The 251,905-nt window shown below is 40.7% G+C and overlaps 3 protein-coding genes across 7 annotated transcripts; all 3 read left to right on the forward strand.

Annotated features, from left to right (window-relative positions):
• The first annotated feature begins 3,138 nt into the window (after positions 1 to 3,138).
• On the forward strand, positions 3,139 to 8,001 carry RIPPLY2 (ripply transcriptional repressor 2). The gene is made up of 4 exons (XM_066254172.1): positions 3,139 to 3,248; positions 3,429 to 3,507; positions 3,836 to 3,900; positions 7,814 to 8,001. The coding sequence occupies exons 1-4, from the start codon at positions 3,139 to 3,141 to the stop codon at positions 7,959 to 7,961; spliced, it is 402 nt and encodes a 133-aa protein (XP_066110269.1). The 3' UTR covers positions 7,962 to 8,001.
• Positions 8,002 to 10,199: 2,198 nt separating this feature from the next.
• CYB5R4 (cytochrome b5 reductase 4) lies at positions 10,200 to 150,344 on the forward strand. 2 transcript variants are annotated; one of them, XM_066254151.1, is made up of 16 exons: positions 10,200 to 10,401; positions 15,379 to 15,532; positions 40,049 to 40,149; positions 50,762 to 50,843; positions 68,528 to 68,557; positions 71,849 to 71,909; positions 73,488 to 73,545; positions 74,314 to 74,407; positions 77,013 to 77,045; positions 78,864 to 78,986; positions 86,182 to 86,322; positions 87,735 to 87,887; positions 90,561 to 90,711; positions 91,017 to 91,103; positions 101,472 to 101,636; positions 150,255 to 150,344. In XM_066254151.1, exons 1-16 carry the CDS (start codon positions 10,327 to 10,329, stop codon positions 150,334 to 150,336), a joined length of 1,590 nt encoding a protein of 529 aa, XP_066110248.1. In that variant the 5' UTR covers positions 10,200 to 10,326; the 3' UTR covers positions 150,337 to 150,344. The 2 variants fall into 2 exon arrangements, with proteins under 2 accessions (XP_066110248.1, XP_066110256.1); XM_066254159.1 differs by lacking the exon at positions 150,255 to 150,344 and adding an exon at positions 113,242 to 113,373.
• A 28,090-nt stretch (positions 150,345 to 178,434) lies between these two features.
• MRAP2 (melanocortin 2 receptor accessory protein 2) lies at positions 178,435 to 238,141 on the forward strand. Of its 4 annotated transcripts, none has more exons than XM_066254211.1 (4): positions 178,435 to 178,579; positions 200,266 to 200,399; positions 220,287 to 220,386; positions 236,596 to 238,141. In XM_066254211.1, the coding sequence occupies exons 2-4, from the start codon at positions 200,267 to 200,269 to the stop codon at positions 236,987 to 236,989; spliced, it is 627 nt and encodes a 208-aa protein (XP_066110308.1). In that variant the 5' UTR covers positions 178,435 to 178,579; position 200,266; the 3' UTR covers positions 236,990 to 238,141. The 4 variants fall into 4 exon arrangements, with proteins under 4 accessions (XP_066110308.1, XP_066110309.1, XP_066110310.1 ...); XM_066254212.1 differs by having other exon boundaries at positions 178,555 to 178,627; XM_066254213.1 differs by lacking the exon at positions 178,435 to 178,579 and adding an exon at positions 194,704 to 194,733.
• The last annotated feature ends 13,764 nt before the right edge of the window (positions 238,142 to 251,905 follow it).

Here is a 251,905-nt window from a genome sequence, read left to right on the forward strand (position 1 = left end):
TGCACACACTACTACTACTACTACTACTACTACTACTACTACTACTACTACTATTTCTTTCTTTCTTTTTTTTTTTGTATCTTTCTGAAGCTGGAAACGGGGAGAGACAGTCAGACTCCCGCATGTGCCCAACCAGGATCCACCCGGCACGCCCACCAGGGGCAATGCTCTGCCCACCAGGGGGCGATGCTCTGCCCCTCTGGGGCGTCGCTCTGCCGCGACCAGAGCCACTCTAGCGCCTGGGGCAGAGGCCAAGGAGCCATCCCCAGCGCCCGGGCCATCTTTGCTCCAATGGAGCCTTGCTGCGGGAGGGGAAGAGAGAGACAGAGAGGAAGGAGGGGGGGGGTGGAGAAGCAAATGGGCGCTTCTCCTATGTGCCCTGGCCGGGAATCGAACCCGGGTCCCCTGCACACCAGGCGGACGCTCTACCGCTGAGCCAACCGGCCAGGGCTACTACTATTTCTTGACTGACCTTTTGAGAAATGACTAGATAGGTCTTATTTACTCTAAGAAGGCTTTAGTGGTTGTCCCAAACAGAAGACATATCTAATGTGCCATTTCTCTGAGTAAAATGTGCTTTTGTTACTGAATATGGCACCTTAAAAAAACCTTTGCAGCCCTGAGCAATTGGCTCAGGGGTTGAGCATCGGCCTGGTATGTGGGAGTCCTGGGTTCAATTCCAGGTCAGGGCAAGAAAAGTGTCCATCTGCTTCTCCACCCTTCCCTCTCTCGCCTCTGTCTTTCTCTGTTCTTCTCACCCCTTGTAGCCATGGCTCAATTGGAGCAAGTTGGCCCTGGGCATTGACAATGGCTCCATGGCCTCCACTTAAGGTGCTAAAAAATGGCTCCATTGCAACAGAGCAAAGGCCCCGGATGGGACAAGTCCCCTAGTGGGCTTTGCTGGATGGATGCTGGTTGGGGCACATGCAGGAGTCTCTCTGCCTCCCCTCCTCTCACTAAAAACAAAACAAAGCAAAAAACCTTTGCTATGTATTCATTGTGATGGCTATAGATAGTAATCCTTTTACAGATAGGGGAACTATCTTTTTCACTGTTCTATCTGGAAAACACAGTACTTGGCATATTATAGGTAGTTCAAAAAATGCTTACAGAACTGAAACAATAGGCCATTTGATCAGATAGCTCAACATTTGTTAAATGTTTTCTTGAAAAATATATTAAAATTTGTTGAGAGCTTACTATGTGTTAGGCACTGTAGCAAGCATTCTATACATTTTGTTTTATTTAGCCTAACAATAATTCTAGGGCAGTGATTTTCAACCAGTGCACTATAATTTTAAAACATGCAATACTTGACTATTTAGTCTTGGGAACTGACTTCTTTTCCCTTAGATTATTAAAGAAAAAAAAATGACAACAGCCAGCACAATAGTCATCTGGTGTGAATGAATTAAAATTATACCTATTTTTGTCAGATCAGCAAGAAATATATATATATTTGGAGTGACACAAAATTTTAGTAACTATGTTATGTATGCCATGAGATGAAAAAGTTTGAAAATCGCTGTTTAGGGCATTGAGACACAATTAAGTACCTATTGTTATTGATTTTATTATATGAAGTAAACCATATCTCCCTATCTGATGGGTAGATACTAATAGGCCCTTGGGTATTATTAATTCAATGGATTCTTTTCCTATACAGTAACTGAATGAGTGGCAGAGACACTATATACTTTACATTCAAGGTTTTTAGAATTTTAACTACAACTTTTAAGAGGAAGTCAGCTCTATTATTTAAAACATTTTAAAACTATGGCATCGATATATCATTTTTCCTTTAAAGCAGAGGTCGGGAACCTATGGCTCGTGAGCCAGATGTGGCTCTTTTGATGGCTGCATCTGGCACGCAGACAAATCTTTAATAGAAAAAAATAATAACATTAAAAATATAAAAGATTCTCATGTATTACAATCCGTTCATTTCCTACCACTCATGTTCATGGTTGCAGGTGGCTGGAGCCAATCACAGCTGTCCTATGGGACAACACCAAATTTTTATTGGATAATGCGTAAAGTACACAGGTCGTTGTATGGCTCTCACGGAATTACATTTTAAAATATGTGGTGTTTATGGCTCTCTCAGCCAAAAAGTTTTCTGACCCCTGCTTTAAACCATGACACGTTTTTATAATTTTTAATATACCTCTGTAGTAAGTGAGAGGTAATTTAAACAAGAGAAACAGGGCACAGAGAAGTTAACTAACTTGTTCTATATAACTTCAAGATTTCATTATCATTCTATACATGCTCCACCCCCACAGAATAATTTTCTAATTATCACTGAGTGACAAAATGCCAAGTAGTGACAGAACTGTATAGATGAAACTCAAGATGTATCTTCAGGCGGCTAAGATGTTGGGGGGAAATTATATTATATTATGAGAGGATAATGTAATAAATTACGACTCCAGTCCCTGACTCTCTTGGCCGGAACGTTCAAAGTTTTACAGTTCATCTCTTCTTATATTTTTTTCTATTATTTTCAAATAATAATAGGAAGATGTATGAACCTAGACTGTTAATTTATTTGTTTAAAACCTGGATAGTCTTTTCATAAGAAGTCCATTCATTCACCCATCTTGCATTGTGCCAGAAAGAGGAGTTAAGGCCTTTCCTTTACATTTATTCAGCATCCCATATTTTAGAATAAGGGGTGCAGAACCAGTTTCATTTGCCAAAGGCCAAAAAGCTATGAGACTTGGGAGAGTCAGGGAATTACCAGCCACTTGGCCTTTCTGCAGAAATACACAAAACGTGTAGAATCGCTTAATTTTATTCCCTCCTAACCTTTTCACTTGGAAATTAGCTGCTCGGGCGAATGTTGTTTTTCCCCCCGCAGTCATGGGTGAAGAGCGATTAACACTCGCTCGACAAACCCCTTCCCGGGCCATTTGGGAGCTGCACGCGCTCACACCGGGGTCAGTCCGGTGCGACTTCACGCGCAGCCTTTTTGTTTATGCGGCTGGCCGGGCAGAGGGGGGCGGAGAGGGAGCGAAACTCTCTATGTGCAGCAGGCTGCGGACACTATATAAACTCCGAGCTCGGGCACGGTTTGTGAAAGGGGCAGGTTTTCCCGCGAGCTGGCAGCGACAGTCTGCAGAGCCGCGCTGCGCCATGGAGACCGCCGAGCGCTCGGAGAGTGGAGCCGGCGAGTGTGCACGCTGCCGCCGCCTGCTGCTCGCCGCCCCCGACCGCCCGACGCGGCGCGGGGGCGCGGACTCCGGGTACCGCGTCTCAGCACCGCCCCGCGCCGCCCCAACCCCACACCTCCCTCCTGCAATTCCCCAGCTCCTCCGATCCGCACTCCGCCCCCCACATGCCCCGGAGCCCACGCTCGGCTGCGACCGTTTCTGCCGGGTCTGGGCTTACGTCTCCTCTGCGCTCCTTTGCTCCCCACTTCGCAGATCCGGAGGCTTCTGGAGACCGTGGGTTGACACCGGAAGCCAGCAGGAGGAGGCAGCCCCGCACCACACCGCAGAGGGGGTGAGTGAGCCGCGCGTGGCTGGCTGCGGCTCCGTGGGACGCGGATGGTTCACCAGGGCTGGGAACGCGGGGCGCGAAGGAGGCACGCGCCAGGCCTGCCCCTCGCTTAAGGTCGCGCCTGCCGGTGGTCCTACTAGCGGCTCTGCCGGTGCTGACGAGGCGAGTGTGTCCTGCGGAGCAATTACGACACAAGGATCGGACCGAGAACGAGGCTGAGGAGAGTCCTGGCGTCACATTCCCGGCGGGTGCGAGGAACGCTTGGTCGCGCACGTTTCCAGTTTTCTAGAAAAAGGTGAGTGATAACTGATTAATCTCCTTACGTCCCCAGATGCCCAATGGCCCCGGAATGACCGAAAGCCCTGGAAAGCTTTCCGGATACAGGCACCCCGTAAGGTGAGTGACAGGCCAAACCTAAGATTTCCCTCTCCTCCAGCCCAGGGAAAACCCCGGGACATCACACAGCCCAGCTTAGCAGCTGGGCCTGCAATTTTTCTGTTGGAAATTCTATTTTCAAGGTTACTTTATCTTCCCAGTCCCAGAGGTCCTTTATTCATTGAACTGAAAAATGGAGTAGCTCACGCTCTCACCTAGAGGAACTCTTAATCACTGCATACTCAGTAAAAACTTAAGGAATATAGATAGCATAACGAGGGAAAGTGAGTAATACCGTACAAGTTGAACGTTGACGTCTTGTGCCTGCCAAACGGTTTTTTTTTTAATGCCAAGGGATCCGAATGAAATTGACTTCACATCAGACAGTGTGTATATTATTTTCTTGCAAATCAGAAGGAAGATTGGTGTTCACAGCTGCAGTTTTATAACAAATAGAACAAATTGAGCTTGCCATGTAAGAGAAAATGTAACTGTGATGATGACAATTCTAAAGTTTACTAAGGATCATAAAGGGGTCACAAGTTGTTTGGCATAACAATGAGGAGCTAGTTTCCTGTTCTAGTCACGGGCAGCCAGTCTTTCTGTAGGATTCTCAGTTTTTATTCAGGTAAAAGGTTAATTTTGCAGTTTGCTTCAGAGAGCTGTTAGGTGAACAGCCGTATGATGTTTGTAAAATGTGTATGTGTTTATAAATAGTATGTTGATTGATCTATGTGCTAGCACTAGTGAAGGACACAGGTAAAAAATAATCACAGCTCTGTAGGAGGTGTAATAGAGTTCAGTTTGGTCAGTTTTCCACTTTAGGGCATGAAGTGCTTAACTTTGTCAGAGAGAGTACAGAGGGGTCAGGAAAATGTGGATTATAGTTTATGGTCTTGAAGTTAGCCAAATAGATGGTAGGTGGGGCAGGCAGTTGCAGAAGAAATAGCACAAGAAAAGAAGTAACAGGGTCAGGAACAGCATGGCTCCTCTGGGAGCATCATATATGAAGCTGTGGTTGGTCCAGCATCGAACCCAGAGACCAGATCTTATACACCTTGGTACATAGTTTCGTTCTGATCCTGTAGATAGTGTTGGGGACTACACAAAGGATTTTACCTGAAGAGTGGTGTGATCAGATCTATATTTAAGAAAAATCACTAAGGAAATGGTAGTCATTATTAGAACACCAAAAGTGAAACTAGAAGTTATTGCAGTTGTTCAAGCAAGAGTGATAAGGAGCCTCCTTCTTCTTCTTCTTCTTCTTCTTCTTCTTCTTCTTCTTCTTCTTCTTCTTCTTCTTCTTCTTCTTCTTCTTCTTCTTCTTCTCCTCCTCCTCCTCCTTCTCCTCCTCCTCCTCCTCCTCCTCCTCCTCCTCCTCCTCCTTCTTCTTCTTCTTCTTCTTCCTCTTCTTTTTACATGAGAAGAGGGGAGATAGACTCCTCACATGTACCAGGTCCAGGCAACCCATCTGGAGCCGATGCTCAACTGAACCAAGCTATCCTCAGCACAGGGGGCAACACTTGAACTAAGGGAGCCAGTGGTTGCAAGAGGGAAGAGAGAAAGAGGAGAGAGAGGGAAAGAGAAGCAGTTGGTCACTTCTTTTGTGTGCTCTGACCGGGAATTGAACCCAGGATGTCCATATGCCGGGCCTACACTCTATTCACTGGCCAGAGCCGATAAGGAGCCATTCTTAGGCATTGGAAGTGGGGATGGCTGGATGAATTGGGGGAATACTTAGGTGACAAAACAGATTAGGTTTATAATGTATTGGATAAGGTAGGTGAAGAAGAGGTAAAAAGACAGAATGGTTCCCAAGTTTGTGATTGATCACCAGGTTGAATGATGTACTAACAGATGGGAAATTACGAGAGTAAGATACTGAGTTCAGTTTTCCATTTATGTTATTTAATGTGTCAATGGGGCATCCAAATAACAATGCCCATTAGAGAGCTGAATATATAAATCAGAGGCTGAATATATAAATCAGAGGCTCATCATCAAGTTTTTAAGTGGAAATGCAGACTTGGGAGCTTTTGGTAATGAACAGTTAGGGAAATCATGCCAGTGGGTTGGGTCATCCCTGGAAGTCAGAGAGAAGAGATGATCACTTGAGATAAAACTGTGGGGAAGGTCAACATCTAACCTGTATACAGAGAAAGAAACCCCAAAGAAGAGACAGAACATGGAATTTGTCAGAACATGGAATTCAAGAACGTAGAGTCCCTGGAAGAAAAATGGTCAGTGAGAAATTCTGGGTAGAATATGATAACAAACAAGATTCTTTGGGTTTGGCAGTTCCAGTAACACGTGAAAAGATCAGTTGTTTCCTATATAAGCAATTCATTCCTTTTCTGAATTACTGCAGCATTATGTTTGTACTTCTGTTAAGTTCATTTTACTTTTCTTAATTTCTATCAGGTAGTGTTGTATGTTTCTGATTCTTTTTACTCATGTCAGCTTCTTGAGTGGGTAAGGCCATGATTTATTCATCTTTGAATAATGAATTATGTCAGGCACAGAAAGCACTAAAATAATTATTGACGGTTACTAATTTGAAATTTCCCAAAATTATAAACTATTTTCTACCACTTTGATAAAAAAGCTATAAATTATATTGCCTTTATTTTGCCTTTTAAAATGGAGTGCACAATGTACCATCTCTTTATTAGAATCAATCTGTTATATGAGTGCATGGAGCTACTCACACTGAAGTGTCTACACTGCAGTTAATTCAATCTTATCTCTCCTCTTTTCTTTTCCATGGGTGAAAAATAATAGAAGATCAGATAGCAAGTTTAATATTTTTCAAAATAGTTGAAATACTGAGGTAAACATGTTTATATGTAAATTATTTGTATGAAAACAGCATCATTCTCAATTCCTCAATATGATGTCCCCAAATTTAATTGGATACAGAACAGGGAGGGAAATGGGATCAAGACTGGGCTAAGAGTAGCCTTTCTGTATTTCAAGTTGTGAGTGCACAGGCAAAATTTAAAAAACATTACTTTTTATACTATTCTAAACTTATATTGGCTAAATCTGTAATTGAGAGTTAAAAGTGTAAATTTTAAGCAACATGCTAGGTGACTTCTGCCTTTGTGTAAAAGCACAGTATTTTGTTGTTTTGGTGAAATTGGCTATCATCAGAATTTTTAATGTAGTGTAGGACTCACTTTTTTTCCCTAAGAAATTGGAAGACAAGCCTTCTGTTTTTTTGTTTTTCTTTTAAGAATAAATATATTGGCCCTGGCCAATTGGCTCAGTGGTAGAGCATCAGCTCAGCATGTGGATGTCCAGGGTTCAATTCCCAGCCAGGGCACACAGGCGAAGTGCTCACCTGCTTCTCTCCTCTTCCCCTCTCGCTTCTCTCTTTTTCCTTCTCCCTTCCTGCTGCCAGTGCTCCATTAGAGCGAGTTGGCCCTGGACACTGAAGATGGCTCCATGGTCTCCACCTCAGGTGCTAAAAAAAAAAAAAGGCTCAGATTGCAATGGAGCAAGGGCCCCAAATAGGCAGAGCATCGCCCTCTAGTGGGATTGCGGGGTGGATCCCAGTCCAGGCGCATGCAGGAATCTGTCTCTGCCTCCCCTCCTCTCACTAAAAAATAAAATAAAATAAATAAGTACATCTGTAATGCCTGGAGTAAGCTAAATATTGATTGTAGGCTTACACAAGATTTAGTGTGAATTTGTTTGACTCAATTTACAGCTTGGATAAAGATTTAAAATAATCAACCAGTTACTAATACTTTGGCAAGTAGACTGCTATGAACCTGTGATAATAGCATTTTAAAACTGTACCTTAAGACTGTATCTAAATGCATAAGTCAATTATTAAGTACATGGAGCTCTTGAAATTTGAACACTTCATGAGTATAAGGATTCTAAATATGAAAAAGATAAAGTGTATTATGTTGTCTGCTTTTTTCAGACTCTTTTGGCCAAAATCAAAGTGTTATGATTACTTATATCAAGAAGCAGAAGCTCTTCTGAAAAATTTTCCAATTCAGGCCACAATTTCATTTTATGAAGATTCGGATAGTGAAGATGAAATTGAGGAATTGAACTGTGAAAATTAATCTGATTAGTTACTTTTGATGACATTAAAATTAGTAGGATTTAAATTTAGCATGCAAATGTATCATAATCCTTTATTTATTTGTATATAAATTATTAATAAAATGAATATTTTGTAAGTACTATGGTAGTTGGGCTTTTTTTTTTTTTATCCCTACACTTAGTCAATGCTGGAATTTAAAAATAGGTGCCATTTAGGAAAGTGTTGATTGTATTGTAAACATTGGAGTTTACAAAAGATAATTTTGATCTTTTCATTATATTACAAATATATCTTTAGTATAATTTTGCAAATATTCAGTTATAACTTTGCATATATATTTTCAAACTGTATCTTGTAACATCTGCTATTTCCTATTGATTTCTATTGGATATGGTAGTTACAGATGAGTATTCATAGATAATAAAGAAAATCACCTTATGTTACCAATCACACATTATTATCATGTATTTGCTAGCAGATGGTGAAAAGTACTTTAAATCATTGTCTCTAATTAGGATTGGTAGTTAGTGTTAGGGCTATTAAATTTTAGGCATTTTTAATGAATGATGAGTCAAATAATTCTCTCTTTAATACTTATCAGCTGTCCTTAAATCAAGTAGTGAAATAGCATGGATGTTCACTCCTTATGGCAGTCTATTGAGGAATCCCCAGAATTAATACAAAATGTTTAAATGGACTTGACTTAAATGGAGTATAAAAAAGAGCAGCCAAAAGGCCAGAATTTGATAGTATTCTTTCCGCTTTCTGTACAAGGGGTAGCTAGAAAATTTGGCAGATATGAAACATTCTCCAGCAACATCACCTTCCTTTGTTCTGGTTCCCTGCTCCTGATATTCTTCTGTAAAATTTTTCTTATGGGGAGTGAAATAGGAAATTCTCAGTATTAGTTTTTTAAAATAGATTTATAGAAGAGTACATACTCTTTTAATGGGAGAGAAAACAGGGACGCTTTGCAAGGTAAAGGAACATAGTAAATGATGGTAATGAAGTTCTTTAACTCAAATACATTTTTTTCAAAGTAAGCATATTAATTGCAAATAAAGACTGTTGCTATAGTATTCTAGAATAACAATGGGTAGAGGTGAAGGTCACAGATGGTTACCTAGCTAAGAAATGCCTTTTACTTGAATTGCTACTTATATTCCCATACTTTTCCTCCTAATTGAAAAGATACAACAGACATTAATTTATAGGCACTTTGACATCAAGGCCATTGAAATCAGGCATATTTAAACCCTGTTTCAGACTCAGGAAAATTTAGTAATGGAATGAGGTTGGGGAGAGTTATTTAGAGCTATATTTCTTTTAAAAACTTTCTCCCTTCACTACATTCTATTTTCAGGATGTGTGTATTTCCCAAGGAAAAACTCACCAGGTTCCGAATCTGGACCTTGAGCATTAGGGATAGCTGTTTACCTGCAGAATAATTGTGCTTCTCATTGATATGTTGGAATAATATGAAGAATCACTGCCATGTATTAAATGCCTACTACTGTACTATATAATTTACATATAATATCTTATTTAATCTTTACTAAAACCTAAATTCATTATACAGATGGGAAATGAGGCTTTGAGATACTAAAATACCTTGCATAAGGCCATTCAAGTGCAGAGATGGCATCCTGTCTGACTTAAATACTGCAGTTGGGGGTGGGCTGCATCAGTGTTTTTCACTGAAGACTGGAAGGTATGTGAGGAGGAAGAACTTGTGAGCAGGTGAATGGAGAAAACTAACATCGTTGGCTCAGTGTCAGTTATTAGCGAGGGTTATTAAAGATGAAGTTTTCTCTTCAGCCCACAGATTGGCTGTTTACATTTGACACCTCGGCTTTTAAATTTTCTTTCAAGTACAGTCTGCTGCCTTAGAGGAAAGAGTTTCAGAGAAATCAAAATTCTCTAATAGTATTATTTTATTCCATATTTTACATTGTATAACGACAGTTCTTAACAATAGACGGACACTTGTGGGTCGACAGGACTCTACAAGAATTTATTTTATTGATTCGGTCAGCACCAAGGCTAAGAACAGCTTCACTCTCTTTACTATTTCCGCGGAATTGCTGTCACCTCCTTGCGGTGCTGAAGTTCAGGGTGAAGAACTAGGGAGTATGCGTCCTTTCCTCTGGTTCCGCCTCCAATCCCCCAGCCGTCACTCCGTTCGTCCCTTAGTCCCCGCCCTCCGCGGGCTCGACGTGTTGCGTCATAGCGCGCTTCACCCCTGGTGACCCCGGAAGTGGCTCGGGGGCTTGGCCTCTGCCCGGCCTCGGAGCCGGAGCCGGAGGTGTAGCTCAAGGGGGGAGTCCAGTGATCTATCCCGTCCGGCAGCGGACCCCGGCCAGGGCCCGGGCCAGGGGTCCAGGATGCTGAACGTTCCTTCCCAGTCTTTTCCGGCCCCCAGCTCGCAGCAGCGCGTCGCCTCGGGGGGGCGTAGCAAGGTAAGCGGATGACGGTCTGGCTCAGCGCTTGCGTTCCGCCGGCGTTTCGGGTTTCCACATAGTCCATTCTCCCCTCCCTCTCTCACCTCCTCTTCTCCTCTCTAACCTTCGGTCTCTCCTGCCCTAGCAGTCGACTGTTTCTGATTCCCTGCCGTCCCCAAGTCCTAGAACTCTCCTAACCTCCCTCTCACTTGCTAGTCGCTCTTCTTTCCCAGAGCCTTGTCCCCTTTCTGTCAGTTCCCTTCCGCCTGTCTTTGCCCGCGAACTAAATTCAGATGTAAATGATAGGGCCAGACACTGTGTCGCTGGATTATAGGTACTGAGTATCAGCTTCCTTCCCTCAGCCTACCCTCCTCTTAAATCTTTTGTTCATCACTTTCCGAAGGACTTCTGAGGGATGTGGGTTCCCTCCAGAAGGGCAAAGTTGGGCAGTGGCGACAGTGACCATCCCTCCAAGGGTGGGGACCCCCCGAATTACGCGAGATCTGAGAATGAAGATCTAATGTCGACAAACCTGCGTTAGGTTTACTGACTTCTCCAAGTCATACTTCCTTTCTTTCTTCCTCAGCTACCTCAGGGTTTTGTCACTGCCTTTTCTACTGCTGACGTTGAAGCTAATACACTCTTTAAGTTTTTCTTGAACATAGTTTTAGTTAGCAACAGGTGGAATACAAATGTATTTTATTTACATTTGCAAAACTTAATAAAATTGTCTCCCTTGTTCATTGCAACATGTATTGTTTGCTCCTGTTATCTGTTGGTTCCTCATTCTGTAACCACATCATGTATTGTTTTTAAGACTTATACATGTGTGGAACACTCCTTTGTCATTTGAGGGCTCTTACGGCTTACATCTTTTGGGACCTTCACTGCCTTTTTTTTTTTCTTTCCCCTTAGATCTGGAGTTTGACTCTAGACCAGAATTAGGGGTTCAGGGATCTGTAGCTTTCATTAGCTTTTCGGAAGTCTGTAAACCCAACTATAATAATTCAGTGCTTACTGATGGCTGTGTGTGTTCTAAGTGTTCTCAACGCTATACATGTATTACTTAATCTTTACAATGATCCTATGAAGTGGGTGTATTTGTTATCTCCATTTCACAGAAGAGGAAACTGGTAAGGAATGTTGTTGCCCTAGATCTTACAGACTTGATGTGATATGCAGTGACATTTTATTTATTGCACCATATATCATACAGACATCTAATCATTTGTCCCCTGCTCCTTGATATTTGACCTGTTTCTCTCCTTAAGCTAAATGTTTGGCTGAATAGTATAACTTTCCTAGGAAAGTATCTATGAATTAGAATATGAGTTTCTGCCCTTCTCCATGAAAACTACCACTGATGTTCTCAGCATCCATTTAAAGGAGAAAATTTAGAGGCAAAGACAAAAGGCTCACAGGTGGTGATGGCAAAGGTGAGTCGTTGGGTCTAAAAAGAGAACAAAATAAGATTATTGTGCAATTCAAAGGGAAACTAAAGCTTTTGTTTTGTTTTGTTTTGTTTTTTGTTTTCCCTTTGTGAAACAAGCTAATCTTGAACATGTTAGAGCTGAGTCAGGATTGTATGAAATGGGTAGACTGAGAAATAGAACCTAGTTGGGGAGGTTGTATATCATAATTGTTAAAAAGCACAGAAATTTGAATGAGAATGACCATAATCTTTTCCCAGCTCTCACATATAACTGTTTTGCTCTCAATTTCTTCAGGTGTAAATGGAAATAACAATACCCGTTGTATAGGATTGTTTATAGGATTAAATGAGATGATTTTCTTAGCACAGTCTTGATATATGGAAAGCACTCACTAAATATAACTAAATACCTCTCATTTTTTATTTAAATATCATGGATTGTTGTGTAAAACCCTTGGCACAGTGCCTGGCTAAACTGTGCACTCAATATCTGATAGCTGCTATTATTTCTACTAACACTAGTAAATAAATATTTATTGAGAACCTACCTTATTCTAGAGATGTGGTCTCTGTTTTTGAGGACTTTAGTCTAACAGACTGCAAGGACTAGTAAACAGGCTGTTATAAATGCCATAGATACGGTAATAGCGTGTTATGACTTTGAAGGAGCTAGGGTCAGAGAAGGAAGGCTTCTGGAGGAAATAATGTCTGCTGGGGTTGGGGGTAAGGTGTGGGGGAGTGGGTTCTGGGGAGGGGGGGTGGGGGAATCGGCATGGAGCAAGTGTTTCATAGCAATCAAGGAATTTGTTCCTATTTAGCTAAAGCATATAAATGGGAAGAAGCAAAAGTTAAAACATGGAGATAGTGGGGTAAACTATGACCGGATTCTGAAGGGCCTGATAAACCACTGTAGGGAATTTAGAGACGTTATTGTAAGGTAATGTGAGGAACCACTGAAGGAGAGAGGGCCCATGATTAGGTTTTCATTTTCAAAAGATTACGTACTTTTAACTACTGTATGGATTATGAAATCCGCAGAGACAAGATGTGATTTTGGTTTGGGATGGGAAATATCATATTCTTGCACTTTATTTATTAGGACCAAGAAATCAAAAATGTTTTAGTGATGGTAAGAATGAGATCATGTAGATTTTTAGGAAGGACTATAAAATTAAAAAGGCACCATACACCTGTTAGCTTGATTATTTTGGGGTGAGTAAATGTCTAAAATAGGTATGATGCAGGAAAGTGAGGTACTATATATAAATGTCTTAGTTCAGGCTGCTATGACAAAATACCATAAGCTAGGTAGGTGGCTGATAACAACAGAAATTTGTTTCTCACAGTTCTGCAGGCTGGGAAGTTGTACCGGCCAGTGACCAATTCTGTGCCTGATTCCTGATTCATAGCTGACCTTTTCTTGATACTCAAAAGGCTGGAAGGGATAAGGGATTTCTCTCAGGCCTCTTTTATAAGGACATTAATTCTATTCATGAAGACTGTTTTTAGGACCAAATCACCTACCAAAGGCCCCACTTCCTGATTATCATCATTTTAGGGATTAGGATTTCAACATGTGGATTTGGAAGGGACATAACATTCAGTCTGTGACAATGAACTTCCTTGAATGGGCTTGCTTTTACATTAAGCAGTCCTCAGGTCCTATCTTACAAGCTATTTATACAAGTTTAGACAGCAGTCCTATCCCATAGGGATGTCTTGAAAATTTCTACTAGATTGTCTTAACTGGTTAAAATATTAATAAATAGCTCTCATCTAAAAGTCTTGAAAACGTAGGCAGGACATAAAATTAAGACTCATGGACAGAGATGAGTGCAGTGGTTTCCAGGGGGAGGGGAAGGGAGGATGGGGAGAGGGAAGGGCATAAAGAAAAACAAATGTAGGGTGACAGGAAAATTTGACTTTGGGTGATGGGTAAACAGCATAATCAACTGTCCAAATGATGTGGAGATGTTTTCTGTAAATCTTTGTACTCTGGTTGACCAATGTCACCCTGTTAAATTTAATTGTCTAAAATAAATAAATAAATAAATAAATAAATAAATAAATGTCTTGAAAACATATTTTGGGAAAACACGCACACACACACACACACGCACACACATAGAAACCATACATCCTGTTATTAAATCCTCTGGGCAAGGGTAAGCAAACTTTTCTGTGAAGGGCCAGATAAATGATAGGCTTTGAGGGCCACGTAAAGATTCAGTCTTTTCATCACCACCACCACTGTGTGTGAAAACCATTCTGGGTTCAAGGATTATGCAGAAACAGGCATGGCCCAGTTTACCAGCCTCTACCCTAGATGTTAGTTTTATTTTTTTTCATTATTTGATAACCTTTGTTTCTCATTGGATTCTTAGAAAATTAGTTTCTACCTAGTGATTTGCAATGTTCTGTCTGTATTGACGATCCAGAAAATCAGCTTTAGCCAGTTTTCTGGCTAAAGAGATTCTGTCAAATCTCTTGATTTTTAAGACAAAGATATTTTGGTCCAAATTGGTAAGCGACTATGACCTATTAATGACAACCAAGACCAAAAGTTATTTTCTGACTCTAGGTTAATACCATTCTTGTTACTACTATGTTAAACAATTTCTGAGCCCTACCTCATAGTCCAGGTATTTTATAAAATTTTCTATTTATAATTGTAGTTGTAAAAAAATGATTTTGAGAACTGTGGGTGGAGTGCAGAGCACATTCCTAGCAGCTGTGGCTGATGCAATGCTGTGTGAATATTCCAGCTCCCGCAACCCTCCTAGGCACACCCAGGAAGGGAGCTCGCTCACAATAAGGAAATGATTTAGTGCCAACCACGCAGCTCCCTGATCTTTTCAGCCATTGGCTGTGAAGGACATGCTGTAACATCCTATTGGCTGAACCCATGTATATAAGCTAGCTTACTTCCTGAATAAAGTGGGTCTGCCTCACTGAACCTGTTCCCCGGAGTCGGGTCTTTGTGTCTCCATCGTCCTCACCCCCAGCAGGACTTGTCCACAGATAACCTCTTAAAGCTGGAAAGAATATTTTTAAAATTAATAGATTTGTGTTTCCTTATTCTCTGGAAGGGGAATAAGAGTAATAATGTATCGGGAAGACAAACAGCAGGAGGGGAAGGACAAGCAGCTAACTCAAAGAAGCCAGACTTTTATTTTTAAGCAAGAGAGAGACAGGCAGACAGACAGGATGGACAGACAGGAAGGGAAAGAGATGAGAAGCATCAACTCATTTTGCATCACCTTAGTTGTTCATTGATTGTTTTTCTCATATGTGCCTTGGGGGCTCCAGCCAAGCCAGTGACCCCTTGCTCAAACCAGTGACCTTGGGCTCAAGCCAGCGACCATGGGTTCATGTCTGTGATCCCATGCTCAAGCCGGCAACCCGAAGCTCAAGCTAATGAGCTGGCGCTCAAGCTGAAGACTTTGGGGTTTTGAACCTGTGTCCTCTGTGTCCCAGGCCTATGCTCTATCTACTGTGCCACTGCCTGGTCAGGCCAAGAAGCCACATTTAATTCTTTGATTTCTTTTTTTTTTTTTTTTCAGGTACCTCTAAAACAGGGCAGAAGTCTTATGGATTGGATTCGACTGACCAAAAGTGGGAAGGACCTAACGGGATTAAAAGGCAGATTAATTGAAGTAACTGAAGAAGAGCTTATAAAACACAACAAAAAAGATGATTGTTGGATATGCATAAGAGGTCGGTGGTATTTATGAAGTAGAGCAGATATTTTGGCTGGTCCTTCCTGTTGTGCTTCTTGTTACTTGGTGATATGTCGTAATGCTTCCTGTTATTTGGTGATATCCTTGTCGTAATGCTTCCTTTTATTTGGTGATATCATTCACAGTTAAGTAATAAGAATGTGCCTTATGCTGGGCAATAAAGTGTATAATTCCAAATTTGAACAGTATTTCTTCTGTAACTGTTTACATAGTAGCCACATTATATTCCCTTTGAAAGAAACAAATGTTTGTCAGGCAGTTAAATACCAAAGTAGTAAAATTGTTCTGTAACACCTAGTTTATATAGAATAATGTTCCACCTTAGTGTCTTATAACAGAATTCTGTCAGAAAAATATCTCTCAGAATCTACAGTAAATCAGAAAGCCCACATTAAACCCAAATCTTCAGGTCTCACTTGTAGCCATCTTTATTATATAATGTATGTTTCTTAGCAATATTAATCACCTGAGTTTTCTAGCCCATAGCAAATTAAAAGCTCCAAACTAGAAATGGATGGGTTGGAGAAAGTGAGCAGAGAATTAAGAGGGTAGCTGATTAAAAGCAGACCTGTGATATCCAACAACCTGGCATCTAACTGGGAGCAAAACAATAAAAGGGCACAAAACTGTCCAGTGGGCCTCCGTAGCTTTCCCCTTGGATCATTCAGACAGTGTTAAATATGTCCATTCTTCTCTTTTGAAAGTGTCATTTATTGCTGTTATCACAATTACAATATTTTCATAATGTAATTTAGCTTTGTTGTCAGTTGTCCTAATTACACTAATCTGTATGAAGGTAAGGACCATGTCACTTTTACTGCTCCTCTGTCCTTGGTGCCTGGCACATAGAAGACATCATTGTGTGTTTGTTGATTGAATGCAACACTGATCATTTTTAAGAAGTTTGGTTTCTTAAAGAGGTATGTGGTTTTCACAGTAAATTGGTGATATGATAAATACAAGGACATAATTGGTTTGCTTGAGATGCCCAAACAAAAGACTATAGACTGGGTGGCTTAAACAACAGAAATTTATTGTCTCACAGTTCTGAAAGCTAAAAGTCTGAGATCAAGGTGCAGGCAGGGTTGGTTACTTTGGAGGGCTGTGAGGGAAAATCTGTTCCATGCCTGTTGCCTAGCTTCTGGTAGTCTGCTGCCAATCTTTGGAGTTTCTTGGCTTATAGAAGCATCACCTCGATCTCTGCCTTCATACTTCACATGACATTCTCCTTGTGTATTTGCATATAAATTGTCTCTTATGTAAGAACACCAGTCTTATTCCTTCAGGGGTTTACCCTACTCCAGTATGACCTCATCTGGTTACATTTGCAATAATCCTGTATCCAAATAATATGTTGTATAGTGCTGGTGGTTAGTACTTCAATATATGAATTTTGGGGTACAAGGTTCGACTGATAACAGAAATAGAGTGTAAAATTTTTTCAGTGGCAAAGAGGACGGACTCTTTCAGCAGGTGCTAACAGTCATTCCAAGACAGAAGAACAGCTGCTTAACTCCCCTAAGTTTCTCAGGGAAATGCAGCCAGGGATAGTGCCAACAACTTGGAATGAGGATTCTGCCATGCAAAACATTCCTTTTGTCATTTTATAGGGTTTTTAATACCCTCCTTCCCTTTCCTCCATGCTGCCTGCCTGTTTACCGGGTGCAAGTAACAGGTACAGAAGGACCTCCCCACTCTGCCCTATTTTCTGCTAGACTGGGTGAAGTGGGGGTCAGTTCCCAGGAGCATCTCTCAGCTGGCACAGGCTGTCGGCATGTCGAAGCTCTGTTTCTTCAGTAGGAAGCCACTTCTCCAGAAAACTCACTTAAATGAGCCCCTTATATCCTAGTGATACCAGATACATGATGCACTATTATAATAGTCATACTTTATTACTCATTTGATGTATTGATGGAGATCAGGGACCAGCTTGCTATGTTTGAGAAGTAATACACACTGCTCCCAGTTACACATCTCCTATACTGATTAAAATGCTTGGCACCCCTGCTGGTCAAGGTGCTCATTTAAGTATATATTTTTTACAAGTTTCTATTGGAGAGTTTGTTTTACTTTATTAATAATAAGGCTTTTCTCCCTCTTTGCAGAAATAGGATATGGTTTTTTGTTTGTTTGTTTTACCTTTTGGACAAATTTGTTTTTTACTTTATTCAGAAACACTTATTCAATATAGGCTCTGCATTTGTAATTTCAACTCTAGTAAGAGAGGGTAAATGACTGTTAGACAAGTCTGAGTGAAGGGCGACAAGAGGGCTGTAAAGAAAGGGACATCAGATTGAAGGGAGGGACACTTGTGGGTTAGGAAAATCAGAGATGCTTTTTGGTGGTGAAAAGCCTTGAAGTGGTGGGCAGGATTTCAACAGGAAATGAGGAGGAGGTACATCCAAGTAGAGGGAAAGGTCTGAACAAGGGTACAGACACAGAAAAGTTTGAGGTATATGCTAGAGCTTACAATAGCTTAGCTGTTGGAGCATTGTAAGAAAGAAGACTAGAAAGGTATGTTAGTTAGGTCAGATTGTGGAAGGCCTTGAAAGCCAGGCTAAAGAATGTGTTCTTAATTTAGATGGCAGTGTGAGTTATGGGAGGATACAGTGGGATCAGTGTGCACCTTGGAAAGATCAGTCAGGTGGCGGGTGTGGTATTGAAATGGCACTAGGAAGACATTGAGCTTGTTACAGAAGTTCAGGTGACTTAGGTGAACCAAGATGTTGACAAAGGAAGTGGAAAGTTAGGATGAATGTGAGACAAATTGATTACTATTAATTTCTAACACTATCCTAAATGAAAGTACATGACTAAATGTAATTGACTTAGTCTAATTTAAAATATTAATGATACCTTCTTAAAGGGGGAATGTATGCCAAATTTATCTTTGCGGGTCAGAGATAATATTTGGATCCAAGTTTTAGTCAAAGCTGTAGAATAGAGAAGCATAGTATCATGGAATCATTTTCTTTTTAAATATTAAATTCTTCATTAACTTTAACAATTTAATGTTTAACAACTGCCTCATTTTTAGATTAGATCAAAATTGAGCTGACTGGGTTGTGGGAGACACAATTAGACTCTCCAAGAAATCTTAGGTCTTGACCAGTTAACTTGGTTAGAGTGTCATTTGGAAATACGAAGGTTGCGGTTCTAGTCCTGGTCAGGACACCTACAGGAAGCAACCAATGAATGCACTTGACTAAGTGAAATAAATATGAATTCTTCCTTCTCTCTCTCTCCCCCCCCCCCTGTTTCTCTAAAATTAGTCAATAAATAGTAAAAAAAAAGTTTTTTAACAGAAATCTTAGAAAATACACATTTTGGTTTGGGTTAATACAGTGTGTCTGTAAAGTCATGATGCTCTTTTGACCGGTCACAGGAAAGCAACAAAAGACTGTAGAAATGTGAAATCTGCACCAAATAAAAGGAAAACCCTCCCAGTTTCTGTAGGATGATGTGGCAGCATGTGCGCATGCGCAGATGATGACATAACACCGTGTATACAGTGGAGCAGCCCACGGCCATGCCAGTCGAGATGTGGACAGTACAGAGGAAAGTTCAGTGTGTTCTGTGGCTCGCTCAATTTGAATCCGTGACCAGAGTGCAACGTGAATATCAGCGCATTTATAACGAAGCACCACCACATAGGAATAACATTACTCAGTGGGATAAGCAGTTGAAGGAAACTGGCAGTTTGGTGGAGAAACCCCGTTCTGGTAGGCCATCAGTCAGTGACGAGTCTGTAGAGGCTATACGGGATAGCTACCTAAGGAGCCCTAAAAAATATGTGTGTGAGCCTACATCGAACTGCACTGAATAGGTATGAAACTGGGAGAGTTTTCCTTTTATTTGGTGCAGATTTCACATTTCTATCGTCTTTTATTGCTTTCCTGTGACCAGTCAAAAGTGCACCATGACTTTACGGACACACTGTATTTTAGGGACTGTTTTCTTTTTGGGGGTATATAGGAGTATTTCTGCTTGATGTTCAGGTGTGCTGAGTCAGGTCATGTTTCTAAAAGAGATGGTGTAAAAAGAGTACTTGACTGGCAGCAGACTGAAATGTATAAAGTGTAAACTGTAGGCATTCTCTAAGGCAGGTAATATGGAGTTCCTAATTTGTTCACTTAATTCTCACCATTTTCTGTAGAGTGTAATCCTTTAATGCAGTGGGAGTTAATTGGAACATTGAGGGAATGGGTGGGGAAAATAGTACTTTTTAAAAAACTTGTTGAATTTACCATTAAGTCATGCTTTTGTGGTTTTCTCCCTTATTGCTTTTTATCTCTCTCTTAAGAACTAAAGGTGAGCCACGCTCAAGCCGGATGAGCCTATGCAAAGACCTCGGAGTTTTGAACCTGGGTACTCTGCATCCTAGGCCGATGCTCTGTCTATTGCACCGTCGCCTGGTCAGGCTAGTGGCTCTGCTTTTAAAAAATTTAGTGGATCGTGTTCTCCAAATGGGATTATAATTTAGAAATGAACATGCTTTGATTTAATGCTGATTGTCATGTAAACTGAAGAGGTCTGCTTGCAACTCCGGAAAAAGTGACTTTGAATGGATATTTTTTGTGTTTCATATTTTAAAAATCAGAAATTGATTCTAAGAAGTAATTTGTAGCCCTTTTATATTGGTTTCCTAAATTTCTAGGTTCACTTACAGGAAACCTTTTTAAAATTGACTTGATAGTAGGGTTTTTCTTTTTTTTAATTATTATTACTATTTTTTGGTTCATCTGTGACTCTCCACCCTCAAGCTGGATCACCACAGGCCTCCCTCCTACTCATACATAGCCCTCAAGGCCAGTCATTGTATTTTTAAAAAATATCTTTTTGTTGTTTGATTTTTAGAAAGAGTGGGGAGGGGAGAGAGAGAGGGAAAACCATTGACTTGTTGTTCCACTTAGTTGTGCATTCATTGGTTGCCTCTTGTATATTCCTGGACTGGGAATGCAACCACAACTCTGGTATATTGGGACAACCCGAACCAACTGAGCTACCCTGCCAGGGCCTGCCCTCATTGTATTTAAGTCATAATTGCCAGTGTGCTGCAAGTGCTGATGGTAGTGTAAGTGAATAATACAGTCGATCCTCATTATTAATGGAGTCCAAATTTTCAAATTTGCCTACTTACTAAAATTTGTTTGTAACCCCAAAATTCATAGCTCACAGTGCTTTCATAGTCATTTGCAGACATGCACAGTACAGTGAAAAATTTATGTCATCTGTTTCTAGCTGAGGTCTAACAAGGCAATGTTCTGCTCTCTTGTTTCAGCCTTCATACTGTAAACAGATTTCTTCCTTGCAGTCTATATGGTGCCATGTTTTTCATATTTTGTGCTTTTTGTTGGAGAAAACACCTATGTTAGGTAAGCTTTGTTCAAGCATGAAATGCAGTGCTGTTGGCTGTGAGTTCATTGTTTGTATTCATTAATAAGGTGTCTTTAAACAGAAACACACCTTAAACAAGGTTATGTCTTGGTTGGTTTACAAAAAATGTTGTGACCAGATGCTTATAGGAACCTAACCTTGTATTTTCACCTAAGAGCAGTGAGTGGTACATTGTTCACTAGTTCAGTATTCACAGTGAGTTTATAGAACATGACTTCTGTGAATAAAGATATTGACTGTATTTTTTAGGCTTTTTTTATTTATACTGAAGTAATAAAGTAAAGGTATAAAATAAATTTTATACCTTTTAGGTTAGATCCAAACCCATCAAGAATAGAGCTGATTTTTCAAACATAAATTTAGTTTTCCTTAGCTCCAAGCTTTAGTTCTATTTTGAGAAACTGCAGTATTGTTTGTTTTTAGCAGAGAAACTTTTTCTAATTTTTTTTCTAGAAACAGCCTTTCAAATTTGGAACTAATGTTTTAATTTCTAGTGGAGTATATTATGGTAATATAGAGTGTATCAAATCAATAATACATTGCTATCACAGTTTGCTAAACTCTTCTATAGTTCGTCCACTTTGTGTATGATCCACATTGCTTTTTTCTTGACAGCAGAAATTTGAACTATATTCTTCTGCTTTCACTTACTTGGTTAGGATACAAACCAGTATTTTTACTGGTACAATTCTCTTTATTCATCCATTTCTAATCTATCCATAGATTTTTCAGGTTTCCCATCTAACCACTAATACAGATAACCAAGTCTTTGTTGATTTTGTTAGTTCTGTCCTGCTGACATCCAAGACTTTGCTTTCTTTTATTCCATCTTATCTGCTCTACTGTCATTTACTCTCTTCCTTTTTTTTTTCCCTTTCTTTTTTTTTTTAAACTCTTCCTCTCTCTGTACCTCCTGTCCATTCACTAATAATGGAATAGAGGAAGAAAAACTGTGGTTCTGGAGTGTTTGGTGGAACAAACTTCAGCCAACATTTTGAATTTTCTTTATAGGAAAGCTTTGGATTACAAATTCAATTTTAAAGAAAGATACAGGGTTATTCACATTTTCTTTGGTTCTTGTGTTAATTTTTTAAAATTTTTTGTGTGAATTTGTTAATTTCATCTCCGTTATTGATCATACTGGCATAAAGTTGTTTATAATATTCCCTTATTTCTTTATTGTATGTGGGTTTATGGTGATATGCCCTCTTTTATTCCTGATATTGGCAATTTTTGGTTTCCCTCTTTTTTTTTCTCTCAGTCTTACTAAAAGTTGACCAGTTTTATAAACTTACAGTTTTGATTTTCTCTGTTACTTGTACATTTTCTGTTTTGTTGATTTCTAGTCTTATTGGAGACTATTTTAAGATTGTTTTTCCTTCCAGCATTGGCATCAGTGTATTTATGGAGATAAGTTGGGAGAACTCTCATATTTATGGTGAATTTCTGAATTACTTGATAGTGGAAAATTCTGTGTTATGATTTTATCCCAATTTATGTTTTAGCTGTTGCCATTATTCCTTTTCCACAAATTTTGCTTTCTTGAACTTGGTACCTAGTCGGACAATTTTCACCTTTTTAAAATTAAAATCATATATATAGCTCAATACTCTTTATAAGAAGTGTTCTCTGTTTTTAAATACCTTAGCAGGTTGATGATGTGTCAAATCTGTGCTATGTACAAAGTGTTTTTCACAACAAACCGATGAAGTAGGTTAGGTACTCTGTCTACTGCACAGATGAGGGGCACTGAAGTTTGAGGAATCCTTGTTTTCCAGATGAGGAGACTGAAGCTGAGAAAGTCTGTCAATGGAGATTGATGGATATAACTAACAGAAACTCCCGTCTAATCTGGTTTAAGTAGAAAACAAAAATTGACTGAAAAGTTACAGGTAGAGCTGACTTGAGTTGAAGGTTGGTGCAAGGGTTCAGAGAGTGTCCCCAAGACCTGCTTTCAACTACCTTTTAGTTTCCCTTCTGAGATTGCTCCATTTTAGGACTAACTATAGAAAAAGATGACTACTGCAACTCTCACCCTACTTATTTTCAGGTACTATCCCACTTATCTAATAGCTAAAATGAAAATCTTGGAATTGGCTTCGATGGGCAGTTTTGAACATTGCTGTAACAATTCTATTTAGGGGGAAATGATTTACTTACATAATCACTTAAACTTAGGTCACAAGCTTCATCCTATAGCTCAGTTGTGGCCAAACTGAAGCATACATGACTGAGAGTTGGGGAGAGCATGGCTCCTTGTAAAAATAGTGACTGTGTTGCTGAAAGGGGACTGGATGTTGGTAAAGAAAATGTTAATGAGAATAAAGTAACTTGCTGAAGAAATAGCTAATGAGAATGGAGCCTCTGTTTTAACCTAGGCAGCGTGATTGAGCTATTATGCTTAAACTATACAACCTTCAGTTTTATCGTTTTCAACTCTAGATTTAATCATGGTTTAGCATTTGTATATTATTTTCTTTGAGTGCCATATGTAAATTAATTCATTAAGAAATTAGTATGGGATGCCTATTACTTGTAGTTCTTCTCTCATGCTAATTAACAATATTAATTAACAGTTATACAGGATATCCTTCTGAGACAGTTTTAAATTTTAGTAATTTAATGAAATACAGTTTTTTTGTGTGACTATATGTAGCTGTCATTCATAAAAAATAGAGAAGAGATTTTAACTTTTTTTAATCTTAGTTAATTTATTTAATAAATATTTCTTGAGGGTCTACTATGTGTCATGTACTCTACTAGGTACTGGGAAGTAACATGGACATTGAAAACAGAGATGGCCCCTACTCTTACGTATTGTAATATCCAGTCTGGAGGGGAACAGGCAGTGTTAACCTAGTCTGCTGGGTATTGTGAAGAAGAGGTATGCTGTGCTGAGTGAAGGCTGTAGAAGATTGAGTCTAGATTTGAAGGATAAATGGGAGGTAAGCAGGTGAAGTGGAATGGAAACAGTATTCCAGGCTCCAGGAAAAACATGTGCAAAGGCTGGGTGGTGTGATTGTTGAGAGAGAGGGAGAGCGAACATACTAACACACACACACACACACACACACACTCTCTCTCTCTCTCTCACTGTGAATATAAAGAACATAAAGCTAGTGGTGTCTTTTATCCTCTCTCTCTCTCTCATCAGAAAGACAAACTCCTTTCAAAGACATCATTCTTTCTAAGACACTCTCTTTTCTAGGGGTAATCAGTTCCTTTATGTGCTCTATTCTCTCTAGCCTTGTCTCTGATCTTGGGCAGTTGGTTGCTCATCCTGCATTGTTTAATATTCTCAGTTCTTTCCTTTCTTTCTTCCAATGTACTCTTTCTTCAATCTCCTCATCTTTGAAGACCTGATACTGGCCCTCTTTGACTTTGTTTTCTTCCTCAGCATTTAGTGTAGGACCTCTGTTACAACTTCTATAACAATTTTTGGCCACTTTTTATATTTCTGTCTTTACATTTAAATTTTATTTTAGGATACTAATATACTGCTTCTCTCCATAACTCTAGTGGTTAGTGGTCACTAAATGTTATTTAAATTATGGATAAGACTTTAAAACCACATTATGGTAGGGATGTCTTAATACTTTCACAAAATAGTGATCATTTGAGGGACTTTGGTTTTATTGCTATTTCCAGACTCTTGGCTCCTGGATTTAGGTTATATACAAGTTCCTTAATCAGAAACTTTGTTATTTATGAACAATTTTCTAAAATATAATAATGGTAATTTTTTCATTTTAGAGCCTCATTTTAGAATGTGAGATCATATGATCTCATTCTTTTGTACAGCTTCATATTTCCTTTTGGGGGGTTTGTGCACTGTAGTGATAGGTAAATTTTGAAAACTTCTTAAGAACCATTTTGTTATTAAATTATTTTTAACTAAACTTTTTATTTTGAAAAAAGCTTTAGATTTACAAAAAAATTTGCAAGATTGATAAATGAACCCTAAACTCTTCACCTTCCTGGATTTACCCATTGTTGATATAATCATCATTATATTTTAATTAATTCATTTTATCTGCACCCTTAATGTGTTCTTTGTTCCTCTTTGTCTTCACTTTAGTAGTTCTAAGTTTATTAGATACATTTTTATCAGTCTATCTTCAAATAATGTTATTTCACATGTACTTATCATATACTTGTTTTACTCTCCTATGACTTGTGCTATTGTTACTCATTTTATTTCTATGCATGCTGTAAACCCCACAATATGTTATTATTTTTGCTTTAGTCACTTATCTTTTAAAGATATTAAGATAATAAAAAAATTTTTTTATACTTACAACACTTTTACCATTTTCAGTGCTTGTTATTCTTTTGTGTTGACCCAGATTTCTTCTGAATAACTTTTAACATTTTAGTGCAGGTCTGCTATCAGTGAATTCCCTCAGGTTTTGTTCATCTGAAAACATCTTTCTTGTGCCTTTATTTTAAATATATATATATATTTAACAATATATATATTGTTTGGGGTATAAAATTCTAGGTTGACAGGTTTTTCCTCCCTCAGCACTTTAAAATTGTCCTTTGACCTTCTCTTTGCCATAGATGAGAACTCTTAACTCTCTTGTCATTCTAAACTTTTTTCCTATAGTTTGTAAGTTTTCTTATTTGCTTGTAAGATTTTTATCTTTGGTTTTCAACAGTTGGACTATGATTTGATTTTCCTGTATTTTGCTTTGGGATTCATTAATTAATTTTGGGAAGTTTCTGCTTATTATCTCCTCAAGTATTTCTACTTTTTCCTACTTTCTTTTCTTGGATTCTAATTATAGGTACATTAGACTGTGGTGTTCTGTAGCTCTTAGATGCACCATTGTACTTTTTTACTCATTTTTTCTCTTTATATTTCAGTTGATAATTTCTGTCGACCTTCCCTTAAGTTTACTAATTCTTCCCTTTATTGTGTCAAGTCTGCTGATAAGCCCACCCAAGGAATTGTACATTTTGATATATTTTTAATTTTTAGTATTTTTATTAGACTCCTTTTTATAGTTTTCATCTTTCTGAAATTTCCCATTTGTTAATAAGTGCCATCCACATTTTCTGATAGATATTTTAAGATGCTATTTATAGTAATTTTAACATCTCTGTCTGTTAGTTCCAGCATATGCACCATCTCTAAGTCTGGTTGTATTGCTGTTTTTCTTTCTTAGCATGAGTTATTTTACCTTGTTAAAAAATGTGTCATTGCTTTTGATTGAATGTTACACATTGCATATAGATGAACAGTAGAACTTATACTTTTTCTGGCAGACAATTAAGTTGACATAATCTAGTTAATTGTTGAGCTGGGTTTAGTGTTTATTGTTGATACTGATAACCATCAGTGCACCACAGACTTCACATTCCTTCAACAGTTGCATTACTGCTACCTTATTTGTTTTATGGATCTAGCAGTACTAGAGGATTTTTCTCATTGTTACTGTTTACTCTTAGCTGACAGCTTGCCATACATACCTGTGTAGAGCCACTCTTCATACTCTTGTTCCTCTTCCCATGGTAGACTGACTGCTCTTGTGTATTACTTGTTGCAAGACTTGTGGAGGCAAAAGGGGTTTTGCAGTTTTCATATTTTAGCCTCTGTTTTAGGTAGGTCCTGTGCATCTGAGTTCCAGGGGCTGAATGAACTTTCTCAGTATTTCTGTCACATCCCAGGGGTGATTTTCTCTGCCACCTACTCAAGGGAGGATCTAGAATACAGGCAGGCTTTTTTTTTTTTTTGCCTTGTCCCCCTAAAACAGCTTAGTTGTCTTATATCAATAAGGGAGGAGGAGGATAGGGCATAAATTGTAGGGATGAGCAAGTTTTCTGCTTTTGTTCCAGTGCTAAAAGACCTCTGTTTCATATCTGTGCAGGACCTGTCACGAGTGGGCTTTCTTGCCCTCTTCCAGTGTTCTGCTTGCATTTGCTTAATGTCAGTACAGAGTAAAGGAGGTGTGTTTCCTACGTACCCTTTCCAGCAACCACTCATCTCTTCCTGATGTCAGTGCAGGGACTTGAGGGTGAGAGTCTTTAATGTCCCTTTCCAATAACAGACAACTTGCCACATCAGGGTTCAACCTAGGGCAGGGATGAATTTCTTGCTCCTACCGCAGGAACAGCTGATAACCACCTTGCACTCATGCAGGCCCAAAGTGGTACTTTTCTTGGTACTCCTGCTCTACCTTTAAATATTGGAGCAGGTACTATATACATCTCTGCCACCAATGGGCCTGTCTCAGGTCTTCCCTGCCTACATTATTTCTAATGAACATCTCCTGAGGTGGACTATGAAAAAAAAGGATTATCGATAGGTGCAGAATCCCCTTGTGTCTGAGGCTCTTAGGGTTCTATAATAAATTGGCACTTGTGCATGCTTGGCCTTTAAAGCATTTGTTACAATTTCACATGTTTTAGAACGATGTCTCTTTTTCCCATTCTCTGTCTAAGAGAAATAATTCATATGTCAGGACTCCTCAGAGGGTCTTGTCACTCTTTGGAGTTTAGATAATTGTTGCCTTATGACCTCACCTCACTGATGGGCTCAAAAACTTAATGAATTTTTATGGATTTTCTGGCTTTTTTAAAATATTTTTTTTTATTAAGAGTAGGAACAAGTTCTTCCTGTGGTTTTCTACTTCTTAAAATTTATCATCATATCTTTATTAATCTTTGCAGCTGACTTGTTTTGGAAAATAGGAAATAACCCAAAGCATAGGGACATATTTGACTTTTTTTTTCCTAAGTAACTAATAATAGGATGGTTAAGTGCTGGTAGATGTCACTGGTAGACCTCAGCCATAGAGGAAAATGATCCCATGGAATAGGAAAAAGGTCGAGGAAGGCAGGAAATTGAATCCTTTAAAGAGAGGGTGTCTTGTTTAATAGTGATGGAAGTTGTAAATTCAGTTTCCTAATAGTGAATGTGGCTACTGCTAGTGACATTTGGTCATTATTCCCCTTAGGTTAGGAGAAGTTTGTGTTTTTTTTCCAAAATATTCAGAGTGTAACTGACTGTTCAGAATGTGGTTTATTTTTAATGCTTTTACTGGTCAATTTCCTTCTGGTTTAATGTCAGGGCTGTTTTCCCTAAAACTAATAATGCCTTATAAGATAAATTTGATAATTATGCCCAGTTGACCTTCTGAAGTGTTTAGAGGCCTAGAGACCTTTATCACATTCTGATTAAATTTTCCTGTGCAAACAGGCATTCAGACCATGGTTCTTTGAACTCTTTTAAGTCAGTTGAACTGGCCATCATTGAAGTTGTTTGGTGCAGTTAGAAGCTCTAAGTTATTCAAGGCTATTGTTACCTGGCCCTTTTCTAATTTCTGTGAAGTAGTGCTAGTCTCATTTCTGGTCTTTTTTTTTTTTTTTTCCTATTAAAAACTGTACCAGAGCTTGGCAATTTAATGAGTGACTTTGTCACTAATTTTAATGTTAGAGGCTTTCCTCAAATGTCTGTCCTTTCATCATGAGAGTGATGGACCAGAAAGCTTTTTTTTTTTTATAAATAAATTTTTATTTTAATGGGGTGACATCAATAAATCAGGGTACATATATTCAAAGAAAACATGTCCAGGTTATCGTCATTCAGTTCTGTTGCATACCCATCACCCAAAGAGAGATTGTCCTCCGTCACCTATCTAGTTTTCTTTGTACCCCTCTCGCTCCCCCTCCCCCTCCCCCTCCCCCTCTTCCCTCTTTCCCTCCCCCCCGCCCCCGTAACCACCACACTCTTGTCCATGTCTCTTAGTCTCATTTTTATGTCCCACCAATGTATGGAATCCTGCAGTTCTTGTTTTTTTCTGATTTACTTATTTCATTCCATATAATGTTATCAAGATCCCACCATTTTGTTGTAAGTGATCCGATGTCGTCATTTCTTATGACTGAATAGTATACCATGATGTATATGTGCCACATCTTATTTATCTAGTCTTCTATTTTTTTTTTTTTTACAGTGATTAAAGCCTTTAAGCAAACTCTTGGCCAATACAGCAAGAATCCATCAAAGAGTAGTGTCCTTAACATGTTCACCAAGTCCAAGTTGGCCCCAACACCATGCCAAATCCCTGAATAATGCAACCCAACCCCAGTTCAGTCTGTTAGGAGCTGTCACAAGGAGCAGGAGTCCAGGAAAAGTCTACATCCAGGAAAAGTCTGCATGGCACTGGAATTGTTGTCACAATTCTGTACTTTGCAGCTCACGTCCAAGTCACAATGACTGCTGCTTCTAGCTGGTAATGATTCAGGTAGATTGGAAAAGCCATCTGCAGCATGTGTGGATATGGAGCTTCTGTTCTCCTCTGCCTGGAGAGATGAGACCAGGTTGCTTTTCCCTGGAGCTCTGCGACTGTGGCATGGTAAAGAGAACCTTGGGATACACTAAGCTAGGTGGCAAAGGTAGATTCATAATAGAAGTTGGCAAAAGGGGGAAAGAGAGCTCTAAATTAGGAGTAGGTCCCAGCCTGAAATATGAGTGGGGCATTGAGGTAGGAGGAAAAAGGAAACACTATATATTAAGCAAAGCAGCAGAAAATAGGACTATCAACACCCACAACAGAGATCTTCGAGAGAAGAATAAAAAACCTGACTATTCAGGCAAGACATAGTTAAATGGCCCTTGTGCAAATGAGATCAGTTTACCTGCTTCTTGGAAGAAATACCCTAGGCTCGTCCACAGTGTCGTAGATGGGGCTGACGGCCCTGGGCACCTACAGCCTTCAGTGGCAAACCCCAGCATTCTGGGCAAGGTTAGGTCATAGGTGGCTGGAGCAGGGCTTGAAGAGACTGAACCCTCCCTTAGAGGAGCAAGGGGGGAGCCTACCTTCCAGTGTCCCTGTTTCCTCACAGCAGAGGCATGTAAGTCTGGAAGGCTTTAGCTCAATGACCTTCCTTCCTTTCCTCTATTGAAGCAGGACCCAGATGGCATCCTATGAGACCCCTTTGGGGCATTGGAGCCTTAAGGGTGTATCCTAAAAGCTGGTAGTTCCCCTGATCTCTATTGGGCTTTTTCTACCTCTAGGTATCTTAAAAGCCATGCTCAGAAGATCTCGCTGAGGGGTTTGAGGATCCCCATCCGCTTATATAAATCTTTAGCATAGGGACCTTGGTAGCTCCTGCTACCTCAATAATGCATTGTGCAGACCCAGTTACTTGGAAATCAGATAATCCTGTATGCGTAGACCAATGGCCCCTTTCTTAGGGCAGCTGCTCAATTGGTACAAGAGCAGCTACAGCTTGGGCACATTGAACCATCTAATAGCCCATTGAATACACTTCCATATTTTGATCTTGTTGCCTCCTGGATTATCAAGGGGCATAGGCGACCCTTACAGCTTATAGGTTTTGAGCCTCAAAATTATTGTTGTTCCTTTTTTCAAAGGATCAACAACAATGGCTCTGGGAAACTTCCACTAAATGGCAAATCGCTCTTGCAAATCAATGGACAACTTTATACTGAAACAGTCAACTTAAAATCAGCTCAAAGTCTAGAATTATATGCCATTATCATGGCTTTTCAGCATTTGCCATACTCCTCCTTTAATCTATATACAGACAGCAAATATTTACTTATGATGTTTCCACTATAAAGACTGCTGTCTTAGGGACAAATGCTGATGAACTATTTCAGCAGTTCCTCCTTCTTCAAAGACTTGTATGTCAACATAGAGCTCCATGTTTCATAGGACATGCTCGAGCTCACTCCATGCTTCTTGGAGCTTTAGCACAAGGGAATGCCCTTTTTTTTTTTCTTTTCTTTTTTTTTTTTGGATTTTTCTGAAGTTGGAAATGAGGAGGCAATCAGACAGACTCCCGCATGCGCCCGGCAGGGATCCACTCGGCACACCTACCAGGGGGGAATGCTCTGCCCATCTGGGGTGTTGCTCTGTTGCAACCAGAGCCATTCTAGTGCCTGAGGCAGAGGCCACGGGGCCATCCTTATTGCCCAGGGTGGCTTTGCTCCGGTGGAGTCTTGGCTGCAGGAGGGGAAGAGAGAGACAGAGAGGAAGGAGAGGGGAGAGGTGGAGAGGCAGATGGGTGCTTCTTCTGTGTGCTCTGGCCGGGAATCGAACCCGGGAATCCTGCACACCAGGCCGATGCTCCACCACTGAGCCAACCGGCCAGGGCCTAGGAATGCCCTTGTTGATCAAGCTACCCAAAAGAAAATTATTTGGAGCAACCATGACAGATTGAGCAATTCAGTCTCATACTATTCATCACCAGAACGCTGCAGCCCTGTGTAAACAGTTTCAACTTTCTCGGGAAGCAGCATGGCAGATTGGGAAATCCTGTGCAAGGGGTCCTATACTACAATCTGCCCCTTCATTTGGAATTAACCCTCAAGGACCCCTACCAGGACAACTTTGGCAAATGGATGTTACTTATATACCTTCATCTGACAAACAGTCCTATGTCCACGTTATAGTGGATACATATTCTGGATTTATAGTAACCTCTGTCAGAACAGGGGAGGCTGCTAAGCATGTTATAGCTCATTGTCTGTATGCATTGTTCTATTACTGGATTTCCTAAACTGGCTAAACTGAAAAGGCTCCTGCATATGGAGCAAAAGCATTTACTGTATTTTGTCATGCTTACAATCTTTAAAGTTAAGGTATTATTAAAGTGTACCCAGCAAATATTTTAAGGTTAATTTAAAAAAAAAATTTTAAAGGGGGTAGTCATATCCTGGAACTCCTACGGGTCTACCATATCATGCTTTTTACTTAAAAAAATTTTTAATTTCTTTTGAAGGCTGATGAACAGGAGACGTCAAATCTTTTTCACATGCAAACTACTACCTTCTTTATTTCATCCAGCTAATAACACTGTTTTGTCTTTTTCCAAATAGCACCAGAAAGCTTAATGGAAGTTTTGTGTGTAAGAATTTTTTTTATGAATTGACTAGTGGCATTAATAGAGGTCTCTAGGCTATTATGTGTAAGTCTTTTCTCTTGAGCTGAAATCCTCCAACTATCTGTAAGTGTTCTGGGGGTCACTTGGGGAAAGAGAGCTGATCGGACAAGTAGTAGGAGGTGAATCTTAGTGTAGATTTTGACATACAGACTTTTGCTTCTTGTTTTGAGTTTTAAACCTTTACCCAGTAAGTGTGTCTGTTTCCCTGTGTGTAATGTCTCTCTGGTTCATCCTGTCTGGAGAGTAAACCTGCACATCTTGCAGGGTTAGAAAGGGACTTGTTACTTGGTTGTATGGGACAAGGAAGGGGGTTTCAGGGTCATACTACTGCTTGTATTGAAATTGAGGTCCTCTGGTGCCCTAACTTTCAGAACTACTTGGAGTCTCTGGTTTCTGCATCTTTTGGGGGTTCTGTTGCATATGTTGGCTTTTTTATAGGTACTCCTCCAATTTACACATAGGCCTTATTTCACCTTTTTTTTCATTCTGCTAAGTATTTAATTGCATGTGTATTTGGTTTTTAGTTTTACAAAACTTTCTTGCTGCCATCTCTACTTTTGATTTCTGTGACTTTATCAGTTTTATGTTTTTTGTAAAGTCATCTTAGAATGTTTCAAGAGTGTGAGAGGTAAATGAATGCTTTTAATCCCAAAGCGCTAAGATACTCGACCATCCAACACCTCAGAAGCCTATATTCTAGTTACTATTCTTACATACCAAGTCCACGTTTACTGTATTTTTAATTTTTTTAGATTTTTATTTATTGATTTTTGAAGAGAAAGAGAGAAAGAGAGGGGGAGGGAGAAAGTAGGGGGAGAAGTGGGAAGCATCAACTCATAGTAGTTGCTTCCTGTATGTGCCTTGACCTGGCAAGCCCAGGGGTTTGAACCGGCGACTTAAGCATTCCAGGTCAATGCTTTATCCACTGTGCCACCACAGGTCAGGCATGCCACATTTACTTTAAATCATTATAAAGTCCATTTATCTTATATTAATTTATTTTCCACTGGTCTCCTTTGAAATTAGCAAAGTATTATTGCCTAGTTTTCTAAAATAATATGCAGGGTTCTGCTTTTGGTTATAGCCAGTTGGACTAATGCTCCAGATAATACCAACTATGTAAACTCAGGGCAACGTATTAAAAAAAAAATCTTGAAGCACTGGTGAGCAATCAGAAGCAGGCAAAAATTAGAGGGTGAGGGTCATCTGTATTTAGAAGAAGAAACTGTTACTACCTGGAGATCCCATTTGTTATGGCATTTAAATTGAGGTCATGCCCAGATTGGTCCCAGGAGGGTGGCTGAAACTCAAATGGAGATTTTGAGTCTTACTGACTTGAAGAACTAGATGACAGAATTTGGGGCCTTTAGACCAACTAGAAAGTGAAGGAGAAAATCTGGAAAAAGGGGGATCCAGAGAGGAATATAAACTTTCTAAATCTTGCTTAAGGATAGACTCTAAGCAGCCCAACTAAGGCTAAAAGGATTAAACAGAAGTTTCAGTTTTCTCTCCCTCAAAAGGGAAAGAGAGTTAGAAGTTAGTCAAGTTAATTTACTGCTGAAATAGTCAGTACTTTTTGGAGGAATGTAGCAGAATCCAGAGTGTCTACAATATATTATCTGCAATGACCAGAATATAACTAAAGTTTCTATACATGTTCAAGAGAAAAGGCAATTATGAGAGACAGACACTGAGATGATCCAGATGTTGAATTTTAGTTCACTAGAATGTCAAAGCACTTACAGTGTGTCCGTAAAGTCATGGTGCACTTTTGACCGGTCACAGGAAAGCAACAAAAGATGATAGAAATGTGAAATCTGCACCAAATAAAAGGAAAACTCTCCCAGTTTCATACCTATTCAGTGCAGTTCAATGCAGGCTCACACATAGATTTTTTAGGGCTCCTTTGTTAGCTATCCCGTATAGGCTCTACAGACTCGTCACTGACTGATGGCCTACCAGAACGGGGTTTCTCCACCAAACTGCCGGTTTCCTTCAACTGCTTATCCCACCGAGTAATGTTTTCCTACATGGTGGTGTTTCATTATAAACATGCCGATATTTACATTGCACTTTCGTCACGGATTCAAATTGAGCGAGCCACAGAACACACTGAACTTTCCTCTGTACCGTCCACGTCTCGACTGGCATGGCTGTGGGTGCTCCGCTGTATACACGATGTTATGTCAACATCTGCGCATGTGCACATGCTGCCACATCATCCTACAGAAACTGGGAGGGTTTTCCTTTTATTTGGTGCAGATTTCACATTTCTACAGTCTTTTGTTGCTTTCCTGTGACCGGTCTAAAGTGCACCATGACTTTACGGACACATTGTATTATAACTATAACTCAAGGAAGTAAAGGGGTGTGTGTGTGTGTAAAATGAATGCTTAAATAGGAAATCTCAGCAGAGAAATAGAAACTATAAAAAATGGGAATCTAGAATTGAAAAATATAATATGTGAAGTAAAAAATTTTACCAAATGAGCCTAATAGCAAACTGGAGGTAACAGAAGGAAGACTTAATGAGCATGCAGATAAGTTCATTAAAATAATTTAGTCCTAATAATAGAAAGGAAAATGTATATAAAATGAACAAAGGCCCAGGGACCTATAGGATGAAATAAAAATGTCTGGTATACGTAGTTAACTTCCAGAAGGAGAGGAGTGGGAGAAGGGAACAGAAAAATATTTAGAGAAAAACTGGCTAAAAATTCCCCAAATTTAGTAAAGGACATAATATTGTCAATATGGGATTTTAGAAAATCCAAGCATGATCAATACAAAGAAATTTACATAGTGGCATATTATATTCAAACTGAAGGAAAAAAAGGATAAAATCTTGAAATCCGCCAGAAAAAAGTACACCTGCAAACAATAAAAATGATCATTGAAGAGAGAAAAAAACCTGTCAACCCTAAGTTCTGTATCTTTAAAAATATAGACTTTTTTAAGGGTAAAGATGAAATAAAGACTTTTTTGATTAACAAAAACAGAATTTAGTACCAAAAGACCAACTCTAAAGAGATCTAAAAGAAGTCCATTAGATTGAAAGGTAATGACACCAGGTAGAGAAGTTCTGATCTTCAGGAAATGGTAAATATGTGAGTAAAGAGAAAGATTACATTTTATTTCCTTTTTAAAAAGGCATGACTGTTTAAAGTAAAAATTGTAATATTATACTGTGATGTTACATAAAGTATAGGGATGGAGAGTGGTAAATGGTCCTTATATTAAATGTGAAGGGATGAACAATATTAACTCAAGTAAGCTAGTTAAAGTTAAAAGTTAAGGTTATATATTGTACTTCTTGACAGCCGCTTAAAATATAATGCTAAGAGATGCAGCTAAAAAACCAATAATATGGGATTCTAAAATAATGTTTTTTGTTTAACCCAGAAGAAGTCAAGGAAATAGAGGAACACAAACACAAACAGAAAATTTGCAGGGTTGGGATGAGAAAGAAAACTTGGGGCTAGGGAGGGAAACTAATAAAATGATAACTCGAAATTCAGAAATTCAGAAAGAATGTTTGTGCCTGATAAAATTTCAGAAGAGATGAAGCAAGCATTAATGGAACTGAATGAAAATTAAAATCCATAATCATTGTTGCATATTTTAACATCCCCTCTTAGCAATTGTTAGAACTAGATAAACATCAGTAGACATAAAGAAAATGTGCAATGTCTCTAACTGAACACAAGATGGCAAAGTAGTCACAGTGCTTGCAAACGTGTATTTGAATACAGTGAAATACGACGTTCTTTTATTATGTGAACATACCTTTTGTCTTTATTTATTTAGAGCTAACAAAATGAGCAGTGGTGATTGGTGAAATAAATAGGAGTACTGCAGTATAGTGCCATAATACTTGGCACATGTATAATAGGCATTAAATAAATTTTTGTTGAATGAATATAATATAGGGCTTTGAAATTAAATTTGTGAATAAATTTTAAAATAAAAATTATTTTAAAATTACAAAAATACTGCTTTTACGTAGAGCAGTAAGTTCTCAAACTTTTTGGTTTAAGTTCTCTTTATTCTTTTAAAAATATTGAGGGCCCCAAAGAGCTTTGTTTATGATGATTCTATTGATGCTTACCTTTTAGAAATTAAAATTAAGAAATTTAAATAATATTTTTAAATTAACTTAAAAGCTAGAAATAAACTATATTATCATAAATAATATATATTTTATGAAAATTATATTTTACAAAAACAAAAATTAATGAGAAAATTGGTATTATTTAACATAAATTCTTGGCAAATATTTTTATTGTATGGTTTAATAGATGACAACTATATTCTCATGTCATCTTCTGTATTTAATCTTCTACACTCATGAAAGAATGAGAGTTTTAAAAACAAAATTTTTTCATTGATTGAGAGGTGAATCTTATACTGAATGAGAGAACAGACTAAAAATTACCTTTCGAGTTCTCACAGTCTTAAGACTGTCCTTCTGTCATTGAATTGGCAATATAAGTTTCTAACAGTACAGAACACTGAATGGTCATTTTAAATTGGGTAATTTTTATTCTAAGAACTTACTTGAGAGCTCACAGTTCCAGATATATAACACAAAAGAGATAATTTAGTGTTGAAGTATTAGAACAAGTACTTCCCAAAGAACTCAGTATAGCTGTTGTTCTGAATGTGAGTTTTCAATTGCACTGCTAGGGTGAATTATCTGTAGAATGTACCTGTGAATAGTCCAGGGCATTTAAAATTGATGTATTTAAACATTAGAGAGTGCCTGACCTGTGGTGGCGCAGTGGATAAAGCTTCAACCTGGAAATACTGAAGTTGCCGGTTCAAAACCCTGGGCTTGCCTAGTCAAGGCACATATGGGAGTTGATGCTTCCTGTTCCTCCCCCCCCCCTTCTCTGTAATAAATAAATAAAATCTTAAAAAACAACAACAAAAAAAAACATTAGAGTATATGTTCCTAACAGAACTGTTATATTTTAATGTTGCTGCTGGCCCCTCCTTCCCCTTCTCCTCCTTCTTCTTTCCCCCTTTTTTAATACTATTTTTCCCAATTTCATTGAGAAATAATTGATAATAACATTGTATATATTTAAGGTGTACATTATTTGGTATATGTATGTATTGTGAAATTAAGTTGCTTTTCTTAGCATTAGTCATTTTAAAATTACCACTCAGTGCTTTGTATTGTCAGAAACTTATACTGCCTTTTATTGTATCAACTCCTGGTTAGAGTTTAAAAACAAAATACAAAGCAAAATAAAATATTAGTGTACAGGAGATAAGCAAGCAGATAGACAGACAGATTCCCTAAACCTTCCTCTGCCACTGAAGGTCACTCATGTAAATGATCTGAAAGCACCATTCATGATGTTTCATGAACCTAATTCTGACTGTTTTTGTTCTTACTGTCAATATTAGGATTTAGGTTTTGCTGAATTAAAAAATTAGCGGCAAATTGAGGTAGTGTCTATGGGCCCATAAATTCTATTTATATTTAATGGACAATCAGTTGTGCAGATCTGCCACACCTGAGCAATTAGAGCTATAGGAAGAAGTTAATTATGTCATTGCAAAATTTAGAGAGTTGCAAAATTAGTTTCTAAAAACCAGGTGGTAAGAACTTATAGGAAGCAAAAAGCGTGCACAGGAGAGATTGCTGTCTAAAAGCCATGTATAATACAAATAGAATACAATAAAGCAGGAAGGAAAAGCATAAAATTAAATTCTTTGCATTTGTTTTCTTCTGCCATATTCAAAGGTTCAACTTTTAGTTGTTAGGAAATGCTTTTGAAAAGAAAAAAAGGAACAAGAGGGAGGCAGAAAGCCTCTGGACCAGTAAAAATACACCAATTGGCAATAGGGGGCAGGTTTTAAGTCTGAAAATCAGCAAAAACACTGCCAGGTGTGATTGTATCTAATAGTCATCATTCCTTATAGTGAGGGATTTTATAGACATTCCTAGTTTTGTCTGTTAACAGGGGTCTCAAACTCGCGGCCCACGGGCCGCATGCGGCCCGCCCACCAATTTTGTGCGGCTGAAGACTGGCCCGCAGACTAATCCACGAAGTTTGATTAGTCTGCGGGCCGCACAAAATTGGTGGGCGGGCCGCGAGTTTGAGACCCCTGGTTTAGACGATGGGAAGTTCTTTAGGTTTGGACCCTAGTCTATCAGAAAGAAAAGGAAGATTATCAGAGGATAAGTGTCAGTTTAAAGAGTTTGGAGGAAGCAGAGAACACATGTGGGGCATTTCAGGCTTTATATGTCCATCATTGATACAGATGTTAAAGCTTCCTGTTTATCTTCCTGCTGGTTGCTGAAAGACATGAAATGCCATCACAGAAGGTTAGATGATCATGTGTTACAGATTTCATGTTCTTGAGAAACTATAGAACTTCTTGAAATTCTCTTATTTGAAAGGGATTTCTCTGTTTTAAAAAGCTTATTGGGAATAATTTTTATCCTAATCCTTATTCCAGCATTTGTGGTTTGTGGATTTTAGAGCATTAAACAATAGGGTAAATTCTTTCTAAGTTTTGTGGGGAATGGCATATGGGAAGGGGAAGGGAGAAGACTTCACCTGTTCTTTTCTTTGTTTTCAGACTTATTTTGAGGACTGCTGAAAAAGATTTTGTGAATTTACTTCTTTTTGTTGCCTAAATTGCCTTTGACCAATTTTATAAAGAGAGTCTGACTGGTCATTATGGTGGAAAAACTGCAGTAGTTTTCTTGGGTCTGAAATTCAATTTTTTCTTTTATTCCAAGATCATTATATAGGATGAACATTTTAAATTATATTAAGGCTATTTAAATCCATGGAAGTCACCATATAAAGAGGGAATAGTCCTAGATATAAGAAACCTAGTTCTTCTCATTGTACTTGTGAGGTGTCTTTAGGGCTGGATTTGCCTATTACCTAGTTTTCAAGTAAAAGATTAAAAAGCAACTCACTTCCTTGGTAAGGCTGTTCGTTGAGCTGTTCTTTATTTATTGTTCCCTATGCCTTTTTCTGAAAAGGTAAAACTATGGTTAAATATAATATATAAACAGATAAAATGAATATATGTTGGAGGTAAAAGGATTATTAAGATCTAAATGATAATCTTTGTTCCTTGGGCATTGGCAGGAAAGAATTATGCTTGCTTTCACATGAAATTCCTGAGTGGCCCAGTCACCATTGCTCTGCCTTTCCTGTGATGATCAAACATATGGATGAGAGCTCAATTTTTTTCCATAGGATTCTTCTACCAGGGCAGTAGAAGATCAGGGAGTGGAAATGAGAGAAAGAAGAAGAGAGAGAGAGATATGAGATAGATACCTTGCAAGCAGAGGCACTAACTGTCTTAGCAGTCTTTTCAGGGATGTTTGCATAGTGAACAACCTTGGATGGTAGTAGAGCTAGTGTTTTCTTACTGCTCAGTATATTAATGTTTACTTACTGCTCAGTATATTAATGTTTACTTTCAGAACAAAGGGCAAATATACTTACTTGCTCATCATAAAAGATTTGTGTTTCCTAAGCTCCGAGTTTCTCTCCTGTCATGCAGGACATCGAGTGTTCAGGTGTTATCTGGTCCTCATCACATAGCTTTGTGGGAATTGGGGTTTACGGAACTGATACACATGCTGATATTCTAGTTGCTGCTACTGATGTGTGTACTAAACTGTCCTATGCCTCTAACCTAGGAGTCTCGTATTTTCTTACAAGACCCCTGAAAGTGGCAGGCTAATGTACTAGCTTGCAAATAAGGTGAAATCTCAGACCTTATAGTCTTAATACTTCAATGTAGCAAATAGGATGTATTTAGAAAGATTTATTGGAACTTATATTTGTAGTTTGTTCAATTTTTTTTAAGTGAGAGGAAGGGAGATAGAGACAGACTCCTACATGCGTCCTGACTATAATCGTCTGGAGCCGATGCTCAAATCAACCCAGCTATCCTCAGTGCCCTGGACCCATGCTCGAACCAATCGAGCCACTGGCTGCAAGAGGGGAAAAGGGAGAGAAAGAGAGAAAAAGAAGTAGATGGTCACTTCTCCTTTGTGCCCTGACCGGGGATCATACCTGGGACATACACATGCTGAGCTGATGCTCTGTCTGCTGAGCCAACCGGCTGGGGCCAATTTGTACAATTTTTAAGAAATTCATGTAAGATATTATTTCTCCTTGCTTTGACATAGGGTATGTTTATAATGTCAGCCCCTATATGGAATATCATCCTGGTGGAGAAGATGAACTGATGAAAGCAGCAGGGTCAGATGGCACGGACCTTTTTGATCAGGTAAGGTGCTGAAGGTAGTCAGAGTATAACAATGGAAGAGTATACTCTCAGATCTAGCAGTATGAATTGTAGAAAAAAAATAGTTGCATAAATTTCAGATGTGTTTTCGCTTGACTTTTGAAGTGTGGGAAGATGCTCATAAGTGACAACTGTTCATTCAATTTGCTTTTAAATTATTTTACTAAAATTTTAAAGATGATTTCAAATCTGTGTTGAGGAGTCTACACTTAAGTGCTTACTGCCTATGCTGGCAGTTGTTTACTCAGGTTTGATCAGTTTTGATGATGATGACTGACTTATGGGAGGCAGTGACAATTAGAGGAAAGCAAAAGTCGCTTAGCTTCTTTGCTATTAGTCTTTTATCCTTCGGGGATTGCTGTATAGTCAGCCTGTCTTGCAATACTGAATCTGCCTATCATGTACAAAGTTAGGTGATTAATGAATAAAAACTTATTTTTCTTGGAGTGCTGGCAGATTCTATATGTATATGTTAAAAGATATTTAAATAAGTCACTTTTTTCCCCTTATACATAGCACACTAAAAAAAAGCACTAGTTCTTATACTATTTAAAAGTGATATAGAGGGGCTCCAGTGGCACAATTGGTTAGCAGACAGTACTTATAAAAGTGATATGGGGATGACGTCAGAGTAATGGCGGGGTAGGAAGCGATACCGATAAATCTCCCCCAAAACTCAACAAGATCTTCAACCAGAAACAGAAAAACCTATACTTGGAGCTTCCAGATGCTTCGCAATACACCCAAAGGTATGATTGAGTGAAAAATTGGCTAAATATATAACCAAAGCCCGAAGGAAATAGGGAGTAAGAAATGCTCCTCCTTCCTCACTAACCTAAACAGGGCGGCTTTCTCTGGTAACTGTGAATATAGAAACTGAGGCGGGCAAAGGGGGTGAATAGATCCAGGCCACGGCACAAATGGCTGAACCAGGCTGTGGCACGGAGATCCAAGCCAAGGAAAAACTGATCCTGTGGCAACCCGGGCAATACAAGCTAACACTTGCGCCAAACCCAAACAAAGAAAGAAAAGCAGAGCGGCCATTTTACCCGGTCTCCTGGTCGGTGCGCAGTTAGTGGGCGAGAATTTCTTCCTAGGAAAGCCACACACGGGAGGGAGTGAGAACTAATTCCAACGGTGGAGATTTTCCGTGCTGGAGGGTGTTTCACTCAGAGGGAACCGCAGCCGGCCTCATATCCTGGTTTGCGCGCGCAGATAAGGAGTGAGCAATTCCTCCGAGTGCCTCGGCAGTGCACGCCCGTGTTATCGCACAGAGGGGCAGAGTCAGGGGCCTTTGTGTGGGCCAAAGCGGAATCTCGAGCCGCCCCAGCGCCTTGCAAAAGCCGCACACGGGGACGGAGTGAGACTCAATTCCAACGCTACAACTTTTCCCTGCGGTTGGGGGTTTCACTCAGAGCGTGAGACTGCTGGCCGGATATCCCGGTCGCAGACAGTGAGTGAGAGTTTCCTCCAAACGCCCCGGAAGTGGGCACCCGCTTGTGTTAAACGGACTCTCTCACTGTCGGAGCCTATAAATGCTATTGAGCTTCGACTGCCAACGAGACTAAAGCACAATACATGACATTGCCATAGAGACTTATCAACTGCAAACCTCTACCTGAGCGTGCCAAAGGGGCAGAACCCGGGGTACAGAGTCACCGACCATGAAGAGGGAGAGAAAAGAAAAAGCAAGAAGATAACCTCTCAAAATCAAGAATAATCTGCAGACTTTATAACCTATCCCATTTTATTATATTTGTTCGTTTGTTACTCTTATCTTCATTCTTGATACTTTTTTTTCCTCCTCCAATTTGGCCGATTAACTCTCTACCGGTCTTACTCTCTCCTCTCCTTGAACTACACTACCCATAAGTGTTACATCTCCCATTATCTTTTCTCTTCTCTTCCTTTCTCTCTATGAGGGTTGCACTCCAAAACCCTTAACTCTCTCTCTCTCTCTCTCTCCTTTCTTTTTTCTTCTTTTAGTGGTTACCTCTTTTTTTTCTCTCACTCTCTTTCTTTTCTCCCTCTATATTAGTTTCTTCCTTTCTCCTTTACATCTCCTCTCATTCAAACCTCAATAACAAACAAATTATCTTATCTGGGACTCAAACCTATGTTTGTGGCATTTTGGGGGGTTTTTACTTCACCTTTTTAACTCACTAGCAGTGCTCTCATCCCTGGCTCTCCATATTATCTAGTTCTTGTTCCACTAAATACAATAGTAATTTTTTAATTTGTCCCCCCATTTTTCCATTTTCTTCTTATTCCTCTCATCATAACTCTTAGACAACCAACACCTAAAAGCAAATCATTTCATTCTTGACCCCAATTTTTTCCTTATTTGCTTTTTGTGGGTCCATACGCTCTTTTTTTTTCTTTTTTCTTTCCTTTTTTTTTTTTTTTTTTGCCCCTTTATTACTTTTCCCCAATTCAGGCCCTCCATCACAGGCATTGTTTGTTATAATTCACAGTCCACCACAAGATTTTCTCAAAAAAGAGGGGAGAGGAGAGGAGAGGAAAAAAGGAGGGGGGGAATAATTTCCTTTTTTTAAATTTTTATTTTATTTTTCTTTATTTCATTATTAATTTTTTTTTAAAAAAAACAACTCTTCGATTTTTTATTTTTTTTATTTTTATTTTTTTTAACTCTTTATTCTTTATTAAATCTCATTAATACTATCAACAAAACCACCCTCAGATGCCATTAAGGAAGAGAAAATCGAATATCATGGATACAAAAGAAAGAGAGGTAACACAGCTAGATGAGGAAAAATCTATGGAGAAAAAATTTAATATATTGGAAACCTTGGAGCTAAATGACAGAGAATTCAAGATAGAAATCCTAAAAATCCTCCGAGATATACAAGAAAACACAGAAAGGCAATTTAGGGAGCTCAGAAAACAACTCAATGAACACAAAGAATATATGTCCAAGGAAATTGAAACTATAAAAACAAATCAAACAGAGATGAAAAACTCAATTCACGAGCTGAAAAACGAAGTAACAAGCTTAGCTAATAGAACAGGTCAGATAGAAGAGAGGATTAGTGAAATAGAAGACAAGCAACTTGAGGCACAACAGAGAGAAGAAGAAAGAGACTCAAAAATTAAAAAAAATGAGATAGCCCTACAAGAATTATCTGACTCCATCAAAAAGAATAACATAAGAATAATAGGTATATCAGAGGGAGAAGAGAGAGAAAATGGAATGGAGAACATACTCAAACAAATAATAGATGAGAACTTCCCAAGCCTGTGGAAAGAACTAAAGCCTCAAGTTCAAGAAGCAAACAGAACTCCGAGTTTTCTTAACCCCAACAAACCTACTCCAAGGCATATCATAATGAAATTGACACAAACAAACAGCAAAGAAAAAATTCTCAAGGCAGCCAGGGAAAAGAAGAATACAACATATAAAGGAAGGCCCATTAGATTATCATCAGATTTCTCAGCAGAAACTCTACAAGCTAGAAGAGAGTGGACCCCAATAGTTAAAGTCCTGAAAGAGAGGAACTTTCAGCCACGAATACTATACCCATCAAAGCTATCCTTCAAATACGAAGGAGAAATAAAAACATTCACAGATACAGAAAAGATGAGGGAATTTATCATCAGAAAACCCCCACTCCAGGAATTACTAAAAGGGGTTCTCCAATCAGATACAAAGAACAAAAAAAAACAGAGCCACAAGTAAAAGCTCCAAGAAGAACACAATAAAACCAAATTTAAACTGTGACAACAACAAAAAGAAAGAGGGGGAGAAGATGGATATTAACAGTAGCAAAGGACGATGGAGTGCAAAAGTACTCACAAAATAGTTCGCTACAATGAACAGAGTAGGGACCCTTTTCATTACTCAAAGGTAACCACCATTGAAAAAACCACCACAGAAGCACATGAGATAAAAAAGATAGCAACAGAGGAAAGATGTATGGAATACAACCAAATAAAAACAAAAGATAGAAAAACAAAAGAGAAGGATCAAACAAGACACAAAACTAACAGAAAGCAAGATATAAAATGGCAATAGGGAACTCACAAGTATCAATAATTACACTAAATGTAAACGGATTAAACTCACCAATAAAAAGGCACAGAGTAGCAGAATGGATTAAAAAAGAAAATCCAACTGTATGCTGCCTACAGGAAACTCATCTAAGTAACAAGGATAAAAACAAATTCAAAGTGAAAGGCTGGAAAACAATACTCCAAGCAAATAACATCCAAAAAAAAGCAGGTGTAGCAATACTCATATCGGATAATGCTGACTACAAGACAGGAAAAGTACTCAGAGACAAAAATGGCCATTTCATAATGGCTAAGGGGACACTGAATCAAGAAGACATAACAATTCTTAATATATATGCACCAAACCAAGGAGCACCAAAATATATAAGACAGCTACTTATTGATCTTAAAACAAAAACTGACAAAAATACAATCATACTTGGAGACCTCAATACACCGCTGACGGCTCTAGATCGGTCATCCAAACAGAGAATCAACAAAGACATAGTGGCCTTAAACAAAACACTAGAGCACCTGGATATGATAGACATCTACAGGACATTTCATCCCAAAGTGACTGAGTATACATTTTTCTCCAGTGTACATGGATCATTCTCAAGAATTGACCATATGTTGGGCCACAAAAACAACATCAGCAAATTCAGAAAAATTGAAGTTGTACCAAGCATATTTTCTGATCATAAAGCCTTGAAACTAGAATTCAACTGCAAAAAAGAGGAAAAAAATCCCACAAAAATGTGGAAACTAAACAACATACTTTTAAAAAATGAATGGGTCAAAGAAGAAATAAGTGCAGAGATCAAAAGATATATACAGACTAATGAAAATGACAATACGACATATCAGAATCTATGGGATGCAGCAAAAGCAGTGATAAGAGGGAAGTTCATATCGCTTCAGGCATATATGAACAAACAAGAGAGAGCCCAAGTGAACCACTTAACTTCCCACCTTAAGGAACTAGAAAAAGAAGAACAAAGACAACCCAAAACCAGCCGAAGAAAGGAGATAATAAAAATCAGAGCAGAAATAAATGAATTAGAGAACAGAAAAACTATAGAAAAAATTAATAGAACAAGGAGCTGGTTCTTTGAAAAGATCAACAAAATTGACAAACCCTTGGCAAGACTTACCAAGGAAAAAAGAGAAAGAACTCATATAAACAAAATCCAAAATGAAAGAGGAGAAATCACCATGGACACCGTAGATATACAAAGAATTATTGTAGAATACTATGAAAAACTTTATGCCACTAAATTCAACAACCTAGAAGAAATGGATAAATTCCTAGAACAATACAACCTTCCTAGACTGAGTCAAGAAGAAGCAGAAAGCCTAAACAGACCTATCAGTAGAGAAGAAATAGAAAAAACCATTAAAAACCTCCCCAAAAATAAAAGTCCAGGCCCTGATGGCTATACCAGCGATTTTTATCAAACATTCAAAGAAGACTTGGTTCCTATTCTACTCAAAGTCTTCCAAAAAATTGAAGAAGAAGCAATACTTCCAAACACATTTTATGAGGCCAATATAACCCTCATACCAAAACCAGGCAAGGATGGCACAAAAAAAGAAAACTACAGACCAATATCTCTAATGAATACAGATGCTAAAATACTAAACAAAATACTAGCAAATCGAATACAACAACATATTAAAAAAATAATACATCATGATCAAGTGGGATTCATCCCAGAATCTCAAGGATGGTTCAACATACGTAAAACGGTTAATGTAATACACCATATCAACAAAACAAAGAACAAAAACCACATGATCTTATCAATAGATGCAGAAAAGGCTTTCGATAAAATACAACACAATTTTATGTTTAAGACTCTCAACAAAATGGGTATAGAAGGAAAATATCTCAACATGATAAAGGCCATATATGATAAACCATCAGCTAACATCATATTAAATGGCACTAAACTGAAGGCTTTCCCCCTTAAATCAGGAACAAGACAGGGTTGTCCACTCTCTCCACTCTTATTTAATGTGGTACTAGAGGTTCTAGCCAGAGCAATCAGACAAGACAAAGAAATAAAAGGCATCCATATCGGAAAAGAAGAAGTAAAGGTATCACTTTTTGCAGATGATATGATCCTATACATCGAAAACCCCAAAGAATCCACAAAAAGACTACTAGAAACAATAAGCCAATACAGTAAGGTCGCAGGATACAAAATTAACATACAGAAGTCAATAGCCTTTCTATATGCCAACAATGAAACAACTGAGAAGGAACTCAAAAGAATAATCCCTTTCACGATTGCAACAAAAAAAATAAAATACTTAGGAATAAACATAACAAAGAATGTAAAGGACTTATATAATGAAAACTATAAACCATTGTTAAGGGAAATTGAAAAAGATATAATGAGATGGAAGAATATACCTTGTTCTTGGCTAGGAAGAATAAATATAATCAAGATGGCTATATTACCCAAAGCAATATACAAATTTAATGCAATTCCCATCAAACTTCCAATGACGTTTTTTAAAGAAATAGAGCAAAAAATCATCAGATTTATATGGAACTATAAAAAACCCCGAATAGCCAAAGCAATCCTAAAGAAAAAGAATGAAGCTGGGGGCATAACAATACCTGACTTCAAACTCTATTATAGGGCCACGACAATCAAAACAGCATGGTATTGGCAGAAAAATAGACACTCAGACCAATGGAACAGAATAGAAAGTCCAGAAATAAAACCACATATATATAGTCAAATAATTTTTGATAAAGGGGCCAACAACACACAATGGAGAAAAGAAAGCCTCTTCAATAAATGGTGCTGGGAAAACTGGAAAGCCACATGCAAAAGAATGAAACTGGACTACAGTTTGTCCCCCTGTACTAAAATTAACTCAAAATGGATCAAAGATCTAAACATAAGACCTGAAACAATTAAGTACATAGAAGAAGACATAGGTACTCAACTCATGGACCTGGGTTTTAAAGAGCATTTTATGAATTTGACTCCACAGGCAAGAGAAGTGAAGGCAAAAATTAATGAATGGGACTACATCAGACTAAGAAGTTTTTGCTCAGCAAGAGAAACTGATAACAAAATAAACAGAAAACCAACTAAATGGGAAATGATATTTTCAAACAACAGCTCAGATAAGGGCTTAATATCCAAAATATACAAAGAACTCATAAAACTCAACAACAAACAAACAAACAATCCAATAAAAAAATGGGAAGAGGATATGAATAGACAGTTCTCCCAGGAAGAAATACAAATGGCCAACAGATATATGAAAAGATGCTCATCTTCTTTAGCTATTAGAGAAATGCAAATCAAAACGGCAATGAGATACCACCTCACACCTGTTCGATTAGCTGTTATTAGCAAGTCAGGTAATAGCAAATGTTGGAGAGGCTGTGGAGAAAAAGGAACCCTCATCCACTGTTGGTGGGAATGTAAAGTAGTACAACCATTATGGAAGAAAGTATGGTGGTTCCTCAAAAAACTGAAAATAGAACTACCTTATGACCCAGCAATTCCTCTACTGAGTATATATCCCCAAAACTCAGAAACATTGATACGTAAAGACACATGCAGCCCCATGTTTATTGCAGCATTGTTCACAGTGGCCAGGACATGGAAACAACCAAAAAGCCCATCAATAGATGACTGGATAAAGAAGATGTGGCACATATACACTATGGAATACTACTCAGCCATAAGAAATGATGACATCGGAACATTTACAGCAAAATGGTGGGATCTTGATAACATGATACGAAGCGAAATAAGTAAATCAGAAAAAAACAGGAACTGTATTATTCCATACATAGGTGGGACATAATAGTGAAACTAAGAGACATTGATAAGAGTGTGGTGGTTACAGGGGGGAAGAGGGAATGGGAGAGGGAAAGGGGGAGGGGGAGGGGCACAGAGAGAACAAGATAGAGGGTGACGGAGGACAATCTGACTTTGGGTGGTGGGTATGCAACACAATTGAACGACAAGATAACCTGGACTTGTTATCTTTGAATATATGTATCCTGATTTATTGATGTCACCCCATTAAAAAAATAAAATTATATATAAAAAAAAAGTGATATGGAATATGTTAATTACTTTTAGTTAGCTGAACTATTTTTTTTTAATTAAGTGAGAGCAGGGGAGGGAGAGAGACAGACTCCTGCATGAGCCCCCACCGGGATCTACCGAGCAACCTGTCTGGAGCCAGTGCTCTGCCTATCAGGATTGTTGCTCCCAACTGAGCTATTTTTAGCACCTGAGGCAGAGGCCATGGAGCCATCCTCACTCAGCACCTAGGGCCAACTTGCTTAAGCCAATTGCGCAATGACTGTTTAAGGAAGGAGAGAGAAAGGGGAAGAGGGAGGAGTGGAGAAGCAGATGGTTGCTTCTCCTATGTGCTTTGACTAGGAATCAAACCCCGGGAAATTGGCTGAACTATTATTATTTTGGAACAGACTTGAAAAGAATAGAAATTTTCCCTTGTATCAGATAGCCTTTATTTTATATTTTAGTTGATGTTAACCATGTACTACTGGGTTTTTAACGTTTGAGATACCTGAATCAGATTGGGTTATTTTTAGTGTCTTAAACATAATTTTGATTTCTGTTCCTACATTCTCATATATTTTAGGATTTATTTTTTTTCCACTAGGTTGCTGGAAATATAGTTTGTTTTACATTTAAATAAACTTAGATGCATCTGCTTAAATAGCAGAATCTCATTTGTTTTTTATGTCCTTGTGTTAGAGAAAAGTCATGTTTACCCATTGGTCATAATAGCATTTTCTTTGGGAGGTTTTTATTGCTGATTTAAGGCAAATTCCCATTGTAATTTATTTGTTATTGTCTAGAAATGCAACCCAAATACAAAAGTTTGGGAACATTTTTCATTTCCATGAAAATTTGGCTGCCATACTTTTATATCTGTTCTATAACATCTTGATGCTGACTGTACTTTTCTGCAAGAAAAATTTCCAGTAAAACCTATTTATCTCTGTATTCCTCAGTGTTATAAGGTTAGAAGCTTGTCACAAAGGAATTCACAAGAACTGCTGTATTCTGAAGTTCTTTATCAATTTAAATAATATTTTAGCTACCAGATTTCTGCCTTCCCCTTGGCTTTAATATCAGTTACTCAGGTCTGCATAACCATCTTGTTTATAGGTCGTTCTTTTTCTTTTAAGTTTGAACAGCCTTCCTAGGAAAAACTTAATTTTCAAATTAAACAGTTGCCTAAATATTTTTCCTCAGAGCTACCATTTTATTTTGTAGTAGAAGTATTTTTGAGAACTTTCCATTTTATCACAGAATATAAAAAGATCGGTACTCCAGGGTTGAGATTTAATAACAATAACCAAGATTTGAAAGCAGCCCAAGTGCCCATCAATAAATGAGGTGATAAAAAAGCTGTGGTACATTTACACTGTGGAATACTACTCAGCTGTAAAAAATAAGGAAATCTTAACCTTTTGTGACAGCATGAATGGACCTGGAAAGTATTATATTAAGTAAAATAAGCCAGTCAGAAAAAGATAAATACCATATGATCTCACTTATATGTGGAATCTTATGAATAAAATAATTTAAGAAACAAAGTATAAATAGACTCTTAGATACAGAGAATAGATTTATAGCTGTCAGAGGGGAAGAGGGTTGGGGTATTCAGTGAAACAGATGAAGGGATTAAAGAAAAAACCTTCAAAGACATAGACAGCAGTATGGTGTTTATCAGAGGGAATGGGGGTTGGGTGGTGAAAGAGGGTATAGGAGGTGATACAAGGAGGCTTGACTCAGGGTGGTGAACACACAGTACAATATACAAAGGGTGTGTTATAGAAATTGTGTACCTGAAACTTACATAATTTTATTAACCAATGTCACCCTAATAAATTCAATTACAAAAAAAGAAAATAATGCTTCATGAAGGATGTTCTTAAATGAAATCAAGGATGTTCTTAAATGACCCCACCTCCCATGGGTCTGGTGAAGAATATAATGGTTGAAATCACTGCCTTGATTTGTGCTAAGATGAAAGCAATTTTACCCTTCATTGCTTTTTTTTTTAATCAATGCAAATGTAAACACAATGAAAAAGGCAAATAAATTTTTGTATTTTTTTAATTAATTTTTCCATTGATTTCAGAGAAGAGGGAAAGAGAAAGAGAGAGAGAGAAGCAGCAACTCATGGTTCCACTTAATTGTGTACTCACTGGCTGCTTCTTTGTATGTGCATTGACCGAGGATCAAACCTACAACATTGTAACTCTGGGACAACGTTCTGTCCACTGAGCCACCTGGCCAGGGCCAAATTTTAGTATATTTTGAAATGAATTGAGACCTCACGTATATCTGAAAGGACTTCAGGAACCTCCGGAGTCTGTAGACAGCACTTTGAGAGCATTGTTACCCTACTTATGTTGTGTCACTCCCTTGTTGGCAAATTGAATCTGCTTCTCTATTTTGCAGAGCAGTGTAAAAATGTTTATTTTTTTTGCTCAGAATAAAATTAGAGCATCTCATGGAGTTAATCAGGTTGCTTTTCTGTTGTTTATATCCCATACCAGGTTCATCGTTGGGTCAATTATGAATCCATGCTGAAAGAATGTCTGGTTGGCAGAATGGCAGTTAAACCTGCTGTTCCTAAAGGTCAGTGGTGACAGTGCTAAGCTGGCATTGATGTGTAACTCATGTGTATTTTTTTTAACTTGGATTTCAACAGATAGATTTAAATAAATCAATACATTGTTTTCATTTTCACTGGCCTTGTGGTCTGCCCCTGTAAAGGTTTTACTTCAGTTCTTTAGAATGAAACAATGACTTTAACCTTAAATTTTTGTCCTGTTTTGAGAGAACATTCATAGTATGAGAATTAAGCATTATGGAAGTGGAAGAACTTTACATACTCTTAATTTAGTTTTCGCTAGTCTTTTATTCTATTGTTATACACAGATTTGCTAGAGCAGTTGGTTAGAGTTGATTTTTAAACTCATTTTTTGGAATTTAATGTTTTGAATATATAATATATTCACGTGACTGAAAAATGAGGAAATATAAGAGTTATACTGTGAAATGTTTTCTCCCAGCATTGTCTCCCATTTGTTTTCAACTTTTCCACTTCTTGCTTCATTACCATACGAAACCCACGTTCTGATTTTAAACTATTTACAAAATACAACCCATTATTCCCCTTACCTTCTAACCAGTAGTAGTTCTACAATCTGCATGGCTTATATTTTTACCTCCTAAGCTTTATTCAGTAGAGTATTTTTTGAAAATGTTAGACATGCAGTAGGAATAGCAGGAATACTTTCCTTAATCCTTTACTATGGAAGAAATGTAATTTTTTGTTTTTCAATAAGTCCTGACTTTGACATCCAATTTAGGAATAAACTAGCTTGTTCAGCCTGAATCTTCTATTTATTTAGTTCAATGAGTTTTGTAATTCAAGGCCTTGTTGCCAGAGGCCTGTTATCAGCAGTATTGAAATAGCACAGGCATACCTAGATTTGAATCCTAGCTTCTCAAGACCTGTTGGCTTGCAATCTTTGAGCCAGTTTTGTTCTCTGAGCCTCAGTTTTTTAATCTGTACAGGGATTCATAGAGCTAAGAAAAAATTACATGAATAAAGTTCTTTGCACAGTGAAAGTAATAGATGTTCAAAAAAGGATTTCTTTTTGTTCTTACTGCTACAAAACAAATAAGTCATATATTGGTATATACCAAAAACAAACTAGTTTGAATTTTAGTGTTTGGAAATTCTTCCAGTCAATTTATTTTGTAAACCAATCCCTTTCTCCTCTTAATTGATTTTTTTTTAAGAATTTTTATTTTATTATTAATTTTAATGGGGTGACATTGATAAATCAGGGTACATATGTTCAGAGAAGATATCTCCAGGTTATTTTTACATTTGATTATCCTGCATTACCATCACCCAAAGTTCAATTGTCTTCCGTCACCTTCTGTTTTCTTTGTGCCCCTCCCCTCCCCCAACCCCCTACCTCTCCTCCCCCTCCCCTCCCCCATAATCACCACACTCTTGTCCATGTCTCTGAATCTCATTTTTATGTCCCACCTATGTATGGAATCATATAGTTCTTAGTTTTTTTTCTGATTTACTTATTTCACACAGTATAATGTTATCAAGGTCCATCCATGTTGTTGTAAATGATCCGATGATTCACTGCCTGTATGAGATGTGATTGTAACTAAAATTTTTAAATGAATAGTTTTACCTCATCCTGAATAGTATATATCTTATTTTCACAATCTGGTATTGAAAGTCATGTGTTCTTCTGTAATACCATTCAGGGTAATTAGAAAGTATGCTAGACTCTTTAGGCTTCTTCCAGTAGGTAAAAAGATTTGTCTGGTTTTTTTCCTTTCTCCCTGGAAATGAAAAACTGTCAATCCTCAAAATGTCTCACCAAATACAATAAACACCATTTAAAATGAGCACATTAGTTCACAAGGAAATCCCCAGACATCTGTAAAAAAGAGTAGTTAGAAGTAGCATCCAGAATGATAAGCTAGTTTTAAAGCCTCTATTTCCCACAAGCACTTAGTCTAGATACTCAGAACTTAGAACCACATAAGAATTATATTGGTTATACAGAGGATAGGAGACCAGATCTTGGGTCTGTAAAGGCAGGGAGTTGAAACTGAGATCCCTGTCTATGGCTTGGACATTTGAAGGTCTATATGATCAGTAAAATGGGAAGGCTTAGAAAAAGAAATCTAACAACAAATGGAATGTCAGAGTATCATATCTGCCCTGGCCTTCTTTATGAGGTAATGGGGAAGAGAAAAGAGAAATTTTCACTGAGAATTTGTAACTATGTTCTGCCCATGTAAGAGCTGAAAATTTAAATACATACCATCTATGAAACCTCAGAAACCTTAAAACCCTCTTACTGGTTTCCCAGGCTGTTTGGCAGATGTATATACAAAATTTTAATGGTTTTAACCTAAAATCCTCAAAATGCCCACATGTACACATCAGACAATTATTAGTGCACAGTAAAATTTAGACAACACATGAGGAAATAAACAACAGCAAGATTTTACCCTGAGGACTTAATTATTCATATACAGAATAAAGATGATTGTTTGAAATATTTAGGAAAATAGGAATTAATTGGTAACATGAATAAAAGATAAGAGACTGCTAAAAACAATTATATAGAATTAAAAAAAAACACTTCTAGAGATGAAAAATAGAACTGGTGGAATTAAAAAGTACATAGCATGAATAGTCAGAGTTTAGACCTAGTAGTAGAGTTCAATGAACTGCCAGATTGAACAGCAGAAATTACAAAGAATGTGGCACAGAGAAACAAAAGAATAGAAAAACATTCAAGAGACATGGAGGCAAGAGTAATGCAGTCTAACAATTGTAATCATTTCCGTAAGTAGTAGCAAGAATGAGGAAGAAGCAACATCTGAAGGGATAATGGCTGAAATTTTCCAAAATTGTTAAGTCACAATTCCTCAAATTTAGCAAGTTCAGCAAAATCCAAGCAAGGTAAATAAAAAAATTCACAGACTCTTAAGAACACCGAAGACATTGATAAGGTATAAAAAACAGCCAGAGAGAAAGAGACAGGTTTACTAACCAGTGATCAGTAAATTGATAGCTAATTTACTAGTAATTAGCTGGCTGTTAGAGCATTTTTACTAGAAGAACAGTAGAACAGTATCCTGAAAGTGCTGAGAGAAAAAAACTGATAACCTAAAATCATTCAGTAACAAGGATGGACAAATGCAGTTAAGACCAGAAAAACAAAACAAACAACCCCTCTTCCTATGAAACCAAAATCAGTACAGTTTAGGAAACCAAGGATTTCTAACTAACTCCTAATCATAACTAACCTGAGGCCCTGACCAACTGGCTCAGTGGTAGAGTGTCAGCCTGGAGTGTGGAAGTCCTGGGTTTGATTCCTGGCCAGGGCACACAGGAGAAGTGCTTACCTGCTTCTCCACCCTTTCCCCTCTCCTTTCTCTCTGTCTCTCTCTTCCCCTCCTGCAGCAAAGGCTCTATTGGAGCAAAGTTGGCCAGGGTGCTGAGGATGACTCCGGTTGCAATGGAGCAATGCCCCAGATGGGCAGAGCATCACCCCCTAGTGGGCTTGCCAGGTGGATCCTGGTCCAGCGCATGCAGGAGACTGTCTCTCTGCCTACCTGCTTCTCACTTCAGAAAAATACAAAACAACAACAACAACAACAAAAAACAAACCAAAACTGTAATGAGTATTCCTTTTGCTCCTTATCTTCTAAAATTCAAACATGTTTTTTACTCAGAATGAGATTAAGGGTCCTGAGATACTATGTATTTATAAATTAAGAGTTTCCTTTTGAATGCTATCTCTAGCCCTGATACTAATTACTGGGGCAACATATCTAGAAAGAGCAGAATGTTTTACTAGGGTGAGGCCAGTAGCAGGTAGAGATATGAGTCAACTTGCAAGGCATTAGGAAACAAAGACAAAAATTTTACAAATCAGAAAAGCATTGGACAAACACCAGGAGAATTCCACAGCCCACATGTTAAGAACTATCCAATTTGGGAGAGGGAAAATGGCAACAGAATAAGTGGACGTTACAACTCCCACCTCCCATAACCAAAGTAGATTACAACTTAATTTAGGAACAATCATCTTGAAAAACCAACTTTGGCCTAAACCAAGGAATCTATAACCAAGCATCACCTAAGAAACCACACTGAGCTGGTAGGAAGGGCGGAAATGTGGAAAGGGCTGCTCCACTTCCAGGAGCAAGAGGCGGTCCGGAGGGTCTCACAGTGGGGTGGGTTTCCCAGAGAGTTGTGGGTCCTAAGTCCCATGACCGGATCCCCGGCCTGGAGCCCCAGGGACTAGAGGAGGTGTATGGATAGTATTTAGCTGAAAGAAGAGCGGGGTTACTATTTGCAAAAGGGAGACAGAACTCTCAGACCCAGGCTCCGTTTTAAAGGGAACCCACGGAAAATTTTGTTCACAGCCACTTACCTGGGGCTCCACGAGAGAGGTGCACCGAGAGAACTGGAGTTGTGAGAGGAGAGTGTAGTCTTGCAGACACAGGGAGAAACTGTGGGGGACAACCAGCCTGACCCCTGTACTGGGTCACTCCCCAAACCTAAAGTGACCATTTTTCCTGGGAAAACTAAGCCAGCAAAGAGAAGCAATTACCCCATCCACCAGAGGCTCTCCTGCTCCAGTCAGTGCAAAGAGATGCTTAGAAACAGGGGGTGTATCAGGGACACAAGTTTTGAGTGGTGATGTCTGGGATACACTGCTCTCCCAAACTGCTGAGTGCCCTCCGAAAGGTTGGAGGGCCCAGCTGCGGTGGTGGCCGCAGGGCTTGGCCCACATGGTGGTGGGGGACGGAGCCCAGAGAGGCGAGGTGTTCCCCGTGCCCATGAGGCAGCCTGAGCTGTGGCCCGCAATCCACATGCCTGGCAGTGCCAGTGCCTGAGGAGGCGGCAGCAGCGGAGGGCCGGCAGAAAGACCACACCTTGGGAATAGAGAGGCCACACACACTGGCCAAGAGTAGATAGAAGCTAGCCTAGGAGTGCAGCTGATATTTACAACAGCATCAGGGCCCAGCAGAGGAAGCCACAAATTCTGGATCGCCTGTAGCCCCAAGAAGGTTGCTAAGGGCCAGTCATAAGCAGTGACCTCCACTGGTCTGCACCAGGTTCCGGCCAGGGAGGTCCAGGGCTGGTACATCCAGCAGCCAGGTACAGAGAGCATCAGCTCAGGACCTAACAATTCTAGTTAGAGTGGTATCTTAAGAAAAAGCTCCTCACATCTGACCCAGCTAACGCATAGAAAACACTGACACAAATAGCAAAAAGAGCAGTAGTAGCAGATAAGTAGCCCACAGCGGATTGCGAACAACAGTGTAGGTCAACCCAAGAAGATCTAGAAACAACACAACTGAAACCTGGAAGCAGATAACACTAACCCTGTACTGAACTAGCTACACAAACAACACATCCAAAGGATCGCTCTATACAGAGACAAGATGGGAAGACAGGGAAATGCAATTCAAATGAACCAACAAGAGTAATCCCCAGAAAAAAAAACTGAATGAGATGAAAATAACCAAGTTACCGGATGCAGAGTTTAGAATAATGATTGTTAGGATGCTCAAGGATCTTAGAGCAACAATAGATGGACTTAATGAGCACCTAAACAAAGAGATAGCAAGCATTATAAAGGACATTGAAATCATAAAAAACAATCAGACAGAAATGATAAACACAGTATCAGAAATGGAGACTACACTAGAAGGAATTAAAAACGATGAATGAAGCAGAGGATCAAATCAGTGATTTAGAGTACAAGATAAGTGAAAGCACGGAAGCAGAATAGCAAAAAGAGGATCAATAGGTCTGAGGAAACTCTAAGAGAGCTCTGTGACACATGAAGAGAAACAACATCCACATCATAGGGGTTCCTGAAGGAGAAGAGAAAGAACAAGGGATAGAGCAGGGGTCCCCAAACTACGGCCCGCGGGCCGCATGAGGCCCCCTGAGGCCTTTATCCGGCCCCCACCGCACTTCCGGAAGGGGCACCTCTTTCATTGGTGGTCAGTGAGAGGAGCACATTGACCATCCCATTAGCCAAAAGCAGGCCCATAGTTCCCACTGAAATACTGGTCAGTTTATTGATTTAAATTTACTTGTTCTTTATTTTAAATATTGTATTTGTTCCTGTTTTGTTTTTTTACTTTAAAATAAGATATGTGCAGTGTGCATAGGGATTTGTTCATAGTTTTTTTTATAGTCCAGCCCTCCAACGGTCTGAGGGACAATGAACTGGCCTCCTGTGTAAAAAGTTTGGGGACCCCTGGGATAGAGAATCTGACTGAAGAAATCATAGCTTAACACTTCCCTAAATTGATGAAGGAAAAAGTCACACAAGTTCAAGAAGCACAGAGAATCACCCAAAGAGACCTACATCAAGACACATGATAATTAAAATACCAAAGCTAAGAGATAAAAAATACTAAAAGCCGTAAGAGAAAAGCAGTCACCTACAAAGGAGCCGCCATAAGGATGATATCTGACTTTTCAACAGAAACACTTGAGGCCAGAAGGGAATGGCAAGAAATATTCAAAGTAATACTAAACAAGAGCCTACAACCAAGAATTCTTTATCCAGCAAGGCTATTGTTTAAAATTGAAGGAGAAATAAAAAGCTTCCCAGACCCCCAAAAACAAACAAGCAAAAAAAACAAACCTCAAGGAATTCATTACTACCAAAGTAATGCTGCAAGAAATGTTAAGGGACCTGTTGTAAACAGAACAAAAGGGGGGAGGGATCTAGTAAAAGAGAAGTGTAAATTTAAAGAATAAAATGGCAATAAACAACTACATATCAATAATAACCTTAAATGTAAATGGATTAAATGCTCCAATCAAAAGACATAGGGTAGCTGCATGGATAAGAAAACAGGATTCGTACATATGCTGTCTACAAGAGACCAACTCAAAACAAAAGATAAACATAGACTGAAAGTAAAGGGATTGAAAAAAAATATTTCATGCAAATGGAAATGAAAAAAAATGCTGGGGTAGCAATGCTGTTATCTGATAAAATAGACTTTGAAATGAAGGCTATAGTAAGGGATAAAAAAGATCACTACATAATGATAAAGGGAGCATTCTAACAGGAAGATATAACCATTATAAATATCTATGCACCTAATATAGGAGCACCAAAATATATAAAGCAGACTTAGATGGACGTAAAGGGCGAGATCAACAGCAATACTATAATAGTAGGGAATTTCAATACCCCACTAACATCACTGGATAGATCCTCAAGAAAGAAAGTTAACAAAGAAACAGCCTTAAAGAACACACTAGATCAACAGGATTTAATAGATATCTTCAGAACCTTTCACCCTAAAGGAACAGAATATACATTCTTTTCAAGTGCTCATGGTACATTCTCTAGGATAGACCACATGTTAGGACACAAAATGAGTCTCAATAAATTAAAGAAGATTGAAATCATATCAAGCATCTTCTCTGATCACAATGGCATGAAACTAGAAATCGACTGCAATAGAAAAACTGAAAAACATTCAAACACTTGGAAACTAAATAGCATGTTATTAAATAATGAATGAGTTAACAATGAGATCAAGGAAGAAATCAAAATTTTCTTTGAAACAAATGAAAATGAACATACAACAACTCAATTTATGGGACACAGTAAAAGCAGTCCTGAGAGGGAAGTTTATAGCATTACAGGCATACCTTAAGAAGCAAGAAATGCTGAAATAAACAACCCTGCAGCTAAAAGGACTAGAAGAACAGCAAGTAAAACCCAGAGGAAGTAGAAGGAAGGACATAATAAAGATCAGAGCGGAAATAAGTGACATAGAGGCTAAAAAAACAATACAGAGGATCAATGAAACTAGGAGCTGGTTCTTGGAAAAGGTAAACAAGATTGATGAACCTTTAGCCAGACTCACCAAGAAAAAAAGAGAGGACTCAAATAAATAAAATTAGAAATGAGAGTGGAGAAGTAACAACAGACAGCAGAAATACAAAAGATTGTAAGAAAATACTATGAAGAACTGTACGCCAAAAAATTAGACAACCTAGGTGAAATGGACAAATTTTTTGAAATATATAATCTTTCAAAAATCAATCTGGAAGAATCAGAAAACCTAAATAGACCAGTTACAACAAATGAGATCGAAACAGTTATCAAAAACCTCCCAACAGCCCTGGCCAGTGGCTCAGCGGTAGAGCATCGGCCTAGCGTGCAGAGGACCCGGGTTCGATTCCCGGCCAGGGCACACAGGAGAAGCGCCCATTTGCTTCTCCACCCCTCCGCCGCACTTTCCTCTCTGTCTCTCTCTTCCCCTCCCGCAGCCGAGGCTCCATTGGAGCAAAGATGGCCCGGGCGCTGGGGATGGCTCTGTGGCCTCTGCCCCAGGCGCTAGAGTGGCTCTGGTCGCAACATGGCAATGCCCAGGATGGGCAGAGCATCGCCCCCTGGTGGGCAGAGCGTCGCCCCTGGTGGGCGTGCCGGGTGGATCCCGGTCGGGCGCATGCGGGAGTCTGTCTGACTGTCTCTCCCTGTTTCCAGCTTCAGAAAAATGAAAAAACAAAACAAAACAAAAAAAAACCTCCCAACAAAGAAAAGCCCTGGGTCAGATGGCTTCACAGGTGAATTCTACCAAGTATTCAAAGGAGATCTAACTCCTATCCTTCTCAAGCTATTTCAGAAAATTCAAGAGGAGGGAAGACTTCCAAGCTCCTTTTATGAGGCGAGCATAATTCTCATTCCAAAACCAGGCAAAGACAATACAAAGAAAGAAAATTATAGGCCAATATCCCTGATGAATTTAGATGCTAAAATTCTCAACAAAATATTAGCAAACTGGATACATGAAAAAAATTATATACCATGATCAAGTGGGATTTATTCTGGGAAGGCAAAGTTGGTACAATATTTGCAAATAAGTCAATGTAATTCATAATATATAAAAAAAGGAGGGAGAAAAACCACATGATAATATCAGTAGATGCAGAAAAAGCATTTGATAAAATCCAGCATGCATTTTTGATCAAAACTCTCAGCGAAGTGGGAATACAGGGAACATACCTCAACATGATAAAGGCCATCTATGACAAACCCACAGCCAACATTATACTCAATGGGCAAAAATGAAAAGCAATCCCCTTAAGATCAGGAACAAGGCAGGGGTGCCCCCTTTCACCACTCTTATTCAACATAGTTCTGGAAGTCCTAGCCACAGCAATCAGACAAGAAGAAGAAATAAAAGGGAAGAAGAAATAAAAGGCATCCAAATTGGGAAAGAAGAAGTAAAACTCATTATTTGCTGATAATATGATACTGTACATAGAAATCTCTAAAGTCTCAGTCAAAAAACTACTGGACCTGATAAATGAATTCAGCAAGGTGGCAGGATATAAAATTAATATTCAGAAAGCAGAGGCATTTTTATACACCAACAATGAACTCTCTGAAAGAAATTAATAAAACAATCCTCTTCACTATTGCAACAAAAAAAATAAAGTCCCTAGGAGTAAATTTAACCAAGGAGGTTAAAGTCTTGTACTCGGAAAATTATAAAACATTGATAAAATAAATTAAGGAAGATACAAACAAATGGAAGCATATAGTATGTTCCTGAATAGGAACAATAAATATTATTAAAATGTCTATATTACCCAAAGCAATGTATAAATTCAATGCAATACCAATTAAAATACCAATGACATACTTCAAAGATACAGAGCAAATACATATTCCAATAATTTATATGGAACCAAAAGAGAACACAAATAGCCTCAGCAATCTTGAAAAAGAAGAATAAAGTGGGTGGTATCACACTTCCTGATACCAAGTTATACTACAAGGCCATTGTACTCAAAACAGCTTGGTACTGGCATAAGAACAGGCATATAGATCAATGGAACAGAACAGAGAACCCAGAAATAAACCCACACCTTTATGGACAATTGATATTTGACAAAGGAGGTAAGAGCATGCAATGGAATAAAGACAGTCTCTTTAACAAATGGTGTTGGGAAAATTTGACAGCTACTTGCAAAAAAATGAAACTAGACCAACAGCTTACATTATTCACAAAAATAAACTAAAAATGGATAAAAGACTGAAATGTAAGTCATGAAACCATAATCATCTTAGAAGAAAACACAGTAAGCTCTCCAACATCTCTCGCAGCAATGTATTTGCTGATTTATCTCCATGGGCAATTGAAATAAAGAACAGGATGAACAAATGGAATTATATCAAACTAAAAAGCTTTTGCACAGCTAAGGACAATATGAACAGAATAAAAAGACAAACTACAAAATGGGAGAACATATTCGACAATACGTATGATAAGGGGTTCATAACCAAAATTTATAAAGAACCTGTAAAACTAACACCAGGAAGACAAACAATCCAATCAAAAATGGGCAAAAGAAATGAATAGACACTTCTCTAAACAGGACATACAGATGGCCAATACGCAGATAAAAAAATGTTTAACATCATTAATCATTAGAGAAATGCAAATTAAAACTACAATGAGATATAACCTCATACCAGTCAGAATGGCGCTCATTAACAAAACAACAGATAATAAGTGCTGGCGGGGATGTGGAGAAAAGGGAACCCTCCTGCACTGCTGGTGGGGATGCAGACTGGTGCAGCCACTGTGGAAAACAGTATGGAGATTCCTCAAAAAAATTAAAAATGGAACTGCCTTTTGACCCAGCCATCCCACTTTTATGAATATATTCTAAGAATACCAGATCACTGATTGAAAAGAAGAAATGCACTCCCACGTTTATTGCAGCATTGTTTACAACAGCCAAGATCTGGAAACAGGCCAAGTGTCATCAGTGGACGAGTGAATTAAAAAACAGTGGGTACAAATACACAGTGGAATACTATGTGGCTGTTAAAAAGAAGTAAAGCTTACCTTTTGCGACAACACAGATGGACCTAGAAACTACTATATTAAGAGAAATAAGCCAGGCAGAGAAAGAAAAATATCATATGACCTCACTCATTTGAGAAATCCAGTGAACAATGTGAACTGAGGAGTGGAATAGAGACAGAGGCGTTCAAAGGGACCAGAGGAAAAGGGGATGAGAGGATGGGATCAGAGAAGGGAAAGAGATTGGTGAAATTATATATACATAACTCAGCCTTACAGAGAGCAGGAAAGCAAATCCTGGAGGGAAGCGGGGAGAGTGTTGGGTGGCAAGGAGAATGTTGAGAGGAATATGGGGCTGGGAGGCATGTATTCGCTGGGACACTTGAATCTATGTAAACAAAATAAATTAAAATCAATAATAAAAAAAAGCATTGATTGTAAGTAAATGAATTCAATTTTTGTAACAGTGTGGAGACTGAAAACTGGCAAGGTACAATCTGGTACCCAGGCAAGCCAGAATGAGTAGACTATATAAAAAAGACAAAGTAACGAAAGAGAAAGAATTAATGTTTCAGAAATACAGAATACCTGTGCTAATTTAATTAAGGTAAAGTGATGTTTTAACAGTACTGGTGTGCCTTTTATCTGTAGTCAGAGATTGATCATTAAACCCTTCTGGCCTGAGACTTATGGACAAAGACTATTAGATAGGATAACTGTAACTGTCCAAACTGGAGCAGTGTTGACAATGAAAGAAGGTTCTGTTAAGTAATTATGATGGGTTAACGGGGTAAACTGACTCAAGTAACCCAGGACATGTTTTCACTCTCTAACTAGAGCTGCTGGGTGATTTAAGAGCAGAGGATAAATACAAAGATGAAGTAGGATTAGAGGATGGAAGTAGATTAAGTAGAAATAGAGAATGAAAACAGATAAAGTGGAAATAGTAGGTGGAAAGAGATGAGGATCTGTGAAGGTGGGTTGGGGTAGACAGTGGATATAATGCAGAGGAATTTTATACATGGGCTTCTCTCTGACACCTTTTTTAGGTGGGGTGACACCAATTCTAGGGGACCCAGAAATGGCATTTTGTGGACATCCCCCCAGTTGGACAGTATAGTTTTTATTTTATCTAGGAGTTTCCATTGTGGCAGTGGTGAAATGCCTGGGTATTTAGGAAGAAAATAGAAAAGCCAACAGAGTCAGAATATAAAACAAAATAGTGGATCCTTATTAAGCAAACAATCAGTGTGATTTTTATAATCATTTGTTTATAAAACATTACAGTTTATATTGTGCTTTAGAAAGATTTATAATGACTGAAAGGAGAAACTTTGAAAGGTCCAGTTTAGTTGCTGGTAATTTATTTACATAGAATTCTTCATTCTCTGGCAAAGATGAAAAATATTCTTACTCTTTGTCTTTATTCTTCCCTTTTCTGTCATGGTGGCCATTGAACACTCAAAATACGCCCAGTCAGAATTGAGATGCGCCACAAGTATAAAATACACGCTGCATTTAGAGACTCAAAGTATAAAAAGGAATGAAATATCTCATAATTTTTATATTGATTACATGATGAAATGATCATCTGGATATGTTGTATTAAGTAAAGATTATTAAAATTAATTTAACCTGTTTTTTTTTAACTTTGCTAATCTAGTTATTAGAAAATTAGAAATTATACTTGTGGCTTGCATTGTATTTCTTTTGGACAGTGCTATTCTAGATCATAAATGTACCATTAACACCATTATTTTTAAGAATAAAACCTAATTCATATATGACAGTTTCTCTAATTCAGCACTATTAAAATTTGGGGCTGGATAATTCCTTATTTCAGAGTCTATCCTGTGCATTACAGGGTACTTAGCAGAATGCCAGACCTCTCCTCTACCCACTGAAATGCCAGGAGCATTTAGCTTAGTCGTGGCAACCAAAATGTCTCCAGACATTACCAAATAACACCCCCCCCGAACAAAATCGGTGTACTACAAACATTAGCCTATGTCAAAGGAAAATTAATTAGACAAAAGTGGATAAGCACACGTGATTTCTTTAAGTGGTAGGCTTCTCCAGATGAACAACTGTGGCCTTTAGTAAGGTAAGTATATGTACAAGTTTCACTATCCTCACTTTTAGTTTATTTAGTGACAGAGACAGAGAGAGACAGAGGGAGGGACAGGTAGGGACAGACAGACAGGAAGGGAGAGAGATGAGAAGCATCAGTTCTTCATTGCGGCACCTTAGTTGTTTATTGATTGCTTTCTCATATGTGCCTTGACCGGGGGCTACAGCAGACCGAGTGACCCCTTGCTCAACCCAGATGAGCCCACGCTCAAGCTAGTGACCTTGGGGTTTTGAACCTGGGTCCTCTGCATCCCAGTCCGACACCCTATCTACTGCTCCACCACCTGGTCAGGCACTATCCCCACTTTTAAATTGAGGTTATGAGAACAGCTCTAAAACCCTGTTCCACCTCTAAGTATTCTGTCAGTCCATAGTTCTAACTGGTTTATAGTCATTAATTGCTTGAGAGAGTGCTGAAAACTGAAAATATAAAGTATTAGAAATCATGATAAAACAATGAGAAATGGAAAAGAAACACTCCTGAGACTATACTATGCCATTGAGAAATTTGACATTTTTAAAATGTGGCTTATGCCCTGGCTGGATAGCTCAGTTGGTTAGAGCACTGTCCCGAAGCACAGAGGTTGCTAGTCCAATCCCTAGTCAGGACACATACAGGAACAGATGGATGTTTTTTCTGTCTCTCTCTCTCTCTCTTTCTCTGTCCATTCCTCTTTCACTAAAATAAAAACTAAAATAAAAAAAAAATAGGACTTATAGATGGACCAGCTGGAAGTTCAGTTTCTATAGAGTCAAACTTCTCTATCCTAAGAGTATCAGTTTCCTCATTGGTAAAATGGGGACAGTTTAGGGCTTCAGTGGGTGGGCATAATACAAGCTCAGTGGCTAATGGTTGGGGAGAAGCAAGACAGTTACTAGTGGAGGGAAAGGGGCAAGCTGTCATGATGAAATGGCCTTTATTGAAAGTAAATTTGTTATCTCACTCATGTTGCCTAATTTTCCTTTGCTGCTAGACAGTCTCTTGTGTGGGTTTAATCTTGGAAGTTTGCAGACTATGTATTTGAACTATTCAATCTTTATTTTAATTCTACTGGTAAACTGCTTCTAGGGTAAGGAGTAATTCTGGGCCTTAAAGTTTGAGAGCTGTGTAACATTTAAGATGATTCAGAAGATGATGAGAAAGCTGAAAAGAGGAAAGTAAAAGGTAAAGATTGTTTAGAAAAAGAAATATTATTAAATTTAATAAGATGAGAAATGAATATATACCTTTTGAAACAAAATCAAGAATTTGCGTAAATTGTGTTATGAGGAGTTCTGTTTAAAGATATGGAAGAATTTCTGGAGAAAAATGGTTGTTAAACACATTATAGATAGCCAGAATCTTCTGGCAGGGCTAAGCAGTAAAGGAAGGGACACAGATTGATAGGTTTGGGACTTACTCTGATAATAAGACTCAACTCATATCTAACAGTTCTGTGATATCAGTTTGTTGGAGTGAGAAGGGAAGATGAGATATGTAGCTACCTGATAAATATAAAACATTCAGAAAGAAATGCTCAGTATTTGTCTTCCTGAAGTATTCTTTACAAGGCCTTTCTGGAAAATGCCTGTATAGTTTTTTAGAAACATAGCTACAGTATTACTTCCTCAGTGGAGTCCTTTCAAAGTCCTTGGAAGTATAGATGCTTCCATACCATCTTCTGCATACCTACTTTTTAGCATTTATCATGTTGTATTAAAAAGAACATGTTGACATTTTATTTTTAATTAGATTTACTTAATTTTTGAGTAACTAATACATTCATATGATTCAAGAGTGAGAAGTGCCCTTATTATTGTACCTTTTTCCTCTCTACCATTCTCTCCTTCCATGCCCGCACGAAGATCACCACATTACTACTTTTTTTTTTTTTTTTTTTTTTTACAGAGACAAAGATAGAGTCAGAGAGAGGGATAGATAGGGACAGACAGACAGGAATGGAGAGAGATGAGAAGCATCAATCATCAGTTTTTTGTTGCGACACCGTAGTTTTTCATTGATTGCTTTCTCATATGTGCCTTGACCGTGGGCCTTCAGCAGACCGAGTAACCCCTTGCTCGAGCCAGCGACCTTGGGTCCAAGCTGGTGAGCTTTTACTCAAACCAGATGAGCCCGCGCTCAAGCTGGCGACTTCAGGGTCTCCAACCTGGGTTCTCCACATCCCAGTCCGATGCTCTATCTACTGCGCCACCACCTGGTCAGGCATGTTACTACTTTTATTGTGAATCCTTTCATCTTATCTTTATGCATATATAAGCAAACTGAATAAATCTTCATATTTTCCTAACTTTTAATCCAAATGGTTTCTTAGTATGTCAGTATCCCTGTTAAGATGCTGATGAACAGATATTGTTAAAAGAGTGAGCATATTGATACAGCAGTATTTTTTTTTTTTATCCCAGGGGATCTGCCTGTAGCTCCACTCAGGAGAGGTAAACTAGATTGGGGTCACAATTAAAAATCCTTACCCAGCCCTCTTACCAAAGAAGAATGGAATGCTGATAGATCATAGTGCAGATCATAGTGCTAGCCTTCCTAATGAGTTTGACCTCTCCAGAGAGCAGAGGTTCTAACCAGAGTAAAGCAGTTCACACAACATTATGAGAAAAGATAAATTCTCACGGCCCTGAAACCAACCAAATGATAGAATTAGTTATCAAGACAGAATAATATTTCTTGTTAGAGAGGAAAGTGTCTCATGTGACTAAAATGATTCAGATGTAAATATGCTTAATACCAATAGTCTTTTTATTTCTATGACTCAGTTTTTGAAAAGAGCCACAAAAGTGGTCTAGTAGAGTTTTTATAGGTAATTTAGATCTTTTAAGTAGAATTTCTCTTCCTATTGCTACATTTTGTATTAAAAAAAAAGACCCAGGGAAAGTTATTAATTTATCAGAATGCAGAAAATTCTGACAGATGCAAATCAATTCAAGACAGGCAGAAATTAAGTATGTATTTTTTCACTAGAAACTAATTTCCTGGGGCAGTTTTTAAAATCTGTGAGCATTTTAGATAAAAACAAGTTGTTTTACATGATAAATGAAATTCATCAAACTGCCAGCCATGTGGAGCTCTGAAAATAGATTTACTTGTGATACTGCCAGTGTGCTCTTTGTTCTAAGATAAAACAAATAATCACAACTGCAGTAGCAAAGACAGGAAACTGACTAAGAGTGACTAAGCAGGGACAACAGTGATCCCTTGGAAATTGTAACGACTAGATTTTTATCTGGCATTTGATAAACAAAGCTCATTTTGAGGTATAATTTAAATGGTGCTCAAGTCTTCTGTGTTTTCAGTCAGTATTATTAACTCTAGCAATGGCATAGTAAGAAGTATGGTGCTAAGTTTCAGAAGAGTTGAAGTCTAATTGTCGTGGTGACAAAAACTACTTGAAGGCCAGACGGCATGCTCCGCGGGTCCAAGGAGAGGCAACAGCCCTTGACAGCAGACCAAAGAACTGAAGCCCCGTCCCCAGCCTTACTCAGATATTTATTAGCCAGTACAAATAACTCAAGAAAACAGAAGTTTTCAGGGGGTGAATTAAAAAAAAGGAACATGTTGACTCCTTATCTCTGTTCTGAGAGCCTAAACATTTCTGTTACTGAATCTTACCCTGCTGTTTGCAGCACAGGGCAGAGAGGGGCCCCGCACTCTCATCTGCTCAGGGCTTTGGCGCTAGAGCGCCTTACTGTGTCTAATTGTTTATGCTAACTCTGCAAATCTTCATAGCATATTCCTACATCTAATCTCGACTTCACTGCTCAAGAGCTATGGATTTCATTCAAGTCCTTGACCTCTGATTTTCAGTCTTAAATGAGGGGATCAGATGATAATTTGCTATATGTTGTTAAGATCACTTTAGCTATGAAATTATTTTGGAAAATGGATCATATGGCCCCCTTAGTTATGATTATTTTATGACAGGTAAATGAAATGGAGGTAATGATGGGATCTGTGGTTGACTGAAAATCAGAACATAAAAAATTTGAAAGCTTTGATTCAAATTTCTTTTTCTATAAAAATGGGTATCATCCCATTAACAAAGTGATGCTTTTCAGTTTACTATTGGATATTTTGTGTTAGCTTGTCATTCAATTTTTTTTTTAACCCTGACGACTTGCTGAGGGTTTTCTTTTGACCATATGGTATAACTCTCGTGGTCAAGATACAGATTTGTGAGTTGGCTGCTGCCATCCTGAAAGAAAATATCTGTTTCATTTTTTTCTGGCTTTCACACTAATAATTGCATTGTGTATATAATACATGTGAGAGTCAACATATTTGGGGCATTTTGGCCATTTAAATTTGGAGTAACAGTACTGATTTTAACTACTGATCTAGCTAAAAGAGAAATGTAAGGTATCAGTCTTCGGGTTGTTAATAATGTCTGTATGTTTCATTTATAAAATGTAATCAAATAAATTATGGTTAATTCTGACTAGTTTAGAATATGATAACCTGGAAAAAATTTGGATTTTTATATGCTTTCTAAAAAAATTAACCAAGATATTAGAAAAAAAAATGTCCAAAGAAGTAGAAAAAGGTCCAGGGAAATGGAAGACAAACCCTGGAGAGAAGGCCTGGTAGTCTTCAGAGATGAAGCTTATTTGAAACATGGACCCTTCTCTCTCAGGCCTTAAAAGAAAACCTTTCAAGAAAGAAGGGCTGATATCTTTAAATGAACAATATTAACTGGTATTCTCTTTAGCATTATAATATTCTTAACTTATTTTTTCCCTAATTTACTGTACAGACTATCGTGAGGAAAAGAAAGTCTTAAATGGTAAGTCATAAATTTATAGTAAATAATGAATCATACTCACTTACTTCTGTATAATATTGCTTCACAGAATAATCTGAGGTAGATTTTATATGTATTTATGTACACACACACACACACACACACACACACATACACACACACAAACGATGTCTTTACTTGCCCAAATTTAGAGAATTTGACAGAACTTTATAGATCTCATATTCCAGCCATTACTCTTGTAGTAGTTCCTTCTGTGACATCCCTGAACATGTGTTCATCAGCCCTCAGCTGGAGGGCTCATAGTCATCAGGAGGCAAGACAGAACAAGTCACCTCCTGCAGGCATGGAGCTCACCTCTGTTATCTGCGTATAGGTGCTCAGTAGCCTGTAATCTACTCTTCTCCGGGCTCAGCGGCATTGCTTTCTTCAACCAGTCAGTATGACTTGGAATTATGATTGAACTATATTAATGTATGTTTAGTAAGGGTTTTTTTCTCTCTGCAAAAGAAAGTTTTAGAAATTCAGCTAATAAGCTAGATTGCCAGATGAGTTACCTTTTTATAACTAGAGAAAATAGTCTGTATTGTAGATTAGTTTATGCAGTTTGCAATGCAACAAGTGAAGTTGCTTGGCCAGTATTATAACACTGCATAAATGAGGCAATGATCTTAAATTTCACCTGATAATTGGCTCTTCTGTGATATTACACAACAAACTTCATTTAAAAGACTAATTACTGATGGACCAGGCATTTTGTTTCCCAAACCATATGGCTTCCAGAACCTTTATTTTCCCATTGCCCTGCTTGGATGCACTATATTTAACTGATATCTCAGTTAAACACGGCCCTAGAAATGGACTATAGCATACCAGTGGTCTGGAAACACAGTTACCTCTTAAGACCTTAGATCTTCCAAGATTATTATATGTTCATAACATACATATATTAGCTGCCTCTCATATTTGGCTTATTTAAGTCTATGTGGTAAGTCTGTATTTACAGATGTGATCTGCCTGCCTTCTGTATTGTTATTCATACAGTTGTTTAAAATACTGAGTGGGATAGACCACTATAGTGTTTCCCCAGAGACCTGATCCCTTCAAATTGATAACAATCCATCAATCAGCATTTTGGGGAGAGAGTATTCATTCATTCCAGCCTACTTTATCTAATTATTTTATTCCAATCATGTTAATGTTTACATTAACATCAGATTCCTTCAACTTATTCCGAGGATATTATGTGTAAGCTGTATTATCTGGCCTAAGATGTTATTCTCCTAATAATTTATATTTGTTTGGTACTATGTAGTTTGAGAATTGTTTTATTTGCTTTCTCATGAGATTGCAAGACAGATTTCTTGACTAGTTTGAATTTAAGGAAGAAGAAACAATTTCTTTAAAAAATCACAGTACTGACACTGACCTCACATCCAGATTTCCTGGTCCTAGTCAAATCACGTAAGATTAGAATTGACTCACGGTTTATGAAGTCTGTTAATAGTTTTTTCTTATAAAAATTCTTAGATTGTGATGTGTTTGTTTTTTTATTTATATGAAGCCTCCAAAAGATGTTATATATCTCTTAATAAAATATATGTTAGGACTTCTCAAATAATTTAATAAGATTCTTTTTTCTTTTTTTCTTTTCATTTTAGAAAGAACATGTTTTAATTTTTTTGTTTTATCTCTTTTATTATACTTGTAGTTTTATAGTGGAGCATTCTTCTTTAGACTCACTGCTAATTGCTTCATATTTTTGGCCTCATTATGTCACATCTCAGAGACTTCCTTTGTTTATCTGAAAATTAAGTGTATTCTGCAGAGTCACTTGGGAAGAGATGGACGATGAATAAGGCCTGAGCTCAGGGCGCGCAGAAAGCCTTATCCAAAAAATATGGCTGTTTGACACCTGTTGAAACACTTAACTTGTGTTTCAACAGAAGATTCTGTGACTAAAAAGAACCTTGAAAACCTCTAAACTAGCTTGTATTAAAGATTCCTCTTATCTCTAACTTTATATAATTACTGGGACTTCTTTTTTTTTAAATTTTTTTTTTATTCATTTTAGCAAGGAAAGGGAGAGACAGAGAGAGAGAGAGAGAGAGAGAGAGGAGAGACAGAGAGAGAGAAGGGGGGAGGAGCTGAAAGCATCAACTCCCATATGTGCCTTGACCAGGCAAGCCCAGGGTTTCAAACCGGCGACCTCAGCATTTCCAGGTCGACGCTTTATCCACTGCGCCACCACAGGTCAGGCACTGGGACTTCTAATTTGAGAATTTCAGACCTCACCAGTATGTAAACATTAATTGTTTCCTACACAGTTTGAAAAATAAAAGTACAATTAATGCAGTCAGTTTTTGAAAGTCTTTTAGCAGTAATACTCATTTTTCCAAACAAAATCTTATAGATGAAACAATGCATTCCTATTATGAGAAGAGAGTATTTAATGTTTACAAAATCTCCAGAATACTTCTATTCTCAGTTTTCTAGTACAGTTTAAAAACCACGGCTTTAGTGGACTTTTAGAATGTTTTGTTGCTATATGCCCGCAAGAAGGACTGAAATGAAAAAGAAACAAAATAGTACCACATATCAGTGAGGTTGTGCAGCACCTACAACTCAGTTCTGGTGAGAAGTGTAACTTGGTACACCCCCTTTGGAAAACTCTTCAATAGTATCTACTGAAACTAAGCATATGCATACCCTATATACCTACCAGAAATGTGAGTATATGTTTCTTAAGAATGTACATGTATAAAAATATTTATAACAGCACTTTGAATAATAGCTGAAAACTTTCCAAGTGTCCATCAATAGGAGAATGAATAAATTCTGATATATTCATACAATGTACTACTACTCAGTAATAAAAAGGAACTACTGATGCATTCAACAGCATGGATAAAATCTTAGAAAGCTCCAGGTTTCATTTATTGCTTACTCTCAATCATGCTTATTTGATATAAGAACCGTAATGTTTATAAGGCTGGATAAAAGAAAAAGAAAAGGCTAGACCTAAAGAGAACATATTATACGACTTTATTTTTAGAAAGGTCAAACACGGGCATAAACTAATCACAATATTAGAAGTGAGACTAGTGATAACCCTTGGAGGGATGGTGATTGGGAAGCGGGTAGAAGCAGGGTACAGGCAACAAGGGTGTCTTTTACTTTATGAACATTTATTGAGTGGTACATCTGTGATTTGTGTCCTTGTACAATATTTCCATAACTTTTCTGAAAATATTAAAAGAAAGAAAATGCTACATCTGAAAGCTGTGGCTATTCTATTTATTTTTCTTTATGAAGGTATGCTACCCAAGAGCCAAGGAACAGATACACTTGCCAAAGAGGGTCCTATTTCTCCAAGGTATACATTCTTGTTTTACTTTTTTAAAGTTAAATCAGTTCTAGACCAAAATGTACACATGAAAAAAATAAAACAGATAGGGTTTGATTTATTGCTTACTACATTAGTCATGCTTCTTTGACACAGAGCTGTAGTGCTTTCTTTGTCAGGCATTATTGGAAAATGAACTGTTCTGTAAACATGAGTTTTTAATATAACTGAAGTTTGATTCATTATATACACCAAAACTTTAAAAAAATAAAATAAAAGCATGGTCAAAAAATCTTTCTGAGAGAAAAGAGGGAAGAGAAGGGAAAGAGGGGAGGAAGGGAGGGAGGAAGGGAGAGAGAGAGGTATTATTCCATATGGTTGTACACCCATTGCTTGCTTCTCTGTGTGCTCTCAGGCTCGACCAGCGAGTCCAGGCAGTGCCCTCAGAATGGAGCTGGTGATCCAGCATTCAAACTGGTGTGACCTCTGCACTCCAGCCAGCCAGGGCTCGAAACTTTTTTTTATTATAAAATATACATTCATGGTAGAAAACTTGGAAAATTCAGAGAAATACAAAGGAAAGTGATAAAAATCACTGTAATCCCATCAGCCCTAGGTGTATACTCATAATACTTGGTATATTCCACCCACTTTGATTCACATACCTATTTTCATATTCTCCTCTTTTGATAATATTGGTATTATGATATATTCTTGACCAGTTTTCTATGTCTATGTCATTAAGTATTTTATGAAAGCATTTTTGTCTGCATTTCATTATATGACCACACCATAATTTATTTGATTACTCTGTTTTTTGTATGTCTAATTTATTTTTAATGGAAATGTTTTAAAATGTATTTATTACCTCTTGTCTTAGTAAATTAAGTGGTTCATATATTTTTTTTTCTTAATGACATTTTAAGTGCCCTCAGGGTTATATTTGTTCTTTGTAGTTTTTTACTTTTTCTGCCTTTCTTCCTATCTTCAGTCTATATTATATCAGTAGCATCCTGCTGTATTTGTTAAATCTGTTAAATTAGTTCATATATAATCTGTTAAATTATTGTAATAAGTTCAGGGTCTCTTAAGGCCTCCTCAAGCCTACTTCCTCTAGGATTTACCTATGGGTGCCTATATGTAGGTATAATAAGTACAAAACAGTATCAGTTTGATTAATAGTTATTACAAAACACAAGACTTAGTTTTACTAGTTATACAATAAGCAACCTTGATTAATTAATTTTTGAGTAATATATTTGCGATAGAGAAGTGTAAAGTAATTCTAAGCATGTAGATTTTGTCATGTTCCTTAAGAAAACATTGTGGTTTTTTGTTGTTCTGATAAAGGAAGATTTTAGTGAGGCTATGTGTATAAAAAGTGACTTGTCAAAGATAAATTTTTTTTCTTAATACAAGTTGGAATACATGGAAGTGTGTAAGTATTTTAAATTTGGAAATAATTGCCATTATATAATGGTAAGACTACTGATTATTTGGAAAAAAAGTTAATCTAGAGAAACATATTTCTCACAACATTTAATGATTTAATATATGTTAATGCATGTGATTGCCAATATAATTACTCATTTCCTTGATATTTTACAGCTATGACTGGTTCCAAACAGACTCTTTAGTCACCATTGTCAAATATATTAAACAAAAGGTAAACACATCTTTAAAAATCAGGAAAAAAATTAGTTATGTACCAGGGTCTTTTCTAAGCACTTTTTTTTTGTATTGAGTTACTTTTCACAAGAACTCTATGAAATAAATATAGTTTCTGTATGTTATAATGTGTTCAGTGTATGGTATAAATAAGCAATTTTTAACCTTTTTTATCCTATGGCACACATAAACTAATTACTAAAATTCTGTGGCACACCAAAAAAAATTTTTTTTTTGCTGACCTGACAAAAAAAGGTATTATTTTGATTCATTCACAGCAGATGACTATTATTGAATTGACTGTAGCTAATTTATTTTACTTTATTTTATTTTTTAGTAAGGAGGAAGAAAGGGAGAAGAAGGGAGAGATGAGAAGCATCAACTTGTAGTAGAGTTACTTTAGTTGTTCATTGATTGCTTCTTCATATGTGGCTTGACAGGCACATAAAAAAATAAAAATAATAATTTTTTGTGAAAATATTTATTAAGTACCTACTAGGCACCAAGCAATAGTCTATATTGTAGTTCCTTATGCCTAGAGCTTAGAGACGAGTGGGAAAGGTAAATAGTAAGCACAGGCAGGTATGTAATTCAGATTGCAATATGTGCTTTGATGAGAACTGGGTTGTAGGAGAGAAAAAATAAGAGTAATGTTTATCTCGTGGGTTCTATAAAGAAGTGCCATGTGAAGTTCCACTGATCATGTAGTTGTAGAAGTTTGGAAACAATTACTTTTTAATTTTTCTCATTTTGCTTTCTACTTAAGGACATCAGTTTACACTCAGTAATAGTTGATCATCAGTATGATTCCTTTAGAGCAGAAACAATCTTCAAGGACTATTCATATCTTATACATATTGGTAAGTACCTTATTCTTTATTAATTGCAACAATTTCAGTTTCATTTAAGTATGGCAATAACTTGGTCTAAAGTCTAGGTACTAAATATTTTATCTGCTGTTATTTTGGTTTAATATTGAATATGGTATCATTTTGGTTTATCATTTTTCATCAACTTTTTGTTTGTTTTTTTTGAGAGAGAGAGAGCGAGGCAGAGAAAGGAAGGGAGAGAGATGAGAAGCATCAACTCATAGTTGCAGCACTTTAATTGTCCACTGACTGCTTCTCATATGTACCTTGACTGGGGACACCAGCCAAGACAGTGATGACCCCTTGCTCAAGCCATTAACTTTGGGCTGAAGTCAGAAACCTTTGGGCTCAAGCCAGCGACCATGGGGTCATGTTTGCGATCCCATGCTCAAGCCAGCAACCCTGCACTCAAGCTGGCGAGCTCATGCTCAAGCTGGATGAGTCTATGCTCAAGCCAGCGACCTTGGAGTTTCAAACCTGGGATCTCAGCAGCCCAGATTGATGCTCTATCCGCTGTGCTACCACTGGTCAGGCTCTGTTATTGCTTTTTTTGTTTTTTTTTCCTTTTTCTTTTTAGTGAGAGAGACAGACAGGAAAGGAGAGAGATGAGAAGTATCAACTCGTAGTTGTGGCACTCTTAGTTATTCATTGATTGTTTCTCATATGTGCCTTAAGTGGGGCGCTCCTGCCAAGCCAGTGACCCCTTGCTCAAGCCAGCAACCTTGGATTTCAAGCCAGTGACCTTTGGGCTCAAGCCAGCAACCATGGGGTCATGTCTGTGATCCCACACTCAAGCCAGGGACCCTGCGCTCAAGCTGGTGAGCCTGTGCCCAAAAGCTGGCAAACTCAGGGTTTTGAACCTGGGTCCTCGGCATCCCAGACCGATGTTCTATCCATTGTACCACCACCTGATCAGGTTGCTTCTTCTTTATACTAATGAAATTGCTAGCAAATGGCACCTTTCCCAAGTTTAACCAATTAGATGTAATCAAAATCAATGTAACTCAGGAGGTACTTGTTGGCTTAGCTTTGTAAGACTTTTACTTGACACCTACAAATAAATCAGTCTCTGGAAGTCTCTGGAAGCCTGTCTATTAATGCTTCTGATAGTGAGCACCCATCCTGAGGTGGTTTCGTTGGCCTGTTTTTTGCCGGTTCTGTCACAGGGGAGTCAGAGCTGCACCAAAACAGCATGGACCGCAAGGTTGTATTGTATCCCTCCGTGGTCAAAGACCAGCCATGCAGTTCACTTCTGTCTGTTTTGAGAGATTACAGATCTATCAAAAGAAAGAGAATCAGGACTGACATCTGGAATAAAAGATATCAGATTCTGAATCCATTTCTGACCCATAATGAACTTGACTCTAGGATTTTACCCTTTTCTCCTTTTATGAGTTTATATTCTCATTGGAAGGTAGACATAAAACAAACAAAAACAACAGCAAGAAGAGAATAATCTTGGTAATTGTTTTAAGCGTGAATTCTCTCATAAAGAACATTTTATTTACTTTTGTAAAATACAGACTAAAATCTCAGCTGACTCAGGGTTCTCTTTGGTGCTTTGTTATTAATGATGTACCTGTAGTCCTAAATTTGGTCAGAATTGATGAATATCGTTTTCTCTCTTATTTTCCCACCATTCATAATTAACTTCAAACCTGAACCCTTTCTTCTAGAAATGTGTCCTATCTTGTTTTTTTTTGTTAGCCTAAGAGACATTAGAAAACACTTAGATGTCTAGGAAAGTATATGTTATTCATTAGCATTGTCATAATTTTTCTTTAAGTCAAACCTCTGTTTGTTTGACTTAAAGCATCTAGTGTGTTTCAAATATTACGGCTAATTTTGTTCACACTGTATGTAGCTAATATTTCTAACATATTTATAAACCAAAAAGACCCCAAAATAGGAAACTCTTGGTTGGTAATATTGGATCAGAAGACTAAAATACTATAAAATTTTAAGTTCCAGATAACCATATGAACACAGTGAAATTTAGAGCAAATATTTATAAAAATATTTCTTAGATCTCTTCCTTCTGGAATGTAAGTTCCTAAGGGCAGAATTTTTCTCTTTCACTAACTGTTGTGCCCATAACACCTAGAAAGTGCATGGCACACATAGATGCTCAACAAACTTTTTTTAATAAAGTTGAATGAACATTCAACTTTAGGGAACAGTAAGAAAGGAGAAACTGAGCTAGACCAGGTCTGGCCTATGTTCCCATGTGCACATGCACACCAAGCATGCATGCCTCTCTCCCTGCCCTGCTCTCTGCTCCATTTGTGGGATATCAGTCTGGGACCATACTTGGAGTAATGTGGGTTACCCACCTGGGAGCAACTGAATGTTTACTCTTCAGTTAATAAGGAGAGAAATGGAAAAATGAAGACATGAATGTAGTTTGTTTAAATATTTTTGACTCTACATTTTGGTTATATACAATTTTTTTTCTTTTGATCTCTCAATATATTTTACTTACTTTGAGAGATATGAAATAGTGCATAAAATAACCCTTTAAATGGTCTTATATGATGTTCATGAACTGTATGACTTAAAGTTGGATTTTAACTAAATATATTTTTTTCTTTTCTAGGGCTAAGCCATGAAGTTCAAGAAGATTTTTCTGGTAAGCTTTAGTAGAAAATAATTATATATATACATACAGATAGACATGTATACATACATGCATATAAAGTAGGAGGTATCAGCATTAATTTTGTTTTCATATATTCCTGTTGCAAAACAGAGACATGATGTTTTCTAGATAAACAAATACATTAATTTTTAAATATACTCTTCCCCTGATTTCTGGGTTTTTTTCTCCTGTTTCTTCCATGTCTTTACCCTTTTCTTTCTTCTCCTTAGAAAGTTTGTCTCCCTTTTATTCTTCCTTCTTTCCTTCTCTCTGCCCTACTCCTGACATTCAGCTTATAGAAAGATAATGGACTAGATAGTTTATCTTGGGTATATATATATATTTGAATGTTTGAGAGAAGATATTAAAGTATGAATATTGCTGCATATAAATACAGTGTGGATTTTACACAGCTCTTGAACAACAGAAGACTCACTATAGAATTGTGATTTCTTAGCTTTATTTTAGATATAATAAAATTATATTTGATTTGCACATGATGATTTGATACAGGTATACATTGTGAAAGGGTTCACATCATTGAATTAATTAATTAATACCATCTGCTCACATATTTACCTTTTAATTTTTTTAGTGAGAATGCGTGTTCTACTCTCAGTAATTACTATTTCAATTATACATACACAATATTATCAACTGTAGTCACCATGTTATATTGTGGATTCTCAGATTATTTATATTATGACTGAAAGTTTGTGCCCTCCCCATTTCTCCCACCCCCAACCCCTGGCAGTCATCATTCTAATCTCTGTGTCTTCCAGTTCACCTTTTCTTTTTTCTGATTCTACATATAGGAGATAATGATGTCATACTTACCTTCTCTGTCTGGCTTATTTCACATAACATAATGCCCTCCAGGTTTACCTATGTTGTTGCATGATTTCCTTCTTTTTTAAGATTGAATAATATTCCATTAGATAGATATTTTTTCTTGTTTTAAAGTACTGTCAGAATACCTTATATTGGTTCTGTCTCCCCTTTTCTATGTGCATAATAACTATAAATTACATAAATTTAGCTCTTTCAAGTCATAAACATATTTTTATGTTTGGTAAGCTTCACATCAATGTTTATCAAAAGAAGTTGTTAAATTGCTATGAAATTTTGTGCTTATGGTAGGGAAGAACAGACATTGTTTCTAAAGACAAAATGACATTAGGTCTTTAAACACACATTCAATTCATAAAATTTAATCAATATATAAAAGTATACTTTATTAATTTACCCATATATTCTAAACTATTTTAATCATTCAACAATAAAAGTAATGTATAGGCTTTCAGTTATCAAAGATTCACATGCAGTTTATAGGAACTCATTCTACTGAGGTGGTTCCTGTGTTCATTCGACTCAGTATTGGTATACTAAATTTACTCATAAGAAACTCTCAGATCCCAACTAAGAAATGTTAAAAGGGTGTAAATTAAATTTACTTTGATGGGTCCATTCAATGGCTAATTTATATATGTCAGTTCCCCTCCTCCCTTTTTTAGCTATATGTTAATTAGTTGCCACTGCTATATTTGAGTATGAAAGCTAGCAATACATATTACTTTGGTCCTTGTTGAATTAGCTTGAAAAAGTTCATCTGAATCTAAAATACGATATATTTAACATCATATAAAGTATAAATAACTTCGGTGAATATGTGCACAAAATCTTATTTTACTAATAATCAGTGTCATTTATAAATACTAGGACATTGGAATTGTTTGAGAAAGATTGGTTTTAAAGTAAATTTTTATATTTAATATCAATGAACATAAATGAAATTTATATTCTTTTCAGTACGGGTTGTTGAGAATGTGGGGAAGATAGAGATTACCCTAAAGAAAAAGGAGAGAACTTCTTGGGAATGTCTTGGTCATCCCCTGGAGAATCATAATTCACTTATTCCAAAGAAAGATACAGGTATGCTCTGCTGTTATTTTGAGTCCTGTGTTTAAGAAATTGTGGTGTTGGTGGTACATTTGTTCCAGAGTGTGGAAGGTCACTTTGGAATGAGCAAAAGGGTCCTTGTATCTGTCTCCCTCTAAGAAGTTGAAATGGGACACCTTTTTTTTTTTTTTTAACAGAGATTAAATTTCATATTCTATCTAACATTCAGGCATAACTAAATTATTAGGTAATAATACCTAAATGGGGAGGCCCACTTGTGCTTAGAATGTTGTGCAACCATTCACTTCTTCAGGTTTCAGTTTATACCCTGTATGCACATCCATTTTTTCTATTAAAAAAGACATGGTTACTGTTTTTCTACTTGCCTAAGCCACTTTTTCAGTTTATGCCTAAAGCATATCATGTATTTCCTTTCTTCATCTCACTTCTTCATTCACTTCCTTTGTTTTTTAAGCATTTTATCTAAGTATAACATATTTATAGAAAAGGGCGCATACTTGATTCTTTTCTATAAGTCATCAAATGCTCTACTTGACTTTTCAGAGTGAACACAGTATATTTTCTCTTTTGAAATTGGTAGGATTTGCTCCTTGTTCCAAGTATTTCAAAGTTTCACAGTTTGATACGCCTTAATGTGTGTCTCTCTCTATCCTTTGGCTGGATATTCGTCCCTTTGTGCTGATCTTTTTATTATGGAAATTTATGACCTTTAGTTTTGGGAAATACTGATTTTTTTTCCCTCCATGGTCTTTTTTTGCTTTCTAGAAATATTTTTATTTTAAACCTCATTAACCAGTCCTCTAAGAACTCTTGATTTTTGATTTTTTAACTTTTGTTTCTTTTTTTAGTATCCTATTCTTATCTTTTTTAAAAATATTACCATAGTGTTTTAGAGGGTTTTTTTTTCCCCCTCTCTGTGTAATCTCTGTGTCTTCAAGGTTTGTTTTGGTCTCTTATTACAGATCCGTTCTTTGAATGTCTGTTTGTCCTTGATTCTGTTCATATTTCAGTTTGGAACTCTAAGAGCCGATTGGAAACTGTGCATTTGGGTGTGGCTTGTCAGCAGTAATATATTAACTAAATAGCGCGATCATTCCTATGGGAAAAGTCTGATGCAGTCTTTTTTTTTTTTTTGTATTTTTCTGAAGCTGGAAATGGGGAGAGACAGTCAGACAGACTCCCACATGCGCCTGACCGGGATCCACCTGGCACGCCCACCAGGGGGCGAAACTCTGCCTACCAGGGGACGATGCTCTGCCCCTCCGGGGCGTCGCTCTGTTGCGACCAGAGCCACTCTAGCGCCTGGGGCAGAGGCCAAGGAGCCATCCCCAGCACCCGGGCCATCTTTGCTCCAATGGAGCCTTGGCTGCGGGAGGGGAAGAGAGAAACAGAGAGGAAGGAGAGGGGGAGGGGTGGAGGGGTGGAGAAGCAGATGGGCGCTTCTCCCGTGTGCCCTGGCCGGGAATTGAACCCGGGACTTCTGCACGCCAGGCCGACGCTCTACCACTGAGCCAACAGGCCAGGGCCTGATGCAGTCTTTTGTCAGTCTCCAGAGTGAACATTCTCCTACCTTGCACCCAATAATTCAAAAGTTGTGTGGGGGTAAAAAAGACTAGGGTGCCTGTAAAATTAAATAATTTTCTTACTTTTTCTTTTCTGTCTCTAAATATAGTTACATTCTCAGGTACTAGCATTATGATTTTAGCCTATGTATATGAAAATTGAGGCAGACACAGCTCGGCCTATAACATATATCCAAATTTAGAGGTCTTAGGCTTTATCCACTCTGGAGAGCAAACTTTGAATATTTGCCAGAATAAAAGAAGGTCTGTCATATGGCTGTTGTGCTATATAGGGGAGAATTTTTAGGAAAATTGAAAGTGGGAGTGCATCTAGGCTTCTAAAATGAAATTTTTATCCTGGAAGTGATTTTAGCTCTGCCTCCACTGTGATGCAGAGGTATTTGGTCCTGCCATTTCTGAGCCTTAAAGGGAGCTTCTATTTCAAATGGGTTGTTGATTCTTTGTTTTTTTATACTTCTAGCTTAGGAATCAGCTTTATTGAGTCTGCTGTGTCAGTTATCAATAACCTCTCTGGCTTTTCAACTCCCAAAATTTTTTTGCTATTTAAAATTTTCATCCTTTTGTCCTTGGAGGAATATTTCTTAATAAACAACTAAACATTGGCCCTGGCCAGTGGCTCAGTGGATAGAGCATCAGCCCAGCATATGGACATTCCAGGTTCAATTCTCAGTCAGGGCACATAGTAGAAGCGCTCATCTGTTTCTCTTTCCCTTCCTCTCTCTCTTTCCCTCCTGCAGCCAGTGGCTCTATTGGTTCGAGTGTGGCCCCTGGTGCTGAGGATAGCTCGGTTGGTGTCAGCCTCAAGCACTAAAAATAGCTCAGTACAGGAGCATCAGCCCCAGATGGTGTTGCTAGGTGGATCCTGGTTGGGGCGCATGTGGTAGTTTGCCTCACTGTCTCCCCTCCTCTCACCTAAAAAACAAATCAAAACAAAAAAACAACCAAACACACATCTAAAACATTGTTGCTTTTACTTGCAAAGGGGAGGGGGGGAGGGATGTTAGAACTAACTTGCTTTTATTCAGTTTACCATCTTTAAATATTTAAAATTACAAAAATATGTGGATAATGTTTTAGTTTTCAGGAAAGTATCAGGTAGCCATATTTTGAGTACATATGGTGTGTATAAGGCTATTTTAGGCACTGTGGTATGAAACAAATAAAAGGCATCAGAAATTGCTTATTTTCCCCGGTGGAGGCAAAACATACACAAATGTGAGGTTGAAGAATACTTTTATAATGAAACAGGCTAACAAGGGCAAGGTATATAGTACAAATTGAGCATATTCTGAGGTAATCCCAAGTGAACAGAATAGCTTAAAAAAAAATTACCAAAGCTACAAAGAGTTTTCCAAGTAGAGCTTCAAATTGTTATTGGTACTTATTGAGCCAGGCAATTTTCAGGTTGTAGAGAAAGAAACATGTAAGCTATGTGTGGGGAAGGTTAAATATAATTATAGTTTAATTTTATCAAAGCATGAGGTCTGAATTTTGTGATATTAAGTAGGATGGGAGAACGTAGAGGAATAACGGCATGATCTGACAGATCTGAAGAGATTAGGTAAGAGACAATAAAAAGAGGTATTATTAAAGTGAAAGCCCTTGCCCCAATAAAAATCAAGTCCAAGAAATAAATGATACTGAGAACCATGGCTGACCTCCATTTGGAAATAGTTAGAATGAACATTGCTTAGTTATTCTTCTCTGTAATTTACCAAAGCTTCCCATGAACTTGTTATCCCAGCCATAAATTTCTCCTTGAGTCATGAACCACCAGCTTTAGCTTTCTTATTTGAAATTGGCTCCATGCATATATTTTTCAGTGAATTGGGTTTTCTACTTTGGAATATGACTCAGGGTTTATGGGATATTTTCAGTTATTTGACTAAAATTAGCACAGATAATTTCTTCTTTGTCCTTTTCCTTCTTAAACCAGGATAAAAGCTATAGATTATTTTATTCACTAAAGTAAAGCTGAATACTTAAAAATTCAAGGTATTATGATTAACTTGATGCTAGTATCTTTAAATGTTGAATACATCACGTGGTTCTTAGGTTTTCAGTATAATTTTCTAAAATTACTAATTAGCATACTGGCTTCCTCTTACTGAAATTTCTTAACTAAAGGAAACTTAGTTTGAAAATAAGCGTGTAAGTTGAAGACTTTCAATGCAGTGCCTTCTCATGTCAGATCTAGAATTTACTTTCCATTTTCTTGTTTAATGCTTACAAAGCCAAAACCTGACACTTACCTAATGGCATTGTCCCGATACAGTAGCCAGGACATCTGATTTATACTCGTTTTTCCTCATGTGCGTCAGCTATAGTTTTCTCTCTCCTCAGTCCAGTTGAACTATTAAAACTCTCTTAAATTCTTTTATTTATTTATTTATTTTTAAATTTTTTATTTTTATTTTATTTTATTTTTATTTTTTTGTATTTTTCCGAAGTTAGAAACGGGGAGGAAGTCAGACAGACTCCTGCATGCGCCTGACTGGGATCCACCTGGCATGCCCACCAGGGGGCGATGCTCTGTTGCAACCAGAGCCATTCTAGTGCCTGAGGCAGAGGCCACAGAGCCATCCTCAGCGCCCAGGCCAACTTTGCTCCAATGGAGTCTTGGCTGCGGGAGGGGAAGAGAGAGACAGAGAGGAAGGAGAGGGGTAGAGGTGGAGAAGCAGATGGGCGCTTCTCCTGTGTGCCCTGGCCGGGAATCGAACCCGGGACTCCTGCACGCCAGGCTGACGCTCTACCACTGAGCCAACTGGCCAGGGCAAAACTCTCTTAAATTCTTCTTAAAATTTTTGGAACCTATAGTTAGGATGTTCATTTGAAAATGATAACAGCCTTTTGTAGGAAAGATGTTGAAATTATCCCAGTGGTGTTAAATAGAAAGAATGCTATGTTAATTCTCTAACAAGGAAAGCTGGTAAATCACTGTAACACTCACGGTTTCCTTGTTTTCCAAGTATAGTTGAAAAGATGCATACTAACTGTAGCAGATGCTTTCCAGCAAATGCTAGAGTGACATGAAATTGTTCAGTCAGGAGGTGAACCTTTTTACCAGCAGTGAAGTTATCAGAAGGTCATGCAGTCGATTTGATTGGAAGAAAGTACCACATCCTTCATACTTGGACTACAGGGGCACCTGCCCTGGATTTCACGCATGGAGAACTCCACAATGGCTGTCCTCCAGCTATACCTCTCCCAGAGGATGAGGAGTGTGCAATGCCAAGAAATGTCTGCCTGGGCTTCACGCTCTTTAACACCACACTCCAGATACTGGAACTCCAGAATTCCCTGCCCAAATGGCCCCAAAGCCACTTCTATCCAAGAATTCCCCAGGGCTATGTATGGGGTGAGCTGTTAGAACAGCGTGGACATATAGGCTGGTGCACCCACAACTTGGGTGAGAAGAGTAGGGGACAGGCCATGGACAGTCAGTGGAGGTGCCGCTGTTCTCTTCCTGCATGGAACTCTGAGGGACTCAAGAATGTAGAATTTGAACCTAGCCTCCTAGGACATTTATGAAGGTATATGTCAAGGTACAACATAAAAGGTATTTTATTTAACAGTTATTCATCTAGTTTCAAACTTAAATGTTTAGGTATGTAGTATGTGGATCTCTGATTGTATTCTCACTCTGGGTCCCAGAAGGGTCTGGAAGAAGTGATAAGTAGATCATTGGAACCTTCATGTCTTCTTGTAGGTGAGAACATGTCTTTTGATCTTTTGTCAGTCTAGTACTGGATTAGGTCTCCAGGATAACTTTAGGATGGTACCTTTAGCTGTAATCTGGTCTCCACTATGCCCTATCACTATAGTGAGGTGACTGGAATGATGTCTCAGGCTTTGTATACAGCGATGCACTCTAAACTTAATATGCATACCAAGCTACTGTGGTGGCAGGTGGAATGATTTAGTGACTGGGGTCTTTAGGGCACAAAAGGGACAAGGGAGAAGAAATTGGATGATAATGTTGACAAAATAATTTCTTAGAATTATGCATTTTAGTTTTCCACTAACCATTGATTATTATAAAGATATTGAGCTTTTGCCTGAGTAGGCAGTGGTGCAGTAGATAGAGCATTGGACTGGGACACAGAGGACCCAGGTTCGAAACTTCAAGGTTGCTGGCTTGAGCGTGGGTTCATCTGCCTTAAGTCTTGAGGATGGCTTACCAGCTTAAGGGTGGGGTTGCTGGCTTGAGAGTGGGATCATAGATGTGACCCCATGGTCATTGGCTTGAGCCCCAAGGTTGCTGGCTTGAAGCCAAGGTCACTGACTTGAGCAAAGGGTCACTCGGTCTGCTGTAGCCCCCTGGTCAAGGCACATATGAGAAATCAATCAATGAACAGCTAAGGAGCCACAAGAAAGAATTGATATTTCTCATCTCTCTCCCTTCCTGCCTGTCTGTCCCTATCTGTCCCTCTCTCTGACTCTCTTTCTGTCTCTGTCAAAAAAAAAAAAAAAAAAAAAAAAAAAAAAAAAAATATATATATATATATATATATATATATATATATATATATATATATATATGGGGCTTTCATGTCCTGTGATCTGGATAAATCTTTTGGCACATACTTAAATATTTTTAGGTTGAAAAAAAGAGGACATAATTAAGAAATGCTTTTCCAGGGTTTTTTGATACATCTCTATAAATGCTGTATTCTAAGGAAATAATGAAACAAACCACTATTGTCAGTCTACTGTGGTATACTGTTTACACCCAAAAGAGTATTAGAAGTGAAAAGATTAACAGTTTCAGAACTTCTGTAACAAGTTTTTCTAACCCAGGGGGTAGTATTTTGCTCTATACACAAATAATATTTTCTGACCTTAGGATATTAATTTCATAATTTCTGGTATTCTTAGAACTACTTGATATCTTTTGTTTGTATTTTAGTACCACAAACTTGACATCTTCAGGTTTTTACTTAAATTGATTTTTCAGATAATCAGAACTTATACTCTTAAACATACTTTTTGTTTTAATCATTTTTGACAGTTAAAATGGTCTATAATTCATATACATATGTAATACAATATACAAACATGGAGACACGAGAATGTTTATTTTTCATGCTTTTATTAAATAAATATTTCTAAACTTATTTAATAATGTTAATGTTAAACTTTCAGTATTGAGTTTCAGAACTTTTCTATTCTATAAGAAAGGAATTTAGAATGTAGATTTGTTGCTTGTCAAATATTTTTCACATCCACAATTTAAGCATATAATTTGTTAATATAAGGCTTTTGAAAGAGAATTATAAAACAGTGAATTTAAGAAATAAATTAGGTTTTAATTTCTTAGAATGTAATGTTTTTAACATTCTATAATAACTGATATGAGGAGTATAATACTCATTTTATAAAGTTTGTTTTCAAATTACAGATGTATTCACAGATTTTAAAAAAATAAGTATCTCAGGAAATAAAATGGAAAAAATGAACACTATTAGGTTGTCAAAATACTGATGAATTTAAAAAATATATAGGCCTTTTAGCAAAATTCAAGTTCAACTAAAGAGCAAAAGCTGAATCTGTGCTTTCACTTAGTATGTCTAGTATTATTCTTAATTTATTCATCAGTAAGAGAAAATGAATCATTTTTTTAGGTTTGTACTACAGAAAGTGCCAGTTGATTTCCAAGGAAGATGTTACTCATGATACGAAGCTTTTCTGCTTGATGCTGCCACCAAGCACTCACCTTCAGGTGCCAATTGGACAACATGTTTACCTCAAGCTAACTATTACAGGTAAGGCACGTAGAGGCTTCTTTTATAAGCAGTTCAAAATCACTACTGATCTCTTTAGGAAGTACCCACTTAGATTATTTTTAAATGCTCTGGGACTGCAAGACTTAGGGATGCCCAGATTCTAGGTTTGTGGATGCAGTATTCCTACATGTTGGAACCACAGCCATGCCACAGTATTGCATGGAACAGAGAAATTGCCACCAGTCACAGAGGTGGTTTCACCAGTGTTGTAATTTATTACTAGCAAAGCCTTAGAGGAAAGAGGTGAAGGAGTATACAAATGCCCCTCCGCGAAGACCACTCCTAGAAACACTTAACAGCATCTCTTAGGAGCCACTTATAGTGTGTCATTTATGAAGTTGAATTTATAACATTTCAAGATTAGTGATGATTATGAATGATTATATGTGCTACCAGTTTAAGAAGATCTGTAAATGTATTTCTTACTGTGTGGATTCTTTTTTCCTTCTTTTCGTCCTATAATTACCTCATTTATTTGTTTGAAATATCCTTCTTACTGATGTCTTGCCTTTTCCTGGCCTTTTGAAGTTGCAAAAGGTAACATTCTCATGTCAGTTCTGGTGTTTCCAGGCAGGATTTGGTGGATATGGTCTACTGTGATGGCACTAGGAAGTTTTTCTTGTCCTCACCCAACGCCATCTAATTCAATAGCTGCTCTCCTCCCCAGTGCAGCTATTGTCAGTGTTACAGAATTTACAGATAGATGGGTTTTGTGTATGTGTATGTCAAGCAGCCATGCATGGGATTGTTGACTTTCAAATGTATGATGATTCCTCTTTCTTTGGAATTTGGCTAGCTAAAATATGACAAGAATTATTATTAATTTTATCCAATTATTAAATGTATTCTTAAAAGTAATTGGATTAATATTCTTTTTATTCAGTTACTACAGCAATATGTACTATATTAAACATTAAAACAATTCAAAGTGTATAAAGTAAAATGTGAAAGTCTTCCCTTCCTCACACCCAAATAAATGGTCAGTAACAATTGCTAAAAATTTGATGTATGAAATTATTATGTAAGTACCTTCTTAAATCTCTGTGTAAACATTTGATGTCATTTTTGTTGTGACCTATTACAAATGCTATATTCTGATAGAGTAAATGATTGTCTAAGTTTATTAACATAAATGCCAGTCTTATGACATACTTAATAAAAACAGATTGTTTATATTATGGATAAAATATTGATTTGTTAAAATAATTTCAGCACATATAGGCTTGGGGTATATATATCTGTACTATATACATATAGAACATATAGTTAGAATTATATAAACATTAAGTATATAGTTTTAAATATATAGATTGTATCATAAAATATGTTTATCTTCATTCAGAGTTTTTTAGATATTTAGAATTAAATTTATTCATCATGACTTTTTCTAGGTACTGAAATAGTGAAGCCATATACACCAGTATCTGAATCCTTGCTCTCAGAGTTCAAGGAACCAGTTCTTCCCAACAACAAATATATCTACTTTCTGATCAAAATCTATCCTGCTGGACTCTTCACACCACAGCTTGATCGTCTTCAGATTGGTTAGTATTTTGGATTATTTTTGTTGTTGTTGTTTTTTACCTCATTTGTGTTGTAGTTTGGATCACATGTTATCCTGCAGTCTAGTTATCTCCATCTGGGAGTTTATCAAATATCTTAAACTCAACATGTCTGCAACCAAAGTCATAAAGTACTGTTCATTCTTGGCCCAGTCTGGAGACTTGAGCCATCTTTGAGTCTTCTCATTTTTCTCCCTCCCAATCCAGTCAGACGGCACTGTGTCTGAGTCTGCCTCCCAGTGACTCAGTGACTTTCTAATTTTTCTTTTCTCTCCATTCATCAACTGAATAGATCAAGCCTTCATCATTTCTCTCTTGACCTCTAACTGATTGTTGCCAACTGGTTAGTTGCCACTGACTGGAGTCTCTTCCTAGTTAATCTGCGTTTTCTAGTTCTTTTTCCAAACTTCCCTGAGGATAGATTTAACCACATCGCTCTACAGCTTTGAAATCTCTGCCAGGTCCCCATTACCTAACTGATTCAGTCCCCTGCATGACCTGCAAAGACTCATCCTCCCTTCAGCTTCATCTCTCAGTGGACAGATCCTCTAGTATCCAAGTCCCACAGTGTGTCGTCCTCCTTCATTGGTGCACGCAGATGCCTCACCGAGGGCCTGTCAACCCCGTCCTATAAAGTGCCCTTTTCAAAGAACTAAGCAAAATAGAACTTCTTTTCTGCATCTCCTCTCCTCCTCTGAACACCTGGAATACCTAACATTGTTCCAAGCTCTAAGATAAGAATAAATAATATTTCTTCTTTACAAGACTTTGCATTTAAAGGTAGAGTGTCTTACTTATCTTTGTATTTTTGCACGTAGCACGGCAGTTGGAACATTATAGGCTCTCAATAGTGTATTTTGAAAGAATGACTGAAAGGAAATATAATGAAAATTATTAAGATTAGAGAATCTTTTACTCCTTTTTTCTGTCTTCAACTTTTCACTGCCTTTGCCTAACAGTAAAAATGTTCTTCTCTCTTCCCGCAGTGTTAGCAGTATATTGGAGTAATAGTGAAGTAGATCACTAAAATTTAGAAATACAGAAAATTATGTCATTTGCTGAAAGTTAAGCTTGGAAATTTACATATAATGATGTGATTAGTCATCATTTGATTACATAAATGAAAATATTGGCTATAAATGTGAACCTCACGAATTTTGGAACATGAACTAACCTAGTGAAGATGACTATCATGTTGTGAAATACTGACATAGGATTGTAATATAGCAGGTAGAAATTAACCAATGGTGTTATATCCTATTTATAGAGATTGAGTGAACAGAGCAAGGTGGAAAGTTAGCCTCAAACATGGAAAAGAAAAGCATAAACCACAATATCAGTGTTTTCCCAACTTTATCCAGAGAGCCAGACATGGCACAAGTACTTGATTCACTTAGAGGAATGTATACTGGCCTGGTAGTGGAAACTCTGCAGCCGCATTGTGGCCTACGAACTGTATTATGAACTTGTCCACTTCTTTGTGGTCAATCCCATGTTCACCAAGCAACTTTTATATGATTACTTTGGCCTTTCAAATCTGAAATGAACGAGATACCGTAGATGAGGTGTGTAATGTTCAGGTTGCTAGACGCAGATAGCCTGGCTGTAAATCAGAGACCATTCTGGTGTATATACTTCAATCTCTTGTGAATTTGATTAGCGTCAGGTACCTTGCCTGAGTGTAATCAGTTCCACGATGTTGGAAGGACTGGACTGTGGACAGGTTACCCAGTTAGTATCATTCTGTTAAGCTTCTTCAGTAATATCCTGGGAATATTCTGATCTTATGGTCTCTTTCAAACTATAACAAAGAGCTCTGTTATTTTCTAATATTCATCAGTTAATTCATGATTCATACTATCCTGCTATTTAAAAGAAAGAAAAAATTATAAACATCCAACCATTTAAAAATTTCAAATTGTTTTTAAATACGGACAGCTTTATTTTTTAGTTTTTAAATTACATTGAAAATTTCTGAAATTTCAAAAAATGGTTTTCTCTACTATTTTGGTTCTATATTGGGAAGTAGTACATTACAAGTACAGTTTCTCTTCTTGCTTTGTTTTTAGAGGAATTGAATTCAGAACAGCTTGCCTTGTTTTAATCCATTAGTCTTTTCCAAGATTTGATAAAGGTGAAGTTAGCACATTTGCTAACATAAGATTTCAAAATACATTTTTATTTCAATTTTCTCTCTTCCTAGTCATTACTATTGTTAAGAATCAATATGTAAGTAGCAAATATCTGTCCTCTGCCCTGTACTGTCCAAGACAGGTAGACATGGACTTTGCTGTTGAGGTGCTTATAATTGAATTTAGCAATATTTTTAGAGCCTTTATTTATTAATAATTTGTACTTATATACTTGGCAGTAGTTTGTAAATTAGAGACTCCAGATGGTTTGGGAGAATAATGTTGGGAAATGAGTGTAATAAAACTTCATTATTAAACTGATTATAGTGATACAATCTAGACATACTTGGGGGCCTACTGAGTACTCTTAAGACTCCTTACATACCTTAAAGACTGAGATGTCTGAAAGTTAAGCATTTGTCCTGATACTCACCAGTGTTCTAAATTTAGCCAGGTGTAGCCTTCTCAGTTTACCTGATGTATTTTTGTTTTTTTCTGATTTAGTTTATATTTCATTGTTTAGGAGATTTTGTTTCCATAAGCAATCCTGAAGGCAATTTTAAAATATCCCAGTTCCAAGAATTAGAAGACCTCTTTTTATTGGCAGCTGGAACAGGCTTCACACCCATGGTTAGAATACTGAAGTATGCTTTGACTAATATACCCAGTCTCAGGTATGTAATTTTATCTTTAATTACTATCTTTTGTGAGGCTTTTAGATTAGTATAAGGTATTCTAAATTGCTTGATTACTCAGTGGACCTTAATAGACACGTTCTTATTCCCTCATTCATTTTTTAACTTGGCTTCCTCAAGTCCTAGCTATTTTATTAACTTGATTCTTTTTCTTTTTCTTTTTTTGGTTACCTAATTGGCACTAAAAAACATTTATGCTAGTTTCCCTTTAGATTTTCTATTCATGCATATTTTAAATGCAATCAAAATAGTTCTTTTTGAGTTGTTGTTTTTTCTCTTTTAAGGAAAGTGAAGCTGATGTTCTTCAATAAAACAGAGGATGATATAATTTGGAGAAGCCAGTTGGAGAAATTAGCATTTAAAGATAAAAGGTATTAAAATGGTACTAGCTCTACATTTAAATATTCATACATTTGTAGTTAGTTTTGGCATTATTTCCTTTGGGTGGAGTTTTTAATTGATGAGGAAGGTTCTTCAAGAAAAAAATTAACTAATGAATAATTTTGCAATATAGATAATGTTAATAGTTTGATAAGATCAATGTGACATTATATATGTATCAAATATACTGGGTTTGATAGGATCAATGTGACATTATATATATATATATTTCAGTATATACTGGGTTTTATGTTTTTGTTATGTTATTCATACTGAGTTGGGTTTCAGTGTAGCCAAGTTGGTAATTGGAAGATTTTCTTGTTTAATAGGGATAAAATAAATTTGGTAAGATGGATTAAAAAAAATTACATGCTTTTCTACTGCAGGATTTCTTAGAGCCTTTAATACACCAATGTCTATAGTGGTTTTCCAAGGGGAGTTCTTTTGTATTGGTTAGTAAGATTCTGTTTGTTTTTATTTGTTTACATTAACATTTACTAATAGCTGTCTCACTAGTGGTCCTCAGTAGTACACACTTTGGGAAATGCTGGTGTAGTCTGTACAAGAAGTTTGAGTAAGGCTGAACTGAATGAGGCAGGAAAGATAGCAAAAGAAAATGTTTCATTGAAAAAAGAGCCCTAGCTCAGGCAACTGAAATAAAGTAATTTAAATGGATATCTGCCCCATTTCTTCTAAAGAAATTTGAAAGCAGTAGGAAATTCTAAAGTTTTTTAAAAGAGTGAACTGGATAACTGAACATACATACTTTCTGTAATCATCAAAAGTTATTTCTAGTAATTTCAGGACTTTATAAGTATCTGAAGTAAATATTTATGTTTATGGTAATAGTTCTAGACCGTATAAAAGTTAAAGACCTCACAAACTGAGCTCTTTCTCCAGGAGCTCCCAGTTCTTCTGAAAATTTTCTGAATATTCTTAATATGGTAAAGTTGTGGTCTTTTCTAGTGTTTCTCTTTCCTGTTGTCCCCGTAGTCCTCCTCTTTCTCTTCTAAAAAATGACCTTCACAAATTAAGGATGGCCTGAACTTATTTGTCTTTGCAGTACTCACTCTTCTCACATAAGACATAAATCTAAGAGTATTTACCATATGTAGGTACTTGTATAGCAATTTAGAGCATGCTTTATAAAGAAATACAAATTTCTAGGTTTCCAGGTGTCTTTTTCACTAATTTTTGAGGTGGAAAATTGGATAGCATTTATTGTAGAGCCTAAAGACCTACATTCTAGTTTTCATTTTACCTTTCAAGCTTGAAACTTGATTCAAAAAATTACTTAACACTGTGGGCCTATTTAGCTCAAAATAAAATGACATCCCTCCTACTTTCCTACTTGCTTCAGAAGGCCATGGTGAGGCTTAGACAAGTGTAAATGCTTTGGAAACTGTGAAGCCCTACCTCAGATACTTGAATTGTGGTTATAGAGGACCCTTATGTACATGTGTTTCGTTTCTGTATTAACTGTTTGAGCTCCAGTTTTTCTAAACATTTAAAGGAATTTAAACACATATAGATAGGCTTTTTTTAGCTAGATTTTTTTAAAAGTATTTCTGGCAGTGTTTTTAAATTCTTTAAAATAGTTCCCTTATAAAAGAAAATTTCATTTACCAGTATTTTACAAAACAGACATAATACTTTCAGTCTATTTAACGGAGTTTAACTTGATTTCAGAAGTAATTGGTAAAACGGAATGTATTGCTAGCCTCTGAACATAAAGTGTCTTTTAACAAAGTCAACTGTGTGTTTTGTTTTGTTCTGTTCTGTTTTGGTCCACATAATTTGGGTTGGTGGAGTTGCGTAGGCTGCAGTATTGAGGATGAGGAAAGGCCCCTTTCCCCACTTCTGGATGACTGGCTCTAACAGCACTCACCAGGTGAGTGACGCTCTCCAGCTTGCTGAGAAAGGTGACAGTGGCCTGGTCTGGCCTGCCTGTCCCTTCCCTCTTCCACTCCCCTTTCTCTACTGCCCTTATCTCGCTCCTGTGCTCTCACTCTCTCCTCCCTAACCCTTTCCTCTTACTGGAGACACAGCACTCCTTGCTGAGGCCGTCTGTTGGCACCAACTTCTGGCACTGTGTAATTTATGCTCCCTAGAGATTCATGGTCAGGCTCTCACTGGAAAATGGGAAAGCCATGCTTGTGTAGATGTCTTTGGAACATCTGTCAGGGATTTTATGATATTCTGAGTCTTTATGCAGGTACAACAGGAACCTAGCCTCAAAGGCTTATTGATGGCTTTTTAGTACTCTTCACTCAAAAATATAATTGTTGAGTTTCACACATTAAAGGAGAGTAAAATGTTCAGATTTAATATAGGGCAGTGGTCGGCAAACTCATTAGTCTACAGAGCCAAATATCAATAGTACAACGATTGAAATTTCTTTTTAGAGCCAAATTTTTTAAACTTAAACTATATTAGTAGGTACATTCCTTATCGAGGTAGCGCCCGCACGTGGTATTTTGTGGAAGAGCCACATTCAAGGGGCCAAAGAGCTGCATGTGGCTCGCGAGCAGCAGTTTGCCAACCAGGGCTATAGGGTAATTTTAATTAGTCACATCTGTATTTTAGTGTTTAAAGCTATGTTTTTTTTATATTAAATCACCCTTTTCTAAATCTTGACTCTCCTATATCACTTCTAGGTTTAATAATGAAGTGTCTGATAACAAAATGTGACATCTGAACACATATCTTTGGTTAAATTAATACTGGATTGTGAATATAAAGATTTTTTTCTTATATTTTGTAGTTAAAACAAGTGAAATACTCTACTGTCTGTAGGATTAGTGCTTTGTGGAACAAGAAGGGATAGGAAGGATGGATAAGGAGGCTGGTATATGATCTAATAGTTTCATTTTCAGCAAGCATGCTATGCTTGTTCTCAGAGTTTATCTAGATAATATCATTAGCAAATGAAATTCCTAGAAATGTCATTGTGTAATGGAAACCTATTAACCTTGTGACCTTAGCAAGTTACTTGATCTGACTGAGCCTTAGTTTTTCCATCCGTAGAACAGGGATATCAATACCTCCGTTACAGAATTGTTTGGATATGGGGCAATGAGATATCATATGTAGGTCCCAAACCCAGAATCAGCATATTTGTAACAGCTATTCATTCGTGAAATTCATATGAGCATCTGCTGTGTGCCTGTGTGTGGGGCACAGCAGTGAACAAGATACTGTGCTGGCTTATTTCCTCCTGCAGCTGGGGAATGTGTGTTTTCATGCTTCTTGTTCTAAACGGTGACAGACGTGTGCAGTAGCAGATGCAGCTAATTACTGTGTATACTCAAATCCAGGTTGTTCACTCGTCTCCTAACTACTGAGCAGTATTAGGAGGCCTGGCTGACTCTGTTCACATTGGCCCACGCTTCCCCTCAGTAGAATACACGGCCTCTGGGTGGTCTTAGCCTTTGCAGAACTAGTTTCAAGGGACTGGACAGTTTGACAGTGAGTTTGAATTCTGGGCAACATTTATACTGTATAAACAAGTATTTTTCTCCTTTTCAAAGTCATCATTTTTGGAGAGAATAACCTTATTTTAGTAAAGCTAGTAGCATATACTTTTATATAAATAGTGGAATTTGTTAATTTGCTGATTTTCCCACTCTGTTTGCAAAATTAATACATATTTATAGGAGAAAATGTAAGGAAAAATCACTCAGAACCCTACTGTTTAAGGAACAATTACTAAGATTTATGGTCTGTATCCTTCCATTCTCTCCCTCCCTCCCTTCATCTCCCTCTTTCCCTCCCCCTCCCTCTCCCTCCACCTTTTTCCCTCCTCTCCCTCCCCTCCCTTCTTCCCTTTCTCCCTTCCTCCCTTCCTCCCTTCTTCCCTTTCTCCCTTTCTCCTTTTCTCCTTTCCTCTCTTGCTCTTGGATACACACATACGCACATATATACACACATACCTTTTTGCTTTGTATTTTTAAAATAAAACAGTTAAACTGACTAGACTTTTTATAACTACATTTCTACTTAACGTATTGTGTATATTCTATATATAAAATACTTTAAAGCAGTGGTTCTCATCCTGGAATGATTTTTGTCCCGCATCCTTCCTCCCCATACCTCAGGGGACATGTATATCTGAGGACATTTTTTATTGTAACAACTGATGGAGGAGGTTTGGTGGGTACCTAACTGGTAGAAGCCAAGAATGCTACTAACTTCCTATAATGGACAGGACAACCCCCTACAACAAAAATACCCACCCCAAAATGCTGACAGTGCTAGTTGAGAAAACCTTCACTATACCAAGATTTTTAATAGCTGCCTTCAGTCTGTGAGCATACAATTTATTTAACCACTCCTCTACTGTTTGACACAGTGCATAGAAGTTGCTCTGTAACTCTAACTATGCAGGATAAAAATTCATCATGAGAGTCACTAAGTCCAAGTGGACTAAGGCTATTTATTGAAGCATTTTGACAAATAGCCTCTAGAAAGGTAAAGAATATTATATCCAACACACTTACACTGTGAGGCCCTTAATTTCCTTCTGGAAAGGATGTGGCTAATGATCGAAACATCCTGGAAAGGGACAACGGATTCCAAGCAGCGAGGGAGTGGGGCGAAGGACGAGGGAGCATGTGCCCAGTGATAGCACCAACAGATCGAGTGCCGCACATCGAGCGTCTGCGTGCTACCTTTGCAAGTGTGTTTAATGTGGGAAACATACAGAATGACAAGGACTACCCTAGTAGGGGACAAGCTCTGAAGTACAGCAGTAACTGTCAAGTCTGTGCTTTCGGAGGAACAAATCGCATGGTAGAGAAGGTTAGGGAGAGGAAGTCTGTTTTTGTGAGGGGAGCTCAGAACTTCGTGGAAGAAGGGGCTTCTGGGCTGGGCTTTGGAAAAACAGTATTTCATGAACAGGAAAAGAAATTTGGTTTGTAAGATTTCATGAGCAAAAACCTGGGGGCCAGCCCTGGCCGGACAGGTCGGTTGGTTAGATCACCATCCTGAAGCACAGAGGTTGCCAGTTTGATCTGCAGTCAGAGCACAGACAGGACAGATCAGCGTTTCTCCCTCCCCCACTCCTCCTCTCCGTTCCTCTCTCTCTCTCTCTCTAAGCAAATAAATAAAGTTAAGGAAAAAACAAACACACACAAGGGCCAGGATGTTCAGAGTGTTTTTGCAAAAGAGCAGAGTCCAGTTCTGTTGAAGTAAAGACAGTGCATGTAGGAAAACAATGTGAAATACCGGTAACTAAAAATAAAACCATTAAACTTTATATGCATATTAGAGGGGATCTCAGTGGTGATGGCTTCTCACCCTCTTGTTTTACAGTTGAACAAACAACATAGGCTAAAGCCAGGTGCTGGGAGACCTTGAATGCAGGCATGTACTAAGTGACTAGGTACTAGATGGCTGTGGGAGGGCCCAGCAGCACTTGGCAACTTCCCTCCCTTTCTTACCCACAGGGTCTGAGATAACGACCCACATGTTTCTGTCCTCTGGCGTCGGTATTGGGACAAGCAGTGTGTTATTCTCACTTACGAAAGCAGAAGCCTGTGATTGCAGAAGCATAAGTAAATTGAACAATGTGCTTTAACCTCTCTTTCCCCCCAGCCTGCGGTGCTCACAGATTCGTGGTTCCCTGATCTAGCCCTTTTACCACTTTCTGTTCCTCCCAGATACTCCTTAACTAGTGTGTTTCATAGACTGTGCTTTTCCATGGGTCATGTTCCCCTAAAGGGCACTGTGATTAAATGACTTTGAGGAACAGTGTTTACCATATTACTTTCTTGAGGTTTTACTCTGAACTTAGCATATTCAAGGCTTTGAGAAGTTCTAAATTTTTTATTTTTTTATTCATTTTAGAGAGAAGAGGGAGAGAGAGAGAGAGAGAGAGAGAGAGAGAGAGAAGGGGGGGAGGAGCTGGAAGCATCAACTCCCATATGTGCCTTGACCAGGCAAGCCCAGGGTTTCAAACCGGCGACCTCAGCATTTCCAGGTCGAGGCTTTATCCACTGCGCCACCACAGGTCAGGCCAAGGCTTTGAGAAGCTCTAAAGAAATCTATTTAACTTGTTTTTAACTCAGTAGTCCCAGATTTATTTGATAGCCGTTTTTTCTGGAATACCGCTAACATCTCAAGGAACACTAGTGTTTCATAGATTCATTTTGAGAAATGTTTTCATTTCTCAAAATATAAATAGTATAATTTTAACTCCTAGCTGCTCATTTTGTGAGCTATTTTTTCTGTTAGCACATACCAAGTTTTCCAGCTCTTTCTAGTATTTTTCTTTAGCTAGAGAAACCAGAAAGGGCTGGGGTCCCAAATACTCTGAAATACTCTTCTGTGGGCACTGACAAACTTCTGCAGCTTTTTAAGCAGAGCTATTATAAGAATGGATCTGGGTGTTCAGGAGAACTACTGATAATGACATGTTAGATGGGTTAGGGCTAAGGCTGTGAGAATAGTGTTTCAGACAAGAGATGTAAGGACCTTATGTGGAGTTGTGGAAGTAAAAACGGAAGGTAAGGGACATATGTAAGAAATACAGCGGAGGAAGGTTTTGAAAGCTGAGTGGCCGGAGCGTTAGTGGCTGGATGACTGCAGGCTCTGCACGCATGCCCTCCAATGCCACAAGGCTGTAATTGCTATAGATCAGTGATGTTTAGCCGGTGTGCCACAGGAATTTTAAAACATGTAATACCTGACTATTTAGTCCGGGGCAATGACCTCTTTTCCTTAGATTGTCAGATAAAAAATGGTAACAGCCAACACAGCAATAGCAATCTGGTGTGAATAAATCAAAATTATGTATTTTTTTATAAGGTCGGCAAAAATATATTTTTGGGTGCCACAGAATTTTAGTAATTAGTTTATGTGTGCCGTGAATGAGAAGGTTGCAAATTTCTACTTTAGACAGAAAAGCATCTTCATTCAGAACACTTCAGAACAGGTGATTGGTTTCATAGTAACCTTCTATGTTTTGGTATTATATAAGAAATCCTTCATTAAGCATTCTTAAGTCTTAATTGCTTCTGCTCCAGTTAAGCTCTTTTCTAGTCCTGTGAAGGAGATAAGCAGGATAGCAGGCTATTTACAATCTCTACTTTTTTTAAGTGAGAGGAAGGGAGCTAGAGAGACAGATTCTTGCATGCACCCCACAGCAGGATCTACTCGGCAACCCTTGTCTGCGGCTGATGCTCAATCAACCGAGCTATCCTCAGTGCCTGAGGTTGACGCTCAGACCAGCCGAACTATCCTCAGTGCCTGAGGCTGATGTTCAGAACAACCGAGCTATCCTCAGAGCCCAGGGCCAACGCTTGGACCAGTCAAGCCAGTGGCTGCGAGATGGAAAGAGAGAGAGAAGGAGGAGAGGGAAAGGAAAAGAAGCAGATGGTTTCTTCTCATGTGTGCCCTGACTAGGGGTCAAACCCGGGACATCCGCATGCTGGGCCAATGCTCTATCCACTGACCCAACTGGCCAGGGCCTGTATACGATGCTCTTAAAAAATTACATTCATGCCTCTCTTAACTTTTTTTATTGAATGCCCAAAAGTTACAGTCAAGGGACCATTATTTGAATGAATACAAAATACATGAGAAATTTACACCATTTATGTAAGCATCTCAGGTACTTATCACTCTTCAGCAGTTGCCTGCAAAAAGTATGCCACTGACTATGCTTTTTGTTTTTTTAAGCATCTCAGTAAAGGAAAATTGTGAATATTTTCAGATGATAAGAATGCCAGTATATAAGATTTATTTATATATCTCAACAGTTTTGTTCTAGTGATAGACTTGTTGGAAATAGAGCCAGAGGAGATTTTTATTTTTAACTTAACAAAGCAATTGCTTTGTTAACTTTATCCAGTTGTTTATGTGTAATTGGAAATTTCTTACGTGGTGGTTCTGCAGCTGTTTTTTGGGTCCCCTTTGGTAATCTGGTGAAAGCTTTGGACCTCTCTAGAAAAAGTCACAGAGATTCATGGACATTTTTATGTGTAGTTCAAAGATGCCAGCTTATGACTTTGTTCTTCTATTTACAATTTTAGTTTTAGTATGGCTTCTTTGTAAATAGTTTTTTTATGCACTTACCTCAAGCCAGGCTTGGGTATAGCATCAAACAAGACAAACGAAGATCTTGCCCTTATGGAATAGTAAACAAATATTACATTCCAAGTTTATCTAAAACTGTCTTAATTGTCCCTGGCTGGAGAGCTCAGCTGGTTAGAGCATCGTCCCAAAGCACAAAGGTTGTTGGTTCGATCCCCGGTCAGGGCACATATAGGAACAGCTCTGTGTTCCTCTCTCTCTCTCCCTCTCTCTCTCTCTCTCTCTCGCTCTCTCCCCCCCCTCTCTCTCCCTCCCTCCCTCTTTTGCTAAAATCAATAAATAAAAATTAAATAAATAAAGTAAGTAAAACTATCTTAATTGTATGTGCTAGAAAGGAAGAATACATTAGTGAAGGAAAGTATTTAAGGAGGCTATTTTGTATAAAGTGGATTAGTATATGTGCTAAAACTGAATGGGAACCTTGACGGTAAGAAATAAAGCATAATTCTGTAGAGTTTTTAAAAATATAAAACCAGGATATTAGAATTGTAAAGATGTATATAGTTTTCCCACCTTGTTCCTCAAATGGACAAATAAGTCTTAGATGTTGAGGTCTAGGTGAGAGCTGGGGTTGGTTCTCTGCCCCCCGCCTGGCGCTCTCAGTTGGTCCCTGCGCTTGTGCCAGGCTGGTCAGCTCCTGGGGATCTTAACCTAACTGTAGCACAGCGACATGAGGGTGGCTATACCAGTCACATCCTATAGCTGTTCTCCTATCTGACACCCCGGCCCCCTTACAAGAGACACTGCTCAATTTTTTCTTAAGATTGAGATAAATGGATAATTAATTTCTAGTCTTGAGAAAATATCTGTTACTGGAAAATGTAGAAATGCATTTGATCTGATACTATTGAAAATGGTGAGAATTGCTGAAATGGAGCAGAGGGAACAGGTACAGCATAGAATTTTGAATTATTCACTTGGCGCTTTACCAGCCACTAAAACTGTGGGGAAAATGGTCTGTAACATTGTGAAACTTGGTGTGATGTTATTCTTTCTTATTTTAATTCTGCACCCTTTCTTTTTCTTTTGTATGTTTAATTCTACAATACTTGAGTGCCTCCGGTGTATTATAATCTAGGGACATAGTGATAACCAAAGCAAAAGTGCTCCCTGCTCTTGGGGAGTTTATAGTCTAGTGGAGAAGGTAGACATTAACAAAATTATCATCTTGGTGTCATCTTTAAAACCTGAAGTAAGGTCTGTGAGAAAAGGAAAACTTTTCCACAACACATACAACGAAGGACCCCGAAGGCCGCAGTGCTGCCCTGTGACAGTGATACTTAGCTAGAAACTGAAGAATGAGGCATGGTGGAAGCATTACAGAAAGAGAGAGCATGGAAGTGTGAGGCAGTGACGACAGGGGGAAGCAAAATGCTGGGAGCAAGGTGTTGGTGAGGATGTGCGTATGGGGGTGAGGCAGAGACAGGTCCCCAGGATAAATCCCAGGTTTCTGGCTTGTGCAACCAAGTGGACCCTGGCATCATTCACAAAGAGATGTCAGGTGCGGGGTAGAGAGACTGTAAGTTGAAGTTGAGGACTTTGAGACAGCAACCGTAAAAAGTCAAATAGGCTGTTGGTTATAAGGGCAATGAATTCCTAAAACGTTTGAGTCAGAGATTAAAATGCAGTTGTCTGTAATAGCAATGTGTAGTTCTCTGAGATCCCTTAGAGCACTTGCTAATGAGCTCAATAAAAAATGCCAAATTACTTTCTAATCTGTAGCTAAAGCTAATCCTTAGTAAATATGGGTTTGACTATGTTTTTGTTAAATCTTTGCTTATAATCTATTCCAGTGCTTTTTAGTAAGTGTATCAGTTTTTACATATTATATCATTTACAGGGGGGAAAAAGATGTTTTAGTGACCTTGAAACATGTTAATCATATGTTAAAATAATAGATTTTTTTGTGTGTGTGACAGAGACAGAGGGAGATAGGAAGGGAGAAAAATGAGAAGCATCAATTCTTTGTGTGGCACCTTAGTTGTTCATTGATTGCTTTCTCATATGTGCCTTGACTGGGGGGGCAGCAGCAGAGCTAGTGACTACTTGCTCAAGCCAGTGACCTTTGGTCTCACGCCAGCGACCATGGGGTCATGTCTGTGATCCCAATGACCTGGTGCTCAGTCTGTTGAGCCTGCACTCAAGCTGGTGACCTCAGGTCTCAAACCTCATTCCTCTGCATCCCAGTCTAACACTCTATCTCCTGCGCTGCCCACATGGTCAGGCAAAATAATAGATTTTTAAACATTGTTTCTTTTCTCTAGATTTGATGTTGAATTTGTTCTCTCAGCACCAACTTCTGAATGGAATGGCAAAAGGGGATACATTTCACTAGGTCTTCTTTCTGAATTTTTGAAAAGAAGTTTTGACAAATCCAAAGTTCTCATCTGTATTTGTGGACCAATGCCATTTACAGAACAAGGATTAAGGTGAGTAGCAATGTGGTAGAAAAAAGAATCCTCAAGCCTTTGCCACGTAGCTTAGTTGGTTAAAGCATTGTCCCAATTCACCAAGTTTGCAGGTTGGATTCCTTGTCAGGACATATACAAGAATCAATGAGTGCATAAATAAGTGGAACAAGTCGGTATTTCTCTCTCCCTCTCCCCCTTCCCCTCTCTCCCTCTATCTCCCTCACTCTCCTTCTCTCTCCTTCTCTCTCCTGCTCCCTCTTTCTCTCCCTCTCTTCCTTCCTTTCTATAATCAATCAATAAATTTTTTTAAAGTATATATTGGTTGTCTTTAAAAAACAAAGAATCCATAAGACTGTGAAATGAACATCTTCCATAAGAAGCAGATTTAGCTCTCTGTCCCTCCTATTCATGGGAACCTGCACTTTTAATATTCTGTTACAGCCTAAGAAAATGACAGAGTTTTTACTCTTCACGTGGGGGAAGGGTTGGAAGCTAAGATTATATGTAGAGTTAGATGTGAACAGAAAAGTACGATACAGCCAGCTCTCAATATCTTGGCAATATGCATACATTCACAAAATGGGTGACCTGGTCTTGTTTGGGACACTAGATTCAACCTCTTCTTCCACCACAGTTTTATAATATATAATAATCAATGTTCACTTCATTGTAGCTTTTGATTATTCTTTGCCACTGTGTGGAAGTTAGTAAATAATACAGTGATCAAAACCAGACAGCAAGACAAAAAGGACAGACTAGAACATAGTAAGCCAAGAATAAGAGTTGAACTCTAAATAGTGAAAAATCAATAGTAGTGGCCATCTTATTTGAAATTCACCTTGATCTGATTGAACTCCAAAATTACACTTTGAAATATTTTGTTAAATATAGTTCCGATTGGATATCTAGGTGATTTTAGCAGACGCCTGCCTGGATGCCCTGTGTTTCCTTGCTGGGTCTGTTGGTATAGGACTAAACCTACTATTTTCTAGGTGATTTTATCTCTTGCTATTTTATTTTTAATTTTAACTATGAAAAAGATTGACCTCAAAAGTAAATAGACTTTGTGTATTTCTGGACTTTAATATTAATACTTTCAAGAAAATGTACTTCTGCTAAGCTCTCTCAATTTAAAAATATTTTGTTACTATTAAACTTTACTTTTTTAAAGCTCAAACAAAACTATTAAAATTATAGTTTAGAATTGATAACATGGTTTGAACTAAAATAATTTTTCAGAAAAAAATGCATAAAAGCTATATTCTCCTGCTTTACTGACACCGCTGTTTCAGAGGCGGCTTAGTGCCAGTGTTGTATATTGACGTGTGATAATGCTTTTAAATGATGAGAATCACAGACTCTTCCTCAAGAAGGAGGCTGACTGTAAGGCCACGAAAGTCCGTTTCCAGGGCCTGAGGAGGAGTCCCCGACAGCACCCTGACAGAGCAGGGGGTTTCTCTCACGAACTGGGGTGTCTCAGGGGCTCTTTGTTTTGGTTCCATGTGGAGCTTAGTTCACTTGCCTCCTGGAGCCTCAGTATAATTGAATAGAAGGCAGAGAAGGTTCTCGTGTTTTTTAAAATCAACTGCAATTTCTACAACTTTATTTTATCAGCGTTACCTCAGAGTTCATTACTCTATGCTGTCCTACTAGCTGCCTTGCCCACAACTGCTCAAAATTACCAAGCATCATACCTGGACCCCTGCTGCTGCTGATCCTTAAACAAGCTGCAGAGTTACCTGTGAGATGTAGCTTGTTTCTTCAAGTTTAGAGCCCTTGTGAATTTCCACGTAGGACTCTTATTCTTTCTTTGTTTTCCTTTCCTCACCCTCTTAATGGAGGTGGTGTATCTCTCTTACTTGGCAGGTACATGAGTCTCTTACTATTTTGGGTCCTGAAAGAGGCCCGCTCTGTGGGCTGCCCGCTCCCCTGCCCTCCACAGTTACCCTCCTGTCTGCTGCATAGGTTATATTAAGTATAACCGTTCCAGACATATTTTTTATATTTGGTGAAAATTTCTTAAATTTGTATTATGTAATAACTCAGAAGCCTATTTTTTAAATATAAATAAAAGCTTATGATTAGTCAGAAAGTTTCTTTCATCCATTAAATGACCACTTTATTACAGAGATGAATAAAACAGTCTCTGTTTTCAAGGCCCACATTGGTGATGTAAACAAATAGACAGACTGATCACTAAAGTATGACCAGAATGTCAGAAGTACTCTTACTAGAGAGAAAGCCAGGTGTATGTTACTTCTACCTTGGCGTGTGTCTGTTGGAGACATCCCCCACTTATGGTCGGAAGTACTTGCACTGTGCATGATGACGAAAGCATTGCCAGTCAGAGGAGGTGGGGCAGGCTGGCAGATGTAGGGAGAGAGCAAGCAGCACTGAGGATGCAGGTGTTCAGAAGGTGAGACTGGTGTGGCTCGTGTGCACCGCTTGCCAGGCAGACAGGTGTGGCTGGAAAGGTAAGACGGTGCAGACAGGGGGAGTGACTGCTGCACCAGGTTGGCCCTCATAACTCCGGTGTCCTACATACTGTCCTGCTGTCTGAATGTGTGTGGCTGCTCACAGCTGCCAATTTGAGTTGGAATTCCAGCTCTACCACTTAGAACATCTTATAGTCATTAGCTGGGTGTCCTAAGGCTAGTTACTTAACCTTTCCAGCTTTAGTGCACTCACCTGTAAAAGGAAATAAATAATACTTATGCTTGTAAAGTGCTTAGCACAGTGACTACATCAAGTAAGTACTAAATAAATGTTTATTATATTCAGAAGCATTTTAAACAGAGCCATTTCTAAGATTTTAGTCTTCATTTATAGTGTTTTCCAAGTTGAATTATCCATAAGCAATATTCCTTTTTCTGTTCATCGGAGAGAATAAAGGTAGAATGCTTTGGGGATCAGCTCCTTACTTTGAAAACTGGTGAATAACGAGGAGGAGGGGATGTTAAGCATTCATTTTGCCTTTTCTATGTGAGCTATACTACAGGGTAACTTCTATAAATGAGAAGTTTTTCTTTATAGAGTGCCTCAGCTTATAAGTAGAGAAAGAATGACAGACGTAGATATCACCAATTTCTTTTTTTTTTTTTATTTTTTTATTTTTTTATTTTTTTTTTTTAATTTTATAATTTTATTTTTTTAATGGGGTGACATCAATAAATCAGGATACATATATTCAAAGATAACAAGTCCAGGTTATCTTGTCGTTCAATTATGTTGCATACCCACCACCCAAAGTCAGATTGTCCTCTGTCACCTTCTATCTTGTTTTCTTTGTGCCCCTCCCACCCCCTATCCCTCTCCCATTCCCCCCTCCCCCCCCCCGTAACCACCACACTCTTATCAATGTCTCTTAGTTTCACTATTATGTCCCACCTACGTATGGAATAATACAGTTCCTGTTTTTTTCTGATTTACTTATTTCGCTTCGTATCATGTTATCAAGATCCCACCATTTTGCTGTAAATGTTCCGATGTCATCATTTCTTATGGCTGAGTAGTATTCCATAGTATATATGTGCCACATCTTCTTTATCCAGTCATCTATTGATGGGCTTTTTGGTTGTTTCCATGTCCTGGCCACTGTGAACAATGCTGCAATAAACATGGGGCTGCATGTGTCTTTACGTATCAATGTTTCTGAGTTTTGGGGATATATACCCAGTAGAGGGATTGCTGGGTCATAAGGTAGTTCTATTTTCAGTTTTTTGAGGAACCACCATACTTTCTTCCATAATGGTTGTACTACTTTACATTCCCACCAACAGTGGATGAGGGTTCCTTTTTCTCCACAGCCTCTCCAACATTTGCTATTACCTGACTTGCTAATAACAGCTAATCGAACAGGTGTGAGGTGGTATCTCATTGCCGTTTTGATTTGCATTTCTCTAATAGCTAAAGAAGATGAGCATCTTTTCATATATCTGTTGGCCATTTGTATTTCTTCCTGGGAGAACTGTCTATTCATATCCTCTTCCCATTTTTTTATTGGATTGTTTGTTTGTTTGTTGTTGAGTTTTATGAGTTCTTTGTATATTTTGGATATTAAGCCCTTATCTGAGCTGTTGTTTGAAAATATCATTTCCCATTTAGTTGGCTTTCTGTTTATTTTGTTATCAGTTTCTCTTGCTGAGCAAAAACTTCTTAGTCTGATGTAGTCCCATTCATTAATTTTTGCCTTCACTTCTCTTGCCTGTGGAGTCAAATTCATAAAATGCTCTTTAAAACCCAGGTCCATGAGTTGAGTACCTATGTCTTCTTCTATGTACTTAATTGTTTCAGGTCTTATGTTTAGATCTTTGATCCATTTTGAGTTAATTTTAGTACAGGGGGACAAACTGTAGTCCAGTTTCATTCTTTTGCATGTGGCTTTCCAGTTTTCCCAGCACCATTTATTGAAGAGGCTTTCTTTTCTCCATTGTGTGTTGTTGGCCCCTTTATCAAAAATTATTTGACTATATATATGTGGTTTTATTTCTGGACTTTCTATTCTGTTCCATTGGTCTGAGTGTCTATTTTTCTGCCAATACCATGCTGTTTTGATTGTCGTGGCCCTATAATAGAGTTTGAAGTCAGGTATTGTTATGCCCCCAGCTTCATTCTTTTTCTTTAGGATTGCTTTGGCTATTCGGGGTTTTTTATAGTTCCATATAAATCTGATGATTTTTTGCTCTATTTCTTTAAAAAATGTCATTAGAATTTTGATGGGAATTGCATTAAATTTGTATATTGCTTTGGGTAATATAGCCATCTTGATTATATTTATTCTTCCTAGCCAAGAACAAGGTATATTCTTCCATCTCATTATATCTTTTTCGATTTCCCTTAACAATGGTTTATAGTTTTCATTATATAAGTCCTTTACATTCTTTGTTATGTTTATTCCTAAGTATTTTATTTTTTTTGTTGCAATCGTGAAGGGGATTATTCTTTTGAGTTCCTTCTCAGTTGTTTCATTGTTGGCATATAGAAAGGCTATTGACTTCTGTATGTTAATTTTGTATCCTGCGACCTTACTGTATTGGCTTATTGTTTCTAGTAGTCTTTTTGTGGATTCTTTGGGGTTTTCGATGTATAGGATCGTATCATCTGCAAAAAGTGATACCTTTACTTCTTCTTTTCCGATATGGATGCCTTTTATTTCTTTGTCTTGTCTGATTGCTGTGGCTAGAACCTCTAGTACCACATTAAATAAGAGTGGAGAGAGTGGACAACCCTGTCTTGTTCCTGATTTAAGGGGGAAAGCCTTCAGTTTAGTGCCATTTAATATGATGTTAGCTGATGGTTTATCATATATGGCCTTTATCATGTTGAGATATTTTCCTTCTATACCCATTTTGTTGAGAGTCTTAAACATAAAATTGTGTTGTATTTTATCGAAAGCCTTTTCTGCGTCTATTGATAAGATCATGCGGTTTTTGTTCTTTGTTTTGTTGATATGGTGTATTACATTAACCGTTTTACGTATGTTGAACCATCCTTGAGATTCTGGGATGAATCCCACTTGATCATGATGTATTATTTTTTTAATATGTTGTTGTATTCGATTTGCTAGTATTTTGTTTAGTATTTTAGCATCTGTATTCATTAGAGATATTGGTCTGTAGTTTTCTTTTTTTGTGCCATCCTTGCCTGGTTTTGGGATGAGGGTTATGTTGGCCTCATAAAATGTGTTTGGAAGTATTGCTTCTTCTTCAATTTTTTGGAAGACTTTGAGTAGAATAGGAACCAAGTCTTCTTTGAATGTTTGATAAAATTCGCTGGTATAGCCGTCAGGGCCTGGACTTTTATTTTGGGGGAGGTTTTTAATGGTTTTTTCTATTTCTTCTCTACTGATAGGTCTGTTTAGACTTTCTGCTTCTTTTTGACTCAGTCTAGGAAGGTTGTATTGTTCTAGGAATTTATCCATTTCTTCTAGGTTGTTGAATTTAGTGGCATAAAGTTTTTCATAGTATTCTACAATAATTCTTTGTATATCTACGGTGTCCGTGGTGATTTCTCCTCTTTCATTTTGGATTTTGTTTATATGAGTTCTTTCTCTTTTTTCCCTGGTGAGTCTTGCCAAGGGTTTGTCAATTTTGTTGATCTTTTCAAAGAACCAGCTCCTTGTTCTATTAATTTTTTCTATAGTTTTTCTGTTCTCTAATTCATTTATTTCTGCTCTGATTTTTATTATCTCCTTTCTTCGGCTGGTTTTGGGTTGTCTTTGTTCTTCTTTTTCTAGTTCCTTAAGGTGGGAAGTTAAGTGGTTCACTTGGGCTCTCTCTTGTTTGTTCATATATGCCTGAAGCGATATGAACTTCCCTCTTATCACTGCTTTTGCTGCATCCCATAGATTCTGATATGTCGTATTGTCATTTTCATTAGTCTGTATATATCTTTTGATCTCTGCACTTATTTCTTCTTTGACCCATTCATTTTTTAAAAGTATGTTGTTTAATTTCCACATTTTTGTGGGATTTTTTTCCTCTTTTTTGCAGTTGAATTCTAGTTTCAAGGCTTTATGATCAGAAAATATGCTTGGTACAACTTCAATTTTTCTGAATTTGCTGATGTTGTTTTTGTGGCCCAACATATGGTCAATTCTTGAGAATGATCCATGTACACTGGAGAAAAATGTATACTCAGTCACTTTGGGATGAAATGTCCTGTAGATGTCTATCATATCCAGGTGCTCTAGTGTTTTGTTTAAGGCCACTATGTCTTTGTTGATTCTCTGTTTGGATGACCGATCTAGAGCCGTCAGCGGTGTATTGAGGTCTCCAAGTATGATTGTATTTTTGTCAGTTTTTGTTTTAAGATCAATAAGTAGCTGTCTTATATATTTTGGTGCTCCTTGGTTTGGTGCATATATATTAAGAATTGTTATGTCTTCTTGATTCAGTGTCCCCTTAGCCATTATGAAATGGCCATTTTTGTCTCTAAGTACTTTTCCTGTCTTGCAGTCAGCATTATCCGATATGAGTATTGCTACACCTGCTTTTTTTTGGATGTTATTTGCTTGGAGTATTGTTTTCCAGCCTTTCACTTTGAATTTGTTTTTATCCTTGTTACTTAGATGAGTTTCCTGTAGGCAGCATACAGTTGGATTTTCTTTTTTAATCCATTCTGCTACTCTGTGCCTTTTTATTGGTGAGTTTAATCCATTTACATTTAGTGTAATTATTGATACTTGTGAGTTCCCTATTGCCATTTTATATCTTGCTTTCTGTTAGTTTTGTGTCTTGTTTGATCCTTCTCTTTCGTTTTTCTATCTTTTGTTTTTATTTGGTTGTATTCCATACATCTTTCCTCTGTTGCTATCTTTTTTATCTCATGTGCTTCTGTGGTGGTTTTTTCAATGGTGGTTACCTTTGAGTAATGAAAAGGGTCCCTACCCTGTTCATTGTAGCGAACTATTTTGTGAGTACTTTTGCACTCCATCGTCCTTTGCTACTGTTAATCTCCGTCTTCTCCCCCTCTTTCTTTTTGTTGTTGTCACAGTTTAAATTTGGTTTTATTGTGTTCTTCTTGGAGCTTTTACTTGTGGCTCTGTTTTTTTTTTGTTCTTTGTATCTGATTGGAGAACCCCCTTTAGTAATTCCTGGAGTGGGGGTTTTCTGATGATAAATTCCCTCATCTTTTCTGTATCTGTGAATGTTTTTATTTCTCCTTCGTATTTGAAGGATAGCTTTGATGGGTATAGTATTCGTGGCTGAAAGTTCCTCTCTTTCAGGACTTTAACTATTGGGGTCCACTCTCTTCTAGCTTGTAGAGTTTCTGCTGAGAAATCTGATGATAATCTAATGGGCCTTCCTTTATATGTTGTATTCTTCTTTTCCCTGGCTGCCTTGAGAATTTTTTCTTTGCTGTTGGTTTGTGTCAATTTCATTATGATATGCCTTGGAGTAGGTTTGTTGGGGTTAAGAAAACTTGGAGTTCTGTTTGCTTCTTGAACTTGAGGCTTTAGTTCTTTCCACAGGCTTGGGAAGTTCTCATCAATTATTTGTTTAAGTATGTTCTCCATTCCATTTTCTCTCTCTTCTCCCTCTGATATACCTATTATTCTTATGTTATTCTTTTTGATGGAGTCAGATAATTCTTGTAGGGCTATCTCATTTTTTTTAATTTTTGAGTCTCTTTCTTCTTCTCTCTGTTGTGCCTCAAGTTGCTTGTCTTCTATTTCACTAATCCTCTCTTCTATCTGACCTGTTCTATTAGCTAAGCTTGTTACTTCGTTTTTGAGCTCGTGAATTGAGTTTTTCATCTCTGTTTGATTTGTTTTTATAGTTTCAATTTCCTTGGACATATATTCTTTGTGTTCATGGAGTTGTTTTCTGAGCTCCCTATATTGCCTTTCTGTGTTTTCTTGTATATCTCGGAGGATTTTTAGGATTTCTATCTTGAATTCTCTGTCATTTAGCTCCAAGGTTTCCAATATATTAAATTTTTTCTCCATAGATTTTTCCTCATCTAGCTGTGTTACCTCTCTTTCTTTTGTATCCATGATATTCGATTTTCTCTTCCTTAATGGCATCTGAGGGTGGTTTTGTTGATAGTATTAATGAGATTTAATAAAGAATAAAAAGTTAAAAAAAATAAAAAAATAACAAATCGAAAAGAGTTGTTTTTTTTAAAAAAAATTAATAATGAAATAAAGAAAAATAAAATAAAATAAAAATTTTTTAAAAAAGGAAATTATTCCCCCCCCTCTTTTTTTCCTCTCCTCTCCTCTCCCCTCTTTCTTGAGAAAATCTTGTGGTGGACTGTGAGTTATAACAAACAATGCCTGTGATGGAGGGCCTGAATTGGGGAAAAGTAATAAAGGGGCAAAAAAGAAAGAAAGAAAAAAAAAAGAAAAAAGGAAAAAAAGAAAAAAGAAAAAAAAAAGAGTGTATGGACCCACAAAAAGCAAATAAGGAAAAAATTTGGGTCAAGAATAAAATGATTTGCTTTTAGGTGTTGGTTTTCTAAGAGTTATGATGAGAGGAATAAGAGGAAAATGGAAAAATGGGGGGACAAATTAAAAACTTACTATTGTATTTAGTGGAACAAGAACTAGATAATATGGAGAGCCAGGGATGGGAGCACTGCTAGTGAGTTAAAAAGGTGAAGTAAAAACCCCCCAAAATGCCACAAACATAGGTTTGAGTCCCAGATAAGATAATTTCTTTGTTATTGAGGTTTGAATGAGAGGAGATGTAAAGGAGAAAGGAAGAAACTAATATAGAAGGAGAAAAGAAAGAGAGAGAGAGAAAAAAAGAGGGAACCACTAAAAGAAGAAAAAAGAAAGGAGAGAGAGAGAGAGAGTTAAGGGTTTTGGAGTGCAACCCTCATAGAGAGAAAGGAAGAGAAGAGAAATGATAATGGGAGATGTAACACTTATGGGTAGTGTAGTTCAAGGAGAGGAGAGAGTAAGACCGGTAGAGAGTTAATCGGCCAAATTGGAGGAGGAAAAAAAAGTCTCAAGAATGAAGATAAGAGAAACAAACGAACAAATATAATAAAATGGGATAGGTTATAAAGTCTGCAGATTATTCTTGATTTTGAGAGGTTATCTTCTTGCTTTTTCTTTTCTCTCCCTCTTCCTGGTCGGTGACTCTGTACCCCGGGTTCTGCCCCTTTGGCACGCTCAGGTAGAGGTTTGCAGTTGATAAGTCTCTATGGCAATGTCATGTATTGTGCTTTATTCTCGTTGGGAGTCGAGGCTCATTAGCATTTATAGGCTCTGACAGTGAGAGAGTCCGTGTTCCTGGAGCCTTTCTCCTAGTCTTTCCTTCCTCAATTAGTAGCCTGATAGTCCAGGTATGGGGTTGCTGCTGCCTCTGCCTGGATAGTAAGAGGCTCAAATTGCTGGCAACTCCCCACTCTATTTCCACTCAGCACAGGGCTCTGGGTAAGGCTCAGTCTGTCAGAGCTGCTAGCATAATCAGGCGGGCTTTCCGCCCACTCGAAGACCTCTGGCTCTGCCACTCTATCCGGTAACACAAGCGGGCGCCCACTTCCGGGCGCTTGGAGGAAACTCTCACTCACTGTCTGCAACCAGGATATCCGGCCAGCAGTCTCACGCTCTGAGTGAAACCCCCAACCGCAGGGAAAAGTTGCAGCGTTGGAATTGAGTCTCGCTCCGTCCCCGTGTGCGGCTTTTGCAAGGCGCTGGGGCGGCCCGAGATTCCGCTTTGGCCCACACAAAGGCCCCTAACTCTGCCCCTCTGTGCGGATATCACCAATTTCAGTCTCTAATGAACTAATAATGGATCTATACATAGAGCATCGATAGTTGTTACATCTAAAAAGAAAAACAACCAGATATTATGTGCCTCCTGCTAGAAGAATACTGCCTATGAAGTAGCCTTCTCAAAAAGAATTTAACCTGTGTCTGATCCAGCATCTAGATCCAGTTTATTAAATTACAGGCAATAGAGGATGTAAGTACAGTGTGTCCGTAAAGTCACGGTGCATTTTTGACCGGTCACAGGAAAGCAACAAAAGACGATAGAAATGTGAAATTGCACCAGATAAAAGGAAAACCCTCCCAGTTTCTGTAGGATGATGTGGCAGCATGTGTGCATGCTCAGATGATGACGTAACACCGTGTATACAGCGGAGCAGCCCACGGCCATGCCAGTCGAGATGTGGACAGTTCAGAGGAAAGTTCAATGTGTTCTGTGGCTCACTAAATTTGAATCCATGACCAAAGTGCAACATGAATATCGGCATGTTTATAACGAAGCACCACCACATAGGAATAACATTACTCGGTGGGATAAGCAGTTGAAGGAAACCGGCAGTTTGGTGGAGAAACCCCGTTCTGGTAGGCCATCAGTCAGTGACTAGTCTGTAGAGGCTATACGGGATAGCTACCTGAGGAGTCCTAAAAAATCTGTGCGTGAGCCCACATCAAACTGCACTGAATAGGTATGAAACTGGGAGAGTTTTTCTTTTAGTTGGTGCAGATTTCACATTTCTATCGTCTTTTGTTGCTTTCCTGTGACCAGTCAAAAGTGCACCATGACTTTATGGACACACTGTACATATTACTAACATATACCACAAGGATGTAGCAAAATGACTATGGGTGACTTGGCCCATAAATATCTGATTTTGTCAAATAAATTGCAGTACAGAGAGAGGGAGAGATGGAGGGGCTAATCATAATGAGTAGACTTCAGTTGGATCTTGAGTTGAACAAACTTTTAAAAATTACGGAATTTATGCGACAGTTGAAAATGTGAACACTGACTAGATATTTGATGATATTGAAGAGTTATTATTCTTTTTTTTGAAGTGTTAATTGTGGTTTTTTAAAAGTATATAGAAGGCCTAACCTGTGGTGGCTCAGTGGATAAAGTGTCGACCTGGAATGCTGAGGTCACCGGTTCGAAACCCTGGGCTTGCCTGGTCAAGGCACATATGGGAGGTGATGCTTCCTGCTCCTCCCCCTTTTCTCTCTCTCTTTCTCTCCTCTCTCTCTAAAAATTAAAATTTAAAAAAAAATCCCAAAAAACATTTAGAAAGAAGTATATAGTAAATGGGGAAAATTAAAAAGTACTATGTTTATGATGGTAGACCTTGACTTTACTTTATTTTAAACATTTCCCCTAAAGCACATGTGCTTGTATTTGTCTTTCAGGTTGCTGCATGATCTTAACTTTTCCAAAGATGAGATCCATAGTTTTACAGCATAATGAAGAGCTGTCATTGTCTTTTATTCAACTGTCTTATCTAAATTTGTGATTGCTTGGGGTTTTTTAAGACACCATTTTTGTATATACTAAAAGGTTAACTAGACTCCAGACTTCAGTTTCTTAAATGAAATCAATTGTTCTTTTAGTATAGATAACCTGTTGACTTTGTTTTATACCATAACTTATTTTACTACTAATACTGATCTGGAAAGTCAGTCATGGCAACAAACATATACAGGTTGTTTGTTAGGAGTCACAGAGTTCCTTACCATTTAAATTGTATCATGTTCTACAATGAGCTCTTGTGTTTTATGACATAACAAGGCAAATGATCATTTTGATCATGTTTCTATGCTGTAAAATGTCTTAGCAATACAAATTAAATTTTACATTGCACTGTTAACTCAGGAAATGATCATTTATGTTCTTGTTACTATATTAAAACATGAATGTTATAACTTATTAAGTGATCTAAACATTTTGTATGTGGGCACATGAGTTTGGCATTGATACAGAGTAGAATAAAAATGTACTTAAAGTACTGTTTAATCTTTGTCCTAGAAATGTATTTGAATGCAACAATATTGGGTCTGTATCTAAGGGAAAATTAAAAGGCAACAATAAAAGATATTGGAGATGCTTCACACATGCAGTTTGAATCAGGTGTTTTAGAGTTTAAGAGAAACTGGACAGCTGTCTTTATTCTTAGCCAAAGCCGGAGGCATTGAGAAAAGTAATGAAAGTGTTGAATCTGGTCCCATGGCCTAAAATAACACTGGGGAACAAAATTTTTGTTGCATCCACAAAACCACTTGTTCTTACCTAATTCGAGTGTGCTTATCTCAAATCTGACATTAGTTTTTCTCTGTAAGCTACAGTTTTATTGCAATTCAAGATTTTAGGTTTTCATCTTATTGTAAAATTTTCAACATTTAGTTTAACATAATGAAGTAGAATGTCTTCTTGGGCATCATCTTTGTGAAAATATAATAATTTATATAATGCAGTAAATACACTAATACACTAAAAGATATGATTGCATTAGAATTTGTCTACAATTTTGAAATAGAACATATTAAAACACTATTTTAATCATAAAATTTGCTCAAAATTTATTTAAATTCTATTCAGGCAAAAATTTGTGATTGTAGCTCTTGCGTTTATGTACTTGTTGAGGACAATGTCGTTTGATGCTCCAGCAGTAGTCTGCTCATCACTAACAGCTCCAAGATTTTCGGGACACTTATCAAGGTGACTGTTCAGGAAGTGAATCTTAATGCTCATGTTACATCCAATGTTGCGGAAAACCAACAGCATCCTTTGAACCAGAAGTTCATAGTTTTCTGCTTTTTTGTTGCCAAGGAAATTCTTTGTAACTGCCACAAAAGACTGCCATGCTGCTTTCTCCTCCTTATTCATCTTCCTGGCAAATTCTTCATCATGAATGAGGGCTTGAATTTGAGGCCCATCAAATACACCTGCTTTTATCTTCTTGAAAGACAAGGCTGGAAAAGCAGAAATAATATATTGAAAGCATTCACTTTCTCTATTTAAAGCCTGAACAAACTGCTTCATTAAGCCATATTTGATGTGAAATGGGGGAAAAATGATCTTGTCTCGATTAACTACAGGTTCATTCACAATATTTTGCATCCCTACTTCCAGAGCTTCATGTTTCGGCCACTCCTTCTATGTCCAGTGTTTCTCCTGAGCTCAGCAGTCGCACAACATGGAAGGCAAGGATACTTTGTGAAACCTCTCTGTTGTCCTAGCAGGAAATTTACCTTTTTTTTTGTATTTTTCTGAAGTTGGAAACGGGGAGGCAGTCAGACAGACTCCCGCATGCACCTGACCAGGATCCACCCGGCATGCCCACCAGGGGCGATGCTCTGCCCATCTGAGGTGTTGCTCTGTTGCAACCAGAGCCATTCTAGTACCTGAGGCAAAGGCCATGGAGCCATCCTCAGCTCCCAGGCCAACCTTGCTCTAATGGAGCCTTGGCTACGAGAGGGGAAGAGAGAGAGACAGAGAGGAAGGAGAGGGGGAGGGGTGGAGAAGCAGATGGGCGTTTTTCCTGTGTGCCCTGGCCAGGAATCAAACCCGGGACTCCTGCATGCCAGGCCAACGCTCTACCACTGAGCCAACCGGCCAGGACTGAAAATTTACCATTTTAAGATCCACACAAATGATCCAGTTATGTTCCTCATACTTCAGAAAGTTGAGGACAATTTTTATGTCATTAAAATCTTCTCGCAGATGAGTTGAATAACCAATTGGAACTGCTGCATAAACATTACCGTTGTGTAGGAGAACACATTTCAGACTCTGTTTAGAGCTGTCAAGAAATAGCTGCCATTCTGTTGGACTGTAAGTGGTAACACCTAGCTGGCTGAGAAGACTACTAATATCATGACAGTAAACAAAGTGTTTGTCTTTGGAAAAAAAGTCCACAAAAATTTGTTCACGCTTCCTGAAATGGGATACTTTAGCTGACTGGTGAAGTATATACATTCTTTTCTTGAAACCCTGAGGCTAATAACTCAGCTGCTTTCTTTGATAGGCCCAAATCTCACTAAGTCATTCAATTTGGGTTGGCTAAACTGCTAAGGGATTAATGACTGCTTGGCATCAGAAGAAGACCCTTCAGATTCTACAACCATTTCCTCATGCATCTTATCAAAATATACTTGACCACCATGTTCACTTTATTCATCCTTAGAAGAAATAAAACCATTGAAAACTGGAACCGGGAGTGTCTCAGAGTGTGGGATAGGTCATATTGCTGAAGAAATATTAGGATATGCGATCATATGCCTTTTTTCTTGCCGATGCCCTTTGTATGGATCAGACAGAAATAACAGTCATTGCTGTGGTCCTTAGTTTCACGCCAAACCATGGGAATACCAAAACACATTCCTTTGCGTTTTCCTTTTGTCCAGTCACGAAGCATTTCCTCACAATTATGACACATGATATGAGGAGCCCAATTCTTGTCTTGATCACCAAGGGGAACTTGAAAATAGGCAATATATGCTCGTGTCACAAATGATAAAATATTGCGCCTTTGACGTTGAAGTGTGTAACAGCCACATATATAACAGAAGGTGTCAGGACTATTCTTATATTTACGCCTACTCAAGCCATGATCAATCTTAAAACAAGAGGGTGTTTTTTATCAGATAATAATATTTTACATTTATTAACTACAATTATGTAAAAGTGATGTTTGTAAAATATTAATTGCCTTGTGGTTATGTTCAATCCAAGAGTCGTTGCCCTTTAACTCCAATTTAAAAACCAATGCATGCCATTAACTATAGCAAAAAAAAAAAAATTAAAATTGCATAAAAACTAGAGCATGCACCAAAAAACGGATTTCAGCTTTGGAAGCAGCGATGCAGAAATAAAGAGCCTGACCAGGCAGTGGCACAGTGGATAAACCGTCGGACTGGGATGCGGAAGGACCCAGGTTTGAGACCCCGAGGTCGCCAGCTTGAGCGCGGGTTTATTTGGTTTGAGCAAAAAGCTCACCAGCTTGGACCCAAGGTCGCTGGCTCGAGCAAGGGGTTACTTGGTCTGCTGAAGGCCCGCAGTCAAGGCACATCTGAGAAAGCAATCAATGAACAGCTAAGGTGTCACAACGAAAAACTGATAATTGATGCTTCTCATCTCTCTCCATTCCTGTCTGTCTGTCCCTATCTATCCCTCTCTCTGACTCTCTTCTCTCTCTGTCTCTGTAAAAAAATATATATATATATTTTATATATATATATTATATATATATATATAAAATATATATATATATAAAGTTCTAAAAGCTCATGCAACAGAGACTGAAAAAAAAATTGTTCCCCAGTGTAATCATTTGGTGCTTTGGAATGGGTTGAATTTTAATTCTTTTGAGCCCATCTGGACCAGCTGGGGAGATGGGGAAAGACTGCTGCCTACATGGTACTTTGCAGCTGGCTGTCTTCCCCACAGCCACCATGGGCAGGGAGTCCCGAGCTCCCTCCCTGCGCTGTGTGTACAGCCTTCAGGCGCTCTTCCACCCCGGGATTCAGAAAGGGCATCAGGGGAAGTCTGTGAGCTCTCACAAGGAGGCTTGAAGGCAGAGGCGGCGCTTGCATCGCTCGTAGATCTCTTAGTCTCGTTTAACATAGCGACAGTATTTTCATAGAAACGGGGTGGCAAGAATCTCCAGTTTCCCTGTAAATGTTTTGTAATAGCTAAATCATCACCAAATGAAGGATGCACCCAAGAGTGACACAATGTTGACATTCCTCAGATTTCAGAACCAGCTTATGATGCTCTCTGCATACAAGTAGCTGGTTAAGCACTCATCGTTTCCTGTGCCTCTTTTTTTAAAAAATAAAATATTTTTATTGAATTTATTGGAGTTACACTGGTTAATAAAAGTAAATAGGTTTCAAATGTACAACTCTATAATTCAAAATCTGTATATTGTATTTGTAATGTCAGTGGCCAAGGCCAGGCAGGTCCACACTGGATTCACAGAGATGGTAGAAAATCTGTGGAGCCTGAAAGCATTGGGCATTCTGTTTAATAGGGTCTCGTAATGGTGGAGGAGCACACGGGCAGGGGAAACGCTTCTCAGGCAAAGAAACAGCAAAATGAACCGTCACAGTGGCGGGCAGGCAGTCCGCCACCTGCGCAGTTCTCACTAAGCGCAAGCACCCATAGCCTTACATAGGCTGTGCACATGTGCCTCTGCCACGTGCTCACGCACTAATCAAGCAATGGACTTGCAGCCGGTACACCAGCGAGCAAACCTAACACAGCTACTTCCCCACATTTTACCCCTTAAGCATTGCTTGCCTCACAATAGGTCTACTACATACGTAAGCTATTACCAAAAGTGACAATTACAGAGGTGCCCTTCACAATGGCACCTGGAGCACTCTACCCAGGGAGTTAACTGGAGACCTCCCTCTAGCTCCATACTCCACGGTAGGTGGGAGGGCCTGTATAGTCCAGGGCTGTTTCCATTGAAACTAAAAACTACTTGGTGTGTCTCTGCAACTGGATGGAAACAGCTCAGTGCAAGAGGGAGTCCACAGGTGCCAGGGTCCCCCCTTACAAGGTCTCATAGTACTGTCCACAAGCAGTGTGTCCACCCAGCAAGGGAGCCAGTGTCCCCCTCTGGGTCGCAGTCCAGGAGTTCATTACACTGCTCAATGATCAGTCCATGGACAGCCCAGCTGTCTGTGCAAATCACCCAAGGTGAAAGTCCATTACAACTATTACCGCCTAATGCTAACAGCTGCTGCACATTAGCAGGGGATCAGTGAATTGCCAGTTTCACATGGGCTCTCTGGCCCCCACCTATCTCCGTTGGACAGATCCCTTGGCCTTCCCCCTATTCAAACTGGGATAACAGGTCTTGGGGATCCTCCTCTCCCTCAGCTGTCTCCAACAAGTAGTCTTGCAACCCGAATGCCAGCCATTTTCTCGGCAGCTGCCGGGACTACCTTCTTCCCTGCTTTTTTAGTGACTGGAATCTCTGTTCTGACTTAAGTTTCCACCAAAGCTCCAACAAGACTTTATTAGGCTTGCCATCTAATTTCTCCCTATCTGCCCCAGCCGCAATCAAATCTGCCGACATCTGTGTTTGGGTAACCTTTACAGGCACATTTCTCTTGTTAGTCAGGAGGGCAGCACGGGCAGCAGCCCCCCCAGCCCTATGGTCCATCTGTGTTCTGGAGAGCATGATGCCATTGACCCCCTATTTCCCACAACTGCAGCAACCAGGTTGCCAGGGGCTTGGTGGGTTTCTGCTTGAATTTCACCCCCAACTCCATCAGCTCTGCTTGGGTGTAGGGCTGGACCACAGAGTGCTCCACTACCAGCGGCATGGTCTGTGCCTGTTCCTGACGGACTCTTGGCTGCTGGGTTTTTACCTTCTGGGAAAACCACTGGCCTGGCTCTGAGTCTGCAGACAGCAGCTTCAGCCTGTACCTCCTCCTCAGAAGAGGAGGAGTTGGAAACACCTGCTCCCACCAGCTCAGAGCTACTCCACTGGCACAGATGCTGCTCCTTCTTTGGTGACCATTTTGGCTCCTGCAGCTGCTGGCTCTCAGCCTGAAGCTGAAGCTCCAGCTCTTCAACCTGCAGTTGTTTCTTCAACAGCTGCCAGTGTCAACATTCCGCTTCCAGGGCAAACTGGAGCTCACAAACCTGTAACTCCTTCTCCAAAGACTGTTCCAGTTTCAGATGCTGTTGGTGCGCAGCCTGCATCTCTTGAACCTGGTCAGCCTCCTCCAGGCCTTTCTGCAGTTCAAGCTGTTGCTGGTGCTTGGACTGCAGCTCATCCTGGAGCTTTCGACCTCACACAGACTCACGCACAGAGCTCTTGGTTTTTTCTCACAGGATTGTAAAAAAACACCCAGCCCACGGTCCCCCACAGGAGAGCCACCGGAAACAGCCACTCCTCTATCCCACCCTTCAAGAGTGTCAGCAGCTCCATACCAACCTGCTGTGAATCCTGCCCACTACATCAGATGTAATGCTGGTGGCCTAGGCTAGGCAGGTCCACGTTGGTTTTGGGCAGACAATAGAAAACTGCAGACCCCAAAAGCATTGGGCCATTCTGGTTAATAGTCTCGCAATGGCGGATGAGCAAACAGACAGGGAAAAACCACTTTTCAGGCAAAGAAACAGCAAAATGGCCTGTCACAGTGGCGGGCAGGCTTCTGCCATCCACAATCTCTCTCAGCGCAAGCACCCATGGCCTTACATGGGCTATGTACACGTGCCTCTGCCACGTGCTCACGCACTAACCAGGCAAAGTACAAGCGAATACGCCTAACACAACTGTTTTCCTATAAACCCTTTTCTACCCCCCCCCCTATGGTAATTGTGCCTATGAGTAACCAGTTCTACCCACATCAACCTTCTCCCAGGCATTATCTAGCCATACTGGGCTGGCAGCAGAGGCGGATTAAGGTCAGTTGAGGCTCCCGGCGCAGAAGAAAATATTGGGCCCTTAAAAAAAAGAGAGACAGGGAAAATAAAAATATATGTTAACCATATTTTTAAATAAATAAAAAATATTATGTACTATTAACATTAAAATTGCACAAATGAAACCAAACTTGGTGTCATTAGAAAAAAGCGCAAAGTTAGGCCCTGGCCGGTTGGCTCAGTGGTAGAGCGTCAGCCTGGCGTGCAGAAGTCCCGGGTTCGATTCCCGGCCAGGGCACACAGAAGAAGCACCCATCTGCTTCTCCATCCCTCCCCCTCTCCTTCCTCTCTGTCTCTCTCTTCCCCTCCTGCAGCCAAGGCTCCATTGGAGCAAAGATGGCCCGGGCGCTGGGGATGGCTCCTTGGCCTCTGCCTCAGGCGCTAGAGTGGCTCTGGTCGCGGCAGAGCAACGCCCTGGAGGGGCAGAGCATCGCCCCCTGGTGGGCAGAGCGTCGCCCCCTGGTGGGCGTGCCAGGTGGATCCCAGTCGGGCGCATGCGGGAGTCTGTCTGACTGTCTCTCCCCGTTTCTAGCTTCAGAAAAAAAAAAAAGTGCAAAGTTGGGGTTTTGCAGGGCCCTTCAGAAGTCGGGGCCCAGGGGGCGTGCCTGGTACACTCGCCGTTAAATCTGCCTCTGGCTGGCAGTGCTACCTGGGGTCTAAGGAGCATTCTGTAGCTCCTGCACCTTCTTACTACCTCCTTTTTCTCCTCTAAGAGGGATTCTGTACTTTCTGGATGCTTTCTCATTTTTTCTAACCCCATTCTTTTTTTCTCCTCCAATTCTTTTCTGATTACCTTAAGCAAACAAAATCTCTTCTCTGTTACTTTCTCTGTATATCTCTCTTTCATCCCTTTTCTTAATATATTTTAAAACAAAACCCATCTTCTGGGTTATTGCATTTCCTCACACAATTTTGTCAGCCTATATGTTAATTCTTCCCACATTGGGAATCAGCTGAGTTCAGTTTCCTTATCTGGTGGATAGCACCTCGATGTCCCTTCCACAAGTCCCTCAAACTCAAAATGATCCAAACTAAACTTTCACAAGTCTATTTCTCCTCTTGAATTCTGTCTTTAATTCACTGGTGCTACTTTCCACCTAGCCAGCCTTTCTACAACCGTTAGGTATCAGTGTCTCCCTCTCCAAACAGCTACACACAGGCTAACCATACCCTATCATTCCTCCCCTAGATCAATACATGGCCTGGTAATTGGTCTTCTGTTGCGGTCTTCATCTCACTGAAAACCATTCTCCATCCCAGTGTGTTCTAGAATGCCTTGGAGTGTTCTAGAGGAAATCCCCTAAATAGAGCCTCAGTCTCCCTTGGAATACAGCCATATATAGTGGGGTACAGATGGAAGGATAGATTGTAATGGTTATGCTTGAGCAAAGAGCTCAAAGCATATAAATGCTGTCATACAAGTGATGTGAGGAAAGGGAATTATACTCAAAGTCTCCTTTGCTTATGAATTCTGCTTGCTTGCTTGCTTAAAAAAAAACAATGTGTTAAAGCAATGGAATACAACTCAGCCATTTAAAAAAAAAAAAAAAGGAAATCTTACCCTTTGCAACAGCATGAATGGACCTGGTGAGCGTTATGCTAAGTAAAATAAGCCAGTCAGAGAAAGACAAGTACCATATGACTTCACTTATATATGGAATCTAATGAACAAAAAAACTAACTAAACAGAAATAGAATCCCAGATACAGAACAGACTGGCAGCTGTCAGATGGGAAGGGAATTGGGTCTGAGTGAGAAAAAAGTGAACAGATTAAGCATAGAAAAAAACTCAGACAATAGTATGGTGATTACAAAAGGAAGAGTGGGGTGGTGGTGGTGGACAAGGGTAAAGGGGGTAAATGGTGATGGGAGGGGACTTGATGGGGTGGTGAACACAGTACAACATACAGATGATGAACTATAGAGACTTGTACACTTGAAACATAATTTTGTTAACTAATGTCACTCCAATAAACTCAAGAATAAAAAAAATAAAAAACGTGTCAGTGTATTAGTTTTCTATTGTCGTCAGGACAAATCACTACAAACTTAGTGGCTTGAAACAACATCTATTTACGATATTGTCTCACCATTGCGTGGCTTAGAAATCTGGGCACAACCAGGCTCAGCTGGGTCCTCTACTGAAGGCCTCATGAGGCTGAAATCAGGTTGTCAGCTGGTCAGGGTGTTTCTCTGGAGGCTGTGGGGGAAGACTGCTTCCAGCCTTGTTCAGGTTGTTGGCAGAACTCAGTTCCTTGTGGTTGTAGGTTGAACTCCCCGTTTCCTTGCTAGCTGTCAGTGGGGGACCAGTCTTTGCTTATAAAAGCAGTCCTTATCCCATTCATTCTGTCTCTGTGCCCTTCCAGCATCGGGTACTAGGTTCCTCTCATGCTTCAGATCTCTCTGAATTTCTGTTTTGGTTCAGCTTGAAAAAGTTCACTGCTTTTAAGGCTTCACCTTAAAGTCATGTGATTAGATTGGACCCAGCCAGGTCATCCAGGATCATCTCCAGATCTCAAACTCTAACTTAATAGCTGCAAAGTCCCTTTTGCCATTTAATATGGCATTTCCAAATGTTCCAGGCATTAGGGTGTTGACATCTTGAGGGAGCCGTTCTGCTTACCATCGTCTACAAAGAACAGAGAATCTTGTCCAAGGTAAGATAATTGTGTTTCATCCACATACCACTGTGGGCCTTCAGTATTTACCTTAATGTAAATGGGAGTGGGGAGAGGAGATTTCACACTCTAGAATACAGGCATCAGAGACACTGTATAAAAGGACCACTGTGATAGAATGAGTATCGCAATAAAGTGAGTTGTAATCCTTTTGCTGGTGGAGGGTCTCGCCTTCCATTTGTAAAAAATGCAACACCCGTGAAGCACAAGAAAGAAAAGTGCAATAAAAGGTGGTGTGCCTGTGCCTGACCTGTGGTGGCGCAGTGGATAAAGCATCGACCTGGAACGCTGAGGTCGCCAGTTCGAAACCTTGGGCTTGCCCAGTCAAGGCACATATGGGAGTTGATGCTTCCTGCTCCTCCCCCCTTCTCTCTCTCGTCTCTCTCTCTTTCTCTCTCTTTCTCCCCCTTCTCTAAAATGAATAAAATTTTTAAAAAGTTGAAAAGGTAGTGTACGTGTATTTAACTCCGTTATGCTGGCCAAGACTTGGCTACAACCTTCTCTATGGTCCACCTACTCTGTTGCATGAACCTAACCTAAACTAGTTTGAGGCTGCATCTATTGATAGCCACAGACCCCACTTTTAGGCAAATGAACCAGACTCTGTTTGGTCTATAATTAGAATTGAGGCTAAGCTATTGAAAAGGAAAGTGGAACTTCAACCCATCTCAGTCTCTTAGCATCTTTCTGCTTTGGTTTTATAGTGAATTATCTTCTCCCAGGATTGCCAGTTTGACCTCACAACTGCCAGAATGATCTGTCTAAATGCAAAAACATGTTTTCTTTCTTGGTTCTAGTTCTCTTCCATTGCCCAGTCTTTGCTCATGGCATGAAGGCCCTAGAATGAGGCCATGGTTCCCCACCAGGAGAAGCAAGCTGAGACACCTTGGGCAGCTGCTCCCACTCCTCCAGCAAGTGCTTGATTGACTCTTGGAGTGGCATGTCACTTAGAAGCTTGCTGTTGTCCTCATCCCTAGAACATTTGTGGGGGGGGGGCGCATTTTTTTTATTTCTCTTGAATGAATAGAAATGAAATTTCTGGGTTCTATGTTAACTGTATATTTAGCTTTATTTTGCACCCTATTTTATTCTGTGTGTATTTCTAGGTCTAATATAAATACATATCCTAGTTAGATAATCATGCTTTTTAAATATACTGTTACAAACTTCAGGAAATGGCCAGGGTTTTTGTTTGTTTTCACAACCTGGTCATGCCAGCATTGCATGAAACTTTCAGTTTTTCCACATCCTCACTATGGGAAAACAGCTGTGTTAGCCCTGCTCGCTGGTTTCCCAGCTGCAAGCACTTTGCACAATTAGTGCATGAGTGAGAAAGCCACGTGTGTCTCTATGAAAAGCTACTGGTGCTTTCCCTCGGGGGTGGGGGGATGATGGGGATTCTCCAGCTCTCTCTCCCACCACTGGGAGGTGCGGTTCCCTGATGCCCTCAGCCGCCACTGGGAGGGGCGGTTCCCTGATGCCCTCAGCCGCCACTGGGAGGGGCGGTTTTCCTGATCCCTTGCCCTCCACTGCCAAAAGCAGGGTTTCCTTTGTTTATTCTCTCGCCTGTCTCTGCAAGCCTCCAGAAAACAGGAGTAGCCCAATGCATTCTGGCTCCGCAGCTCCTCTACCATCTGCCCAAATCTAATGTGGACCTGCCTGGCCTCAGCCACCGGCTTTACACTCACTCACTTTGAATTATTACTCTTTTTTTTTTTTTTGAATTATTACTCTTTTAAATTTTAGTGTGTAGTGGTATCTGATTAGTTTTAATTTGCACTTGTCTGAAGTCTAACAATATTGAACATATCATCATCATGTGCTTATTGGCCATTTGTAGTGCGCCTGTTCAAATCTTTTACTATTTTTAAATTGGGTTGTTTTTCTTCTTGTTACTGAGATGTAAGCACCCTTAACCTATTCCTTACACAAGTCCTTTATCAGATGTGTTTTGTGAATTTTTTCTACTGCGTGACAGTAAGTCATATGTGTGCTTTCCTTGCTATGAGTCATAAATTAATTTAAATTTGAGTAAAATAATAGCACAGGAGGCAACTGCGAAGTTGACCTGAATGACTGAACTCCTAGGAAGAGGAATTTTGCGGCAGAGTGAAGAGGACGTTCTAGAGGGGACGGGCCTAAGAGGCAGGCAGCTGATGGCCAGCAGGACCATGATGAGACACCAGCTCTGCTTCAGTGGGAAACACATTAAATAATGAAAGTCCTAACTGTGTGGCCATGAAGGCAAATAGGGGGAACAGACCATCTCTGTGTTGAAGTACATATTGTCTGTGGCTCTGTAGCAACTGGTGACTTGGAGGTAAACCTGAAAATGAGCTGGCAACTTTCATTCTCCAATTCAAAGAGCTTATGTCCTGATTTAGGATTTTCTAATTAGCCATCTCAGCCTGCGGTGATTAGAATAGCGTGGGGCGTGTTCTTATTGTAGTGCTTGCTGAGGCAGCCTGCTAGACTTCATTACAATTCTATTTCCTCTCACTTAGAACATGCTGAGAAAAAGTTATTTGTGCTCTATGATTGCTCTTCAAGCATGTTTGAAGGAAAAGGCTGCTGACATTTTCGGTAAAATATATTGAGGTGTTTGTTATGCTGAGGATTTCTCATTTTCTGAGCAAGTTCATGTTTCATTTATATAAGAACTGTCACATGCTGTAACTGTTGTTGAAAGTTCCTGGGACCTTTCCATGATCCCACTTTCCTCTCTCTGTACCAATTCCAGCGTTGCATGACCCTGAATTTTGTGTTCAATCATTCCTGTACTTATCTTTATACTTCATTTATATGCATATCCCTAAACAATATCCCCATGCAAAATATGGAATTGTCTTTTATGTTTTAAACTTTATCTGAATGACACTGTATGTGGCCATCTTCTCTTTGCTTTGTTTTAATGGCATGGTTCGGGGATGAACCTGTGTTGATACCTGCACCAGTACCAGTTCTTTCGTTTAAACTGTGATCAAGTACTTTATTATTACATGAATATATAGACTTTTAAAAAACCAATTCTATTGATGGACAATTAAATTGTTTCATATTTTTTACCATCCTTAAAATGGTTAATGTTCTTGTACATGTCACCTTATACATGAGAATTTTCTCTGGAATGTATACCTAGGAGTAGAATTTTTAGGTCAAAGATATGTACAACTTCTATCTTACTAGAGATTAAAAAAAAAATACAACCAGCTCTGGCTGGGTAGCTCGGCTGGTTGGTGTTGTACAAATATACCCAGGTTGTAGGTTTGATCCCTGGTCAGGACACATGCAAGAATCAACCAATGGATGCATAGTGGGTGGAACAGCAAATTGATGTCTCTCTCTCTCTCTCTCTAAATATAATAAATAAATTTAAATATATATATATATATATAACCAAACCTATTTTCAAAATTGGTTGTGTCAATTTGCATGTTTACTACCAGTATATTAGAGTTCTCATCTCTTCATACCCTGAAACTGCATTTTATTGTTTGACTTTAGAAATATTCCAGATCTACTAGGTATGAAATGGTCTCAATGTAACTTGAGTCTGCATTTCCCAGTGTGTTGGACATGTACCTGTTTGCTCTCAGATCTTTGCCTCTTCTGTCCTGAAGGGAACCCATCTCTGAAAGGACAGTTCCCAGGTCTGTTGTCCACTGGCCTCCGTTTATGTTCAGCTAATGTGATTGAGGAGAGAAGCCAGGGGCTTTCTCCCCAACCACTGTGTTTCTAGAGGAGTCTCCAGCCATGCTTTAGCTCCTCCCTGGTCCCAGCTCCCATTGTCCAGCCCCTGTAGTGGCTGCAACTCTACAGAAGGGCTCCCTCTCCATTCAGTGACTGCTGGGTGACTCCAGGCCCTGGATTCAGAAAACACCATCTCTTCTCTTTCCTTTCCAACCCAGAGGTTCCTGCAGTTACATCTCTTGGTTGTCTTACCTTTGGGGTTTCCACAGCCTCTGTATTGAAAGACTGGCTTGAATGTTTCTTTTTAGTCTGAACCCCAGCTGATACTCTAATACAAGTGAGAATCAGCTTCTTTTCCCTCCCTACCCCTCCTCCCTCTTTTCCTTCCTTCCTTCCTTCCTTCCTTCCTTCCTTCCTTCCTTCCTTCCTTCCTTCCTTCCTTCCTTCCTTCTTTCCTTCCTTCCTTCCTTTTCCTTCCTTCCTTCCTTCCTTCCTTCCTTCCTTCCTTCCTTCCTTCCTTCCTTCCTTTTCCTTCCTTCCTTCCTTCTTTCCTTCCTTCCTTTTCCTTCCTTCCTTCCTTCCTTTTCCTTCCTTCCTCTTCCTTCCTTCCTTCCTTCCTTCCTTCCTTCCTTCCTTCCTTCCTTCCTTCCTTTTACTTTTATTCCATTTAGATTGCCTCTGCTGTAAATTAATTTTTCTAGTGGATTATCTTTTTTTCTCATTGACTTGTAAGAATTGTTTAAAATTTTTGAATATATATGAATTTCAAACGTTTTATTCTGGACTGTGGCTTGTCTTTTTACTTTTTGAAGTGAGAGGAGACAGAGAGACAGACTCCCGCATGTGCCCCAACTGGGATCCACCCAGCAGCCCTTGTCTGTGGCTGATGCTCAAATCAACTGAGCTATTCTCAGCACCTGAGACCAACATGCTCAGACCAATTGAGCTATCCTCAGGGCCGGGGCCAATTGAACCACCTGCTGTGAGAGGTGAAGGGGGGAGGGTAAAGGGGAGAGAAGAAGATGGTCACTTCTTTTGTGGGCCCTGACCAGAAATCAAACTCGGGATGTCCATACGCCAGGCTGACTCTCTATCCACTGAGCAAAATTGACTAGGGCCTCTTTTCACTTTTTAAGTGACATGCTTTTATGCTCAGAAGTGTTTATTTTAAATGTAATTAAATAATATAGCAAGCTTTCTATTTATGGCTTGTGTTTTTCACATCATTTCAGAATCCTTTCCTACCCAGGCATCAAAAAGGTATGCTACTGTTTTTGTTTTAACTTTTTCTAACTTTTGCTTCTCAAATTTTACATTCACATTTAACTTTGCTTTTTACATGTCAGGTATTTAGTTGACCTGAGATTAAAGTTCACATATGATGTGATGTAGAGATTTGATCATTTCTTTCACATGGGTAACAAGTTATCAAGAATCAGTGATTTTCTGGAGCTGCCTCATACAAGCTCATGGAAGACCACTGCTAAATTCTGAGGAATTTAGATAGCTGGTTGTTAAAAAATGTTGCTAGCTTGTATCTATGACGGGAATATTTATACCACAGAAAAGGACAAATGCTCCCTCTCTGACCCCCAGGGAACCAGTTGTTTAACACACTAGCACGCCACTACACAGAATTCTTTATCGAGAACATTACTGCACTACAGTTTTTAAAACCAAAGGTCAGGGACCCTGGTCGGTTGGCTCAGTGTTAGAGCACAAGCTCGGTGTGTGGAAGTCTCGGGTTCGATTCCCGGCCAGGGAAAGTGCCCATCTGCTTCTCCACCCTTCCCCTATCCTTTCTCTCTATCTCTCTCTTCCTCTCCCACAGCCAAGGCTCCATTGGAGCAAAGTTGGCCCGGGCGCTGGGGATGGCTATACGGCCTCTGCCTCAGGTGCTAGAATGACTCTGCTGCTGCAGTGAGGCAATGGCCCAGATGGGCAAAGCATCGCCCCCTGGTGGGCATGCTGGGTGGATCCCAGTCGAATACATGCAAGAGTCTGTCTCCCTGCTTCTCACTTCAGAAAAATACAAAAATAAATAAATAAATAAATAAATAAATAAATAAATAAAACTGAAGGTTTTAATCAGCTAGTGTGATAATAAATAAGACATAGACATAGATAAAAACAATAGAGTTTTCTAAACTCATACTCTTGGATTAAACCTAATTGGGTCAAAATTATTCTTTTTTAATAATTAAATTTTTAAATGATTTTTTTAACCATTAAATATAGCATGGTCCATTATATTTAGAATGTTCTTGTCAATGTTCATATGTGAGATTAGCCTGTTCTTTTTATTTTTTAAATTAAAGTGCTACCTGGTTTTACTATCAAACAGCAGTCATATCGCATGTGTTTTGGAGTGCGCATTTCTTCCTCTTGGTCTGTTTTAAGGTAAAAGTCCTACGTGGCGGGAATCTGTTCCTTCAACAGTTGGTAGATCTCGTGTGTAAAACTGTTTTATCAGCCTCCTCCTGATTCCATGGGCAGATTTTTATATTCCTGATTGATTGACTTTTAATATTTTTAAGTCTATCTGAAGTTGTCTTGGCCCATTTGAGCTGCTATAACAAAACACCACAGACTGGTAGTTTGTAAACAGAAATAGATTTCCTACAGTTCTGAAAGCTGTATGTTCACGATCAAGGCATTAGCACGGTCACATTCTGGCGAAGGTCCTCTTCCTGGATCAGAGGTGGCACTTCTTGCTGTGCTCTCACGTGGCAGACGGGGCTATAGATGTCTCTGGGCCTTCTTTATAATAACACTAATCCCACTCATGAGGACTCTATTCTCGTGACATAAGCATCTCCCAAAGGCCCACTTCCGTATTCCATTACCTTTGAGGGTTAGAATTTCAACATACTATATAAATTTATTTGCAAGGTAGGGGTCGGTGGGAGGTGGGTAGGGGTGAGACACAAAATCTATACCATAGCAGGCCTAAGTTCTGCGATTCTTTTTCCCTTTGAGTCAATTTTACCAACATATTAACCAGAAAAGAATTTGTTTCATCTAACTTTTCTAATTTACTGGAAAAGTTCGTGCAAAGTATTTTCTTGTTTTGGACATTATTTCTACTTCTGTGATAAAGGCTTTTCTCCATTCCTATTATTTACCGGTTCTCTCTCTCATCAATCTTCTCAAAACTTTAGCTATTTTATTAGTACTTTAAAGAAGGAATCTCTAGTTTTCTCATCCTCTCTAATGTATTTTTTTTCCCAATCTCATTACTTTTGCTCTTACCTTTGTTATCTACTAACTCTGGATGATTTACTCTGCCTCCTTTTCTTCCTGAGACCATGGAGAAAAGGTGGAGAGGAGGGGACAAAATACTATTCTTGAAATGAAATTAAGCCAAGAAAAATTGAGACTAGCATTTCCTCTGAGAATTGCTAGACTTACACGTTTCTTGAAGGAAAAGTTTTGAAACCCTTTTTCTGAGCTATTTGGAAAGCCCTAGAAGGTATGTTCTAGGGGAATGTTCTCAGAGAACGGTAATGCTTTGGTTACATAATGGATTTCTATGAAATCTTAGAGGCAAAGGAAAAGGAATTTTTTTTAGTGCTGTGATTCATTGCAGAGCTCATAAATGCGACATCACAGCATGGCAGTCATGAAAGGAGAAAATAAGAAAGAAACAATTATTAATATAATTTATTCCCAAGTCACAATCCATGGGCTGAGCTGGTTTAGTACCTGGCATTTTGCCTAGCTGGTGAGCTTCAGCTTCCATGTAGCCATGGCCCACACAAATGGCGGGGGTTCCCTGCCTCAAGCATCTGCCAGCAGGCAAGGGAAATACTGGAGAGAGTTGGTTCGGCTATGCCTTTATCATCACTCACCTACACGGTCTATCTGGTAACTCAGAATTTCTGATGTCTTCTGAGCTCCCTTTGGACTGCTTCTTCTGTCCCTCAATAGAATGGAATTTGTCTTTAAATTAAGAAGCTCTTCGTTTAATGTGTACAAATAAGTCAACCAAAAATTTTGATGCATTACAATAAATGCTGCATTAGAAATATGCAAAGGTTGTTATTAAATGAGAATTAGAGAAAGAACCCTCTACCCATTCTTAAGGAGTCATAACAGGATTCCTGGAGGAAGAATTGTAGTTTAGGTTATCAAGCTGTTGGAATCTTTTTCAAAATGGGCATGGATGGGTAAGAGAGTGGATGCCAGAGGGGTAACTGGCTTGGTGGGCTGTGTAGGGGCAGGGAGGTCAGGCTGACAAAGAAGCCAGTGTTCCCACTGAAACACTCTAGTAATGAGAGAGGAGAGGAGGGGTGATCGGTGAAGTGTTTCTTTCTTAATTGGAATGGCTGCTGGTGCCTTCCAGCACAGAAGGGGCTTACCAGCTCTCAGATCTCCCTCAGAGGGAGATCACCACCTGACTCAGCCAGAGCCACTCTGAGAACGAGACATCTGCTCCCTTCTCACCTGACTGGTTTGCCACCCCCATGTGCTTTCAAATCACTTATTTGGAGATAAGATCTCTCTCTCTCTCTCTCTCTCCCTCCCTCCCTCCCTCTCTCTCTCCCTCCCTCTCTCTCTCTCTCTCTCTTTCTGTCTCTCTCAATCTGGACCATGCCATTTGCTGACCTACATTGTCATTTATCAACTAAGTGAGACAAGGGTGGTTGGAGATTGGGGCCCAGGCTGATACAAGCCAGGCCTTAGGACATGAAAATTGGGTGAAATCCCCACTGGTTTACAAGCAGGCTGACCCCACCACATGCTTCAAGTCAGCAGAGCAAAGGACCTAAATTTCAAAGCTATTGCCATAAGGAATATAAGAACATTGTATTAGAATTTCTTATATTTACATCAGTTTATGTAAAGATCATAATCTAGCCTTGGATGAAAAGCTGGCAACTTGGGGCCAACTTCCTGATGCAAAGTGTTTCTGGGGCAGAGGGGCCACCATGAGCAGCCTGTGGCAACCCCGTCACAGGAATAACCAAGAACTGTAACAGAGTTGCAAAGTAGTGTCACAGACTTTGTCGCATTCATTACTCACTAAACCCTATTAGCTGCATCGTATTAATAATTCTGTCTTGGCAAATGATGAATAGATGCTAGGGAAAGTTATGTGCCTAACCAAGCTCCTCAGCTGGTGATTGGGACATTCAGAACTCATACCCAGGTCTTCGATGATTGAGCCCATTCTGCTCTCCCTACCCCACCCAACCTATGGCCTTGGGTAACTCATCATCCTCTCTTCACCTCAGCTTGAGGATGGAGGTGAGGTGGGAAGGCTGGTTCTTTAAAGTCTGTCATACCACGGGGGGGTGTCAGTCAGGGGAAGCACAATGCAAGTCCAGAGAGAGGGCAGAGTCAGTGGTTAGAGCAGCTCGGGCTGAGCCGATGCGTTGAACACGTAGCCCTTATATCCTTTATCCAAGGTCGGAGTTGAAGCAGGTGGGATATGCAGATGGGGATGAAGTGGCTGGCCTCTGATGGCAAAGTATAGAATTAGGCAGGGGGCAGATATATAGTTACACCAGAACTTTGCTGAAGTTTATTCTCATGCTGCTCAGTGACCTTGAAAAAATTGTTCTATTGCATTATTTCTCTAGCTCTGAAGCTTGTTGGATATATGAGTGTCTGTTCAGTGAGGATGTATGGATGATCTTCATCTTTAAGGCACTTATACATATTTAGAAGGGAAATAATGAATTTTAAAGGATTCTATGTAAGGCAGAATGTTGAGAAGTGTTTTAAGATATCTATTTTTTTTTAGCACAGAAGAGAGATATTTTAGATGATGAGCATTGAAGATTTTTGAATAGATTAGGTATTTCAGCTGACCTTTGTAGGATTTTGATGGACAGGGCTAGGGGCAGGCTGAAAGCAAACACAAGAGCTTAGAAGGACCAGATGTACAATTTGGCTGCCTGTGTGAAGGTGAGTGATGGCAGGTGAGGTCCGTGGCCAGGTTACAGAGGATCTGAATGTGTCAGGATAATTATAACTCTAAGGGCAGTGGAGACACTTTGGGTGTTTTCCAGCAGGGAAATGGCGTGAGGAGATGATTTGTGAGCAGGAATACTCTTTTAGAGACAAGCCAATGACTTAGAACCTAAAGCAGGTAATCAATGCATTGAACTCATTTATAACAAGTGATGGTTAATTTTATGTGTCAACTTTGCTAGGCTATGGTAACCAGTTGTTTGGTGAAACATTAGTCCAGATGTTGCTGTGAAGGTATATTTTAAGATGTGACTGGCATTTCCAATTCAATAGACTTTAGACCCTGGAGAATGCCCACTTCCATCATGTGGGTGGGCCTCATCACCTAATCATTTGAGGCCTTAAGAGTAAAGACTGACCATGCGGTGGTGCAGTGGATAGAGCATCCGACTGGGATGCGGAAGACCCAGATGAGACCTCAAGGTCGCCAGCTTGAGCACAGGCTCATCTGGTTTGAACAAAAGCTCACCAGCTTTTGCTGGCTCGAGCAAGGGGTTACTCGGTCTGCTGAAGGCCCGTGGTCAAGGCACATATGAGAAAGCAATCAATTAACAACTAAAGTGTTGCAACCCGCAACAAAAAACTAATGATTGATGCTTCTCATCTCTCCGTTCCTGTCTGTCCCTGTCTATCCCTCTCTCTGTAAAAAAAGAAAAAGAAAAGAAAAGAAAAAGAGAGTAAAGACTGAGGTTTCCTGAAGAAGAAGGAATTCTGCCTCAAGATCACAACATAGAAACCTTCACTGAATTTCTAGCCTTCTGACCTGCCCCAAAAATTTTGGACTTACCTCCCCCCATAGTCATGTGAACTAGCTGCTTAGGTAAGTATTGGCAAAGGCAGTCTGATATACACAGTTTTTCGACCCCAATTTGGCCACATAAGAATGAGTCTTTCTAACCAAGAGATCAAGAGCCCACAGAGCCAGTGCCTGGTTTTTCACCTTGTATGGAAATCTTTTCCTGTTTCAGGCTCAATAAGAGTTCCTTTGTTCTGCTTAAGCATGTCTGTCAGTATTTGTGAGGCACACACTCTTCTTGCAGTATTTCAGACTTCACAACAGGGAAGGAATCTGGGTTCTTCTACTGAGGCGGGAGAAAGGTTCTTATAGGCCAACTGTCCTGCATCGGTTATGGTGGGGTGGGGTGGGGTGGGTGGGGGGCACCTGCTAGCCATGAGGAACCAATGCATACAATTGGAGCTAATCTTCTGTCTCTTTACTATGTGACTAAAGACTTGTTTGTTCCATCCAGTGTTTTACTGCACTGTGTCACTCCAATACCAAGATGCAGTGGGTGGAAGTATATGGATTCCTCCCCTGGGATTGGTGACTGATACCACAGTACTCGGCTTGACAATCTCACTCTCTCTCTCTCTTACCCTCCCTTCCTCCCCCTCTCCTCATCCCCATATATAAATATAGATAGATACAGTTATAGAGAAATAAACAGTTATTTATATATGTTTATAAATATATATTTAACATATTTATGTCTACCCATCTCCTATTGGTTCTAGTGTTCTGAAAATCTCTAATACATACCCCAGCTGTTTCCAGAAGTATTTTCAGATGACTAAGCACCCACATTCAGTACAATTCAGCTTTACATTTTGTAGAATCAAGTAATTTATTTTTTGGGCAGTGAATATACCTTCCATAGATATTTTTACTCTTTCCCACCTGGCCTGTGGTGCCACGGTGGATAAGGTGTCATCCTGGAATGCTGAGGTCTCCTGTTTGAACCCCTGAGTTTGCCTGGTCAAGGCACATATAACAAGCAACCAACAAACAACTAAAATTAAGCAACTATGAGTTGATACTTCTCACTGCCTCACCCACTCTCTCTGTAAAATCATTAAATAAAATCTTAAAAAAAAGAAAGAAACGAAAAAAGAAAAGGAACTCCCAAAACTCAAAAAATAAGAAAACACACTAAAAACTGGGCAAATAATTTGAACAAACATATCAACAAAGAAAATAGATGGACCAAATAAGAACATAAAAGGATGCTCATAATGAGTCACTAGGGAAATGCAAATTAAAATCACAATGAGATACACGATTACACATCTATTATTAATAGAATGGCTAAAATTAAAAAGACAATGTACCAGGGGTTGGTGAGTGTGGGGAGGAACCAGCACTCTCATAAACACTGCTGGTGGGAACGCCAAGTGATACAACCACTTTGGAAAACATGTGGCAGTTAAAAAAAAATCATGCATCTCCTATATGGTTCCTGTCTTAGATATTTACCCAATATCATCTCCACTGTTCCTGTCTTAGATATTTACCCAATAAAAAAGAAAGCATATGTCTATACAAGTATTCACCGCAGCTTTATTGATAACGGCTCCAAACTGGGAGCAACCCAAATGTTCATCAGCAGAGGGATGGATAAACAACCTAGCATCTTCATACAATGGAATACTCCTCAGCAATAAGAAAGGGATTCAATATTAATATACACACAGCATGAATTAAATTTCAAAATAAATCTGTTAAGTGAAACAAGCCAGACAAAAAGTGTACTTACTGTATGATTCTATTTTTAGGAAATTCTAGAAAATGCAAACTAATCAAGAATGGCCGCAGATGGGTGGTTGCCCAGGGACGGAGAGGGAGGCTGTGGGGCTGAAGGGTCCTTCTGCTCAGGTGCAGGAAGCTTTGCAGACTGCGCAGTTCACTACCTGGATCATGGTGGTGGTTTCACAGCTGTATTTACATGTGCCCAAACTCATCAAATCATACACTTTAAACACATACAGTATTTTCTGTGTCCACTATACCTCAATAAAGTTAACATTTTTAAAGGAAAATAAAAACAAGACAAAAGAGGATTCTGCAAGTCAGGTCTGGGTGGTATCTAAGGCATTTCTGATAAACAGGCCGCTGTTTTCATTGGTCACAGAAATGCAATTACTTTCTTTTTTCTTTTTTTTTTTGTATTTTTCCGAAGCTGGAAATGGGGAGAGACAGTCAGACAGACTCCCACATGCGCCCGACCGTGATCCACCCGGCAGGCCCACCAGGGGGCGATGCTCTGCCCCTCCGGAGCATCGCTCTGTCGCGACCAGAGCCACTCTAGCGCCTGGGGCAGAGGCCAAGGAGCCATCCCCAGCGCCTGGGCCATCTTTGCTCCAATGGAGCCTCACTGCGGGAGGGGAAGAGAGAGACAGAGAGGAAGGAGAGGGGGAGGGGTGGAGAAGCAGATGGGCGCTTCTCCTGTGTGCCCTGGCCGGGAATCGAACCGGGGACCCCTTGCACGCCAGGCCGACGCTCTACCACTGAGCCAACTGGCCAGGGCTGAAATGCAATTACTTTTTAAGTACAATTCCTAATTTCTTTTTCCTGCCCGTTAGGACTACTCGTGACCCATTGCTCAGACACTCAGAGACTGTCAAGGACCAAATAACACTGAAAGAAGGCCACCACACTCCAAAGCAGGCTTAGCGTGCTTTGAATTTGAATGAGAAAAAATGGCATAGAACGTCTACTCATGTAGATAATATCAACTCCATGTCCTTCTCCTTCCCGCCTTTAGGGGGGGGACCTCTCTCTGTCCTTCTCCAATGCTGACACAGCCCTTTCTTTAAGGGGCCATGGCTCCAGGCAACATGTACACACAGGAAGTAGTTTTCTGAAATTTGTTTTTTTATGAACTTTCTTCAGCAAATTTCAAAATTAGTTCATGAGCTCAAGAGATTAGTCTGACTCAGAATTTATGTGTGAACAATAGGCATTGTTAAAAAAGAACAAAATCAGGAGTATCTTTGTTGCAGCTGCTCAGAGGGAGATTTTGTGACATTTATTCTATAATAAATAAAGCCTCTTGGCAGTAATAATTCTTAATTCTCGGCTGTGACATGGAGGCGAAGTCACTGAGGTCACTGAAGGAGAAGTTAATGCTGTAGAAACAAATTTCAGATGTTCTAATAAAGAAGTAAATTTGATACGTAATATGAACATCAGCCCTGGCTGGATAGTTCAGTTGACTAGCGGGTCATCCCCATACTCCAAGGTTGCGGGTTTGATCCTGAGGTAGTGCACGTACAAGAGTCGACCAATGAAGACATAAATAAGTGGAACAAATCAATCTCTCTCTCTTTTCCTCTCTCTAAAATCAACAAAAAATATTTTTTAAGATATATAATACGAACATCAGAAAAACTATTTTAAACATGAAAACCGAAAAATAAGGCTTGGGCCAGAAAAATACTGCAAAATAAAGAGAAATAGATTTTATGACCTTGAGTATTAAATCCTGGTTCAAAAATTTGCAAAATTACATAGAGGAGAGTCTCTCAGGCATAATATGGTATAAAACTGACTCATTTTGGTGGTTATCTGGTAGATAAAGAAAGAGAGGCTAGTCTGATAGGAAAGAGCAGAAATCTTTGACTCCTGAGACTTGAGTTCAGATTCTGTCTTGCACGCACACTAACTGCACAACTTCAAGTCACTTCTGCTCAGTCTCCTCCTGCTCCTCCATGAGGTCGGGATCACAGTGCCACCTACCTCACAAGATTGTTTTGACCCGAGCTAACACAGGAGAACCTTCCGGAGAGCGTTTAGTCGTAAGGACTCACTAACTATCAGCTTTATTATTATAGAGTCTGAGATGTGTTTTAAGCAATTATTTAGCCGAGTTCCTCAAACTTGCCCCATCACAAAAACCACTTGGGACACTTGTGAGACACACGGATTCCAGGGCCTTGCCTCAGAACTCCTAAGCCTGGATCTGAGCCCCACCTCCCCAGAACTCCACCCCTACTCAGAGATTCTGACGGGACTCTCGCATGGAGTTCACAAGATGACATTTAAAATAAGGCCCCTTGCGCTTCTGGGGAAAAGAGCTCCCAGTCCAAACTTTGGGAACATTGCCCAATGTTGTCATCCTCCCATTTAGACTAAAAAGAGAACTCTGAGAATAGACTGTGATCTGGGGTGGGACAGGGTGGGTTATAGCTTTGCTTCTGCTACTAATGCCCAGAATATATGAAGTAGAGGCAATCGCTTTATCTCTCTGCCAACTATATTCTTTTCTCAGGCCAGGTTAAACTTGGTCCCTTCTATGCCAAGTTCTTTGGCTTGGGGTGAGGAAGGAACTCACAGGCTATTTTGCATTTGAGGGATCTGTTCAGGCTTTGTATGTTGTGCTTGTGTAGGCCTTTCTCTCTGCTCTGACCACTGAATCTGATTTAGTGCCGTTAGGCACCCTGAAGATCAACATTGCACTTGCTTACCTTGTGCATGAGGCTGGGTACTCTGAGCCATCTCTGGTGAGCAGAGCAACTGTAGCGTAGCATGAACAAAAGAAGTGAGAGCTGGCCTGCCTGTAGAAACGCTCTGTTCACATTGAGACTTTGTAGCACTGATTTCCCAGCTGCCCCAGTGCCTTCCACATGGTTCTGGATGCACCACATGTGCCGAGATGAAGCAGCAGAGAGATCCTTCGAGCAGCATCAGACTACGTGGTCACGATGTGTGAGGACTTCTTTGCCTGACACCCAGTGGGTCAAAGACAAACACAGAATCATGGAAGCAGCCAAAAGACAGGTCTGAAAAAACATGCCAGGATGTTTGAGCTGGAAAAGGAAGACAAAAGAAGCTCAAGCCCAGCAGACAAACAGCAGGCAGCTTTTCTGCTAACCCTGTGGACCTCAACTGTGTGCCCAGAAATCATTTCACTGGAACTGAGGGCAGCCATTCATATAAAATTACAAGCCATAACAGAATTTAGGGTATAAGTATAATCCAAAATGTATCAGTGACCTAGCGGAGTGTCCTGCTAAATAAATGACATCTCTAAAAGTGTATGCGTGTGTGTGGTCAGTAGACCAGGGACTGCATCATTTCATCCATCTCCTTTGAAAATGGATTCACTCTGTTCTTAAAAGCCAGCTCGGGCTCTCAGTGTTATTTTTCATAATGTTCCAATTCGAAACTACAGTTCCCGAAGCTCATCTAAAATAATCATCAGGGAGCTTTTATTTCTGTAGCTGTCTCCTTTTATATATAACAATATAAATACTTGAAATTTACCTCTGGTAAGTAGCATCACTGAGAGTCGGGATGAAGAGTAAAAATGTGGGGAGCACTAAAGTCTGTTCCTATCAGCTTCCTGCAGGGCATTCTTTCCTATAATGACATTAAGGGCTGCAGTCAAGCAACATGACAAAGAAGAGTCTGAATTACTTAGCAGCTGGTGAACCCTGAAGAACAGAAGAGATGGAGAAGTACAAAGTGATACCACCATTGTGAGTCTGGGACTAAGGAAAGTGGCCCCACCTGGAGATGTAACAGGAAATTTGGTAAAGAAGACCGATTGGGAGGGGAAAGGAGCCAGCTGGATTTGTTTATCAATGGAATTGGGGCATGGATGAATGGGAAGTGTTACTGGTCCTATCCTGGCTACCAGCTAACTGAATATTTGGGAAGAACTAGGGAATGACACTGTCACTAGCAATTTTGTTGAAAGAGATGGGAGATTTGTAGTAAGAGGTAGGATAAATAAAAATTTGGGGGTAGGGATCAGATGATAGAGTGGTGCAGGGAGATGGATTAGTGGAGCAAGTCAGAGATTGTATCTGTGAATTCTAGGTAGCCACAATTAGGGCTTTGCTTTCTTGTTATTATGCCTGTCTGAGTATTGGTGTTATTTTGTAAAAGGGGAAGGCATCATGCTGGGGATAAAAAATGATTTTTTTGCCACTTGCTGCTTTAACTCTGTTGCCATGGCAACTGATTGTATCAGCCAGGAGGGAGGAATTTACTACAGAGACACCCTATATTGGACTGTTGTGATTTTAAAGGAAAATATTTACAGCTCTGTCAGTATAGCTGTCCCAGTTGAAATTGTGAAACATGGCCCATTTACCTTGATTTCAATGATTTTTTAAGAGTTTATTCATTACTGACTCTAAGTAACGTCACTGTTTTTGACTAGTTACCAAAAGCCAACCCCTGCAGGATGTATGTATAGCCTCTGTTGGTGGGGATTAATTTATCTTTTTCTCTCAGCTCTGTCAATAATAAAATTGGTTGATCCTCTTTGGAGTTATGTAGGTCAAATAAGTTTGTAAATATGATATATTAATATATGTTTGCTCTCTTATAGTTTGCATTGGGTGTGAGAGACAGGCTGTAAGCCAGCAAAGTCATTATAGCCTAAGGCTTAGTTTTAAGACTAAGCTTTTCCCCACACCCTTGACTGTTGCATGATGTGGGGTGGTGCACTCTTATGAGGAATACCATTTATGCCTCAGATAAGTGACTTTGTATCAGAGACTTCCTTGTTTGTATTTGTAGGGGTCGGGAAACTTTTTGGCTGAAAGAACCATGAACACCACATATTTTAAAATGTAATTCCATGAGAGCCATACAATGACCCATGTATGTTATGCATTATCCAATAAAAATTTGGTGTTGTCCCCAAGGACAGCTGTGATTGGCTCCAGCCACCCACAACCGTGAAAGTGAGCAGTAGGAAATGAATGGATTGTAATACATGAGAATGTTTTATATTTTTAAGATTATTATTTTTTATTAAAGATTTGTCTGCGAGCCAGATGCAGCCATCAAAAGAGCCACATCTGGCTTGCATGAGCCATAGATTCCTGACCCCTGGTATATTGGATTAAAGGTTTTGATTTTTTTATAATAATTTTATTTTTTTAATGGGGCGACATCAATAAATCAGGATACATATATTCAAAGATAACATGTCCAGGTTATCTTATCGTTCAATTATGTTGCATACCCATCACCCAAAGTCAGATTGTCCTCTGTCACCTTCTATCTTGTTTTCTTTGTGCCCCTCCCCCTCCCCCTTTCCCTCTCCCTCTCCCCCCTCCCCTCGTAACCACCACACTCTTATCAATGTCTCTTAGTCTCACTTTTATGTCCCACCTACATATGGAATAATGCAGTTCCTGTTTTTTTCTGATTTACTTATTTCACTTCATATAATATTATCAAGATCCCACCATTTTGCTGTAAATGATCCGATGTCATCATTTCTTATGGCTAAGGTTTTGATTTCTACACTATAAAATGGGGCAGAGGAGCCCATGCTGGAGGAGAGCAGAAAAAGGCCATGTGTAGGAGAAGAGAAGCAGCCAAGATGGCAGAGTGCTGAAGGAGAAGCTAGTTTATGCAGAAAGAAGGAGATGGGAAACAGAAGTGAATTAGGCTGGTGAGGTAGAAACCTTTGATTCTAGGAAACTTGGGTGAGTCAGTGGCTTTGGGAGCCCTGAATGGAAAGGGAAGTATTTTCCCACTGTGTGTATTTCTTGCCCGCCGGGTGCAAGCTAGGATTAAAACTAATGGCCCACAAGTTCTTGGCTCCATTGTTTCATTATCATCTGTCCAAATCAAATGGAAACCTGCATGGCCAGGCAGCTATGATGGTGGCCGTGGCTACTGGCCATACAGGTTTAAAGCAAACCAACAGATTAACATAACTGTGTGTGAGACACATGTGAGTAGGTCCTGTGGACAGCTTTGGTACTCATCTCATTACTGTCTGGGGGAGGACTCAGAGGTTCTCCTCATTCTCCAGATTAAAAGTCTCTCCCTCTCCCTCAAGCATTGGTGAGAAATGGACACTGCAGTGGAGGCTTGCTGTGCAAGCTGGTTTTATCACAGAGCTCAGAGCTTTGCACCCAGCTGCCAGAGTCTATTCTCCCCTCCCTTCCATGCAGCCCTTCTGTTGGGCAGATAAAATATATTATGCTCACTTTGTTAAAGATGACGTTGCCCACGTGAGGCCGTCGCCCAGGTGATATTAATGTGTGTTGGGGATCGCTGTAGCCTGGGGCTTGGTTTTGGGATTAAGCCTTTCCTACCCTTTTTGATGTGGGGTGGTACAATCCAATCATGCCTCAGAGAAGTGACTCTACTAGAGACATCCCTATTTTGTATATTGGATTAGAGGTTGTGAAGCTACAATATAAAATGGGGGCAGAACAGAGTTTGTGCTCTTGGTTCCTGAGATTATCAGCAGAGGAGAGAGCAGAGAGGCTAGCAGAAGGAGGCCACGTGGAGGAGGCCAGGAGAAGCAGCCAAGATGGCGGAGTGCTGAGTGAGATGCCAGTTTGTGTAGAGTTTGTATCTGGGATAAGGAAGGAGATGGGGAACTGAGGAGAATAAGGCTGGTGAGCTAGAAACCTTTGATTCTAGGAAACTCAGATAAGTCAGTGGCTTTGTGAGCACTGAATGTGATTGAGTTTTGGAGCCCAGTGTGTGTTTTTACTTGCCCGCCGGGTGAAAGCTAGGATTAAAGATGAAGGCCCATCAGTTCTTGGTTCCGTTGTTTCTTTACCGACTGTCCGAATCCAATGCGAACCTGCATGGGCCAGGCAGCTGTGATGGTGGCCCTGGCCCTGGATACTGGCTTTACACCTTCCTTCCTCCACAAGTTTGTTCTTAGGCAGATTAACAGGGTCTGGTGCAGACTCCTCCAGCTCATCTCTTAAAACCATCTTTTCAGAAAGCCAGATGGCATCATGTTGGCTTTGTTTGTGCTCCACAAACAAATCCTTCACTAGGCAGAATCTTTCTCCAGAGTTTTCACTGTTATTTAAGGACCAAGGTGAGTTTGTCCAATTAAGCGAGGCAGGGATGGGAGAGGGAAATGTCAATAAGACAGAGAAAATATTGAATGACAGATGAAATCATGATATAGAAGAAAAAAAACTTATTGTGAACATGCCTGGCAGTACATGCTACCAATTTTTTTATTCATAATTCAAAGCTCTCTGTGGGATGTTGTTATTTCTACTCCTCTTTTATAAGTAAGGAAACAAATATTTAGAGAGGATGAGTACTTGTCCAAGGTCCAACAGTAGTGATTGGACTGAAGTTCAGCCCAGTTGGCCTGACTCCAGAGGGGTTTGATTCCACTTCTCTTGTGTTTGTTCAATATGAAATTGGACTGAAAAAAGGCATATGTATTTTTGGTTGATTGAATTTTTTGTTGAATGATATGATCATTTATGATAGTTATGGATACTTTATTCAATTAAAGACAAATGAAATGATTGCACAGGGACTCAAGTGTTTGAACAAGCTTGTGGATATAAAATATGAACCTGAGATTAAATTTGAGGATTGGAATTTTTTTATGAAACATAAATTAAAAAGCTATTTTTTTTCTTGACATGTAAAAAACCCATTTCCAAAACCAAAGCTTCCTAAAAAAAGAAAAAAAAATGTTCTATTTCTGTTTATTTTATGACTGGAGATGGGGAGGTTGGTGTTGGTGAGATCAAGGCAGGAACATTGTGGGCTTTTGCTTCTTTTAATCCTCAAGGAAAGAAAAAGAAAAATGCTAAAATAAATTAGTAGCACATTAAGTTTGGAAGTTTTAAATACAGAGTTACCAGCCTGACCAGGTGGTAGCGCAGTGGATAGAACGTCGGACTGGGATGCAGAGGACCCAGGTTCGAGACGCCGAGGTCACCAGTTTGAGCGCGGGCTCATCTGGCTTGAGCAAAGCTCACCAGCTTGGACCCAAGGTCACTGGCTCGAGCAAGGGGTTACTCGGTCTGCTGAAGGCTCGCGGTCAAGGCACATATGAGAAAGCAATCAATGAACAACTAAGGTGTCGCAACGAAAAACTGATGATTGATGCTTCTCATCTCTCTCCGTTCCTGTCTGTCTGTCCCTCTCTCTGACTCTCTCTCTGTCCCTGTAAAAAAATAAATAAATAAAAATTTAAAATATAAATACAGAGTTATCAGAAAGTATGCATCCAAGTTATCATCTCTTCAGGCACCACATGCAACAGATGGAGCTCCACTTTCAGACTGTGTTTTCACAGCTCTGTTCCCCGCAGTCTAATGGCTTTGGTGGCAAGATCACCACGCATCTTTTGAAGTGTAATTTACTCCAATGTATTCTGTCCCTGGTGTTGTAAACATAGTAGAGCAGACTAGTAATTACTCTAGTTCCTCAAAATGTTTAAAAAAGATAAGCACAGAATAAGTGCCTGGATTTCTCATTCTCAGTTATGTTTTTATATCTCATTCTCCATGCAGTCAGCTTAATTCAAGGCCCCCGCATTGGTTTCTAATGATAAGAAGAAAACATCCGGCATCTGCCGACTTTAATGGAGCACCAAACATCTATTCCACTAATATAGCCTAGGGAACAGTGAGACAGAGAGATGGGCGTTTGGTATAGGAAGACAGCAGAAGGCACAACAAATAATGCCATTATTAGGGAGGGCTCCAAACAAAGGTGTGACTTGCTGGATCTACAGAGTGAGTAGGAACTCTTTAGGAAGATACATAGAAAGATATTCTTAAATGTGAGACAGCATCAGCAAAGGCAATGGAGGCATGAAAATGCCCTGATTTAGAAAATAAGAAGTGATAACCAGGCCAGAAGTGACAGTATACTGTGTGCAAGGAGGAAAGCAGGAAGTGCCTCCCAGCAGCCCTAGGTCAGAAGGTGGAGCAAGGTAGAAAGGGCTCTGCGCTCTCTTCTACAGTAATTGGACCACAAGCCAGCGCAGGGTTTCACCCAGTGAACCGAGAGTTCTGTATAAATAGTGGTTGGCTTTAGCAAAGGCAAGTCTATATATTCTTTTGATAACTTAGTTCTGTATTCATAAGGTATCTAACTTGGATATTCAAGCTGAGACATTTGTGTTTTACCCCTGCTTCCTGTTTTCAGGGAAAGTGGCAAACGGCTTGCAGCCATCTTGTATGTAGCAGTTCTGTTCGATCACTTCTCACCATTTAAAAAAATTTATTGATTGATTTGAGAGAGAGAGAGAAAGATCCATTTGTTGTTCAACTTATTTAGGCATTCATTAGTTGATTATTGTATGAACCCTGACCCAGGATAGAGCCCACAAGTTTGGTGTATCAGGACAATCAATGCTCTACCCAACTGAGCTACCTGGCCAGGGATTCTTGTTTTTCTAACCTGATTAACAGACTCACTTCTCGCCCTGGCCGGTTGGCTCAGCGGTAGAGCGTCGGCCTAGCGTGCGAAGGACCCGGGTTCGATTTCCGGCCAGGGCACACAGGAGAAGCGCCCATTTGCTTCTCCACCCCTCCGCCGCGCTTTTCTCTCTGTCTCTCTCTTCCCCTCCCGCAGCCAAGGCTCCATTGGAGCAAAGATGGCCCGGGCGCTGGGCATAGCTCTGTGGCCTCTGCCTCAGGCGCTAGAGTAGCTCTGGTCGCAACATGGCGATGCCCAGGATGGGCAGAACATCGCCCCCTGGTGGGCAGAGCGTCGCCCCTGGTGGGCGTGCCGGGTGGATCCCGGTGGGGCGCATGCGGGAGTCTGTCTGACTGTCTCTCCCTGTTTCCAGCTTCAGAAAAATGAAAAAAGAAAAACAAAACAAAACAAAACAAAAAACAGACTCACTTCTCACAGGTCTTGTTCTCAAGTCGTTGATACTGTTTCTGTAAACATTCCACTGAAATTCTGCCAAGTTCTTTGCCTCCATAGTCTTCTTTGTTAAATATATATATATTATTCTAAAGATTTTATTGATTTTAGAGAGAGGAGAGAGAGAGAGGAGAGGGAAGCATCAACCCATAGTAGTTGCTTCTTGTATAAGCCTCGACTGGGCAAGCCTGAGGTTCCGAACTGGCAACCTCAGCATTCCAGTTGTTGTTTCTACCACTGCACCACCACAGGTCAGGCAACATTTATTTATTTTATTAAAAATTTTAAGAAGTTGTTTTAAGTGAGAAGGGGAGAGATAGAGAGACAGACTCCAACATGTACCCCGACCAGGATCCACGGGGCAGTCCCAGTCTGGGACCGATGCTTGAATCAAGGAGCTAACCTCAGAGCCTGAGGCTGACGCTCAAATCAATGGGGCCACTGGCTGTGAGAGGAGAAGAGAAAGAGAAGGGGGAGATGGGAGGGGAGAGAAGCAGACGGTTGCTTCTCCTGTGTGCCCTAACCAGGGATCAAACCTGGAACGTCGGCCCTGGCCTGTTGGTTCAGTGGTAGAGCGTTGGCCTGGCATGCAGGAGTCCTGGGTTCGATTCCCAGCCAGGGCACACAGGAGAAGCGCCCATCTGCTTCTCCGCCCCTTCCCCCTCCTTCCTCTCTGTCTCTCTCTTCCCCTCCTGCAGCCAAGGCTCCACTGGAGCAAAGATGGCCTGGGTGCTGAGGATGGCTCTGTGGCCTCTGCCTCAGGTGCTAGAGTGGCTCTGGATGCAACAGAGCGATGCCCCAGAGGGGCAGAGCATCGCTCCCTGGTGGGCATGCCTGGTGGATCCCGGTCGGGCGCATGCGAGAGTCTGTCTGACTGCCTCCCTGTTTCCAGCTTCGGAAAAATGCAAAAACAAAAACAAAAAAACCTGGAACGTCCATATGCTGGGCCAACACTCTATCCACTGAGCCAGCTGGCCAGTGCCAAAAAATTTTTTTAAAATTTATTTTAGAAAGAAAGGAAGGGAGGAGGGTGAGAGAGAAAGAGAGAGAAGAATATATTTATAGATCTATTCTTGTATGTCTTCTGACCAGGGATTGAACCAGCAACCTCTGAATATTGGGACAATGCTCTAACCAACTGAGCTATGTGGCCAGGGCCCATTTGTTTATTTTTGACTAGGCAATACATTTATATAACTCAAACATAGAAACCAATAGTATTCTTTCCACCCTGTCCTCTAAATGCCCATTTATTTACTGTCCCCTCCCAAAAATAACCATTATTGTAGTTTTATATTTGCCTTTCCAGAATTTTTAGCATAGAAACATAACAATACAATATATGTGCTTTTTCCTGTTTTAAAATAAATAAATTCAATAATAAATAAAAATAAATTTAAGAAATCTTTAACTGCGATAAATAAATAAAAATGTTAAACTTCTCTTTATAAAATGCTGCACCTTTTTTCTCTTAGTCCTGAAAATATCTCCAAAGTAGTTAACAAAGTTCTTTTCTTTTTTTTCACATGCATAATAACCCATTGTATGACTATACCATAATTTGTTTAACCAACTCCCTACCGGTGGATATTTAGGTTATGTGTAGATGTTTGCTACTACAATTTCACATGTGTAAATATAATCTGGAGGATAAATTATTGTAAGTGGAAATTCTATATCAAATGAATATATATATTTAAAATTGTAATATTGATAGATAATGCCAAATTGCACTTTTCTACTAAAATGCGATAGTCCTCCAGCCCTCTGGGAACTACCAGTGTCATGTGGAAAAACTGCTCAAGATGTAAACTTGTCAAGGGAAGAGCGGAAGAGGGGAAGAGGGAGAGACAGTCAAGAGAGACTAACCTCCCAAGTCTCTTTCTCCCAGAGCTTTTATTGATCCGAAAGTAACAGGATTGCAGGAGAGGGGAAATCTATAAGCCTCTAGGGCCTAGGCTAATTTCCTAAAGCCCCTTCACATGCATTCCTTTGTGTCTGCACAAAGGTCACACACTCACACTGCTTCTTGGTGCTTGCATCCAAGAAACCTGCTTCCCTGTGTCTGCAGCAGGGATTACATCCTCATTACTATTCATGCTCAGGGCTTTTTAACTAAAGTTCCCCAATCCAATTTATAGAGGGTCCAAGTACAGATAGTGATTCCCTACATAATGCATCAAGAGCATCAGGAGTTTCTGTTTCCTCACACACTTGTCAATGCAGTGTGTTGCTGATCTTATGTTTCCAGTCAATTAAAACTGATACCTAAGGGTACTTTCAATTTGCATTTCTCTTATTTTAAATGAGTATCCACATCCTTTTATATATTTAAGAGGCATCAAAGAGATCCTTTTCTATGAACTGTTTAAGCATACCCTTTTCCCTACAAACTGCCATTTTTCTATATCTAATAGACATTTTATAAACTTTTTATATATTTTCTATTTATGCTAGATACATTGTTTTTTGGCAATGAGCATTCATTTTCACTGCTGGTTATGCCCACTTTTATACCATGGCGTTTGGAAGCTAGAAAGTACATTTACTAGACTCTCTTTCTCCCTTTGGATGAAATTTACATTCTATGAATAAAATACTCAGCTCTAAGATTTTAGAAGATGGAAAGAGGCAGAAGCCATGTTTTCTTCCAGATGTGAAGGCAGGTAAATGGGCTTCAGTGCTATGCATGAGTCTTCTCAGGGACCTCCAGGGTCCCCTGCTGGCCACCTTCCTCAGAACTACAGGAGTATGGTGAAGTTGACTGCAGTTTCCTGGTATACAACAACAAAAATGAGCTGAACAATCAATCTTCTACAGTTCAGTAATGGAACATAGTATAAAACAAATATTTAGAAATTATATGTACATATATATATATATATAATTCTCTGTACACACATATATGTATATAATCTGTTAACAATATAATGAAATGAATGAGCCTGTTATCAATAGTAACAAATAAGATAAAATATCAAGAAATAAATGTAGCAAGAATTAGGCCAAAACCTAAGTAAAGTAAATGATAAAACAACCCTAAATGTAAAATAAGACTTGGACAAATTGAAAGGCATTCATTTTTTTTGGATGGCAAAACTCATTACCATAAAGAATTTACTGGGATTTTCTTTGTGGCCTTGTCTAGTCCACTTTGGTGACTGTATTATGGTTGCTTAAAAAGAGGTCCTCTCTATATTCTGGATATTGCGTATACATTGATTTATCTTTCTTTCTAATTTTATTATTTAAGTCTTGTGCATACTTACTTTTTGCCAATTTATTTCTCATGGACTGAGATGACTTAAAGATTCCTAAGAAAAACATAGTTTTGTCAACCTTTCTGGTATTTCTACAATTTCTGAATTATGAAAATTTATGCTATTATTTTGTGCTTAAGTAAATATTTCTAATAGCTGTCATATATTCACCCTTAATTGAAAGTGTTGGGATTATAAAATGCCTTTTTATTGTTTCCTTTAATGTTTCTTTCCTGGTGCCCCCTCCATCTATTCCAATCTTCTAATCAGGCCCCTGCTTTCTTTTAGTTTATATTTACCTAGTATAAATTTCCACATACTTTTATTTTTATTTTTTTCTCAATCACTTTGTTTTCTATGAATTTTACACATGGATTGAAATTGTCTTACTTTTTAATCTAGTCTACAATTAAAAACACATGTGGTCTTAATTCTATTACTTTTATTGTTGTCTTTATAGTTTTAAAAAGTATTTCATTCTCTGATTCCTTTATTTTATGCTGTGGTTGATTCATTTGCTATTTAGGAAGCTTAGTGTTTTGTTTCTGGTTGTTTAATAATAGATATATAATACCCTTAACTCTTTATTTTCTAAAGAGAGTATTTCTTTTGCCCTACAGTGTTCAAATGATAAAACAAGCTGTTTGTTTGTTTGTTTGTTTGTTCTTTTGTATTTTTCTGAAGTTGGAAACGGGGAGGCAGTCAGACAGAATTCTGCATGCGCTCGACCGGGATCCACCTGGCACGCTCACCAGGGGGTGATGCTCTGCCCATCTGGGGTGTTCCTCTGTTGCAGCCAGAGTCATTTTAGCACCTGAGGCAGAGGCCACAGAGCCATCCTCAGTGCCCAGGCCAACTTTTGCTCCAATGGAGCCTTGGCTGTGGGAGGGGAAGAGAGAGACAGAGAGGAAGGAGAGGGGGAGGGGTGGAGAAGCAGATGGGTGCTTCTCCTGTGTGCCCTGGCAGGGAATCAAACCCAGGACTCCTGCATGCCAGGCCAATGCTCTACCACTGAGCCAACCGGCCAGGGCCAAAACAAGCTGTTTTTATATCCTTCCCTCAATGTCCTCCTCTTCACCTCTCAATTTTGCTCAACAATGTATTTTTTCTTTCTTTCTTTTTTTTTTTTTTTTAGTGAGAGAGACAGAGACAGAGAGAGATAGAGAAAAGGACCGATAAGGACAGACAGACAGGAAGGGAGACAGATGAGAAGCATCAATTCTTCTATCTTAATTGTTCATTGATTGCTTTCTCGTATGTGCCTTGACAAGGGTTGGGGGGGGGCTCCAGCAGAACGAGTGACCCCTTGCTCAAGCCAGTGACCTTGGGCTTCAAGTCAGCAACCATGGGGTCATATCTATGATCCCACACTCAAGCTGGTGACCTCAAGTTTCAAACCTGGGTCCTCTGAGTCCCAGGCCATTGCTCTATCCACTGTGCCACTGCCTGGTGAGGCTTAACAATATATTTTTAAATGTATCTTTGTACCATTTATATATCCTCGTATTTATGTTACTGTATTTTACAGATTTAAATGATATCCTTCACTCAGATGTGTTGTGGACTGTTAATGGCAGGAAGCCATTATAGATTCGAGGTTTGGCAAGAGGCTAAGTTCTCCCCCCTCCATCTCCATGTTTGGCTTTGATGCTGAGTATTTGCACCCACTCCACTTGCTTTCTTGGGTTGCAGGAAGCAATATACATGCCCTTCCTCTGACTCTTTGTTGGTTTCAGATGTTTGTAAATTTCACTAATGTATCCTGTTTTTGCCTTGGGAGAGTTCCTGTCTTAGCCTTTGATGTGCAACTTTGTATCAGGGTCCTTGATTTGCATAAGTCTATATAATAAAGCAAACTGGGGCTATGAGGCACTCAGATACTGCCAGGCAGTTTGAGGAGTCCTCCCGGTCCCATCGGTTTTGTTTTGACAAAGTGTGTTTCCTCAATTCCACACCGTTATTAGGAGCTGCACTGGTCTGTGGCAAGTGGCGCCCGAACAGGGACTTGAGTATGAGTACGAGGAAACTAAAACTGAAGGAAGGTGATGGAACTCCCCAAAGTGAAGTGCGCACAGTGAGTAAAGAAAGTTTTTGGGGAAAGTGTAGTTGGGAATAAAAGAATATGGGACAGATAGGGTAAAAAATAAGGGACCTTTATGTAGAAAAGTTTCCGTATGAAGACAAATCATTGTCTGAAGAGTATCAGGGTGAGCCGGAAACAGAGGGATTGAATACAAGGATAACTTGGAGTCTGAGGATGACAGGGGGGATGAAAAATTCGTGGCTATGGCTGCCTTAGCTGTGGGGACTCCGCTACCCTCAGCTCCTTCCTACATTCAACCCTCTGCTCCTCCGTTCCCTTATCAGGCTGATTACCAGGCTCGAAATGTAAGGGAAACAATAGATGATGGCTTTACCCATTTTCCTGTACAGGATGATATGGGGAGACTAGTGCAAGAACATGAACCTGTACCTTTTAGAGCTCTGAAAGAGCTTAAACTTGCTTGTGTTCAGTATGGGCCTACTGCCCCCTTTTCACTTGGTTTATCAGATATTATTAGTACAAAGGCTCTTCCCCCAAATGACTGGAAGGTGATTGCTTGTACTTGTCTCTCTGGTGGTAATTATTTGCTGTGGAAGTTGGACTTTCATGAAGGGGCTGTTGAGGTAGGAGAAAAATCTCAGCATAGTCAACCTGAGCCACCAGTTACAGCGAATATAGAATTTGAGAATGTATAGGAGACTCAGGTATTAGGAAAATTACAGCTTTTTCTGTCATGGGCTGATTTTCTTTAATGTTTTGACTGCGGTCTTCTGAACTATCATTTTGTTTCTTTCTTATTCTTTGCCTGGAAATTGAGGCAGGGGACCTGTGTTGGATCTGACTATAGGAAATATCCCAGCAGCTGCCGAGAGCAAATTTTCTCGGGGAGATTTTGTTTAGTCACATCCTTCAGTCTCTCTGTCAGAAAATGCCCTGACTAATATTGGGCAGGCATCTTTCTAATCTAGATATGCTCTGAAATCCCGGGTTTCTCTCTGGTTTGTCTGGTTCGTCTAATTCTTGTTTCTGTTTAGTCTTTGTTTAATGTTGTCAAAATGTGTCTGTTTTTAAGGCCTGAATTAAGTTTGTTTTTGCATGCAAAGGTTGGAAATGCTCTAATATTTAGAAAAAATAAAATGTTTTTAGAACTTGTAAGGAGCACTCATTTAAATTTAAATAGAATAGAATGTATATCCTTAAGACTTACTGATTTGGCTAGTGTATTGTGAGGTGTGTTCAGAGTTAGGAGCCAAATAGCAACTTAAGTATTAGGAAACTCCTGCAAATCTCCTTTGTCATGCTCTTTTTACTTTAAAATTTTTTGAATACTGATGTACAGGGTCATTCAGCAGCAGAGAGACTCTGGAACCCTGCAAGGAAAGCCTTCCCTGAAGTGCAATAGAGGGACCCACTCACAGGAATCTGGCAAGGGCCAGACCCTGTTCTCTTATGGGGCCAAGGATATGTGTGTGTTTTTCCTAGGTCTGCTGAAGCTTCTTGGTGGATCCCTGAATGACTGGTGAGACACCATGATTCTAGATGAGAGACTCACTTCACAAGAGCAATTGTATGAGGCTTATTTTACTATGCTCTCTTCCCTTTCTCAATTACTATTATCTAATTTTTTTCATGTTTTAGATCATTTTATTTCTTTCCTGCTCCATTGCCTGAAAAGAGGGCGAAAGGAGGGCCTGATTTGGGTGTTGCTGAACAGAAATCTCATATGGCTGTCTTGAGATTTTTCGAGAGAGATCTCTGTTTAGTATATATCCTTATTACGTTCCTATTAAGGTAGCCCTACTTAAGATCAAGCAGGCCATAGTTTAATCTCTAAAACCCCGGGCTTAACTCTTGATTTGTTTGTGAAGTCTTTGTTTAATGTCTAAGTGTTTTTGTTTATAAGGCCTGAATTAAGTCCTTACATGAAAAGTAATGATGATAATAGTTTTGGAAGTGCCGGCTCTAGTATTGAAAACAAAATGAGGATAATTTTATTTCCCTACATGGATATGATTTTGTTTGGAATAAGTAAAGTGCACTCATTTTGGATCCAAAAGACTTGCTGGTTTGGCCAGGCTGCTCTAGGCCACAAGTGAAAGGCTTGAAGCAGCATAGATTTACATAATAAAAGTGTAAAGATTTTTTTTTACTATAGGAGAATAATGAAGATCACACTGGGATTTTTCAGTTTTGATATGTACTCTTTAAGGTGCCTGTTAATTAATATTAAGGGGGTGTTTTGATAAGTATGGGAATGTTGCTTGAAGGTGCATTTACTCTATTTTTGTTAAAAGTTAATGAAGTCAAGAATTTCTTGCAATCTTTGAAGTCAAAGTATTGTAAAGTGTGCTTAACATTTGCTTGAAGATCAATTGTAAATAATATAAAAAGAAAGGGGGGGGAGTCATATCCTGGAACTCCTGCAGGTCTACCCTATTATGCTTTTTACTTCAAACAGTTTCTTTTGAATACTGATGTGCAAGAGATGCCAAATATTTTTGTCCCGCAAACTCCTACCCCTTTTTTATTTTTATTTGATTCCAGCTAATAACACTGTTTTGTTCTTTTCTGAATAGCTCCAGATATATAGGCAGATAGGGACTCTCAAGTCCCTCAGCGAGATCTTCTGAGCATGGATTTTAAGGTACCAAGAGGCCAAAAAAGCCCAAAGGAGATCAGGTAAAATACTAGCTCTTGGCATACGCCCTCAGAGGCTCTAACGCTCCAACTGGAACTTCATCAGGGCCCTGCTTCAATAGTGGAAAGGATGGTCATTTAAACCAAAGCCTGCCAGGATTACACGCTTTTGCTGTGAGGAAGAAGGGACACTGGAAGGTAGGCTTCCCCCTCGCTCCTCTAAGGGAGGGTTCAGTCTCTTCCAGCCCTGTTCCAGCCACCTGTGACCTAACCTTGCCCAGAATACTGGGATTTGCCACTGAAGGCTAAGAGGTGCCCAGGGCTGTCAGCCCCTTCTATGACACTGTGAATGAGCCTGGGGTATTTCTTCCAAGTAGCTGGTAGACTGGTCTCATTTACACAAGGGCCACTTGACTATGTCTTGCCTGAATAGTCAGGTTTTTTATTCTTCCCTCAAAGATCTCTGTTGTGGATATTGATAGTCCTGTTTTCTGCTGCTTTGTTTAATATATAGTCTTTCCTTTATTCCTCCTGCCTCAATGCCCCATTCATATTTTAGGCTGGAACCTACTCCTAATTTAGAGCTCCCTTTTTCCTTTCTTGCCAACTTACGGATTTACCTCTGCCACCCAGCTTAGTGTATCCCAAGGTTCTCCTCACCACCCCATGGCTGTAAAGCTCCAGTATAGGACCCCCTGGGTTCATCTTTCCAGTTTAAAGAAAACGGAAGCTCCGTCTTCATGCGTGCTGCAAATGGCTTTTCCAGTCTACCTGGGTCATTGCCAGCTGGGAGCAGCAGTCATTGGGACTTTGATGCTAGCTACAGAGTATGGAAGTGTGACGGCAATTCCAGTGCCATGTGGACTTCTCCTGAATGTGGACTTTTCCTGGACTTCTGCTCCTGTGACAGTTTTTGATGGACTGAACTGGGGTTGGGTTGCATTTGCAGAGATTTGGAATGGTGTTGGTGCCAACTTGGACTTGGTGAACACTTTAAGGACATTACTCTTTTATAGATTCTTATTGTATTAGCTTAAAGAATTTCCTTAAAGGCTTTAATCACTGTGATGTATTAGTATACTTGTTTTTGGGTATCTGTTAGCATTGGCTATACTAATTTTGTGTTTGTTCTGTATTTTTTCCATCTGCCTCCAAATTAGAATCTGGGAAACTAGAAAATCAGATAAGTGCAAATCTCAGCACACAAATTAAAAATAAAAAAGAAAAGGGGGAATTGTTGTGGACTGTTAATGGCAGGAAGCCATTATAGATTCCAGGCTTGGCAAGAGGCTAAGTTCTCCCCCTTCCATCTCCATATTTGGCTTTGATGCTGAGTATTTGCACCCACTCCACTTGCTTCCTTGGGTTGCAGGAAGCAATATACATGCCCTTCCTCTGACTCTTTGTTGGTTTCAGATGTTTGTAAATTTCACTAATGTATCCTGTTTTTGCCTTGGGAGAGTTCTTGTCTTAGCCTTTGATGTGCAACTTTGTATCAGGGTCCTTGATTTGCATAAGCCTATATAATAAAGCGAACTGGGGCTATGAGGCACTCAGATACTGCCAGGCAGTTTGAGGAGTCCTCCCGGTCCCATCGGTTTTGTTCTGACAAAGTGTGTTTCTTCAATTCCGCACCGTTATTAGGAGTTGCGCTGGTCCTCGGCACAGATGTATTATAGATCATTGTGCTTACTCTTCCTCCCACCTTTTTTCTCTCTTCCCATTTCAATCTGTGGTAGATAAACCACTTTCATACTGCCAGACATATATCATTTATAATTTCTCTATGGCAAGGAGAGTTCGACGTTTACCATTTTGTTTCTGTCCCTCTACTCACCATACTATATATTTAAGTCTTTTTTTTTTCTCTTATTTGGTACTTTCAATATAAGTTGGGTTCCTTTGCTTGTTTCTTTATCATTTCTTTTCACTCGTTTTTTCAACTTTTAGAAAGATAATTTTTTTGTTTTGATTACTTTACAGTGTCTATTTTGAGTTGTGCTCCCTCCAGCTTTGCCTTATTGCTATGATTCCTCCATTCCTAGTCTCTGCTGGTTCTCACCAGCTCAAGTTTCATCTCCTCCCATTGCTTTGCCCTCTCTTCCCTCAGCTCTTACATTTCTTTTTTTTCTGGTCTTCTTATAGAGAAGTAATTGCTTCATTCATCTGTTAAATTTATGAATGGCTTTCTGTCTTTGCTATTGCTCTCCATTTAATCAATAAAATTCTATGTTTTACTTGAACATTTGTCTGTTAGAATAGAGCTATATTATCCAGGCCATGCAAAGCAGCCCATAAAAATAAATGGGACAAGGGTGCTTTCTTTCTTTTTGGAAAGGCAGAGTTTAACAAATATTAATAAAAGGTTATTATACTTTATGGAGTTTTTATTGATGAGATCCAGAGTTTAAACTTATATTTCAAAGATGGTTGTATCGTTGGCTGGGTAGCTCTCTTGGTTAGAGCATCATCCTGATGCACCAAGATTGTGAGTTCGATTCCCAGTCAGGGCATGTACAAAAATCAATCAGTGAATGCCTAAATAAGTAAGACAACAAATCAAGTTTCTCTCCCTTCCTCTCTCTCACTAAAAAAGCAATAAATTAGAAAAAAAAAATTTTAATATAAGAGAATTGTAGAATAGGAAAATAGTATGAGAGATGCCCTTGTGGAAAAATAGTATAATAATTATAGTCTTTGGAGAGGACTTCCAGCACATTCAGTATAGTTATATATACTATATATATAGACAGCTGGGAACCCGTGAGGCCTGACTTCTGAAACAATAACAATCCAATTTTTGTATATTTTCCCAGGGAGAGATGAAGTGCCAATATTTGTGAATAAGATGGCTCAATAAATTTTTTTGTATTTTTCTAATAAAATATCTTAATATAAACTTTAGAACCATGTTTGTCTTGTATTTTAGATATTCCTGGACACTTGCCATGCAATGAAATATCCTCATGAAGGTGCTACCCATTCCTCTATAAATATTCATAGGTCATGTAGGCTACTCCACAGCTTAAAAGGAAATCTCTAGTCAGCAATATGCATGCCGAAGAATTTAGGAAGATATCTGCAAGTCACTGAAATTCGTAAAGATAAGATAGATTGAGAGGTGGCTCGAGGGTTGGGCTAATGGATAGCTATATGACAAAGCAAGTGTAGTGAAATATTAATGAAAGACTCTAGGTGATACTCACTTTAAAATTCATTCAACTTTGCTGTGTGCTTGAAAATTTTCATAGTAAAATATTGAAGAAGATTGTAGAAGTGAAAGGAATGACTATGTAGTTGTTAATTTCATGGCATTTATCAATACAATGTTCCTCAGTCAACAGCTTCACATATTTTATTCTAGGAGGTAAAAATGAAGAAGTCAGTCACAACAGCTTGATGATTTCTCACTACTCTGACTTTTTCTCAAAGCTAGCTGATTGACTTATTAAGAGTTGAATGTCATAATTTAAATGTCCAGAGTAAGGTGATCCTGGCCAGGACCCTTCCAGGGATGACAGGAATACCACCAAATGAAGTCAATTTCAGTGGAATGCTAAGGCATTTCTTCTATTACTATTTTAAAATATTAAAAACTACTTCCCAAGCAGGCTTGTCTTAGAATTCCGTTGGGAGCAGTCCAAGTTTGGTGGGTCATGTAGGAAACTTTCAAAGTGGTATCTCGCTTTGTATCCCCTATCTGGGCATTCAATATGTAAGCTGCATAAACTCCAATGCCTTAAATTTTGGTTTCTAATACAAACTTCTGGGTGCCAGAAGTCAACTTCAAATAGGCTATTTCTAGAGACAACCCAAGTGTAGCAACTCAAATGAACTATTTTAATGAGACTAAAGGGCATTGACTATATAGGTCTCTTTTAAAAGCTATTCATCAGTTTTGACCTTCTATATAACACATAACTTGCTGACATCAAAATCTCATAAGTCTAAAGGTTTACATATTAGGGGTGATATAATCTATACAAAATGATTTCTTGCTCTTGAGTCATTTTTGTTAAAGTCAGAAATAAAGATTCTGACTCTTGCAAGTTGCATTGTGTCTCATAAAAAATATGTTGAAGTCCTAACCCTTAGTGCATGTGAATGTGACCTCATTTGGAAATAAGGTCTTTGCAAGTATAATTAACATATAAGATGAAGTCAAATGGGAGTAGGGTGGGTCCCTTATGACCAGCATAGGTTTATGAAAACACATACATATGCCCAGGAAGGAACTCTGTGTGATGATAAAGGCAGATAGTAGAATGATGGATCTACAAGCCAAGAAACGCCAAGACTGGCAACCACCAGAGGCTAAAAGAGCAGCACAGAACAGACTCTCCCTCAGAACCCCTCCCGAAGGAGCCAAACTTGTCAGTACCTTGGTTTTGAACTTCTAGTTTCCCAAACTGTGAGCAATAAATTTCTGTTCTTTTAAGCCATCAGGTTCATGGAATTTTGTTATCATAGTCCTAGGAAGCAATACACTGACCAAAATTATGGAGTCCTACAGACATAACTTCAAGGATTGATTTGATCATAAATAAACTTTTCCTGTTTTCTACACTTTCACCATTCCTTTCTTTATTTCTTAGAGCCATACCATGCCATAAATGATGCTTTCAACTTCAGTTAGAAAAGGCCAAAATAAAAATACTGGTGAAGATTCACCAGTAGAAGCAGTCACTAATTGTTTGTCACATTCAGATGGTGACTTCAGCAAGACGTTCTGGGTCAGATTCTAATTGTGCTCAGAAAAGGAGGCTTATAATCCTCTTAATAAAATCATAAAATCCATCCTCTCCCTGCTAACAGGCTTGCCTTTTCCAAAAAAAAAAAAAAAAAAGAGCCAAATAAAATTTAAATCACCTTCCAATTTAAAATATTTTGTTTTTGTACTTTTGTTTTAATTTCCTCACTAAATTATGTTTCTCCTGGTCTTGGACTTAGAACACAAATACACATAAAGCTTTGATATAATTTTTCTCCTTAGAAACAAAAAGTGAAAAGAGGTTTTATGTTTTTTTTTTACCATTTAGAACTGTGGGCTTAATTTCCTTCATTTGTTGTGATTTTTATGGTAAAGTTCTTAGTTCTTAAAATTTGGCAAACAAATGAAAGTAAAAGAGTAAAAATGCTTCTATTGCCATTTCCCTTTTTCTTATTAATTCAGAACCACATGGCTGAGAACCTGTGTTTCCGGGCATCAGGAAATGCGACAAATTTGAACATTCCCAGAATTTAGGGTCACTTGCTGTTAGTTGGGTTATACACAATAATTAATTGGCTGGAAGGTAATAATTTGTATTATGTGGACCCTGCAAGGTGTATGGCTTAGGACAAGGAAGGTCATCTAAAGCTATGACAGGAGCCAGAAATTGCCCAATGAAGAGCTTTAAAATAATGTTTCTCAAACTCTTATAATTGCTATAAAATGCCTGTAAGGCCAGTGGCCATGGCCATGCAGGTTCACCTTGGATTCAGGCAGATGGTAAAGGAACTGTGGAGCCAGAAAATGGCGGGCCATTCCGTTTATTAGAATCTTGCAATGATGGACGAGCAAGGCTCTCTCTCAGGGCTCAGGAGCAAACAGACCAGGGGGAAAAGCCCCTTCTCCGCAAACAATAGCAAAAAATGGCCCCTCCCAGTGGAGGCAGGCAATCCACAATCTACAGTCTGCCACTCTGAGGGCAAGCCCTGCAGCCTTACGTAGACTGTACACACATGGTCTGCCCTGTGCTCACGCACAATCTGGCAGAGTACACATGAACACGCCTAACACACTTGTTTGCCCAACAATGCCTTTCCTCTATTGCCACATCACATAACCTTGTCAATCTCTACTTCCTGCTGTCTCTGTCACTCTCTCAAAGGAGGTACTAGCACTCTGAATTACAGTATCAAAAAATCATGATTGCATTTTTCCCTTTTTTGTACTAAGTGCTTTGCATTCAGTTCTAAAGAGACACGTGGGGCCCCAGGTATCATGCTGGCTGCCTAGGAATAGTCAGGCCAGTAAGACAAGTGTGAGCTCATAGTCGTACTTTTCTGCTAGGAAGTAAAGTGCCGGCGTTAGAGCTGAAGGGGAATTACATGGAACCACTATACTGGTTGCTGTTGGGAGGGCTGTGGACTCGCTTTAGTTGGGGAGTCTGTAAACCAAGTGGACTTCCAAATCCCAAACCACAAACCAGTCAAAGGCCCTGTAATCTAATGCTTGGTTTTAGGTTTTACCTCCCAGACCCTTATCTGTATGTCCACCAGGGTTAGAAACGAGGTATTGATTGAGCATCTTTTCCTTACCTATATTCTTTCTCATACACTGGAAGTTAAAGCCCTCATGTGCCCATTAGAAGTCAGTTAAAAAAAAAAATCTCTCTTCTTCAGATTTTTCTTCTCAAGTGGAAATGATATCAAAACAACTTCTGAGTCCATAATTGCTTTTCCCTGTGGTCGCTTAATATATCCCATTTCAACAACACATTGCCTAACTTGGACTCCCCAGACTGGCCCAACTGATTTTTGTGGGGCCGGGAAAGTTAGGCTGTTTATAAAGTAAATCTGCCAGCTGCATCAGCGTGAAGTCTGGGGTTTGGGTTTTTTATATGCTTCATTGCCCCTGACTGCTGGGTTTCGCCAGCCTACCTTTGCTGGCCTGAGGCGGCGTCTCAGAACCTCGTTCCTGGGACACAGCTCTGGCAATGGCTCTGCGGTCGCCGCAGGGCACTGCCACGATCGCTCTTCCTACCTCCCTGTGCAAACTCCTGCTCTTGTGCCAGAGAAGCAAACCTGATAGCTCATACTGCTCGGTCTGGACCATGTTTAACCAAGTTCTGAAAGCCAGCCAGGGTCACAGAGCACAGGGGCCCCTAAAGTTTTTCTTTAAACAGAAGTACGCAGTCATTAGTCTGTAGCTGTGCCAGGGGTTTCTGTCCACACGTTTAGGGCACTGAGCATCTCCAGACAAGAGGACCTTCGGTTAGATGCGCCCTGTCACACTGATTGGCACATTTATCATTTACTGTACATACTGAGAAATGTTTCAGTAAATAGCTATTAAACAAATGAAGTCTTCTAAAACCTTTTGGGGCTTTGCCTAGAGACTATAAAAATGAAACACTCACCATACGGAATTCTCAAGGCTATGGCATTGACCATTTTGCTTAGAACCAACTCTCCTGAGAAGAAATTATGGAGTTGGGAATAAACTGAAAGATGTCTGCTTAATGAGAGATGGTCCCTCTCCAAAACACTGGCCATTTGCTGCTGAGATGGAGCTACAAACAGAGTACACTGCTCTGGTAAAGAATGTGTAAATATCTCTTAGGGTCTCTGCTTATCTAGTTTGGCTAATTTCAGTTGGGAAGAGCCCAACTTCTCCAGGAACGTATATAGAAATTTATAAAGATTATAGAAAGAGGACCTGGCCAGTGGCTCAATGATAAAGCGTGGGCCCAGTGTATGGACATCCCGGGTTCAATTCCTGGTCCAAGGGTACACAGAAGAAGGGACCATCTGCTTCTCCCCACCACCACCACCTGCCCCTTCTCTCCCTTACTCCCTCCACAGCCAGTGGCTCGACTGGCCTGGGTGCTGAAGATAGCTCTGTTGGAGTGTTAGCCTCAAGCACTAAAAAGCTCAGTACTTGAGCATCGGCCCCAGATGGGGTTGCCAGGTGGACCCTGATCAGGGTGCATGCAGGAGTCTGCTTCACTATCTTCCCTTGTCTCACCTAAAAAACAAGATTATAGAAAGAAATGATAGCTATTCTGTCTAAGAAGGATATACAGATTCATTATACTTAAGTAACAATCTGCAGAGGCTGCAAAAGTCGGTCCTGGTACCAATTGCTATTTCTTCTTCTTCTTTTTTTTAAAGATTTTATTTATTCATTTTTGAGGGGGGGGGAGAGAGAGAGAGAAGGAACGGAGGAGCAGGAAACATCAACTCCCATATGTGCCTTGACCAGGTAAGCCTAGGGTTTTGAACCAGCGACCTCAGCGGTCCAGGTTGACCCTTTATCCACTGCGCCACCATAGGTCAGGCTACTTCTTATTCTTAAGTAAATGACAATAACAAAGTAAGTGGTCTTGGTGGCAGAACAGTCTGGATTCACATGTGCGTCCCTGTGGCTCTCATTCTCATCATCTGTACCAGATTAATTTCTGTATTTTACTCAGGGCCCTTCATTACTAGGTCTTTGTCTTAAAAAAATTTAATATGCTCCAGTTGCAGAGTTTCTGGCCTATACCTTTGTTAGTTGACTTCTGAGGGGGGGTTTGCTCCCCTCCAGTACGACCTGGCTGTGGCTGACTTCCTTTGCCTCTAGGGCCTCTGGCAGGAAGATCCCTCCCCACGGAGAATCTTCCTGTGCACCCCACCGACACACTGCCGGTCTAACTAGAGACGCTCTCTTTCCACCCAGCAACACCAGCTTCAGAAAGTACAATTCAGTTGCTTAATGCCCAATATCATGGATATTCCAAAAGTTCTACAATGAGGGATTGTCTGACTAGATACAATGCTCCAGTCAGCATTTGATTGTCAAAAACCTAGAAATGTAATTTAGAATTTTAAAGCAATTTACACTTGCACTTGTAATTGCTTTTTTCTTTTTAATTATGAACTGATTTTCAAGAGAGGAATGGAGAAAGAGAAAGAAATGTCGATCTGTTCCTGTATGTGCTCTGACTGGGGATCGAACCTGCAACCTAGGCATATTGATTGGGATGATGTTCAAGTTATCCAGCCAGGGCTGTAATTGTAATTGGTTTTGTAATGACGGCCTCCTCCAAAGTCTATATGTTTTGTGAAGCCGGGGCAATTTATCTTGTTCACTAGTTTATCCCCAGAACCTAGTAGAGAGCCAGGAACATAAAGGCAGTTTAATAATGTTTGTTTTGATTCACAGTAAGAGTGTCCAGCACTGGTGTGCCATAAAAGTGGAATGAATAGATAATTTGGTCTGTCTGATATGTGCTGGGTTCAGGGTTTTTCAGTCCCATTTTCATTATATTTCTGGTAGCATTCTCCTATATTCACTCACCTAGAAGATGATCTCAGCTGTTCCTCCTGATCCTGCCAAGTACAAGCTTGGCACTGGAAGGAGTCTGTGGGATGCATGAATAAGTGATCTCAGGAGGGCCATTCGGCATCTGCAATGGGCAGCAATAAGTCAGAAGCCTGGGCACAGAACAGGACACAGATGGGACCCCCCACAGTAGGTGGGGGCGGAACTGGGACGGGAGGGAACCCGCAGGTTTGGCGGGACGGTGGGATCGGAGCGGCAGCTGCCCATGTGGTCTGCTGTCTTATGAGTGATCTCAGCCCACTTTCTGCTGGAGACTCCTCAACCCTCATGCGAGGGTTCTATGCGCCTATCTTTGTAGATAGAGAAGGAAGGTTTTAAAATAGGGAATAAATAAAATGCTTTGCAATAGTTTTCTTAAAACATTTTTGAAAGACAGCATAGAAGAATGTATAAGAATATAGATTCTGGAGCAGACACTAGGTTTGAATCTGGGAGGCTGGGTGACTTTGGGCAACTTATTCAAACTCTTTGTGCATCAGTTTCCTCAACTATAAAGTGGGAATGAAGACCATAATAATGCCTACCTTCTTCATGTGGTTACTATGGGAATGAACTAAGTTAATTTTCATAAAATACTTATAATAATGCATGACCTATAATAAATGATATATACATCTATGTTAAATATAAACAAATAATTGTCTCTGGGTAAAGAAAGATAAAGATGTTGCTGTATATGTTAGCTTATTGTCTCTGATTCTGCTGCAAATATTCTATATTTCATGTCTTCTTTAGAGGATGCAGAAATCCATGATGTCTGTGTGAAATTTAAGGAGCGTGAGTTATTGATTTAAACCTTGCATTTGGTGCAGTTAAACCTCTCCTGCCCAATGAGATGTCTGAAATGGAGCCACATGTGATTGCTCTTTGATGACCTGATTTTCATTCTGCTTTCAAAATCTGCGGGAACACCCATTAGAGTTTGGCAGAAACTTGGCTCTCTAATCGGCAATGCCAACCCTGAGTTTTCATCAGAAGTTGGAGGGAAGAACTGGTTTTCAAACATTTTAATTGCCCTGTAGAGACATACCTTGCTTAGTTTGTCTAATTTATTTTGAGTTAAATGACTTTAGCTGGTTTTGGAGAGACCTGGCTGCTCGGTTTCTCATCCCCACTTTACTGGTGACTGTTTCTAATGACTGAAGCAACCGCGTGCACATTGATATTCTGAATCGAATCAGGTGACATGCTGCTTACCGATTCATCTGAGTTGTGTTGTCAAATGATTTCAGGAGAACTAAAGAAAACTAACTCTCCCTCCATCATTGGAAGGTTCTTGTGAACTTTGGTTTTTTTTATCTTCTGAGGCAGGTATCTTATGCAGTCTGAGCCTAGAGGTATGAAAATAAAAGTAAGAGGAAATGATTAGGAAATTATAATGATTGTGAAGTCTGGAGACAAAGGTGAACTTTATAAACTCAAGTGATGGGATTGGTGAAAGGCAGAGCAGGAGGCAGGATGAAGGGTGTACCTGGGAACACACTGACCAGCGCGCTACCCGGAAAATCCCTGCGTTCCTGCTTGGCGTGGTTGTCCTGTGTGATTGACTACTTTTATTCAAACATTCTATCCATCTGGCGAGATTTGACAGTGTTTGGTATCACCTCCCCTGCTCTGACACTATGACCTTTGCTGAATTCAGAGTCAAAGAACAGTTTATGTGAAAGCCCTTTATTTTGAATTTGAGAGAGATCTGTGGTATGGGAATGACATCTACACTTGGGTGTCTAGATTCCATTCCTTGATTCTCTTAATAGTCAGCTAGATGATCTCTTCTTTGAGGACCATGTCCCAGGTTCTTACATATAGCAGATCTCAAAGGTGATTCGAAATGGATACCTGTCTTCTATTTACAGACCCTCCCAAGAGGGCATGCCATTCACCCCACACCTGTCTGCTACTGAAAACTTGAACACTCTCTTCCTTCTTCTTTATGAGAGTCTGGATGGATCACAAGGATGGGACTGTCAAATCAGACTTACACAGATCAGAGATCTTGCCCTGGCTTAAAATTTACTGAGAATTTCAAGGAGACAAGAAATCAAAAGGCAAAAAGTAAGCAGGAACCTGTCTAGTACTGTTAGCCCCACATCCCCGGGCCCTCTCTCAAAGTACCAGATCATTCTGGCTCAGGTGAACACACGTGGTCGCTAAGAAATGTGTGCTGGTTGAATCACTCACATAGAAGAGAGCCATTAGTCTTGAGACGTCTCTATTTGATCTTCAGCCAGCTTCCTAGCTTACATGACTTTTCAGATAGCCCACTCCAGATATTCCCAAATCCCAGTTTTGTTCAGCAGAAGCCATTCTAGGCAACTCGTCCACATGGCTCAACCTTTCCTCAGAGGACTCCTGCACTACCAATTCAATTACTTTGCTTGGCAGGAGACCTGTCTTTATTATCTTTACAGGGATATTAGATCAAGTCGCAGTCTTTATTTCCTGCAGTCCATTCTCCCTGCCCACTTAACAGCAGAGGACAACTAATCTTGTCCTCTGAGGATAAAGTGACTGCTCACTTGGAAGACGTGAGGGAGCACCGCTCTGGCACACCCACGCTGAAAGACATATCGAGGAGTCTGCTCTCTCATGAGAAGAAAGGGCCTTGTTATGAGACCTCCGAAAACGGCAGAGAGTGAAAAACTTCTTTCCTACTTGAATTGGCAATACTTCTTCCTTGCAACACCACCCCCCCCCCCATTATGCATGGCTTGAGTTCCCCACGCTGTCAGCATTTCTTATGAGGAGGAAGAAATCCGGCTCTAGAAAATGCTCTCAGGCACAGAATAAATCCACCACATGGACCCCAGAGAGCAGCTGCAGCGTTTCCCTGGGAGGTGCTCTAGTTCTATGCAAAGTCTATTTGAGGCAAAAACCCATTCAGATCTTGTGATGATGTTCATTTGAAGCAGCCCATTCTTGATCACATTTTTTATGTGATTCTGGAATTGAAACAGAATTATTAGCTGTTACTTGCGCAGATTGGATGACTGATGCTTTGTCACCAAAAGGAGCATAGACAGATTCATTGATCTGCTCAGGGTACATTATTTACTTTGGGGCTTAAATTCAAAAGTCTGGACTCAGAAATCTTGTCTTTTCTCCACAAGGCGGATACTGTGGCCATGTGATTGCCGTTAACATCAGGCGTAAGCAAGCACGCCCGCTGCTTCCCTGTGGTATTTACTCTGTAATAGACACCTTCCAAGGCTCTTCACATAAGCTATCTCATCCTGGTTGCAAAAATCTGGAGGCAGTGTTTATTCATCCTTTGCGGAGGAGAAAACTGAGACACAGAACAAGTTCCTTGCAAAACGGAGACTTGATCCTAGGTCTCCGTAACTCTGACCTCGTGTTCTTACCACCTGTTACTTTGCTTCTCCTCAGTTGCTTAGATCCCAACAAACAACTGTGTTTGATCGATCAATTTTCAAAGTACTTTTTCTCAAATGACAAGGGTGGGTAATTGTTCAGCCAGGGCACAGACACCCAGGAGTTTGGAGCCCGCCTCAAGATGAACCTTTCGTAGGTTTGCCCATCTACCCAGATAGATGTGAATTTTAAGTTATTTTCCCCTGATGTGCTTTTCCTTCCACTCTCAATAGTCTCTCATATATTACCTATAGTATATAAATGTGTTGCACATATTTATAAATGTATGACATTTACGTTCTATGTATATGTGTGTTTACATATTCCCTCTCCTGCCGCAGCAAGATGTGTTTACTTTTCCTTGTCTCCAAGTGGGGAGAATTCCTGTGATGTCACAAGAGGACTCTACTGCCAGGTAAATACAATCCAGCGATAACACTGAAGAACTTAGTTAAGTACTGGAAAACTGAAGCCAGAATTTAATTTAAAATAACATGCTGAGATGCACCAAGAAATAATCACGCAACTCCCAGGATAACCAGGGCTTTGAACTGAAGAGTAAGCCAGACGCCTGGGTCGCCAAGGCATCAGTCCTGTACACATCTCACCACGCACTTCTGTAATCGATACCTAGACACTTATCTTAGCCTGCTGGTTTCTTCAGCCATATGAAATGTTATAACCTTCCATTTTCTAGGTGATGCAATTTCACAGGAACAGCATACTTTAAAAACCTAATATAAGAATGGCACTTGATTCGTATGAGCTGTGGTTTTTCATTAACAAACGCTGATAAAGCACAGGCTCTGTGTCAGGCATGAAGTTTTTAAAAAATGAACAAATAAAACATTAGCCTTTGAGAACCTCATAGCTTAGAAAGTGAAATATATTCGGCTTGTGGAACACGGCTTCTGAGGTTTTATCTCTTTGCTACATTAAAAATGTAGTAATGTTGGCCCTAGCCAGTTGGCTCAGTGGTAGAGTGTCGGCCTGGTGTGCAGCAGTCCCGGGTTTGATTCCCGGCCAGGGCACACAGGAGAAGCGCCCATCTGCTTCTCCACCCCTCCCCCTCTCCTTCCTCTCTGTCTCTCTCTTCCCCTCCCGCAGCCAAGGCTCCATTGGAGCAAAGTTTTCCCGGGAGCTGAGGATGGCTCTGTGGCCTCTGCCTCAGGCACTAGAATGGCTCTGGTTGCAACAGAGCGGCGCCCCAGATGGGCAGAGCATCGCTCCCTGGTGGGCATGCCGGGTGAATCCCGGTCGGGCGCATGCAGGAATCTGTCTGACTGCCTCCTCGCTTCTAACTTCAGAAAAATACAAAAAAAAAAGTAATACTTTTTGGGGAACTCAGGATGTGCCACCCACTCCTAAAGTTAAAGTTGGGATGTGGGAGTACAGGCTCCTCCGCACATATAGGGGCCACAGTCAGTGACATACAGGGTCTGGAGTACTGGGACAGCAGCCAGAAGGGCTGGGTTTTCATTCTTTCCCCACAACTTCTGAGTGAGCCACCGAGCCACTCCAAGGCTCAGCTTCCTCCTGCAGAGTGAGGAGTGGCCCTCACTCCTGCTCCCCTCACGCCATCATTCCAAGGTCAAGTGGGAAAATGCACACCACAACATTTTGAAAACTATCAGGTATCTATAAGCTCCCTGAAGGCACAAATTTTTGTCTGTTCTGCTCCCTTTTGCATCCCTAGCATCAAAACAATGACTGCACCATGATAAATACACAATACATATTTATTAAGTAAATGCACAGCACAATAAAAAGGCTTGCTTTTTTGCTTTAAACAATTCAAAGTCATTAATGGATTCTTTTCTTTTTTACAGAGGGAAAATTCATTTGGTATAACTTCTAGAGTCTCCATATATGAGAGCTGGAAGAGGTCTTACAGAGCAGTTGTCTGGCCTTGCAGGGTGGCTTGAATTCCCTGACTCAGTCCTTGCTAGGGGCTTGTCCAGCCAGTTTCAGATTATAGCCACCCAGGGAGCTCTCCCCAGGCCACCTGGCAGAAGTACCCTCTCTCAGAGGAAACCTGCCTCCACCTGAGGTCACAGAACAATTCACCCTGTGCTCTTCCAACTTGAAATATTTAAAGACAGTTATTACCTTTCCCTGCCCTCAGATTTCTTTCTTTCTTTCTTTTTCATTATTTTTCTTTTTCATTAAATGAGATCTGGGGAGGCAGGGAAGCAGACAGACAGACTCCAACATGCACCCCGACCAGGATCCACCCAGCAAGCTACTTACAGGGCGGATGCTCTGCCCATTTGGAGCAGTTGCTCTGTTGCTTGGCAACAGAGCTATTTCAGCACCTGAGGTGAGGCTATGGAGCCATTCTCAGTGCCCAGGGCTAACTTGTTTGAATTATTCAAACCATGGCTCTGGAGAGGAAGAGAGAGAGAGAGAAAGAAGGGGAGGAAGAGGGGGAGGGATGGAGAAGCAGATGGTCACTTCTCCAGTGTGCTCTGACCAGGAATTGAACCTGGGACTTCCACATGCTGGGCCAATGCTCTACTGCTGAGCCAAACAGCCAGGCTCCCTGCCCTCATATTTCTCATGTCTGGGCTACATTGAATAGTCATTTATAAACTTAGGGGTCTTAATAACTATATTTCTTTTTGGTAAGATAAGTAGAAATTTAGAATTTTTAAACAAAAACTTTTACTACTGTATGACTGCTGTTACCCAAGCAGGCTCTTGTGAAGGTGGATGTTGCTTGCACCACCTACTGGCAGACATCTGAAAAATGTCTACAAATATATATAAAGTGAACATTAATGTACAGAGAGAATAACTGCTGTGAATTGTGTTATACCTGCCATTATAGAAGACAAATACAAATATCACTGTGGTAAAACTTACAGTAGAAAAACCTGTAATCTAACTATCAATAATGAGCTAGTTAATAAATAGTTGCACCCACTCAATAAACTATTCCAACTATCGACAGTTGATGCTTATAAAGATTATAGGCCCTGGCCGGTTGGCTCAGCGGTAGAGCGTCGGCCTAGCGTGCGGAGGACCCGGGTTCGATTCCCGGCCAGGGCACACAGGAGAAGCACCCATTTGCTTCTCCACCCCTCCGCCGCACTTTCCTCTCTGTCTCTCTCTTCCCCTCCCGCAGCCGAGGCTCCATTGGAGCAAAGATGGCCCGGGCGCTGGGGATGGCTCTGTGGCCTCTGCCTCAGGCGCTAGAGTGGCTCTGGTCGCAACATGGCGACGCCCAGGATGGGCAGAGCATCGCCCCCTGGTGGGCAGAGCGTGGCCCCATGGTGGGCGTGCCGGGTGGATCCCGGTCGGGCGCATGCGGGAGTCTGTCTGACTGTCTCTCCCTGTTTCCAGCTTCAGAAAAATGAAAAAAAAGATTATAGAGTAAAATAAAAAGTGCTTATAATAGGATTGAGAAAATACAAATTTATAGGTACCATATGATCACTATGCAAATAGAGTTGTAAACAGCCATCTTTTACAACAGTCAAAAAGCAAGTGTAAAACATTATCATTGCTAATTTTATGGTAACGCAGCTATAGATCATTTCCATTTCTTCTCTTCAGTTTTCTCTAACATGCTGATGCTACTTTTAAAGTAATAAATATTTAGCCTGACCAGATCGTGACACAGTAGATAGAGCATTGAACTGCAACTCAGAGGATCCAGGTTCGAAACCCCGAGGTCGCTGGCTTGAGCATGGGCTAAGCTTGAGCACAGGCTCCCCAGCTTGAGCGTGAGGTCACTGGCTTGAGTGTGGAACATAGACATGACCCCATGGTTTCTGGCTTGAAGCCCAAGGTCACTGGCTTGATCAAGGGGTCACTCGCTCTGCTGTAGTCCCCCAGTCAAGACAAATATGAGAAAGCAATCAATGAACAACTAAGATGCCACAACAAAGAATAATGCTTCCCATTTCTCTCCCTTCCTGTCTGTCCCTCTGTCTGTCTCTGTCACAAGAAATAAATAAATAAATAAATAAATAATAAAAACATAAAGTAATAAAAATTAAAATAATAAAAATTTGTTTCAATATTTCTTTGTGAGCTTTTATAAACAGTGCACACATGCACACACAGGTACATCTCTTCCTCCTCCTCTTCTTCCTCACTCTTCTTCACATTTAGTCAGTATCTACAAAACAAAGACACATTTTGGTAGAGTCAAAAATATTAAGAATAGTATTAGTGAGAATTTGAGGAGACGCAGAAATATGCCAAATGCTTTCAGCACATAGGAGCATATTCCTATTCTTGTTCAACATTAGTTTCCTCATCTGTAAAATGGGGATGATAGTAACAGTGGCTATTTCACAGAATTGTTCTAAGAATTAAATGTCTGCAAAGCACTTGACATGGAGTATGTGCTTTGAAGATAAGTGGCTTCTACTCTGAGATTATTGTAAAATTGCAATGGATTTAAATTGTATGTGTGCGCATGTGCGTGTGTATTTGTGTGTGTAAGTCTACAGATGTGAGTTGTCCAGGAAGACTGAAGGAAAAAGGGGCCAAGGGTGACAGGGCTGTGGCTGAGAGGTACAGCCACAGGCAAGTTCACCAGGGGCCTGACTGCCTGAAGTTCCTGCGAGATAAGGGAGAAACAAGGGGGTACAGGATGTACTGAGGGGTCCAGGACCAGCAGTACTGAGGGATCTGTAAAAATCCAGTGGAGGAGATGGAAGGTGGGTTTCCATTTAAGCTGTATCTTGGGGGACAGCATCTGAGTCACTTTGTGTTCTGTGATGGCAGGAACACACTGCCATGGTCACAAACTGAAACCAGAGAATGAAATCCCTATGGAAAGATGGTGAGTGTAAAATTCTTCCTAGACGGCCCTGGCCAGTTGGCTCAGCGGTAGAGCGTCGGCCTGGCGTGCAGGGGATCCAGGTTCAATTCCTGGTCAGGGCACACAGGAGAAGCGCCCATTTGCTTCTCCACCCCCCCACCCCCCTCCTTCCTCTCTGTCTCTCTCTTCCCCTCCCGCAGCCAAGGCTCCATTGGAGCAAAGATGGCCCGGGCGCTGGGGATGGCTCCTTGGCCTCTGCCCCAGGCGCTAGAGTGGCTCTGGTCACGGCAGAGCGACGCCCCGAGGGGCAGAGCATCGCCCCCTGGTGGGCAGAGCATCACCCCCTGGTGGGCATGCTGGGTGGATCCCGGTGGGGCGCATGCGGGAGTCTGTCTGACTGTCTCTCCCCGTTTCCAGCTTCAGAAAAATACAATAAATAAATAAATAAATAAATAAATAAATAAATAAAAAATTCTTCCTAGACAAAGGGACCAGGAAGAGGAAGGCGGAAGGAGCTTAGACTCTATGGGAAGATGAAGCCAAGCAGGGCCGCAGGACATGAATTTGTCCTTCCTCACTGGTAGGAAGCATGCAGACTTAGAGAGGCCTGAATGTATACACAGCACCCATGTGGCTATTACCAGAGGTGGTATTCAAACAACCGGTTCTCTGCCCTGCCCTAATGACTGTTTTAAGTATAAAAAAAGATATACCAAAAGGTAATTTATTATTTCATGCATTTAATAATTAAATAAGAACAATAAAAGAGGTACACAAAACTAGCATATGTTATAAGAAGGAGTTTTAAAATGTTAATAAATAATGTTAAATAATATCTGACAAAAAACAATAAAATTTTTATTTAAAATATTTCCAGTGACAGCTTGTCACCCCCAGGCTGTTTGGCACTTTTTCTCTTTACATTATATGTTTGTTTACTGAAGTAACAAACATGAGGAAATTAAAATGTAGTATTTCATCAAAGGTATAATGAGTTTTATGAAATGAATAAACAAACATTACAAACATTGTTCTGTCAAATTTTTTTTCACCTATGGAAGGTATGAACATTACTACAGGTGCTTAGAATACACTGTTGCACAGATGAACGTTAAGAAAGAGTAAGGAATGTAAATTTGTGATTTTCACATTGGGCGGCTGCCCAGCCACCCACCCGAGAAAGAACCCTGATTACAAGTGCCGTTTTAACAACCAGTTCACAGAACTCAACAAAAAAATTAAGTATCGGTTCTGCTGAACCGGTGCAAACTAGCTGAATCCCACCACTGGCTATAACCTCTATTGTCAGAGATGGAGTCAATGTATATTTTTCCATTTTAGAGTAATTCCTGCATGCTTTGATATGATTTAGGAGAAGTAGAAAGCAAAGAGCCAGGGCAAGCCAGTTTCTCTTTTCCATTTGCTCTCAGAGGCAATGAACCCCAAGCCGATACACTGACGCTCTCCCGAAGTGTGAGAGTAAACAAATAAGAAGCCACTGGAAATGCACTCCCAAAAGCACAATTTGATTTTGAGGAAAAGAAATATTCGGGTATAAGAGCTTCAGGCTACAAGTTATCTACATGAGGCTGTAGTTTCTCCCTGCTGCGTCGTGTATTATGTGTTCTGGTTGACATTTCAGAGTGGCTGGCAGCTCCATCTTCCAGACTGAATGCCAAACATGAACTAAAACATATTTGATGTTTTGTCTGCCCGGTGTGGGTGGAAGTCTGTGCAGTGCTGCCAGTGGAGAATAGGATTAACAGCAAGAGGGAAGGAAACTCTTAAGCAAACACTCAGCATTGGACGGGATGGACACGATGAGAAGGGGCCCGTGTTGCTTGTGAGTGCCTGTGGCGTCCCCATGTATGTGTGCCTCCTCCACTGAACGAGAGGAAACAGTTGGCAAAGAAAAGCATTTTACATATATTCAGGAATTATTGTGCTAATTTGAAAAGAGCAACAGTATAAAGCCAAGAAAAGGTATTCACCAATGCCTCTAGGTCTTTTTCCCCAGTTCATTCTGTTTCCAAATCTTTATTATGCATTTGGTAACAACCTTGCTGAGTTTCATTGTTGTTTATCTTTTCCTAGGTGAAATTTCTTAACTAGATAGCATCACCCTGTACAACTGGAAGGGCATATCTTTCATGCTTTCTTGTGTATTCATCCACCCCTCCCCAGAAGTTCCCCATCCCAGGTAGAGTCCAGGATAAAGCCAGGTACTCATCATTGAAGAAACCAATAACTGAATTTCTCAAAGGATGATTCCAATATATTTTTTGCCTTCTGCAGTTATCTTGATTTATTTCCTTACTCTATCCTCTGATAATTTATTTAATCAGTTATTTCCTTTCAACTCTGTCTTCAACTTCTCTTTTCCTTATGTGTCCTTGTTCTCAACCTATAGAACATATTTCAATCTGTCTCTTTGGAAACAAATAAATGAAAAAAGATAAAAAAAATAAGCACCACAGCCTTTCCCTTATCTCCTCAACCTATTCACTTATTCAGCATGTGTTACTGTACCTGCTATGTGCCTGGTACTCCTGCTTGTGCTGGATGGAGACAGGAGAGTTGCTGCTCACAGGGAGCCAGTGAGGTGACTCAGATAATAAATACACAGACAATAAGAGCTCTACTGCAGCTCTACTATTCAAGGCTAGGACATTTGGTACCTATGTTAGACGACTTCTCATCAGCCTTCTGATAGGCTATGTGGCCTTGGTGATATGATAGAGTGTGGACTGGATGTCAGTCCCCGGGGCTTTCATAGGCTTGCACAAAAGTCCTCAGCCATCCCACTACACTCCCCCTCACCAGCCTTCCCAGAGGAGTAGCCTGTAATTACTGCCTTTCTCCTTAACCAGCAGCAATCTGGCCTCAGTTCCTACCACATGACCTCCAGGCAAAAGCCAGTTTTCCTTCAGTTCTTAATCATGACCTTGGCCCTTAGACACGATTGCCTATCCCTCATCAGGTTCTACCTTCCTCTCATTCACCTTCTGTTTCTCCAGTTGTCTTCCTTTGCAGTTCCTGTTCCAAGCTTCTGATATCAGCCCTCTTCCTTTGCCTTTTCCCTTCACGTTCCCATGGAACAATCCTACCCATCTCCGTAGCTTCTGCCATATTGCTCCACTGAGGAATCCCAGGGTGTTTTCAGATCACCACACCCATATTCCCATATTCACAAGCTTCATGGGCTTGTGACCAGGGCAGTGGCATAGGACTCCATGCTTAGGAGGGTCTTCATTTGAGATTAAATGCTCTGTGGTCACCATATTAAAATTCTTAAAAACGATATTTTGGAATTTTGAATTAGTGTTTTGTAAATCTGTAGTTTGCTATGGCTGCCATAACAAAATACCGTAGACTGGGTGGCTTCAAGAACAGAAATTTATTTTCTCACAGTTCAGGAGATGACAAGTACAAGGCTAAGGTCTAGCAGAGATGGCTTCCTCTGAGGGCCCCAGGGAAGGGTCAGTTCCAGGTCTCTCTTCTTGGTTGCAGATAGCCATCCTTTGCTTCCTCGTCACATGATTGCCCCTCTGTCCATGAGCGCTCCTGCCGTCTGTCCTAATCTCCTCTCCTGAGGATGTCAGTCAGATTGGATTAGGGCCCACTCATATGACCTCATCTAGTCTTAATTAACATCCATTCCAAATGTAGTCATACCTCGAGGTACTAAGGGTTAGGACTTCAAGCCAGGAATTTGGGAGATGCAATTCATCTCATAAAGGTAAGCAAAATTTGGTAGGGCAATGGAGCACGCATGAGGGCTTACAGGCTTGGCTCATCATGATTCTGCTTTCTGTTGCTTCCTAGGGACATGATCTCATGTGCCAACACCTTGCCTCCTGGCCCGCCAGCTGTCCAGCTATCCTCTCCTTCTGCCCTTTCAGGGAGTCCTGGTGCAGAGGCTGTGAAGGTTGGGGTCCAGCATCCTTGCCCCGGGCTGGCAGCACCACTGCATATTTAGAAGTAATCGAGCAGGCCCATGTCTTGCACCCACACCCAGATGTCCAGTGTATCCTGGCTGATGATGCAGTCCGTTGGGGGTTACCTTTGGTCCATCAGTTAGGATGTGGCTGTGGCAAGGGAAAATCACTTTCTGATTTCCTGGCCCTGGCTCAGAATTTGACTAAACTTATCAAACCTCTCCTGTGAAAACTTTCCATTCATAACATCTATTCTTGTATGCATTTTCAGGGATTAATGGACTCCATAAAGCTAATTTATGGACCCTTTGTGGTTTGGCTCTATTTACCTTTCCAGCCTTCTCTCAATAGCACTCTCACTATGCTGCAGCCCTCCTGAATTATAGTAATCTTCTCTGAGTGCATTTTTTTCTTTCATGCTTCCATGTCTTTGCATATGATTTTTCCTCTAACTACCACTTGCCTTTTTTCATCATCACAATCTCCTTCAAAATTAACCTTACATTCCATCTTCTGAGTGACTCTTTAGTGTTGTCTCCTGCTTCCCCATCACCTAGTGCTTCTCTGGGCCTCTGCATCTTTTTTTTTTAATTTTATTAATTTTAATGGGTGACATTGATAAATCAGGGTACATATGTTCAGAGAAAACATCTCTAGGTTATTTTGACATTTGATTACGCTGCATTCCCATCACCCAAAGTCCAATTGTCTTCTGTCACCTTCTAACTGGTTTTCTTTGTGCCCTTCCCCTCCCCCAGCCCCCTCCCTCAGCATCTCTTTTATAAGACATATAACATTAAAGTCTGATTATTTCCTAACTTTTTCGCCCCTTCTACTATTTTGCAAGCAACTTTGAAGGCAAGAATTGTGAGTTTTTCCAAGTTTTATTGAAATACAATGGACATATATTACTATACAGCATAATGGTTTGACTTACATATATTGTAAAACAATCACTCGAGTAAGTTTAGTTAGCATCCTGCATCTCATATAGAGAAAATAAAAAGGAAAATCAAAACAAGAAAAAATTGTCTTTTCTTGTGAAGAGAACTCAGGATCTACTCTCTTAACCAATTCCCAACATATCATACAGCAGTTTTAGCTATAGTCATCATTACATCCCTAGAACTTATAACTGAAGTCTGTATCTATACTTTTGACCACTTTCCTCAAATTCTCCAAGAACTGTGCTTTAATCATTGTTATTTTCACAATGGCTGGTGCAGAACTGATATCGGTAACTAGAAATAGTTGTTCAAAGCTCAGATAAATGCATGTAAGGAGAGATTGAAGGAGCAGCATGAGACTGGTGAAGAGCATGCACTTTGGAGTCAAAGTCCTGGGTGAAATCTTGGCTCTATTATCTGCTGGTATTGTGACCTTGGGGGAATTGCTCTTAAACCTCAGTTTTCCAATTTCAGAATGGGGCAAATAGAATCTATGTCAAGGTAAACTCTTGTCAATTTATATTCAACTCTAGCTACATAAAACTCAGCCCTATCTAAATATCTATGAGCTTGAAAGAAATTTTGGGATGAAAAGGAAAAATTGAGGGACAATGAAGCTGTGTTCTTATAGATTAATTTATTAATCAAAAAATACTTATAAATGTCCACTGGGTGCAAGGCACTCTGCTAAGGCCTGTGGAGAAACTAAATATAAAGCTGGCCGCTGGAGGAAAAGGAGGAACCTATCACAGAGTTGAATTCTAGAATGACAGGTGTCATAAAGAAAGGTATCAGATTTTAGAGTAAACGTTTACTTGTAGCTGGAGCAGTGAGGAAGGCTTCCTGGAAGAAGAGTTCTTTGAGATGGACCTTGAAGGAAAGGTAGGAAGTTGCTGCTGGCATCAGGAGAAGGAGGAAGGCAATGGGTGCAGCCACGGGAAGGCAGAGATACCTAGCAGAGAAGTGGAGCTCCGCCATCCTATTGATGAGGCTCCTCCCACTGGGAGTTGCAGGTTCAGCCTCAGAAGCTGACAAGTAGTGGCCTTTGCCACACAGCACCGTGTGCCTGCCTCCAGAGCCACTGGCGCTCTGCCTGAAAGAGGGCGTCTGACTCTGCCAGTTAAGGCAGAGACTGGCCTTCCAAGAGCAGCAGTTCTGTAGCTCTGCTCTCTTTCTCCTTTTTAAAAATAAAATCCCCATCACCCATCCTCCTCCCCTTTGGCAAACATCAACTTATTCTCCATATCTGTTTCTGTTTTTTTATTCATTTATTTTTTATTTTATTTTATTTTAGATTTCACATTTATAAATGACATCCTATGCTATTTGTCTTTCTCTGACTTATTTCAGTTAGCATAATACCATCTAGGTACACCCATGTTGTCACAATGGTAAGATTTTATTATTTTCATTCATTCATTAATTCTGTCACTCTGCTTTCTGTCCAGCTCACCACGCTTTGCCCACATGTGGTACAGGCTCTACTCCATGAGGGATGAATCACATTCAGAACAGTTGAACAGGAATGTGCAACTGGAATCAATGCGGAGAATTAGCAAAGGACTAATGAGTCTCATCACAGACGGTCCAATTATGTCATCTGGGATTAAACTGCCTGTGAATGAGGCTGAGTGTATGCACACAGCCATACAGACGGTTTGCAAACTATTTCATTTTTACATGTAATAATCACACAAGCTTTTAAAAAATATCAGTGAATCTGATGTCATTTCCAGGAATCCTTTTCTGGCTCCGGAAGGCTGAGTTAATCACACCCTGGGCAGCCCACGTGGGTACTGAGATGCTGCGTGTCCTCCACTGCAGAATGGTCAAATTAAGCTCAGGTTCTGGGGCAGCAGGCTTCCTGAGCTTGAAGGCAAGCTCCTCGATTTACTAATGTGAGACCTTGGGCCTTCGTTTAACCTCTCTATACTACAGCTTGCTCGTCTGTGAAATGGAAATGGTAATAATACTGGCTGATATGGTGGCTGTGAGTAGTAAAAGAAGTGAGCCATACAATAAGGAACAACTCAGGGTGTGGAGCACGCTCTCCCCAGACACCAGTGTGACTTGCATGCTCATCTTCAGATCTTTACTCAGAAGCCCTCTTTACTGGGAGGCAACCCGATTTCAAACTGCACCTGCACCATCAACATTCTCTACCCCCTTCCTGAGTGATTTTTCTCTACAGCTAGAGCCCTTTCACACACTATTTAATTATTTGTTATGTTTATTTCCTGTCTCTTTACTAGAATATAGGCTCCAGCAGGCTGTATCCTAGCACGTAGGTCAGTGTCCTGCATGGAATATGGACTTAATAAATAGTTACTGGAAGTGAGGAGCGAGCCACATCTACTAAATTGAATCTACTCCTGGCCCACTCCTATCCTATTTGGGCCTTGTTTGGGGGGACATTTGACTGTCGTTGGCACCTGTATGTACCAGGAAGCAGGAGAACTAAAATTGAGGTAGTAATTTAAGGACCACATGATGGAGGACCCTCCCCTTACTGAACTTGAACTCACTGCTAGGAATTTTTCATAAATCTTACTCATGCTGTCCTACTCCCTCTAGGTCAACTCTGATATACAAAGTTGGCCCGAGGGACCCGCTGCGGAGGGTGTGTGCAGTGCCGGGACTCAGCCAGTTCGCACAGGTTTGGCAGAACCGATAGCTAATTTTTTGTTGAGTTTCGGGAACTGGTTGGTAAAATGACACTTGTAATCTGGCTTCTAAAGTGGGCTCCTGGGCCGCCGCCCAATATGGAAATCACAAATTTATATTCCTTACTCTTTTTTAATGTTCATCTGCTCAACAGTGTATTCTAAGTGCCTGTGGTAATGTTTATTCTGTCCATAGGTGAAAAAAATTGCAAGTGAGGATGCCAACCAATATCTTAAATGACAGTGTTATTGTTTTTTGTCAGGTATTTAATATTTTTTCATTAATATTTTAAAACTCTTATAACAATCTAGTTCTCTGTATCTCCTGTATTATTCTTATTTAAGTATTAAGTGCATGAAATAATAAACTACCTTTCGATATACCGTTTTGTTTTATTTTTATACTTAAAATAGTCATTAGGGCAGAGAACTGGTTGTTAAATTATTTGAATCTCCGTGTGTGTGTGTGTGTGTGTGTGTGTGTGTGGTTGTGCGTGTGTTTAAAGAATATTCTCAGATTTCTGTTCCGTTCTTCCAGGCAGGTCTTACCCTGACTGTGAGTGAGGGCTGCTGTAGCAGGAAAGGTTTCTGCCAAGCTCACCTCTTCTTGGCCTTGGCATCCTCCGGGTGGGGAGGCGGCCCTTGCACCCCGCACCGCCTCTGGTCGGGAGCGCGCGTCCCCTCCCGGCCCCCTCCCCGTGCAGTGCACCATAGCTGGGAGCGATCCGCCCAGCCCTGGGCAGCCGGAGGAGGCGGCGGCGGCTCCGGCAGCTCACGCACCTCCACCTCCGAGCAGCTGCGCCCGCCCGAGCGCCAAGCGGTAACCTTGGGAGGGAGGGGGCTTCCCGGACGAGCCTCCTGCTGCGTGGTAGGGGGGTGCTTGAGGCTCTGACAAAGGCGGTTGGCTTGATTGGGTCTGGGGTGGGTTTTAGTTTGGGGTTTGGGGGGCTGGGATGGGAGTGGGATGCGGAGAACTGGGGTTTGAGGGTGTCCAAGGGAAGTGGGGGGCCCGAGTTTAAAACCTTCCAGATGGCCCTCTGATGTGAGTTTCCCGCGGAAGGGCTTTAGAAAAGTCTGGAAGCGGCGGCGCCGCCAGGGGCTTGGGTGGGTTTCCTCCTCTCTGCTTAGGAGGGCTGGGTCACACCTCCCGATGGTGAGAAAACTTTCTGCGCTCTGCGTCTCTGTCACCAGTGTGTCTGTCTTGCTCTGAGAGGCCTTTTGGGCGTGGGGTCCCTGTGGGCTCAACCGAAATGCTCTGTCCGCTGGCCGGGGTGCGCGCCCCTGCAGCTGGCGGGGTTCTCAGAATGAACCCTGCTTGACAGTGAATTCATTTTGTTTGCACAGGGACCATGCCCACAAGTCATTTTATTGATTAAACGGAAATATCGGATTCCTTTTTCTCTCTGTTCCATCTTTTCTGCGTAATTAATTACAGAAGATAGTCGCCTCACTAGAAACTTGTTCTGAGGCTTTGTGGGTTCCGCAGCAAAGAGAACACGAGGAATCCGACAGTAGCCTGGGTTTAATCTGATGGCAACATAACACTGCAGTGTTCTGGAAGCAAAGATAGCTTGAGGGAGAGAGAGTGCCTGTGCTGCTCCGGGGAAGAGAAGGGAGCCCCGTAAATAGTCTCACCAAACCTCCAAAGGTAAGTGGTAGTATTTCCAGTTTACACGTGAAGAATATCAGGTTGAGATTTTAACTAAGTTTTCCACCGAGTTCCCCAGTTAATAATGGGGTCCGGAAACTAGGACTGTGAGGCTAACGTCCCTTAGGTCCACCACATGGGTCGCATTTTGACCTGAGCCTACAAGGATAAGTCCAGAAAACAAGAGGCCACCATGAGCTGAGATGCCCACAACAGAGTTTTGTTCTGATCAGCAAGATCATTCAGTGTTTATGGGAGAGGAGGGGATAGTAACAGGTGACAGGAGAAAGAGGAGCTCCCAGTCCGTTTCTTTTCAAAATGGCAAGGCCAGCCCAAACCCTGAAGAGGGCTGGTTTGTTCAAGGCCCAAATAACAAGCATCCTAGAGTGCGAAAGCTTCACAGTAACCTTTGAGCAGGCTTCAGAGATGAGAGCAGAGCCAGACTTTTCAAAGGAGGGAAACATGAAATGTTGGCAGCTTCCAGAGTAAATTCTTAAAGATAGCCCAGGATCACCTCCGAAAGAATTTACAAAGACAATTTATGCCAAACTAACTTCTTTCTCTTTTCCAGCAACCTACTGGTCTGTAGATTGGGTCACGCCATATCCATTATTTTTCAGATGTGAGTTATAGCCCATTAGGATAATGACATCAGTGTAGAGAGTTGCACCAGCATTTTTTAAAATATGAAATCATTAGAAGGGAAGAGAAAACATCAGAATGCATTGTATGTGTGCAAGGCTAAGTATGGTTTTGTGAAGTGTGTGTGTGTGAATTCCTTTATTATTATTTCTTTTTAACAAATGGCCCCAGGGGTAGGGGTTTATGGGAAGGGGCAGAAAAGGAAGTGAGGCCCCAGCGCCATAACCCCTCCCTGTGAGTGTTGTTTTGCACTGTTTATCCTGCTACCTCTGCGTGGGTATCCATACCTATCCCTGGCTGCCCCCCTCCACCTTTCCAGGCTAACCCCACTCTGCTCACAGCGGGGCTCCCCTTCTTTTATTATACGTTGCAAATGGTATCATCAGCCCATTCTGGAAAACATAGCCCTTCTCCTCCCCATTTATCTAGGTTCTGAGATGCGGAGTTTATTTTGCCAATCAGAATTTATCTCTAATTTCTTTATTTTTGACCTTTTAATATGCTCATGTCATAGCAACTTAGCTATTTTCTATCTAACACAAAGTCCCCTTTAGTCCTCATACCTAGTGGCTGTTGTTATTGATATTTCACAGAGGCTTCCAAAGGAAAGGACCTACCAATAATTCAGTCACTGACCCCCCTCCATCATAGACAATCTAAAGTGTGTCCTGCCTTCGCGGAGGCATTTGACAAAGTCTTATACTGTCTTTAAAGATACGATGGGGGAGGAGTGGACATACTAAAGGCTCTATACTTCTCCCTGCATCTCCTGGATATCACGCATCAAGAGAAAGACATGGAGGGGACATTTATCAGAGTTGTAGCAACTACAAATCTAAGAGGGTAATCTATGAGACTAATTTTATATCTAGACAAGAGATACAAATACTATAATGTTGAGCTCACAGTAGTGCTGAAGGTCTAGTTCTGAATTTAGGTCCAAAGAGTTCATTGGAGTTGGGGGACTGGGTGAAAAAGGTGGAGGGATTAAGAGTTAAAGAAATGCATAAACATGGACAACATTATGATGATTGCCAGAGGGAAAGGGGGTGGGGGAGTTGGAAGGGGGCAAAGTAGGACAAATGGTGGCAGTAAGTGACTTGATTTTGAGTGGTGAACGCACGATACTCTATGCAAATGATATGTTGTAGAGTTGTACATTGGAAACTGCATGGCGGCCCTGGCCGGTTGGCTCAGTGGTAGAGCATCGGCCTGGCATGCGGAAGTTCTGGGTTCGATTCCCAGCCAGGGCACACAGGAGAAGGGCCCATCTGCTTCTCCACCCCTTCCCTTCTCCTTCCTCTCTCTCTCTCTCTTCCCCTCCCGCAGCTGAGGCTTCATTGGAGCAAAGGTTGGCCCGGGCGCTGGGGATGGCTCCATGGCCTCTGCCCCAGGTGCTAGAGTGGCTCTGGTCGCAACAGAGCGATGCCCTGGATGGGCAGAGCATTGCCCCCTGGTGGGCGTGCCAGGTGGATCCCGGTTGGGTTCATGCGGGAGTCTGTCTGACTGCCTCCCCGTTTCCAGCTTCAGAAAAATACAAAAGAAAAAAGAAAAAAAAGAGAAACCGCATGGCTTCATTGACCAGTGTCACCTCAACAGATGCAATAAAACAACTGAAAATAAAGGAAGGAGTGTCCCTCATGAGCATTGCTTCATGTGAGAGGAAAACCCTGGGGCTTTGAATGGTCCACCAAGTTCATTTATTTTATTTTTATCTATTTATTTTATGTTTTAGTGAGAGGAGGAGACAGACTCCTATATGCAACCCGACTGGGACTCACCTGGCAAGCCCACTAGGGGTAATGCTCTGCCCATCTGGGGCCCTTGCTCTATTGCAATTGGAGCCATTCTCGTGCCTGAGGCAGAGGCTATGGAGCCATCCTCAGCACCCGGGCCAACTCTCTCTAATCCAGCCTTGGCTGCAGGAGGGGAGGAGAAGAGAGAGAGAGAGAAACGAGACGGGGGTGGAGAAGCAAATGGGCAGTTCTCCTGTGTGCCCTGACTGGAAATCGAACCTGGGACATCCACGTGCCAGGCTCATGCTCTACCACTGAATCAACTGGTCAGGGCCTTATTTTATTTTTTTAAATCATTCTTTATTTTTCAATTACAGTTGACATACAATATTATATTAGTTTAATGTGTACACCCCAGTGATTAGACATTATATAACTTACTAAGTGATCATCCCAATAAATCTCATATCTATCTGACCTCATACATAGTTATTAGAATATTATTGACTGTATTCTCTATGCTATACTTTACATCCCATGACTATTCTGTAACTACCAATTTGTACTTCTTAATCCCTTCACTGTTCTCACCCATCCCCCTATCCACCTCCCATCTGGCAACCCTCAAAATGTTCTCTGTATCTATGAGTCTGTTTCTGTTCTGCTTGTATGTTTATTTTGATTTGTACATTCAATTGTTGCTAGGTAGGTATTTATTGCCAGTTTATTGTTTATATTTTTTATCTTTTTTTTTCCTCCTTCTTAATGAAGACCTTTTAACGTTTCATTTCGCACTGGTTTGGAGGTAATGAACTCCTTTAGCTTTTTCTTCTCTGGGAAGCTCTTTATATGTCCTTCAATACTAAATGGTAGGTTTTCTGGGTAGAGTAATCCTGATTGTAGGTCCTTGCTTTTCATCACTTGGAATATTTCTTGCCAGTCCCTTTTGGCCTACAACGTATCTGTTGAGAAATGAGCTGACAGTCTTGTGGGAGCTCTAGTAACAAACTCCTTTTCTCTTGCTGTTTTTAAGATTCTCTCTTTGCCTTTAACATTTTACATTTTACATTTTTCATTATGATATGATTTGGTGTGGGCTTCTCTGAGTTCATCTTGTTTGGGACTCTTGCCCTTCCTGAACTTGTATGTCTATTTCTTTCATCTTGTTAAGGAAAGTTTTCTGTCATTGTTTTTTCAAATAGGTTTTCAGTTTCTTGCTCTCCCTGTTCTCCTTCTGGCACCCCTGTGATGTGAATGTTGGTAAGCTTTCAGCTGTTCCAGAGGCTCTTTACACTATTTAACTTTTTTGAATTCTTTTTTTTTTTCTGTTCTGATTAGGTATTTTTTGCTTCCTTATATTCCAAATTGCTGATTTGATTCTCAGTTTCATCTACTCTACTGTTGATTTCTTGTAAATTATTCTTCATTTCAATTAGTGTATCCTTTGACTGGTTCTTTTTTATAGTTTCTATATCTTTTTTCATGCTGAAGTTCTCACTAAGTTCCTTGAGCATCCTTATAACCATTGTTTTGTACTCTGTATCTGGTAGTTTGCTTGTCTCCATTTCACTTAGTTCTTTCTTTCTTTATTTTATTTTTTTAGATTTCTCCTCTTCTTTCATTTGAGACCTGTTCCTTTGTCTCTACAGTTGGGCTGCTTCCCTAGGCTACCAAGTTCTGAATGAACTACACATAACATGAAGTAGCTACTCCATAGAAAATGGCAGTTGCACTGATAAGGACAGGCCTTTTAATAAACATTTATATGGAGTTTATTATGTGCCAGTCACAGTTATGAGTGTTACACAGTTTTATGTCGATCCTTGTAACAACCCCATCAGTAGGGAGTATAATGATCACCATTACCATTTATCAGATGAGAAGACCAAAGCACAGAAGGACTGAGTAATTTGCACAAGATCACATAACCTGCAAGTAGTAGAGCAAGGATCAGAACATTAGAACCTGCGCCCTTAGCCACTATCATCTACCCCCGCCCAGCAGCATTTGGATTAAAGGAGCCCAGGCCCACTTTACCTAGTGTCCTATTCTGGGTGGCCCCTTTATAGAGGATAGGGACCAACTTCAGACTATCCAGAAGACGGTGTCCTGGGTGATGAGAATCTGAATGCCCGGCCACATGAGGCACAGGGAGCATTTAACTTAGTAAGAAGGAACCTTGTCCAGTTATGGGGCCAGTCCTCAGACAAGCGAGGCAGAGGGATTAGGTTTGTTCTCAGAAGCTGAGCAAACCAATGCTGAATGATCTGTCAGGACAGGAGAGAGGATTCCAAACTGGGTAAGGATTTTATGTTGAATTTTATGTCTCTGAATGCCCCTTTCAATGCTCAAATTCCTCAATTTTATTGCATATATGAGAAAAGTGAACTTGAACAATAATTGGAAATTAACAAGCTATTCTAATCATTTATATGTACGTGTAAAAAATAGGGTACTAAATCGAAGTTTTTATTGAGATAATTATTCAAGTTAATGTGAAATTTAAAAGGAAAGTGTTCTATCACCAAGTACAAATTTCAGTACTTTCTATAACTCATGAAAACTTTAAGAACTTTCTATAACTCATGAAAACCATTGGTCACTTCAAGAATATGAGAGTTGAAAGAGAAGACTTTGTCCAAAGGAATCTTTTTCTTCAAAGGGATCTTTTGTCACTTCCTTTATTCCAAACATAGTGTGGGGGCTATTGTTGCACCACTGGTTGAGTTGTACATGTGTTTCCTACTCTGTGGGCTCATGTGGTAGCCTGGGCAGCAGGATCACTTGCTTTTCCAGGGTCTGTCAGGACGAAGAATGCCTGAGGATGTATTGAGGACCTGATGGGGCCATATGGGAGAGAAGGTTAGCTGGGGCCACTCTAAGTTCAGCCAGAGAGTAAGGGCACCCCAGCAGCTAAGAGTTCCCAGAAATCTAGAGGTTAAGGTAGGAGTGACCAGTCAGTTGTAGGAAAATAAATATCACTAAGCAGCCATAAATAGTGTGAAGACAGATAATACAGTCTTATCCTCTTGCTTTGATTCTGGAGGGGTGATAAGCTGATCAGTAGTTGGGTATAAGGTGGAAAAAGAGAAAATAGTCCAGCTGTCCCCCAGTCCCTACAGGAGGCCAGCATGCAGCAGGACCTTGCTGGCACTGGGTAGGAGATTTAGTGTTATAATGAAGTTGGAGTTGCTTTTATTTACACACTGTACATTTTACTTCTTTTGGAACTTTGAAGTAGTAGCTTGAGTAGAGAGTCATGGGATCTGCTCTAGTGTTGGTCTGAGGGCAGGGAGGATGGATCCAAGAATGCATTTTAAGGGGCAGTGGAAGAGAAAAATAAAGTTATTGATCCCACAAGTTGTGTCAGCTCAGAGAGTATGGATTATATGTGCTTCAGTTGAAACAGGGAAGAGTACAGTGCGCTTCCTTGCTGTTACATGTATTTCAGACAGTGGAAGATTTAGAGATAAGAGCCTTTAGAGTGCAAAGGAGTCGGGCTTCAGAAGCCTGGCTCATCAGATAAAAACACAGTAAGTACTTGAAATAAAATACTCCGTAAAATTACCAAGGTTCTCAAGTAGACGTTAGTCTGTTCATGGTTGAAAACAACTTCCTCACGCAGTTATCATAGTCCCCAAAGTCACGACTTAATCTTCAAACGTTCACATAGCAAGCAGTTGGAAAAATACTTTTTTTTTTTTCTTAGGGAGTCCAGGCTTATGAGACATGTTCAAGGTTTTATTATATATTTTGGAGACCAACTTTTAGACAGAATGATCATGTTATTTTTGGCTTATTTCAAGGTACAAAGTGATTTTTTCTTCCTTGACTGGAGTGTGAGAGACGCTTAGCCCTGTTGGAAAGAGGGGAACGTATGCATTTTTGCTTTTTCCTTCCTTACAAATGTGATTCTTTAATCCATGATGGTGTTGCTAACACGTGAAGTGAAAAAAGCAGAAACTGAGAATCTATTGTAGGAGAGACTAAAATTTAAAATTCTGGATTTTAAAGTCTGGGTTTAATTGTTGCTTGTATTTGTGTTCCCAAGATCTACGCAATTTTTTTGCCTGACTAGAGAAGAACACAAGTACATTTCATAACCCTTCAAGTGAAAATAATTTATAAGCTTCAAATAGTTCTCCTCGAAGATGCATTTGTTTTCTGCCTGCCTGTCCTTGGTAAGAGCAAGAATGACAGTTGGAGGCAAAGGCAGGACATGCTAAGGGGGCAGCTTCCTGGGGGTTCACTCTGAAGTTGCCCAGTTGATGAAGAAAGAAAAATTAGAAGATGGGTGAGGATATGTAGTTGTCAACATAACCTGTCTTTCTACAAGCCTTTGTGTAGATTTTCCTGAAAAATGTAATTCTATCTAGTATAAGAAATAAAAAAGAGGAAAGAAACAATTTAAGATGAAGATCTGGAAACTATCATGTAACCCTATACATATTCTTATCAGAGCTTCTTTTAAACTTCCAACAATTTACCTCAGTAAGAAAGGAGATAATTACACCCATATTTCTGGGAGTTCGAAGCAGAGGTCAAGGCTTCCAGAAGCAAGTGCATGTTTATCTTAAATATTCATTTTCAATGTACTCTGTAACATAGCTGTATTTATTTAATATAAAAAACAATCCTCCAACTCTTCTCTTCAAATGGATGCTCCAGGAGAACATGCAGGATATGCCTGAGGCTTGGGTTTATTGCCATCCTCTGTCCCAGGCAAGCAGACGGGGGACCTCGTGTCTGTCCTGCACTTTATAAGGCCCTCTCTGGCGCCCTTGTGGCCAGACCCTTCAGCACAAGTGAGGAGCCCCGGGGTGCCTGGAGCCAGACCGCCTTTGCTGTCTACAAGCTCTGGTTTTCTTGTGATCAGGGCCTGTAATGAGGTAGCAGCTGGGGGCGGGGGGCAGGTGGAGAAACTGGAAAAGGCACATCCTTAGTTTGAGAATCCCAGACTTGGGAGGATAAGCTGATCGTCAGAAAGTCTAGCTCTCCTGCCGCTTTGTCTACAGCTCTTAAACCACTGCTTTGGTTTAAATTTCCTTTTCTGTGGAACAGAGATGGAAATACCCCATTTCTGTCCTTTTTGCTTGGTTGTCAGAAGAATGATCCTACTCCGGGCTGTAAAGAACAGTGTGTGCTGCTTGGAGACAGATGCCGTGAGCAATAACTACAAGGTAGGCTGTGTGCCAGATCATCCTCTAAGCATTCAAGAAACTGCTGGTCTCACTCTCCTGAGTCTTGTTGTGCCAAGTGCTTCAAAAATACTACACTAATTAAAATGGAAAGGGTGGTTGTTTCCCAGTACCATTAAAATGCTAATTAACCTGGCCATGAGATTTTATAATAAAGTTGCTGTGTGAATCTGGCTAAGGCTTCAGCGAGAAGCAAAGTCAGATCCTTAGGAAGCCTGATTTAGACTCTCTTCCTATTAAAATGATTCAAATAACCCCTGTGATAGAATGTCAGAGAAGGTCGAGAGTCCTCACGGGCTGAGATAGTTGGACAGGACTCCATGGGGGGAAGTGGTGAGCCCCTCCCTCAAAGGTAGGCAGGGATCTGGAGAGGACAGAGATGGCAGTCCAGGCCAGCAGGTGGAACAGAGTGAGCAAGGGCTCAGAGAACCTTCTTTGAGGGCCTTCCCAAATGTCTATGCCATAATGAGCCCTCCCTTTCTTTTTGGTTTATAATTGAATTCATTGTGGTATAGGCTCCGGTATGAAACTCAGTAAGTGCATTGTGTGCCCATTGACCCAAGCAAAGCCTCTTTCATCCCCATTCCCCACCCCTTCCCGCCCTCTGCCGACCTCCACCTACCCCCACCCTCTTTCCCTCTGGCTATCACCACAGTTGTCTGTGTCTACGTGTTATACATGTATATGTTTTCTAAAATCTCTTCACCTTCTACCATCCAGTCCCCACTACCCCCCTCTGACAGCCATCAGTCTGTTCCATGTAGCCATGTCGCTGTTGCCATCCCTTTCTTGAGACTTGTTTGGAGGTTCTACCAGGGGAGCGCAGCTACTCATATACCCTTGACCGAAGAGTGGTCCTCTCCTCTATCGAGGAAGGTCGTCCTCTTTGACCAAGCACAGCGTCAGGAGGGATGTACGTGGAGCAGTGAGGGAGGAAGGGGACACCCACCTAGCCAGGCACATCAGTAGAATCAACCCTGGCGATCAATGGGGTGACAGATGTCACAACCAGATCGCCCTCACATCCGCCCTTTCTTAATGAGCCTTTTGCACCTATTGAATGTCTGTGTCATCAGGCTTTTGTGTGGCTCCTTAACGTCGTGTGTGTGTGTGTGTGTGTGTGTGTGTGTGTGTGAACGTATGTATTTGAGAAGGTAAAATTCAAGCGGGAAGAGGATGCTTCAAAAGACAAACCTGAAATCTTTGGGGTTACAGGCATTTACTTTTCAACCTCCACTAAACTGACTTACACTTATTTTAGCATGTTCAAAACTAATGCTCTTTCTCCTTGAAGGACATGCTGATGAGAATGCATTCGATGTATTTGTTGAAGATGGCATATACTGGGATAGAGTAATGGTATTTTGAAAATGGTTTGCTTTCCAAAAACCTATCTGTTGTTTAGTTGAGTTATTGGTATAAAGTAAGTCATTTTTAATGGACTTTTTAGGACAGTTTACATAATTACCTCATCAAAAAGAATAGTTACTTTAAAAATTAATTCCAGCAGCAGTGTTAGTTTCCCAGGGATGCCATAACAAAATACCAAAGACTGAGTGATTTCAGCAATTGAACTTTATTTTCTTCTTGCTCTGCCAACTGGCAGTCCAAGACCAGGTGTCAGCCAAGTTGGTGTCCCTGAGGACCAAGGTTAGGGTCTGTACCACGGTCTCTCCTTGGCTTCTGGATGGCCGTCCTCTTGCTGTCTCCTCTCATGGTTGTCCTGCTGTGCACAGTGCCCCTGATTTCTCTCTCTAGGTCCTCATGCCTCTTCCTCCAAGGACAGCAGCCCGAGTAGATTAAGACCCACATTAATAGCTTCATTTTAACTTAATCACCTCTTCACAGATCCTGTTTCCAAAGACAGTCATATTCGGAGGTATGGAGATCAGGACTTCAACATATGAATTTGGGGTTCACAATATTTATATTGCACTACACGCACACATACACACAAACACAATTTTTACACATGCCATGGAGTTTGTGTACAAATGGAAAGCAACTTGGTATTTTATTAAGTTACAGAATGATAGATCTGGAAGGGAATTTCACTAAGTCTCTTTTAGACCTTTGCTTTCAGGAGTGAATGTGCAAGCTATTGCAGGGAGCTGTCATGTAGACGCAGTGGACAGAGGCGATGGAATGCAGACCCCCATGGCGGCGGCACCTGCTTGCTGTGAAAACACTGATGCAGACTGCCAGCTCTCCTTTCTTGCAGAGGGAAGACCACCTTTATGGTGAGGCAGTCTCACAATACTTTGAGGGGACTTGAAATGGCTTTCTGCCTACAAAAAAATAATCATTAGTGATAGTTGTTTAAAAAAGGTTTTTTTTCTTACTTGGAAAAATAAAAATATGAAAATGTCAGCAACCCTATTTTATTTATTATTTTTTTCCCTGTGGTATTTAGGATATGTTATTAAAGCTGGGGACAAGGAAGGGCTTAGGATCGAAGAAGCAACAGGAGAGTCTAGAAGCTGCTTTTGCTCACTGGGAAGTCAGAGAAAAGGTGGCCTTGAAGACAGGTTCATGGGGTTAGCCTGGGTCAAGGTGCCCCTGCCCACTGCTCCCGGGTTGCAAGTCTGGTGAGGATCCTTTGAGTCTGGGAGATGCATGCCTGGGGGTGGGGGGAGAAGAGGAGGAACGGCAAGGTGTGGCAGTGCTCCTGGGAGGGAGAGAGCACCGCAACCCTGTTTTCTGGCTCCATGAACCTAGCTGGGTTCCAGAGGACTGTCCCCAGGGACTGGGGCCAGTTTTACGAGAGGAAGGTGCTTCCTTTTTGTCAACAGGAAGCAACTGACTAAGTGTGACCCATGAGAAGGCGCTGGAAGCTTGGGAATGATGACTTGCAATGGACTTCTGCTGAAATGACGTGGACCAGTGACAGGGACGACAGACGGGAAGCTATCACTGTATTTCCAGGACTAGTCAGGGAAAGGGGACTGTGGCCAGCACAGCACAAGTGCTGTCCCTGATCTGGATAAGGGTGACTCCTCACAGCCTCAGCACAGTGTTCCTTTGTCACAGAAAGGAGTTGTCACAAGAACTTTCGAAGTGAACAAAGCTGGATCCTCGAAGGTTGGCCATGGTGGGAGGGCCACACAGGAGGCCTGTCTGGATGTCCGAGCGCCATCTTTTCTCCTCTGGGGTTGTCCTTTGGAGGAGATCTCAGTTAACCTCCTTCCATGTACATAAGTCAAAAAATACTGATGTTTTATTTTACTATTTAAAAAATATTTTTAGAACTTTTAAAATATGCATAACACAAAATTTACCTTTTATAAGTGTATAACTTAGTGGCATTAAGTACAGTCACTTTGTTGTGCAACCATCTCCAGAATTTTTTCATCATCTCAAACTGAAACTCTGTGCCATTGAATAGTAATTCCCCACATCCCCTCAGCCTAGCCTTTGATGATCACCATTTTACTTTCTGCTTCTATGAATTTGAATTGTCCAGGTACATCATTGCAGTGGAAGCATGTAATATTTGTCCTTGTGGGTCTGGCTTATTTCACTTAGCCTAATGGTTTGAGAGTTCATCCATGTTGTATCACATGTCCAAATTTTCTTTCTTTTTAAGGCTAAAGAATATTGCATGTACATACTATATATTATGCATCCATTCACTTGCCAGAGTACCTTTATATTGCTTCCACCTTTTGGCTATTATGAATAATGCTGCTTTGGAGATAGATGGTTGCACAAATATCTGTTGGAGTGCCTCCTTCCAATTTTGGGGGGTATACATACCCCCCAATTCAGGCGTCCCCAAACTATGGCCCGCGGGCCGCAATGCAGCTCCCTGAGGCCATTTATCCAGCCCCCACTGCACTTCTGGAAGGGGCACCTCTTTCATTGGTGGTCAGTGACAGGACCACTGTATTTGGCAGCCCTCCAATGGTCTGAGCGACAGTGAACTGGCCCCCTGTGTAAAAAGTTTGGAGACCCCTGCCCCAATTGATGGATCACCGGTATTCTGTTTAAATTTTTGAGTAACCACTATACTTTCATAGCAGCTGTCTCATTTTACATTCCCACCAGCAACACATAAATGCTCCAGTTTCTTATATCCTTGCTAACACTTATTGTTTTCTGTTTATTATTATTATTATTATTATTTTATTTTAAGTAAGAGCCATCCTAATGCGTGTGAAGTGGTATCTCACTATGAAGCATTGCTTTCTGGCAGTTGATCATTCACTTGACTCTAGTACTTTTAAACCTATTTTTACTGAAGGCTCAAAAATAAAGCAAAAATAAATGGACAGTATTGGGAGTCCAGAAAAATAGAGTGGTTGACTTGAGATTCCACTGGTGTCCTCAACGTGCCTAGAATTTTTTGAAGTCCAGACCAAGAAAAAGAAAGGCCCAGAAAAAGGCAGGAGTTAATTAACCCAATGACATTTCTGTGGTGGGGACCCCAACCACACCATGGGAATGGCCTCCCTTTGTGGCTTCCACAGGACGTCTGTGTTGGGATACAAGACAAACAGCATGGCGCCCTGGCACACATGTCGTGAGTGGGGCAGAGCAGAGTCCTGTTGTATACAGCTCCTTTGCCCTGTATCCATTCACCAGCTACTTTTTCTGATCTTAAATTTTGTTTCTCAGATTATGTAAAAATATGCTCTGGTCTGCTTGGCTATTTTATTCCTTATTGTAATTCAACAAACTGATGACTTGGTTGTAAATTGTTCTGTTATGCTTAGTCAGTGTGATTCAGTTCACAAGGACTATCTCACCCCAGCAGAGCACAAAAACCCAGCTTCCAATATCTGCAGAGCTGGGGCCGCGCTGTGCTCACTGAGGGCAGCGCGCCTGCCACCGCCCCACGTGCCTCAGAGTCATGCCCCATCAATTCTCGGGAAGTCCTTTCTAGATGGAGATTTCACAGCTTTTTTTTCTGGGTGTTATCCCTGTGTGAGCAACTGAGTTCTCTGGTAGAATGGGAGAATCTGCTCTCAGTTTCATGATTGAGAAAGAGCTTGAAAGAAGAGAATTTTGTGGCTTCTCCACATTATAAGAAATGAATTCAATAAGTATTTATTGCATGTCTGCTGTGAGCCAGGCCTTGTGTAGGTTGCTGGAAATACTGCAGTGAGTGGGCAGGGAGGTCCTGCCCTGATGGTGCTTATGGAATAGAGACCGGAGGAGGGGAGGCCGCTATCAGATCCGTCTGCGCCATCCTATCACCACCTGTAGAATGATGCAGTCAGTGCAAAGACTGTTAGTGTCTCCGTACGTCTCCAGAGGACTCAAGGACCGTCATTGTGTCCCAGCACCAAGTAGTCCATGCGATACGCATTTGCTGGACTGAACAGGAAGTAGGACAGAGCCAGAAACACTAATTAAAAAATTTCTTTCTAGCCTGTCTAATAACGATATAGGTGCCCAAGGCATTACTGAAGGAGGTAGATTTAGGAGTCTAAAGCCCTCATTCTCTTTGTGTACCAGCTGGTGGAGAAAGGACACCCATTTGTTGAGTGTCTCTTTGATTCAGGCATTAGATTACTATCTCCAGGAAATATTAAGTCTTTTGTGTGCTTTTGGAAGTTGTCCTTCTATTGGCATTGATTTTGGTTTTCAGACAGATTAAAATCTCCAGGCTTGGAGTGGTCCTTGTCCCACGGTGTGCTCATAGAAACAAGTGGCTGCTGTGCTGTGAAGTGGGACTAGAGAAGACCATGCACGCAAAAGGTGTTGGGCAGCTGTCAATCACCATACTTTTAAGGTCTGCTGGGAGACTGAGTACCTTCTAGGAAATATCAAGGGACAGAATGAAAAACTTGGTAATGTGGAGAATTTTGGAAGATACGTTCACTTGCCAAAGGAGAAGGATCCCAGTATGTTAGTAGTCAGTGTCAGACTTTGAAAGTAAGATGCACACTCAAATCTAAAGATAGTAGTCAGGAGGAGGCAGAGACTCTAGGGCCCTGGCTGCATGTCCTGTTTAATGGGAGGAAATGAAAATGCACACACCCAGTGGAAGGAGTTGCTGACTTAAAATGGATTCACAGAAAAGGGATCTGTGGACTTGAGAACCGAAGGACAAGTGCAAGTAAGAAGTGGTGGCTTGCATGGAATCTATAAAACGGAGAAGCAAGCTGCAGAAGATCATGTCAGAATTCTTTAAGCACTCCTTGAGAGGAGACTGCAAAGACTCATTTTAGACAGCCAAGCATGGTGCTTTGCTGGGATATGTTGTCTGATCGAAATTCTTTAGGAATATTCAGTTGGCTCTGGTCTAACCATGAGCCCAACTTGTAGCCTTGCTGTCTGTCATTTGATCGCTGTGTGTTCCTATCCACCTGGCTGGAGGTAAGCCAGATGCACCATCAGTTCTGATTTGGGTGCCTGGTCACATCTCCATGCAATGAGGGAAGTAAACTTCAGAGCAGCAATTCTGAAGTTCCAACCTTGGGCTTTTCAGCCACTGGACTTCGGCCTGGTGGGTCTTTACATTTGGTTTCTTTATGTTTTTGAGAGAGAGATTGAGTGATTGGTTATGAGGGTGACTTCTCTGTGTGAGGGACCATTGTTCTAGGAATAGGAGGAAGAAAGACATAAGAACAGATAACAGACCTTTATGGCCCAGGCCAGAACAGAGGTTGGTGTCCTGGGTGACATGATTACTTTTGGATTTTGCGGATTACCGAGAAAAAACAAAAAAAGCAGAGAATCACACTGCAATTGGAAATTTTTATTTCAAATCTGAATGGGTCATTAGGTCTTCCTGTGCACAAGCTGGTCCCCATGGGCCTTTGATCTGTGGCATTGGCTGGCAGCTCCTGGAGTGCCTTTCTGGGTGCTCTTTATGGTTGTGCTGTTGTGTGTGTGTGTGAGTGAGTGTGCATGAGCACACTCGATTTTCGGGGTTTATAGGCATCTTTTGGATTTTTTTCTTAATGTGCTAGTCTGGGGCCTGAGTTGGCAGTCATGTAGAAAACTCACCTGCTGATGTTTACCCTTTAACATGGAAATAAAGGTTGTCCAATTCCAAGGTAACAGCCCCCTTGGTGTGTGTGCCCACCATGGCCCACCAAGGATATTGATGAAGAGCCTTTATTCACTCCACAGAAGGCTTCATGTCTCAAGACATCTGCCTAAACTCAGGGGATAGAATTGCTTGACCTGTGTTGGACAAACAAGTGTGTTAGGCTTGCTCACTTGTACTTTGCCCGACTGGTGCCTGGGCACAGGGCAGCACCATGTGTATATAGTCTGTGGAAGGCTGCAGGGGCTTGCCCTCAGGGAGGCAGGTTGCAAATTGCAGATTGCCTGCCACCATTGGAAGGGGCCATTGTTTGCTGGAGAAGAGCCCCCCCCACACACTGGCCTGTTTTGCTTGTGAGTCCTGAGAGAGAGAAAGAAGTGGTTTTCCCCTGCCTGCTTGGCTATTGCAAGACTCTATTAAATAGAATGGCCCGCCATTTTCCAGTCACACAGTTCCTTTACCATCTGCCTGAATCCAATGTGAACCTGAATGGCCATGCCACTGGCCTTACACCCTGCAATTAAGAAGCATACAGAGTGGCCAGGAGAGCTGTGGGAACCTGGATTGGAGGAGGAGAGATTGGGTAGTTGGAAGAAAGAATGAAAGTGTTGAGAACATAAATAAGGAGTAATATTTATACAGCTGTGTAAGGCATCTGGGGCCGGCTAATCACACACTTTTTTTTTCGGGTTTGAGATATGTTTACATTCCTCTCCCTCTAAAAGTTAGCCTAAGCTACCCCGTGTACAGGTAAGCTTCCTTTTCAGGTGTGGCTTTGAGATGAGGCTGTAACTTTTCGTTATTGTTAGTTTGGGTGCTTTCAGCTGCTTAAAAGAGCAATTAGTGTCTTATTGCCGCTCTGAGAAGCTTGGTTAGCATGTGTCCTCTTGAAGAAGTTATTTTTAATGATGCCGATATCATGAAGAATCCAACAGTAAGGAAACATGGGGGGGGGGTGTATGCAGGAACCGCAGAGGCACAGAAGGCCGCGGCTCCTCCAGGGGCTGCGTTTCCTGTTTGCTGAGCTCAGGAGAGAGCAGCCACCTGCTTGTCAGCTCCCCCACGAGGAAGCTGGGGCCAGACGGCCTTCCCTCATTGCCTGTTGTGATCCAGATTTTCCTCACTGTGGTGAGCATATCCGACTCACGGGGCTGCTGCCCCGACATGCTGGTAGTTTCCAAATGGCAAAACCATGACAGCATATATTTCTGCAAAGCTCAGAAAGTCAACCTTGGGTGTTGATAATGAATGCTGTCCAAGATACTGCTTTACCACAGCCTTCTGCTTGGGGCATGTCACTGTGCATTTGATAGCCCAAGCTAATTACTTTGAGTCTTGGATGAACAAATATTGCCTCGTGGACTTTTGCAAGGGTGCTAAGTGATTGCTTTAAAGGAGAGGCCAGAGGTTTTGTCCTCCCAACCTATCCTTGGGAGTCAAGAACTGAGAGGGAAAAGCCGTGGAAACAAAAGCTCTTCCTTTTTGTGTGAAGGCTACCAAAATGGTGGCTGCTGGGGAGAGGTCATGTAGCATTTTATTCTGCTCCTGGGGAGACCCTCTGATGCCGTTCACTCACTCTTTTCTCCTAGTACTTGTCAGGGCAAAGGACAGCCCTTCCACCTTCAGGGTCTTTGCACATGTGACTTTCATTACCCCTTGGTCTTCCTCCAACCCTAAATGGTTCACTTAGATGAACAAGAGTGGTGTAAGGAGGAAAAAAGAAGGAACGAAAAACCACTTTCTGTATGGTAGGTGAGTGGTTGATATTTCTTGTATCCGACTTTCACAGATATATTTCATTTGCTAGTCCCTGGCCAGCCCTTTGAGGGTGGTGGTAATGTTTCTTTCTGACCCGAGAGAGTAACAGGAAGACCACAGTTGGAGGCCAGCACTGTGCACAGATGTGGGAAACAGCATAGGCAGGGGAAGAGTTGCTTAGACAGAACATGGAAAACTCTCTCCCGGCTTATTTTCATTGTTTTATGTACTTTTTGGTATTTTTCTCTTACCTGTTTTGACACTAGATAAAACCTGGTGCATACCTCTGCTCTGCTAATTACATTGTCATGTTGATTTCCAATAAAAAGTGATATGCTCAAACCATATTTCATCTTATTTCCCTTAAACCAAAAGAGAGATTATTACCATACTTCTGAATGATGGAACAGCAGGAGTTCCACAATATACATGTTTCTCATTATAACTTTTTTTTTTTTTCTTCCATTTTTCTGAAGCTGGAAACAGGGAGAGACAGTCAGACAGACTCCCGCATGCACCCGACCGGGATCCACCCGGCACGCCCACCAGGGGGCGACGCTCTGCCCACCAGGGGGCAACGCTCTGCCCACCAGGGGGGGATGCTCTGCCCATCCTGGGGAGCCACTCTAGCGCCTGGGGCAGAGGCCACAGAGCCATCCCCAGCGCCCGGGCCATCTTTTGCTCCAATGGAGCCTTGGCTGCGGGAGGGGAAGAGAGAGACAGAGAGGAAGGCGCGGCGGAGGGGTGGAGAAGCAAATGGGCGCTTCTCCTATGTGCCCTGGCCGGGAATCGAACCCGGGTCCTCCGCACGCTAGGCCGACGCTCTACCGCTGAGCCAACCGGCCAGGGTCATTATAACTTTTAAGTCATCTAAACAAATGCCTTCTGAGTCATTTTTGTTATAATTTTATCCATTTGTCTAGAACACATAGACCGATTAACTACCTGGTAAATGTGGTAGAATTGGCTGGCAGGGAAGTTGATAATATTTGAAGAACAATCCTAGGCTTTTTTATCCCAGACTACCATTTCTTAGCTAATAATAATAGCAACCCTGGATACTATTTATTGATCTTAACCTGGGTCCTGGCCGTTCACATCTTATGCAAGATCACATTTAATCTTTGACAACAATTGCATGAAGTAGCTACTAATATCATCTTTATTTTCCTGATGGCAAAACTGAAGCTCAGATTATTTTTGTTTGTTTGTTTGTTTGTTTGTTTGTTGTGGCTCTAGAGGAGGGGGTTGGCAAACTCTATAAAAGCCCAGAAAGTCAATATTTTAGTCTTTGGGCCACAGTACCTCTATCACAAATACTCATCTCTGTTACTGTCATACTAGAGAAGCCATAAAAAAGTACAAAACCCAATGAAGGTGGCTGTGTTCTAATAAAACTCTATAAATATATATTTGAATTTCATATCTTTTATTTATGTCACAAAATATTACTATTCTTTTGATTTTTTTCAACCATTAAAAATGTAAAAATCATTCTTGAGTTGAAGTCTGTGAAAAACAGGTGGTGGGTGGGTTCAGTGAGCCTCAATGTGGATGGTGAACCTGTGCAGGGGAGGAACAGATGAGGATGGAGGGGGTGGCAGCGGCGGTGGGATTCAGCCGGTTTGCACCGGTTTGGCAGAACCCCTACCTAACTTTTTGTTGAGTTCAGGGAACGAGTTATTAAAATGGCACTTGATTTCCTGAGAAAATCAGCATTCTCTTCAAGGTGGGCGGCTGCCCAGATGCCAGTGTGGAAATCACAAATTTACATTTCTTACTCTTTGTTAAACATTCATCTGCGCAACAGCGTATTCTAAGCACCTGTAATAATGTTCATTCCATCCATAGGTGAAAAAAAATTGGAAGGGAGGGTGCCAATCAAGAAGCAATATGGAAATATCTTAAATAACAGTTTTATTGTTTTTTGTCAGATATTATTTAATATTTCTTCATTAATGTTTTAAAACTCTTAGAATCTAGTGTTGTGCACCTCTTTTATTCTTATTTAAGTATTAAATGCATGACATAATAAACCACCTTTTGGTATATTATTTTTATACTTAAAACAGTCATTAGGGCAGAGAACCGGTTGTTAGGTCATTTGAATCCCAGCACTGGGTGGAGGGAAGGGCACTCCTGCCAGAGGGAGCAGCGCGTGTGCAGGTGGCAGAGAGTATGGAGTCTCTGAGGAAACGCAGCCAGTGCCAGAACAGTCTGATAGTGGATGTGGCCCAACCAGAGGAGACATCGTGCCCAAGTCATGGCCTTGTAGGACATTTTAAGGATTTTGGATTTTGTCCTTAGATCAATGTGAAGGCATTAAAAGTATTAAGTAAAGAAATGACAAGGACATTTAAAAAAAAAAAAAAAAAAGATCATTGGCTGATGTGTAGAGGAAGGGTTGCAGTGGGTTAGTAAGAGTGAAGCATAAAGCCAGTTTTGAGAAGTGGGCCAGGTGAGTGAAGATGGTGGCAGTTAATGACTGTAGCGGAACCATTTCCCGACAACAACGTCTCCAGGCAGCTGGGCGATCGGTTCTGCAGATGAGGAAATGTGGCTGGGAAAGATGGGTGTCTCTCCTGGCCACTCTGCAAATGGCAGTGGAGCAGAGATGAAGACCCAGGTCCTGTCACTTCAAATCCGGTGACTTTTTCCTCGTAGGGTGTGAAATTCTTAACAGTCTCAAGCTGGAGTGATGTTTATCTCCATCGGCCATTTATCGCTGAACCCTACAACTGAAGAGCTACTCCTCTTTTTCTCTCTTAAAATTCTCCTAAATGGGGATAGTGCCTCTTAGGTTTGAGTGTACTCTCATTTCCTGAGGAAATTGATTTTGTTGAGATAACTAACCCCTTGTTCAAATAAGAGAAAAGCCAAAGATGATACTGTGGTGATGGTTTTATGTTATTTTCGTGCCGGCATTACAAAAGTAGCTGAAAACTTATTTAAAGGTTAGCTTTTCTTAAAATTGTATAGTTGGTGTTTTTTTTTTTTCCAAAATGAGAATTGGTACATTCTCTTCTACTTTTGGAGGAATAGTTCATCAGGCTGGGCACTCAGAGCCACATGCCGATTCTGAGGCAGGCACACATCTCTGGATCAGAGCACTGCCATTTTGAACAGTGTCCTGACGAGGGGTTTCTATGGGGCATGGGGAAGAAAGGAAGGGGGAAGGTGAGACTCCTGTCTTGAAGCAGAAGGGTGGTGATGGTTTTGCTTTAGCTTCTCTGGGGGCTGCGCCCTAGTGGTAGCGGGGGGGGGTATACCCACCTCTGGTAGGGTTGGGAGAAGGGGAACTTCAGGAAAATTTTGGTGGGTGGTAATTGCTCAATTAATCTTGGTTTGGGCTAGCATTTCATTAAAATTACTGTTATTTGTCACTTTCTATTTCTTCCCCATTATAAGGGAAGGTCTGTGATGTCCTGGTCTGTGTCTCAAGCGTCTTTTCCTATCCCAACTAGGTGTTTTATCACCAAAAAAAAAAAAAAAAAGGATTTATTCAGGCAAAAAGAAAGGGTCATCACTCAGGGCGTGCAGATGGGGCGAACCACATGTACACTCTGGCACGCAGACCAAGATGGAGAGGTATTTATAAGAAGGGGAAAGGAAGTTAAGGGAAGGGGCAGTTAGAACCACAGAGCTTTATTATAAACATAGAGTTCTTCCTGGAGAGTTCTCCCACGTAGGGTTCTTACGATTATGAAGAGTGGGAAAACTCCCCTAAGTCTTAGGTCCTCCATAGGCTCTCCTGACCTATGTTCACTTAGGGCTCCAGTTAGTCTTTATCTCTCACAGTGTACAGTGTCTTGCCCATAGTAGGTGCTCAGTACTGAATACTGGCTCTGTTGACTTGTCACCTTTGGCATGGCATTCATGCTGCACAGTGCAACCTCTTCTCTCAAAGAAGTAAGAATTTCCTAATCTAAAATCATCAGAAAGAAGACACATGGGATATCCTGAAAGCAAGACAAATCTTAGGAGAGGGCAAGAAGAGTCAGACTTCCATTGAGGATGTCCTTCCGTTTGCAACCTTTACAGTCCACTTCTCTTTTCTTTAGCCTATTTCATTAGACTTAGGTTGCATGTCTATTGCTGTAGGGTAGTTGCTGAATAGCTATTACTGACTTAATTCTCTTCTGATGCTGATTTTATTAATATGTATTCTCTGTAGGCGCCTTACATCCTTATGCAGGTGTAGGCAGTGAGGCTGAGGTTGGAAGTTCAGAGAAATTGGTGTGCTCTCTCTCCCTCCTCCCCTTCCTTCTTTCATCAGTTACTGAAAGTTGATTATGTGCCAGGCACTGGGTTAAGTTCTGGGGAACAACAACAAAAGAAAACATGGTATCTGATACCAAATATATTCCAATCTAGTGAGGAGATACAAGGAAAAAATGGTCACTTGGTATGACGTGTGGGCAGCCCATGAGGGTCCCTACCAAATGTGGTCAAGAGCAATTGGAGTACCTGAGCACTTGTGGATATATTAATAGGTTCTGCACTTTTCCTTCTCCATTTGTACAGGATGAAGATGTCTGCCCAGAGGCTAATTTCTAACAGAACATCTCAGCAGTCTGCATCCAATTCTGATTACACCTGGGAATATGAGTATTATGAAATTGGACCAGTTTCCTTTGAAGGACTGAAGGCTCATAAATGTAAGTCTTATATGGTTTTCATTATAAGCATAATATGTAATTGTTTTAACCTGTGAAATACCCAGTGATTGTATTTCCTGAACATTGTATCTTTTTACAGAACTCCATCCTCTATCCCTAAACCCCAGAACACCCTCCCCCCCAAATATGAACTGATTATTCAGGGATGATGTTACAGGGAAGCCTTGATGATTCTCAGTGACAGGAACTTGAAAGATTCCCTTAGTGGGGAAACATGAATCAATGTCATTCTTAAATTGAGATATTTTGTTAAAGCATTAACAATTCGACCTCTTTCAAACTGTGTGTACATTTAGACTATCAAAAATGTGACAAAGGTAGAATCTGGAACAATTAATTGAAGAATCTTCTTTTGTAACACCTGGTCAGCAATATCTTTCTGTTCCATTGGTTTTCTGGAGCTGGGAAAGCCATCTGTGTGTTCATGATGATAAACAAGAATGGCTGGCCATCATTCTTAACTCTGTGTTACCTGAATCATGTGTCATGTTATTGGGGTGATTAATGATCCAGCACATAGCAAGGAAATATGATTCTGTGAAAGGTTACTGTCTAACTTGAGTCATAACCAAATGAAGCATCTTTGTTTTCTTAAGTAGAGTTGACATCCTAAGCAGGAACTGCTGCCCACTCCCAGGTCCTTTTGTGGCTATGCCATAAGTATGTATTCCGGAGATGTTTGTTTGTTTCAGAATGAATATCTGCAGCACTGCCAAAATGTTAGGTTTGTAACTAGTTCAGATTAATGGGACACATTAGGAAATACAAGACAGGTTAGAATTGGAGATGCAAGTGTGGTATAGGAAGTACTTTTGCTCCTTTAGTATTTCTTGGCTGCTACCATGCTGATCTGTCTTGGCATTCATGGCGCTCACACCCACTTGCTGCTCCTTTGTAAGGAAAACTTCCTTTTTTATTGTTTTTGTCGGCATTAGTAAAGTATAATAAAATTGTAATAAAGTATAATGAAAACAAATAAAATTGTAATTTATTTAAAATGTACAGGCCCTGACTGGTTGGCTCAGTGGTAGAGCATCTCTACCCAGGTTCGATTCCTGGTCAGGGCACACAGAAGAAGCAACCCTCTGCTTTTCCTCCCCTCCCCACTTTTCTCTTTCTCTTCCCCTCCTACAGCCATCGCTGGATTAATTTGAGCACATTGGCCCGGGTATTGAGGATAGCTCTGTGGAGCCATCAGGCACTAAAAATAGCTCTGTGGCAAACATTGGCCCCAGATGGGTGGATCCTGGTCAGGGCACATACAAGAATCTGTCTCTCGGCCCTGGCCGGTTGGCTCAGCGGTAGAGCGTCGGCCTGGCATGCGGGGGACCCAGGTTTGATTCCCGGCCAGGGCACACAGGAGAAGCGCCCATTTGCTTCTCCACACCCCCCCTCCTTCCTCTCTGTCTCTCTCTTCCCCTCCCGCAGCCAAGGCTCCATTGGAGCAAAGATGGCCCGGGCGCTGGGGATGGCTCCTTGGCCTCAGCCCCAGGCGCTAGAGTGGTTCTGGTCGCAGCAGAGTGACGCCCCAGAGGAGCAGAGCATTGCCCCCTGGTGGGCAGAGGGTCGCCCCTGGTGGACGTGCCGGGTGGATCCCGGTCGGGCCCATGCGGGAGTCTGTCTGACTGTCTCTCCCCGTTTCCAGCTTCAGAAAAATACAAAAAAAAAAAAAATCTGTCTCTCTATCTCCTCTCCTCTTACTTAAATAAAAAATAAAATAAAATAAATGTACAGTGAGAATTACATATATGTATACATTGATGAAAGAATTTCCCTTATTGATTTAATTAACATATTAATAACTTCAGATCTTTTTATTTACTTATCTATGAGAACATTTAAGTTCTACTCTCTTGCAAACTTCAATTATACAATACAGTGTAGTCAACCATACTCGTCCTGTTATATAGTGGATCCTTAGACCTTATTCATTTTATAACTGAAAGTCTGTATTTTTCCAGGACCCCTTATTTCCGCCACTCCTCACTCAGACCCTGGCAACCACTTTTCTACTTTATTCTTTTTTATTTTATTTTCTATTTTATTTATTTTATTTTATATTTTTGGTTTTACATATACCGTATTTTTCACTCCATAAGATGCACCTGACCATAAGACACATGTAGGGTTTTAAAGAGAAAAATAAGAAAAAAAATATTCTGAACCAAATGGTATGTTAAAATATTTAATAAAATACCATATTTTTTGCTCCATAAGATTCACGGGCATTTTCCTCTCCACTTTTGGGGGGAAAAAAGTGCGTCTTATGGAGCGAAAAATACAGTAAAGGATATCATGCAGTATTTGACTCTCTCTGTCTGGCGTATTTCTCTCAGCATAATGTCCTCCAAGGTTTGTCCAGGTTGTCCTAAATGACAGGATCTTCTTCTGCTTAGAGGCTGAATAATGTTTCATCTTGTGTGTGTTTACCACTTTTTTAATTCATTCACCCATTGATGGACATTTTTGGTGTTTCCATACCTCGACTATTGTGAATAATGCTGCAATAAACATGGAAGAATAAATATCTTGTTAAAGATAATGATTTTGTTTCCTTTGGAGATAAATCCATAAGTGGAATTGCTGGATCATATGGTAGTTCTACTTTTAATTTCCTGAGAAACAGCCATATTGTTTTCCATAGTGGTTATACTAGTTTACACTCCCACCAACAGTACACAAGGGCCCTTTTCTGCACCTCCTCACTAGCATTTATTTCTTGTGTTTTTGATAATAGACATCCTAACAGGTATGAGGTGATAGCTTATTGTAATTTTGATTTGCATTTCCCTGACAATTAGTGATGTTGATCATCTTTTCACGTACCTGTTGGCCATTTGGATGTCTTCTTTGGAAAAATATCTGTCCATATCTTTTGCCCATTTTTGAAGTGGGTATTTGTTTATTTATTTATTTATTTTTGCTATTGAGTTGTATGAGTTCCTTGCATATTATGGATATTAACCTCTTATCAGATATGTGGTTTGCAGATATTTTTTCCCATTCTATATGTTGCCTTTTCATTTCATTGATGGTTTAGTTTGCTGTGCAGAAACTTTAGAGTTTCATGTAGTCCCACCTGTCTGTTTTTGCTTTCGTTGCCTTTGCCTTTGGTGTCAAATCCAAAGATCATTTCTAAGACCTGTGTCAAGGAGCTTACCCCCTGTGTTTATAACCATTATTTTGAACTCTATCAGGTAAATAATTTATCTCTATTTCATTTAGATCTGTTTCTGGAGATTTATGCTGTTGTGTTGTGTTGTGTTTTTGTTTATAACATATTCCTTTAATTCTTCATTTTCCTTGACTCTGTGTGGTTTCTGGGTGCTAGGCACCACAGCCACCCCTCCCAGTCTTGACAGAGTGACCTCGTGTAGGAGATGAACCCTGCCATTCAGCCCAGCCTGAGCTCCTAGATGTCTCTCAAACTTTTATGATTGTTCAAGAACTGTGTTTGTTCTTAGTTACCCCCGTAGTTGAAGGGATGTCAAGACCTTTCTGTGTCCCAAAGGTCTATTTAGAAGCCAGACTCTTAGGCAGCAGCTGGGAAAGTATGTTGTTAAATCCTTCCAGGGAAAACCTAGGAGATAGGCATTTTTGTTTGCACCCTCTTTGCTGGGCCTGATGACTAACTGTGATGGGGTGCTCCTGTGCTTGTTAAGAACATGCTTCTTTCTTTACTACAGTCCTGTGGGACTCAAGAATGCGACCCCCTTGTCTATCAGAGCAGGAGGTCAGAGGCCTATCCCATGGGTAGCTGCTGCAAAAGCTGGGGCACCAGACCTGGCAGCATGGTTTTATTAGTGGAGTGGGCTGGAAAGATAAGGATGGGAGGTGTCCAAAGACCTTGCTGGTCTCTGAGAAGGGTCACAGCCAGCCCCTAAATGCCTGCCAAATTAGAAGTCTGACCGTCAATCAGCATATTTTAAAGTAAGCAGATAAATGCCTTTCAAAGAAAGACTGGGAATGGATGTGTTTGCCTGCACCCTCTGCACTGAGCTCGGAGGGATAGCCATGGTGAGGGCCTATGTTCTTGTGAAGAACTGCTTTTTTGTTTGCAATAGTCTTGGGGTTCTCAGGGATGCAAGACAGAGCTAGATGTTTTGGGGCCCATCTCTCCAGTGGGTGTCTTAAAAGTCAAAGCTCTGGATATATGATCCAAATTCTTGCTTTTTCAGGGAGAAAGTAGGAATTGGGGACCCATCCTGATTGTGTGGCACTGTGCTGGGGATGAGGTATGTGGCAGGAGTGTGTGTCAGCCTTTCTTACCCATTTAGGTGTGGGTGTTTTCTCATTTGCCAGATGTGTAGGAGTTTATTAGCTGTTTCTGGATCTCTTTCAGAGGGAATTGCTCCAGATGTAGCTGCATATTTGGTACATCCTTCTATTTGGGAGAAGAGGAGCTCCCAAGCCTCCTAAATTTTCATTCTGGTCAACTCCCCATTTCAGCTAATTAAGTGTTTTAACCTTTGTCCCTGTTCCCCTGTTGCTGGAAGGATCACAATGGCCCAGGCTTCTTGTGCAGGTCCTGAGAGCTTAGATGCCACTGTTTGCTGGTGGCTCTTGCTGAGCCTTCAACTGGGTGATTAGAAGGATGGGGGCAGAAGTACTCTGGCTGGTTCCGACCTCTGGTCTTCATCCATGGGTCTGCAAAGGGTTTCAGTGTTACTCATTTCCTGCATAGAGGGCTTTCTATTTTTGTCCTTACAAAATCATTAACTGGACACATACCTTTTCCCCTTGAAGAGAAAATAATTAAATGTTTTCATTCATTCCTTTATTGATGTCTTCTCAGTAGTTCTTTGTGGAAATTTTTTAAAAAGCACATGGAATCCATTAGGATATGTCATTGATTATTTGGTGGAAGGCTTTTGTGAAATGACCCTCCTGAATTTACTTTAGTTCTTTAATGTATTGTTTTTCTGGGACAATCTTTAAGTAAGAACACTTGCTTGTTAAGAATTTTAGTTAAAATCAAATGACTGGGCACATATTTTCCTATAGTGTGGGTTTACACCTTGGTGGCACAAATTTTATTTTTGTGTCTGTTTGCTATGGTCTCTTTTCTTAATTCAAGGGGCAAAGAAGATAGACCTACTGCTGTAATTTTTGTTGGTACATTCCAGAAACAATTGAAAATCTTTTTAAAGCATATTATGTTCTAGAAAGTATTATAACTAGAAGAAATTTCTGCAAAACGTAGGCAGAAGTGTGACACATTACATATTTCCCTACTGTATCATTAAGAAGGAGTGGTGGTGTTATTATTACATTCGCAACAGAAAAAAAAAAAGCCTGATTGAGTCCTTACTGTTTTGATTCAATAAGAGATTTGGTTACAGTTAGGTGTTCTTAGCTTCGGGAACCTACAGTATATGAGAGACAAAGGAGAGAATAATAAAAACAAAAAAGTTTTAATCCCCCATATACACAGGAAAATAAAGGAGATGAAGTCAACGGTTGCACTGTGTACATTGGTAGAGTCTCTTCCATTTGAATGCTGTGATTCCTGACATTCAAGTGTAGCTCCTTGTTTTGCTGCACAAAATTCAAAGCCAGTTCAGTTTAGGTTCAAAAGAATAGAAGCAAGACATTTCAAGGTCAGGATAGGAAGGTTCATAGAAGCCATCTTCATTTGGTATACCTATAACAGATTATACATGGCAACAATAGCTACTTTTTTAATTGGATTAAGTTCTTCTGTTGCTTAAATTAAGATCCCTACCTTCAAAGAGTCTGTCATCTGAGAAACAACCTCTGATGCTCATTTGGATTTTTCTTTTGCCCTTAATTTTTAATCTGGTATTAAACCTTATAATGTATCAGAAATGGACATATGTCTGACATCTATTGGGTACGAGAGTAATGGACATTTGTTCATTAAGCACGTATTTATTAAACACCTATTTTGTGCAATACTATTTTAAGCATTGGAGATACAAAGTGAAAAGAAAAGACAAAAATACTTTCTGTTATGGATTTTGCATTCAAGTGGGACAGACAAAAAATAAGTTAAATGACAAACTATGACAGATGTGTTAGGTTTAAGTCCAGAGCCCTTTTAAAACTCAAATTCCACAGGATAAACAAATGAGACTATAACAAACTAAAAAGCTTTTGCACAGCTAAAGACAATAAGAACAGAATAAAAAGACAAACCACACAATGGGAGAACATATTTGACAATACATTTGATAAGGGGTTAATAACCAAAATTTATAAAGAACTTGTAAATCTCAACACCAGGAAGACAAACAATCCAATCAAAAAATGGGCACAAGAAACGAATAGACACTTCTCCAAAGAGGACATACAGATGGCCAATAGGCATATGAAAAAATGCTCAACATCACTAATCATTAGAGAAATGCAAATTAAAACCACAATGAGATACCACCTCACACAGTCAGAATGGCGTTCATTAACAAAACAACACAGAATAAGTGCTGGCGAGGATGTGGAGAAAGGAGAACCCTCCTGCACTGCTGGTGGGAATGCAGACTGGTGCAGCCACTGTGGAAAACAGTATGAAGATTCCTCAAAAAATTAGAAATGGAACTGTCCTTTGATCCAGCCATCCCACTTATAGGAATATATCACAAGGACACCATATCACTGACTGAAAAAAAGAAATGCACCCCCATGTTTATGGCAGCATTGTTTACAATAGCAAAGATCTGGAAACGGCCCGAGTGTCCGTCAGTGGGCGAGTGGATTAAAAAGCAGTGGTACATATATACTATGGAATACTATGGGGCCATGAAAAAGAAGAAAATCTTACCTTTTGCGACAATTTGGATGGACCTGGAAACTATTATGTTGAGTGAAATAAACCAGGCAGAGAAAGAAAAATATCATATGACCTCACTCATTTGAGGTATCCAAGGAACAATGAGAACTGAGGAATGGAATTGAGACAGAGGAGAGATCAAAGGGAGCAGAGGAAAAGTGAACAGAGGGAAAGGATGATAGGATGGGGTAAACCTGAAGGGAAGGGGGGAGGGTGCTGTAGGGAGGGGGGCCAGGGAGATGTTGAGAGGAATATGGGGGAGGGGGGATGCATTCAGGGTGACCCTAGAATCTATGTAAACACAATTAATTAAATAAATAAAAATTAAAAAAAATAAAACTCAAATTCCCCTCACCCATCTTCCCACTAGGGCTCAAAACAGAACATTCTCAATCCCCACTATGATGTTATAGTTAATCTGCTTGCTCTTCTCTCTCTTAATGGCTTTCTGGCCTTTACTTTGAAATGTAGTAAAAAATTTACCTTTGCAGAAATGTCAGGGAAAGCTTACATTGGGGAGGCTCCTGACCATTAGGGAAGTTTAAATCACAATGGTTGTTTGTAAAAGCCTAGCCACAGGCCCAGGGGCACCAGGCTCTAGCTGTTCCTGGGAGATTCCTGACTTCTGGGCTGCAAGATTTACCAAGGACACCAGAAAGAACGCTCTGATTAGGCCTGTGCTACATCAGAAAGAACTCGTGTTTCTGCAGCTGAATCCCCCTCCCCCTGCTCATCATCAAATCAGTGACCAAGGCCACGGCCAGGATATACTAATCTGGGCATATCCAGGTGCATCCAACCCCTTGCCAGCAAGTGTCTGCAGCAACCCCTATATATAACGCTCTCTTGCACAGCTTGAGGCTGACACCCTTTGCTGTTCTCAGCTCATTTTGAAAATAAACTTTCCTTTTGGAACACACTAGCCTCATATTTTCAGTTCAGCCGTGGTTTTTGCCTTTCAAGATGCTAATAAATAAGAGGAAAAATAAAGTGAGGAAAGGAGATGTGGAGTGTGGAAATAAAAGTATAGGGTGGCCATGGAAGGAATTTCTTACTGAGAATGAAAAATTTGAGAAAAGACCTTAAGGAAGTAAGAAACTGAGCTATAAGATATCTGGGCAAAAGCATTCCAGAAACTGCTTTGTGCAGCTGTGCAATGGAGCCTCCAAGGTGCAACAAGTAGGCCTGCATTGTGCCGGGGGAGTGAGTAAGAGGCAGAGCAGCAGGAGATGAAGTCAGGCAATGTGGAACAGGGAACTGGGGCCTTAGAGGTCAGGCTGGGACTTTGGCTTTTTTTTTTTTTTTTTTTTTGAGAAGTAATTTGATTGTTTGGAGAAGATAAGAAGCATCTGGCTTAGGTTTCAATAAAACCGCTCTGCAGCCAAGGAAGGAAGGGGATGAGATTAGAAGCAGAGACTAGACACAGAGCTTTTGCAGTTCAGGCAGCTGATGACGGTGGCTTGGCCCATATGGGAGCAGTGGAGTAGAGAGAAGTTAGAATTCTGGATATATTTTGAAGATAGATCAGACTGCCTGACCTGTCGTGGTGCCGTGGATAAAATGTTGACCTGGAATGCTGAGGTTGCCGGTTCAAAACCCTGGGCTTGCCTGGTCAAGGCACATAGAGGAGTTGATGCTTCTTGCTCCTCCCCCCTTCTCCCTTTCTCTCTCTCCTCTCTAAAATGAATAAAATCTTAAAATAAAAAAAAGAAGGTAGATCAGACAGTATTTGTCAATAGGTTAGCAAGGGGGTGAAAGAGAAAGAGAAGAACCCAGGATGATTTGGAGTTTTGTGACTTGAGTTACTGGCATGATAACTTGCCATTAACTGAGACGGGAAAGACTATAGGAGAAGCAAGGGCCTTCTGAGCTCATTCTGGCACCTGTTAAATTGAGACTTATCAGACATCTGAGGAGACATTCGGGGAAAGAAGTGCAGTGAAATTTGAGAGTCATCAGCATACAAATGGAATTCAAACCTAAGAGATTGGATGAACGAGTGTAGGTAGAAAACTATGGAGGTCTAAGAGTTGAGTCCTGGGGCACGCTAGCATTTGGAAATTGGGAGATGTTGAGAAGACAGCAGCAAAGGAGCTTGAGTGGAATTTATAGAAAAATAGGAAGGAAACTGGGCAATTGTGGTTTCCTGGAAGGCAAGTGAAGAAAAGGTTTCAAGGATGAGACAATGGTCTGTGTCAAATACTTGTACGTTAAGGTAGTTGAAGACTAAGAGTTAACTGTTCGATTTACAGTGTAGAAGCTATTGGCTATAATTTTAAAAGCAGTTTTAGTGAGTGAAGGTAGTAAAAGGATGATGGAATTGGTTCAAGGAAAAAATGAGAGGAAAGGAAAAATCTCTCAAGAATTTTGCTATGAAGGGAAGAAGAGAAAGAAGAAGGGACATTATGAAGGGCTTGGCTAGGTAGGACCACCTGTTCTTAGAGAAGCAGATGCAAAAGCCTATAAATCCAAGAGCGGACACAGTTACATCATAGCAGGACCATTCTGGCTGCTCTGTTGAGGAAAGACTAAAGGAGCATTCTCTTACTCTGAAGCATCATTGGTGGCTATATCCCATGTTTTTGTCATATGCCAGCTTGCAGATAATGCTTGATACGTGCATGGATACATCAGCAGGAAGACAGGCCACTGAGCTGAGAGGCAGAGGTAGAGCTTGTTAAGGCTTGGAGTAAGACATGTCATTGGGAGTACAACAGAGACAAGTGCTGCAACATCACTGTTGGCTCCTTGGCAGGAGTTCATACACAGAACTGACCCTGATTCCTTAAGGACCAAAAGTGGTATGAGGACAATGCTCTCTGGTGTTCTGAATCTCCTGTTTCAAATTAAATATTAACCTTTGTTTTTCATACAACCACAAGATGGAAAGGTCACAATTTATTCTTGGGAGGTGGAGAGGACAGGGGATGGGGTGGACCTATCCTAGAATAGAAAATTATACCTCATGGAGAACAAGGTCATACTAGTGAAGAGCGTGCAGCTGTCCACTTTCAGCTGTTATTTTCTTTCATTCAGTGGAGGTCAGGTTAAAGGGAAATTTTTTTGTTATGACACATTTCATTTGCAAGTCCATTGGCAATTTGCTCTGCTCTGCTACTGTAATGCTCTCTATGTAGCTCAGTTCCTAGACAGAACAGAAGTGGCTGCTCAAAGCCACTTTGGAAGGCTTCTCTTGGCTTCCTTAACCACTGGACTCATTAGAATCTCACTCTGTATCAACCTCTGTGCTGACTTCCTCCCAAGAAAGACTGTTTTGAGGAAGGTCACGGGCTGTGTGTTCCCCATTTTACCACGTGAAACTTGGTATATAAATAACATTCCAAGAGAGTGTGTATATTCCTGGGGTGAGGTGGAAATCTCCCATCCTCCTGGAAAGGGGCTTAGTGTGAAAAAGTGCCCTGTGGTCAGCCCACGTGGCAGAGGAGAATTAAAGGAAATAATTTAAGAAAGTAGAAAATTTTTGAAGGGGAATATGAATAAGCAAAAATACATAAAGAAGGGTAAATAAAACATATTGTGATGAGAAATGTAGATGCCACATTATCAATGAAAGGCAGAAACCACAGAGCAAACTGAAAACATGAAGCTGATGTGTTCCAAAAGGAAAATTTATTTTTAAAAACACCTGAGTGCAGGCGGGCTGAGACCAACAAAGGGTGTCAGCCTTGAGCTGCAGGAAAGAATGTTAGATATTGGGGTTGCTGCAGGTATGGGGTTAGGTGCACCTGGACATGCTCAGATTAGCATATCTTGGTTTGTTGCCTTGATCACTGACTTGATGATGAGCAGGAGGAGGGGGATTGAGCTGCAGAAACACCTCCTCTGAAAGTTCTTCTGATGTAGCTAAGACCTAATCAGCAGAGTCCTATCTGGTGTCCTTGGTAAAATTTCAAGACAACTGAGGTCAGGTGTCTCCCAGAAACAGCAGGATCCTCCCTGCTCCTGGGCCTGTGGCTAGGCTATTACAAACAACCATTCTGATATAAACTCACCTAATTGTCAAGTCCCTCCTCAATGTAAGCTTTTCTTGACATTCCTGCAAAGGTAAACTTTTTGCTACATTTTAAAGTAAAGGCTACAAGAGAGAGAATAGCAAACACATTAACTACAACCTCACAGTGTGGGATGAGAATGTTCTGTTTCTAGCCCTTCCTCCTCCTTCAGGCCTGCACTGTTCTCTGGACGGTACCTGAGTAGTCATTTTATCTATCAATCAAGGAAACATTTTGAAATATTGTTGGATCACAGAGATCCTCAAATTATTTTTTAATTTTTTTATTGACTGATTTGAGAGAGAGAGAGGAAGGAGGGGGGGCATTGATTTGTTATTCCACTTATTTATGCATCATTGGTTGATTTCTGTATATGCCTAACCATGGAATGACTCCACAACCTTGGTGTATTGAACAATACTCTATAACCAACTGAGTTTCTTGACCAGGGTGAGGAGATTCTCAAATTATAACCACAGAAGCTCACCGCTCTTCTTCCCCATTACTCCTCTGAGGACTGTGACCCTCTTATGTCCTCATTATTGTTGCTTTTTGATTAGCTTTCTGGGGCACTAGGAGGGAGGATGGAAGGGTCAGGGCTGGGTGAGAGGCACCCCTCTTCCACCTCTGACCATCCTGGGTTTAGGATGCGGGGGGCTGATGGAAATGCTGCTACCATTTGCAGTGTGGAAGCTGTCCTCATGAGAACTCCTTCCAAGTAAACAGACTTGAAAAGTGAATCCATGCAACTAGATTGAGTTCTTAACTGAGGATTTAAATATAATGCTAGAGTGTCATTTGGTAGAATTTGCTTTTGCTATGTAGGCAGCTCATAAAGTCCAGTGTGCTGTTGTTTATTTGTACGTTATTTCACAGTCTGAGCCCCATAATTGAGATATTATTATTACATGTGTAAAGCCAGTAGCCACGGCCACCATCACAGCTGCCTGGCCCCTGCAGGTTCGCATTTGATTCGGACAGACGATAATGAAACAATGGAGCCAAGAACTGGTGGGCCATTACCTTTAATCCTAGCTTGCACCTGGCGGGCAAGAAATACATACAAACAGTGGGAAAGCACTTCCCTTTCCATTCAGGGCTCCCAAAGCCATTGACTCATCTGAGTTTCCTAGAATCAAAGGTGTCTACCTCACCAGCCTTTTTCACCTCTGTTTCCCATCTCCTTTTCTCTGCACAAACTGGCTTCTCCTTCGGAACTCTGCCATCTTGGCTGCCTCTTCTCCTCCACATGGCCTTTCTCTGTTCTCCTTTGCTTTTCTTCTGCATGGGCTCCTCTGGCCCATTTTGTAGTGTAGAAATAGAAACCTTTGGTCCAATGTATAAACACGAAAGTCTCTGATGCAAAGTCGCTTATCTGAGGCATAATGGGATTCCTCACGAGACTGCACCACCCCCTATCATGCAACAGTCAAGGGTGTGGAGAAAAGCTTAGTCTTAAAACTAAGCCTTAGGCTATAAGGACCCTGCCTGCTTACAGCCTGTCCCCCACACCCAATGCAAACTATAAGCGATCAAACATATACATCATATTTACAAACTTATTTGACCAACAACATGTCAGTTCTAGTTGTTTACATGTGTTTTTTGGAACTTGTCCTTATGTCTTTTTTAGGCCTCATTTCCATTATATTATAAGATGAAGTCTATAATTTCTATTTCTTTGACATGTTTAACCCCAGGAAAGATAAATTAGTTCTATATCCAAAGTGCTGTTTATTCAGCACATTGTTGAATAAAAGTTGTTTATCTTTAGGTAATAGTATATATATGTAGAATGAAAATATGAATTATACAGAATAAATTGCTAATATGATTTCTTTGCTTTAGAAAAAATAAATTAGAATTTACTTATAGTAATGCTTTGCTTTTAAACACATGTAGTGTATAAGTCATTTTTTAAAAACTAGCTAAATATTCTCACAAAGGTTAACTTCTTAGAATAAATCAGAAAATGCAAAATAGTTCAACTCTGCTCTCTCTCCTTGATTTGAGGCCCTATTATATATGTGCCAGGTTCTATAGACCAGGGGTCTTCAAACTTTTTACACAGGGGGCCTGTTGGGCAGATAAAATATATTATGTGCACTTTGTTAAAGATGGTGCTGCCCACATGGAAGCCTGTCGCTCAGGTGATATTAATGTGTGTTAGGGGCGGGCTGTGGGCAGGCAAGATGCTTGTAGCGTTTTAGCTGGGGCTTGGTTTTAGGACTAAGCCCTTCCCACCCTTTTTTTTTTCTGAAGTTGGAAACAGGGAGGCAGTCAGACAGACTCCCAAATACGCCCGACCGGTATCCACCCAGCATAACCAACAGGGGGCGATGCTCTGTCCATCTGGGGTGTTGCTCTGTTGCAACTAGAGCCATTCTAGTGCCTGAGGCAGAGGCCATGGAGCCATCCTCAGCGCCCGAGCCAACTTTGCTCCAATGGAGCCTTGGCTGCGGGAGGGGAAGAAAGAGACAGAGAGGAAGGAGAGGGGGAGGGGTGGAGAAGCAGTTGGGTGCTTCTCCTGTGTGCCCTGGCCGGGGATTGAACCCGGGACACCTGCAACCCAGGCCGACGCTCTACCACTGAACCAACTGGCCAGGGCTCCACCCTTTTTGATGTGGGGTGGTGCAATCCCATCATGCCCCAGATAAGTGACTTTGTATTAGAGACTTCCCTATTTTGTATATTGGATTAAAGGTTTTGATTTCTACACTATAAAATGGGGGCAGAACAGGAGCTTGCTCTCTTGGTTCCTGAAATTAGCATTAGAGAGCAGAGCAGAGAAAGGCCACGTGGAGGAGGCCAGGAGAAGCGGCCAAGATGGCGGAGTGCTGAGTGAGAAGCCAGTTTGTGCACAGTTTGTGCAGAGAGAAGGAGATAGGGAACAGAGGTGAATAAGGCTGATGAGCTAGAAACCTTTGATTCTAGGAAACTCGGATAAGTCAGTGGCTTTGTGAGCACTGAATGTGAGTGGGTTTTGGAGCCCAGTGAGTGTTTTTACTTGCCCGCCAGATGCAAGCTAGGATTAAAGATGACAGCCCATCAGTTTTTTGGCTCCATTGTTTCTTTACTGACTGTCCTAATCGAATGCGAACCTGCATGGGTCAGGCTGCTGTGATGGTGACTGTGGATACTGGCTATACAGGGCCGGTTCACAGTCCCTCAGACCGTTGGAGGGCCAGACTATAAAGAAAACTATGAGCAAATCCCTTTGCACACTGCACATATCTTATTTTAAAGTAAAAAAACAAAATGGGAACAAATACAATATTTAAAATAAAGAACAAATAAATTTAAATCAACAAACTGACCAGTATTTCAATGGGAACTATGGGCCTGCTTTTGGCTAATGAGATGGTCAATGTGCTCCTTTCACTGACCACCAATGAAAGAGGTGCCCCTTCCGGAAGTGCGGCGGGGGCCAGATAAATGGCCTCAAGGGGCTGCATGTGGCCCGTGGGCCGTAGTTTGGGGACCCCTGCTATAGACAATCCAGTCTCAACCCTGTCCCAGTTACATACACTAGTGACTATGACCCAAGATAGGGTCAAAGAAGAGCCCATGTAGAGAAGCACAGACAAAAATGCCATGGAGTTCAAAGGAGAGAGAGAGTACATCAGCTGGGGAAATGAGTCCAGGCTTGGTGAAGGGGATGGTGTCAGGAATGGGCTTTTGTTGGTCAAATACGTTTGTAAATATAATATATATGTTTGCTCGCTTGTAGTTTGCAGTGGGTGCGTGGGACAGGCTGTAGGCAGGTGGAGTCATTGTAGCCTAAGGCTTAGTTTTAAGACTAAGCCTTTCCCACCCTAAGTGACTTTGTATCAGAGACTTCCTTGTTTGTATATTGGATGAAAGGTTTTGATTTCTACACTATAAAATGGGGGCAGACTGGGAGCTTGCTCTCTCTTGGTTCCTGAGATTAGCATTAGAGAGGAGAGCAGAGAGAGGACACGTGGAGGAGAGGAGAAGCAGCCAAGATGGCAGAGTGCTGAAGTAGAAGCCAGTTAGTACAGAGTTTGTGCAAAGGGAAGGAGATGGGGAACAGAGGTGAATAAGGCTGGTGAGGTAGACACCTTTGATTCTAGGAAACTCGGATAAGTCAGTAGCTTTGTGAGAGCTGAATGAATGGGTTTTGGAGCCCAGTGTGTGTGTGTGTGTTTTTACTTGCCCGCCAGGTGCAACCTAGGATTAAAGCTAATGGCCCACCAGTTCCTGGTTTTGTTGTTTCATTAGCATCTGTTCGAATCAAATGCAAACCTGCATGGGCCAGGTGGCTGTGATGGTGGCCGTGGCTACTAGCTTTACAGCTTTGAAGGATGGAGAAACTTTGATCAGCTCAAGGTTGGGGAAAATTGATCTAGCCAGTGTGGATGAAAAAGGGGCCACATGCTGAACATGACAAGCTCAGGATAAGCTTGCATGGTGTTGTTACAGTCTCTGGGGCCTAAAGTAAATGCACAGGATGGGCTGAAGTTGAAACCTTGTTACTGAAAGTGGTTTATGGTGGGTAGTCATGTCCTAGGGAGTAATTCTCTAACTGTACAAAGGTCAGTGTTTGCTTTGAAGTCAGTCTGTTGCCTTTTACATCTGCAATAATGTACCTGATAACATGCCTTTGAGGTATGGGGGTAATCTTTTTTCTGCTCCCTCAGGGCAAGCATCCCACCAGAGCAGGAACCAACAAACCCTTTCACTGTTATTGTTTATCATGTTAATTAATTTAACCTGTCTTGTCCCTCCTTATGTAAAAAAGCTTTTAGTGTATACATTTTCTTTTTTATCCAATCCCAGAGATTTCCCTGCTTTGCTTTGTCCCACCTCCCTAATCTATCACCAGTTGATTTCATGTAACCCCCTTTCGTCTTTCCCTTTGATTCTAATGCCTAAAATAAGTGGTGGAACTGCCATTTTTTCAGAGCATTTTCTCAATCCATTGAGACTTTGCTTCTCTGCAATTATCGACAGTTTGGCTCAAATAAACTCATAAAAACTTTTACAGGTTTGGAAGGTTTTTTTTTGTTGACACCAGGTAAAGGCAAGAGCCTCTAAAAAGGCTTGAGGATTAGAGAGTTGTGGCTAAGAGTTAAGGTAAATTGAGCGAGACAATGTCCTCTAGCCTGATTGGAAACATGGGTTTTAAAGTAGGTGTATGCTGGGAGAAAGTAATTGTAACAATACTAGCATGCAGATGTGGGTACCTTCCTCTCAGATGCCCAACACTGAATAAAGTGTTTTACGTACGGGATCTCTTTTACCCTGGAAAAGGTCAGGTGTGTGTTTGTTGAAGTTTTTCATAGAAGAGCAGTGTTACGAGCTGTGATGGAGCAGGTTCATGCAGAGATGAAGCACGCGGAAGGATAGGAGACAGTGCTGGAGGCTGTTTGTGTGTCCTCAGCCAGAGGTACCAGGGACCCGAGCTGTTCCTGCATGCGCAGAAGTGAAAATGCAGAATGGGGCTGGTTTGAATCAGAATTCATTTTAAACTCTACATTGCAGTTTCTACTTGTTGGGCAGATAAAATATATTATGCTCACTTTGTTAAAGATGGCGCTGCCCACGTGAGGCCGTTGCCCAGGTGATATTAATGTGTGTTGGGGGCAGGCGGTGGGCAGGCAGAATCCTTGTAGCCTGGGGCTTGGTTTTGGGATTAAGCCTTTCCCACTCTTTTTGATGTGGGGTGGTACAATCCAATCATGACCCAGATAAGTGACTTTGTATTAGAGACTTCCCTATTTTGTATATTGGATTAAAGGTTTGGATTTCTACACTATAAAATAGGGGCAGAGTGGGAGCTTGCTCTCTTGGTTCCTGAGATTATCATTAGAGGAGAGAGCAGAAAGAGGCCATGTGGCCAGGAGAAGCAGCCAAGATGGCGGAGTGCTGAGTGAGATGCCAGTTTGTGTAGAGTTTGTATCTGGGATAAGGAAGGAGATGGGGAACTGAGGAGAATAAGGCTGGTGAGCTAGAAACCTTTGATTCTTGGAAGCTCGGATAAGTCAGTAGCTTTGTGAGCACTGAATGTGAGTGGGTTTTGGAGCCCAGTGTGTGTTTTTACTTGCCTGCCGGGTGCAAGCTAGGATTAAAGAAAATGGCCTATCAGTTTTTGGCTTCATTGTTTCTTTACCGACTGTCCGAATCCAATGCGAACCTGCATGGGCCAGGAGGCTGCTGTGATAGTGGCCCTGGCCGCTGGCTTTACATTTGGCGTAGTCTGTGGCAGGATTCGATACAGATCGGCAAGGAGCCTTTGAGTGGTGGAGTAGAGGACTGGCTAGTGTTAGGGTTCCCCATGGCTGTCCTTTTGGGGATTGTAGGCTGGCTGACTTTTACAGCCATGTGTGAGGAAACAGAGCTCCGTGGAAGAGGCTGCCCGGGACCTGCAAACCGAGCAGTGGAAGGAGCTGGAGCAATCGTGGGAGAAGGAGATGCTGACCCTGGAGCTGGAGGAAGCGCTGGAGGAGGAGGCCGACCAGGTTTGCGAGATTCGCCTGGAAAGGGAGCAGCTGCTGGAGGAGGATTCACAGGTTCGTGAGTTGTAGATTGCCCTGGATGTTGTGGAGAGCCAGCAGCGGCAGGAGGCCAGGGCTGGAGCTGCAAGGTCTGCAGAGCAGAAGGTGACAGCAGCCTGAGACTTGAGCCCGGCAGCGGCCCAGGACTCGAGCCTGGCAGTGGGAGCTGGTGTTTTCAGTTCCTCTTTGGAGGATAAGGAGAATCGAGCTGGAGTTGTGATCTACAGAAGGTGAAAGCGCAGCTGGAAGGAGCACCTACTACGGCCCTGGTAGGTCTGCGATTTTGGGACATAGGGCTGGACAAGCTTGCCGGAGCAGAGATGGAAATGCTGACTGCCATTGCCATGTGCTCCTCTTTGGGACAGTGTAAGACCTGCCAGGACGGCAGGGATGAGGGGGGTGGCTGACACCCCATGTGCATGGACTGATTTCCTGGACTACGATCGGAGTGGGCATTGGCTCTTTTGTTGGATGGACTTATGTATTTTGGACAATGTGAAATACCCTGATGGGGGTGGGGGGTGGCTTTGCTGGAAGCACTCCCCTGCCCCGGGAAACTTTTCCCATAGGCCGAGGACATTTTGCGCTTTGGGCAAAGTGCTCAGGGATTGGTGAAGTGTACTGTAAAGCCAGAAGCCACGGCCAGGGCTACCATCAGAGCAGCCTGGCCCATGCAGGTTCGCATTGGATTTGGACAGTCGGTAAAGAAACAACGGAGCCACAAACTGGTGGGCCATAGTCTTTAATCCTAGCTTGCACCCGGCGGGCAAGTAAAAACACACACTGGGCTCCAAAACCCTCTCACATTCAGTGCTCACAAAGCTACTGATTTATCCGAGTTTCCTAGAATCAAAGGTTTCTAGCTCACCAGCCTTATTCTCCTCAGTTCCCCATCTCCTTCCTTATCCCAGATACAAACTCTACACAAACTGGCATCTCACTCAGCACTCCACCATCTTGGCTGCTTCTCCTGGCCTCCTCCACGTGGCCTTTTTCTGCTCTCCTCTGCTCTCTCTTCTAATGATAATCTCAGGAACCAAGAGCCCAAGCTCTCGTTCCGTCCCCATTTTATAGTGTAGCTTCACAACCTCTAATCCAATATACAAAACAGGGAAGTCTCTAATACAAAGTCACTTTCTGAGGCATGACTGGATTGTACTACCCCACATCAAAAAGGGTAGGAGAGGCTTAATCCCAAAACCAAGCCCCAGGCTACAAGGATTCTGCCTGCCTTTAGCCCACCCCAACACACATTAATATCACCTGGGCGACGGCCTCCTCGTGTTATCTTTAACAAAGTGAGCATAATACATTTTATCTGCCCAACATGTACCTTTGTGAGTGTTGAAACTGTATGATTTGTGCTGTTGTAATTTGTGTAATGTGCCTAATTTCCTTCCACAGGGATGCCGGTGATGTAAATTGTGGGTCGGAAAGTGAGCATAGGGGTGGATTGTTGGGCAGATAAAATATATTATGCTCACTTTGTTAAAGCTGGCTTTACACTACTAAAAACTGTATTTTCTAATTCAAGACACTTCAGTGGAATCTTGGGGAACTTGACAACCTATGGTCTGTCCTCAGTTCCTTTATTGGGATATGGAAGCCAAGGGTCAACAAGGCTGGTCTCTTAGTGTTACCTAAGACAGGAACCTGGACCCAACACAGGTTCTTCTCTCTCCCTCATTTCCTGCATCTCACCTGTCCCCAGGTGATGGAGGAGTTGAGATTGTCTCATAAGATTGTGGACATCCTGTCTCATTTCATGTACCAAAAAGCTCAGATTCCTTGTGTAAAGCCAGCAGGCATGGCCAGGGCCACTACTATCAAAGCAGGCTGGCCCATGCAGGTTCGCATTGGATTCGGACAGTCGGTAAAGAAACAACGGAGCCACAAACTGGTGGGCCATAGTCTTTAATCCTAGCTTGCACCCGGCGGGCAAGTAAAAACACACACTGGGCTCCAAAACCCTCTCACATTCAGTGCTCACAAAGCCACTGACTTATCCGAGTTTCCTAGAATCAAAGGTTTCTAGCTCACCAGCCTTATTCTCCTCAGTTCCCCATCTCCTTCCTTATCCCAGATACAAACTCTGTACAAACTGGCATCTCACTCAGCACTCTGCCATCTTGGCTGCTTCTCCTGGCCTACTCCACGTGGCCTCCTTCTGCTCTCTGCTCTCTCCTCTAATATCCCAGGAACCAAGAGCGCCCCAGCTCCCGTTCTGCCCCTATTTTATAGTGTAGCTTCACAACCTTTAATCCAATATACAAAATAGGGAAGTCTCTAATACAAAGTCACTTTCTGAGGCATGATAGGATTGTACCGCCCTACATCAAAAAGGGTGGGAAAGGCTTAATCCCAAAACCAAGCCCCAGGCTACAAGGATTCTCAACACACATTAATATCACCTGGGCGATGGCCTCACGTGGGCAACGTCATCTTTAACAAAGTGAGCATAATACATTTTATCTGCCCAACACCTTGAATGTTGAAGTTTTTCAGCTGTTGTGAAATACTAATCCCAGTATTAACTGTTTTGCAGATTCCATTGTGATTGGATTTTGGGTTGGTCTCGCAGTTTTCGTGATTTTCATGTTTTTTGTGCTGACCTTGCTGACCAAGACAGGAGCCCCACACCAAGAGTAAGTTTGGGCTGTTCCTAAATGTAAAGCCAGTAGCCCCGGGCATTATCACAGCTGCCTGGCGCATGCAGGTTCGCATTTGATTCAGACAGATGGTAATGAAACAACAAAGCCAAGAACTGGTGGGCCATTACCTTTAATCCTAGCTCGCACCTGGCGGGCAAGAAATACACACAGTGGGAAAACACTTCCCTTTCCATTCAGGGCTCCCAAAGCCACTGACTCATCCGAGTTTCCCAGAATCAAAGGTTTGTATCTCACCAGCCTTATTCACCTCTGTTCCCCATCTCCTTCTCTCTGCACAAACTGGCTTCTCCTTCAGCACTCTGCCATCTTGGCTGCTTCTCCTCTCCTCTATGCGGCCTTTCTCTGCTCTCCTACAGCATGGGCTCCTCTGCTCCATTTTATAGTGTAGAAATCAAAACCTTTAATCCAATATACAAATAAGGAAGTCTCTGATACAAAGCCACTTATCTGAGGCATAAATGGGATTTCTCATAAGAATGCACCACCCCCTATCATGTAACAGTCAAGGGTGTGGGTAAAGCTTAGTCTTAAAACTAAGCCTTAGGCTATAATGACCCTGCCTGCTTACAGCCTGTCCCCCACATCCAGTGCAAACTATAAGCAAACAAATATATATATCATATTTACAAACTTATTTGACCAACATTAAATCTCTGTTGAGGTTCCCAGGGAACTGAAGAAACAGAAATAGTATCAAGGATGGGGTTACTTCCAGTGGGTGGAGACAAGGGCCTGGCTGCGGACAGCTGCCTGCATCCAGGGGCCTGTGGGTGGGCTCTGCCTTCCGCCTGCTTCTTGCCTCTGGGCCTTGTTTTCAGGTGGATCCTTGTGATCCTGGGTTTCTTGGCCCTTTTGTGTAGTCTTACTGCTGATTGAGGCCTGATTTTTATGTTGAAATACTTATTAATTAAGATGTATTTTCTACTTAGTCGAAAAAAATGTAGATGCCTCACCAGACTAAAAACAGTGAAAAAAGACAACAGAAAAGTAGGATAAAAACTAGTTTTTAAAAACATTTCAAGGGGTAGAGCAATAGTTGTTACTGAGTATTTGACTGAATTCATCATAGACAGGAAACATTGCGTTCACGGCTGAGTTTCCTTGAAACTAGGATAAAAAGGGAAACACTGAAGGAATCGTGTGATTCTCATAGCAGAATAAAGAATAATTGTGTTGGGCTTTGGATTTAAGGGGAAAAGTTATTACGTGGGTGCTTAAAATACATCGAGTAACATCAGAAGGTATTTGTTCAATTACGGTTGCAAAAAACTCAGAAATGTTTTAGAGACATTTTTTTTTTATCCCAACTCTTTTTTAAAAAAAGGAAAAAGATCATATGTCGAGCACCTTTATAGTTGGCCCCAGCAGGCACAAGTAGCACACTCAGATTAGGGAATTGGAAGAGCATCTGGTGAAGGGCCATTCATAGGCTGTGGCCAGGGAGGAGGATAAACCCTCGGGACAGGGCAGCAGCCGAGGGCTAGTGATACTGAGGAGCAGGCACCACCCCTATCTGGGGGGAGCTCGAACCCAAGGGTCCTCTAGAGAAGGAGGCTGAAAGGAGCTGTGACCTTGGATTGAGGGACACGGCCAGCCCATGTGCCATCTCAGAGAGGGGTCCTCACAATCACCAGCCAGACTGATTGCTCCCTCCTTCCCGTCCCCCCATTGCTCCCACTGGGTGACCACAACAACGCACCAGCGGCCAGAGCCTCCGCGGGGTGTGTTTCCCAGGGCACAGGGCAGGGTGGGCGAGGGTGGGAAGGGGTCTGGGAGAGCAAATGAAAGAAATTTAGCACAGTTCCTTACATTTTGCATTCAGCATTTCACTAATCCTCACAGCCCGGCAACAGCGTTCTTATTATACTGTATTTCACCCCAGTCTCCAGCGGCTGCTGCTCAGTCTTCAGCCTGCACTTGAACGAAACAAATGTCTGGATAAATGGGACAGTTCTGCCCATAACTCAGTTATTTCCAGACATCGGGGTCTAGAAAAAAATTAAACACATTTTACATGAAAGGAAAATACCATTTTATTGAAGCATGTGGAGACATATGGTTGAGAATCTCTTTAACAGCCACTAAAAAGACGTGCACTTTCCCCTTTCTTTGTCTTTATTGACATCCGCACATGCCTTTGCTTCTATTGTAATGGTCCATGGGATTTGAAAAGATGATGTGAATTGCAACAGTAGTTAGAGAAGCTGAGTACAAAACTCAGATTAGGGCACATCTCAGTGGTGGGGGAATGACACCCCCTCATTACCTTCCTTTTCCTTAGAGGGACAGATGGATTTTTGCAATGTAGTTATGGAAGTTGATTTGTTTGATATAGGATGCAGGGGACTGTACTGATGGGAACCCTAGCCCAAAATAAAACATGACTTCCTGTGATGGTTAATTTTAAGGGTCAACTTGGCCAAGATATAATACCTAGATATTTGGTCAAAGTGTATGTGGGGTGTGTGTGTTTAGATGATATTAACATTTAAATTAGTAAAGGGTGAATGAAGCAGATCAGCCTCTGTAATATGGTTGGTCTTCCTCCAATCAGTAGAAGGCCTTCCTAGAAACAGACTAACCTATCTCAAGCTAAGAGGAATTCTGGTGGAAGACTGCCCTAGACTCGAACTGCCACTTTACCCTGGGTCTGTAGCCCATTGGCCTACCTGCAGATTTTGGGTAATGTAAAGCCAGGAGCCAAGGCCAGGGCCACTATCACAGCAGCCTTCTGGCACATGCAGGTTCGCATTGGATTCGGACAGTCGGTAAAGAAACAACGGAGCCACAAACTGGTGGGCCATAGTCTTTAATCCTAGCTTGCACCCGGCAGGCAAGTAAAAACACACACTGGGCTCCAAAACCCTCTCACATTCAGTGCTCAAAAGCCACTGACTTATCCGAGTTTCCTAGAATCAAAGGTTTCTAGCTCACCAGCCTTATTCTCCTCAGTTCCCCATCTCCTTCCTTATCCCAGATACAAACTCTGTACAAACTGGCATCTCACTCAGCACTCTGCCATCTTGGCTGCTTCTCCTGGCCTACTCCACGTGGCCTCCTCCTGCTCTCTGCTCTCTCCTCTAATATCCCAGGAACCAAGAGCGCCCCAGCTCCCGTTCTGCCCCTATTTTATAGTGTAGCTTCACAACCTTTAATCCAATATACAAAATAGGGAAGTCTCTAATACAAAGTCACTTTCTGAGGCATGATAGGATTGTACCGCCCTACATCAAAAAGGGTGGGAAAGGCTTAATCCCAAAACCAAGCCCCAGGCTACAACGATCCTGCCTGCCCACAGAGACACACATTAATATCACCTGGGCAACGGCCTCCACGTGGGCAGCGGCGCCATCTTTAACAAAGTGAGCATAATACATTTTATCTGCCCAACAGGTAATCATATGGATCAATTCCTTAAAATAAATCTGTGCTCCTCTCTCTATATAGCCAGAAAGAGAGAGAGAAAATAAAAGGAAGGAAAGAAGGAAGGAAGGAAGGAAGGAGGGAAGGAAGGAAGGGAGGGAGGGAGGGAGGGAGGGAAAGGAAAGGAAAGGAGGAAGGAAGGAAGGAAGGAAGGAAGGAAGGAAGGAAGGAAGGGAGGGAGGGAGGGAGGGAGGAAGGAAGGAAGGAAGGAAGGAAGGAAGGAAGGAAGGAAGGAAGGAAGGAAGGAAGGAAGAAAGGAGGGAAGGAAGGAACCAACAAAGAAAGGTGATATGCACACCCACACACATCCTGTTGGTTCTGTTTCTCTGGAGAATCCTGACTAATACATTTCCTTAATGTGTCATAATGACCCTGTGTCACCACTTGTTGTGGAAACAATGACTTCCCGGAGACCATAAGGCATGCACTGAGAGACCTGGGGGAGAATGCCTATAAGGCCAGGAGCCGCCATCGTGGCCATTCACATGCAGGTTCCCATTGGATTCGGGCAGAAGATAAAGAAATGGTGGAGTCAGAGGATGGGGGGCCATCCTATTTACTGGTGTCTCACCAATACAGGCAAACCACAAAAGAAGACAAGGGAAAAGCAGAAAACCAGCTTTTCCTATGAAGGGCAAGGGATCAGGGAAGCCCCTGCAATTGTGATAGCAGGAACTGTGTGAGCCAGCTCCTGGTCTGCTCCACTTTATAGTGTAGAAAACCAAAAACCCTTAATCCAATATACAAACAAGGAAGTCTCTGATACAAAGTCACTTATCTGAGGCATAATTGGATTCCTCATGAGTGCACCACCCAGATCATACAATCAGTCAAGGGTGTGGGGAAAAGCCCAGTCTTAAAACTAAACCCTAGGCTACAATGACCCTGCCTGCCCACAGCCCGTCCCCCACACCCAACACAAATCACAAGTGAGCAAACACATATATCATATTTGCAAACTCATTTGACTAACACTGCCACATCCCCTACACAGGTTTCATAAGGTGGTGTATGAATGTCCCGGGTTCCATTCTGGGTCAGGGCACACAGGAGGAGCAATCATCTGCTTCTCCATCCCTCCTCCTCCTCTCCCTCTTCCCCTCCCGCAGCCAGAGGCTCAGTTGGTTCCAGCATTGCCCTGGGCACTGAGAATAGCTTGGTTGGTCTGAGCACATCAGCTTCAGGCACTAAAAATAGCTTGGTACTTGAGTATTGGCCCTAGATGGGGTTGCTGGGTGGATCCTGGTTGGGGTGTATGTGGGACTCTGCCTCACTATCTCCCCTCCTCTCACCTAAAAATAATAAATAAATTAATTAATTAAAATAAAATAACATTGTACTCACCTCCTAGGATTATGGTAAAGAGTAAGTGAGGTACTGTCTATGGAGACATGGGCCTATGCTACACTGGGCTCTGAGTGGCACTCAGTGAGGATTAAGCTACTCCTTCAGTGCTGGTGGAAGTTCTGGTGGGAGCTGAAGGGTCTAAGTAAGGAGTAGGAGGGAGAATAAGAAACCCAGGGACAACCAGGCCCTAAACATTCATGTAGCATCTACACTTGTCAGAAAGTAGCCTCATTCTACCCCAGCTTCAGATTGGGTGTGTGTCTCAGGAAAACAGTAAGATAAATGTAGACAGTCGTGGTAATGGATTGAAAGGACTGACTTGTCTGAATTCTGATTGCTCTATTTAGCAGACTATGTGGCTAGTTTGTCATTAAAAACAGTTACTTCTAAAGAAGGATTTCACAAATATGACTCCAACGTTCTGATTAAGATAGGTGATCAAATCTGCAATCTCAAAATGGATTAGTGGTGAATCTATTAGTTCTTTTTCCCCATGAGGCATCTGGTGAGTGGGCTAGAATGGCTCACTAAGGTCTTCCCATTTCTGATAACGGAGGGGTATGTGTATCCCTTTGACAGCAGTGAGACACAAGGATAGCAGTGACCAGCACTGCTGCCCCCACTCCCTGTGCCCACGCCCACAACAGATGTCATTAATTAATAGTGTTATCTTCCATGGGTAGTCAAGACTGCCTCAGAATCATTTTCAAAACACCACCCCAGGCAGCCATTAGGAATCAGTCAGTTTACTTGAGATAAAACATATATTTGCCACCCCTTTGGATGGCAAGAGTTGAAATCTATTCAACTGCACAGAGCTAAGGACATCATCATAAAACAGGCAAGTTTTCTCCCTGAAGTTTTTTCTTTTTAAGTGAGAGGAGGGGAGATAGACTCCTTGCATGTGCCTGACCAGGATTCATCTGGAAACCCCCTTCTGGGTCTGATGCTTGAGTCAACCAAGCTATCCTCAGCACCTGAGGTGATAAGGGAGAGAGAAGCATATGGTTGCTTCCTTTGTGTGCCCTGACTGGGAATCAAACCCAAAACATCCGTAGGCCAAGCCGATGCTCTATCCACTGAAGTTTTCAACTTGAAATCATATTAGGATAAAAAGCTCAGCTGGAATTACTGTGTGTTCTGTTAAGGGAGGGAATGTGCAATAGTTAGGTTATAAGGCAGTAAAGATTAACTCCCCTATCACAATATAACACAACATAGGTTTACTCCTTGTTCAAGCTACACATCTGCTGAGGTTGGCAAGGGGTGGACAGAAGCTTCTCCACTTGTAGTTGCACTATTTCCAACACTCAGCCTCCTGCGACAAGGTTAGTGCGACAAGGATGACAATGTCTGGAGATCTCACCTCTGCCCTTCTGTTTTTCATAGGAGGAACATAGCCCCTCCTCTCACAGATCATTGGTCAGAGCTAGCTCCACCCCCTGGCTGCCCAGGCTGGGAAGGGTAATCTGCCTAGAAGAAGAGAACCAGATATTGGTACACACTAGTGAAGTACACAGCAGATGGAGAAAGGCTGTTATAAAGCTGACATCACCTTTCTTAAAAGCTTTTAGGCCCAAAATGCAGCTTTAATGAAGGTTATTTTCCCCATGGAATATTTGCTGTTGTGTGGGGGGAAAACCCCTCTTACCTGGATCCTTTATGGACAATAAAGATAAAAGAACCATTTTCCTCTGCTTTCTTGACTAAGGAGCCATTTACTCTCTATGTCATCTTGTTAAAAGCATTATGGTTCCATTATCATAAATCTGCCACAAAGAGTAACAGGAGAGGCTTGGATCACATTTTTATGTTGCATATTTTGGACTTCTTTAAAAAATTATCAAGCCCTGACCAGTAGGCTTAGCAGTAGAGCATTGGCCTGGCATGTAGAAGTCCCAGGTTCGATTTCCAGCCAGGGCACACAGGAGAAGTGCCCATCTGCTTCTCCACCCTTCCCCCTCTACTTCCTCTCTGTCTCTCTCTTCCCTTCCTGCAGTCAAGGCTCCATTGGAGCAAAGTTGGCCCAGGTGCTGAGGATGGCTCCATGGCCTCTGCCTCAAGTGCTAGAATGGCTCAGGTTGCAATGGAGCAGCACCTCAGCTGGGCAGAGCATCACCCCCTGGTGCGCATACAGGGTAGATCCTGGTCAGGCACATATGGGAGTCTGTCTCTCTGCCTCCTGCTTCTCACTTCAGAAAAAAATAAAAAAATAAAAAATTATCAAGCCTCAGATAGCATATACCACAAATACTCTTTCTTGTTAGGCTTTGCTAAGTGTACTTAGTCCTAGTGGGATGTTTTTATTTAGAGGTGAGTGCAGGATTACTCATGACCTTGTACAATGAAAATTACATTTTACTTAGAGCTGTAATTTACCTGAGTATGGCACTGACTAAAGGATGTCTGTAATGCAACTGGAAGCTAAAACCTGGAGAATGTCAGTCCTTAAGGTCTTTGATTGTGACCAAAGCCACAGGAATGCGCTGGCAAAGTGCAGACATAGTGAGTGGTTCCTAAGGAAGTCCTGTCACTCTGAGAGGTCTGCCTCTATCATGAAGTATAAACTTCGACTATTCTATGTATCTGAATCAATTTATACACCTTTGTTTGGGAGTTACTTTTAATTCCCCATCAATTAAGACGTGTTTACTAAGTGCGCAGCTACGGGCTTGCTCAGGACTGTGCTGGTGGTTCTACTAAGGTAGTAAATTTTCCAGAGAGACCAACATCTTCCTAGAAGTCAGAACTACCAACTAAAGCAACCAAAAGGTACTTCTGCACACAGAAGGGTTCGGTTGGCACCTCTCTGTGGGCTGGGCTTGTCACATGAGATGAAGCTCTCAGCACCAGCTATGGCTCAGTGTTAGTGGGCATTATTATTTTCTCAGGTTGTTAAGTACAGAAGATTTTGGTCACAATAGATCTTTGTACCTTACCCGTCTTTAAAAGTCCAGTGGGACTGCCCGCTGCAAATACCAGGTGCCCGCAGCAGGTCTGCCCACCAGTTCTCAGGAAGGGCAAACCCGAGGACAGCAGTGGGCATGCTAATACTCTCAGCACAGCAGCAGATCTTGTCATAAATCTGGAAAATCCCCAGGGGAATAACCCAGAGCATTATGGGTATTTTTCTTCTGCATGTGGAGGTAGGAGGAGTCTTTCCTCTTGACCTGATTTGTCTTTGGGACATAGAGGAAGGAGCATTTCACTAACCCCTGTAGGTGGCTGTGCCCCTCAGGAATCGGCTTCAGGTCACCATGCAGATACGTCCATTCAGGACACTAAGAGTCTAATGGCTGTGAGGCCCTTTGAGAGATGAAAAGGTGAACAAAATGTAGCACAGCAGTATACAGGAGAGAATAGACTGTCCACAAACAGCTCCTACAGGAGGCTGAAGGGAAGTGTCCGGGAAGAGAAGGTCAGGAAATTTCAGCAGGAGCACAGAGGGAAGAAAGACTGCTTCCTGTGGGGAGATCAGAGATTCTCCATGGAGCAGTGACTTTTGAGTTGCATGGTGAAGAAAGTTTTGATTTTGAAGAGGGGTAGAAGGAACAGCACAAGCAAAGGCACAGAGAGGGACAGTCCTAAGTGCACTGGGGGACAAGACAGGTCCCATTTAGCTGGATTTTAGGAGAGGACTGCTAGGAGAGGACCCTGGAAGGGCCAGCTGGTGTGAGGGGGATAGTCTGACATATTAGGCAGAAGAGTATGGGGAGTCGATGAAAGTTTGTGATCAAGGGATGTCACGGGAGTTTATGACGATCTCTGTCCAGGTAGAAATTATTTCACAGGTAGAGTGAATACTTGACACAACCCGTGGTGAGAAAAAGAAAAGACCGAGAATCTGAACAGCATTTTTAGTCTGGCTGGTAGAGTTCAGTAATGTTACGGTCAGTACGTTAAGTTCAAATTGCATTTCTTATAACAAGCTGAAAATGAGGAGCACAAATTCTTAAATAAATGAAACAATTTCAAGTCTCAAGGCTCTATCAAAATAAACAATTTTAACTTTTTAAAAGGTAGGATGACACAGGAGATCTTGTGAATGTGCTAGTAAGAGCTCCATTTCATGATGGGGAGGACTGTGATAAATATACTAAAGGCACTAGAATTCTTGGTGACTCGGAATTTTCTGAAATATTGTTTTGGTCTGTTCAGACAGCTATAACAATACCATAGACTAGGTGGCTTGTAAGTAACAGAAATCTATTTTTCAGTTTGGAGGCTGAAGAGTCTAAGATCAAGGTGCTGGGAGATTGAATGTCTGGTGAGAACCTATCCCCTGGTTCAGAGTTGGCAGTCTTTGTGTGGAGGAAGGAGTGAGGGATCTCTCTAGGTGGGGCATCTTTTATAAGGGCACTCATGCCATTCGTGAGGGATCTCTCTAGGTGGGGCATCTTTTATAAGGGCACTCATCCCATTTGTGAGGGATCTCTCTAGGTGGGGCATCTTTTATAAGGGCACTCATCCCATTCGTGAAGGATCTCTCTAGGTGGGGCATCTTTTATAAGGGCACTCATGCCATTCGTGAGGGATCTCTCTAGGTGGGGCATCTTTTATAAGGGCACTCATGCCATTCGTGAGGGATCTCTCTAGGTGGGGCATCTTTTATAAGGGCACTCATCCCATTCATGAGAGCTCCATCATCATGAGTCAATCACAGCCTAAAGGTCCCACCTCCTAATACCAGCATTTGGGGAATTAGGTTTCAACATATAAATTTTGAAGGGATACAAAAATTCAGTGTATAGCACAAATAGTATTCAGTATTCTGATTTTCTTTATGATACTTAGAACATGGTATTAATTGCTAGTTCAATTAACAATAGTTTCTCTTTTTTTTGTTGTTGTTGATGCAGTTGTTGAAGCTTGTGGCTTCTGGTTTTAACTATAGTTTCAATCATGGTAGAATTTAAGGTGTTTGTCGCTTGCAATTTTTAATTTTCACAGGTGTAGTAACCAAAGCAGTGGAAGAACTAGTTGATTTTAAATTCTTTTAACTTCTCTGATAGGTGCAGTGAGCATTCCTTTTTTATTTTTTTATTTTTTTGTGTGGCAGAGACAGGGAGAGTCAGAGAGAGGGACAGATATGAACAGACAGACAGGAAGGGAGAGAGATGAGAAACTTCAATTCTTTGTTGTGGTTCCTTAGTTGTTCATTGATTGATTTCTCATATGTGCCTGACGGGGGGGGGGGGGGGGGGACTACAGCAGACTGAGTGACCCCTTGCTCGAGCCAACGACCTTGCACTCAAGCTGGTGAGCCTTGCTCAAACCAGATGACCCTGTGCTCAAGCTGGCGACCTCAGTGTCTCTAGCCTGGGTCCTGCACATCCCAGTTCAATGCTCTAACCACTGCACCATCGCATGGTCAGGCAAGCATTCTTTTTCTCTATGCCAACTTCGAGAGGGTGGGAGGCTACAGCTAGCCCTCTGCTCTCTGTCCTGGGGGCATACCTCCTGTAGAGCAGTGCCCAGGTTGTCCACAGGCACGTGTTTTATAACACTGGAAAGATTACCCTTAGCAATAGGGCAGGTGTTTCATCCTACAACTGAATTAAGACAACATCCAGATGTAAACTGCCTAATTAGTGAGAATATTTTGCTACTCACTGTATTAAATTTATAAGAACATTTTCAGGTGTGACTGATTCATGAGGGCTAGGCTTCTTTAAAGACCAGGTAATCCCTGAGGGGTGGTTTTCACTGGTCCTCCTTGAAGCCATTCTTGTAATAAAGGCACGAAGTCTCCAGGAACTGAGCTCCTATAGCCTCCAAGGCTGGCCAGTTGTGGAAGGTGCAAGGTGCCATTTTAGTAGTTCTATGGTCTGTAATGTTCAAAGACACATCGGGGAGGCCCCATGGAGGATTCTGGAACAGACCTTGGAGAAATGGGGAGCATTGTGGGAAACAGTCAGAGACAGGATATTTCCTTTGACTCAAAATAGGTATAGGTCAGACCTGGATGGACTAGTTTGCTGGATCTTCTGTAACGCTGGCTCTGGAGCCCACACACAGAATAGCTTTGTTCAGAGAAACCGTCTATTAAAGATCACATATTCTTGCTTTCAGGCCTTAGTGAAACTGATTTCTGATCCTGTAGGAACTGTAGAAGGGGCCTCCTGCCAAAGCAAGAGTTGCTTTAGCTATAACATTTTTTCATGATGAGTAAATTCATTTATTCATTTACCAAACATTTATTGAGCATCTACTATATCCCTAGTACTCTGCCAGATACTGCGGATATTAACAAGGAACACACAAAACCTGCTCCCAAGAACTCATAACCTTAATGAGGGTGCCAGACAAGTAAAGAAAAAGAGTGTCATACAGAGTGAGAAGACAAATGGAGATAAGCACCCAGACCTCCAAGAGAACAACCTAATTCAGATGGGAAGAGTCAAGGAAGGCTTCTTGCAGGAGGTGGCACCATACATGATTCATGTTTGCCAAGAAGAGTTAGGCAGATGGGTTCCAGCTCCAGTAATGGCAGATTTGCTTGTTTCAGAATTACCTTGCAGACCTGACCTGCGATGGTGCAGTGGGTAAAGCGTTGACCTGGAACTCTGAAGTTGCTGGTTCAAAACCCAGGGCTTCCCTGGTCAAGGCGCATATGGGAGTTGATGCTTCCTACCCCCCCCCCAAAACAAATAAATAAATAAAAAGTTAAAAAAAAATAACATTGCAGATGACAATAAAATCTGAGAAGATATACAGAATGACTGTTGGAAGACATTGGAGAATGAATATTAGTAAACAAAAACAGGAGGGAGGGCTAACAGCCCTTGAAAGAAGGGAGCTTTATTAGCTTATGTCTATGGTTATGTGGGTGTAAGACTTTCTACCTGAAGTCTTCCACCTTCTTCAATTTACTTTGCAATGTTTTGAAATGTTCAATGTACAAGACTTACACATTCTTTGTTAAACTTACTACTAAGTATTGCATTTCTTTGATGCTATTATGAATGGAATTATTTTTTTATTATTTGTTAATAACATGTAGAAATACTTCAGTGAGTTTTGTATAAGGTCAATTGAAAGAAAAATCTCTTTTTAACAACAGTGCTGGAATAATGGAATAAACATAAGGACAAGAATGAACCTTGACCCCTTTCTCAACATAGATCATATATACAAAGTAAAAGCTCCTGGAAGAGCTCTGTTCAATAGAACTTTCTGAGACAATGGAAATGTTCTCTCTACTGTCTAATTAGGCAGCACTAGCCACATGTGGCTATTGAGAACTTGGAACATGAGATATTGCATTTTAAATTTTACTTAATTCAAATTTAAATAGCCACTTGTGGATAGAGCTTCTAAAACTATCATGTTTCTAGTTGAAGGAGTAAGAAAATACCTTTTTGATTTTAGGGTTGGAAATTATTTCATAGAGAGGATATAAAAAGCAGTAAACGTAAAAGAAAAAAGTTAATGTCTGACCGTTGGTGGCACAGTGGATAGAGTATCAATCTGGGATGCTGAGGTCCCAGGTTCGAAACCCTGAGGTTGGCTGCTTAAGTGCAGACTTGCCAGCTTGAGCATGACGTCACCAGCTTGAGCATGACATCACCAGCTTGAGCATGGCGTCACCAGCTTGAGTGCTGGATCATCAACATGGTCCCAAGGTCGCTGGCTTGAGCAAAGGGTCACTGGCTCAGCTGGAGCTGCCGCCAACACCCCCACCCCCACCCCGTTGAGGTACATGTGAGAATCAATGAACAGCTCAAGTGACACAACCATGAATTGCTTCTCATGTTTCTCCCTTCTTGCCTCTCTCTATCTCTCTCTCAAAAAAAAGTTAATAAATTGAACTTAAATGAAATTTAAAGCTTCTGCCCATTAAAAGATATCTTTAAGAAAATGAAAATACAAATCACAGATCAAGAGAAATGTTTGCAACACATATCTAAGAAAAATCTTGAATTCAGACTATATTACAAAACTCAAGAGAGAATGTTTACAATATATATATCTGCCTAAGACCTTGTGCTCAGAATATGTCACCAAACTTCTACAAATCAAAAACAAAAAACCAACCCAGTTTTTAAAAGGGGAAAAGGAGTCTCACACAAACACTTCAACTAAGAAGGTAAACCAATAGCCAATAAGAACATGAAGAGATGCTCGGTACTATTAGATCTCAGAAACATGCACTTTAAAACCACAATGAGATGCCATTTCACTCCCGTGAGAATGGCTAACATGAAAAAGTCTGACACACCAAATGTTGACAAGGATGAGGAACTACTCTAACTCTCATACACTGGGGTGAGTGTAAAATGGCACAGCCAGTTCTGAAAGCTTTGCGGTTTCTTACAAAGTTAAACACACTCTCCTACATGAGCCAGTAATTCTCCTATTAGGCATATTCTCAAGAACAGTAAAAACATATCTCTGCGAAGAGGCTTTTCAAGAATGTTCATTGCAGTTTTACTCACAACAGCCCCAAACTGGAAACAACCCAAACACACTTAAACAATTGAACAAATAAACAGATTGTAGTGTATTTACACAATGGAATTATGCTGAGCAAGTAAAAAGACAACGATTGTTACATGCAACAACATGGGTGAATCTCAAAACCATGCAGAGCAAAGAAATGCAGGCACAAGGCCGTAAATTGTGTGATTCCATTTGTATGAATTTAAGAACAGGCTAAACTAGTCTGTGGTGAGAAAAATCCATACAGCTTGCCTATAGGAAGTGGAAATAGACTGGAAGTTCAAGAACAGGTAAAGCTCATCAAAGGAAATGGAGATCAGAGCAGTGTTACCGAAAAGGGGTGGAAATTGATTGCAAGGAAACTTTCTAGGATAAAGGAAGTACTTTATATCGTGGTTGAGGATGGTGGTTATGTGATGCATAAGTTAATAAAAACACATTGAGTTTATATTTAAGATCTATGGAATTCTGTATGTAAATTTTACCCAGGGGTAGAATGAATAGAAAGAAACTATATTGAAGCAAGTTGTGTCCATGATCACAGGTTTTCACATATAAATCCTTTAGTTTGTCAGTCAAGGAAAGAAAAGAGGAATAAAAGGATGACCTAGTGAATATTTAATATTTACCAGAGTCTGCCAGTACAAAGATGACCTTTTTCCCTTGTTCTCAGAGGAGAATCAGACAAATTGCACTGTTCTCACACCGAGATCATCAGGAAAAGGGTCGGGGGAGCGAGGTGGGGCGGGGAAGCACCGCAGAGCCTTGGCTGTGCTCGGGGAGGCCCAGCCCTCTGACACGCCTGTGCCTTTGTTCTTCGACAAGGGTGGATAACAGAGCCCAGGAAGCCTGCGCCGTGGAAGAGCAGCTGCACACACTTAGGTTTCTGGGTCCGCTTTCCTCCTTGGCTGATGCTCCGCGCGGCTGTCTAGCTATTATCAGAGCTTCTTAGCCCTGCACTTGGGAAATGCTGTGGGCCCCAGCCTTTTCATGCCTTTTCTCACATGAAATCATGCCTTTTCTAACATGAAATCATGCCTTTTCTAACATGTTAAGCCCTTCTTTTTGCCAGGTAATCTTTTAGCGTATTAGGTCACAGGTTGCTGGCACAGTCATCTTTGTTCTCAAACATCTTTTAAACCTGAGTGAAGTGACAATTAGGGAAAGAAAATCAGCCACTGAAAGACAAGATCACTTAAATTTGCATTAGAGCAGATGTCATTCAGCATCTCTCTCGAGTGATTTTTCTGTAAATTCTGAATACATGACCTACTGAATGTTTAGTAATTTACTTTTGTGTCAATCAATGATCTTCACATCACATCTGCTCACCGGGCAATGAGATTTGTTAACCAGGCTTCTTACTAAAAGGAACAACTCGGGCTTCTGAGATAATTTTCTTGTCTGATGTCACCTAGATAATCCTGGTAGGAGATAGATCTGATATAAAAGTCCCTGAACTGTCTGGATCACAAAGCTTCTAGGATTCCTCATCTCTGACATCCAGGTGATTCTTGATAATTAGGAAGTTCATAGATATGATCAGGTTTTCTAGACCTGCACGTTGAGTCTGTGCCCTCCCACCCGTAGGAATTGGTTCTCAGCACTGTGTCCTGAGCGACGGGATAGGAAGGAAGAGAGTTCAGAACTGGAATCAAAAAGGTTACACACTGGTTGGGCACAGCCTAGTTTTTGTTAGGTTTTGAAAACATGTTCAGACACGATTGTTGCCCTTAAGGAGTTGCTTACTTGTGTGTGAGCAACTTTTATATAAATCTGGAAAGAAGGGCTTCAAGTCCGTGGAATATTAGGGTGTTCAATTACCCATGCTCTTTTTTTCATGTACTTAGAGGACTAATTGAGAGTGATTTATTCGTTCAGTCATTGACTTATTACCATTAAATTGCTAATTTGTTCCACAGTAAATGAAACAAGGGATTGGGAAGCTGGGTTTTATTCCCAGTCCGATCATTAACTGAGTGTGTGACTCAAATGGGCTGTCTGCTCCTTGTGTTGGCTTCTGTGTCTGTAAAATTGGCATTGGGGATCTCTGCCCTAAGTGACTGCACTGGTCAGTTTTTTTGTTTGTTTGTTTGTTTGTTTGTTTTTGAGACAGAGAGGAAGTCGGAAAGTGGGATAGATAGGGACAGACAGACAGGAATGGAGAGAGATGAGAAGCATCAATCATTAGTTTTTCATTGTGACACCTTAGTTGTTCATTGATTGCTTTCTCATATGTGCCTTGACTGTGGGGCTACAGCAGAATGAGTAACCCCTTGCTGGAGCCAGCGACCTTGGGTCCAAGCTGGTGAGCTTTGCTCAAACCAGACGAACCCATGCTCAAGCTGGTGACCTCGGGGTCTTGAACCTGGGTCCTCCGCATCCCAGTCCAACGCTCTATCCACTGCGCCACCACCTAGTCAGGCTGCACTGGTCAGTTTTGAGAATCAAATGAGAGAGATGGATACAACAGTGCTTTGATTAACATGAATCACCTCTGTGGGGTCACATTGTCATTGTTCAGGCCAGCCTGATGTAGGTCAGTGGTTCTAAACTTGAGCATCAGTAGTGATCCTGGAAGAGTCTATGAAAGTACAGATGACCTCGCCCCACCTCCAGGGATTCTGAGGGTCTGCAACTCAGGATGCTCCATTTTAAGAAGCACTTGAAGTAATTTGGATGCAGGTGATTAAAGAATCCCGGTGAGAATCAGAAGATTCCTCAGCAGGATACCTCCTCCTGGGAAGGTCCGGAGGCCCTCAGCGTGGGGTGCTTGCCTTGGGTTTACTTGTGCATGTTCAGAAGTGATGTCTCCCAGTCTGATGTTCGTCTGCACGCTCTGTACAGGAACTTACACTCAGTGTGTGCTCAGTGGAAATATGCCTGCCTGCCCTGTGTGCCCAGAATCACGATTCGGCAGGAGAATGAGCTGGAGAGTAAGCAAACTTTTTATCTCCCTTTTCTTTACAGCAATGCAGAGTCTTCAGAGAAGAGATTCAGGATGAACAGCTTTGTGTCAGACTTTGGAAGACCGCTGGAGCCAGATAAGGCGTTCTCTCGTCAGGGCAACGAGGAGTCCAGGTCTCTCTTTCACTGCTACATCAATGACGTGGAACACTTGGAAAAGGCCAAGGCCTGTCCCCAGACCACAGCCCTCGACAGTGACGTTCAGCTCCGGGAAGTCACTTGGACCAGCAGGCAGCCGGAGGAGGAGCTGAACCGGCTCATGAAATTTGACATCCCCAACTTTGTGAACACGGACCAGAACTCCTCCTTCGGGGATGACGATCTGCTGATTTCAGAACCACCTACTGTTCTAGAAAATAAGCCAGTTTCCCAGACCTCGCACAAGGACCTGGACTGAGAAGCATGCTCCGTAATATGTCTTCCTGAGATGTTGGGTGTGTTTGTATAGCAAGACATCTTCATCACCAAAATTGTGTGTTTGTGTGTGTGTGAGAGAGAGACAAAGACAGAGAAACAGTAAAAAAGGAAGAGAGCCCCTTCTGAAGAGAGCTGATTAAGCTGAGTTTTTATGCTTTTAAATGCATTTGGTACTTTTTGGGGAATAAAGTATTTATACTATCTCATCTTGTTTAAAAATTTGGCCACATACATACTCAGTGTCAGCGTTCTTGAATGAGATTAGCACTCTGTGTCCCAGTCTGGCCCTGCCGCTGCCAGGGTCCACCGCTAATTTGCTTTACCTCTCTGGGCTGCCACATTTTCCCCATAAGGTGAGGCATCTGGAGTAGATGATCCATCCTGGCTCTAACATTTTGTGAATTTATGACCTTGCATCCAGACAAGGCTGGGATATACACAAAGCTGTATAAACTAGGGATCTGGCTCCTTTTTCTTATTGTAGGACCATCTCCCTCCCCATTCCCCAAAGTCTGTACCTTCCACTCAACCCTTAATTTTCATCAGGGGCTCAAGTGTCTACCGAGATGTCGGCACGCTTGTCTGACACATCACTGTGGGCAACATTTCTGTTGGTTGTGCTGAAATAGCTCTTCTGAGAACTTGAGGCTGCCCATGACCAAACCTGGGGGCGGTTCTGCCCCTGCAATCCCAGAGTGAGCATCAGTCATGGCATTCCTGTCCCCAAGAAATGTAAGGGAGGTTATCCGCTGAGTGAGGGAGGTGACTTATGTGTGTCTCAGTGTTGGTGTATCTGTGTCCTGTCACACTGTTGTGCCACCGGCCACTGAAAAAGTAAAATGCTGTTTGCCTTGCTATCTACTTAGCAGATTTGCAAGTGATGGTCACTAGGCCTGTATGTGCCTCTGAGCTGATGTGGCGAATGGGTTGTGAATACCCCACCCACAGATACCCAGGTTGGCTGAGTACAACACAGCTGAAGCTGCACCCTGGTATCGGAAAGAATTTGGTCTTACACATCCAGGTTGCATGCATAACCAACTGCTAATCTCTGGATGGCATTTTCATTGTAACTTTGTGAACCACCTGCCTTGCTTAAGCTAAGAAATAAATGCATTTGATTGCACAAGAATTTTCTCTGGTTCTTGGTTTTCACACATCTGATTTTTAAATTTTCTTCTTAAAACTATTCCTTATTTAATGCTCCTAACCTCTATCATCTCTAGGATCCTAGAGGTCCAAGTCATGTAACAAGTTTCATGTAGGAATTATTTCACCAAAAGAAATCCCTTTCCCATTGTGTCTTTTGAGGAAAATACTATTCTTTTAAGACTCTGACACTAAAAACAAGGAGTGGGATATTTTTTATAATTATAGCTGCTATAAAACCTTCTTGCAAATAGACACCTGCTATTTTTAATGACTGTTTTCAGGAAAGAGCAAGAGTTGTGAAAAATGCTAATTTTAACTTCTAGTATGAATATTATTCATGATTTACTTTAATATAAACCAGGAACTGTTTGTTATTAAGATTAAAAGCTCTCTAAATGGCATTTGATTTAAAAGTGGATATATTAGCCCTGGCCGGTTGGCTCAGTGGTAGAGTGTCAGCCTGGCATGCAGGAGTCCCGGGTTTGATTCCTGGCCAGGGCACACAGGAGAGACGCCCATCTGCTTCTCCACCCCTCCCCCTCTCCTTCCTCTCTGTCTCTCTCTTCCCCTCCCGCAGCCAAGGCTCCATTGAAGCAAAGTTGACCCGGACACTAAGGATGGCTCTGTGGCCTCTGCCTCAGGTGCTAGAATGGCTCTGGTTGCAACAGAGTGACATCCCAGATGGGCAGAGCATCGCCCCCTGGTGGGCATGCCAGGTGGATCCTGGTAGGGTGCATGAGGGAGTTTGTCTGACTGCCTCCCCGTTTCCAACTTCAGAAAAATACAAAAAAAAAAAAAGTGGGTATATTAGAAGACTGAAGAATATTTAAAAGTTGAAAAGATACCCATGACTACACTATCATTTTTAATGAACTAAACATCAAGAATTGAGAAGTATCTAAGGTTTTACCCCTCTTGCAAGCTAACAGATTAGCCTAGCAGTTTCATGGACGCTGGCAGAAAACACAAGACTTCTAGGTCAGAGACAAAGGACTTCATTATAGCATGTGCTTCATGTTCATGTTGTTCTGGAATTAATTTCCTGTTGCTGTTTGAATAAAATATAAAAATTCTGTGGCTTAAAGCAACACAGATTTATTCTCTTAAGAGTTCTAGAGTACAGCAGCCCAAAATCAATCTTAGTGGGCTAAATCAAGGTGTCGTCAGGGCTGTTCCATTAGAGGATCTCGCAAAGAAAAATCCATTTCCTTGCCGTTTCATTGTCTAGAGCAGGCGTGGCCAACAGTTTTTGCCCCTGGTCCAGATTAGAAAGAAAACTTTTTTCACCGGCCGGATGAAATAGTAAAGTTAAAAAAGGTTAAATACAAAAACGATTTGTTAGCCCTGGCCGGTTGGCTCAGCGGTAGAACGTTGGCCTGGCGTGCGGGGGACCCCGGTTCGATTCCCGGCCAGAGCACATAGGAGAAGCGCCCATTTGCTTCTCCATCCCCCCTCCTTCCTCTCTGTCTCTCTCTTCCCCTCCCTCAGCCAAGGCTCCATTGGAGCAGGGATGGCCCGGGCACTGGGGATGGCTCCTTGGCCTCTGCCCCAGGCGCTAGAGTGGCTCTGGTCGTGGCAGAGCAACACCCGGAGGGGCAGAGCATCGCCCCCTGGTGGGCAGAGCGTCGCCCCTGGTGGGCGTGCCGGGTGGATCCCGGTCGGGCGCATGCGGGAGTCTGTCTCTCCCCGTTTCCAGCTTCAGAAACCCCCCCCCAAAAAAAAACCCAAAAAAACGATTTGTTTTAAGTAAACAAAATTTTATTATGTAATTTGTTTATGAATAAATGTAAGTAATTTAGTACAGTAAATTAACAAAAAAAACTAATGTGACGTGTTGAGGTGCTTTGCATCGCCTGTTATTTTTTTTAATATCTGACTCTATTCTTGTAGTAGCTATTCTTAACACAGCCTCCAAACGTAAATCATTCAATCTTGATCTTGTTGTACTTTTATTTAGATTCATTAAAGAAAAAGTTTGTTCGCAAATATAAAAGTTGAGCTGAAGATTACTAAATATTCCTTGGCAAGTTTTTTTAAATCTCTCTATTCTACTATTCAATTGCTTATAAAAATTGCACAGACGAGTACAAAAGTTGTAAATCTTTATAATGAAATTTTTTTAAAAAATAAAGAAGTATCACAAATGCATTGGACCAATTATTAGAAGTTAACCCTAGATTAGGCACACGCAGAATTCTTTTCCGCATATCACTATCTTCTTAAATAGCTCAATTTCCAATAATCAAAGATGCTTCCGCTTCTGAGTAACGATTTAAAAGTACCACTTTTTTCATTTCCACAGTGCATTGTGCAGAGAATATTAAAAATTTAATCGCGGGCCCCATAAATTCATTACGTGGGCCGGATCTGGCCCGCAGGCCATATGTTGGCCATGCCTGGTCTAGAGGCTGCTCACACTCCTTGGCTTGTGGCCCTGAATTGCTGCGGCCTCTGCTTCTACTTTACATCTGTCTCTGACCAGCATATCTCTTTCTTATAAGAACCCCTTTGATTATATTGTTCTGTATTACCCAGGATAATCTCCCATCTCAAAGATCCTTAATCACATCTGCAAGGTGCTTTTTGCAGTATAAGGTAGCATATTCACAGATTCTAGGGCAGGGGTCCCCAAACTTTTTACACAGGGGGCCAGTTCACTGTCCCTCAGACCATTGGAGGGCCAGACTATAAAAAAACTATGAACAAACCCTTATGCACACTGTACATATCTTATTTTAAAGTAAGAAAACAAAATGGGAACAAATACAATATTTAAAATAAAGAACAAGTAAATTTAAATCAACAGGCTGACCAGTATTTCAATGGGAACTATGCTCCTATCACTGACCACTAATGAAAGAGGTGCCCCTTCTGGAAGTGCAGTGGGGGCCAGATAAATGGCCTCAGGGGGCCGCATGTGGCCCGCGGGCTGTAGTTTGGGGACCCCTGTTCTAGGGAGTAGGGCATGGAAACGTTTTGGGGGACATTAACCCACCACAGTCTTTCATTTGGTCCCAAAGATTCATATCCATCCACATGCAAAGTACATTTATCTCATCCTAACATTTTCCAAAGTCTCAATTATTATAGCATCAACTCAAACTCCACTATATAGCCTAAATCTTATCAGCTGAAATGTCCCAAATGTCATCACTTTAATCATCTAGGTCAGGTCTGGGTGAGACCTGGGGGTATGATCCATCACAGGGAGAACTCCATCTGGGGACCTGTAAAACTAAAAAGCCGAGTATTTGCTCCCACGTATCTGGAGTACCTGGAGAAAATCCCAACAGACATGGAGAGAACATGCGAGTCTCACACAGACGGTGGCTGCAGCCAGGAAATGACTTTTTTTCCCTCTCTCATCAACAGAACAGAACGCCATCGAACAAACATTATTTGGAGACTTACCATATCTGTTATACAGGTGAGAGAAGTAGGGCACTGGGACATTTAGTATTTTGCAGAGCACAGAGCTACTAAGTGGCAGGCCAAGCTGGGTTTCAAGTAAATAATGAAACTGGGGAAGGCTTGAGTGATTCCTCCTGTTGGTTAGTGTTCATCTGGTATGTGTTTTTCTGTCTCTAACTTTGGACCTCTGTATGTCATTCTTTTTAACTTTCACCTGCGTTTGACATTTTATTTCTTCTTTGTTTCAGCTAAACAAATGAAATCTGTAAATCTTTTAACCTGTGAATTTATTCCATCTAAACATATTGTGATTACTGATGTTTATTTTTAGCATCTTATTTTGTGATTTTTATTTACTTTGCCCTATTTTTCCTGCTTTATATTATGTAGTCATGGTCAAGAGCATGGGGTCGAGAGATAGTCTCTCCGGGCTTGGATCCATCACTGGCTAACTGTGCACTCTTAATGAGGAGACCCAATCTCTTTGAGACTCAGATTTCTCTATACAAAAAGGATAGCATCTTCCTCAAAGTTTGTGAGCATTAAGTAATAACATGTATTAAGCACTTAGAATAGTGACTGACCTATTCTACACATTCCATTTTTGTTCTTTTGTATTTATTATTTTAAGCAAGTATTTTAGAGATTACTCCTGAATTTTAATAAACATACTAGATATTAAGTGTTAAAGTCTATTGTTTAATTAATCCATTGAATTTTATACAATTGTTATATATTTTATTTTCATGTTTTTTTAAGTGATCTATTCTTTTTTCATAATGCCCTGATTTTTTCATTATATTTTCAATATTTTATTTATTTATTTATTTATTTATTTATTTATTTATTTATTTATTTATTTTGAGGTTAGAAGCTGGGAAGCAGTCAGACAGACTCCCGCATGTGCCTGACCGGGATCCACCAGGCATGCCCACCAGGAGGCGATGCTCAGCCCCTCTGGGGTGTTACTCCGTTTCCACCGGAGCCATTCTAGCGCCTGAGGCAGAGGCCATGGAGCCATCCTCAGTGCCTGGGCCAACTCTGCTCCAGTGAAGCCTTGGCTGTGGGAGGGGAAGAGAGAGACAGAGAGGAAGGAGAGGGGTAAGGATGGAGAAGCACATGGGCACTTCTCCTGTGTGCCCTGACCGGATCGAACCTGGGACTTCCACACACCGGGCTGATACCCTACCGCTGAGCCAACCGGCCAGGGCTCAATGATTTATTTTTTAAAATGATTCATCCATACTTATTTCATGCTCTTTTATTTATTTGTTTACTACTATTTTTTTCTAAGTGAGTGGAGGGGAGATGGAGAGACAGACTCCCACATGCACCCACACCAGGATCCACCGGTAATCCCCACCTGGGGCCAATGCTCTGCCCATCTGGGGTCATGCTGGCAACCAAACTAATTTTTTTTTAGCACCTGAGGAGGAGGCTCCACAGAGCCATTCTCAGCACCCGAGGTGTTGTGCTCAAACCAATTGAGCCATTGCAGTGGGAGGAGAGACAGAGAGAAAGGAGAGGGGGAGGGGTGGAGAAGCAGATGGTTGCTTCTCCTGTGTGCCCTGGCCGGAAATTGAACCCTGGACATCCACATGCCGGGCTGACACTCCACCACTGAACCAACTGGCCAGAGAGAGCACTTCATGCTCTTTTAGATTGTTTCAGAATTTTTGCCTCTGGAATACTAATCATCCTGGGGTTTTAGAGTTTGCTTCTTCTACTTACAGTTAATTATTTCTGACTGTTCTTGGACTTGTGTGTGTGCATGTATAGAGTTGTGTGAGCTTCTCTTAAGTATTATTTTTTTTCCTATGATTGTCCCATGAGCCTGGGCTTATAAAAGTTTCCCTAGAGAACAAAAATGTGTTGTTAGCTTTAGGCTCCAAGTGATTTGATCAATCTGGAATTATATGTTTTTTTGCTTGGAGATTCCTGCATCATAAATGAAGTATAAATTTGGATCCCACATCCACATGAAGCTTAGGTTTAGACTTTTTAAGGGAGATTTTTTTCCTAGACACCTTGGTTGAACCAGTTTCCTCACTCTTTCCTGTGTTAGCTCATGGAGACCTTTGGGTCTCCCTTTCATTGAGAAGTCAGTCTTTTCAATAACATTCATCCAGGGTGTCTCTGTATCTGCTATGAACCCTTTTTTCTGCATGGACATTATGACCCTATTCACCGTGCAGATTAACACCCCTTCCCTCCAGGGTGCTGTGGCATCTGCCCACAAGCACTGTCACCTGGGAACTTCTCAGTTCACTATGTTTCCACTACTGAAAGCTTCAGTTCAAGAGTATCTGTTAGATTCTTCTCAAAAATACATCTTAGTATATTTCTCTGGTGAAAATCATTGTCCTTCATCTATTTTGTCCATAAATTCCTCTAGTTTATTGAACATATTATTTTATAGTCTTTTTTTGCTGACTCTAATACCTGGGATTTCATTTGTTCTCAAATGTTTCTTATTCATTCAAACAGTCTTGGTATTTTCCGTGTCTAGGAATTTTTTTTTATTATTTTGTCAACGTTGTTTGAAAAATTCATTGACAGTACATATGATGTCATCTTCCATGGGAGAAGTTTCTCTTCTTCCTGTTAGGCAGATATGGTGAATGAACTGATCATTTCACTTCAGGCATAGAAGTGGGTTGGGACTAAGTTGCAATTTCTTCTTTTTTTTTATAATTGCAATTTTTAAAATAATTTTGAGGTGCATTTGACAAAATAACTTTTACATACTTAAAGTGTACAATTTAATATATTTTGACATATGTAAACATCTAAGAAATTATCACCACAATCAAGATAATGAACATATATATCACCCACAAAAATTTTTTCATTCCTTTTCTTTTTTTAAGCAAGTGATGTGGGGAGACAGGAAGGGAGAGAGATAAGAAGCATCAACGCATTGTGGCACTTTAGTTGTTCACTGATTGCTTTCTCATATGTGCCTTGAATGGGGTTGGGAGGGCTCCAGCTGAGCCAATGACCCCAGCAACCGTGGGTTCAAGCCAGCAACCTTTGGGCTCAAGTCAGCAACCATAGACATGACCCCACACTCAAGCCAGAGACATTGCACTCAAGCTGGTGAGACTTGCTCAAACCTGATGAGCCCTGCTCAAACCTGATGAGCCCATGCTCAAGCTGGTGACCTCGGGGTTTCAAACCTGGGTCCTCGGTGTCCCAGGTCAACACTCTGTCTACTGCGTCACTGCCTGGACAGGCTCATTTCCTTTTCTAATCCTTCTGCCCCATCGCTTCCCTGGAAACCATTGATCTGCTTTCTGTCACTGTATATTGGTTTGCATGTATAAGATATTTGTATGAATACAGTCATGTAGTATCTCCTCTGTTACATCTGGCTTTTTTCATTCAGCATATTTTGAGATTCATCCAGGTTATTGTATCAATATTTTATTCCATTTTATTGCTGAATAGTGTTTCATTTTATGGATAAACCATAATTGGTTTATTCATTTATTTATAGGGTTACTTAAAATTTTGGCTATTAAAAATAAAACTGCTGTGAATATTTGTTTACAAGTCTATATGAATATATACATTTTTCCTTATGTGCTTAAAAGGGGAATGTCCAAATTATATGGTAGATAAGTGTGTATCTTATTAAAAAACTGCTAGTTTTCCAAAATGGTGGTTATATCATTTGAAATTCCTCACAGTGTATATGAATTCTGGTTGCTTTGGTTCCTTGACAACATCTCATAAAATCAGTCTTTTTAATTGTATTCATTCTAATATGTGTGTGTAGAAGTATCTCATTGTGTTTTCAGTTATATTTCATTAATGACTAATAGTATGCAGCATCTTATATGCTTATTTTTCATCTGGGTATCTTTGCTGGTGTCTTTTCAAGTCTTTGGGTCATTGTTTTATTGGGGCAATATTACTGTTTTGAGGGTTATTCTGGATATAAATACTTTATCAGATATATAACCTCTGCATATAGTTTCTTTTAGTCTATGACTTGTCTTTTTATTTGCTTAATGGTTATTGTTGAAGAGCGGCAAAGTCCAACTTACCAATTTAAAAAACATAAATTTTATTTTTGGTATTATATCAAAGAAATTTGTGCCAAACTAAAGGTCATAAAGGTTTAATCTTAAGTTTTTCTTCTAGAAGTTTTATAGTTTAGATTTTCTGTGAAGGTCTATGATGCATTTGGAGTTAATCTGTGAGGGATGGACCAAAATTCATTTTTTTGCTTATGGACATCTAATTGTTCCAGCACTGTTTGTTGAAGGCTTGAAATACAATAGTATAAATTCTCCAATTTTGTTCTTATTAGAACTTGTTTTTGGCCATTTTTGAGTCCTTTGCCTTTCTCTAGGAATTTTAGAATCAGTTTTTCAATTCTCTTCCTTAGATCCTTTTTGGACAAAATTCCATCCATCTCTTAAGATTCATCTTCAAAGCAACATTTTAAAAAAAATGTAAAAGAAGTTTTTTTCTTCTTTGCCCCATCTATACTTCAAACACTCTTTTTGCATTATTCATAGTTGGCTCTGTGTCCTTGTCTGATCTTTCCTGCCATACCTCTCAAGATCTGAAAACTTGACTTGTTCCCTCTGTGTGCAGGAAACACTCCATGTTTTGCAGGAGTGAGCCTGGTGTTAAGAGACGTCTGCAGAAGACAGCTAGCTCATTTCCTGTATTTGTTAAAGAATCCAACAGATTTTAGAATGGTTTATTTTTGTTATCTCCAAGATCTCTCAACTGTTATTATTTCTATTGCTCTTCTGCACCCTCAAACAATAATGGGATAATTATTTTCCAAGTAGCAAAACACTCTAATTAATTGTGATGATAATTATATGCAGCTGTGTCTTAATCTATTTCTTGTTCACATACTGCCTCAACATTGTAGTCTTGGGAGAGTAACTGCCTCAACATTGTAGTCTTGGGAGAGTATCATGTCTTTAAAGATACCAGTGATATCTTTGGCTACGAGGGCAGCAGTGCCTCTGCGCAGACCTGTTGTATTTCCCCCAGTTCCCTCCAGCCGTATCCTAGCTCTCAGCTGGGGGACTGTAGTCATGCCCTTGCCCTCTAAAAGCCTAATATTCTCAGGAAGAATTTTTTCATGGAGTATAATTATGTCTTTCTTCTGGGGGAAATTCAGCCCAGTGACCTAGCAGCATGGGAATATGTTTAGCCTGCTTTTTCTAGACTCTAAACTGTTCCATACTTATTAGGAACAAATACAACTGTGAAAATCGTTTTAGCATCCAACAAATTAGCAGCATAACCACCACTGAGTAGGAAAATCGGCTTTTTCATCACACTGAGGCATCCTGTCAGTGTGAAACTCACTGTGGGTAATGATTTCTCCCGTGAGCAATTTGAGGTTCAAGGCACTTAGGAACGGGTTTTTGCTCTTCTTCCTTAGTCATTACATCTAGTGAGATTGTTAGAATCCTGTGGATTTGTGTAGCACAGCACTAATCTTTATTAAAATATCATGTGTTCAAAAGGCTAGTAGACAATTTGTTAAAGAAAGAAATCCTCTTAGGTTTTTGTCCTAAAGAAAAATCTTGGTTAGTAGTAAAGAAAATTCAAATTAAAATCGTAAATAACTCTATATAAGGATGGGTACTAGACTTATCTGGATGATCACTTTATATGTTATGTAAATATCTAATCACTATGGTGCATGCCTGAAACTAATAAAATATTGTGTATCAACTATAATTGAAAAATTAAATTATAAAGAAACCAATGGCCTAAAAAGTCTTAGTGATATAAACAAACCAAAAAAAATGGTTAACTATTAGTTGACTCCATAAACACTATAGCAGTTATCAGCCTATTTCTGTGGTAGCTTTGCACAGATTCCTTCTTTATCCGAGCACTTGAGAGGCCTGTGCCATTATTGCCAATATCATCATCATCATCATGGAATTGGATTCCTCTAGATGTTAGGAAAATAAAGAGATGTGTGTGTGCATGTGTTGGGAAAACTGCTGTGTTAGGCTTGCTTGCTGGTGTGCCAGCTGCAAGCACCTTGCTGATTAGTACGTGAGCCCGTGGCAGAGGCACAGTGCATAGCCTACGTAAGGCTATGGGTAGTTGTGCTCAGAGGGATTGTGGATGGCAGATCGTAGACTGCCTGCCCACCACTGTGAGGGGCCAGTTTTTGCTGTTTCTTTGCCTGAGGTTTTCCCCTGCCTGTTTGCTCATCCGCCATTATGAGAATCTATTAATCAGGAATGACCCAATGCTTTCGGATTCCACAGTTTTTCTACCATCTGCCCAAATCCAGTGCGGACTTGTCTGGCCTTGGCTACTGGCATTACAGTGTGTGTGTAAAGCAGCGGTTCTCAACCTGTGGGTCGCGACCCCGGTGGGGGTCAAACGACCAAAACACAGGGGTCACCTGAAGCCATCGGAAATACATATGGCTTCAGGCGACCCCTGTTTTGGTCGTTCGACCTCCGCTGGGGTTGCGACCCACAGGTTGAGAACCTCTGGTGTAAAGGAAGAAAGGCAATCAGACATAAGATGCTGAATATGTTCTATTCAGAGAAGAATGTGATCATGAAAACCCATGGTGGACAAAAGAAGTGGTGGGAGGTGGTCAAATGGAAAAGATGAGGACAGAGTCAAGGTGGCAGCAGAGAGGGCATGGTTAGATTAGTTTGGTTTGATCGAGGGGATTGTGACAGGCAGAATCCCCCTCCCCTCCACCCATGCAAGGTAGCCACCTGTGAACATATTACTATTCATGGCAAAGGGGCTTTGCAGACATGGTTAAGGATCTTAAGATGGGAAGACTAGCCTGGATTATCCAGGTGAATCCAATTAATCACATGGGTCCTCAAATGCAGAGAACCTTTCCCAGCTGAGTTTGGAGTCAGAGGAAGTGGCCACGGAAGAGTGCTGGGAAAGGTGCAGCGTTGCTGACTGTGAAGACGGGAAGGTGCCACCTGCCCGGGAAGATGGGTGCCCTCTGGAAGCTGCCAAAGGCAAGGAGACTCCCTCCTACAGACACCCTGATTTTGGCCCAGTGAGAACTGTGTTGGACCTTGGACTTACAGAACTGTAAGATATATCTGTGCTGTTTTAAGCTGTTAAATTTGTGGTAATTTGTTACAGCAGTAAAGAAAATTAATAGGGAGGATTTGTGTAAGATTAGAGGTCTTGAATGGAGTTTGGAGAGGAAGGCTGGGATCAGACTGAGTAGGTTACAGTAAAATTCTGATACTTACACCAGAAGAACAATAGGGATGGGATGGTGGTACACAGAGTTTTAGGAAGAACTTCCTGGCACTGCTATTGTGTAGTCTTTTTTTTTTGTTTGTTTGTATTTTTCTGAAGTTGGAAACGGGGAGGCAGTCAGACAGACTCCTGCATGCGCCCGACCGGGATCCACCCGGCACGCCCACCAAGGGGCGATGCTCTTCCCATCTGGGGCGTTGCTCTGTTGCAACCAGAGCCATTCTAGCGCCTGAGACAGAGGCCATGGAGCCATCCTCAGCACCTGGGCCAACTTTGCTCCAATGGAGCCTTGGCTGCGGGAGGGGAAGAGAGAGACAGAGAGGAAGGAGAGGGGGAGGAGAAGCAAATGGGCACTTCTCCTGTGTGCCCTGACTGGGAATTGAACCCGGGACTCCTGCACACCAGGCCGACGCTCTACCACTGAGCCAACCGGCCAGGGCCACAGTCTTTTTGGAATGAGAAAAGCATTGGGGTAGATGAAGCAAACTTCTATAAAAAAAGTAAATAGTAGCCTGACCAGATGGTGGCGCAGTGGATAGAGCATCAGACTGGGATGCCGAGGACCCAGGTTCGAGACCCGAGGTCACCAGCTTGAGCGCGGGCTCATCTGGTTTGAGCAAAGCTCACTAGCTTGGACCCAAGGTCGCTGGCTTGAGCAAGGGGTTACTCGGTATGCTGAAGGCCTACGGTCAAGGCACATGAGAAAGCAATCAATGAACAACTAAGGTGCCGCAATGAAAAATTGATGATTGATGCTTCTCATCTCTCTCCGTTCCTGTCTGTCTGTCTGTCCCTCTCACTCTCTCTGTCCCTGTAAAAAAAACAAAAAAAAGTAAAACGGTGATTGGGCTTAAGGGGCAGCAGCTATGGAAATGGGAAAGGACAGAGAGATATAAGCATTGCTTTGAAGGAACTGGTACAGGTTTGATGATTCTATGCTGGGGAGAGTTAGCCAATGTGTGGACTGAATGTTTATGTCTTCTCAAAACTCACACTGGAACCCCAGTGTGAGGGAGGTGGGGTCTTTGGGAGGTATTTAGGATTTATGCAGTTAGAGCTCGCATGAATGGGTTTAGTGCCTTTGTTAAAGTCTCAGAAGGGCTTGCTATTTTGTTTTCCACCATGTGGAGGATTCAGAGAAGAGAGCCATCCATCTTCAAAAAGGAAGCAAACCCTCACCAGACATGATCTTGGACTTCTGAGCCTCCAGAACTGTGAGAACTAGACTTGTTTCATCTAGGGTAATTTGTTACATAGCACCCTGAATTGTCTAAGGTCAAGAATCCCTCAACGTTTAGGACTAAGCAGTGGTGAACTCCAGGGGAGTGGGTAGCTGATTCTAGGGAGAGAAAGAAGCTGGTTCCAAACATGTTTCCTTTTATGAGAACAGTGAGTAATTCTGGCAGGAATTGGGACTAGGGGCGGACACTCAGGAGAGAGGATAGGTAGAGAGGCAGATCTGAGGTTATCCTGCCTGTGATGGTAGCTGTGTCGTGAATGAGAGTAGATACCAGGTCTCTGGGGATTGGAGGACAGGAAAGGGTTGTATTTAGATGGAGGACAAAGGACAAAAGAAGGTGATTTGTTTGCTGAGCCCGTCTGTGTGAGGGACCAGGCTGCTGTGGAGGCTCTGGCCCCAGGGCAGAGGAGTGAGCACCTGGCTGTTCTCATTAGGGCTCTTTGGTCATGGCCATGATAATGAGGAAACAGGTAAGAGGACAGGGATATGCCCTGTGTGACTGACCGACTGCCTGGAGGAGGTGGGTGGGAAAAGGTGCTTCCTTCCACTCAGCCTTGTCAAATAAGCAGGCTCAGTTTAACCCTTTCATAAATACCTTCCCTCATGACTTCACTTTTGCCTTATTCCTCACAAATCCTTCCCCTAATACTCTGCCAGACTCTTCTCTAAGGAGTTACACAGGCCATGTGCAGTGTACTGCTTATCTGTCCCCTACATCAGAAGTTTCTGCACTGTGGCACTCACCCTAGGTGACCAGGAGGGGCTCAAGGGCAGGGCATGCTCACTACGACAAGCTCTACAGGCCAGACTGCACTGCGTTCTCATCACCTGTGCTCCGAGGATGCATGTAGCACCACTGCCCTCTTTGTCTCCTCCACAAAGTCTAGCCCGTTTCTTTTTCTTGAATTTACTAACAACTCATTTAATTCTAATGAAACTTGATGCCTCTTTTCCTCCTGTGGAATAGATTTCCTGTTGATACTTACAACAATCCTAAAAAACGGGTGTAGGTGGGAAAGAAAACCTGTCCTGTTCATTCTATTTAGGTGACTATGAAGTTTTCAGCAAACCCAGAGAGGAAAGTGGACCTGCTACGGTTTACCCTGGTGGGGAGGAAATCGGGTATCGGTGCTAGGAACCCCCTTGACCACGCTGGACAGGCACTGAGAAAAAACACATGTGCTTTTTATTAAAGACTTCTATAGAAACTGAGGAAAGGCTATAAATGGTTCAGATGCTAAAACAAACTTAGTCCAGTAACTTAAAAGGACTAGAAAACATTCAAATCTCACTCCTCTCCCTTAAAGAGTTCTCTGAAGCAGGGTGGCTGTTGTAACTTACAAAGTATCTTATTTTATTCTGAGTAGGAATACCTCTTATTTAATGTGCCTGCATATCTTGGATTTACCTAGTTAGATTAGTAGGGATGGGTGGGAAAGAGGAATGCTTTTATCTTCTAGACATGTCATAAAGATTTTTGCAACATGGTATGGGGCCCTCATATGAAGGCCTGCCCTGCCCAGGGTTATGGGTAGATATTAGTTATAGAATACTACGGGCTCACAGTGTGGATCTGATTAGAAATTTCTGCACAAAAGCGGTGTGTCAGGAGCAAGTCATATATTCTGTTAAGTTTCCTGAAGGGAAGGCCTGTGGATGTAGGGAGCTCAAATCTTCAGAAAAGCCCTCTTACTCCAGAGTCTAACTGTGTCTATGTTCCTTGTTACCATCCTGGGCCCTCAGTGCAGTGACTAAGGAACGGAGTATGGTTCTTGCTGTTTTTAGTTGTAACTAAAAGTTCTGGCAGTACTCTTGGATCTTTAATCTGTAAACAGAATCAAAGAC

Source organism: Saccopteryx bilineata, chromosome 1 (genome assembly GCF_036850765.1).
Source record: "Saccopteryx bilineata isolate mSacBil1 chromosome 1, mSacBil1_pri_phased_curated, whole genome shotgun sequence".
Classification (NCBI taxonomy): domain Eukaryota; kingdom Metazoa; phylum Chordata; class Mammalia; order Chiroptera; family Emballonuridae; genus Saccopteryx; species Saccopteryx bilineata.

Coding starts and splice junctions, on each gene's coding strand:
- RIPPLY2 (XM_066254172.1), top strand. CDS start 3,139: ATGGAGACCGCCGAGCGCTCGGAGAGTGGAGCCGGCGAGTGTGCACGC. Junction 3,508..3,835: donor CGCACCACACCGCAGAGGGG/GTGAGTGAGCCG, acceptor TTACGTCCCCAG/ATGCCCAATGGCCCCGGAAT. Junction 3,901..7,813: donor GGATACAGGCACCCCGTAAG/GTGAGTGACAGG, acceptor TGCTTTTTTCAG/ACTCTTTTGGCCAAAATCAA.
- CYB5R4 (XM_066254151.1), top strand. CDS start 10,327: ATGCTGAACGTTCCTTCCCAGTCTTTTCCGGCCCCCAGCTCGCAGCAG. Junction 10,402..15,378: donor CCTCGGGGGGGCGTAGCAAG/GTAAGCGGATGA, acceptor TTTTTTTTTCAG/GTACCTCTAAAACAGGGCAG. Junction 15,533..40,048: donor TTGTTGGATATGCATAAGAG/GTCGGTGGTATT, acceptor GCTTTGACATAG/GGTATGTTTATAATGTCAGC.
- MRAP2 (XM_066254211.1), top strand. CDS start 200,267: ATGAAGATGTCTGCCCAGAGGCTAATTTCTAACAGAACATCTCAGCAG. Junction 200,400..220,286: donor AGGACTGAAGGCTCATAAAT/GTAAGTCTTATA, acceptor ACTGTTTTGCAG/ATTCCATTGTGATTGGATTT. Junction 220,387..236,595: donor ACAGGAGCCCCACACCAAGA/GTAAGTTTGGGC, acceptor TTTTCTTTACAG/CAATGCAGAGTCTTCAGAGA.